The 288,358-nt window shown below is 38.6% G+C and overlaps 1 protein-coding gene, 2 long non-coding RNA genes and 1 pseudogene across 9 annotated transcripts; 2 read left to right on the top strand and 2 right to left on the bottom strand.

The window, feature by feature from the left end:
* Window positions 1-56,135: 56,135 nt before the first annotated feature.
* On the bottom strand, window positions 56,136-59,440 carry LOC110222596 (uncharacterized). The gene is made up of 2 exons (XR_002328436.2): window positions 58,291-59,440; window positions 56,136-56,553 (listed from the first exon to the last, which is right to left on the bottom strand). It is a non-coding gene; the product is annotated as an uncharacterized LOC110222596 (long non-coding RNA).
* A 6,299-nt stretch (window positions 59,441-65,739) lies between these two features.
* Window positions 65,740-248,644, bottom strand: IRF2 (interferon regulatory factor 2). Of its 7 annotated transcripts, none has more exons than XM_078149045.1 (10): window positions 248,527-248,644; window positions 235,146-235,267; window positions 123,000-123,092; window positions 103,767-103,866; window positions 102,856-103,032; window positions 102,545-102,591; window positions 97,729-97,846; window positions 85,525-85,689; window positions 73,755-73,801; window positions 65,740-71,719 (listed from the first exon to the last, which is right to left on the bottom strand). In XM_078149045.1, the coding sequence occupies exons 3-10, from the start codon at window positions 123,084-123,086 to the stop codon at window positions 71,411-71,413; spliced, it is 1,050 nt and encodes a 349-aa protein (XP_078005171.1). In that variant the 5' UTR covers window positions 123,087-123,092; window positions 235,146-235,267; window positions 248,527-248,644; the 3' UTR covers window positions 65,740-71,410. The 7 variants fall into 7 exon arrangements, with proteins under 7 accessions (XP_078005171.1, XP_078005170.1, XP_078005169.1 ...); XM_078149044.1 differs by lacking the exons at window positions 85,525-85,689; window positions 235,146-235,267; window positions 248,527-248,644 and adding exons at window positions 123,179-123,279; window positions 184,286-184,340; window positions 206,320-206,549; XM_078149043.1 differs by lacking the exons at window positions 235,146-235,267; window positions 248,527-248,644 and adding exons at window positions 184,286-184,340; window positions 206,320-206,544.
* On the top strand, window positions 165,463-165,618 carry LOC110222622 (large ribosomal subunit protein eL39 pseudogene; annotated as a pseudogene).
* Window positions 206,688-215,382, top strand: LOC144455502 (uncharacterized). The gene is made up of 2 exons (XR_013484221.1): window positions 206,688-206,926; window positions 214,169-215,382. It is a non-coding gene; the product is annotated as an uncharacterized LOC144455502 (long non-coding RNA).
* Window positions 248,645-288,358: the final 39,714 nt, after the last annotated feature.

The following is a 288,358-nucleotide window of genomic DNA, read 5'->3' as shown; positions in this document are numbered from 1 at the left end:
CAGAGCAGAAAACATCTGCCCGTGGGCACAGTGCAGACTTAATTGTGCATGACAAACTGAACCTTAGAGCCACAGTTTCCTATACAGATGGCCTTGCCATCAAGAGTACCATCTTCAAATACAATGGCTGATACAAAGGGGTGTGTATGTGTGTGTGTGTGTGTGTGTGTGTGTGTGTGTGTGTGTGTGTGTGAGAGAGAGAGAGAGAGAGAGAGAGAGAGAGGGAGAGAGAGATTTTTTTCTTTTTCTTTTATTTTTTTAAAACATAAATTTATTTATTTTTAGTTTTCAACATTTACTTCCACAAAATCTAGAGTTCCAAATTTTCACCCTATCTCGCCCTTCCCCCCACCCCAAGATGGCGTACATTCTGAATATACCTTCCCTTAGCTTGCCCTCTCTTCTGTCTCTCCCCTGCCCCTTCTCTTATTCCCTTCCCCTTCTATTTTCCTATAGGGCAGGATAGACTTCTGTACCCCAGTTGCATGTGAAAAAGTTTTTTTTAATATGTTTTTAAAACTTTGGGTTCCAAAGTTTCTCCCTTTCCTCCCTCCCCACCCACCCTCATTGAAAAGGCAAGCAACTTATTATAGGTTATATATGTACAGTTATGCAAAACACTTCCATAGTAGACATGTTGTGAAAAACTAACTCTATTTCCCTTAATCCTATCCTGCCCCCCCATTTATTCTATTCTTTCTTTTGACCCTGTCCCTCCTCAGAAGTATTTACTTCTGATTACCCCCTTTCCCAATCTGCCCTCCTCTCTATTATCCCCCTACTCTCTTGTCCCCTTTTCCCCCTATTTTCCCATAGGGCAAGACAGATTTCCATACCCAATTGAATATGTATGTTATTCCCTCCTTAAGCCAAATCCTGAGAATAAGATTCACTCATTCCCTCTCACCTTCCCCCATTTCCCCTCCACTGTAAGAGACTTTTCTTTTCTGTTTTTTTTTGTGAGATAATTTACCCCATTCTACCTCTCCCTTTCTTCTTCTCCTAGTATAATCCTCTCTCATCCCTTAATTTTATTCTCCAGATATGACCCCTTAATCTTCAGCTCACCCTGTGCCCTCTATCTATCTATCTACATATACATACATATAATTTTTTTCCTCCAACTACCCTAATACTGACAAAGGTCTCATGAGTTATAAATATCATCTCTCCATGCAGGAATGTAAACAGTTCAACGTTAATAAGTCTCTTATGATTTCTCTTTCCTGTTTACCTCTTCATGTTCCACTTGAGTCTTGCATTTGAAAGTCAGATTTTCTATTCAGCTCTGGTCTTTTCATCAAGAATGCTTGAAAATCCTCTGTTTCACTGAATGACCATTTTTTTCCCCTGAAGGATTTCACTGGGTAGGTGATTCTTGCTTTGTAATCCTATCTCATTTACCCTCCTATTATATTCCATGCCCTGCGGTCCTTTAATGTAGAAGCCGCTAAATCTTGTGTTATCCTGATTGTGTTTCCACAGTACTTGAATTGTTTCTCCCTGGCTGCTTGTAATATTTTCTTCTTGACCTGGGAACTCTGGAATTTGGCTACAATATTCCTAGGAGTTTTCCTTTGGGGATCTCTTTCAGGAGGAGATTGGTGGATTCTTTCAATTTCTATTTTACTCTCTGGTTCTACTATATCAGGGCAGTTTTCCTTGATAATTTCTTGGAAGATGATGTCTAGGCTCTTTTTTTTGATCATGGCTTTCAGATAGTCCAATAATTTTAAATTCTCTCTCCTGGATCTATTTTCCAGGTCAGTTGTTTTTCCAATGAGGTATTTCACATTCTCTTCTATTTTTTCCTTTTTTTAGATTTGTTTTACAGGTTCTTGGACTTCTTTTGCCATTTGGGTTAGGGTATTTTTTAAGGTGTTATTTTCTTCAGTATTTTTTTGAGTCTCCTTTAGCAAGCTGTTGACTTGTTTTTCATGATTTTCTTGCATCACTCTCATTTCTCTTCCCAGTTTTTCCTCTACTTCCCTTACTTGCTTCTCAAAATCCCTTTTGAGCTCTTCCAAGGCCTGGAACTGATTCATATTTTTCTTGGAGGCTTTGGATGTAGGAGCTTTGACTTTGTTGTCTTCTTCTGGTTGTGTATTTTGATTTTCTTTGTCACTGAAGTAAGATAGCATAGTCTGACTCTTTTTGCGCTGCTTGCTCATGATCGAAGCCAATTACTTGAGTTTTAAACTCTTTGTTAAGGTAAGAGTCTGCTTCCAATGTGGAGAGTGTACTGTCCCAAGCTTCAGGGGTTTGTGTAGCTGTTTTCAGAGATACTTGTAGGGACCTGTAAATTTTCAGTTCTTCCAAGGTGGTATGATAAGGGACGAGGTGTTTACTCCTTTCCTGGGCTGTGCTCTGGTCTATTAGTGACCACAAGCATTCCTTTCTGTCCTGGAACTGTGAGGAGAATTTTCTCTCCCCAGGCACTACCAGCTCCACCATACCAGCGCTCCTTGCCCCAGGACAGCCACCCAGAACCGTGACCCAGATCCAAGCACAGGCAAAGCAAGAGATTCCTGCCTCAGCACTGGCAAAGAGATCCCTGCAATCCTCCTCTGATCAGCCACTGGATTCCCCCTCAGTCTGTGGGCCAGAAGCTCAGGAGGCAGCTGCCCTGCCCTCAAAGGCCAAGCTCTCAGGGAACTAGAGCTGAGACCCCTCGCTCCTCTCTTAGCACCACAGAAACAGACTTTTTCCACTAAACTTCTAAGTTGTCTTTGTTGTTCCTGGGTTGAGAAGTCTGGAAGCCATCACAGCTGCCCGCGATTCAGTCCTCTGAGGCTTGCATGCCCATGCTGCACTGTGCTCTGCTATCAGCCTGGCGCAATATACCTTTCTGATCAATCATCCAGGTTGTCTTGGGCTGGAAATTTGTTTCGCTCTGTCTTTTTGTGGATTCTGCTGCTTTAGAATTTATTTAGAGCCATTTTTTATAGGTATTTGGAGGGGTCTGTTCAAGCAAGTCACTGCTTTCACTCCACCATCTTGGCTGTGCCGTGTGTGTGTGTGTGTGTGTGTGTGTGTGTGTGTGCGTGTGCATGTGTGTGTGTGTGTGTATGTGTGTGTGTGAGAGAGAGAGACAGAGAGAAAGAGAGACAGACAGAGAGACAGAGAGAGACAGAGAGACAAACAGAGAGATAGAGAAAAAGAATGACAGAGTCAGAGACACAGTGACAGAGATTGATGGACACATAGAGAGACTCTAGGTCAGTGTGGTACATGTTAAGCCGTGTTGTAATAAAACAATTATGCCTGACTTTTTACAGAGAAGAAAAATAATTCACTTCCTATCAAAGACTGAGTTGTCTCTTTCTTACTTTGTTCCCAGCTTCATACAGCAGTTTATAAGCTTCTTGCTCACTTTTGGCTTTTGCTCTAACCTAGATCAACTCACAAATCTAGGTAATTGATTAAGGTTGCTCTTGCAATGGAAGTTAAAGTCTATAAATCTCCTTAGGCTCAAAGACAGTTTACCCATGCATAGTTGGGGACTGGCTAATGAGCCTGGCCATCATGAGCATACATGAAATGTTCAGCTAATGTAACCCAAGTGGACTTTGGAGCAAGTACAGGCATTCTGTAGCTGGTCTCTTTCCACTAACCACATAGTGAAGAAGAGCCTCTTTAATGGGCTGTGGAGGCATAGTCTAGGGGTATTCAAAAGGCATAATCAGCCCGAGTCTGTCCTTTTTTGGCCAGATGATTTCCTGATGGACTGTATATCAGTAAGAGAAGAAAGACAATTCTGGAATGAGAGAAACCTCAAGCCCTCCTCATCAGAGTCCTACACATAGCCTAGGAATACAGGCTTCTGCTCTTGTGGTTTTTTCCTAGGTTTAAGGGAAGGAGAGTCAAGGTAGCTATTCCCTTGTGAGCTTTAGAAGGTCAAGAGAGTAGGTCACTAGAGGTTTGGAAGGAGAGTCCATGCTGTGTTTTGTAGCCAGCAACACCAAGGCTTAACAAACAGGGAACACTTGAAAACCAACCATTGGTAGCTGAGACTTGGATTCACCTGCTTCAATGATGCCATGTTTGAACAGGAATGTGGTGGAACCAAAGCCAGGAGAAAACTGTATTAAAACTGAGCCCACTCTCCCAAGAGATTGAGGTGGTATAGGGGAGAGTGTACCTTTTTAGGTGTTGGGAAACAAGTAATACTCTTCAAAGTAATATCCCTTTGTAAAAACTAATTGATGGGAAAGCAATCTGGCAGAAACTGAGTATAAAACAATATCTCGGATCACATACCAAGATAAGCTCCAAGTGGGTACATAATTTAGACAATAAAAGTGACATCATAAATTAGAAAAGTGATGAATAAATTATCTGTCAGATCTTGGAGAGAAGAAGATGACCAAATAAGGGATAGAGAAGATCACAAAAGGTAAAATGGACAATTTTGATTACATAAAATTAAAAAGTATTTTTGTAAAACAAAACCAATGCAGTTAAAATTCGAAAAGAAATAGATAAATGGGGGAAGACTTTCACAGCAAATTTCTCTAACAAAAGATCCCATTTATAGGCTATAAAAGGAATGGATTCAAATTTATAAGAATAATAGCCAATGATGAGTTGCTAAATGGTCAAAGGATATGAGCAGGAAGTTTTTGGAGTAAGAAGTCCAGACGGTCAATAGACATCATCATCGTCATTATTATCATCACCATACTTAGCATTTATATTGTACCTACTGTATGCCAGGCTTTACAAATATTAAATATTTTATGGTTATTTGATCCTCACAACAACCATAGGAGATGGGTGTTACATTTTACTACTGAGGAAACTGAGACAAACAGAAGTTAATTGACTTGTCCAGGGTTATACAGATTGTAAATGTCAGAGGCTGGATTTGAACTTAGATCTTCCCTAGCCCAGCAAGCCTCCTAGCTGAAAAAAAAATGCTCTAAATTACTAATTAGAGAAATTCCCATAACACATCATTCACAATGCTCTTCAATCATCAAGCATTTATGAAGATGCTACAACGTACCAGATGTGTGAAGGGCCAGAAATATGAAGCTGAAAATGAGAGTCCCTAATCTCAAGAAGCTTATGTTCTACTGGGGGAGATAAATATATATTTAAGCATACATACATCTGTGTGTATATTTCTCTATATATCAATGAATCAATTTAATGTTTATGTATAAAGGCTGCTGAGTAGTATAGTCACTCTAGACTGAGATTTGGAATCTCAAAATCCTGCCTTTAACATTTACCAGCTATGTGACCCTGGGCAAGTCACGTAACCTTTCTTAGCCTCAGTTTCCTCATCTGCAAAATGGGGATGATAACATCACGTACTTCACCAGGTTTTTGTGAGGATCAAAATGAAATAATATATGCCAAGTGTTTTGCAAACCTTAAAGCACTTTATAAGTGGCAGTTGTAACTATTATTAAATACATATTATTGTATATCCCTGAATTGGTTAAATTTTATGTGTATTGTACATGAGCTGAGAATTTTATGTGTAATATTCACAGTAAAATAGGTACATATACTAGTACATGTGTGTTAAACTATAGTTTGGGGTAAATCAGTGAAATTCTTTGAGGCTCCATTATTATCCTAATCATATCCTCCTTCTTTGTAGATGCATCATATTCCCCTCCTGTCCCCTTTCTGAAGCTCCTTAGGATCAAGGACTGAGTTTCTTACTATTGTACACTGCACAGGCCCTAGCCTGGCACCTGGCACAGTACAGGCACTCAACAAAGGTTTGCTGAATGGAAAAAGGCAGGTGCTGGATCAGCATGGTGATTTAGCTATTCAGCTGGCAAATAAACTATAGCCAAGGTGCTATCATCAGGCAAATTCTCCAAAAACTTGAGGCCAATTAGAAACACACCTGGGGAGAGAAGCTCAGACTCCTACAGGGAAAATCAAGCATAAAGTACTTGTTCCAATCCTATTCTTTACTACCTGGGTGACTTTAGGCAAGTAAATTCACATTTCTGGGCCTCCTTTTCCTTATCTGTAAAATAAAAGAGTTTACTAGATGATCTTTTAAGGTTCTTTCCACTGTAGATCTATCTATTAACCTACGAAGACAACTATTAAGATGAGTACCAAGCTCCTTAGAAATAAAGCTTTCTCTCAGAACAGGAAAACAATTTAATTTAGGGCACTTGTGTGCCACTGAACATCTTGGTGGGACAGCCACCAAAGTTTTCCTCAAGACTTATTGACACCAAGTCTGATATCCTTAATTGATTCCTTTAAAACAATACAGGAGGAGGGGGCAGCTAGGTGGCACAGTGAATAGAGCAGATTCAGGAAGAACTGAGTTCAAATCCAGCCTCAGACATATAACACTTGCTAGTTGTGTGACCCTGGGCAAATCACTTAACCCCCGTTGCCCAACAAAAAAGAAAAAAAAAGTAAAAGGAAAAAAAACAACAATATAGGAGGTGGAGCAGCTAGATGGTTCAGTGGACAGACAGCCAGGTCTGGAGTCAGAAAAATTCATCTTCCTGAGTTCAAATCTGACCTCAGATACTTACTAGCTGTGTGACCCTGGGCAAGTCACTTAACTTTATTTGTCTCAATGTGCTCATCTGTGAAATGAGCTGGAGAAAGAAATGGCAAACTACGCCAGTGTCTTTGCCAAGAAAACCCCAGATGGGGTCACAAAGAGTCAGACACCACTGAAAATGACTCAGCATCAACAACAAACAGGATTTTAGGTGAAATAACATCATAGGGGGCAAATAGTTATGGTGTTTTATAATTTTTATAGTGAAATTTAACTATAATGCATGGTAATGATATTAATTGTGAAATAATTTTATGAGGGGCATGCTTGTCTGAAAGGGAGTGGTAGAGAAGGCTTATCAAAGCAGGAGAAACATTTCCAGTCAGTCACAGGAACCCAGTTCTCAGTTACTTCTTGTAAATTGCTTTCTTTGCATCTTATCATATGCAACGAACTCACATGTGAACACACAGAGTGCTTAGCTGGCAATGAATATGGCTTCCTGGTGAATGGATTCAGCTATTGTTAGGGAAGGGCAGGAAATTCACACACATCCGGTGAGTTTTGCTTTCTGTGGCTACCTTGGTTAAAATATGTGGAGTTTGGCAAATTTCCCAGCCCAAGGAAGTTTATGGGACCGTCTGACGAAGGGGAGGAGAATATCTCCAGGAGAATTTGTTGGAAGGGAAATGAACTGTCCTTATATGGGAAAAAGTTAAGATGAAAAACAAAGCACAGTAAATACTGTCACATTATCTTGCCTAGTAAATAGTTTTCTACAGATATCATTCAAGAAAGATAAGACAAAGGATTAGACCTACATTACAAGAGAACCATGATGACTTCACATTGAAATGTTTGTGCCTACTCCACAAAAGCAGATTGGTGCCTTCTGAGTCAGAAGACTGGTAACAAGTTCTAAATGTGACATATACCAACCATGCAACCTTAGGCAAATTAGGGGGGTGACAGGATATCCATTTCCCAGATCCAGCCACAGGGGTACTGTGTCCAGTCACATTTTAGGAAGGGTATTAATAAACTGGAGAGAAACCAGAAGAAAGCAACCAGGATGGTGAAGAGCCCCAAAATTATGCCATGAGGATTATTTAAAGGAAGTAGGGGTATAGCCTAGAGAAGAGAGTTAGGGGGAAAGAGGCACGGTCATAGGGGTCTTTAAGTTTTGACAGACTGCCATGTGGAAGAGGAATTCAGCCTTTTCAGCACTCTACCCACTGAGCCATCTATGTGCCTCCACTCTGTACCACTGACCAAAGGTTGCCAATACCAATGGGGAGGTAAGCCCAAGAGTCCTGGAAATAAAAGTATATATTGGACCCCTGGTTCTGCTTCCAGCCCAACCCTGCAGCCATTACCCCAGGAAGCAACCCCTCTGGAGATGCCACCTGGCAAGTGCTTTTCGTGAGCCCCTAGGACATCGTCAGCCACAGCTAATGAAGACCAGGAAAAGAAAGTCCTTGTTGCCAAAATCCTTGGCATCATCCAATGATTCAAAATCAGAAATGGATCTGATTATATTAGTGAACAGGCATTAAAGAAAATACATTACCATATGATTTACTGCTGTACCCTAAAGACCATGAGATTCTTTCCCTTACAGCTGAAATGTAGCACATTGTAGTGAGTACCATTAAAATGTGAAGGCTCCTTGCCTGTTTTGCATTTCTATTTGTATCCCTAGGGCCTATAGTGCTTGGCACATAGGTAGCACTTAACAAATGCATTGTCATTCATTCACCCATTCATTTCAAACACAATACATCCAAAATAGAACTCCTGTTCTTTCTCCTCTCCCTCCCTACTCTTCTGATGACTCCCCCCTTCTATTACTATTGAGGCCTCCAGCAATCAGCAAGGATTATCTATCGTTCTCCCAGTCACCCAGCCCTTCAACCTTGGCATCATTCTCAAATTCTCTCCCTCATCTTACATGTCCAATCTATTGCAGTCTTACTGTACTGTACATCTCTTCCTCTCCACTCGTAGCCAGCACCCTAGTTCAGACCCTCATCACTTTTTGCAAGGACTATTGCAACAGCCTTCTAACTGGTCTCTTTACCTCAAGTATCTCCCTACTCCAATGGGTCCTCCCCTCAGTGGCCAAAGTGATTTTCCTAAAACCTATGTCACCTCTCTCCCTTGCTCTGTGAGCTCCGGTAGTTTTCTATTTCCTCCAGGATCAAACACAAATTTTTCTTTTTCACATTTAAGGCTCTTCACAGCCTGACCCCTTTCCAGGCTTCTAACACTTTCCTTGTCTCCATGAACTCCGTGATCTAGCTTCACTGGCCAATTTGCTGTTTCTTGAACATCCCTTCCTTCTCTGGGCTTTTGCCCTGGCTGGCCCTCATATCTGGAACTCTCTCTCTCATCTACTCTACCTCTTAATTCCCCTGGCTTCCTTCAAGACCTAGCTCAATCCCCCCTCCTACACTAAGCCTTTCTTGGTCCCCACCACCCTCCCAGCTGCTAGTACCTTCTCCTCTGACGTTACTTTTCTTCTACTCTGTGTATATCTTGTATGTGACTTACATGTTATATCACCCATTAGAATATAAAGACTAGAGACTGCTGCTGTTTTTGCCCTTCTTTTATCCCCAATGCTTGCATGATTCTCATTTTTCAAATAAGTAAACTGAGGCTGAGAGATGTCATGGCACAGGGTCACATAGGTCGGAAGCATGTGAGGTTAGGATTCAAATTCAGTTCTTCCTGACTCCAGGTCATTCTCTCCACTAGGTTAAGCTGCCCTTCTTCAGCTAACTATTATGGCGTCTTATGCCTCTCCTGGAAAGCAGGGACTGTGCCTTAGCTTTCTTTATATTTCCCACAGCACTTAGGACAGAGTTCTACACTTAAGAGGTATCTAATAGATGTGCTTTGTGTTGTTGTGTTTTACTGGATTGCATTTTTCAGGTCATTCATAGGCGGATTTTAAAGGTCAAACTTCTTGCATTCTTAAAGAAAATGTGGAGAGCATATGCTACATACCCCAAAGCCTAGAGGTCTTTGGAGAGATCCATAATCAGCAGAGGGAGGCTTCCTATCTATTCTTCCTCCTGCTTTCCGTAAAAAGCCCTGTCCAGCAGGCTAGATTACCAGCCTGGGAGCCTTCATTGTGACAGGGTAGCATTCATGTGCAGACACATTTGGCTAAGAAAATGTGTTCACTCAACAGTGGGTTTGAACCATGCCAGCTGTGTGTACACAACCCTTTATCTGAAAAATAAAATCCAAGTGTTACATAAATACTCACATGTATGCCCATGACTTCCTCCAAAAAGAGACATGAAATAGACAAATGACAGGCACAAGAGAAAGCTTGGGTTCCCTTCCCCTCCCCATGAGGCCAACCCCCTCCTCACCGCCAGATTTTCCTCCTGCTCTCGATATCCCTGATCACAAGGCATCTCTTTTTTGCCTCTACTGGCTAAAGAGATGCTGCCAAAGTGACACTGATTTCTAGAAATGAGCCTAGGAAAAGGTCACCAGGGCAGCCCTTGTAAGGCACCAAGGACACTTTGATGGGCAGCTCCAGCCACGGGCAAGGGCGCAGAGGGATAGCATCCATGATTCTTACAAGAAAACTGAAAAGGACCTTTCTGGTCTTAATGAACATTTCAAAAGTCAGAATTATAGATTTTAGAGCTCCAGGGGACTTGGAAGTCAGCTAGTTCCACCTTTTCTCTACAGATGAGGAAACTGAGGCCCAGAGTGTTTAAATGATTTTCCCAAGGTCAGACAAGCAGTAAATAGCAGATCTGGGCCAGCTCCTATGAGTCTAGACCCAGTGTTCTTTCCCATACAACGCTGCTGCAAGGTTTCATATTCCTAGGAGTCCGGGCCCTGAAAGTTTCCTTTTGTCAACATTAAAAGGATGACAACATGAAAAAAAATCCCTGAGTGCTATGTGAAACCCGGCCAATGCTGCCTGACCGGATTAAGCATAAATAACACCATCAGAACAAGAAGGCTCCTCAGAAAGCGCATTAGGAATTTAACTAGGATGCCTGGAATCTCTCAGAGTGAGTGCTAATCTTCAGCTAAGGACTTGGCTTTGTGAACAGAGTTTAACACATCATTTTCATGGGCAAATTGGCCCAATAAAACAAAGTGGTAAGGCCAGGTTAGATGGGCAACAGTGTAAGGAAGGTACTGACACCCTCAGAACTTGCCTCTTACACATACTAGCTGCATGCCCCTTAAATCTTGTGGTAGCCTGAGCACCTCTTTAGTAAAGGGGGCTAGATTTGAAATCTAAGGACTTGGACTGGAATCCTGCTTTTGCCACTGTGTGACTTTGGGCAAGTTACTATGCTGAGCTACAATTTGCCCATCTGTAAAATGAGAGGTTTGCCTTAGATGTTCTCTAATGTCCCTCCAAGCTCCAGATCTATGATCCTATAATGCTCAAGACACCGAATCTGAAAACCTTACTTTGCAGATGAGTTGTTGGGCTGCCTTCTGCCTCAATGGACCAAGTTTCCATTCCTGTAGTTCCTGATAGATGGAATTGCAGCTCTAGACCAAACAAAAGCAAAATTTAAGGTTGAATTATGAACTGTATGTATTTTGGATATTCTAAGCAAATTAGGAAGATCTGCCTGTTTTCAGAAATCTAATGCCTATTGTGTGATTGGGATTTTTATAGACCCTTCCCAAGAAAGAAAAGATGGAAATTTTTAAAAGGAACATCTCAAAGTAGACATCATTCCTGGAAATAACATCAAAAGCTAGAACGGAATAAGCCTTGCCTGACATCCACATCCTAACTCTTTCCCTCCTGGTTTCCCTTTCAATCGTTAAGCAGAGTGGTGGTTGAGGAAAAAGTAGTCTGGATTGGATTCAGAAGCTAGGGTGTCTTCTTACACTTGAGGAGCTAATAAATATTATAGGGGTCATTGTATTTCCCAAAACATCCCAATTTCAACAAGTGAAAATACTAGAATTTAATAGATTTCAAAGACATTCATGTGGAAAGAAGGGAGAGAAAGAAGAAAGGAGAGAGGGAGGGAAGGAAGGAAGGAAGGAAGGAAGGAAGGAAGGAAGGAAGGAAGGAAGGAAGGAAGGAAGGAAGGAAGGAAGGAAGGAAGGGAGGGAAGGAAGGAAGGGAGGGAGGGAGGGAGGGAGGGAGGGAAGGAGGAAGGGAGGGAGGGAAGGAAGGGAGGGAGGGAAGGGAGGGAGGGAAGGAGGAAGGGAGGAGGGAAGGGAGGGAGGAAGGAAGGGAGGAAGGGAGGGAGGGAGGGAGGGAAGAAAGAAAGGGAGGGAGGGAAGAAAGTACATAGCCAGTAGTTGGTAGGGTACAGACAGGAATGCATCTTCTTTAGTGTCATTTCCATTGATAAAACCATATCCATTTCTGTATCTGCTTTTGATTGTCTTCACCCATATTCTTCCCAATCTACTCCTCCCTTTTAATATATACAATTTCATAATTTTAGACTATAAGAGCATTTCATGGTTGATTGATGACTTATTCAGATTGATGTCCTTTAGTTTTTTCCCTATGTCATTGCTTTTTTTCTGCATTCTGTTGATAACTGTATTTTTTTTTTGGTGAGGCAATCAGGGTTAAGTGACTTGCCTAGGGGCACACAGCTAGTGAGTATCATGTATCTGAGGCCAGATTTGAACTTAGGACCTCCTGGCTCCGGGGCCGGTGCTCTACCCACTGCACCATCTAACCCTTTTTTACTGCATTCTTTAAAGTAATACTTATGTCCAGGCATTATCTTAGGCCATTAGCTCCTAAATACACCTCCACAGCAACAACTGATGAGGACCTTATGCCAACACTGTTGTGTGAATTTCTTGCCTTGTCTTGGATTGCCCCATTGACATTAATGATCCCTATTTCATAGCCAGTTCATACGTCATAGCTATACTCTTGGACATGGCCTGGATCAGATGGATTTACAAAGTGAATTCTATCAAACACTGAAAGAACAATATAAAACTGCTTGAAAAAAATAGGAATAGAAGGGACCTATCAAATGCCTTCTATGATAAAAAATGTTTTTGCTATCTAAACCAAAGCCAGCTAAATTAGAGAAATAAAGCTATAGATCAATAGCCTTAATAAATTTTGTCGCAAAAATTTTAAATAAAATATTAGCAAAGAGGCTATAGTAATATATCAAAAAAGTTATATACTATAACCGGTCAGATTTGTTCCAGAAATATGGGTTTGATTCAATATCAGGAATGTTTATATTTATAAACATAATTGACCATATTAATAATGAACAATAAAAATTATGACTATATCAATAGATATAATTAGGAAAATATTTGACCAAACAAAGTACCTATTTTTTTGAAAGAAAAACAGAAAACAAGGAATAAATGGACCTTTTCTCATTATGATGAGAAGTATCTATTTAAAACTAAGAACTGGCATTATGTGTAGTGGGAAATAAAATAGATTCCTTTCCAATAAGAGAAGGTTAAAGCAAGAATGTTCATTCTCACCTCTACTATTGATACCTTGCTAGAAATAGTAGTTATAGCAATAAGACAAGAAAAATAAATTGAGGGAATAAGCAGAGGCAGAATTTTTTTGGCTAAATAATATTTTATTTTTTCCAATTACATGTAAAGATAGTTTTCAATGTTCATTTTTTATAAGATTTTGAGTTTCAAATTTTTTCTTCCTCCTAGCTCATCTCCCCAAGGCAATCTGATATAGGTTAAGGTTATACGTGTGCAATCATGTAAAAGTATTTCCACATTAGTCATATTGCAAAAGAAGAAACAGAACAAAAGGGAAAAGCCACAAAAAAAGTGAAAATTCCGTAGTACTTTCTCTGGATGTGGATAGCATTTTCCATCATGAATCTTTTGGAGTTGTCTAATATCCTTGCATTGCTGAGAAAAGCTAAGTCTATCAAAGCTAGTCATCACACAGCATGGCTGTTACTGTGTGCAACATTCTCATGGTTCTGCTCACTTCACTCAGCATCAGTTCATGTCTTTCCAAGTTTTTCTGAAAGCATCCTGTTCTTCATTTCTTACAGCATATTAGTATTCTATTATGTTCATATATCACAACTTTTTCAGCTATTCCCAACTGATGAACATTCCCTCAATTTCCAGTTCTTTGCCACCACGAAAACAAATACTATAAATATTTTTTTGAACATGTAGGTCCTTTTCCCTTTTTTATGATCTCTTGGAAATACAGACCTAGTAGTGTTATTGCTGGGTCAAAGGATGTGCACAATTTGATTGCCTTTTGGGCATAGTTCTAAATTGCTCTCCAAAATGACTGGATCTGTTCCCAACAGTGCATTAGTGTCTCAATTTTCTCACAACTTCTCCAACATTTACCATTTTCCTTTTCTGTCATATTAGCCAATTTGATATGTGCCTGTGGTGCCTCAGAGTTGTTTTAATTTGCATTTCTCTAATCAGTAGTGATTTAGAGCATTTTTTCATATGATTATAGATAGCTTGAATGTCTTCATCTGAAAACTGCCTGTTCATATCCTTTGACCATTTATCAGTTGGGGAATGACTTATGTTCTTATAAATTTGACTCAGTTCTCTATATATTTGAGAAATGAGGCCTTTCTGAGAAACACTTCTAAAAATTGCTTCCTATCTTTCTGCTTTCCTTCTAATTTAGGTTGTATTGGTTTTGTTTGTGCAAAAACTTTTTAATTTAATGTAATCAAAATTAGCCATTTTGCATTTCATAATATTCTCTATCTCTCGTTTGGTTATAAATTCTTCTATTCTCCATAAATCTGACAGGTAAACTATTCCTTGCTCACAGAGGCAAAATTTATGGAAATATGGACCTAAATAACTGTAGGAATAATTGTCTATGGGTAGGCTGAGCTAATATAATAAAATATATGATATAACATAGCATATAATATAATAAAATGACAATAGTACCTAAATTAATTTACTTATTCATTGCCATACTAAACTATCAAAGGATAACTATGTCCAAAAAGTAACTAAATTCTTCACATCCTTTGACCCAACAACATATTTTCTAGGTCTATACCCGAAAAAGATAAAGAAAAAGAAAAGGTGCTACATGTACAAAAATATTTTTATATTGTAGGTCTTTTAGTAATGGCAAAGAACTGGAAACTAAAGGTGTGCCCATCAATTAGAAAATGGCTGAATAATGTATAATATGCATGTACTGAAATGCTATTGTGGTATATGAAAGAAATAAAAGGAATGGGTTCAGGAAAACATAGGAAGACACATATGAACTCATGCAGAATGAAGTGAGCAGAAGCAGGAGAACAACTTAAAGACAAACCAATTTTTATGGATTTAAGAACTCTGATGAATGCAATGGTTAACAATGATTCCAGAGGGCTGATAATGAACTGCACTGTCCATCTACTGACAGAGAGGTGATGGATGCAAGATATAGAATAAGACATATGTTTTTGCGCATGGATAATGTGGGAATTTGTTTTGCTTAATATTTGTTACAAGGACTTTGTTTTTCTTTTCTTTTTTTCTTTTTCTTTTGTTCTTTTTTCCTTATGAATTGGGAAGGATGAGAGGAAGACAAAAACATGTTTGCTAATTGAAAAAAAATTTAAATGAAAGATTTTTTAAAAGAAAATAATTGGTGACCCTTGATAGAGGAAATTAAAAGGGAATACGAAAAGAATGTGGAGTCAGGACATAGAGATGTTGGGCATAGAAAACTTTTTCAAGTTTAACAAAGAAGGAGAGGAAAGAGATGGAATGATAGATATAGTAACTAGAAGAATCCAGAGAAGGCTTTCTTAGGTTTATAAAGAAATTGATGTACCTTTTTTTTCAGCAAACAAGAAGAGCCAATGGGGAGAAAGAGATTTGGAAATGAGTAAGGGAGAAAAGAGGCTTAGCAGATAGAGGGCTGGCCTTGGAATTAGAAAGATTTAAGTTCAAATGCTGTCTCAGATGTTTACTAGCTCTGTGATACCAGGCAAATCACTTAAGCTCTCTTAGCCTCAATTTTCTTATCTGTATAATGGGGAAAGTAACAGCACCTACCTCACAGGGTTGCTATGAAGATTAAATTAGATAAAATATCAAAGTGCTTTGCAATCCTCTAAGTGCCTCCTAAATGTTAGCCATTATGGTTACAAAACGCAATACTTTATGGCTTTTAATTTAAAAAATCCCATTTATCTTTAAGATTTACAAAATGTTTTCCTCAAATCACAAAAGGTAAACAAGCATTGTTTTCATCCCCATTTTACAGAAAACTGATGACCTTGGGTGATTTGTCCAAGGTCACACAAATAGCAATGGCTGAGCTTGGTCTCAAACCTACGTCTTCTGACTCTCAGTGTTCTTTCTACTCCCCCACACCGGGCAAAACGAGGATGCAGTCCCAGCCCTTTGGGAACCTACATTTTCTGCTGGCATTTCTCTGGGTCAGTCCAGTCATTGTGCAACTTATATAGCATTCCAATTCAGCTCAATTATAGCTTAACATATAACAGGAAATCCCCTCCCAAAATGCAAACAAAAAAGACCATTGAGTGACCTATCCCCAGAGTAAGAGACCACATCCAGTGTTTTGTCCTGGAAAATATAAAGTGCAGGTTTTCCTAGAGGAATGGGGGTGCCCTGGAACGGAATAAGAAACTAGTGGTTTAACCCTTCCCGGATTGAAGAAGGGCGAATAGATGCAATAATCCCAGGACAAACATTTCCTAAGAATCTGAACCGGGGGAAATGGAGAGTGAAATTGGGGAAGGGGAAGAAGTTTCTAAATTTTCAAGACAACATGACCTACCCAAAGTTACTCCTTCTGAATTTCATGACATGTTGGAAAACTCAACCAAATGTTGATGCCTGAGATCACATACTTCAACTTTTGTTAATTCAAAAGATTCTTAATTTCATCTTTTGGAGGGGGGGCTGTCTATCCACACAGATCAACATCCCTACACAGCTTAGTTAGTGGTCTTCAGAAATTACTGTGGCCAGACGTATTTGTCGCTTGGCAGCTAGCCATCTGGTGGTAAGACTCTCTGACCTTCTTTGGGAGTCTGTCCCTAAGATAACAGAGACATTTTTTGTTGTAACATTCTAGAAACATTTCCAAGTTGGTGAAAATTGACAAGAGTTTGTGGGCTGCTGACAGACAGCCTTGGATATCCCCAAGATCACCTCCATGAGATCACAAGCCATTAGAGACGGTGGTCTTAGAGAAACAATAAGGTATTGTAAGTGGATATTGCTGGACTTGTAGCCAGGAAGACCTGGGTGACCCCGTTGGACAGGGTCACTTAATCTCTCTAAACCTCATATTCTTTATCTGTCAAATGAAGTTTGGATTAGATGGTCCCTAAAGCCCCTTCCAGGACTAATCTAAAGTCCTCTGACCCAATGCTATGAAGAAATAGAGCTTGCTTATTTTCACCAACTTAAATTTTTTTTCCCCACCCCCATCTAAATTTGTAAAGCAATGGCATTAGGCTTCATACTTAATCTGAGTAATAATCAGATGCAATAGTTTTCAGGACCTAAAGGGTCTTCCTAACAAGGTGAGGCCAGCCAGTGATTCTAAAAACAAAGGGTGCATATTTGGCCCATTTTCACTCACTAAAGGGGAGGGCTTGAATTTAAGATCATAGACATAGAATCAGAAGTAACCTTAAAATCCATCGACTCTAAACTCCTCATTTTACAGAGAAGGAAACTGAGGCTGAGAGAGATCAAGTGCTAGTAAGTAGCTGGTTCAGGACTCAGGACTCAAGACTGGAACTGAATCAACTGCACCACCTTGATGCTAGAGATGGAAACAGAGGCAGGAGGCAGAGGCAACAAGGCAACCATGAAAGCAGTCAGGATGTTCTTTGGCCACTAGCCAGAGGAGGAAGGAAGTTCAATGATTTCCTTGCAGAGAGACTACTCCTCTGCTTGGGCACAGCCAGCTTTAGCTCTCTGGTCATTCCTCTCAACTGGAGAGACCCCAGGAGTCTCACCTCAATCAACAATCAGTCTATTATCAAGCATTTATTAAGCACCTCCTATGTACTATGGGGTATACAAAGCTTTGGGGATACAAATACAAAAATGAAATTAACTCTGCCTTCAAAGAGCTTACACTGAATACTACAGTGACTCCATGTCCTGGGATCGAGAGATGGTGCCTCCAAGAGTGGGGCAGTAAGCTCACCCACCCAGAGCAGCAACAAGACAGTCCAGAATATTGGTTTTTAAAGGGAGATGTGAGATCTCACTCAGGTGTATTTCATTGGTTCCCCATCCCTAACTTCCCAGACAAAGAGTTTCCAATTAGCAAACCCACGTGGAGGATAGAAGTTCTAGTACAGAAGTTACGGGCAAGAATATTCTAGAAAAAGAAGGAGCTACCACGCAGGAGGAAGAGCATAGCTAGAGCATGTAGCAAGACAGGCTAAGACCAGAACAGAAGAGGAGCTTTCTGGACTAAGAGCCCCTGTCCCATGGATTTGACACCATCTCTTGGTGGTGAGAAACATCTTGATGATGACTTACTTCCTCCCACATACTGCGGTCCTGTAAGTACCTCAGTAGCCTCCTTACCCCACAAAAGGAAGCAGCCACTAAGAAGGTTCCAATACCCCAAGTCACCCCAGTGAAGAAAGGCCTGCAGTAATAGCTGAACACCTTTTTTCCATCAGGAGTTGGAATATTCTCTAGTGAAGCCAATTTCTCAGGGATTCTTCCATAAATCAGTACCAGTCCCTAGGTCCAGAGACTCTCCATCTCCCCCCACAATGCCTGGTCTTGTTTGACTCAGATGAAAACCCTATAAAAACCCACTAGATATTTACCAGTGTAAATTGTACCTGGCTCTCCAGAGAACCTACTTCCATTTTTCCTGACTAAGCCTTCCTATTGTATTTCCCCTCAATAAAGCCTGCTTGCTTCACTTTCTGTCTACTGACTCTGTCTTGAGCCCCTGTGCTTCCTTATATTTACCCTGGCTTCCTTAACCTCATTCAAAATGTATTAATACAAGCCCTCACCCCCCAATGATCTAGGTTGATCATCTGTTCCTAAAAGAAAAAATTTAGCCCTGTAGCCTTCCCCTCACCCCTAATTGGGCAACCCCCCACTCCTTCTAAAAATTTGAAGACTGCTCTGTTCACCCTTTAGAAGAATATATACCTTTCCATAGTTTATCATCCAAAATTCTATGGGCAGATAGAGCCTATGAGTTGAACACCTCACCCAACCTCCAACACAGAAGTAGTTTCAACACCGTACCTCCAGTCCACTAGGTTACCTGAGTTGTCCTGCTCCCCACTATGGAATTCTGTCATCATAACTGATATCACTTGTCTACCCAGAACATACCCTTCTTTATATATTGTATATTTGTATTTGCATTAGTTTTTAGAACTTACCCTATAAATCTGTCCATGTAATCAACTAATCTCTGAAGGGTCCTCAGATAATAGAGTATGAAGATTCCCAATGCTCATTCTTGGATTGTAATTAATAATTCATGCTACATCATTTTGAAAGCATAATTTGAATCATCTTTCCCTTGTATGCATTATATCATATTTGCCCACAATGAAATTAATTTGTCATCTTTTTGCTCATTCACACAGCAAAATGATGGTAAGATGAGCAGATTGGATTGAGTAATCTATAAGGTCATTTCCAGTTCTAAAAATTCTGTTGGGAAGTAAAGTGGGATAAACAAGGTGGGACCCAATCATGGAGGACCTTGAATGGCAGTAAGAGGATTTGAACTTTTTCTTCTGCCAATGGTCTTCAAAGAGATGGTATAGCAGAAGCAAGAGACCCCGGAGTGTTTTGGCATAAGGTGGGTTTGGGGTGGAGGGGAGAGTATGGACTCACTCCAAGGGAAGTGATCAACCAGTTAGAGGGTGGGAAGATGGGTCATAACTTCCACTTGTATACTAACACTCTGCTCCCTTCCTTTGATGGAAAAACTCCTGATCTCTATTGGCCCCTTCGCATAATGAGAAGCTATGCTAAAGACTGCTTACAGCAGCTGCACACATGCCCCCAACCACCACCGCCCTCTTCCCTCATCACCTTGTGGGTACGTTTAGGAGCAGTAACAAAAGCTCCGTCCTTTTCCTTTTGGATGGGACAGAGTAAATCATAGAAGTTGAGCAGGTCTGCGGGGATTGTGACATGGAGCTCAGGTATCATTATGTCATCTTTCCCTCCTAAAACCATCCTTCTTCCAAACTTCCCTGATACTATGAGATCTTGTCACTATTCATCCAGTCACCCAGGATCGTATCTTCCCCTCTTCACTGACCTCCATTCCACTTCTGAATGAATGAATGAACGAATGATAAAGCATTTAGTAAGGGCTTACTATGGGTCAGGCACTCCATTTACTCTTATCCAATCAGTTATAATACTGTTTTGGTTCTACTCTCTGGCCTGTGCTGGTAAATGTTTAGTAACTGGCTATCTGGGGGAGCACATATTCCTACCACACTTTTGAATTTAATCTGCAATATTAACGTTTCCACTACCACTTTCTTAAATCTACATAATCAACAAAACAATAAATCAAGACTTGTAATTTCTGATGTGTAAATTTAACACTTGGCTCTCTGATCAGCTGGTACCAGCACACTCCTGATTTTACCTCTACATGTCTCACATCCTACTCACACAGCCCTGTATTCAGGTTCCCATCACCTCTCACCTGGACTAGTAAAAGAGCTTTGATTTATTTTAATTTTTTTCTGATTAGGCAATGGGGTTAAGTGACTTGCCCAGGGTCACACAGCTAGTAAGTGTTACGTGTCTAAAGCCGGATTTGAACTCAGGTCCTCCTAAATCCAGGGCCAGTGCTCTATCCACTGTACCACCTAGTTGCCGCCTTGAAAGAGATTTTAATTGGTCTCCTTATCACAAGTCTCTCTCCATGATTCATCCTCCAAACAGCAGTCAAAGTGAGTTTTCTACAGTGTAGATCTGATTGTCTTACCACCCTCCCACCCTCAATAAACTTCAGTGGCTCCCTATTAATTTTAAGATCAAATATTATTTCATCTTTATCTTCTCCTTTGTTAATTTCCATTTGTGTAAGATTTTATGATGCCCATAGTAATATAGTTGCACATGCATATAATTCATAAATAAGTAAAAATACACATATTGAGGGTTCACGCTCAATATGTGTTATTGATGGGGACTTTTTTTAAACATTTATTTATTTATTTATTTTAGGCAATTGGGGTTAAATGACTTGCCCAGGGTCACACAGCTACTAAGTAGCAAGTGTTCGGTCTGAGACCAGATTTGAACTCAGGTCCTCCTGACTTCAGGGCCAGTGCTCTATCCACTTTGATGGGGACTTTCAAGCAAAAAGGTTTGAAAACTGCTACTCTAGACAAAGAAGGGCCAATCAAGGTTTTTGATTTCATCACACAATCACTACACATGAATGACTGGATCACGCAGATTATCGTGCAATAAATGTACCAACAAAAATCGCATGGACTAAAATTTAAAAATCCACATTAAAACATTTAATTAAGACTCAATAAATCTAGATTCTAGTCCCGATCCTGCTACCAATTTATGGTAATGTTGGCAGGAATTTCTTAGTCTGAGTTCCTTGAGAGCTCAGGAAGAGTCTCACCCACTGGAAAGCCCAAAAGACTGGAGGTCAATTAAAGTGAGTAGCCAAGGAAGACTGCTTGTGGCTAACAGTTTTAGCTTCCCAAGGTACAACAAACCTGTCGAATAGAGATATTTCAGGCCTACTTAGAGTACATAGCTTGTGGACCAAGGGGATTACTAGACCAAGTCTAGTCTGACCAGGGAGTTGGTCAGGAAAGTTCCAAGTTCAGCATTAAGGTCAACATTGGTGGAAGACAGGACAGCTAGAGTACTCGGTGCAACCAGCTTTATTTATTTAGCCCAGGAAGGATGGAAGGTGCTAAGTCAGGTTTTGCTATTTAGCCTATAGCAGAATAAGGACAATTCAGTCAGGTTTACCCTACAGCAGAATGGGGGTTTAAATGAGTCAAACATCACATTCCTATAATAAGGTTGGTTTTCCTCTACAGTGATCCTAATTAGGTAATTCTCTGGGCCTCAGTTTCTTTATCTGTATATTACGTGACATTTAAAAGTTGTTGGGGTTTTTTGCATAAACAAATCCAATGCAGCTAATATTAGAAGGAAAACAGTTAACTGGAGGGAAAAAAACTTTGAAACAAATTTCTCTAATAAAGGTGTCTTTACATGAGAACAGGTTCAGATTTATAAGACTAAATGCCATTCCTCAATTGATAAGGATTATCTAAGAATACGAACAGGCAGTTCTCAAGAAAAGGAATTCAAGCTATCTATAGCCATAATTTTTAAAAAAAAAGTAATCCAGATTACTAGTAATTAGAGAAATAAAAATTAAAGCAACTCTGAGGCTCTACCTTTCATCCATCAGATTGGCAAATCTGGCAAAAAGAAATGATAATGTTGGCGGTACCATGAGAAATTAGGCATATTGATTAGTCCAACCATCCTAGAAGCTTTTAAAAGTTACTAAACACTACATGCCCTTTGACCCAGGAACATTACTGCTAGACCTATACCCCAAAGAGATCAAAACAAGAAAAAAAGGCCTAATATGTAAAAAAATATTTAAGCAGCTCTTTGTGTGGTGACAAAAAACAAGAAACCAAGGGACAAGGTATCCACTAATTAGAAAATGGCTGAATAAATTAAGTTATATGAATGTAATGAGATGCTACTATTGTGCTATAAGAAATAAAGACATGATTTCAGAAGGTCCTGAGAAAACTTGTATGAACTAATGCAGAGTGAAGCAAGCAGAAATTTAATATCATATTGCAACATCATTGTTATAAAAGCAAAAGATTTAAGAACTCTGATCAAGGGGCAGAGCCAAGATGGCAGAGTGAAAGCAGCAACTTGCTTGAGCTCTCCCCCAAACCCCTTCAAATACCTATAAAAAATGGCTCTAAACAAATTCTAAGGCAGCTTAACCCACAAAAAGACAGAGCAAAACAAATTTCCAGCCCAAGACAACCTGAATGATTGATCAGAAAGGTATATCCCACCAGGCTGGGAGCGCAGCGTGGGTGCACAGACTGCAGTGAACCTGGAGCAGCCTTCAGAGGACTGAATCACAGACAGCTGTGGGAGTTTCAAGACTCCTCAATCCACAAATGCCAAGGACAACTTAGAAGGTCAGTGGGAAAAGTCTGTTTCTGCTGTGGTGAGAGAGGAAGGTGGGGTCTCAGATCCAGTTCCCCGAGAACGTGGCTCACAAACTGAGGAGGAATCCAGTGGCTGATCAGAGGGGAATTTCAGGGATCTCTTTGCCAATGCTGAGGCAGGAATCTCTTGCTTTGCCCGTGCTTGGATCTGGGTCACAGTTCTGGACTGGGGTCTTGGGGCAAAGAGGAGTGCTGGCATGGCGGTGCTTATAGTGGCTGTGGACAGGAAATCTTCCTCACAGTTCCAGGACAAAAAGGAGTGCTTGTGGTCACTAACAGACCACAGCACAGGCCAGGAAAGAAGTAAACACCTCGTCCCTTATCATACTACCTTGCAAGAACCAAAAATTTATGGGTCCCTACAAGTATCTCTGAAAACAGCTATATAAACCCCTGAAGCTTGGGACAGTACATTTCCACGTTGGAAGCAGACTCTTGCCTTAACAAAGAGTTTAAAACTCAAGTAATTGGCTGGGATCATGAGCAAGCAGCGCAAAAAGAGTCAGACTATATTATCTTACTCTGGTGAAAAAGAAGATCAAAATATACAACCAGAAGAAGACAACAAAGTCAGAGCTCCTACATCCAAAGCCTCCAAGAAAAATATGAATCAGTTCCAGGCCTTGGAAGAGCTCAAAAGGGATTTTGAGAAGCAAGTAAGAGAAGTAGAGGAAAAACTGGGAAGAGAAATGAGAGTGATGCAAGAAAATCATGAAAAACAAGTCAACAGCTTGCTAAAGGAGACCCAAAAAAATACTGAAGAAAATAACACCTTAAAAAATAGCCTAACTTAAATGGCAAAAGAAGTCCAAAAAGCCAATGAGGAGAAAAATGCCCTAAAAAGCAAAATTGGCTAAATGGAAAAGGAAGTCCAAAAGATTACTGAAGAAAATACTTCCTTAAAAATTAGAATAGAGCAATTGGAAGCTAGTGACTTATGAGAATCAAGACACTGTAAAACAAATCCAAAAGAATGAAAAATAGAAGAGAATGTGAAATATCTCATTGGAAAAACAACTGACCTGGAAAATAGATTCAGATGAGAGAATTTAAAAATTATTGGACTATCTGAAAGCCATGATCAAAAAAAGAGCCTAGACATCATCTTTCAAGAAATTATCAAGGAAAACTGCCCTGATATAGTAGAACCAGAGGGCAAAATAGAAATTGAAAGAATCCACTGATCTCTTCCTGAAAGAGATCCCCAAAGGAAAACTCCTAGGAATATCACAGCCAAATTCCAGAGTTCCCAGGTCAAGGAGAAAATATTACAAGCAGCCAGGGAGAAACAATTCAAGTACTGTGGAAACACAATCAGGATAACACAAGATTTAGCAGCTTCTACATTAAAGGACTGCAAGGCATGGAATATAATATTCCAGAGGGCAAAGGAGATAGGATTACAACCAAGAATCACCTACCCAGCAAAACTGAGTATGATCCTTCAGGGGAAAAAATGGTCATTCAGTGAAATAGAGGACTTTCAAGCATTCTTGATGAAAAGACCAGAGCTGAATAGAAAATTTGACTTTCAAATACAAGACTCAAGTGGAACATGAAGAGGTAAACAGGAAAGAGAAATCATAAGAGACTTATTAACATTGAACTGTTTACATTCCTGCACGGAAAGATGATATTTATAACTCATGAGACCTTTGTCAGTATTAGGGTAGTTGGAGAAAAAAATTATATGTATGTATAGGTGGGTAGATAGATAGATAGATAGATAGATAGATAGATAGATAGATAGATAGATAGAGGGCACAGGGTGAGTTGAAGATTAAGGGGTCATATCTGGAGAATAAAATTAAGGGATGAGAGAGGATTATACTAGGAGAAGAAGAAAGGGAGAGGTAGAATGGGGTCAATTATCTCACAAAAATAAAACAGAAAAGAAAAGGCTTTTACAGTGGCGGGGAAATGGGGGAAGGTGAGAGGGAATGAGTGAATCTTATTCTCATGGGTTATGGAAATCTGTCTTATCCTACAGGAAAACAGAGGGGGGAAGGGGACAAGAGAGCAGGGGGATGATAGAGAGGAGGGCAGATTGGGAAAGGAGGTAATCAGGAGCAAATACTTCTGAGGAGGGACAGGGTCAAAAGAAAGAATAGAATAAATGGGAGGGCAGGATAGGATTAAGGGAAATAGAGTTAGTTTTTCACAACATGTCTACTATGGAAGTGTTTTTCATAACTGCACGTGTATAACCCATATTGAGTTGCTTGCCTTTTCAATGAGGGTGGGTGGGGAGGGAAGAAGCGAGAAGATTTGAAACCTAAAGTTTTAAAAACATGTGTTAAAAAAAATGTTTTCACATGCTACTGGGAAATAAGAAATACAGGAAATGGGGTACAGAAGTCTGTCCTGCCCTACAGGAAAATAGAAGAGGAAGGGGATAAGAGAAGAGGGGAAGAGGTAGAAGAGAGGACAGACTAGGGGAAGGGATATTCAGAATGCATGCCATCTTAGGGTGGGGGAAGGGGGGAGATGGGGTGAAAATTTGGAACTCAAAATCTTGTGGAAGTAAATATTGAAAACTGAAAATAAATAAATTTATATTTAAAAAAAAGAACTCTGATCAACTAAATGATCAACCATGATTTTGGAGGACTAATACAAGAGAATGCTGCCCACCTCACATACTTACACTTTTCTTTGTCCTTGTGAAATTTTTGTTTAAAAACATGTCCATTTTCCCCTCTCTCTATTCACTAGTACTGCCTGAAAAATGTTTCCCAAATCTCTAGATTGCAATTCTAACTGGTGTGATTACCACGTGGCTGGCTTTCACTAGCTATACCCCTCTCCTTCCTTGTGACCACAGCTCTTTGTGCTGCTCCTAATACAGGATCTTAAAAGAACCAGGATTCTGAATACTAGCAATTCAAATTTCCTTTCGACTTTTGTGTTTCCAATGCACTTTCCTCACAACAACCACACAAAGTACACAATGTAAAACTATATTACTAGTCCTATTTTTCATATGAGGATACTGTGTCATAGATGAAGCAATCTACCCACAGTCATTGTGACATTTAAAAAAGTTAGATACAGTTGCTGGACAATTAACTATTTTGTTAATAATGCCAGCATTTTATTAACAAAACAAGTCATTAATAAAAAGAAGTTAGTGGCACTATAGAATGCCAAAAACCCACAATTTATATACCCTTGGAAGAATAGGTGTTCCTGAGGGTGTCAATCAATGCCAATTGGTTAATAATTAATGAGATGACAAGTATTATCATGAGAAGTGGGTTATGTTCCAATGAGGATCTCGGGGGTATGTGACTTGGATCACCCAGGTCTCGGTCAAAGAGACTTATCAATTTCCATATTAACTGCCTCACAAAAGGGAGAATCCACATTTTTCCAGACCTGTCAAGGTAAACACAATGAGTAGAATCCACCTATTCACCCTTGAACTTAGAATTTCTTTTACTATCTTTGATTAGATCTTAGCCTGGGTAAATCTTTGCCTAAGATTTCCCAAACTGGTTGATTTCTCAATGAGGAAGTAGAAAAGAGGAAAAACCCTGGTCCTAACACAATAATAAATTATTAAATACAAGAGGAAAATAATCACTTCTCTCAGTCACTAGGCTCATAAGGCAGGTATGAGACTCCACCCAGTTATCTGCTATTTACTAATGGGATGACCTTGGACAATTCAATTCAAATCCTACCTTCTATAGGAGACTTCTCCTAACACTACCACCCTCCCCCACCCCCATTCCCCATCCAGTGCCTTTCTTCTGAGATTTCCTTCCATCTAATATATGTATGTGTGTGTGTGTGTGTGTGCATGTGTATGTATGTGTATGTGCATGTGCATGTATATGTGTATGTATATATACACACATATACATACACATATATAATTATATATATATAAATTGTATATATGTGTATATACATTGTATATGTGTGTATGTATGTGTACATATACATACATGCACACACACATATATTATGTATAGTTATTTGCGAGTTGTCTCCTCCATTCAAATGTAAGCTCCTTGAGGACAGGGAAAATGGTTTTTGCCTTCCTTTTGTCACCAGCACTTAGCACAATGCTTAGTATGCAGGAAGCCCTTAATAAATGCTTCTTCTTTATGTTATTATTTAATTTCTCTGAACCTCAGTTTCCACATCAATAAGATGATATGATATCTAAGGTCCATTCTCATCCCAAATATATGATCCTGTGAAAAACTTCCTAATAATTAAGCAGAGAGGCCTAAAAGGAGAATGGACTGCCTTGGGTAGCAATAAGTCCCCTCTCCCTAGACTTGATGATCACCAAGGGTCCTTTCAGCTCTAAGATTTTGTGATTCTAGCTCTAAAACTCTGGGATTCCCTTCTTCCCTCTGACATTGCTGCCGTCTTGGTACAGGTCTTCACCACCTAAAGTCTGAACTATCACAATTGATGGGTCTGCCCGCCTCAAATCTCTCACCACTCCAATCCATCCTCCATTCAGCTACCAAGGTGATTTCCTAAAGTGCAGAGTCCAACCATGTCAACCCCGTACTTAATCAACTCCAGTGGCTCCCTCTCACCTCCGGGATCACACACAAAATCCTCCAGCATTCATAGCCCTTCCTAATCTAGCCTCCCCCTCCCTTTCCAGTCTTCTTACACTTTATACTCCCCAAATGTGCTTTGGTCCAGTGACACTGGCCTCCTTACTGTTCCACAAATAAGACTCTCCATTTCTCTGGCTATCCTCCATGCCTGGAATACTCTTCTTCCTCCTCTCCACCTCCTGGCTTCCCTGGGTTTCCTTCAAATTCCAACTAAAATCACACCTTCTGCAGGAAGCCTTTCTCAATACCACATATTTTTATGTCTTCCCTCTGCTAATTCTTTCCTATTTATCCTGTGTATAGCTTTTTTGTACATATTTGTTTGCTTATTGTCTTCCCAAAGAGAACAGGGACTATCTTTTGCCTTTCTTTGTATCCTCAGGCTTAACACAGTGCCTGACACATAGTTCATGCTTAATATAGGCTTATTTACTGGCTGACTGATTCCAGATTCTGGGTCTCACCACCACACGTTATAGCCTCTACAGGGATGGCCAGTAACTGCAAACTAAAAAGTTAGACTATATGGCATTTCTTTAAAGCCCACTGCCTAAATGTCACTAGTCCACCTGTCTAATCTTTTTTAGGGGGCTGTCTTGGAATCAGGAAGACCTGGGTTCACGTCTTGCCTCTAAAACAGGCTAGCTGGGTGACCATGAGCAGGTCACTTAATCTCAGTGCCCTGGTAATATGTAAAGATTATGAGTTATAGAAGAGTGACTGATCAGAACTAATGGAGAAAATCTTCATGTGGGGAGTTCCCTACACTGATGCAATTATAGGTCTGGATCACAGGTTATGGTTGTCTTTTGTTCTCAAAGAAGACTATGACATAAATCTAAAGCTAAAAATCAATACAATCAACTTGAAATTAATTTAAAGTAAAACTTAATTTTAATTAAGTTAAAGTAAAGTTTTTAAAAAGTATTACAGCAGGAGACTGTCCATTCATTTTTCCTGACTGTTGTATTCCTACCCACCCTTCTTAGCCCAATTCAAAAGCCACCTATTCCAAGAAGCCTTTCTGAACTTTTCAGTTCCCCCTTAGAGATCCCACAGCATTTTCCTTGGTTTCATATGTGACCTTAGGCGAATCACATCTCTTCTTTTCTCCAGTTACTCAGCTCTAAAATAAGGATAATAATATTCAATGCTAAGGGAGATTCCATGGAAAGCACTTTCTTTGTAAACCTTAAAACGTTATCCAGGATGTCCCAAAAGTCCTAGTGCAGTTTTGGGTTTGCATAACTTCAGAAGATAAATGCTACAAACTTTAAAAAAAACATTTAAAAGGTTAATTATTCATATTTCTTTTATACTTATTTCATTTTGAGAATTTTGAATAATAAATTTTTTATTTTAATTTTAACAAGATGGGGCATTCTGTCATAGGCAGCAGTTTCTAGATGACCTTTTCTTAGATCAAGATATAGGTAGAGAAGGTCCTCTTGCTTGGTCACCATGGTCACCTGATCTCCTTAGGCTTTTCTTGTTGTATTGTGTGAAAATTGTCTCATGTGTATCAGAACCTCATTCTTTGGATTGCTGTAAGGCTAGCATTGGAAATGTAATCCTTTCAGTTACTGAGTGATAGCTAATGAACATTTTTACAAAGTTCAAAAATTGACTAGAAAGATATATAGCACAAAACTATGGCTATGCTGAATTTTAGCAAGGCAATTATCAGTATTTATAAAATTTAAATAATTAAGCTTTCAAAAAGATTTTGGCAAGTATGTAGCATTTATAATTCTGAAGTTATCATAGCTTAAAATTGAACTAAGACTTCTGGGACATCCTGCATAAAAGATCAGTTCTCATTGATGTGCCAATTTTTTGTATTCGTGTCTTATCATAAATCCAGCCTGAGACACTTACCAGTTGTGTGAACCTGGGCGAGTCACTTAATCCAGTTTGCCTCAGTTTCCCCATCTGCAAAATAAGCTGGAGAGGATGGCAAACCCTTCAATATCTCTGTCAAGGAAATCCCAAACCACCTGTCTAATCTTAATCAACTGTGCTGCCTAATTTTCTTCAAGAGTTCTTAACCTGGTATCTGTCAACCTGTTGCTTTTTTTTTTTAATATTTTACTAAGTTGTATTTCAATATAATTGCTTTCCTTTGTAATCCTACATATATATATATATATATATATATATATATACACACACACATATATATACATATACACATATATATACATATATATGTGTGTGTGTGTGTGTATATATATATATATATATATATATATATATATATATAAACAGAGAGAGAGAGAGAGAGAGAGAGAGAGAGAGAGAGAGAGAGAGAGAGAGAGTATGCATTTAAAACCATTAGTAGTAAGGGCCAGATTAACTTTTTAAAAAAGAAAATAAAATAAGGACATTTATTTTATGATAGATAAGGAAGGAAAGAAGCATTTATTAAGCACCTACTATGTTCCAGGTACATATGCTAAGCACTTTACACATATAACTCATTTTATCCACACAATACTGGAAGGTAGGTGCTATTAGTATTTGCATTTGGCTGTTGAGGAAATGAAAGACAGAGACAGAGAGAGATTACTTGACTTGGTCAGGGTCATGTGGCTAATTAATGCCTGAGGCAAGATTTGAACCAACTCTTCCTGACTATAACTGCCAGCACTATCCACTGTCCCATCCAACCCCAATCAAACCATTTCAATGTAATTTGTTATTGTGCAGTGGTGTTCTGAATTAAAACTCAGGCACTCAACCACATTGTCAGAGAGTAATACTGGAAAAACACTGTATTATCTTGCCATATTGGAAAAAAGTCAATGTACTGCCTTAATGAGGGCAGGACTAATATTGATATCACTGTTACTGGCAATGAATAAGGATTATTCATCGGAAAAAACTGGGTTAAGTACCTAAATTTGAAATGGACACCATTCATATTTTAAATCATTGTATTGCTAAGATTCATATGCCCTGTAATAAAATAAAGTAAAATACACAATTCAAAACACAATTTTCTGAGAAGGGGAAGGGAAGGGAAGAAGCATTTATATAGCCTCTCCTATGTGTTAGGGACTGCCCTAATGCACTTTAAAAATATTATCTCATTTCTCCCGTCTGCTAACGGGGTTTTTATGTTTCTTTAGGGCTCTTGGGCTGGTTAGTATTTTCACGTCTAAGCTAAGGGGGCTTATCTTGCCCCAGGCTGTGAATCTTTCACATTACTGTAAATTCAAAGTGAAACACAACCCCAGCAGCCTCCAGGATTGGATGAGATTAACTCAAAACTTTTTTTTAAATTGTGTGGTTTTCTGTGGGGGTAGAGTATGTGGTTTGGAGGTGATTGTTTCTTCTTTTTCTAAAGAGAGTGGAAGAGCAAACAGCATTTCAACGGCTGTGAAAGCCACATCTCTCCCCTTCCTGCTTTCCCAGCAATGGCATTGCTTTGGTCAGTCTGAATAAACAATGGCAGGTTCCCCAGACCTCAGTCTTGGTGGGGCTAAAAGCTGAGGGAAAAATCATCCCAGCTGATCCCGACTAGAGCTGACACTAAAGGCCAGGGTTGGCCCAAGAGCAGAAGAAGGCACTCAACAATGCCCTGGGAAGAAGAATCTGTCTTCTGGGAAGAAGAATCTGTCTTCTCCTCCTCCCCCACTCAGTTCAATTCAATTCAATTGGACTCAGTTCAACCAGCAGTTATTAAAACTTGCTATATACTATGTGCTATGATAGGTGATGGAGATACAAAGACCCTACCCTCAGGGAACTCACACTCTACTGAAGAGAAACAATATATCACATATAAATAAATACAAATTATATGCAACGTAATTCCCAAGGAGAGGGTGCTGGTCTTATATGAAAAATAGTTTGTTAGTAATAGAACACAGGTACAATAGGACAAAATGGAAGGATAAGAAGGTGTGGGATAGAGATATTGGTAGAAGGGATTGGTCTGACTTGAATGGATATGAGGGAATAGGGAATGATAATCAAAATATTACCTTTGCTTCTTTTCAAGGGTGTGACAATATATTACCTTTCATAGTAGCAAAAGGAATGTTGATTTAGTTTTCATTACCAGAGAAAGAGATAGGAATAGGGATGTGCTGGCTAATATTTAACAACCAGCTATTCCAAAGTGGGGGGCATTTTCTCCATCATTTTCTTAAGTCTAGAACCAATAAAATAATAAATTAAGCTCTGGTTTATAGTATTTGCTGATTTGTGATGTGTAAATGCTTTCACTGAAAATTTAATGATTGGCTCCACATCTTTGGATGGGAGGCATATGAATGTTGGCAGGGAAGATCCAGCCTCCTCCCCCAGCACCTCCAACTCCCTCTTCCTGACTCAAGTAAATACAGGCACTGATGGAATTTTGGGAACAAACCAGTTAGTTATAAAGGGGTGAGGAGTATTTAAGGTACTCATCAGTCAGGTAAGCCAGGTCAATTCTGCCCCAGCACTTACTCCATTGCTGAATACAGGTAATTTACTCTCTGGAGCTCCAAAGTAACAAAGGCTTCCAGTTCAGCAGAGCAAGGGTTAATGTACTCTGATATGTGCATCATTTCCCCAGAAATCTCTGTTGGGAAATGTGGCCATCTACAAACAAGGTGATAAAAGCCCTGGAAGTAGAAGGCTTTACTGAGATAATTTTCCATGGAAAGTGAAAAACCAACATATCTTCTTATTCTTCCTCAAGAACTGTTGTAAACTGTTGGAAGCTTGGTGTAAGGAATACAGTACCCTCCCCCACCTGATAAATGAAGAAGCACTAGGGAAACTCAAAAACCCCTGATGGATAAGTTGAGGTCCCCTGTCAGCGTAAGACAAGTAGTAACAAATCAAAGCCCCTATCCTACTGCGTGGAATCTGAATATCGACTAGCCTCCTACTCCCCAGAAGTCTTTCTTCTCCTCCACTATCATGATACAACACCAATCTCCAGGTCCAGGCTCCTCCCTGCCTGATCCCTGCTAGACACAGATACGAATATAAAAAACCTACTAGACTTTACTGATCTGAGAGGAGGGAGCACCCCATCATCTCAGCAGCCCAATTCTACCTCCAGCAGGTGCAAGGGGACTGTTTCTATCATTCTTCCTGATTGCCTTTTATTTTGTGAGTATTAATAAAGCTGGTCCACTTTATTGTCTTGTCGTGAGTTCCGTGTTTCCTTGTACTGGACAGATGGTATTATAAATTTCTCTGAGTCTGTGTTAAGACACATGGAAAATAAAGCTCTCCACTTTTTGTCATTCCAAGAAATGGAGAACAAAGTGGCTTCCCATCAATAGGAAAATGGTTGAACAAAATGAACAAAGCGGTTGAACAAGAATTAAGAATGTTATTTGACTGTAAGAAATAATGAATTGCGGGAAAGACAGAAATATTTTTAAGGTTGTTTTTGCTTTTGTTTGTATCCCTCATGGTCAGCACAATGCCTGGCACATAAGAACTAGTAAATATTCTTTGACTGACTGACTTATTGAACTGTTGCTGAATAAAGAAAGCAGAACTGAGAAGATGACAAACAACCAGAATATGGTGATTTGGAATTCTGAAAAGGAATGTTGATTTCCTTCAGTAAGAATTAGGATATTAAATAATACTAAAAGGCATCAGAATTCAGATTAAATGAAATTAACAACTTTGGCTCCAGAAGAAGGATGATGGAAAGAAAGAGAAATGGTGGACTGTAGGTATAAAGTGTTGAATATGATGATTATGACAGCCATTTTCCTCAATTTTTTTCTTATAAGTTTGGGTTCTGTGGGCGTGGAGGAGTAGTTATTGAGAAGAAATAGAACTATACAAAGCAAAGATCATCAGTAAAGCTCTTTTTTTGCTCAGCCTGCTCATTTGGGTTCCCTAATCATCTGGACCACTGAAAGTCATACCCTCTCTCTTTTCCTTGGAAACAAATGCTTCTGTGTCTCCTGTTTGAGAAATTTCTCAACCAGAAAGGAGATCGCCTCCAAGGAGTATTTCACCCACCAGTGGTTCAACAAGCCTGGACGTCAAATGAAAGTGAGTAGCCAAAGTGAAAAGAAATTTATTAGGGCATTAAGGAAGCTGGCTTGCTGTTAGTAACTTTGGCTCCTTAGAACACAATTCTTGGTTTATATAGCATTTCAGTCCTTCACATAGCCAATCAACAACTTTGATGGAGAAATAGGATTCAGATAGTCCATATAAAGAAGTCAGTCTGAAAAGCTACTCCTTGCACTTTAGGGGCAACGTTGGTGGGGATCATGCTTGTGTAATCAGCCTAAGTAGAATGGAGGTAGTGATTCAAATAACACATTCCACCCACTGCCCCTTTCTTAATTATGCCCCAATTTTCTGGTATTGTTGAGATAGTCATTGATTTAAAACCACTGTTCATGGGCCCTACTAATGCTTCACTTTCAGTCCAATGACTAGCAATTCAAAGCAAAAGCAAATTAAATGAAATAAAATTGCTGGCAACAACAATTAAGTAAATGATGTATTAAGCCCTCTCAGCACTCATTCTTAAAAGGCTGCTATCCATCTCCCTACATTTACACCCAAGGGAGTACAAGTCTCACTCCCAGTTAATCACCAGTCCACTCAACACAATGGAAGAAAAATTAGCCATTCATAGCAGATGCAAAAGACTCCAAATGGTTCCATTCTGTATTGACTAATTCATTCCTTCCTTGGCTTGGTGCCTAGCTCCCTCTCCAGTTGTTTCTGCTGCTGCCCCTAGTCTCTGGCAGAGCTGCTCCTTTTCTTTTCTCACTTTTTTTTTGGTGGGGTTAGGCAATGGGGTTAAGTGACTTGCCCAGGGTTACCCAGCTAGTAAGTGTCAAGTGTCTGAGACCAGATTTGAACTCAGGTCCTCCTGACTCCAGGGCCAATGCTCTATCCACTGTGCCACCTAGTTGCCCAAGCCTCTCCTTTTCTCTAGCTAAGTTACTCCTACAGTTGCTCTCCTTCTTACCTCCACTTCTTTGTTTCTAGTCCAGTCTATCTAGGTGGTCACTCTCCTCCATCTGGTTCTCCCTTGAGATTTCAGTGAATCTTTTTTTTTAATTTGATGTAAAAAATGTTTTAAATTTTTATTTTTTTCCATTATATTTGAATTTATTTTAAACTTAAATACAAAATATGTAAAGAAAAAGCAAACTTTCCCATGTACACAGCAGAACATAAGAGAGGATTCAATATAAAGTAATAAATTTCCATTTCAAAAAAACCTATATAATAAATACTAGATGTTATTTTCTTTTTTTTTTAAGTAGGGCATAAAATTTTACTTTCTTTATATGCATATACATGTGCTAAGCCCTCATTATTGTGGGAGATCTCCCATACATATAGTCCACTGAATACTTTGTAAACAAGTATTAATACATTTTGATTAATGACTTTCTCCATAAAATTTCTCTGAATTTCCTCCAACTGATAGCCTTTGCTATCAGTTTTTAATTGTTTTTAATATTCTGTGATTTACTTGTTTACCTTAAAGAGCCAAAGAGTTGGTGGCATTTTACCAGAATGGTAAACAAATATGTACAGGAAAAATTAAAGACTTTGCAAATTTACCCCCCCCCGTAATTATAAACATACAACTACATGCCTTTCCATTGAGGGTAATTTCAGATGAAATTCTAATAGGCCCTTTTAAGACTCCATAAATAATCCATAGTCACAGACAGCTTGTATTTCTTCACTTATATTCGCTTGTATTCCCATCACACACACATTATCAAGTTTCACAAAATTTTAGGTGATTGGTAGTGGTTGGCAAAGTTGCAGAGAATTCATTCAACTTAAAATCATTTTAATATTTTTCTAATGTAATTGAGTGATTGAATTTTTTGAATTCCACAAAAATATCATAATCTTAAATACTACAATTTTGTAAGGGACTTCTTAGAAAGAAAAACACATCTTTTGTATATGTTACTTATAGTAATTAAAAAGCTATGGTTAGTTCGTAATTATATAGTAGATGTGATCTATATCCAAAGGTTTTAAAATTAGATTTGTGTGACATATTAAAAGAAGCAAATGATGAGATTCATAAGTTTATATATGTATTTACATATGTATGTATATATAAGAAGTCACAGATATACTACCTATGTAAATACTGTCCTTATGCCAGGGTGTCTGGCTATTTGGCATATGATTTTTTTTTCACCCAAAGACTTCTTTAATAGTAACATAAAAATATACACAGCTCACATGCAATCATCCCAGACCTATCATCATAAGGGACTGTGGAAGACTTATAAAAGACATGCAGAGATATCATTGCAATCACAAGTAGAAGAAGCATTTGATAAATGGGAAAATGTTAAATGTACATTTGTGAAGATTGTAAGCATACCCTGAAGATTAAAGGAGAAGCAAACTCAATTCATTTCTTTCTTGTTTTCACTAACAACTCCTCTTCATCACCCAAACAGAAACCATAGTATGATGGAGACAGCCTTGGACTTAGAAGAAATTGTGTTCCCATCTCACATCCTCTCCTGTGTGGATTCTAGAACCTCAGGCAGTTATGTCCCTTCAGCTCATCGAGCCTCAGTTGCATCATCTCTTCATCTTCCAGTTGAGTCTTGCATTTGAAAGTCAAATTTTCTATTCAGCTCTGGTCTTCTCATCAAAAATGCTTGAAAGTCCTCTGTTTCACTGAATGACCATTTTTTCCCCTGAAGGATTATACTCAGTTTTGCTGGGTAGGTGATCCTTGGTTGTAATCCTATCTCCTTTGCCCTCTGGAATATTATATTCCATGCCTTGCAGTCCTTTAATGTAGAAGCTGCTAAATCTTGTGTTATCCTGATTGTGTTTCCACAGTACTTGAATTGTTTCTCTGGCTGCTTGTAATATTTTCTCCTTGACCTGGGAACTCTGGAATTTGGCTATATTCCTAGGAGTTTTCCTTTGGGGATCTCTTTCAGGAGAGATCTGGATTCTTTCAATTTCTATTTTGCCCTCTGGTTCTACCATATCAGGGCAGTTTTCCTTGATAATTTCTTGAAAGATGATGTCTAGGCTCTTTTTTTGATCATGGCTTTCAGATAGTCCAATAATTTTTAAATTCTCTCTCCTGATCTATTTTCCAGGTCAGTTGTTTTTCCAATGAGATATTTCACATTTTTCTAATTTTTCATTCTTTTGGATTTGTTTTACAGTGTCTTGATTTCTCATAAAGTCACTAGCTTCCAATTGCTCTATTCTAATTTTTAAGGAAGTATTTTCTTCAGTAATCTTTTGGACTTCCTTTTCCATTTGGCCAATTTTTCTTTTTAGGGCATTCTTCTCTTCATTGGCTTTTTGGACTTCTTTTGCCATTTAAGTTAGGCTATTTTTTAAGGTGTTATTTTCTTCAGTATTTTTTTGGGTCTCCTTTAGCAAGCTGTTGACTTGTTTTTCATGATTTTCTTGCATCACTCTCATTTCTCTTCCCAGTTTTTCCTCTACTTCTCTTACTTGCTTCTCAAAATCCCTTTTGAGCTCTTCCAAGGCCTGGAACTGATTCATATTTTTCTTGGAGGCTTTGGATGTAGGAGCTCTGACTTTGTTGTCTTCTTCTGGTTGTATATTTTGATCTTCTTTTTCACCAGAGTAAGATAATATAGTCTGACTCTTTTTGCGCTGCTTGCTCATGATCCCAGCCAATTACTTGAGTTTTAAACTCTTTGTTAAGGTAAGAGTCTGCTTCCAATGTAGAGAATGTACTGTCCCAAGCTTCAGGGGTTTATATAGCTGTTTTCAGAGATACTTGTAGGGACCCATAAATTTTCAGTTCTTGCAACGTGGACTGTGCTGTGGTCTGTTAGTGACCACAAGCACTCCTTTTTGTCCTGGAACTGTGAGGAAGGTTTCCTGTCCACAGCCACTATAAGCTCCACTGTGCCAGTGCTTCTCCTTGCCCCAGGACCCCCGTTCACAACTGTTACCCAAAGCAAGAGATTCCTGCCTCCGCACCAGCAGAGAGATCCCTGCAATCCCCCTCTGATCAGCCACTCAATTCTCCCTCAGTCTGTGGGCCCATAGCTCAGGAAGCAACTGCCCACCCCAGGGCCATGCTCTTAGGAAATGGAGCTGAGACCCCAACTTCCTCTCTCAGCACCGCAGAAACAGACTTTTCCCACTGACCTTCTAAGTTGTCTTTGGCATTTGTGGATTGAGGAGTCTGGAAACTGCCACAGCTTCCCACAATTCAGTCCTCTGAGGCCTGCTCCAGGTTTGCTGCAGCCTGCACATCTGAGATATACCTTTCTGATCAATCATCCAGGTTGTCTTGGGCTGGAAATTTGTTTCACTCTGTCTTTTTGTGGGTTCTGCTGCCTTAAAATTTGTTTAGATGCATTTTTTATAGGTATTTGGAGGAGTTTGGGGGAGAGCTCAAACAAGTTGCTGCTTTCACTCTGCCATCTTGGCTCTGCCTCCCTAGACATTATTTTCAAAGCTGTCCAACTTTACTTCCTTGTATGTTTTCTTTCATGCTCTGCTGTGCACTTTTTACTTTATTTTTTTCCCTTCCTCTGCCCACTCTCCCAAGAAGGCTACAGATAAATATGCTTGTTTGCATATGTGTGTGTCTGTGTGTCTGTCTGTGTGTGTGTCTCTGCATGTGTGTACACATATACATATGTACATACACATATGTACATGTATACACACATATGTATACAATCAAATGCATATAAGTAAGACCACATTACACTTATTTCCACTTGTCACCTGTTTCTCTGTAGGTGGATAGCATCTTTCTTCATAAGACCAAGTCTTTCCATATTTTTCTAAATCTACCATCTGACTCAGTAAGATAATTTTTAAGTAATTTAATTGGGATGTTATTATATAAATATATTAGGTAAAATTGTCATTTTTAAAAATTATATTAGCTTTACTTACCCATGCATGATAAATATTACTTCAATTATTTAGATCTAACTTTGTAGAAAAGATGTTTTGTGTTTATATTCATGTAATTCCTGTGTCTATTTTGGCAGATAAACTCTTTTTTTTTAACTGTCTAGTTATTTTATGTGGTCTAAAACTATTCATTAATATGGCTGACACAGTGTAGTTTCCCTATTTTTCTCTTTTGACTAAATCTGATTCTAGGTTTAGCTTTTTCTGAAATCATGATTACTATCCCTACTTTTTTACATAATAAATTTTACTGCTGACATTTATTTTATATTAGTGTATATCTCTCATTTTTTATAGCATTTCCTAAAAGCAACATATTGTTGAATTCAAAATTTTAATCAGTTTCAACTTAATGGGTAAATTCGTCCCATTCACATTCTAAGCTGTAATTACTTGTGTATTTTCCTCCTTCCTATTTTCCTCACTATCCTTCTCACCCTATTACTATCCATCCTCACTTCTCAACTTTACTTCTAGCCACTACCTTACCCTCACATTCATTAACCTACCCCATCTGCAAGAATCTCTTCCTTATCTCTCCCTCCACTCTATCTCCTTATTTCTTTCTAAATTTAGAAGATTTTTATGCCCTTCTAAAAGTATATGTTGTTCCCTCTTTGTCCCCTTCCCATTAATCTACATACCCTTCTATACTCCCCTTACCCTATTCCCTGTACCTCCCTTATCCTCTCCCCCATCCCTATTCCCTTGCCCTCTTATTTCTTTCTGAATTTAGAAGACTTTTATACACTTCTAGACATACATATATTGTTCCCTCTTTAACCCATTCCCAATGAGAGTAGGACTCCAGAACTACCCACCCTCCTTCCCCATTTAATCCCTATGTATCAGTTCTTCCTCTCACTTCTTAATTGTATGAGATAATTACTCTTTTTATCTTTTCCTACATCATTTTGCTTCTTAGAAGCACATCATACTCAACTCTACCCCACTCTTTCTTTCAAACTACTGTTACTAATGAAAATCCTAGACATACAACTTACATTTCCACGTATAAAAAAGGAAACAACCTTTTTCTCAGTGGTACATGGCAATTACACAAAAATTGACCATGTACTAGGGCATAAAAACCTCACAATCCAATGCAGAAAGGCAGAAATATTAAATATATCCTTTTTGGATCATGATGCAATAGAAATTGAATGTGATAAAGGGTCATGGAAAGGTAAACTAAAAATTAATTGGAAACTAAATAATCTAATCCTAAAGAATGAGTGGATCAAACATCAAATCATAGAAACAATCAATAACTTCATCCAAGAGAATGACAATAATGAGACAACATACCAAAACTTATGGGATGCAGTGAAAGCAGTCCTTAGAGGAAGTTTTATATCTCCAAATGCTTATATGAATAATATAGAGAAAGAAGAAATCAATGAATTGGGCAAGCAACTAAAAAAGCTAGAAAAAGATCAAATTGAAAATCCCCAATTAAATACCAAATTAGAAATTTGGAAAACCAAAGGAGAGATTAATAAAATTGAAATTCAGAAAACTATGAACTAATAAATAAAACTAAGAGTTGGTTTTATGGGGGAGGGGGAGCAATAAAATAGATAAACCTTTGGTTAATTTAATTAAAAAAAGAATAAAATCAAATTATCAGCTTCAAAAATGAAAAGGGTAAATTCACCACCAATGAAGAGGAAATCAAAGCAATAATTACTAGCTATTTTGCCCAACTGTATGCCAATAAATCTGACAATCTAAGTGAAATGGATGAATATTTTTTATTAATTTATTTTGATTTATCAACAATCACTTCCATATGCTTCTGAGTTGAAAATTTTTCTCCCCCTTCCTCCCCCCCACCCTCCCCAAGACGGCACACAATCTGATATAGGCTTTACATTTACATACCCATTAAACATATTTTCACTTTAGTGAAGTTGTAAGTCAAAATTAAAACCAATAGGAGGAACCATCAGAAAGATGAAACAAAACTCAACAGAAGGTAAAAATAAGTGAGAGTGATTCGACTTCCATAGTTCTTTCTTTGGATGTGGACAGCATTTTCCATCCCGAGGCCTCTAGAGATGTCTTAGATCCTCGTAATGCTGAGAAAGGTTCAGTTTAACAATCTTAGTCATTGCATAACATGGCTGTTATTGTGTACAGAGTCCTCTTGGTTCTGCTCACTTCACTCAGCATCAGACCATATAAGTCTTTCCAGGTTTTTCTGAAGTCAGCCTGTTCATCATTTCTTATAGCACAATAGTATTCCATTACATCATATGCCACAACTTGCTCAGCCATTCCCCAATTGATGGCATCCTCTCAATTTCCAATTCTTTGCCACCACAAAAAGAGCTGCTATGAATGTTTTTGTACATGTGGGTCCTTTTCCCATTTGTTTGATCTCTTTGGGATATAGCCCTAGAAGTGCTATTGCTGGATCAAAGGGTATGCATATTTTTGTAGCCCTTTGGGCATAGTTCCAAATTGTTCTCCAAAATGGTTGGATCATTTCACAACTCCACCAACAATGTATTAGCGTTCCAACTTTCCCACATCTTCTCCAACATTTATTATTTTACAGTTTTGTCATGTTGGCCAATCTGATAACTGTGATGTGGTACCTCAGAGTTGTTTTGATTTGCATTTCTCTAATCAATAACGATTTAGAGCTTTTTTTCATATGACTATAGATGGCTCTAATTTCTTCATCTGAGAACTGTCTATTCATAGAAATGGAAGAATATTGACAAAAACATAAATTACCCAGATTAACAGAAGAGGAAATAAAATACTTAAATAACCCCATGTCAGAAAAAGAAATTGAATTAGTCATTAATGAACTCTTCAAGAAAAAATCTCCAGGGCCAGAGGGATTTACAAGTGAATTCTATCAAACATTTAAAGAACAACTAATTCCAATACTACATAAACTACTTGGGAAAATAAATGAAGAAGGAGTCCTTCCAAATTATTTTATGATACAACTATGGTGCTGATGCCTAAACCAGGAAGAGCCAAACAGAGAAAGAAAATTATAGACCAATTTCCCTAATGAATATAGAGGCAGAAATTTCAAATAAAACATTAGCAAAAAGATTACAACAACTTATCTCAAAGATAATACACTATAGCCAGGTAGGATTTATACCAGGAATGCAGGACTGGTTCAATATTAGGAAAATGATCAGCATAGTTGACCATATCAACAACAAAACCTACAGAAATTATATGATCATCTCAATAGATGCATAAAAAGCATTTGACAAAATACAACACCCATTGCTATTAAAAATACTAAAGAGCATAGGAATAAATAGTTTTCCTTAAAAATGATAGACAGCATCTATCAAAAGCCATCAGCAAGCATTATATGCAATGGGGATAAGCTAGAAGCATTTCCAATAAGATCGGGGTGAAACAAGGCTGTCCATTATCACCACTGTTATTCAATATTGTGCTAGAAATGTTAGCTGTAGCAATTAGAGAAGAAAAAGAAATTGAAGGAATTAGAATAGGCAAAGAAGAAGCAAAACTATCACTCTTTGCAGATGATATGATGGTATATTTAGAGAATCCTAGAGAATCAAGTAAAAAATTACTTGAAATAATAAACAAAATAAGCAAAGTTGCAGGATATAAAATAAACCAACATGAATCATCAGTATTTCTATATGTTACTGACAAAGCCCAGCAGCAAAAGATAGAAAGAGAAATTCCATTTAAATTAACTGTAGACAATATAAAATATTTGGAAGCCTACCTGCCAAGACAAACCCAGGAACTATATGAACACAATTATAAAACACTTCACACAAACAAAGTCAGATCTAAATAATTGGAAAAATATCAGTTGCTCATGGGTAAGCTGAGCTAATATAAGGGAAAAAATGACAATTCTACCTCAATAAATTTACTTATTCAGTGCCATACCAATCAAACTACCAAAAAAATATTTTATAGAGCTAGAAAACAAAATTCATCTGGAAGAACAAAAAATCTAGAATATCAAATGAACTAACGAAAAGAAATGCAAGAGAAGGTGGCCTAGCTGTACCTGATCTTAAATTGTATTATGAAGCAGCAGTCATTAAAACTATTTAGTATTGGCTAAGAAATAAAACTTTTCAATTTAATGTAATCAAAATTGTCTATTTTGCATTTCATAATGTTCTCTGTCTCTTGTTTGGTCATACCTTTTCTTCCCTTCTCTATAGATCTGAAAGGTAAGCTATTCTTTGCTCTTCCAGTTTGCTTATAGTATCAGTCTTTATATCTAAATCATGTACCCATTTTGACTTTATCTTGGTATAGAGTGTAAAATGTTGGTCTGTGCCCAGTTTCTGCCGTACATTTTTCCAGTTTTCCCGGTAGTTTTTGTTAAATAGTGATTCCTTGTGCAAGACACAACAGTCAATGACTATACTAATCTACTGTCTGATAAGTCCAAAGACTCCAGCTTCTGGGATAAGCCTTTTTTTTTTTTTGGTATTCTCCTCTGAAGATGAACTCCAGTCTTCTCCATTCCCATAACTGTCTATGGTTGGGTTCTTTCTCCTTTGCTTACTCATTTTTTTAAAGTTTCAGCAGATTATTATTATAGTCACTTCTAATTCTGGAGTGTGGGGGCAGGGGGGAGGAAGAGATGGTCCTACTTGCTGTTACTTCCTTCATTTTGTCCAGGGCCCAACCTCTGCACTCTTTCCTTCTCCAAGTCACAGCTAGAGCCCCCACACTATGCTGGAAATGCTCTTGCTCCCTGAGAGCCCTCCAGTGGCTATGACCTTCAGTTCTCCTCTCTGGCCTGGAAATGAGACCAAAAATTCAGCTCTCCTGTAAGTGCCCACAGCCAGCAGTGTCCCTGCCCCACTGCTTCTGCCCTCACTGAGTGTGTGCTGGTTCCTCCTCACCCAGGACCATGTCTTGGCCTGGCACCCTTTGTCAGAACCCCCCTCAATCTGCCTTCAGTCAAATGTCCAATTCCCCACATTGTCCAGGAGGTAAAAATCCTGTGGGTGAGGTCGAGCCTACCTCCCAACCCAGCTGTCCCCAGGCCTCGCTGTTTGCTGTTTCTGTGGAGCTAACCTAGGGGTGTTTACACTTTACTCCAGCTGAACCTCCCTCCTGGGATCATCCTTCAGATTTTCTCCAGTTATCCCAGGAGGACCACTGCTCTGCTCCAACTCTTGTTTATCCCACCCCACACACACACACACACACACACACACACACATCTACCTCGACCCTGAGGCGGTATTTTGTCTTGTTTGTGGAGGAGATCTGGAGAGCTTGGAATTTTCTGACCTACTCCACCATCTTCCCAGAATCCTCTCCCTATGAATCTTTTTGAATGGATGTGCTAAAAGCTTCTGATACACACAAAATATTCTGGGAATATATCTCTGAGAAATTAACATGGCATTCATCTCCTGGATCTGCCATATCATTGCATCGTTTCATAGAATTATAGAGTTTAAAAGCTGGAAGTAACCTCAAAACTTGACTAATCCAAACTATAACTGAACAGGAATTATCTCTTCAATATTCCCAATAAGTTCTCATCCAGCCTAGGTTTACATCTTCAGTGATGGGGAAAATCACTATCCCCGAAAGCAGCCCATTCCACTTTTGGATAGTTCTAATTGCTAACAAGTTTTACTTTGTATAGGGTTTTCCCTTTCCTTTCCTTTTTTAATGGGAGGGAGTAAGAAAGAAGGAAAAAAATACATTTTTGTTCATTGAAAGAGTCAAATAAAAATAATTTTTTTCTAAAAAAATGCCTCTTATCTAACAAATTTAGGTTAGGTGTAAAAAACCGAAGATTTTCATAACAGTTGCAGCTGTCTAAAAAGTGGAATGGGCTGCCTTGGGCAATATTGAAGATCTACAAGTTGGATGACTATTTGTCAGATATGCTGGAGAGGTTTTTTTTTTAAATTTAACAGTATTTTTTTCAATTACATGTAAAGACAATTTTGACATTCATTTAAGAAATTTTTGAGTTTGAAATTTTCTCCCTCCCTCCATTCCCCCCTCCCTAAAACTGTAGGCAATTTGATATAGGTTATATATGTTCAATGATGTAAAACATATTTCCATACTAGTCATGTTGTAAAAGAAGAAACAGACCAAAAGAAAAAACCATGAAAAAAAAATTTAACATGAAAACAGTATGCTTTGATCTACATTCAGACTACATCAGTCATTTCTCTGCAGGGGGATAGTATGCTTCATCATGAGTCATTTGGAATTGTCTTGGATCATTGTGTTGCCAAGAATAGCTAAGTCATTCATAGTTGATCATCACTCACGTCACTTCACATCAGTTCATGTACGTCTTTCCAGGTTTTTCTGAAATCCACCTGCTCATCATTTCTTATATGCTGGAGATACTTTTGATGGGGACAGGGGCTGGACCTTATGGCCACTGGTATTGCCTACAATCCTGAAATTGTGTGAAAATCTGTATCTCTGCAACTTACACCTACCTATTGCTTCTGGTTCTGCCCTCTGGGGACAAGCAGAATGAGCCCAATCTCTTGTTCTTATGATGATAGCCTTTCAAAAAATAGTTTAAGGTAGAGTCATGCTTACTCTCCATTCCCTCTTCCCCCAGTCTTTTCTTCTACAAACTAAGCCTTCCTAGTATTTTGAACACTTGTAATGTACTTTATAAATCTTAAGGTACTATACACACATGTATTCATACATACATACAAACACATAAACACATGCATAGGTATGTGTGTATATGTATATATGTGCATATATATACATACACATGCATATGTGTGTGTGTGTGTGTGTATGTGTGTGTGTGTGTGTTGCTCAGTTGTTTTTCAGTCATGTCTAACATGACTCCATTTGGAGTTTTCTTGGCAAAGATACTGAAGTGGTTTGCCATTTCCTTCTCTAGCTCATTTTATAGATGAGGAAACTGAGGCAAACAGGGTTAAGTGACTTGCCCAGGGTCACACAACTAGTAAGTGTCTGAGGCCAGATTTGAACTCAGAAAGACTCATCTTCCTTATTCCAGACGTGGTGTTCTATCCATATTTCTGATATGCCTGCTTCATAATCTTAATAACAGCCAGCACTTATATAATGGTTTAACATTTCCAAGGCACTTTACAAATATTACCTCATTTTATCCTCACAAAACCCTGGGAGATAGGTGCTGTCATCCTCATTTTACAGATGAGGAAACTGAGGCAGGCAAAGGTTAAGTGACTGCCTCAGAATTACACAGTTAATAAGTGTCAAAGCTGGATTTGAACTCAAGTCTCCTTAGAACAGCCCCAGTGCTCTATGCACTGCATCATCTAGCTGTTTCCAAGACAATCTTTTGTTAGAGAGCACCATGCCTTGATTGCATGTGTATAATCTATGCTAAATTGCTTACAGTCTCAGAGAGGGGAGAGGGGAGGGAGGGAGGGAGGGAAGGAGAGAGGAATTTGGAACTCAAAATTTTAAAAAATAAATGTTAAAAATTGTTTTTACATGTAAATGGGAAAAATAAAATGTTATTCAAAAGCCGCAAGGAAAAAAAAATACACTGTTCCCCAGTCTCTGTCTATCCCAATCTGCCATATTTAGAGATCTATAGAAGGTATTGATAAGATGTGAGTACTAACGCTGATGTGATCTTGCAGGAAAATGAGATTCCTGGGAGCACAATGGAGAGCTCCAAAAGCGAGCAGCCCAGTGGGAAATGAAGAAAAAATGGATTAGAAAAATGAGAATCGGAGTAGATGAGTGATTTGCCCGAGGTCATACACAGTGAGGACTAAGCTGTGCTCCTGCCTTTTCACCTGGTTGCTATGGAGTTTCTATTTTTGACAGCCATTCAAGCTGCTGACTCTAATAGCCCTTCAGATGAATAATATCAATTCAATGTATAATTATCTGTTGTTGTTTAACAAGAAGTAGAAGCTTATTTACTCCAGTCCAAGGTCATCGCTTCTTTCTCTGACATCCCATGATGTTTTTGTACCTGTTATTCTGTTTTCTCATGCATTCTGCCTAGTGTTTGCACATATCGTTTTCTCATCTCCTTTCCTAACCCCACCCAACCCTACAGAACTGGGCTTCCCTCCAAGATGGGGATGGGGGTCGGGATGGGAAGAAGAAGGGTAGCCTCAGGAGCAGGTAGTCAATACACCCAGTGGGAGGGACTAAATAAAGTTGAGGGGAATGGGATGAGAGCTGAGAGAAAGAGGAGTGAGAGGAGTGAGAGAGAGAGACAGACTGACAGAGACAGAGAAACAGACAGAGACGGAGAGACAGACAGACAGAGAGAGACAGAGACAGAGAGAAGCAGAGACAGAGACAGAGAGGGACAGAGAGAGATAGACACTTAGACAGAGACAGAGATAGAGAGGCAGAGATAGAGAGAGTCACAAATCATTAACAGGAAAATAAGCAGAAATGAACCAAAGAGCAATGGTTACTGAGTTCAGGGGCTGCCACCTTCTGATTGTGGGAAGGGTTCTTATCAGACGCGGGGCATAAGACTACCTCCACCATTGCAGCTCTCCAGCTTGCTGAATGGCAGCTGCTAATGCTGGTAGCCACACAGATGTCGTAGTGGAAAGTGCACATGGAGTCAAATGATCTGGATTTGGACCCAGGCTATGCTTTTCGTTACTTCTATAACCAAGATATTTATTCTATGGCAAGATATTTAACCTCTCTTTGGCCTCACTTTCTTCATGTGTAAAATGAAGGAATAGAAAAGCAAATGACCTCCAAGATCCCTTCCTGCTCTGGCAGTCTGTAGATATGTTCCTTTCTCACCTCTGATACTGCCATCATCCTGGTATAGGACCTCACACCTAGACTATTGTAACAACCTACTTGTGGGTCTGCCTGCCTCATGTATCTGCCTACTTTAGCCTATCCCCCACTCAGCTGTCAAAGGGATCTTCCTAAAGGTCTGACCTTGTCCCTCTCCTAATCAATAAACTTCTTGTAACTCCCTATCACCTCCAGGATACAATGTAAAATCTTCTGCCTGGTTTTGAGTCTTTCATCCTTTGCTTCACCCCCTCCCAAATTTCCAGGCTTCTTACACACTGCCCCCTCCCCCAACCCCCAATGTACACCTTGATCCAGTGACACTAGTCACTTACTGTTCCTTGAACAAGACACTCCATCCCCCTAATCTAGTCATTTTCCCTGGGCAACAGTCAGATTTTTCTGTCTCCTCTCTGTCCTCATTTCTGCTTCCTGGCTTCCGTGACTTCCTTCAAGTTCCAGCTAAAGTCCCATTTTCTACAGGAAGCCTTTCTCAATTTCTTTTAATTCTAGTGCTTTCCCTGTGTTGATCATTTCCCATTTATCCTGTATATAGTTTGTTTGTACAGTTAGTTTAATGTTGTCCCCTCCATTAGTCTGTGAACTCTTCAAGAGCAGGGACTGTCATTTGCCTTTCTTTATATCCCCAGAGCTTAGCACAGTGCCTGGCATATCAGTAGTCACTTAATACATACTTATTGACTGACTTTGAATAAATGAACTCACTGCTGGACCTCCTCTGTCCCAGCTTCACATCCTATCACAAAAGCCATCCTGGTCTTCCTAAAGTCCCTTTCTGGAGAATCCCATGGGAATTTGTGTCACCCTCTAGGGAAAGGCAGCCTGACCCCAGCTCCATGAATGTGGGAGCACAGAGCTCAAAGAAAATTGGGATACTTCAAGTAGTTCTGGGAAAGGGTGTTCATCCCAGCTTCTCTAGGATGTATGGGACATATTTATCCCCATCCAGGAAAGGGTCATTGGAAAGTTGGAAAGAGGTCCTGAGACATTAGAAGAAGGATAGCTGTCATGTCCCGTGCCTCCAGAACATTTAATAAACCAACTTAATCTTCCATAACCATGCCTTGCTTGAATCCACCGGCACCCTTTCAGTTCATTTCTTTATAAAGCATGTGGCCAGATTTCTGAATGGGTATATAATGGTACATGGGATTAACATTCATCAAGGCAAATGAAAATGGAGAAGAGGAGGGGAGAGAGATTGGTGGGGATCAAAGATTTTGGAGTCAGATAGGGCCTAAGAAATCCTCTAGTCTCAGGGCAGCTAGATGGTGCACTGGATAGTGCATAGGCCCTAAATTCAGGAGGCTCTGAGTTCAAATCCAGCCTCAGACCAAATACTTGACCCTTACTAGTTGTGTGACCCTAGGCAAGTCACTTAACCTCAATTGCCTAAAAAGGAAAAAAAAAAGAAATCCTCTAGTCTTAGTCCCTCTTTTGACAGATGATCATGAATAGACAAGATATCTCTAAAGCAGAAATAGGGCAAAAAAATCCTGGGATACAAACCAATAAAGGAGAGTTACAACACCTGGCAGAGATTAATGACCTTGACTTCAAAAACAAAATTTAGGAGCTATAAATTTAGGAACCAAATTGGTATTTCTGAAGCAATGACTTGACCATGGATTGCCTTGGTGATTGCCCTTAGCAATCTGCCCCCAACTTCTCCTGCTGGACCAATACCACATTACTGTTCTGGCCGAGTCAGCCTTCTTACTGTTCCCAGGATGTGATGCTCCATTTCAGCCTCACTGTTTTTGCACCGGCAGTAATAGCTCATTTCTGAAATGCTTTCCTTCCTAGTTTTGTCATCTTTTCCCTTCTTATCCCCCTCCTCGTTTTGTAAACTCTAGTCCCCTCAAGGCTTCTGCCAAGTGCCTGCTTGGGACTTTCTGATCACCTTTTCCTACTCTTGCCTATGTTGCCCTTTGGGTATTCCCAGGAAGACTACATCACCACCTCAGAATGAAACCCATTAGCATTATACCAATAATCCAAATTGGGCTTTATTCTCTTTTATTGATATTACTAGTTATCTTTCATATGTAAATAGAAACTCAATACGTAAGCAAAGTTCCCTTTCTCTCCAAGTGCCTTTAATCTTAGGTCAGGCCAGGGTTCATGCTTAGCTCTTCCTCATAACCACTCAAGAGCAACCTTAGGTTGAGATTCAAATAGTTCCAAGGCAGGGCAGACCCTTTCCTTCCTAATGAAGAGATTTCCATTACTCTCCTAGAAAGCAGAGTTCATTTTGTATGACTTCTACAGCTTCCAATAGTTGTGAGTTCATCAGGGAATTTCTAGACCATCATAGAGCTAGGAGGTAAGATGACATTTGGATTGGCTTCTAACACTATAGGGTCATAGTCATCCCATGAGTGATTTATACCACAGCGTTTATAGGATGAGACTTATGCCCATTCTCTCACATTCTCATTAGTTCAAATGTGGATGTTCCTACATTCTTCTGGCAAATTGCCACTAGAAAGCTGTGTAATTTTTATCAAGCCATTTCAACTCAAATTCCTTATCTATAAAATGAGGGGCTAGAGCTGGATCATTGCTAACGTTCTTTTGGCTCTAAAGCTATGTCCTATTTATTTCGTAGGTGTGCTCATACCAGTTAACCAGAACCAATTGTTGAATTTTCAGTGTTACCTTTACATCTCAGAAGAATGGCCAAAAAATCAGAGCTTAATTAATTGTTCTGTTGATTGCCTAGAGTTAAGTAAGTGAAGTTAGTAAAGCAGGTTAAAATTTGGGGGCCAGGAGAGGCAATCAGGGGTTAAGTGACCCAGGGTCCCATAGGTAGTAAGTGTCTGAGGCTGGACTTGAACTCAGGTCCTCCTGATTCCAGAGCCAATGTACTATCTACCATACCACCTAGCTACCCTAAGCAAGTTAAATTTTAAAAATGTGTCCAGCTGCATTTTTTTTGCCCAAGAGATCTGGCTGTTGAACATTTACCAGCATACCATGACCTGGGTTTCCCATCTCCCACCAGTTCTCAGAAATCCCCAACCCTTCATGTCTTCCGTTCATCCTCTAGAAGAAAGCATGACTTAAAGCTTAATGTGAGTCAACCATGTAAAATGGTGGACAAAAATGCTGAAGTGATCTTTAGTGGTATCAAGAGGCACTGTGTCCATAATAAGGGAAGTGATGGTTCCTCTGCTCTCTGCCCTGGTCAGGCCACATCTGATGGCTCCAATTGCCAAATGGGGGAAGGATATTTATAAACTGGAAGGCAGCCAAGCAAAGGTTCCCAGGACAGTAAAGGGTATTGAGACCACGCTGTATTGGTTGAAAGAAATGTGAATGTTTAGTGTGGAGAAGAGATTGATGGAGAACATGATGGATGCGTTCACTCTTCAGGAAGCTTATGGCTAGCTGCTTTGCCACACAGACCAGATACCATGCCTGGGAGGATTTAACCCTTTCACCACCAGAATCAAGCTCCCTGGACCCTCACTGTCCTGACTAAGCATTGCCCTCAGTGACCCACTACATCTACTCCTAGCCTAGGCCACCCTTCCCTTCACTCTCCAAAATCTACTTAATAACTATCTTGTCACCATGGGCACACCCTCTTTGTCAGCCACACCCCGACCCTCCCAATTGTTAAACCATCATCAAATTAACTGTCTTTGTTTAGGGAGAGCATGTCAAAATATTCTCCTATAGAAACAACATTATTGCTATAAATGATGGTACACTGATAAGTGTTTATCAACTGGATCTCAGGGTGGGAAAGAACATATAAGGACACATTTTAAGTTTAATCTTCATTTTTAACATTTTCTGTGCAACTTTCTTAAATCTAGACAATTGATAAAAATAAGTGAAGACTTGATTTGTAGTGGTTGCTGATTTCAGAGGTATAAATGCTCACACTAAAGATTTAACAATAGGAAAGGGAGCAGGCTGCAGCCCACCCCTGCCAGTAACTTCCCAAATCAAAACACCGATCACCAGCCGCCATTTCCCTATACATGCTGTCTCCCCCATGTCCTCTGAGTGCAGGGACAGGCCTCACTTTTGTATTCATAGCTCGAGTCCTAAGCATAGTTATAGATAAGACTGAATAAATGGTTTTTCAAGTATTTAAAAAGCTGTCTATGGAAAGGGGATGATTCTGTTCAATCTCCAAAAGCAGAACTAAAAACAATGAGTAGAAGCTGCAAAGAGGCAGATATGACTACATCAGGGGTGGGGAACCTGTGGCCTCAAGGTCACATGTGGCCCTGTAGGTCCTCAAGTGCAGCCCTTTGACTGAATCCAAGGGCCACACTTGAGGACCTAGAGGGCCACATGTGACCTCAAGGTTGCAGTTTCTCCACTCCTGGACTAGATACAAGGGAGAGCTTCCTGATAATTGGATCTACTCCAAAATAGACCAAGCTTCTTAGGGAGGGCATGGCTAGATGACCACTGGATAAGGACGTTGTTGGAGGGATTCTTAGGCAGGTACAAGTTGACCTAAGTTGGTCATTAAGGTGCTTTCCCATTCTGATAAACATTCGATTGCCTTCCCTTAATACATAAACTTGATGCTTTGTTAACAATAGACTTTTAGTCTACTAACTAGTGGTCATGAGGTTTTTGAGTCAATTCAAAGGTCTTTCAAGAACCATCAAAAGGGGGCAGCTAGGTGGCACAGTGGATAGAACACTAGACCTGAAGTCAGGAGGACCTGAGTTCAAATCTGGCCTCAAACACATGACATTCACTAGCTGTGTAACTCTGGGCAAGTCACTTAACCCTAAATGCCTCACCAAAAAAAAAAAAAAAAGACAAACATGCCATGACTGTTAGCAACAAACATGGAATAGAGGAGCTTGCCTGGAACCGAGTGTCAGCATTGGGCTTCATAGGCATTTGAGCCAGCTCTGCTCTGTCTTCAGGGCCGGTGTGCCTTGGCCAGATCGGTTCAATCTTGAATTTCCATTTGGTGTATGAGAAAATGCGGAAATAGAAAGCAGGCAAAGCTAGCTTTGTGGTCCGGAATCCCCCCATGCTGTTATCCATAGTGTTGTTTTGTCTGGTCTGGGTTTAGTGCCTCTCTGACGACTTGGTGAGACTAGCCAGCAATTTTCACAATGTCCAAGTTTTCCCACCTGCCCTCCCTCCCCCTTCAGACCCCTAGAACATGGATGAAGAAAGAAAAGACAGACTTCGACAACAGCAATGTTTGAATGCCCACCTAGTGCACCTTTGAATTGCAATGGTTACCTATCTGGGAAAGTTCTAATGTGCTATAGGCACAGCAACTGCCCCCTGCATTTCCTATAGCTTCTGCCTGCCACAGCCCGGGTCATGGAAATACGGAAGCATCCAATAAAACAACAAGCATTTATTAAGTACCTACTATATGACAGAGCTCTTCCTAGGCACTGGAGATAAAAACATAAAGAATGAAACCTCTATTTTCAAGGTACTTTCAATTCCAACAAGGAATACAAGTATGTGTGTGTGTGGATGCATGCATATACATGTGTACGTATATGTATATACACACTATATGTAGCATGTACAGAATAAATATAAATAAATGCAAAGTAATTAATTACAAGGTAGTGGGAGGAAGGGAACTGGCAGTTGGTAGGGGGAGGGGTGTGGAAAACTGCCATGAAGAAAATGGTGCTTGAGCTGAATCTTGAAAGAAGAGAGGCGTCTCTTAGGCAGAGGTGGGGAGGGAGTACATTTCAGACATGGAAGGAACAGGCAGTGCAAAGGCATGGTGATGAAAGATGACGTGCCCTGTGTGAGAACAGAGTGAAGGTCAGTCTGATTGGATTTCAAAACATGGAAGGTGGAGCCTGGAAAGATAGACTAGGGCCAGGTTAAGAAAGACTTTAAAAGCTAAACAGAGGAGTTTGCATTTGATCTTGGAGGGAATAAGAAGCTAATGGAGTTTATTGAGTAATAAAAAAGACCATGGTCAGACTTGGGCTTAAATAAAATTATTTTGGACTAGAGTGGGGAGAATCTTGAGAGAGGAAGACCAAGATGCCATAGTCTAGACAAGGTGACCTGAACAAAGATGGCAGCTTTGTAGGCAGAGAGAAAGGGTAGGATTCCACACATCTTATGAAGGTAACCAAGGCAAGATTTAGCACCTGACTGGATAGGTGGAGTGAGAAAAATGAGGAATGGATGAGAACATTGAGGATATAGACCTGGGTGGTGCCTTTAGCAGAGATGAGGAAGTTTGGAAAGGGGGAAGTTTAGGAGGAAAAGTCAATTTGTTTTACTTTGGATATGTTGAGTTTCAGATGTCTCCTAGATACTGGGTTCAAATGTGCAAGATGCAGTTGGTGATATGGGACTGAAACTCAGGGAACAGACTGGGGCTAGATCGATAGACTAAGAGTCATCTGTAGGGGAATGATCATTAAAGCTATGAGAGTTGATGGAGTGGCTAAGATGGAAGGGATAGAGATGAGAAGAATGGTCAGGAGAGTCTTGGAAAGACTCACCATTAGGGAAAGTGAGATGGATGATGAGCCAGCATTTAGATGGGTAGGAAGAGAGAAACAGGAGAGAATATTGCCACCAGGAACAGAAAGAAAGGGGGAAGAGGGGAAGAGGGAAGAAGAGAGAGGAGGGAAGGAAAAAGAGGGAAGGGGGGAAGGGAAGGAGGGAGAAAGGGAGAGGGAGAAAGAAAAGGAGAGGGGGGAGAAGGTATGTAAGAATAGGATAGGATGATTAATAGCAAGAATGCCGTTTCAATGACCTCTAACGCAGGCATATGTGAAGGAGAAGTGGGAGGGCTCAGGAGGCGTTGTTAAGGGATGCAATAATTGTTTACAACAGTAGTCGGGTATTCTTTGTCCGAGGCCTCAGGCATTTTGCCGCTGTTCAGGACTTCCTTTGGCACACACAAAGCATAAGGAAGGGCCTTTATAGATACAACAGAAGAATGGCTGATAGGGGCCCAGTACTGCTAGTATTCACAGAGTTTAGTGCCAGGGGATGCTAGGGAATGTTTAACAACCAGCTCTTCAAAAAAAGTTTTTATGCAAGGTTCATTTTTAGGGTTAATCTGCATTATTAATACTTCCTCATCAGTTTCTTAAATCTAAACTAGACATTCAACAAAACAATAAATCAAGCCAAGGTTTTTGGTGTTTGTAAATTTATGAGGTGTAAATGTTTACATTAAAAATTTAACAGTCTGCCCAAGAACTGGTTTGAGCTGGTTATAACACACTTCTGAGGCAGCTAGGTGGTAGAGTGGGTAGAACACTGGACCCGGAGTCAGGAGCACGAATTCAGATGCTGCCTTGGATACTTGTTAGCTTTATGTCTAGGCAAGTCATTTAACCTCTGTTTGCCTCAGTTTCCTCATCTGTAAGATGGGATAATATCTACCTCTAACAGGGTTGTTTTGAGGGTCAAATGAGTAATCAAATGTGTAAAGTGCTTAGTACAGTACCTGGCACACAGTAGGTGCTATACAAATATTGACTTCCCTCCCTTCCCCCCTTCCTCTTTGAATCCTCATGCTTGCATGGAGATGCTATTTCCAGACTTGTGCTATGGAAGGTCCTGATCTCCACTTCAGGGAGTATGTACATATGTGTCTTTTGTGATTGTTTCCTGTATGTTTACTTCCTAGTAAAGAAAGGCCGTTTAATGGTTTGCCAAGTCATAATGGAGAGTACATACAAAAAGACAAGAAGAGACCAAATCTGGCTTTGTCTCCTGCTGGCAATCCAGAGAAGGCATTCTACAAGCCTCTGGGTAGAGAGAGAAGCTTAGGTCTTTATTTCTCAACTCAAGATGCCATGTGCCTTTGCCCACAAAATACTGCTGGCTTTCTCTCTCTGATATGCTTCATTCTTTTCTGCTTTTAGGTGAATGAATATAAGAGCTGAAATGGACTAGGTCCAGGAACTGGAGGCCATACTGGATTGGGCAGCCGTCATGCTCCATGACGGCCTGAGAAGCATATTGCCTGACCCAGCATGGTGGTGGGTCAACTCAGCAATGAAAAAGTCACGCTCTCCAAGGAAGGGAGTGACTTCCAGAATTAGTTATGCCGCATTTGGAAGTGAACTTAATGGGTGCAAATGCCTTGTAACAACCTCCTAAAACTATGGTGGTAGAGTATGCCTCCATCGGGGAGATGTATTGGTATTTTGGTTCTTATTATAAAAAACTAATTGATGTTAATTGATTATCAGTGACATTGAGGAGATATCAACTAAATTATTAGGGCACTAATTATTGGTATTGATTATACTGAGGACAGATTAATTAGTTCTAGGTGATTGATACTGGAGGGAACACATCAGAATGGAGGCCTGAGTTGATAGCATGAGAAGAGTCCCACTGCCCCCGAAGGGGTATCCCTAGAACCCTGACAGGGACAGCAGCCATACTGTGGACACTCATCTCACCAGTGCTCATGTGGGTTGGGAAAGTAAATCCAGAGTCTCACTACACAAACAGGGAAAGTCATTTTGGCAGCCAGACTTCTTTCCAGTGCTCTGCTACATAGATCTCATTTGGCTCTTTTGTGTTCCCTCTTGTCAAGAGATTCAGCTTTACATTTGTAAAACAAGGTCCAATTTAGGAATTTGTTGTTGCTCAGTCATTTTTCAATCACGTCCGACTCTTTGTGAATCCACTTGGGGTTTTCTTGGCAAAGATACTGGAGTGGATACTGGCACTCTATCCACTGCACCCCCAATTGCCCTCTAAAATCTGCTTTTTAGCTGGTGCCCACAGACAATATCAGAGTTAGAAAGAGTCTTTCAGCTATCAGAAGCAGCATCTATCTTCCTTCTCCTCTAGCTCAACTCTCCTGCGTTCCTGCTTGTGGTAAGACTGGCAAAAATAGAGAGAAGGGTGACCAGAGGGCAGAACTAAAGCAACGAGTAGAAGTTGCAGAAAGGGAGATTTCAGTTCCTAGTAAGCATAGCACCTGTTCCCCTGTCCCAGTTGTATTCCACCCTTCAAATGTTACTCCAGGTTAGAGGTATGTTAGAGATATGTCATCATTCATTTAATCCAGCTCCTGAGACCCCATCAATGTGTTTCTTGTGTGAGACAACCAGAAGACACGTTAGTTTAAAGCATAAAAAACAAAAAACATTGTATGGTATTAAATATAATTTAATATAAGATAAAAAAAAAAGCTTTCTCCTATATGCACAGGGATACATTCTCTCATAAGTTACCATACTTCCAGTACAATAGGAGACATCCTTGGGGAACATGCATGACCAGGAAATACAAAGAACGGGGCATGCATGTTAAAAACACATGTGATCAAAGTTCACATGTATCTGGGACAACTTATGCCTCTTCTGCTGCAGAATAGCTGGTGTTCTGGTCTTTTTTTAAAAAGCTGAGCTGGGGTCCTCACTGCTTTGTCATCTCTGCCATGATTTTCTTCTAGGTGGGATTGTTACTCCTGTCAGGTGGAGGGTGTCTGCCAGGTCTTAGTGAAGGACTTCCTTTCAACCTCTTCGTACTCCCGGTTACCATGAAAATCAATTCAGAAGCAGCACTGAAAAGGACAAGGTCGCACTGATGACTTTTTTCTACGTTCCTCCTAGCAACAAAATCACCATATCCCCTATACAATTTCCCTTATTTTTCTCTAGACTGCATTTGGGACCTGCTCTGCCATGCCTTGGGTCTTCATTCCAAAGCTTCACTCTACCCCTGGGAAGTAACCTTCACTTCTATGGCCTCTCTCTCTGATTGAATGGCTCTTTTCAGGGCCACTATTTAAAGAGGATGCCCAGACCAGCCATGTCTCATTCCTCTCCAGGCTATACCCCAGACTTCTACCATGCCCTATTCCCAATTTTTTAGCATCCTTTTGTGTTATCTTCCTTCACTGGAATGTAACCCCCTTGAGAGATGGGACTGCCTTTATTTCCACTTGTATTTGAATTCTCAGCACTTAGCTTTAACCTAGACCATAATAGACCTGATAAATGCTTGTAGATTGATTGACTGCAAAAAAACAGAAACAAAAAACCAAAAAAACCCCCACTTTCTCTTGATTTGAGCTATTGAAAAGTGGAATGGGAGGGGAGAGATGGGGAGAAAGTTTGAAACTCAAAATCTTATGGAAGTGAATGTTGAAAACTAAAAATTAAATTAATTAATTAATTAATTAATTGAAAGAAAGAAAAGTGGAATGGGCTGCCTCTGTAGATACTAAGCTCCCCATCGTCAGAGATCTTCAAGCAGAGTTTAGATGATTCCGAGCATCTATGATTCTGGAGTTGACCCTTTGTTCTTTCCCTGTAACACAATGACTGAACAATTGACATGTAACATGCTTAACACAGTGCCTGGCATATAGTAGGTGCTTAATAAATACTTACTCCCTTCCCTTTTCTCTATGTAGCCTTCCATTCAATTCATTACAACTAGAGCATAGCATATAGCATTGGATACTGGGGAAGAGGAAAAGCTTCAGTAAGACATGGAGTGTAACTACATAACTCAATCATTTGATTCTAGATGGGAAATTTAGTTCTTTCCCCAGATTCCTCAGTGGAATCAGAACTTCTGGGCCATTGCCAGTTTGTTTGTTTTTTTTTTACTTATATCTTGCCACTGGACTCCTGATGACTCGGAGGAGAGAGTGAGGCTGACGCTTTGCACAGCCCTGCTTCACTTAAACCCAATTAACTTGCAAGTCAAGACATCACCTTCTTGATGTCATTGGTCCTCTTTGAGAACGAAGGATGAACTACAAACATCTAGAATCAGAACCAAACCAGTTCCCCCTTCTTTACACCTCCCTAGCTCTACTAATCTAGAAACACCCAGCTCCAACTCCACTTTCATGGAGTCTAACAACTGACATTTCCGGCAAATTCTAGTTGGCGCCTAAGATGACTAACGTTTCTTTTCAGTGGGGAGAATTTTTAGAAATCCATTTTGAGTTGCATTATTTTAAATCAAACTTTCAGTCACAATATTTAATTTTAAAGAATTTTTCTTTCATTTATTAAGTTAAATTTTATTTTATTTAGATCTGCATTCTCTGCCTCCCATTTCTCTCTCCCCTCACAAATCGAGAAAGCAAGAAAAACAAAACCCTTGTTATAAACACGTATGGTCAAGAAAAACCATTGGCCTTTTCAAAAAAAAAAAAAGAGTCTCAGTCCTCCCTCTGAACTTCTTTTGAGAACTGCCTATTCATGTCCTTTGACCATTGCTTAATTGGGAACTAGCCATAAGAACCAAAACAACCACAGGGTACAGTATATAGTATGATTACCTTCTATGTACATCAAATGAGGTCGCTTATGCAGTCCATGCTTTCCTTCCCACATTTCTCCAGGGTCCTGGCCATGATTTAGCTGAGAGTTTGAGTTGTAGTTTATGTTCTTAATAAAAGTCCATAGTGTGATTTTTTTTTCATAGTCTGTGGGGTCTCAGCTAATTTACATTTCTAAGTATGAAAATGAAACTGCATGCAAAAGATGGTTTCTGGATTTGGAGCCCAAAGACCTGGGTTGGACATCTGGTTCTAACACTCACTAGTCATGTGTGACCTTAGGCAAGTTAATTTACCTTTTGTGGCCTTCAATTTCCTCATCTAAAAAAAAAAGAGGGAGGTTGAACTCAATGATCTCCAATATTCTTTTGAATTCTAACATTTTAGGATTCTGTGAACCACACACCTAACATTGTACTTGGGGGTATAAGGGAAGGGTCAGACCCAGGCCATGCTCTCACTGAATTTGTAATCTAGCTAGAGAAACAAAGGGCAGCTATATGGTGCTGTGGATGGAGTGCCAGTCCTGGAGTCAGGAAGATTCTTCTCCCTGAGTTCAAATCTGACCTCAGATACTAGCTGTGTGACCCTAGGCAAGTCACTTGACCCTGTTTCCCTTAATTTCTCATCTGAAAATGAACTGGAGAAGGAAATTGCACAGCACTCCAGTATCTCTGCCAAGAAAACCCCAAATGGGGTCACAGAGAGTTGAACTCGACTGGAAAATGAACGACAAGTGACACAAAATTCACATACAAGAAACAATGAGAGAGGAAACAATACTAGGGAGAATATAAGCCAAATGCTTAGTGAGGTGACTTTGTATAAATGCCTCAGTCACTCATCAAAATGAGGTCTCATCCAGTCTCATCATCCCATAATTCTGTATCTCACCTGTCTGAAGAGCAGCAACACAAACATGACAAACTGGACAGCTCCTGGTGCTGGCTTCCCTGAACTCAACAGCCTCTCCCATACTGTGGCTGTGCACGAGCTGTCTCTAACACCTGGAATACACTCTCACCTCTGCATCTCAGAATGCTTAGCCCACTTCAAGGCTCAGCCCATGTGCCATACCCTAGGTAGTGCAGCAGGTACAGCTGTGAGCCTGGAGTCAGGAAGACCTGAGTTTAAACCCTCTCTCAGACACTTCCTAGCTGTGTGACTCTGGACAAGTCACTTAACCTCTGTCTGCTTCAGTTTCTTCAACAGTGAAATGGAGATAATAGTAGCATCTACCTGAGAGGGTATAGTATATAGTATTATTACCTCCTATGTACATCAAATGAAGTAACATATAGAAAGAGCTTTGCAAAACTTAACTTTGTATTTAACTTAAATTATACATATATAAAATTATATAAAGTATATTATATATAAAATTATATACAGTATTACCTCTTAAATACATCAAATGAAGTAACATATAAAAAGAGCTTTGCAAAACTTAGCTATGTATTTAACTTAAATTATATATATATAAACTACATATAGTGTATTTTATGTACAAATTATATGTGGTATATAGTATTATCACCTCCTATTTACATCAAATGAAGTAACATATAGAAAGAGCTTTGCAAAACTTAACTGTGTATTTAATTTAAAATTATATATATATAATCATATATAGTATATAGGATTATTACCTCTTACATACTTTAAATTAAGTAACATATAGAAAGAGCTTTGCAAACCTAAACTACATAATAACATTGTTATTATAACTGTTATTACTACATCTTTATCCATGTGGTAAAGGTGTGGAATAAGAAGTAACCAGCTCAGGTGATTCACTAGCATCCTTCAGATTTCAGGAAAGACCAAGGAAGGCCCTGAACATATTGGGTGACCCCCTCGTGGCAAAATTAGGGTAGGATATAAAAAGAATTACACAAGATGGGCAGCCAATGAAGGGGATAGTATCTGCATCATTGAAGGGAACGTCAAAATCAGCGAGGTCATAGATCTGTCTGAGGAACTGAATCAAGCAAACAAGCAACAAACGTTTATTAAACACCTACTGCCTACTACACCCCATGCTAGAGGCTAGATTGAAAAGACAAAAGTGACACGGTCACAGTCACAGTCACAGACGCTCAAGGGACTTATAGTCGATGAAGGAGACAACATGTGCATGTGTATTTGTGTATACAATATACAAATGTATACATTTATATTTAAATAGATACAAGGTAATTTGGGTGGAGAGGCACCAGGAGCCAGAAGGATCATGAAAAGTTTCACATAAAGTCCTGAACCCTTTCAGCAACCTGCTTAAATCTATGGATCTCTTTCCAGAACAACATTTTTAAATGCATAAAATAAAATGCAGAGAATTATAAAGGAAACCAATTATATTGAAATATGAACTATACTGAAATAGCAAAATGGTTTTAAAAAACAAATTCATAGACCCTAGATTAAGAAGCCTTCATGTAGAAGGTAGGGGGAGTTTCAAGCCTTGAAAAAAACTAGGGATTCTGAATGATTACATAGATGTAATCTCCCTGAGGGCAAGAAAGCTTTTTTTTTTGTCTTTGTAGCCCTGGTCCTATTTTTGCAGAGAATATGTGTTTGATAAGTTTTAATTTTAATTTACTCTACTCTGCAGGGTCTGAAATGGAATGGACCTTTTTGGAGTTTGGAATTTTCACCTCTAATACTCACAGATGGGCACATTCATGATTCTGGCCCCTCAGCAGCACTCAGGCTCTTTGTGTCAGACTGGAGAATCTACCGGTGTGGACAAATGTTTGCATTTAGAAAAAGACTCTTTCAGAAAGCAAATTTTACTAGAAACTGAACCTAAAAAAAATTTTTTTAGAAGAGTCCAAAGGAAGAGAACATCTTCAAGTCAACCCCAGCAGCTGCAGGAACAGTTTTGCCCGTCCACCTCACCGTTTCCACCACCCAGACTGCCTTGTACAGTTTGTGTGTGGTTTTGTTCATGCTGTTCAAGAGGGGTTAACCAAGCTGCTGTTGCACAGCCTTAGCAAGATAAATTCCACCCAGACAGCGGCCCTTGTTTGAACATGTTTATTGGACTTGAGAAGCTGACCAGACCCGCAAAGAGCAGCTTGGAGAAAGAAATGTTAGGCTTTGGGCTGTGCTGTGTGTGTGTGTGTGTGTGTGTGTGTGTGTGTGTGTGTGTGTGTGTGTGTGTGTGTTTGTGTGCGTGTGTGTGTATGTGTGTGTTTTCTTCCTCAAGAAATATAAACAGCTCTCCAAAGCCTCTTGTCAGGAAATATGTTGCAGCCCTGGAAGCTAGGCCCCAGGTTCTTGGACAGACTAATTTAACACTAAAACGAGCTCTGAGGCCTTACCACTTCCTTCCTTCCAGTCACTATTTTCAGTAGCGCTGTCGCAGAAACCCTGCACCTGTTGTTGGAGGTAGTTTGGCCAGAATAAGAGAGCTCTTCAAAAATCTTCCATTTGCTGTAGAGGATTGGAGGGTGCCTCTTCTACAGGGAGTAATGGAGAGAGACCAGGGCTGAGCCAGAGAAACCAAGAGGCTCAATGGTGAGGGGACAGCAACGTGGGGACTTAGGAGAATTCTTCCCTCAGGATTCCAGAGCAGAGATGGAAGGAACCTCAGACACCACTCAGTCCAAGCCCCTCATTTTTCAGATGAGGGAACTGAGGCTGTCTGAGAGAATTAAATGACTTGCCCAGGGGCACACTGTGTCTTATGTACTGAAATAAAGCTTGTGCATTTATTTTTTTCTTTCCCTTCCCTTTTTTCTCTCCCCCCCAAGGAATAGCAAGTTGTACATACTAGATTTGCAGTTGCATGTGTAATCATCTTTTTTTATTATATTATGTTATGGAAATGCTTCTTTTACACCATAAATTTAAAATAAATAAATAAATGTTTAAAAAACAAATAAAGCTTGTTTTTTGCTTGTTAGCCATCTGTGCATGGGTGAGAAAAACAGGTATGTTTCTATGTGTGAAGTCATACCCTCTCAGCCTCAGTTTCCTTCTCTGGGAAATGGGGATAATATTTTCCACCTCACAGGATTGTTGGGAGGATCAAATAAGATAATAAAGCAATTTGCAAATCTTAGACTCCTTTCGAGGGAGAAGTATACATTTCCACTTTATTTGGTTCCTTGTTGTTACCTATATATCAGCCTTTACATTCACCTCTGAAGAGCTCAGATCACTTCATCTCCATTAAACTCCACTGTGATAGAAAGGGAACAGCAATTGGCCTGAGAGGAAAGCGTGCTGGATTCTAGTCTTGGTTCTGCTACTGCCTAACTTTCACGCTATGGACAAGTCTTTTGACTGCTCAGGGCCGCAGACAGGTAAGCCCCAGAGCCCCAGCAATTGCAGCACCCCATCCTCCCACACCACTGTCACTGTTGTCAATGAGAGCAACACTTGGGAAATTGAGACCTGACAACTGACCCTAAGGTTGCTGCAGCCCCTTGCCATTCTCCTCAGCAGTTACAGCAACCAAAGACCTCGAAAGAAAGCTCTGGCCATTAGAGTTCTTGGTAAACTATAGTGTTCAATGTCAGACATAGATATGGCTTTAACAATGGACATGATGGTAAAGATTCATTACCATCTGCTTTGGCTCCCCTCCCTGAGGACCACGGGGCCTCCCCATCAGACTGGAAACCAAGACATCCAGGAAAGCTGGCTCTTACTGCTTGACCATAAGAACTCTCTGGCTTTTTAGTTTTTAATCTCCAGGGCTTAGTGAACTGTTTATTGTGTGGGTGTGAAGAAGAATGGGGACTATTATTTAAATGATAGCGGCAAACCTATGGTAACAAAGCAAAACCCACAAAAGTGTGCGTGCATATGTACACATACATATATAGGTGTGCACATATGTGTATATATGTATATGTGTGAAAAAGAATGGTGGTCATTATTTAAACGACAACAGCAGTAAATCTATGGCAACAAAGCAAAACTCACAAATATATGTGTGTGTGTGTGTGTGCGCGTGCATATGTGTATTTATATGTGTGTATATGAAGAATAGTGACTATTATTTAAATGACAAAATCTACAAATGTGTGTGTGGAGGTAGACAGAGATAGAGATAGACATGCATATACATGTGCACGTATATGTATTTACATTTATATGTATATGTGTATATAATGGTGTACATGTGTATAGATGTATATGTGTATATTTGTATGTGTACATAAATGCATATGGGTGCATGTATGTATGTATGCATGTATTGGTGAGTGTATATGTGTATGTGTGCATATGTGTATGTATATATATGCATTTGGTGCATGTGTATATATGTATATTGTGCATATATGTATATCTGTATAAATGGGTGTGTATGTGTATCTGTGTGTATATGTACATATGCATGTGTATACATGTGGGTGTATATATGCATGTGTATATATGCATATGTATGCATTTATGTATATGTATGTGTGTATATATGTATACATATTTTTAAAACATATTTTTTTCCGTCCAAATTTATGGACTCTCTGAAATCTCTTCGCCTTTGACTTGTCTGCAGCCAAAGGTGAAGAGATTTCAGAAAGTCCATAAATTTGGATGGAAAATAAAAATAACTTTTTGTCTTTTCATGAAGTGCACTGGCCCTAGTCAAAGAATCTAGGTTCCAACCCTGCCTCTGACAGTTACTGTTTGTCTAACCTCAGACAGTTTATTTCACTTGCTGGGCCTAGGATGCCTTATGTGTCCAATGGACTGCATGGCCTCTGAGATCTCTTTCAGCTTGAGATCTAGGACCCTCTGGCCACACTTTCTTTGGCTAATGGAGATGTAGTTTAGGGTTGGATCAGGGAAATCGTACCCTCCTCCATCCCCACCCCTAACTGAATTCTTCTTGGTGCTAAAAAATTGAGCAGGGTTACCTGTATCTTATTTTCTCGGACTGGTGGAAAACAATCACTTTGGGGGAAAAAAATCACTTTGTTTTTCTTTGATACTTTTCAAAGTTCTGCCAGTTTTTCAAGTTCTCACTAGCAGTGGAATAGTTTCTTAAAACTATTTTGATTCTGCCTCTACATTCCCACACCTGTGTATATGTTTATTACATTTTCTCTGCTGACAGTTTACTAAGACTGGTCACAGCTGCTAAAGGCGGGGAACAAGCCGTCCCAGAGATAATCAGGGAAGAATTTTATCTGGAGTCTGTTTTGACTCTGATGCCAGCAGGAAAGGACCCGGGTGCTCCGTTTGTGTGTGGGATTAAGGAGGAAGCAAGAAAGGAGGATGGGGAGGAGCTTCTTAACCTTAGGCCACTGGACCAGCTTTCCCTGGCCTTCCTCTGTTCTGCCCACTGAAACCTACCGCAGAAGGCTTATTCATTCTCAAAACTTCCACAGCAGTGGCTGGGCTATATTCGTTTTGCATTTTTCCTTTTTAAGTAGCATACATTAGAGTCCTGCTTTACCATTTTGTTCTTTTGGAAAATTATACCCCTTTGATGTTTACTATCTGTATGGCCCTGCGCAAGTCATTTAATCTCGTTGGGCCTCCGTTTGCTTATCTGTTAAATGGGGGAATTGGACTGAATGACCTGAAAGACAATATTTGTAAAAGGCTTTGACATGGACTGAGGACTCTTTCCTCATTTTTAAACCCCTCACATCGGAGAAATTAAGTGAGAACCATCATGAGACCTACAAAGAACCTACTAATTGAGGTAGATTAAGAATAGCCATGGGCAGAATACTCAACCACAAGAGGCCAACCAATGGAATACTAATTTCTTTTTTAATTTAAGGCTGGATGATTTTAAGACTGCTAAATAAATGTGCATGCCTGAGTTGCAGATGTACATGTGAGTGTGTGTGAGTGTACCACTGCAAACTCAGATAAGCATTAAAAAAAAATAAACCCTTTGTACTTCCCACAAAGGTGCTTTTCATGAATCCTCTCACCACCCATGCCCACCCAGAGGCCCACCCTTATACCCATACCCATTCCCACTCTTACCCTTCAGAGGAAGGGGGAGGTAGGTTTTATTTTTCTGACCTTATGGGCCAATCAGAGGCCTGCAATTTTGGTTCCTGACTAGCCCAAGGTTAATTAGTATCTTTCTCCCACATACATAAGTAGGATAAAGAATAAAATCTACTAGGATTTAGGATTCCAGCTCAGCAACCCAAGCAGAGGGCACTTCCTATGCCAAGGGCTTTGGAGGGGAGATCAGAACAAAGAATTATTGCTATTTGTAAGCTAGGCTAGAAGGGGGGAGCACTCCACTGAGGACAACAGATTTACTTAGATTTGTCCACAGGTGGGCCCTAAATCTTGCTATTTTTTTTTAACTGACTACTTCTAAGTTTTATTTCTGTGTTTTCTTTTGACATTACAAACATTTACAGATTACTTCCATTTCATGGGAGAGCTCTTCTGACAAAGCAAAACACCTCAGTAAAGTTAATAATACAGTGACCTCATCCGAAAGTACATGCAACATTTCACATCTGTAGTAACTCATTTATTTTTTTTATGAACTCCCACTTCCACACCATTGAAAAACAATTCCCATAACAAATATGTGTTGTCAAGTAAAACAAATTTTCTCAATGGCTGTATAGAAAATAGATGTCTCACAATTCATCCTAAATCCATCATTTCTGTGTCATGGATAGCGTGCTTCATCTTTGGTCCTATGGAATCATGGATGTTCACTGTATCAATCATAGTTCTTACAGTTCTCAAAGTCACTTGTTTTTTTTTATTGTGTAGTTAATGCTTAAATTACATTCTTGGTTCTGTTCCTTTGATTGTTCATCAGTTTATATAAGTCTTCAAAATTATTCATTTTTATAATAACGATGTTATAGTAGAGGTTGTCCTCCTGGCTCTGCTTACTTCACTCTGCATCAGTCCTTATAAGTCTTTGCATGATTCTTTGAACTCATCCATTTCCTCATTCCTCCTAGTATAATACTCCATCACATTCATATTCTACAAATTACTTAGCCGATCCTTAGTTGATGGACAGCCCTTTTTCCAGTTTTTTTCCTACCACAAAAACAGCAATTACTGGTTCTTGGGGTTTTTTTAATGGGAAAGACCTTTTTCTGTTTTTTAAAAAATATTTCTTTTGTGTATAGACTTAGCAGTGGTATAACTGAGTCAAAACATGCATGCACACATGTGCACACACACACACATACATACATACACACCCCCCACACACATGCACTTTTTAGTAACTTTTAAAATGTATTTCCAAATTGATTTCCAGAGTGGTTGTAGTCATTGCAGGACCACTCAGAATTCACCAATATGCCTGCTTTGCCACAACCCCTCCAACATTTAAATTTTTTTTTTCTGTTAACTTTGCCACCCTGTTGGGTGTGAGGTAGAATTGCAGAATCACTTTAATTTGCATTTCTTTAATGAGTAGTGATTTGGAACATTTTTTTTCATAAAGCTATAGATAGACTGGGTATTTTGCCTTGAGAACTGTATGTTCATCTCAATTTGGGGATAGCTCTTTTTCTTCTAAATTTGAATCACTTTGTTATGCATCTTGGAAATGAACCTCTATCAAAGAAACTTGCTGCAGCATATTTTTTTCCCCTCAGTTAACTGTTTCCCTTTTAATTTAGTTTTATTATATTAGCTTATACAAAACATTTTTAATTTTATATAATCAAAATTATCCAATTTTTTCTTTTGGAAGTCTCTTTATTCCTTGTTATCTCATGAACTTTCCTCCTATCCAAAGATCTGTTAGTTAATTTTTTCTACACTTCTCTAATTTTTTTTTATGATATGACCTTTTATATCTAGGTCAAGTACCTATTTGGAAGTGTTGGTCTAAACCTAATTCCTTCCATGCTGTGTAGTTTTCCCAGCAATTTTTGTCAAATATCCTAGTAACCTGGATCTTTGTATTTATCAAATATTAAGATACTAGATACATTCTGTGTGCTGTGTATATATACCTAATCCGTTCTACCAATTGATCTATTTTTTTTAACCAGTATCAAATTGTTTTAGTAATACTGCTTCCACAGTATAGTCTGGTATAGTAGTGCCAAGCCCCCTTCATTTCCATTTCTTTTCATTATTTTTCTTGAGGTTCTTGACCTTTTTTTCTCCACTTGAATTTTTTTTATCATTATTTTCTAGTTCTTATAAAGTAATCCTCTGGTAGTTTGATTGAATGGCATTGAATAAGTAAATTAAAGTAACATCATTTTTATTATGTTTGTTCATCCTATTAATTATTAATGGTCCTACAATATTTCTGTAAACAGTTGTTTGTAGTTGTATTTATAAAGTTCTTGTGTGTGTCTTAAAAAGATAGACTCCCACCTATTGTATACATTCTGTGATAATTTTAAATGGAATGTATCTCTTCCTGCTAGAATAATACAGACTGATGGGTTTTGTGGATTTTACTTTAGATCCTACACCTTTCCTAAAGTCATTCATTGTTTCAATTTATTTTTAGTTGACTATTTAGGGTTCTTTAAATATACCATCATATCATCTGCAAAAAAATTATAATTCTGTTTCTTCTTTACCTGTGGCTGTTAAAAAAAAATCCTTAATTTATTTTTTCTTGCCTTGTTGCTATGGCCAACATTTCTAGTACTGTATCAAATAGAAATGGTGAGGATGTGATTGGTAACGATTCCCATTTATTTCCATTACAAATAATGGTACCTCTTAATTTTAGATATACACTATCGGTCATCTTAAGGAAGAATCCATCCATTTTTATATTTTCTAGTGATTTCCAGAAATGGGTGTTATTTGTGTCAAAAGGTTTTTCTGAGTTTGATGGAAAAAGTCACATGATCTTTGTTGATTTTTTTTTTATTGTTTTCCTAGTATTAAACCAACTTTGCATCCCTGGTTTAACTCCAACCTGGTCATAATATATGCTCTTTGTGATATGTTGTTTTAGTCTCTTCGCTAATATTTTTTAATTGCATATATGTTCATTGGTGTGGCTTTCTTTTTCAGTTTGGATTCTCCCTGGTTTATGTATCAAGACTATATCTGTGTGCTAGAAGGAATTTGATAGGACCCCCATCTTTTGATTTTTTTGCAAGTAATTTATTTAATATTGGAATTTATTCTTTGATAGCATTCACTTGGTCTTAGAGTTTTATCTTTCAAAGTTCATTTATGATTTAATTTCTTTTTATGAAACTGCATTGTTTAAATGCTGTCTTGTTCTGGTCATTTAAATGTGTTCTATTTTTATAACTATCCATTTATTTCAAGTTTTTGGTTTTGTTGGCACTTAGTGGGGCAAAGTATTTTGGCTTAGTAATTTATGCACTTTTTCTCAAACAACCAGCACCTAGTTGTTTATTCAAGGGTATTTTTTTTTGTTTTCAAGTTTGTTAATTTCTTCTTTATTTTTTAAGATTTCTATTTTGATATTTAATTGGAGTTTTAAAATTTTGTTTTCTAGTATTTTAGTTGCATCCCAATTCATTGATCTGTTTGTTCTCTTTCTTGTTGATGAAAATGTCCAAAGAAATAATTTTTCTCCTAAGGACTATTTTGACTATATTCCCCAAATTTTGGAATGTTATCTCATTATTTTCATTATCTTTAATGAAATGATTTATCATTTCTATGATTTGTTCTTTGACCCAACAATTCTTTAGGATTATGTTTACTCCAGTTGATTTTTAATATTTTTTTCAGTGACCTTTACATAATTTTTATTGCATTGCATTCAACAAAGGAAATGTAGAATATATATTTTTTTGTTTTCTGTAGTTGTTTGTGAGGTTTTTATGTCCCAGGACATGAATAAATTTATAAAGATGATATGCACAGTTGATTACATATATATATATACACACACACACACACACACATATATATATATTACACGCGCACACACACACACACACACACACATATATATATATATATATATAAATCCATCCAAAAATCATCAGAAAAATAATAGCTAATTTTTCTAATATTCTGTTCAGGGCTTTAGCTTCTTTGTTATTTATTTTTTGTTAGATTTATCTAGGGCTTGAAGGGGTAGATTGAAGTCTTGCTTTTTGGCACTCTGCCTTTCAAAGAGGCAAGGCTGGGACATAGAGGAACCAGCAGGTTTTCTACAGTTCAAATAGTGTGCAAAACCTCACTGGTGAGTGAGAATTATTATTCCCTGTTGTAGTTCTTGGTTCCAATTTCTCTTTTGGAGGAAGACAGGAGCTGTCTTATAGCTTGTCATGTTCCATTTAATGAGCGTCTATCTTAAAAGGGCCTCTCCTGAGAATCCTGGTCAGTATTCCACCAATTCCATCCCGTTTCTGATGGACAGAGGCAGCTAAGTAGCAAAGTGGATAGAGTACTGGACCTGCAGTCAAAAAGACCTAGGTTCAAACCCAGCCTCGGCTGGTTACCACTTTGTTGACCTGCAACAAATCATTTAACCTTTCTGTGCCTCAGTTTCTTCACCTGTAAAATCAGCACATACCTCATAGGGTCATTTTGAGGATTAAGTGAGACAGTATGTGCAAAAATAGTTTGCAAATCTTAAAGTTCTATGTAGATGTTACTAGCTATTATTAATTAATATTAACTAATATTGATATTCATTATCTCTGAGTTCTGAAACAAAGCTAGAGCCATTCAATTTTGTTGGTATAAGGTATAAGAGTCAGGAAATTCCTTCCATCAATTCAGGTTGGCACTGTCTTTCAAACATATGGTCTACGACAGTTCTTAACCGGGGCTCCATAGATCAAAGGGGTCCAAGGAAAGAATTCAGAATGTCTATGAACATGGATGAGAATGAAAAATTATATCTTTATTTTTAATTACCTCTATCTGAAATTTAGCATTTCTTTCAGTTATGGTTTTTTAAAAAGTATTCTGAGCAATCTGTAGATTTCATGAGACTACTGAAGACATCAATGAGACACACACACACACACACACACACACACACACACACACGTTAAGAGGCTCTGTCTTAGAGAGATGCCTAGAGCATTGAGAGGTTAAATGACATGCCCAGAATCACATAGCAAGTATGTATCAAAGGCAGGACTTGAACTCAGGTCTTCCTGGGTTTCTAGGATCACTCTCTATGCACTATGCCTTGCTGCTCTGAAGCAGACTATAAACAAAACCAGGCAAGATGCTCATTAAAAATTTAACTTTATATCATATTTATTTATTATCAATCCACAGGATAATTTGATTGCTACACGAGCTCATAAAAGCTATTTCACCTTTACAAAATTAAAAAAAATGTGCCACAAGGATGTAATAATAATTGCTGATAAACAAGAAAATGAATTTTAAAATTATAAATTTGCTGTAGAAAAGATAAAAAACAATTATATTCACTTTAGAATTTTTACCTTGAATAAAATATTCCCCTGTATAAAAAATTAAAAAAGCTTGCTCTGGTTAGAATTAGAGTGTTTGTTTTTCAAATCTGGGAATTTGCATAATATCCTCATGATAGGTTTATTATTGTACCGCGTGGCATTCAAGCATAGCAGATTAGAAACGTTTTTTAAAAAGCAGTCTCAAAATGTGACATCTGTACAGAAGATCAATATTCTTCCCCCCTCATCCTTATGGACATGTAGAATGGATAGACTTTGGGGGAGAAGAGGACAGGGAAAAGAGGGGCTCTGAATGTGCCATTAATTTAGAGCAAGATAATGAAAAAGGCCTATTTGTAAGTGCTTTCATCAGATAAGGTGCAGAAAGCAGACTGCAATATTGCTAGTACTGCATTATATACATATTCACAAAAAAAAAATTTTTTTTAATTCCAGCAAGTTCACATTTTCTCTTCCATTCCGAGGCTTTCCGTCTTGCCCTGGCCTTGACTATGAGAGACGCAGTCCCCAAGCGAGGGTACTGATGGTCCTAGGAAGTCCTGAGACTTGAAGAAGCCGGCCCGAAGTTCTGTCCTGGGAGATCCAACAGGGTTTAGAGAGACTTACTGATAGGCTGGGGTCCTGAGTTTAAAAAAAGCTCCAGTACTGGAGTAGGACATAGCAATCAATGTTCTATTGTCAAGGCTTTCTCCCCCCTTCGATTTGTCTAAAGTAGGTGTTCAAAGAGAAAAATAAAATATAAACGAACAGACGAAAACAAAAACAAGGAAACCCCCAACAAAGGCTTAACAGCTCTTAACTCTTGACTGGGTGATATCAGACGTTTTCTTGATGACGCTGGCCCGGGTCTCCTGGTCGGGACGACTGCTGGTGGGAGCCTGAGAGACTGAAGACGTTAGGGGGAGGTCAGCGAAGAGAGGCCAGGAGCTGTTGTAAGGCATAGGACAACTTTCCTCCTTGATGGTAACCTGGAGATCCGGCTTGTTGGAGGTCACGAAAGTTGCCATGCTGGGCAGCAGGTAGCTGTTTCTTGTCCCCATGTTGCTTAGGTACTGTTTGCCTTCAATGTTTCTTTTCAGCCAATGTTGCCGTCCCTTTCAAAGAGAAGAACAATTTTAAGAGCTTTTTTTTTTCATTTCAGAGAGGTTTTTAAATTACTTTGCTTTAAAATAAAACATTAAAAAATGCTTTTATTCCTCCGGAGAATAAATATGTTATCGTCAAATGCATTTTTTTTAGAGTCACAGAACTAAAAAGTACTTTTCACTAAACAATACGTATATGTGGTTATTTGTAACTTAAGCAAGGATTTCCCCTCACTCATTCCCATTCTCTGACTATAAAAACAGAGATCCAGAGTGGGAAGGGGCCTCAGAGGGCATTCGGCACAACCCCTTCATTTATAGATGAGAAATTTGGGGCTTGGCACAGAGATGAACTGCTCTGCCTAAGGTCACACAGCTAGTAAGTGTCAGAGGCAGGATTTGAACCCAGGTCCTCTAACTTTAGAGCAGGGCTTCTTAACCTATTGTGTGTCTGTCTGGACCCCTTCTCTGAATGTTTTTAAATGCAATAAATCGCACACACAGGATTACAAAGAAAACCAATTATGTTAAAATACATATATGTATGTGTATGTATCTATATATACTTATATATACATCTATGCATATGTGTGTATATACGTCTACATACATATGCATGTTACATAAATGCTCAATGTCTGCAGGTTAAGAATTCTTTCCTCTATGCCATACTAACTCCTCAAAGACAAGACCATTATGTAAAGGAGGAAAAGACGGCAGCAGATCAGTTTGGGGACATCATTCTTCTATCTATCCCCAAATTAAGAATTATTAATTGGGTTTCATACTAGTATGCTATGCCTCCTCTGACTCTTGCTATGAGCTAGAGGGTCAGTGAACCCCTGCTTTAGAGGAAATGAAATCAGGAACTTCTCAGCAGGCAGCCTTAATGTTCCTGTTAGCTTCCACATTAGTTCAAGGGAATCATCAATGCCTTCCAAGCATGAAGCTGGGGTCCAGCCATGCAGCTTTGAGGAAAACATGGTGAGATGTTTAATCCCAGAATATTCAGTCAGAATTTATATGCATATCTTCACACATTGTCCTTCAAATCCAGGTGCTTTTCCTTCCCTCTCTCTCCTTCTGCTCCTCTGTTTCTGTCTCTCTTTCCTCTCTCTTCCCTCCCTTTTCCCTCTGTTACCCCCTCTCTCCCTTTTGCTGTTTCTCTTTCTCTCCTTTCTCCCCCCTTCTACATATTCCCCCCTCTCTTCCTCTCTTCCCACTTTGCTGTTTCTCTTTCCCTCCTTTCTCCCCCCTCTCCTTCCCACATCTTCTACATCTTTCTCCCCTCCTCCCTTTCGCTCTCCACCCACTTTGCTGTTTCTCTTTATCCCCTTTCTCCCCCTCTCCTTCCCACCCCCTTCTACATCTTACTCCCCTCCCCCATCTCTCTCTCTCTCTCTCTCTCTCTCTCTCTCTCTCTCTCTCTCTCTCTCACACACACACACACACACACACACACACACACAGCGAGTTAAATCAGAAGGCTCTCTATCACCATTACAGCCATTTCCTGTCATTGTGTAATCACTGTTGGGAGGAGGGAAATCTCAAGGAGGCAGGCCCAGAATCAAGATAAAACAGAAAAACAACTGCCTTGGCCCTGGTTCACAGAAAGGGAGAGAAAATCAAGCTATATGTGGAGTGCTTGGCTCTTCTGTATGTTGGGTTTGAGTTATGTGGTCCTGACCAGATGACATTTCTACTAATAACTTAAGGTTTCCTGTGGTACTGACCGGTTGCACAGGACTCTCACTTTATAATTTTATTTTGATATGCATTTTTAAAAAAGCACCACTGTCTCTTTTTTATTTTCTTTGTTTATTTTCTCCCATCTAATTCGAATGGCCTGATTTTAAAATTCGTGATCCTTACCAGAGCAGAATGCAGCAACCAGCCAGCCTCTGGCACACCTCCCCACCCTTACTCCATTCTCCCTACCCTCCAACACATATATTCTCTAACAAATGTTAAACCGAGATGGTATTTGGGAATACTTTTCCCAAAGCACCTCTCTCAGGGTTCAACACCCACCCACACTCACCTCTGTGCTTTCTTCATCACTTGGCACACTGTCTGTTGTTTCGCTTTCTGTTAGAGAGATAAAAATTTAAAAAAAGACCATAATTCCTGCAGTTCACAACAACACGGGGTTCACACGTCATAGAAACAATGGTTATCTTTCTTAAAAGGAGTAACGTTGGGGTTACCCCAAGCAAAATTGGGGTTAATATTTTGTCGTCTCTAAAATCTGAGCTCTTTGAGGGAAGGGACTGTTTTTGCCAACATTTGTATTCTTGGAATGGCATAGCCACGGGTCCAACAGGTGGTTCTTAAAAGTGCTGACCATCTGTATAGTGGAAATAGACCTGGGTTCAGAGTTGGAAGACCTAGATTTGAATCCTAGATCTGATACTAGCCAAGTGTGGGCAAGTAGACAAGTCGTTGAACCCCTGAACCGTAGTCTCCTCTTATGGATACAATTATGCTTAGATCACAGAGAAGTTGTTCTAAGCAAAATGCTTTTTAAATGTAAAATGCTACTGGATAAATGTGAGCTAGCATCAATAAAAGCAGGAGAAGAGATTTCTGGGTACTTAGGCTCACATTTGGTTACTTGTCCAACCTCATCTCTAGCTATTTCCCAACATGGGTTGTCCATTCTTTCTAAGGCAATCTCCCTTCAACTTCCTTATGTCTTGTACATTCCTGTTTCTCTGACTTCGCAAAAGTAATTTGCATTATGTGAAATCTTACTTCCATCCCCTATTTTTCCCCAGTCCAAGTTTGTTACTACCCTTCCCTGATCTTTTAAGGAGTAGTCAACTCTCTTGCACATATCCATGCAGTAATTGTTGTCCACTTGTTTCATTAATGTGCATTTGATTTCCCCAAGTAGAGTGTAAGCACCAAGAGTCAAAGAATTGGATTTCGGAAGTAAGCACTGATGATACACTCATTTACCCGAAGATAAATGAGGAAATCCTAAAAGAGCACTTTCAAGTCATCAGACCCAGACGAACTCTATCTTTGGATACTGAAAAAAATGGCAGGTGTGACTGCTGAGTTTCTGAAAGTATAAAGAATGGGAGATGTGCCACAGGACTGAAGAGGGCCAAATGCTATCCTGATTTTCAAAAAATGGAAAAAGGGCAGAGTCTGAAAACTATAAGCCAAAGGAGTTTCAGTTCCTGGCAAAATTCTAGAACGTATCATTGAAGGGATGGTTTCTGATCCTTTAGAAAGGGAAACAGTGATCATTAAGAAGGCTTCTTCAAGAATACGTCAATTGATCAAATCAATAAGTATTTATTAAGTGCCTACTATGTGCCAGACATGTTACTATTGACAGCTTATGCCATGCTCATCTCATTTAATTTATAGCAGGGTAACTAGACTGGTAGAGAAAAGAGATGCTATAGGCATACAATATACCTGGATTTCACCAAAGCTTCATATAAGGTCTTTCATGGTATCTTTAAGGATAAGATGGAGGCTGTGAGCTTGATGATGGCATATTGGGTGAATTTGGAAATGAATGAAGGACCAGCCCTAAAGAGTACTCTGGATGTCAACTTGGAGATATCTTAGTATCATTTCTGAGAGAGTTATCCCTGGCTCTGCAGCATTCAACATTTTTATCCAAGACTTTGATGATGGTAAATGATACAAGACTGAGCGGGAGAGGTAACATGCTAGATGGCGGATGATCTGGACAGATCAGAACAATGGTTAGAACTGAAGAAGGTAAAACATAATAGAGAGAAACATACAGTCCTAGACTTTGGTTACAAACACTGCTTTTTTTTTGGTGCTATATTTGCAAGGATATGATGGGGAAAGTTATTACTAAACAGTAGTGCATAAGGGGGAGTGGATAATGGGGGTTCTATCAGACTGCAGGCTCAATGAGTCAATGTTACAGATTTGAGGCAAAAAAAAAAAAGCTCAGGTGATCTTAATTAGAAGCTGGATCAAGTGGAAGTGGCCAAGAAGCCAATCTGGGTTTCATGTCAGGATAAATTCCCTAACCATGAGAGCAACCCAAAAGTGAGATGGGCTTTCTTCAGAGGTGATACGGTCTTTGTCCTCGGGGGTCTTCAAGCAAAGGCTGAAGAAATAGTTGTTGGTAATGTTATAGTGGGATTCCTTTCATACATGGGTTGGATGAGATGCCTACTGAGGTCCCTTGCAACTCTGAGACCTTGTGATTCTATGTTTAATACTTTTCTGCTCCATGCATTCACCTCTGCTAAGCCTGATTTCAACTATAAGGTGGAATGACATGAAGCTAAGTGTTGGAAATGGTTTCCACATTAAAACAAATTCAATAACTATCTATATATCATCTATCTACTACCTACTGTCATCTATATCTATCATTTATCTATCATCTATTATCTATCTTTACTATCAACCTATCTCTATTATATATCATTTATCTATATCTATCTATCCATCCATTTCTCCGTCTCTATCATCTCTTTGTCTGTCTGTCTTTCATCTATCATCCTATTCATTCATCTCTGTTTCTATTTATCTATCCGTTCACCTCTCTGTCTCTATCTATAATCATCTGTCTCTGTCTCTCTCCTCTATCTATCCATCCATTTTTATCTGTCCATCATCTATTTATCCATCATTCTCTCTATCCATTCATCTTTCTGTATCTATATTATCTATCTGTCTCTGTCTCTCTTCTTTATCTATCCATCTATTTTTATCTGTTCATCATCTATCTATCCATCATTCTCTCCATTCATTTCTCTGTACCTATATTATCTGTCTGTCTATCTATCTATCTACTATCTATCTATCTATCTATCTATCTATCTATCTATCTATCTATCTACCTATCTGTCTATCTATAGCCAACTATCTCTCTCTCTGTTTCTCTGTCTGTCTATATCATATCACATCCTCACACTAAAACTCATAATCCCTGGAGGCAGGGATTAGTATAACCATTTTGTAATGAGAGAAATGAGGAAGAGAGATGTTAAGTAACTTGCCTGAGCTGTGCACTGAGTCAGCAGGAGAAAGGGCAGGGGGTGGAGGGGAGGGTGGATAAAAAACACCTCCTTCCCTGACTTAATAGCCTCTGCCCAAGGACTCTGATTCTCAAACTGTTCTTGCTGTCCTGGCATCTCTGACCAAATTTCAAGATCCTCTTTCCATTTTTATACTGCAGTCTCCTGCTCCAATATCAGTTTCTTCCTTCTTCCAAACATCTTCAAGTTTCCTCCTTTCCTCCTTGGTGCCATTTCTAATTGCCCTCCGCAAATATTATCATCTGTTCCATTAGAATTTAACACCATATTTGTACATGTACTTATGTAGATTTATGGACATCTATTTTATATATGCATACATACATATATACACACAGAAAGTGAAAGAAAATGTGAAGGAGTTTTTTGACTGAGGTCATGTTGCAAAATCAAAGAAATGATAATAAGGAAGAGACAGCATGGCTCAATGGAAAGAGACACAGATTAAGGAGAGCTGGAGCTTGAGTTCCGGCTCTGATACTTGCTAGCTGCATGACCTTGGGCAAGAAACAACCTCTCTCAGCCTCAATTTCCTCATCCATGAAATGGGAATAATAACATCTGTGCTACTGACCTCAACAGGGTTGTTATAAGGAAAACAGTAAAATTTGAAGCAATAAATCAATATGAACTGTTCTTAGGTGATGAAACTTGAAAGAAGTCGAGAATTAATTATGTTGAGAAGGGAGCTAATAGTATGAGCACTGGAAGTGGGTGAACATGGAGACTTCTCAAAAACCTCTTCCCCCTCTTCTACCGTGCTCAGGGCATGAACGTTCTTTGAATAGTACCATTTAAACAAATAATAAATGGGCATCTAGGTGATGCAGTAGATAAGAGTGCTGGGTCTAGAGTCAGGAGGACCTGAATACAAATTTGGCCTCAGACTCTTACTTTGTGACCCTATGCAAGTCACTAACCATCTGTCTACCTCAGTTTCCTCATCTGTTAAATTTTTAAAATTGAATTAATAAATAATATGAGAAGCCGTTATTTTGAGGAAAAACCCAGTACAACAGACAAACCTAAATCAGTTGGTTTGAGGAAAATCAAATTAACAGTATCAAAAAAGGAAGGAGAATTTACAACAAATGAAGAACTGAAGGAAATTCATATAAATTACTTTCCCAAAATGTGCCAATAAAACTAACTTAAATAAAATAAATTAATATTTACAAAAATATAAAAGGTCCAAACTAATGGACAAGAAAGAGATTTTAACATTCCGATTTCAGAGGCAGAAACTGAACAAGCCTTAAGTGAAAATTATCACTTTTTGCAGATGACATGATGGTGTACTTAAAGGATTGACTAAAAATGGATTGAAACGATAAATATCATCAGTAAACTTGAAGGATATAAAATAAATCCATACAAATCAGCAGGATATCTATATAATAGTAATAATAATACAACCTACTAAAGAGAGGAGAAATTCCATTTAACATTATTGCAGAATGCACAAAATATTTGGGAGCCTACCTTCTAAGTCACACGCAAGAACTATATAAATGCAACTAAATCAACTGTTTACAGAAATAAAGACAGACTTTAATAAATGGAAAAATATTAACTGCTCATGGATAAGATGAGCAGATAAATTTTTAAAATGACAATATCACCTAAATTAATTTACTTGTTAAAAGGCTTACCAATCAAACACCAAACGATGACTTTATAGAGTTAGAAAAAAATAAAATTCAAATAAAACTTACTAGCTGTGTGACTCTGAGCAAGTCACTTAACTCTGTTTGCCTCAGTTTCCTCATCTGTAAAATGAGCTGAAGAAGGAAATGGCAAAATATTCCAGTATTTTTTGTCAAGAAAACCCCAGTTGGGGTCAGGAAGAGTTGGATATGACTGAAACAACCTATCACTATAATGAAACTACTCTCTCAATGATATCTTAATCATCACATTGTCATCATCCTCATTTTCCTTGTGCTCTCTGTAGTAACTAACACAGTTAACCACTTCCCCTGGCTTCTAGAACACCTTACTCTCCAGGTTCTTGTTTTATTGCTTTCAATCCTGATGTTTCATCTGCTAGCTCCTTATCTTTCCAAATCTGCAAGATTTCATCTTCAGCCCTCGACTTCCTCTCTGTATAATCTCTTCTTGGCAATCTCATTCACCTCCATGTCATCAACTATCACCTCCATGTAGATAACCCCCAAGATCTCTGTCTCTTAGTCCTAACCTCTTTCCCTAGCTTGAATCGATATGGGTTTTCCCCCTAAACATGCTCCTCCTTCTGACTTCATAATGCAGATTCAATAAACATTCCTACTATGTGCCAGCCACTGTGTGCCAAGTGCTGTGAATATAAAAACAGAAAGACAGACAGAAAGAAAGAAAGAAGAAAGAGAGAGAGAGAGAGAGAGAGAGAGAGAGGAGAGAGGGAGGGAGGGAGGGAGGGAGGAGGAAGGAAGGAAGGAAGGAAGGAAGGAAGGAAGGAAGGAAGGAAGGAAGGAAGGAAGGAAGGAAGGAAGGAATAGAAAAGGGTCTTCCCTTCAAGAAGCTTACACTATAATTTCATTGTGACTGTCTCTGGCACCACTACTCATTTATTCAGTCTCCCAAGATCAAAACCTCATTGTTAGCTTGGACCTTTACTTTGCTTCACCTCTCATCTCTAATCAGAAACCAAGTCCTAACAGATCAGCCTCCGTAATATTTCTTGTGAAAGTCATTTCCTCTCTATTCCCACATAGTATGGGCTCACTTACATCATTAAAGAAGAATCCTAATAAGTCTCTCTGCTACCACTTTCCTCCACTTCCAATCTATTCGTCTTCACTTACCTTCCTCATGAGTATTGCCGACTCTTCATGACCCCATCTGGGTTTGGTTTGGTTTGGTTTCGGCAAAGATACTGGAGTGGTTTGCCATTTCCTTCTCCAGCTTCACAGATGAAAAAACGAGGCAAACAGGGTTAAATGATTTGCCTGGGGTCATAGGATTAGGAAGTATCTGAAGGCAGATTTGAACTCATAAAGTAGAGCCTTCCTGACTCCAGGCCTGGTGCTCTATCTACTGCGCCACCTGGCTGCTTACTTATAAGTGGTTCAGAGCATATCACTTCTCTGCTCAAAAGTTATCAGTGGTTCCCTACTGCTACCAGTCAACATTTCAGGCCTCTCCTTCACATAGTCCGCATCCCAGATAAACTGAATTAATCACTATATTTGGCATATATCCTGTACTTTTCTGCCTCTGTGTTTCTGCTCATGCTGATATTTATTCCTGGAATGTCCTTTCTCCCTTTTCTTACACTGGTTGTATTCAGCCCTGTCTTTAAAGCCCAACTCATATGGCACTTTCTCCAGGAAGCTTTCTCTGATTTCTCCAACTGAAAACCTTTTCCCTCAAAATTCACACTGTTCTCTTGACTATGTAATAGTTTTCTGCATTGATGTCTTGTCAAAAAGATAGGATCGTGACATGTAATCATCATATCACTAATAGAACTATCATAATGCCGTGCTTAAGAAATGTTGGCTGAAGTGAACTCCTGAATTCTCCTTCAAAATGAATCTATTTCACTTACAACCACTTTACTCCAATCACTCTTGTAGCAGCAGAAATATAGAGTGCTTTAAGGGCACAATTTGGGAAAGCTGAGAAGTTTGATAGAATTATACCCCTTGTATCACCTTAGGCAAATCATTTCATCTTTCTAGGTTGTCATCTATAAAATGAGGGTGTGGGGCTAAATGATCTTGAAGACCCCTCCTAGCTCAAATTTTCTATAATGATAATATATGCACAAAGATTTATACATGCTATCAAAACAGATAACCATAAAAGAGAAAAAGGACTATCCATTTTAAAACCAAGCTCTAAAAAGCTAAAATTTTTATGATGAATTTTTCCTTTTTAAACCAGTTGACTTTAGCCTCATTTTAAGACACTTCCTTGTTCTCTCTAAGTGACTTCTAGACTTGAGGAAATAAAACTATGAAATATTTTCAGTGACATTAACACCTTGGAGGATGGAATATGGAATTTTTTTTTATAAACTTTTGGTTGATACACATTCATGGTACAGTGAATAGATAGCATACCTTGGTAGGGGAGGAGCCCTGAGCTTGAGTCATGTCTTTGGGACCATGGGTACCCATTTAACTTCTCAGGGCTCCCAAAAAACTCTCTAAGTCTAAAAAGTTGCAGAACAAGTATTATTCTGCTTTGGCAGCAGGAATTTTCTTAACGGGAACTCTGTATGCCAATGAAATCATAGGTTCAGCCCCCAAAACAAACTTATATGCATATTATATACAGATGTATGCACATATATAAACTTTTAGTCATAGTATTGATAAGGTCTCCTATCTACCTTATCTTCTTGCTGCCTAGATCACTTTCTCTAGATCTCTGATTACCAGGCAACAGTCTGAATCCTTTTGGCTCCCAAAAGAAGACTATTTAGCTCCACCCAAAAGAAAACAACTCTGAAATGGTTTATATAAAACTGCCTATATTGCCTTACAGGTCAGCAAATAACTATTTCCCTTTCATTTGAGAGCTTTCTCCTTTGCATCATAGCTGACTTTCATTTTCTAGCCTGTCTATCACCCAGCAAATAAAAGCTGATGGATATTCTTTTATGGTGCTTACTTTACTACAACAGCAAATGAATGATAAAATTAGAGAGATTAGGCAATAGATCATTTCTGGCAGTTTAAAATAAATGTTTGTTGAACTTCATTCAGATCCAAACATGCCCTGCACTTTCTCAGTCTTCCATCTTTGCTCACCCTGGTCTCTATGCCTAGACTGTCTCTCATTGCCACCTGTTTTGCCTGCTGAAATCCTTAAAACTCAACTCAAACACCACCTGCTTCAGGAAGCCTTCCTTCATCCTCATTTGTCAATAGCAACCTTGCCCCTCAGCCCTCAAAGAGCTTAGTTTCCACCTGTCCAATATACTAATCCTATATTATTGTGTATCATGATTATCTATGCATCTTTCCTGTCTTCTTATTTAAGTTCCACAAGGGCTGGAATCATTTATCTTTCCTAAACTCTGTACTTCTCCCAGTGCCTAACACAGTTTGAAGTACATGGTAGGAATTTAACACAATTGGTAAACTGACTCCTCAAGAATAGACAATTATCCTTGAGTGAATGAATGAAAAAGCATTTATTAGGTGCTTTCTTTGTACCAAGCTCTTAGATTAAAAATAGAAAAGGGAGATAGGCAAGCATCCTCACTGGCCACCTAGGACTGGGTGCTTTAATCACACAGCTGCCTGATGCCCTGGGATGTCTTCATCGAGAACAAACCCCCATTGGTCAATGATAGCTTACTTAAACTCATTGTTCAATGATGGACAAACTCCCACCTTGTCATTTCCACCCACTCCCTGTCATTCTGAACACCATTGTTCGAACCTCATTCTCCATCTCCTACTGACTGTTCCCTTTTTCCTATCCCTCTCAACCCAACCCCCATTCTTAAGCTATCGAACCCTTCCACTGTGCTATGTACAACAAATTGTACTTTGTCTTATACCTCGTCCTTTCTCATTCCCTCAACTGCAGGTTTCTGTTATGTAATCTCAACTGGGCTCTCACAGTGTCAAGGCAATCCTTTCATACTTCTTTAATTAATTCACTATCCCGTTCACCACAGTGACTTTTCCCAAGCTTTTCATCCCCCCCTTCTCCCAGCTCCCCAACTTCACATTCTCAGTGGATAATTCTGTCTCATATTTCAGAAAAAACAAAACAAAACAAAACTGAGGTTATTAGGTAACAGCTTGAGCTTCTCCCCTGCTCCTCACCTCACATCATTCAGATGCCTTCTACTCCTTTACCTTGATTCACATGAAGAGGTGGCCCTTCACCTTGCCAAGGCAAACCTCTGTACATGCACAAATGATTCCATCCCATCCTGTCTTCTCTGGCAGATTGCCCTTTATCACCTCTATTTTCTCAGTAATCTTCAATTGTTCCCTGTCTACCAGCTGCTTCCTGGTTGCCTACAAATGGGCCCAGGTCTCCTCTATCCTCAAAAAAAAATCTCACTTGATCCAGCCATCTCTGCCAGCTATTGTCCCACATCTCTCCTTCCTTTTGTGGCTAAATTCCTTTACAAATCTGTCTACAATAGGTCCCTTTACTTCTGTTTCCCTTTCTCTCTTCTTAAATCTCTGTAGCGTGGCTTCTGACCTCATCATTCAACCAATCCTGCTCTCTCCAAAGTTACTAAAAATCACTTAATTGCCCAAATCCAGTGGCTTCTTCTCATATCTCACCCTTCTTATCTTCTCTGCAGCCTTGATAATTGTGGATCACCTGTTTTTCCTGATACTGTCTTCTCTCTAGGTTTCTCCTGGTTCTCCTCCCACCTGTCTGACCATTACCTTGTTTCTTTTGCTGGATCTTTCTCCAGGTCCTACCCACTAACCACGGAGGTTCCCAAGGGCTCTATCCTGGGTGCTCTTCCCTTTTCCTTCTATATTATTTCACTTGGTGATCTCATCAGTTGCCATGGTTTCAATGACCATCTTGATGCTTCTGGAGGTCCCTTCCCACTTGGATGCCTTGAGAATAGGACTAGGTTATAGGACCACAGACCTGGAGCTGAAAGGAACCTCAGAGGCTTCTTTATGACCTTTGTTCTGGGATGCTGAACTCCTCCAGTGTGCATACAGCCAAAGGCTCAGAATTCACATCTGTCACTATTCCCAAAGACAGGCGACATGACATAGACGACAGAACTGGCCTTAGAGAGCTCTAGTCCCACCGTACTGGCTGGGTGACCCTGAACATATTTCACTTAGCTTCCCAGTTCCCCAAGTAACTCTCTAAGACTTAAGTTAAGAATAGAAGTTATAGAATTGAGAAAAAGAGGTTCCTCATCAGGAGCTCCTTATAGCAACACAATTACAGGTCCACTTATAAAAAAAAAATTTCCGAAAGGTGTGGTCGCCATCTTCATCTCCCCCAGCACAACTCTGGACTCTGCCCCTGGGTCCCTTGGCTCTGATAGGTGACCTTTCATTTTATCTTGCTCAGAACCAGGCCTCCTCATCACTTCCTGGCCATCTTCGTACCAAACCTCCTCCCCCATCCCTTTCTAGACCCTCCTTTATGTGCTGTCCCCCATTAGAATACAAGCTCTTTGAGGGCAGGGATTATCTTGCTTGTATTTGTATCCCTAGTGCTTAGCACAGTAGCTGGCACAAAGTAAGTGCTCAATAATAATAAATAAAAATAGTTCTCTCTATCTGTCCATCTGTCTACCATCTTTCTGTTCATCTATCCATTTCTATCATTTTCTGTCCGTTTCTATCTACGCATCTATGTATCTATCTTCCTATCTACCACCCTAACAACAATTAGCTAGCTATAGCCTCCAAGCCTCACTGAAAGCTGAGATAATATCTCTCACTAAACAAAGTTCATAATAGGAGGCACAATGGCATAGCTTCAATTTAACTTTCCATTGTATAACTTGTTAAGAACACTTTCTATCACACTTTCCCCACTTCCCATTCATTCTGCCCGGCAGCTTGTAGACCCTAGGTAGAGGCCATACTTGGTGCCCAGAGATAGGCCCAATGGAGTTGACTAAGGGCCTGCTCCTTAGTCCGTAAGGTAAACTTACTTCTGAATAGCTACATTAGCCAGCATAGCAAAGGAACATGAAGAAGACCTCTTAACCAATGCTTAAATGAGTAGAGCACAGGCTGATTCTTTGGGATTTGGAATTCATGTCTTTTATGCGTGGGAGCAACACAGACTTTGCAGCTATGTTCACAAATGGAAATGTCACATTGAATCATGTGAAAAGCAGGTAGGGGGTGAGGCAGGGGAGGGAAACAGACAGAATGCCTTTGGAATAACGTAGTCAGTCACAGCTCTTTTCCATGAGGATGGAGAAAACAAGTGAATCAAGTTTTCCTCCTATATAATTCTACAGGCCAATTATGTGACAATTCCCTGAGAGAATTAGAAAAAGACTTAATCTCCTATTATTACAAAGCAGCATTTAAGAGATAATGTGGGAAAAGGTAGAGCTAAAAATTAATCTTGGAAATACCCTATCGGATTTCTGACATTATGTACGTCCTCCTCCCCTCTGCCTCTTAGACAGCTTAGGTATCACCTTTTATATGAGATACTTCTCTCTCCCTCTCTCTCTCTCTCTCTCTCTCTCTCTCTCTCTCTCTCTCTCTCTCTCTCTCTCTCTCTCTCTCTCTCTCTCTCTCCCCCTCCGTCCCCCCTCCCTCAATTACTTTGTAAATGCTTTTGTGTTTATTTGTCTGTGTGCACAATGGACATTTTCCCATGAGAATATAAGCTCCTTGAAGGCAGGATTATTTTGTTCTTGTCTTTGTATTACTAGAACCATGCCTGCTTATACAGAGTAGGCAGTTAGTAAGTGTTCATTGACTGTTTTTTTTTTTAAACTGAACGCAGTAATAACAAAAATAGGGTTGTTCTGCCTAGCTAATCTCAGAAAATCCTTATGATTTACAAGTCGTACACAGGGTGAGTAATATGATTGACATTTCTATCAGAAGCAGTGTGGTACCCAAGTCTCATGTTTATGAGGAAAAGCAATCTAAATGCTGGTAGCTTTGAGCAAGTCAAGCAAAATGACTACCAAGATCCTGGTCACTTATGTAGGTGGACCAAAGAGAAATTCCCCACTTGGAGATGCTGGTGACTTGGAGGCTCAGTGACGGTACTCTTTGGTCAGCACAGGAAGGAGTTTCCTTCCAACATTCCATCCCAAGAGAGATTTACCTGCGTATGAAGAGATGGGGGAAATCTGCAGAGGGTAGAGTTCGCTCATACTGACGGGCTGTTCGTCACTTTCTGTTGTCACCTCGACAACTTGGCATATGTCGGGTGGGTTAGTGACAATCACTTGGTCCTCGATGTTGCTGTCAATATGTGACTGTCCTACAACTTCAAAGAAAAAATAAATCATTCACTGATCAAGCAGGTTTCTTTGCTTAAATCTCCTAAATTTTAGTGGAAACACTTGGCACTAGGGGATTTACTCACTAGAAATGGTTTTATGCTAAATGCCTGGTACCTGTTGACTCCCCAACAGAATATAAGCACCTTGGGAGTAGGAACTGTCTCATTCTGTCTCATTCTTGGTATTTGTATCCTGGTACCTGCAGTAAGTGTTTAACAAATGTTTACTGATTGATTGACAGGAGGTGGGAGGAACAGTAAGGAGAAGGAGGATGGAGGTCTCAGTAATGAAAGTGATACAGAAGGTAGCCTAGTAGATGCTGCTAGTGGGGACTTCGAGAATTCTCTTAGCTATATTTCCCATCACTTTAATAACTCAGGTATTCTTCCCCCCCCTTCCTATGTCCTCACCACAAACACTCTCATCCTAAATAATGAAGATGATGTCTAACAGACTCTTTAATTCCTTCCATGGCTACAAGAAGGGTCTCTTAGACTTGATGTACACAGCCAAGTTCTCTGGGAGAAGTTTCTAGTAGGAAGGATTCAAGGGAGTCATGTGAGAGTCATTTTGAACTATGGCATAAACAGCTCATTTTAACCAAATCAACCAGGTTTAAATGCTGCTTGATCCACATAAACTCAAATTCCTTTCTGTTTGATTCTCAGAAGTTCTAATAACAACAGGATGCAAATATTTGCATTATTGGGTTTGCCTTCATAATGACGACCAACCCAAGCCCAGAATGTCCTCCTATTGCCTCTCCTCCTATTCAGATCCTACCCGCCTCGTTGGGGCTCACTTAAAACCCATCTGCTGGTCAATCTTGCCCACAGTGGTCTCTCTCTCGTCTGACTTCCTTCACGCTTACAGACATGTCTCTTGCTGTAGTTTAGCTGTTTGATTGTGTCCAACTCTTTGTGTTGACCACACTGTCCATGGAGTTTTCCTGGCAAATATACTGGAGGGGTTTGTCCATTTCATTCTCCAGTGGACTAAAGCAAAAGGAAGTTAAGTGACTTAAGTGCCCTGGGTCACACAGCTAGGAAGTGTCTTGGGCAGAATTTGAACTCAGGTCTTCCTGACTCCTGGCCCAGGGCTCTATGTGCTGTGCTATCTAGCCACCTCCTTACTGTCAATACCACTCTGCATTTAAATCAGTACTCTGCTTTGTGACATCTCTTACCTTGTGCTTTCATATGGTTAATGATTGTGGTATTGGTTTGCTTTTCCTGTGCAAGTCAGTAAGTCTATAAGCATTTATTAAGCACCTACTGTGTGCCAGTCACTAGGTGAAGCACTGGGGGATACAGAGAAAAACAAAGAATAATCCCTCATCTTAAGGAGCTCACCATCTAACAGTGTAGGACTTCTCTTCCCAATGAGACTAAGATTTTCCTCTACAATTCTAATGAAGTTTTATATGCCTGTGATTTTATAGGCATTGTTGAATGAATGAATGAATGAATGAATGAATACCCAAGAACATCACAGTCCTTTCATTTCGAAGTTGGTATTATAGTGGACCATAGAGGAGTATGACAATTGGAGAAGTTGCCTGAGCCACAGAGATCTAACATTTTGCTTTTTATGAAGTATTTTCAGAGTCTAAAAGACTATTCTGGCCCCTGGACTCCCTTCCCACCTCTCTAAGAATATGGCAGGTAATTGCTTCAATTTGGTTTCCTCATCTGTAGGACAAGAGAGCTGGACAAGCTGTGGAAGGTTGAAATACTGATGACCCAGAACACCAGGGACCAGGGTGGAAAAAAATGTGTTTGTGATTTTTAGCTTATAGTCTGGCTACCTAATAACAACTTCCATGTAATCTCTTTGAGGTCAGGTTACTCAAAGACTGTGTGCTACTTCACACACACCCCACACACCCCCTTGACGGACACGTCTCCCTTTTCTTTGCTGAAGCAGCTTTTGGAAGACTTCCCAACTACATGTCAACAAACCAGAAAGGATGAGTCAGATTTTCCCAGTGCTTAAGCTGCTCTCGGCTGTATTTTCAGCTTTTAGAAGGTGCATTAATTCCTTCATCATTACTATCATAAAGTATTTATAATGCACAGCACTGGGCTGGCTAGTGTAGGAGGTGAGGGAACTAAATGTGGGCTTGCACCCTCTAAAATAACATAGATGCGAACACACCTAACAATGGAGGAAGCTAGGTAGGGAAGTGGATAGAATGCTGGGGCTGAAGTCAGAAAAACTGGAGTTCAGATCTAGCCTCAGAAGCAAACTAGCTGTGTGACCCTAGGCAAGTCAGTTCACTGTCATCTGCCTCAATTTCCTCAAGTGTAAAATGATAGGGTAATAATAGGGTCTACTTTGCAAGGCTGTTGTGAGAATCAAATGAGATAATATTTATAAAGTGCTTAGCACAGCATATGGCACATAACAGACAATAATCCTTCCTTCTTTCTTTTTCCTTCCCTTCTTTCCTTCCTTTCTTCCTTCCCTTCCTTCTTTCCTTTCCTTCCCTTCTTCCTTTCTGTCCTTTTCTTTCTTTTCCCTCCCTTCTTTCTTTCCTTCCCTTCCTTCCCCTTCTTTCTTTCCTTCCTTCCTTCTTTTCCTTGCTTCCTTCCCTTCCCTTCCTTCCTTTCTTCCTTCCTATACCACCACATAAATAGCTAAGAAGCTCATAAATAGGAAAACTACAAAAATCTACCACCATAGCCAAGGTCATAAGTTGCTGGTTTATTATGCTAAAGGGTACTTAGGGAGTTAGTAAAAGTTAATTTTAAAAAAGCCAAAACCCTGAATTTCTCTGAAAGCTTGTTCTCTGCCCCGTGACTATAAAACCACTAGTGTTTCCCCTTCTTGGGACTCTGGGTTCCATTACCCCGATTTCTTTTCTGACATTCTAAGCAAGATGTTGCAAAGATTAGAAAAGATAGAGAGGGAATTTCAAGGAGGACAAACCCACAGGTTTTCAAAACCTGTGGGGAAAAAAAAGTCGTTCATATTAATGAAACTTTATCTGCAAAGTCACTGTGAAGAAAACGTAATGATTCACATTTACATTGCACGTAGGATTCTCTCCTTCCTCATCTCTGCCTCCTGGCTTCCCTGGTTTCCTTCAAGCCGCAGCTAAAATCCCACTCTTAGGAGAAGCTTTTCCTGATCCCCCTGAATGCTAGTACCTTCCCTCTTGATTATCCCCAACTTATCCAGTATATGATATGTTTGCACACAGTTGTTTGCATGCTGTCTCCCCCCTCCCTAAACAGCAAGCCCTTTGAGGGCAAGGATTTTTACCTTCCTTTTTACCCCTGATCTTAGCACAGTGCCTGGTACAGAGTAGGTACTTAATAAGGGTTTACTGACTGACTGGTTGCTGTCCTTTGTTTTTAAAGAAGACCAAAATGACATCACTGGGACCTGAACACAGGACCACTGGCCCCAAATCTGACCTATTTTCCACAGTGTCATGTTGCCTTACAGATGAATGACAGAAAAATGGCAGCCAGGTGGAGCAGTGAATAGAATGCAGGAAATGCTAGAGTGGGGAAGGCCTGAGTTCAAATTCAGCCTCAGACATTCACTAGATGTATGACTCTAGGCAAATCACGTAACCTTGTTTGCCTCAGTTTCCTCATCTGTAGAATGAGTTGGAGAAGGAAATGGCAAACCACTCTAATATCTTTGCCAAGAAAACACCAAATTGGGTCACAGAGTCGGACACCACTGAAAACAACTAACCAAACACAATGCTATTTTAGAAGGCCAGTTAGTGCCATCCACTCAAGTCTACTGATTAGTGTTGAATATCTTCATTTCAGTGTGGGTCTACACAGTGAGGGAGAAATTCATGGTCTATCTCTTTTTACCAGAGAGGCATCTAAGGCAATTTCCATAACCCAAAGTGAAGATGGAATGCATTGCCTCAAGCAGTTTTGAGTTATCTATCACAGGATATCTTCAGGCGAAGGTCTGAAATACTGTAGAGGAGATCCTTGACCAACCAATAAAGACCCTTGGAAGAGAAATAGCCTATGACAGTGTCTGTGGAATGAGGCCTATTGAAAGGGCTCCAGCTTATTAAATGTCTACAATTATTATTAAAGTGAGCCAGTTTTATAAATAAGCAAACATACCTTCTAGAGACAATAGTGTTGTGTGCACACACACACGCACACACACACTCCGTGTGTGTATGTTTGTGCCCATCTCTCAAACCATTTGCTAAGATGACCTGAATCAGTAGGAGTAATAAAATCAATGGGTTCACAGATCCTTAAAGTATTGATTTTAAACCTCTGTGACTTGCACCGAAGCTCCTGGATTTGTTTGGTCTGTCCTGTTTCACTTGTGTTCTGACCTTTGTTCACTAAAAAGTTATATTTAACTCAAGCATTTCTTCAGTGAATAGGGAGAGGTGGGCAACGGGAAATACACTCGCTTGTCCTCAAAGAAACCAGCCCAGCACTAAAAGGTGAGGGCTGGGGGCTGGGAAAAGTGGCACAATGTCTTTATGAGGAGGGTTTGAAGCTTTGATAATAAGTAAAGTTACCACAATGAGAACTCAGATCTAGGAGCTCAGCCAATGGGCCATTTTCCATGCTGCTTTGAAGTTTGAAGTTGAATCTCTTATATAAACACTTGTCTCATGGTTAGATGATTAACATTTGACTCTTGGCAAAGATACTTTCTAGCTGGGAGACTCTGGGCATGTCACTTAAACTCTTTGTGACTCAGTTTCTTCATTTATAAAATTGGGATAATAATACTGCTAACACCCTACTTCATGTGAGGAAGGAACTCTGGAAACCTTCAAGTACTCTCTAAATGTGAATTGTTATTATTTGAATAAAGACTAATTTATCAGTTTTTTTCACAAAAAGAATTTCTTAAAATAACAACTAAACTCCATTCACTGAGCCTCCTAGTTTATCAAGGATGACTTAGCAACTTAATGCTGAAAATGTATGCTTATCTACGAGACCAGACTTTCTGACCAAAGTCAATCCTTCCAATGAATTTCTCAATAGCTGTAAACAGATAAAAATGAAATATAAGTGGAAGATTTTAATTAGAAGAGCTTTTAAGTATGAATTCAATTGTCAAGATGTACTCAAAAAGAGAACCAAGTTCTTTTAGATGAAACAACAAAAGGAGATTTTGCATTTCTCTCCTCTGCCCTTGTGCTGAACAAAGGGGCCAATTATTTTTCTGGTGTCAGAATGAACAAGTGGTGATCTGCAGACTTTCTCAGGTGGTGGGCCATGCCTCCATTTATTCTCTCTCTCTCTTTCTTTCTTTCTCTCTCTCATAATGGAGAAACAACAGTTCTATACAGCTGAGCTCTCACAAGTAACAGCAGTGTGATGCTTTCAGTAGTCAAGATGAGAAGTTACATGGGGGAATTTGAGACCCCCATGGGAAAGAAAAGGATATCGATCGGGGTTGTTGTTGTTGTTGTCTGTCCTTTGTTTTAGAAGAGGACCATGATGTCATGAAGATGATGCCATGACTTGCAAGTGAGGGAGGGCTATGCAAGTCACTGCCCTCACTTTCTCCTCCAGACCCATCTAGGTCCAGTGGCAAGATGTAGGTAAGTTGAATGGAGATGGCGCTTATTGGGGAGATTGGTGAAAGACAAAGTTAAACTTGATCTAATTCTGTCCAGGAACGGTTCTGGCCCCCCCATTCAAATCTTTCCATAGATTATGCCTTTGATTAAAGACATCTGTTCTAGAATTACAATGGTGACTGAGCTCTAAACTGCTATTTAATTAAGTCTCTTGTTCCTTCATCCCTTGAAGGCCCAGTGTGAGAAGGGAATCCACAATTACTCCTGCCTTTCCTTATGAAATTGGGTTTTCCATATGAGGGGAGGGCAGAACTAAGGTTACATTAGTACAGCGAATTCCCAGTTTCTCAGTGAAATAACTCCCTCTACTAATATGAATACAGTACCTGTAATTTAGAGGCTTACATAACTTGCCCAAGATCACGTAGTCAGTATGAGAAAGGACCCAGAGGGAATTCTAATAATTACCAGCTAACAAAAATTATTCTGAGATACAGAATTAGAAATAGCATGTTTTTTTAATGCCAGAAAAGGAATACTGTATGAGAGTCATTTTAGCCAGCCTAAAATATTTAGACAAAATCCAAAATAAATCCCAGGGTTCTAACAGCTTCACATATGGTCAATGGATATTTCTTTTTCTGTTTCAACCATTAAATTCAACAAACACTAATTTCTTACTATGCACATGGCCTACACTAAGTCACTGGGGATACGAAAATGAGTCAGCATTATTGAGCCCTAGCTCCAACATTTAATTTCTCTGTGGCTTGGTTTGCTTACTTGTAAAATGAGGTTAATAGTACTTTCACTACCAGCTTCATGGGATTTTTGGGAGGAATACTCTCTGTAGACCCAAAGTTTTATATAGGTTTTATAAACCTAAAGTTCTATATAAAACCTATAGGTTATATAAATATATGTTTTATATGTATATGTTAAGTTTTATATAGATGCATATATGTATATATACATGTACATATGCACACATTATATATCTCTACACATATATGTGTGTGTGTGTATGTGTATATATATATGTATATATATATGTATATATATATGTATATATATATATACATATATATATACATATATATATATATATATGTATATATATATGTATATATATATACATATATATATACATATATATATATATACACACACACATACACATACCTATATACACACACATACACACATATTTACCCATGTACTTTATGAGAGTCATCTATATTCTAATCAAGGATATTCCTGATGAGGGTTTTCGTAGGGAATGTGCAGGTTTTCATAAGTGATCGCTGCTAACTGATGACATGTTTATTATTTCACAGTTATCTGAGAGATGCACAGAATATGTGATCCCAATGTGTTTACTGTCTGTTGACTATGAAAATGCATTTAATTAAGCAGAACAAAATGCCACCTTACAGTTTTTTTGGGGGGCAAGGTAATGTAATGGAGTACAATGGCTAGTGGGGTTCATTTTATTCTTGTACCATTTGTAAAAGATAAGCACGAAGCCATCTGTAAGCAGAATAAGTTGACAGCCCACTCATTTCTCCTGCATACTCCTCCTGCCATAATATCCATACATCAAAACCATTCAGATGATTCATTATTTTTTGAAAGATATAACAGTAGAAATAACCCTGGTTAATGATCTTCTGATAACAAATATCAGAGGAGATATTGAACAGAGGGATGTATGATCATCAAAGGCATTTTCCCTTGGAGTACATACACCTTTGGAGAATATGGACAAGAATGGGCAGACATGGGTGGGTTGTGATCTCCAACATTCGAGGAACCTTCTGAATCAATGAGATTATGGGTTCATTGGAATATTTTTAGTGTATATGTATTTATACACACACACACACACACACACCCCTGTTCTCAAGGAACTTATAACCTCAGAGAAGAGAAAACATGCCCAAATAACTCTCTTTACAACGGAGAGTGAAATCTGGTCAGGCAAAATAGTATTAAGAAATTTGATGGAGCAATCACTTTCATGTAGGGGACAGGCAGAGGGAAGGGGGCTGGCTGGGGAGTAATGAACAACTTCTCTGGTTGAATTTCAAACCTTCTTCTTACTGGGCAGGGGTGGGGCTGCCTGTTATCTCTGTAACACAATGAAGCCATACAGCATGACCTAATTGAAGTCAGATAGAATGTGCTTAACTTTTCACCTCTGCACCTGCAGAATTTTTACACCAGACCAGAGAGAATTTGAGCATGGCTCAATAAAACTGCTGCTATGTTGGGCAAGATGCCAGCTGGACTGTTTCAGAAGTTTGCCTACCTAGTTCCCCTTCCTCAAAAAACGAGCCATCCAGGGCTTAACTTAGAAAAGGAGTTGTTATTTAAAAACAAAAACAAAAACCCTCTTTCTAGGGTCTGATGTGGACAAGTTTTCCCTGTAATTGTAATACTTCACTCCCCCCAAAATTGAAAAATTCTTCTCAGTACTCAAAGGCAATTCTCCTTCTTGGTTTGCTTGGACATAGAAGATCATGGATCATTTCAGCAGGAAAGTATATTTGACCATGGGTTGGAGAGTGAGGAGGGGGAGAAGGCATCCACAGGAGGACTTAGTGGGATATTTGCATCTGTTTACAAATGGCTTTGTCCTTGTCTTTTCTCCTATGAATGGTACAAGGATAAAAATACACCACAATTGAATCATGCTAGACATCTGTTAACACAGTGCCCACAATGTCTATGAGATGAAAGGGACCTCAGAGGTCACTGAGCCCAGTGAGGAGCTCAGGACTCATTACAATGAAGAGTCCACAGAAGCCTGTTCCCTTTCTATACAGATTTGCTTATTAGGAAGTTTTTATAGGGTCTAGAAGGGACTCCAGAAGTCACCTAAGTCCTGCCCCATTATTTTACATATGAGGAAACTGAGGCCCAAAGGGTTAAATGAGTTACCAAGACTCATTTATCACAACACAATGGGATTTGAACCCAATTTTCCTGACTCCAAAATCTAGCACTCCAAGAACTACAATGTGACCTGGAGTAAGTTATTTAAAAAACTCTCTTCAACCTAATTAGAAGAGTTTTAACTCCAAGACAGAGGTTCCTAGTGAAGGATCAGATGAAATAATTCTGTGAAAAATACTTTAAACCCTATAAAAACAAAGTATGATCATTTTAATTGTTCTTAATTTTCTCTTATTTTGAGTTTCTCAAAATAGTATGTGTACATGTATATGTATAGTGCATGTGCGCATGTGTGTGTGTGTGTGTGTGTGTGTGTGTGTATTTTAAATCTGAGTCAAACAATAAATCAATGTGTCAGGCACTGTGGTAGAGACAAGAGACATAGATAGAGAGAGCCAGAGAAAGAAAGACAGAGACAGAAAGGAAGAAAGAGAGAAAGCATGAAGAATAAAGAGTGAGGGAGGGAGAGACAGAGAAACAGAATAAAAGAAAGAGAGAAATAGAGAGAGAGTAAAAGACAGAGAGACAGGAAAAGAGGGAGTGAGAATGAGGGAGACAGAGAGGAAGGAGACAGAGGAGATAGAGAGAGGAAGAGATAAACAGAAACAGAGAAACAATGAGACAGAGAAACACACAGAAAGAGTGAAAAACAGAGAGACAAAGAGAGGGAGGGAGTCAGAGTGAGAGAGATAGAGACAAAGAGAAAAAGACAGAGAGAGGAACACAGAGGCCGAGAGACAGAGACAAACATAGAGACAGAGATACACACATACACACACACACACACACACACACACACACACACACACACCCTTTTCTCAAGGAACTGACATTTTATCTGGGAGTCTAATAGCTTTAAATGACTCAAAGATGAGGCAAGAGACATCCCAACTCATACTGAAACTCGTTATTTTGTTATTGTTACTGCAATTATTTACAGTCAGAGAATTCCTGAAGTGAAACTGGTAGCCATATTTTCCACTTATCTTTGGCATAGAAGTTTCTTGTTCCTGCCATATAAGTCCTGCTATTCAAGCCAATCCTTCACTCATTCACCTAACAAGAAGAATTTATTAACCTGCTTTCTGTGAAAGGTGTTACTCAGGGTGCTGAGAGTACAAAGATACACACGAAATAGCCCCTTCCCAGAGCAATCAACTTTATAGTACAATTTCCCTTTGGAGGGTTGATACACAAGAAGCAAAGGCACTTACAGGTCTGTCTTTTTTTGGTTAGGGATTCTGTCTAAGACTGAATTCACTTCATAAACAGTGAAATAATCTTGGAAAACAAGCCGGCCAACCTAATGAGAGCCAAGCCATTTAACGGCATGGGAGAGAGCTTGTTTTAATGAAGGTGGTAAAAAGGCAGGTAAAAAAGAGACCAGGCAGGGACAGTCTGGTAAGGATGAACCAGATGAACTCAGTAACCAGAAAGATAACACTAGAATGAAGATGGGAAACACGGGGGAGACAAGAGACAGATCACTACACAAATGGTTGTTAAGGAATCTCTTACTCAGAAATGTAGAAGGGGGAAAAAATCATCATTACCTTTGGGGAAAAAAAATCAAGGAAAATCACATACCATCGACAGAGTGCATCAGGGACTGATCTTCCCCTCCAAAATGAATGGAGGGAGAAAGGCGCCAACCCACACCCACCTAATTGTGCTTCTGATCACTTACTGAGGAGCAGTGTTGTAATGAGATGAGTACAAGACCCACTGGGTTCAAATATGGGCTCTATCACTGGTTGGATCACTTTATCTGTGTCACTGAAATGGAGGTCTCTCTAAGCATTGGTTTCCTCATTCGTCAAATGGGGATAATAACAACAACTCGAGTTACCTACCTCAAAGTGTTGCTATAAAGAAAAGTGCTACTCGTGATGGAAAATGCTGTCCACATCCAAAGAAAGAATTATGGATTTCAATGCAGACTGAAGCATACTATTTGCTATTCTTTTTTCTCTTCTGTTGAGTTCTGTTTCCTCTTTCTGGTGGTTCCTCCTATTGGTTCTAATTCTTACTTACAATATCACCAATGTGAAAATACATTTAATAGGAATGTATATGTATAGCCTATGTCAGATTGTGCGCCATATTGGGGAGGGTGATGGGGAGGAAGAGGAAGAAAAATTTTAAGCTCAAAAGCGTATGGAAGTGATTGTTGATAAATCAAAATAAATTAATAAAAAAAAGTGCTACATAAATGAGTTATCATTCCTCCCAATTATCTCATAATGATCATCATTTCCCTACTCCTACAGGAATTTACCCGCCCTACGGGAGAAATGAAAATACATCTATCTGTTAGGTAAAAATGAGAGAATCAGAACACGTGAGAAGTGAATAAGCATTTCTATAGCATCTACTATTTGCCAGGCGCTGTGCAAATGGCTTTTTTTAATTAAAAAAAAAATATGGGGATCTGTGTCTCATTTGATCCTCACAACCACCATGCAAGATAGGTACCCTTATTGTCTCCATATTACAGTTAAGGAAACTGAGACAAACAGAGGTTAAAGTGACTTGCCCAGAGTCACGTAGCCAGGAAGTATCTGGGCCAAATTTGAACTCAGGTCTTCCTGGCTCCGGGCTGAGCACTCTATCCACTGCACCACCTTAGACTAGAGAGCTACTGAGGTTTTGATTTACGATCCTATAATTCTAAATTGTCCCAGAGAGATGGCCCAGGATGGTTCTTTGTGGGTGGCCTTAAGAGAAGCAGTCATAAGAAATGACTTTCTCACTACCATCCAATTTGTTGAAGACCATTTTGGTGTTCAGTTAATTAGGAAATTTGGAATTAGTAAATAAGGAAATTTGACTTCTGCTTTGACTTTTGGAAGTCTTCCATGACCTACCAGCCCAGGTTATCTGTCAAAATCTAACAGCTGTGTCTCAATTTTTTCATCCATAAGATAAGCAAAATGCTCAACCCTTTGCTTGGTACAAGACCAACAGGTGATGTGGTGACAAAACAGGAGTATTCTTCTTTTTATCTTATTCTCAAGTGAAACAACACCATTGAACAGGCACCTAGACAAAGTGCAATTGAAAATAGTTCCTCTGGTGATATGGAAAGTGCAAAAGAAGTGGGTTTGAGTACTGAAATTCTCTGAGCCTTGAGACTTCCAATTTTAAAATAGAGATAATAATTCTTGACCTATGAACAAAATACTTAAACCTTGAAGAATTATGTAATTGTACATGACTGATATATTAATCCACCCTCTTCAGACCACACATATGGTGTATTTTGTTCAGTTCTGGGCACCATGTTTTAGGAAGGACATAAATTAGGCCACACAGGACTCCACCTGGGATGGTAAGAGCATTCAAAAATTATGCCATATGAAGATGGGTAGAAGGAAATGGGAATATTTGTATTGGGAAGAGATCATGTTACTTCAAGTCTCTCATTTCACTAAGTCAGATCTCTCCACCCTGGGGCTGGATGCATGTACTGTCCAGGCTTACATGTCATGTATGTAAAAATGCAGTGTCAAAACCATTTTACCTATGATGTTTATCGTGCTATCCACTTCGTTTTTTATAGTTGAAGTCAGGACCGCGTATTCAGGAGAAAGCTCACTTATTCCATTACTAAGCCCAAAAGATGACTCAACTGGTTCTTGCTAGGAAGAAGAAAAAAAGAGAAAAAAAAGAGTTGAGAACATGTCCTTGAGCTCTCCCCCACCCCATTTTCTTAGCTCAAATTCTACTATCTGCCAGATTTCCTTAATATTAGGATTGTGTTAGCCCAGTCAATGCTGTTCCTTGCCTCCATAAGTCAGTTTGGATTGGATGGACCCGAGTGAAGAGGGCATGACTAGCTTTCTCACCTTTCCTCATTTACGTTCAAACTGTGAAATTATATTAGTGCCCACTTACAGGGGCAAAAATTGTCTTCTGTAGTTAAGAACTCTCAGTCTAAGCAGAAATACATAAGTCAGAAAGACTGAGGAAGGCCCATTGTAATCCAAGGCACCATTTCTTCTAAAATAGAATAACCACTCACATTTAGGTAGCCCCTTGGGATTTAATAAAGTTTACAACACATTTTTTTCCCACAATAGCCCTAGGAAGTGGGTCCTGCAAGGATTATTATTACTGCTGATTTACAGATGTGGAAACACACTCAGGCAGGCTTAGCTATTTGCCCAGGATTATCCAGTTAAACAAATATGGACTTACATCTTCCAACTCTTAGCCCCTAATAATATTAAGTTACAGTCATATAACACTTTAAAGTCTGACAAGGGCTTCATCTCTCACAAAAATCTCTTGAGGCGGATAGAAGAAGTAGTTATTATTTCCATTTTACAGACAAGGAAACAAACTAGGAGAGAAACCTAGCTATTACCACAATGTGTGGAACATAGTAGGCACTTAATAAATGTTTATTGGCTCAGAAATTGGCTTGCCCAAGGTTGGCAGAAATAGAATCAAGATTCAAATTCAGGACTTCAGACTCTCAAGTCCAGTAACCCTCTAACACTCTGCATTATCAATGACATGCCATCGTTCTAAGAGTTTACACTATGCAAACTTGTGCTAAGAAAGGGCCCTGTCTCCATCTATGATCCCAAAAGTAGAAAATAATCTAAATGCAGGATTATTTCTCTGAGATGGGATTTGTGTTCTCTGAGGCCATTTCTAAGTTTGGTGCATCACTGTAAGTATCTGGGAAATATAACATGGGCCAATCATTCTTCAAATGCAAAGTAGACTTGGAAGGAGGAAAATCCCAATGCCACTAGACCTTATAAAAATAAGTCCTCGAGGGCCATACCTAAAATTACGTCAATACTTCTAAGACTCCATGATTTCATTTGTATGGTTACTCCATCTGCCTACTCATATTATAACCCCTCCATACCTCAGTAGACAGTCATTATGAGTTGCCAGACCAAACAATTCATCACTTGGGGGTCAAGTTTCCGGTAATGAGGAGAAAGGAAGGGAAAGTGGAGGAAAAATTAGATGAAAAAATCCTTATTCTTGAGGTGCTTAGATTCTAATGGGGAGAGTGCATATAAGAATATGCAGAATAAATATAAAGAAAAGAAATACAAATTCATTCACCACCAGGTTTGGGAGGCAAAGCAAGGTCAGGAAAGGCTTAAAACGGAAGATGATACCTGAGTGGAGTCTTGAAGAAAGGAAGGGATCCTAGGAGACAGGGATGAGGAAAGACGTGTATTCCAGGCATGGAGGATGGCCAGTGCAAAGTCGCAGAGACAAGGGAAGGAGCGATGTATGTGAGGAACAGAGATAAAGCCAGTTTGGCTAAAAAGGAGCCATTACAGGGATTTATGAAGTATTTCATGTTTATTTAAACTGTCAGTTAAAGCAACAGGGAAGGGAGAAGAAACACGAAAGAAAAATGAAAGAAAGAGGAAGGAAAAGGAGAGTCATGAGTCTGGAAAGACACTGTGACCTAACAGGAAGAGATTGACCATAGTCATACATATCTTCTGCCCAACTGACCTTAGGTTTATGTATCTGTATACATGGTACTTTCTCTCATGGACTGTGTCGTCCTCGGGGGAAAGGACTGGCTCATTTGTGTCTTTGTATCTTCTGTGCCTAGCATGGTGCTTTGCAGGTAGTATATACTGAAGAAATGTTCGGTAAATTAAATTAAATTGAAAGAAAACAGAGCCAATGATCAAAAGACCTGAGTTATAGTTTCTGTTCTGTCACTTACTAGTTCTGTGACCTTTGACAAGCCACTTAGCTTCTGAGCCTCAGCCTCCTCACACATAAAATGCAAGTGTTAATAACCATCCAACCTGTCTGTCATGAAATGAAGTAAGAAAGATGTGAAAGTGGATCCAATTTGAAGATCTTACCTGCTCTTATGGCTTCCACTCTCATCTCTATGTAAATGACTCCAAATTCTCTGTCTACTTTCTTCCAAACTCTTTCTTTTTTTTCAAACATTCATTGAAAAAATTTTTTCAGTTCCAAATTCCCTCCCTTCCTCCAGCTTCTCTCCCTCACCCATTGAGAAAGCAAGCAATAAGATATTTATCACTTCTGCCTTCTTTCTGCTTCTTTCCAAATGAATATCACCTCAAGCTCAACATACTTAGAACTGAAGTTGCCATCTTTTCAACCTAATGGCCTTATCTCTGCTCTTCACACACAACACGCCATCTGCCATCTCAAAGTCTATGCACTGGCTATCCGCCATGCTTGGTATGTGCTCCTTCCTCATCCCTGCCTGCCTAGAATCTTGTCTTTCCTTCAAAATTCAGTTCAAGCCCTCTGCACAAAGACTTTCCCAAGCCCCCTTAACCACTCTTGCTTTTCTTCCCAAACTACTACCTTGTATTGAACAACTCAGTATTTACTCTGCATATACTTGTAGGTTTTATGTACTTCTTATCTCCCCTTAGAATATTTAGAATACAGTTAGAATGTTAGAATATAGTTAGAATCTAAACTCCTCAGGAGTAGGGATTGATTCCTTCATTCTTTTTATTTGTCATCCCAGTGCCCAGCACCTTGTCTGTCACACAATAGGTGGTTAACAAATGCTTGTTGATTGAACAATGGATTGAGAGCCTTTCAGCCAGCTCGCCTGAAGCCAATTTGCCCCCCCCCAACCTGTCCTATATACTACCATGAGACTAAGTGACCTCAAATAAATCTCTGTCCAAAAGCATTCAATGACTTCCTGTTTCATTCAGGCAAAGAACCTAAAAATTGGAAGGTAGCTAGCAAGTTGTCGGGTTTAGTTTTTCCCAATGCACCCATTCCCTTCACAGCACTCCTGACCACTGATCTCCACCTGGCTGGTGGTGTGTCACATAACCTGTGACATTAATGTTTTTGTTTCTTTTTTTTCATCTGTACTCCAATGATCTCTCTATCAGGCCACTGCCCTCAGGTCCCTCTGCAAGCTTTTACCATCCCGAGACATTTCTTTTGAACAAGATATCTATCTCGCAGAGTCAAGAGCATCATCCCACCAAATCTCAATGATAATTATAAGACACTATTTAACACCTTTAGTTCACATTTAAAGTTCCTGACTTTGATACATGGTGGTTGGGCATCCCCAAGTAACTTCCAAAGGACTGTAACTTGCAAAAGCAGATGATGATCTGCACTGGGAGAGGGAGTCAGTCCTTCATTGGGGGGTTCCCTATGCTGATGAAATCACAGATCTCACATAAAAAAAATTTTTTTAAGCATCCTAAAGGGAAAAAAAAAACTGAAAAAAATTCAACTAGGTATCAGGAGGCCTAGTCAAGCTCAGCCAGTAATCTACAGAGTAATTTTGAGCAAATTCCAAAACTAGGCCTCAGTGCCCTTATCTGTACAATTTAAAAATTGCATTAGATAACCCTGGCTGACTCTCACATTTATAGCTAAAAGGTGTAACCTTGCTCAGACATTAAGCTCATCACAAGATCTTTAAGGGATATGTGGCCATTGGAAATTGCAAGAGGCTTAAAGCGTCATGCCTTCAGTGCCTGGGTCCATATTTTCATTTCAGCCTAATGATTTGTTTATTCAGTTGGTGACTGTCATCTTCATCGGGGCTCTCAATACAGCAGAATTCTATCTATGGGTCCAGAAACACACTGGTCATTATCAGAAAGAAGCAGGTTGTTAATCAGAATATAGTGTTGCCAAGCTTTCCTGCTAGTAACAGTAGGAAGGACAGGAAGGAGGCAAAGGAACTCAAAATTCGAAAGTTCGGGGGGGAAGGAGGGTGTTATTTTTCTTTTCTACAATGAATCCATAACTTAAAATAGTTTATTAATAGGTCCAAAATTCTGCTGTCAGCTTTAAATAAGCAAGGGATATGTGTGTATGTTCAGATCTACATTTGTCTACTTTAAAAAACATTTTTATGATACTTTGAGGTTTACAAAACACTTTCCTTCATAACAATTCTGTGATACTGGTAGTACAAGTATTATTATGCCCATTTTCTTTTTTTTTCTTTTTTTTTTCTTTTTAGGCACTTGGGGTTAAGTGACTTGCCCAGGGTCACACAGCTAGTAAGTGTCAAATGTTTGGTCTGAGGCCGGATTTGAACTCAGGTACTCCTGACTTCAGGGCCGGTGCTCTATGCACTGCACCACCTAGCTGCCCCCATTATGCCCATTTTAAAGATGAGGAAAATTGACGCTCAGAGAAACAGAGTGATTCATCCGCAGTCTAGAGCCAGAACGTGAACCCACATTTCCTGATTCATGAAAAAACCCCATAAATGCAAATGCACTATAGACATTCCAATACTTGTGTTCATGACACAGACTCATTAAAATGATCGTCACATTGTTCTTATATTTTTAATACCCAAAAATTACCTTAATGTGCTTGACTCTGTCTTCTTTATCTGTCTTTGTTTTCTTTCCTGTAGTGACAAAAGGTAATTTTATTATAATCCAGGAAGGATGCCAGTACAAACATTTCCCTCATGCTGAACAGGTTTGGTAGTTCTCAGCGGACCAGATTCTTTCATCCACATGGAGGGAGATTAAATAAAGGTGATTTTTAAGTCTGCGAGTTAAGTGCAGAAGGTGTTCTGTATTTGCAATGGCTATGGAAGAAAGCTACGGTTTACACATTGAGGCTGAGGGCAGCTATTTAAGGGGTCCCCCGGTAGCCCTTTCTCTACCTTTCTTAGAAGGCCTTTCAGATAAGGGCAGCATCCTATAGACCCTGAAGGCATTGTTCCCTTTCTTTATACTTTTATCCTTCACTTCTTCAATGTCAGGCAAGGAGTTCATAGCACATCGGAAATTCGCTTTCCATGTTTTTGGATCCGGTTTATCTACTCCTGGTTGATGCTTTCCTAATGTGGTAGCAAAGGGGAAAGAAACACAAACAAAAATTAAATCATCAATAATAGTGAGTCTTTATAGAGACTTTTAAGGTTTGCAAAGCACATTTTATATAGAGAGATTATTTTGCTGGATCCTCACAACAACCCTGTGAGGTAGGCACTATTGTATTTCCATTTTACGTATGAGGAAACTGAAGACGAGAAAAATGAATGACTTGCCTAGGGTCACACTGCTAGTAAGTATTGAAGGGGTGGGGTGGGATTTGAATTCAGGTCTTCCTGACTTCAAGCCCACCATTTTATCCACTACACCACCTAGCTGCCTACATATGACTGTCCTGGGATTGTAACCAATCAGGAATGAATAAGATGTGTGAAATTTCTGATAATTTCTTTTTAAAATCCAAGTTAAACTCAATGTCATTGGCCAGGGTGGATGACCTTTCTGACAGACAATTATTGACCATGCCCAGGGCACTTCAGCACTGGAATCTATAATCTATAATCTATGTGAAGTCTCTTTATAAGGGCACTTTATAAGGGCTAAATGTAACATTCCTTCTGGGTTATAAAGCATATGCCCCATGTAACTCTGAGGTGTCTGGGATTCTATCAATGCATTATTCACAGATATTTGCACGAGATCAAAATCCAAGATATTTTGTAATTTTTCATGATAATGGGGAACATAGCATAGCATCCCCCTGGTCACACACCCCAGAAAATAAAGGGTGTTTTCATACCTGTGTGAATTGCCCAGTTCCTAAAGAGAGGAGCATCTTTCTCAACATCCCACCCATGTCGTGCAGCATGCATCCAAGGGATCTGAAAAATCTTCTTCTCCTGGAAATTAAAGTAAAGGAGAACTACAGCCATCAAGTTTGGTCCACAATTTGAACACTATCCTAAAATCATAACTGCTTAACTCTCTGTTTTTCTGAGAATCTCTTACTGTTTTTCTCTGGATTCCTCCTAGCAACCCAAACACTCCTCCATATTGCTCTAAACACATGTGAGGCCCAGAACACATATTGCAAGGACATTTCAGATCGATGCATAACGAATGCATGTCGGACAGAGTGGAACGCATTTCAAAGTCAAATGCAAATGGGTTTTTGATTCTTTCATGTTCAGTATTAACTATGTTTCCTTTCCTTTCCTCTAGCACTCATCACTGTAAGATGACCAAAATTTCAATTTATTTCATCAGTTTGTCCCCAGAACCTGTAGAAAATCTGGCATGGGACCCAACTAAGCTCGATCATTCCAAGAGCACCTAGAGATGAAAACCAAAAGAAGGACAACGAATAGAAATGAAATAGACTATCTCTGCCATTACTTCTCTGATAATCTATTCTCATGACTGGTGATAGTGGATCAGTCCCATCTGGACTATAAAATCTCAGCATCTACTGGGCAGTGAGAGGAAGAACTCAAGAAAATGAGTCAGGAAGAACAACTGAGGAATATATAGAGAAACATACATACACACACACACACATACATACATACATACATACATACATCAGTGCTGGAAGTGACACAATTTTAAAGGCACCCAGGGGATCTACTTTCAAAACTATCTCAAAGAGAGAAAGAATACAAAAGAATGGAAAAGATCACAGATGATACAAATTGCCAAACAAACCGAGAAGAAATAAGTAAACACTGATATATGTGCCTACTTTCTCATCTCTACAAAATCTTTATGAGTCTTTTCACCCAATACAGCAGAAAGAGTGCTAGATTCAGCCTCAAAGGACTTGTTTCAAATTGTGGCTCTTCCAATGACTAGTTGTGTGAGTTGGGATAATTTTTCACCTGTTTCTTCATCTGCAAAATGAGTGCATTGGACTAAATGATATCTGAGGTTTCATCCCGCTCTAAAACTATGAGCCCACATGTTTGATGAAAAGATGAGAAAGGAGTAAGCAGGATTCTATAAATGATTCTCTAAAATGGACCAGAGGATAATAATTTGTTTCTGTTCAGTCATTTTTCAATCATGTCCGACTCTTCATGATCTCATTTGAGGTTTTCTTTCTTGCTTTCTTTCTTTTTTGTGAGGCAATTGGGGTTAAGTGACTTGCTTGGCTAGTAAGTGTCAAGTATCTGAGGCCAGATTTGAGCTCAGGTCCTCCTGACTCCAAGGCTGGAGCTCTTTCTACTGCACCACCTAGCTGCTCCTATTTGGGGTTTTCTTGACAAAGATACTGGAGTAGTTTGCTATTTCCTTCTCCAGCTTGTTTTATGGATAAGGAAACTGAGGCAAACAGAGGTAAGTGACAAGCCCAGACTCACACAGCTGAGTGCCTAAGGCCAGATTTGAACTGAGGAAGATGAGTATTCCTGACTTCAGGACCAGCTCTCTATCCACTGCACCACCTAGCTGCCCAAGGATATAAAATTTCAGGCTAACAGGAATTTGGAGATTTATTTAATCTAATGCTTCATTTTACAGATGAAGAAACTGAGGCCCAGGGAGCCTAAATGATTTTTCCCTAGGTCACAGAGGCAGTGAGAATTTATGAAGTAATTCATATGAAGTCATATAAGATGTGCTTTCCCAAATAACAGAGACCAGGGAAGAGGGTGAAGGTGTAAGGGATGCAGAAGCACCTACTTATTGCAAGACAAATTAGCCTTCAAAAGATTGCAATAATAATATACCAAACAAAATTAAATTGGACAGGAACACAAATGAAAACTTCAAGTTCCATTTTTAAAAAATGCAAAAGTACAAAAGAAGAGACTGGTTTTCTATCCCTTCCTCCCTCCCTGAGACAGTAAGCAATCAAATATAGGTTATACATATTCAATTATGTAAAACATTTCCATATTAGTCATTTTTTGTGCAAGAAGACTCAAATAAAAGAAAAAAATCAAAGAAAGAAAGTGTAAAATATCATGCTTTAGTCTGTATTCAGTTAATATCAGTTCTTTCTCTGGAGGCAGATAGTATGCTTCATCAGCAGTCCTTTGGGATTGTCTTGGATCATTGTATTGCTCAGAATAGCTAAGTTGTTCACAGTTCTTCCAACAATATGGCTGTTACTGTGTACAACGTTCTCCCAGTTATGTTCACTTCACTCAGCATCAGTTCATGTAAGTCTTTCCAGGCTTTTCTGAAATCAGCCTGCTCATCATTTCTTACAGCAAAATAATATTCCATTACAATCAAACACCACAGCTTGTTTAGCCATTCCCCAGTTGATGGGCATCCCTTTGATTTCCAATTCTTAGCCACCACAAAAAAAGCTGCTATAAATATTTTTGAACAAATAGGTCTTTTTCTCTTTTTTGAATGTCTTTAGGATACAGACAATGGTATTGCTGGGTCAAAGGGAATACACAGTTTTATAGCCTAGTTCCAAATTGCTCTGCAGAAAGGTTGGATCAGTTCACAACTCTACCAGCAGTGCATTACTGGCCCAGTTTTCCCACAAGGAAAGTTTTAATTAACTGTAGTCTCCATGATGTGTCTACTAGGAGTAGCTTATATAAACTTTATGTTTCCTTTAAAGTAACCTTGTGTCCGGGTCAAAGGAGTTAATAAGATCATCTGATTTAGAGCTGAAAGAGGCTTTGAAGATCACTGAATCCAAACCATCATTTTACAGAGGAAACTGGGGCAAGTTCACCAGGCTCAAACCTACTGTGCCTCTATCAGACAACATGGAGCCATTATATTATGAAAATGACCTCAACTGATCTGCCCTTTCCCTTTAAATTTTCACAACAACATTTATTATTTTTCATTTTAGTGGAGAAAATTTGCTGTAATGAGAATTCATGTATAGCTCATTCCTTCTGTTCTAAAATGTATATGGAAATGCTTTGTTTCATTTGATATTTGTTTTGATTTTTTAATTAAATGATTTTTTAAAAAAATTCATTGCTGAGTAATTTCCCCTATGTGCCTCAAATAGATTATGGACCTATAATCATCCTGGGATATACTCCAAAATTGCTTTCAGAATAGCAGCTGCCCATGTTCCCTCTTTTCCTATCTCACCTTTAACATACACAGGAGGTGCCGCATCAATGATGTTCAAACCACACCAACCAAAGCCTTAATTAATATTGGAATCTAAGTAGGATCTCACTGCCTCCAGACCTCCATAAGACAAAGGAAGCGACCCTTCCATTATTTATCAACCTTGACTATTCAACCACTATAACATCTAATGTTTGGATCTCAGCTTTTAGAGATGGGGGTAGAGGGAAGAAGCAGGTTAGTTATGAGATAGTATTAACAGTAGTAGGGAAAAAAACACAAGGGTTTTACAGCCATATGACTGAGAGATGGAAATTTGAATATGAGATTTTGTTCATTTGGTTATCAAAAAAAAGCATATGACTTGGTAGAACAAAATACCATGTTCCATAAATGTCTCATTCATCAAGGTGTGACTGGGGCACATGTTAAGATCATGGAAGATCTTAAGGGATTCTTTCACAGAGATAATTGTGTTCAATGAGACTGCGATTAGCAGTATCTTACATAGCATTGACTTGACAGAGGTGTCCCCACTGCCAGAGAGGCATTCTGGCAAGGTTATCTGAATACTCTGATTTCTGGCCCGTGTTGTGGCCAAAAACACCAAGCCCCCAAAGATGACAGGACTCCATCAGTGACATCCGCACTTTCAAAAATGATTATCTGAGCAACAGGATTCTAGATTTAGGGCTGGAAGGGATCTGAGAGACCATCGAATCCAGCCTTCTCATGTTTTAGATGAAACCAAATAGATGAAAAATTAATAGGGCCAAGATTATGAGGTTTATCTGACTAGCATGCTTTCTTTTGTGTCACTATCAGGGACAGTAGCTTTTGTTGGTTTTTTTGTTTTCATTTTTTTTAACCAGACCTGAAATTTCATGCATTTAGGAAGCTCTTGATCAGAAACGATGTTTATTAATATAAATCAGCCCCTTCTCTTCAGCTTATGGATTTTGAGAATAGCTTGGACCACTTAGCAATTAGGGCAGTTGGGTTGTGCAGTGGATATTGGAGTCAGGAGGACCTGAGTTCAAATCTGGCCTCAGACACTTACCCTGTTTGCCTCACTTTTCTCATCTGTAAGATGACCTGCAGAAGGAAATGACAAACGACTCTTTGCTAAAAAAAAAAAATGCCAAATGAGGTCACAAAGAGTTAGACACAACTAACTGACTAAATAATAACAACTACTTGGTAATTAAGTGCCTTGTCCAGGGTCACACAACCAGTATGTGTCAAAGTCTTAGGTAAGCTCATTATCTATTATTACACCATAGCTGCCTGCTATGAATCCCACAGTATGCTCATGAAATCCTATAATGAAGTTAAGTAGTGGAAAGGGCACAGAGGTCTTTTACTCAGATGACTTGGGTTCCAATCTCCATTTTGATGTTTACTAGCTATATAACCTCAGAATAATCTGTAAAATGGGGACATAAAATTTTCGTTACCTATCCCACAGGAAAACTATCTGTAAATTTCAAAACTCCATAAAAAATGTGTTACTATTATTATTGTTCAAAGAATACATAGACTAGATAGTATAATATTTCTGAGAAGACTTCATCTATTTTTCATGATACAATGAGTAAAGCCCTGGATTTGGAGTCAGAACACGTTGATATAAATTCTACCACTGATATCAATTATCTGTGTAAAATTAGGCGAGTAACTTAAGGTTGCTTAGACTTAGTTTCCTCAACTGTAAAATGAAGAGGCCATATTACATGGTTTCCAAGATGTTTTCCGGCTGCAAATTGATGATCACCCAGGACTGTGTACCTTGGAACGCAATAAGAATTCCAAACTTGTTTGAGCCCATGGAACTAGGCGTGGAGATTATAAATTGATAAACTGGCAACAAACAAGATCACAGTGCAAAGTGGAAATGAACAAAATTGCTATCAGTCTGTTCCTCTGACAACAAAAGAAGGCTCAATGGAAGAAACTAGGCAGGTTTCTTTTACTCTTCTGTCACACATATCGGAATAAATTGCCTCTCCTTCCACCCTGATCCCCATCTCTGTCTATTGAGTCCTTTTCTTTCTTCAGGGCCCAGATCAAATGATACTTCCTCCCCACCTACCCCAAACACTCCATCCATGCTTCAATTTATCATAGCTTGTTTGAATTTCTTCTTTCCATAGAATCTAACAGGGACAGCTGGGCACAGGATCACCTCTACTATGGGAAACCCTTCCTCCCTCATCCTTTTTCAAGACCTGAGGCCAAAACAGAATCCATCTGGAACTGTGAGAAGACCTACTGGGGTCATCCTTCCCACATTGCCCTCTCCCCTAGCATAGGCAGCCCAAAACTCATCAGGGTTGTTTGATAGAACACAGGGCTTGAGAGAGGTGAGAAGTACCAATTCTATTTCATCTAGTATGATGGAAGACCACTAGGACTTCATATCTGTCTTGCCTCTATACCCTGAAGACCCCTGGAATGGTTACCTGACCTATTGATGTAACCTAAGAATGACTGGGCTTCATTATCTGCCCTTTGCTTGCACCCTTAAGAATTCTGGGATTTTTCATCCACCCTGCAGCAGAACTTTCTTTTATGTGTTTTCTCTCAATTAGAGTGTGCACTCCTTGAGAACAGGAACTGTCTCACTTATTCCATTTGTATTCCCAACATTTAGCAAAGTGTTTATGTTCTAGATTGCGTCTCTGTGTGTATAATGAATGAAAAAAAATTAAGTATTTCCTATATATGCATAAATATACCTACTATATACACTTTGTACATATATAGGAAATACTTAATAATTTAATATATAATTTAACATTTTAATATACATATATTCATATATAGTGAGTGCTTAATACATTTTTTGATTCATTCATTGTTCAAACACTTAGCATAGTGCCTGACACATAGTAGGTGCTGTAGAAATGCTTATTCCCTCTCCCTTCCCTTCATTTAAGATATAACAGTTATTTATGTATATTTCTTCCCCACCATTAAACCATAAGCACTTTAGAGAGTATTTGTAATACACATTTTTTATCAACATGATCTAATATAGTTCCTTACACAATTAGTTCCTTAATAAATATTTGTAGAATTAAACTGAAGGTGGTCAACAATTCAATTCATTTATTAAAAATATACTATGTATAAGCTACTGTTCTAGGCATGAAGAATATAAAAATGAAAAAAAAAATAACAGTTTCTGACTTTAAGAAGCTTCCAATCTGGCAGGTCTCATGTATACTTAATAGGGAAAAAAGGGAGGCAGACATAGTATTATGAGAAATTTAGATCACAGCATTATAAGATCTCAGATTTAGTTAGAAGGGAATTCAGGGGTCAAATGGTCCAATGCATACCTGAATAGAAAAGGAAGGAGAGATAATTTTTACCTGGCTGAAAACAGTGAAGGATTCAAGGAGGAGGCTCTCAAGAAGGAGGAACTTTAACAGATGGGAGAGGCTACTCTAAGCATGGAGGATAGAATGAGCAGAAACACAGAAACCAGAAGGCCAAGATAAGAACAGGGAACAGACAGAAGTCCATTTTGGCCAGTTTACAGAATAAATAAGAGAGTGTAGGAGGAAAAAAAGTTGGATGGATGTGCAGGACTTTGGGTGTCAGGATCAAGAGAACTCAATTAGGTGGACAACGGGGAGCCATGGAAGATATTTAATATAGACAAGATATGATCATCACAGTATATTAGGAAGATGATTTGGGCAGCTCTGGGGTATATGGATTGGAAGGAGAAGGGACTGGAGACGTGAAAAATTTTAGGAGACTATTAAGAATAGTCTGGGCAAAAAGAAATAGTGGTTAAAGTAGAAGTGGAAAAGAAAAGTCACATATGAAGCATATTGTGGAGGTAGGCAAGATTGCATGATAAACCTTAAGTATTGAATCTCCTTTCTGATTTTCTATCACTATGATTTTACTTGTTTCTAAATTTAAGTAATCCCAGCAAGAAGAAATCACTTCCTGCTAAAGGACTAATGTAAAACTGACAGACTTTGGCTCTAAGTAGAAAGGAAAAACAAAACAAAACAAAAAACAAAACCCATGGACTAAGAAAAAATTAACTTAGTGTGAGAAAAAGTGGAAAAAAACCCCTTCAGTCAGTCTGAATTTTGATTTTTTTTTAAATCATAGAAGAAAATGACCTTAATGTCTCTCATTTTTCCCCTCAAGGAAATGGCCTCAACTAGGTCTTTCCCATCAGAGGAGGTTTTCCTCACATTTAAATGAGGATTAAAGAAAAGGTTTTTCTCCCTCTTTTTTCTCATCCAAAGGAAAGGGCTTCAATTAAGGCTGATCACAAGAGAGGAGAACTTACATGTCTTTTTGAAGGAGAAGGGATAAAGAAAAAATATCAGGGCTTGATTTGAATCCCAGAGTAGGGAAGATCTAAAAGTCAACTTCTACAGCCTCAGCAACAAAAATGAGTAAAGAACATAGAAAGATAGATGATAGATAGGTAGACAGACAGACAGACAGGAAGCTGGATAAATAATAGATATGGAAGCAGAGAGATTAGATAGATAAATAGATAGATAGATAGATAGACAGACAGATAGATAGATAGATAGATAGATAGATAGATAGATAGATAGATAGATAGATAGATAGATAGACAGACAGACAGACAGAAGCGATAAATAATAGATATGGAAGCAGAGAGATTAGATAGATAAATAGATAGATAGATAGACAGACAGACAGATAGATAGATAGATAGATAGATAGATAGATAGATAGATAGATAGATAGATAGATAGACAGACAGACAGACAGACAGATAGATAGGGAGTTGGATAGATAATAGATATGGAAGCAGAGAGATGAGATTAGATAGATAGATAGATAGATAGATAGATAGATAGATAGATAGATAGACAGATGGATGGATAAATGGATGGATGGTGATGATGATGATAGGGACGGAGACAGATGATAGAGAATAGATAGGGAGGGAAGGACATAAATAGTAGATAGATAGGGAGGTAGATAGATGGAGATAAAGGACTTTTATGATTACACTGGCTACCAAGGCACAAATCCAGAAGAGAATAACTCAAAAACATCTATAATAAAAACATCAAAGACAAAGACAGCTGCTCACAAGAACAATCAATATTCCTCAAAGAAACAATACAAGGGTGGTCAGTAGTCAGAGCAGGGGAGGGACAGCATTCCAGGCATGGGGACAGCCAGAAAAAATGCCTGGAGACTGGAGATGGAGTGTCTTGTTCATGGAGCAGCCAGGAGGCCAGTGTCACTGGATGGAAGAGTACATGTGGAGGAGTAAGGTGTAAGCAGACTGGACAGGTAGGAGGGCTTAGAATGCCTAACAGAGTATTTTGTATTTGCCCCTGGAGGCAATACGGAGCCACTGGAGTTTATTGAGTTGGGGGGGGGGGAACATAATCAGACATGCATTTTAGGAAAATCACTTTAGTGGTGATGGATGGATTGGATGTGGGAACAGACTTGAAGCAAGCAGACCCACCAGAAGGTTATTACGATGGTCCAGGCACAATGTGATAAGGGTGTACACCAGAGTGGTGGCCGTGTCAGAAGAAAGAAGGGGGCATATATATGAGTAATGTTGCCAAGTGAAATCAACAAGCCTTGGAAACAGCTTGGATATAGGAAGTGAGAGATAGTGAGGAGTCCAGGATGACTCCTATGTTTCCAGCCTAGAGGACTGGGAGGATGGTGTTCCCTCTACAGTAATAGAGAACGTAGGAGAGGGGAAGGATTCAGGTGGAATGATTGTGAGTTCTTTTGGACAACTGGTTTAAGATTTCTACTGGACATCCAGTTTGAGATAACTAAAAGGCAGCTGAAGATATGAGATTGGAGGTCAGCAGAGATTGGGGCAAGATAGGGACATTTGAGAATCATCCGATGGTATTTAAATCCATGAGAACTGATGATATCACTAAGTGAAGTAGTATAGAGGAAGAAGAGAAGAGGGCTCAGGACAGAACTCTGAGGGATACCTACATATCACAAGATTAGAGACTGTGACCAGGCTGGAGTTAGACCAGAAATGCAGGGTTAGTATACTATTAGGAGAACCATGCACTTAGTGAACCATATTAATAACAAGATAAACAAAGATCACATAATTCTATCAATACGCAGAAAAAGGTTTTGACAAATTACAAAATCCATTTCTGTTATAAACAAATGATCAGAAAACAAGAATAAGTGGACCTTTCCTTAAAATGACAAATAATATCTTTTTAAAAGAGCTACTATTACTTGTCATGGAAATTTCTATTATTTTCTATTCTTTCTTTTCTATTTAGGAGTGAAATAAGGATGTCCATTGTCATTACTTCTATTTGACACAGTACTAGAAATGCTAGCCATAGCAAAAGGGAGAGAAAAAAGAAATTAGGGAATTGGCTACAGCAATAAGGAGAGTAAAAGAAAAAAGGAATAACCATCTGTCTGAAAGAAACAAAATTTTTCCTTTTGAAGATGACATGAAAGTATATTTATTGCATCCTAAAAAGTCAACTAAAAACTTAATAGTAACAATGAATAATTTCAGCAAACTTTCAGGATATAAAACAAATCCACACAAAACATTAGCATTTCTAAATAATGCCCAAAAAGGCAGCACTACATGGATACATTCCACTTAAAATTACTATAGAATACATAAAATACTTAATAGTCTTTCCTTCAAGATACACACAAGAATTGTAACTACAAACAACTGTCTAAGGAAATAAAGACAGATCTTAGTAATTGCAAAAACATTAATTGCTCATGGGTAGGATAAGCAAATATAATAAAAATGACAACACTAACTAAATTATTTTATTCAAAGCCATACTGATCACTACCAAAGGATTTTTTAATAGAAGTAGAAAAAAAGATCCAAAAATTCATTTGGAGGGGGCAAAATTCATAAATCTAAAGAGAAATAATAAAAAGAAATGGGAACAAAGGGTGCCTAGCAATGCCAAATCTCAAATTATACTTCAAAGTGGTAGTTATTATAGCACTTTAGAACTGTTTAAAAAATACAGATTCATCAGGTGGAAGAGATTAGTTATACAACAGATAGAAACAAATGTATTTAAAACTCTAGATATCTGATAAACAAAAATACTGTAGCTACTGAAATAAGGATTCAGTATTTGAGAAAAATTTCTGAGAAAATTAGATTTAGACCAGCACCTCATATCCTAAACACTGATTAGCTCTAAATGAGTATGCCACTTAGATATAAAAGTAGAGAAACAAATTAGAGAACCATGGAAAAAAAAACCTATCAGATCTATGGAAAGAAGAAAAGTTCATGACCAAAGGATAGTAGAGAGGATCACAGAGGATTAAAACGGATCATTTGGTTGCATAAAATAAAAAAAGATTTTACCAACACAAATCTAATAAAGCTAAGATTAAAAAAGGGACAATTAATGAGGGGGGAAATTCTTTGTGGCAAGTTTCTCTGATGAAGGTCTCATTTTCAAGACATCTTCAACTGATAAATGGTCCGAGAGGAGCAAGCAGTTCTCGTGGGAAAAAAAGTCAGGCTATCTATAGCCTTATGGGGGAGAAAAATGCTCCAAATCACTATGAATTAGAGAAATGCAAATTCAAGCAGTTCTGAAATTCTACTTCACATTCATGAGGGTGGTAAAGATGACAAAAAAGGAAAATCAGAAATGCTAGAGGGGCTGTGGTAAAACAGGCAGACTGGTACCTTTGTTTAGACCTGTGACTAGGCACAACTATTATGGAAAACACTGTGAATTGATATCCAAAAAAGTTACCCAACAGTGTAACTCGGGCCCAGCTAAACCACTGGTAGGCCTATATACACAAGAGATCATTAAAGAAAGAGGAAAAGGTTCTACATACACAAAAATATTTATAACAGCTCTTTTCATAGGGGCAAAAAAAAAAACAACTGGAGAGTAAAGAAATGCCCATTAATCAAGGAAGGTCGTGTGAATAAGTTGTGGTATATGAATGTGATGGAGTGCTATTGTCCTGTAAGAAATGAAAAAATACATTATTTCAGACACATTGTGATACTTTCATGAACAGATGCACAGCAAAGGGAGCAGAACCAGGTAAACAATTTATACTATAACATCAATAATATCATAAGAAACAATTTTGAGGACTTTTATAAACTGATTATAAGAATAAGAATAAATAAAAGAATATTAATAATATAAGAATAGAATGAATAGAACCAGAACAATTTATTCAACAACAACACTATAAAAAATAATTTTGGAAGTTGTAACAAGTGTGATCAATATGATGATCCTTCATCATTTCAGTAGACTGATGATGAAACATGCTATCCATGACAGAGAGGTGATGGATTTAGGGTGCAGAATGAGACATAGCTACTTTTGTGTTTAGCCATTGAGGGAATTTATTTTGCTTGACTACAAATATTTGTTATAAGAAATTTGTTATTATTTTCTCTCTTTTCTTTTCCTTTCCTTTCCTTTTCTTTTTTTGCCAATGGGGTGGGGGTGGGAGGCGAGAGAGAAAATAGATTTCTTTCAATTAAAAAAAGTAGAGTGTGGTGAAAGGTTTGCCACAGATGTGAAATGTTGCATTCCTTTTCAGATGAAGTCACTATATTATTAGTTTTTACTTAGTTGTTTTACTTTGTTATGAGACCTCTCATGAAGTGGAAGTAATCTGTATTTATAATATATATAAAAATAGTCAACAAAACTTTTTAAAAAGTTTTTTAAGTATCAGACAAAATGGGTCAGATGGTGGTGGGCATAAAGTGAAGCAGATAGAACTCTTGCCATCTGAGGAAAAAGCTGTGCCATCGTCCAGAAACTCCTGGCCCCATCTTTTCAGTAACCCTTTCAAGAGGCTTGGCCACCATGGGTGAACCTTTCTGTGACAAAATGCACAGTTTTACCTAAAACTATTTCTGGATATCTCAAAGTTTCCTGAAAGCAAATTACTCCTTGGTCACTCTATTTTAAAGTCCATGTATTTCAAAAGGAAAATGTGCAATGATGAGAAACAATTTTTAATGTAGGAAACAGAGGGCAAAAATGCCATTGTACTTTCGAAAACATTTTACACACACACACACACACACACACACATTAAAGGAGCTTTCATGAAAGGAGTTATTCTTTTTGTGTGTATATGCCAGAATTGGCCTCAAAACACTCAGTACCTAAAGATACCATGTTTATTATAGGGGCCAACTTTCAAAAGAATTTGTTCTATGTACTTTAGCAAGAACGGTGATATTGTGACTATAAGAGGAATGAGTGAAATATGGAAAACCACTTGTGGGGACAATAGTTTCTTTGGAGAACCTGTTCCCACTAAACCTGCTCTCATGAAGACCAACATCTAAGACATGATGCCATGAAGTGATGTCTGGTCTTCAAAGAGTTTATTTCCATTGTGGGGAAAAGTCAAAGTATAAGAAAAAAAACATTAACATATAGTTTATTTATTCTTTATAATGGACTTATGGCTAGTCCTCAACCACAGGACTAGCATTCTCCTTGTCCTGCTGTGACTATCCATAACATATTTAAGCTTACGAGGGAAGTGCTGATTAAGGGACCTTGGTCAAGTCATGTTACTTTTCTGAGCCTCAGTCTCCTCATCTGGGCAATTAGTATTTATAAGATGACCCTGGACAAGTCACTTAATTTCCCTGGGTCTCAGTTTCCTCATCTTGTAAAATGAGGTTAGATGAGATGGCCTCTGAGTCCCTTCCAACTTGAAATCTAATGGCCCTTTCAGCTTTAAGAGCCAATGATTCTAACTTTAAAAGACTATAATTCTGAGTTTGGAGAAAGTTGTGGTTTATTTTAAATGAAAAAGTGGTCCAGACCAGCATGAACTTTAGCCCAGGTCACTATAATTCACTGTCATATTCAAAAGTAATGACACTAATGAGGGCAGATGGTTCTACAAGTGAGAGATGATGATGCTTTTCATAAATGAGTCAAGACAAAAAGCATTTATCAAGCACCTCATGCATGTTAGACACTGCTGGGGATACAAAGAAAGGCAAGTACTGTTCCTGCCCTCCAGGGGCTCACATTCTTATGGGGGAGATAATATATAAACAACTGAGTGCAAACAAGACATGAAAATCCAGGGTAAATTAGAGAAACTTCAGAGAAAAGATGTTAGTAGTGGGGGTAAGGGAGGAAGGAAAGGCCTCTCACAGAAGGTAGGACTGGAGCCAACCCATCTGAGTATCTAGTGCAAATGCTAATATTGAAGCTTCTGTATGAGATCAGAGAAGAAACAAGCATTTATTAAGTGTCTACTGTGTGCCAGGCATTTTATAAATATGTTCTCATTTGATCCTCACAACAATCTTGGGAGATAGGTGCTATTATAATCTCATTCTGCAATTGAGGAAACTGAGGCAAACAAGGATTAAGTGACTTGCCCAGGGTCACACAGCTAGTAGGTGTCTAAGTTCACATTTGAACTCAGATCTTCCTGGCTCCAGGCCAGGGTTCCATTCATTGCCTACCAGGGCTGGGAAAGCTTGTGGAAGACCAGAACCAGTCTACCCTGGAGTGCCCAGCATACACTAGAGCAACAGTAAGAACTATTTGTAGGTCTCCTACTCTGTGAGTCTGATACAGGCCCTAAGCAGAAACCTGTCCATTCAGAGATGGAACAGATGGATCCTGTCCAAGTTTAAAAAAAGACAAACCAACTTTCATTTCATAGTCATTCAGCTCTGCCTAAGACCAGAGAATAAACCCCTCTAGGTGTGAACACATTGTGCCACCTTCCTCTAGTTTTCAAAGGCAAACACTGAATAATTAGCAGTTCCTTTCAAATAGGATGACTGCATTGTTTATTCTTGTCAGATCTGTTGGAGGAAACCCGATATTCACACCACTATTTCAGAGCAGATTGATTGGGTGGTTCAGAACATCCCTAAATGAGTCTATGCCCTTGGGTAGAGTCCATCAAGCCACGTGCAAACATAGATTTCCACTATGAGTCATGGTGTCCTGCCCATAGGAGGTGTTCAATAAATATTCATTGACTTGAATATTCATAGACTGCCACATTGTAATAGCTCCCAAGGAGGTCAGACCAACAGAGTTCATAGACCCTATTTGAGCAAATGCTACCTTTCTCCCGGGGACTGCCTGAGGCCAAGGCCTATTAAGAGTAAACAGCACTGGGAGCACAGTTATAATAGAGCAAGAACTGAAAAATAGGAGAAGGAATAAAAGTGTTCTTCAAAACCACCATTCAGGAGAATCCAACGACTCTCAGAATGGGAGAACTAAAAAGGATCTTACAAGTAAGTCACTTAGTCTGTCCATTTTACAGACTCCTCATTTTACAAAGGAAAATGAACCAGAAGCAGAAGTGATTTGCCCATAATCACTCAGCTGATAAGTGGCAGAAATGGGGCTTAAAACCGTATCTTAATGCTTGAGTGAAGTGGCACCTAGGTGGTACAATGGAGAGAGCAAGGCTTCTTAAACTTTTTCCACTTCTGACCCTTTCCAAGGTTCAGCAGTGTTCACTGACATTGCATGGCAGCACGCATGGTGCAAAGTGCACGTGCTTCGTGTTCAAAACCAAGGCTGCAATGAAGTTGCACGATGCAACATGGGCAAACACTACCAGAAATACTTCAGCCTCATTACACATTTGACTCTTAATTAATTTTTCATCGTTGTACATTCAGGAACCTTTTACTGTTGCTAAATTTTTCAAAACCCCATGGGGTCTCAATCCCCAGTTTAAGAAGAACTTAGATAGGACACTGGCCCTGGAGTCGGGAGGAGCTGAGTTCAAATTCGGCTTCAGACACTTACTAGCTGCATGATCCTGAGCAAGTTACTTAACCCCGTTTGCCTTAGTTTCCTCATCTGTAAAATGAGCTGAAGAAAGAAATGGTGAAACCACTCCAGTATCTTCACCAGGAAAACCTCAGTTGTCCAAAGGAAAAAAAAAAGAAAAAGAAAAAAAAAGAGTTGAACCAAATTCTTCTCACTTTGTGAACTCCTTGAAAGCAGGGATTTGGGGCGTCAGGGGGAAATGCTTTCTGTGTATCCCCAGCACTTATCACAGTGCCTGGCACACACTAGTCCATTAACAAATGCTTGTAGACCTGATCTTACTCTACCATGCTATCTGCAAAAGAATACTGTAGGTGGAAAGACTGAAACTACTGCCTGATTGTAGATGGGAAAGTAGCAGGGAGAGATTGGGCCACGGAGTTCACCTAGAGGGAAGCCTCAGTATGGAGGCAAATCTATCACCCCGTCCTATTTTCATTTGTTAAAATTTTCTTTTTAAAATTTTCCATTGGAAACTTAACAACTTATCAACAAACATAAATGTTTGAATATGAAAAAAGGAGAGGATTGCATAAGGAAATATGGACTTCTGATACGTACAGGTTCACACTTGCGCACCTGCACACACATACACTCACACACATACACACTCACACACACACACACACACACACACACACACACAATTTTACAAGGCAGTAGCAAAAACAAAATTTGGCCCAACAAAGAAGCTCATGAGAACCTGTTTATGTCAGCTTCATTCACAGTCCTGTCCCACCTCCCCCCAAAGCCTTTTGCCCTCCCCAAGAAATGAGGCTCATAGGTAGCACGAGAGACCTAGAATGAAAGAGACCTCGCCAAACCCCCCATTTTAGAGGTGAAGAAAACTGAGACCCAAAGAGATTTGAGTGATTTGTCCAAGGTCTTGTAGATGCATTAAGATTCACATTCAGGTCCCTTGACTTCCAATCTCTTTCTCTCTCTTGCTTTCTGATATCTGAAAAGGCTATTTCAACTTTCATTGGCCTTGGGGTAAGACTGTACATACAAAGTGACCTCTGCATGGCTGAGTGCAGCTGACCCTCAGTTCCTGAATTCCATTCCGAAGGAGAACAAGTTCTGGAAGATTTGATCATCCAGGAAAGGCTTCAAAGCATGGTCTCAGTAACAGACTGACTCTGTTATCCTGAGGACCAACCTAGTTAATCACAGAGGCACATCACCTGTAGGCTGACCACCTGATGATCATTTTTTTTTTGGCCATAATGACATACGAAAAAAGAAGTCCCAGAGCAATAAATTCTCCATTCTCTCAGACTTTCAAAGAAATAGGAGTGCAGATTTAGAGCTGAAAGGGACCTTAAAAATCATCTAATCTAATCCCCTCATTTTACCAGTGAGAGTTTGAGTGACTTTCCTAGGGGCACACAAGTAATAAAGAGAAGCTATATTGTTTTAAGAGACTAAGTTATTGTGACTATTATAAATAATCAAATTAACTACAAAGGACCTATGAGGGAAGACGCTATCTGCATGCAGAGAAAGAACTGTAAAATAGAAGTATGTATAGAATGATTTTACATTTATATACATATTTGTGTCTAATGGTAACCATCTCTAGGGCAGGGGGGAAAGGGAGGGAGGAAGAAAAAAAGGGAAAGAAACAATGTTACATAATAACTTTATTATACATTGCAAAGGAATAGCAAGTTGTACATGACAGATTTGCAGTTTCATGTGCAATCTCCTTTTTTAAAAAATTCTACTATGTTATAGAAATGTTTGTTTTATTTTTTAAGTTCAGAATAAAATAAAATTTTAAAAATAAAGGCAAGGGAACAAGCATTTATTAAGCACCTACTATGTTCCAGGCACTGTGCTAAGCACTTTTACAAATATTATCTCATTGCATCCTCACAACAACTCTGGGAGGTAGGTGCTATTACTATCCCTATTATACAGATGAGGAAACTGAGGTAGGTAGAAGTTAGGTGACTTTCTCAAGGTCACACAGTAAGTGTCTCAGACCATATCTGAAGTCAGGTTTTCCTGACTCCAAGTCTACTGCCCTGTCCACTGTGTCACCTAACGGTACCTTAAAAGACTATTTCACCCTTCATTGGCCTTGGGGCAAGACTGTGTGTACAAGGTGGCACCAGCATGGATGAGTGGAGGTGACCCTCTATGCCTAATGATAATAACTTATGCTTACATAATACTTTGAAGTTTAAAAAACACTTCACATGTATTTTCTCAATTGATTCTCACAAACAAGGCTGTGAGGTTGGTAGTATAGACATTATTATCACCATTTTACAGAGAAGGAAACTGAGGCCATCTCAAAAAAAAAAAACTTCAGTAGGTCTAAGAACTACTCTAAAGAGGCAGAGTAACAAGTGAAAAGGAGGTAACAGCAGCCCCACTACGGTCTGTCCTAGTCAGACCATATCTGGAGAGTACTGGATTTAGTTCTGGGTAGTGTTAAAGCCAGGATTGGAACCCAGGTCTTTCCATTTAAAAATCATTTAAACAAAACAGAAGCATAATGAATACTTTTACTCCCAATAGGGAGCATAGGGCACTGCACAAAGAAAGGGTACAATAAACATTTCTTAACTGCTTGGTTTAACGTGCGCATATAACAAACCTCAGATGATTAATAAAGGCATACAAGCATTCTGTTTAAGAGATGGAATTATAATTAGCACAGGTAAAGTGGGAGAGGAATGACCTGGTACTATACCCACCCATTTGGAATTTAAAAGGCTGCCCTTGGGTTCCAAAAAAAATAATAATAATACAAAGGCAGTGTTTACTATATGTTCTATACAACATGAGGCATTATGATATAGTGAAAAGAACAATGAATTTTTCCATTAGATTGTAAGCTCCTTGAGGGCAGGGACTGTCTTTGGCTTCTTTTTGTATCCCCAGCACTGAGCACAGTACTCAGCACATATTTAACAAATATTGACTGACCAAACTGGAACCCCAAAGCACTGTGATCTCAGCTTTTCTATTCACCATCAACATGATCCAAGGCAAATCATAACCCCTCTAGACCTCTATTTTCTCATCTGTAAAATGAAAGGTCTGGATTAGATGGTCACTAGGTCTCCTTGTGCCTCTAAACTCTATAATCCTGGGTCTCTGAGAACTTCACTGATCATAAAAGTTAGTTAGGACAATGAGGGTGCTACCTTAATTAAACTGCCCTAAGTGATGCTCCTCTGGGTGACCAGGCTACTGAAATCCTAACAAGGAAAGGTCCCAGGCCATTTAAAACAGGAGGAAGAAGGTCCTATCCTAACCCCAGGCAGGATCAGTGGCATACCACTAGTGATACCTACCCCACTGGGCTAGGGACGCTTCCTGCTGAAAGCCAACAGCTTGTATGACTCAAATATTCTTTAGGCCACAGAGCTGCAGGCCCTGCGCCCTGGCTCCAATGTTTTTCTAAGAGGCCATTTCAGAAGCAGGCAATCAATCACAAAGGAGACTGCTAATTCCAGGCAAATGACTCCCTATTTCAACCCTGCTTAAAATTTAAGCAGAAACGATGGCCAGGGTTATAATGGGAGAAGTAGGGTGATATGGTGGAAGCAGTCTTGGATTTAGAGTCAGAAATTTGGGGTTAAAGTTCTGCTCTGTCACTGAGCATTTTGAATGAGTTACTTTATCTCTGGGCCTCAGTTTCCTCCTCTGTAAAATAATATTCTCCAATGTTATTTAAGTTAATTTTAATCTGTTATAAAAAATAACTTTGATGAAGTCTAAGGTCCCTCCTCCCAACTCTGAAATCCTGTGGAGGCCTTTCCTCACCTTTTTTGTTTCAAGAAGTACTCTCTGGTAGGAAAGGAATGGGGGGAAGGAGCATCAAATGAGGAATGCAAAAAGTGGGGGAGAGACCCACAACTACAGAGTAACACAAACTGAAAAACGAAATTGTCATCCCAAGGCTAAGAAGCTCAAGTTAGTGAGAAATAAAAAAAGCCCCCAATCACAGCAAGTCACGTATGCCTAGCATTCAGTGTTGGAAATCAGCAAGCATTTGACTGTCTTATTCTCAGAATGTGGACATCAGGCTTCCTCTGATTTTCATCTGACCACATGCATAAGCCCACACGAGCACACAGCCCCTCCCACACACACAGAAACAACCAGCTTACCTTGCTTAACCATTTTAGCCCTGGTATCGTATTCGAGTTTATTTGCTCTTCCAGCCACGGGCGCATTCGCATCCTTTCCACAGGCATAGTTCCCTTTTAAAGAAGGAAAAAGACCACATCAGAATGATTCTGCAGTCAAATTCACAGTTACAGAGGAAAGTTCTGCATTCTTCTCTGACCTCTATCTCCACATGTGCGATTTGCAGAGAAAGTAAATTCAGGCTCTTTGTCTCGGAGATAGTCATTTAACTTCCACTTCGGGCTCAAAATACACCTCTTCCTGGCGTGGGAGAGGGGACAGCATCAGTCACCTGGTCCATTTTATATCAGCCGTCAGCTGGGATTGCCAGCTCGATCCCCCTAAGGACAGATGCCTAGACAGCAAAAGTCCCCAAAAACCAATCTATTCATCTCCCTTGAGGCATACTCCATCATCATAGAGATGCAATTTCAGACACTTAGCTTGTGCTTTATACCAGATAACCAGTCAATTGAACAGATATTTTTAAATATCCCAGTTCTACACTTCCAAGAATGGGGAGATGAATATTAAAGGCATAATTGGGTTGAGGAGGTACTGTGGTATTATGGAAAGTATTTTGGCTCTGAAGTTAAAGGACCTGAGCTCAAATCTCACCTCTGACCCTAGCTGTGTAAGCTTGGACAAGAAACCTAACCTCCCCTGGCTTTGATTTCCTTCTAGGTAAAATGCAGGAGTTGGATTAGATGTTTCTCCCATTACTAAATTTGTGATCCTGCAATTCTGGTAAATATTGGAGTCTGTTGCTGTTTAGTCCTTCAGTCATGTTTGACTCTCTGTGACTCGGTGGACCACAGCGTGCCAATACTGTCCATGAGGTTATCTTGGCAAAGTGGTTTGCCATTTCCTTCTCCAGTGGATTAAGGCCAACAGAGGTTAAGGGACTTCAGGGACACAGAGCTAACAAGTATCTGAGGTGCAATTTGAACTTAGGTCCTTCTGACTCCAAGCCCAGTGCTCTATCTACCTCTTAACTACCTCATGCTGTATATATGCTATAAATTGCTAATGTAGCATGTTAAAACCCTAAATTAACCATTCATTTTAATTCTCACTTGTCTCTTCATTAACTTGCCACTATATAAGAACAAGAGAATGCAAACAAACACTCCTAAGTTCTGTATCTAGCCAGCCCCAGACCACATCCTGTCTAGTCAGCTTCCAGGAGACTCAGGCCCACCTGGACAAAATATTATCTGTCCTCCCCTTCGTCACCTCTTCCCCTCTCTTTTCCTTTTGCTGTTGGAACAGCAGCCAAATCAACTTAACCACTGCTACTGGAAAAGGCATGGCAACTTTTTGACCTATGGATCCATTTACAGGTCCCATGTCTCCCCAGACCAATACTCCCTTCCTTCTCTATCACATAGATAGATGATAGATAGATAGATAGACAGATAGATAGATAGATATGGGTGGAAGAGATTGATAGAGATCAATATATAGGAAACAAAAGAGAGAGATTAATTTATCAATATACATAAACATGATATATCAGTATCCATAGGTATATCTATCATATATCAATCTCTATATTAACATAATCTATATGTCAATCTTTATTTTGTTTCTCATATATATGTATGTGTATATATGTGTGTGCATGCACACACACGCGTGTCTGTGTGTGTGTGTGTGTGTGTGTGTGTGTGTGTGTAATTTCAGAAAGAGAGAGAGACGGAAACAGAGAGTGTTTCCTCTATTAGAATGTAAGCACTTTGAAGTCAAGGAATGTCTCACTTTTGTATTTGTATCCCCAGCACTTAGGAACATAGTAGGTCCTACATAAATGCTATTTTTCATTAATTCATTCATATATCCTAGATAAAAACTATGTCCACTTTCCAAGTTCTCTAGTATTCTGTCTCTGTTTTCATCCCATCATACTCCTTTAAGTCATTCTTTTGGATTTAATCAAACATTGTCTGATCCTTTCTCTCTTTTATCCTATCTCAACTCTACAAATTATTTTATACCTAAAAATTTCCTTCAATCGGCCAACACAATTCTTCTCTCCTTCAAAGTTCTCTTTTAAAATTCCTTTCCAAGAAGTCTTTCCTGATCTACCTTCAATAATTAGTAGGTTTTAACAATTAAAAATACATTCCTGATTTCTGGGCATCCTCATCACTCATCCTGTCTCCACACAGGGTAAAAATGAGCAGACTTTAAGACATTACAGGCAAAAAATAACGAAAGAGCAGTGATGTATAAACAAAGTCATCAGAGAAGTATATAAACAGGAAAAAAGATGGATCATTCACACCGAGAGAGTGTGGAATGACTAGGGGATAGCCGTCCACAGGCTCTGTTAGTATCTCCACAAAGTCACAGGAATGAGAAGAAGTTCCCAAGTACATTTAAGTGGACACTCTATTGCAGATTTACTGGAAGACATGGAAAAGATTTGCACAGCATGCACAGACAGTAGATGAATTATAATCAGCATCGTTGGGTAGATTTCCCACATTGCTGAGATCACGAATCAAGTGGATATTTGAGTGATTGAATCTAACCCAAGAAGTAAAGGCAAAGATGATGCCTAATCTGCTTTTCACAAAGTTCGACATCCAAGGTAAATAAAACTAACATATTTCAGGTAATTTTTCTCCCTTTCCTTAAAAAAATTAACCCACTCAGCATTTGGAACTTGTGCCCTGGGATTAAGCTAAATGGATTGATAAGTAAAGGAGCACAAAGCCACCCAAACCACGCACTGCCTGGTCCCACACTAGAACATTCTTCACATCTCACGCAGCCATCCACCCAGCCATCAATTAGCTCCCTATAATAGCAACCCGTAACTCCCTGAACCCAAGCACCCTTCCCTGGACATTGCTCCCTTATATTTGTTATTTCTTCCATTGGAATATACAAGAAACTATTGTCTGTATTCTTCCTGTCTAGCACATAGCAGGGTAAATATTTAATATATGCTTTTTCACTCATTCATTCCTCTTCATCATCCCATTCTCCAATTCTACATCTAAAAGTTTGGCTCAGATCAAGATATGTAGCATTTGACAAACTGGAGTCCCAATAGTTATCACTTTTTCAAGAATACATGCTTCCCTTCTTACAAAGGATCTCAATTAACACATATAAAGCTTAAAAATCTAACATGAAGCCACTTAAAAGGTTAGTAAAGTAATTAAAGATATAGTAGAGATTATCCCTCACATGCTAGATTTGTGGCTCAAACTTTTTTTTAAATTATCTCTCATTACTCTACTCCCAAACCAACCACTTTCAGACCCAAAGGACTACTCAAGATCCCCCTAGACTACCTTCCCTTCATCTCCCACTTGAAATGACCCTCTTCTCCCCTCAGCTTGCCCAATACCCATCCTTCAATATCCAGCTTAAGATTTACCTCCTACATAGGGAATGTTTCCATACCAATCCAGCCCTACTTCTTGCCTGAGAGAATTGACCTGGCCCATTAAAGTCATAAGTTTAGCAACTGATCCTGTATTAAGCTCTGAAATTATCTTGTGAAATTCTTTGTTATTCTTTATTACAGTGCTACCTAACTCTTATTTAACTCATTACTATTTTAGTATTAGCAATATAGCAATTATAATTAGTAAATAATGTTATTATTATTTAATGTATGTGTTATTTATCCCTATCTCCCCCAGTAGAGGAGAATTGCTACTTAAGAATAAGAATTCAACTATATTTTTTGCATTGTCTTGAACATACTAAAAAGGAAATTCAATGTTACATGTGAAAAAGGCCAGTTTGGATTGCACAGTGTGAGAGGGGAAGAAATGCCCAATGAGACTGGGAAGATCAGATGGGGCCAGGTTGTGAAAGGCTTTCAAAGCTAAACAGGGTTCATGTTTTATCCTGGAGGGAATGGGTAGCCTTTAGAGGTGACTGAGTATGGAAGCCATAGGGCCAGATCTGTGCTCAAGGTGAAGAGCCGACTCTTTGTCAGAGACTGGGGAAGAAGGGAAGAGTGGGACTTTATGTCAGCATTCTGAGAGGAAGAGAATGGGAGGCGTTCATGTCAAGTGGCCTCAATTTTCTCAGTTAAAAAAGAGTCAAACGGGAGGGGGGAGATGTGGAAGTCTTGAGGAGGGAAACGAATACTTCATAGCAACACTATCTAAACCATTTTGTGTTACTTAGGTTTAATTTTATTTAATTATAAAATTTTTGTTATTCCATGCTGACAAACATCGACAAACACAAAGAACAGAATAATAGGATTGGATAGGAAATTGCAAGTCTCCTACATCTACCTAGATTCTTTTTCTTTTTTTAAAGTATGTAATAAATTCAGCCTGCTAGTTCCAAAACTGTCCTGCTTGTCTATAACTCCAAAAATATTTTCTGTTCTCTTCTGGTATTTAAAAAATGCTTCATTGACACTCCAGTATTCCTTTTTTTTCCCCCAGAACTGCTATCACTAGCCCACCTTTGTCCTTCCAGACAGTCTCTTCCAATTTTTTTTTAAAAAATTCCCATATAATAAACAAGCAAAGTCAAGCATAAACAACCCCACACCTTGGCCATGCCTGACAATGGATGTCTCATGCTACATAGCTTCACATTAAGAACTCTATGAGGAAGAGTGTTTGAGGGACTATCTTTTGCCTCCTTTTGAAATCCTAGCACAGTGCCTGGCACATAGTAGGCACTTATTTGTTGAGGGCTGGCTCTAGAGAGTCCAATCTGGGTTTAAGATCCAGGACAGAGTTTGACTCTTGCCCAGTCTTAACCCACAGGGTTCAATTATTTAGAAAGCAGGGCTCTCCAAATCTCCCCCTGCAAGGGAGGTTCCTGAGACATTCCTTCTCACTCTTTGAACCTTAGATTTACATACTACTCCTCTATGCAGGTGGCACCAAGGCGCATGGGAAAGCCTTCGAAAATACAACCCAATCTAGGAACCCTGATAACAAGGAAATGTATGTTGTCACATCCTCAGCAGATGTTTTGGGGAGCGTCTCTCGGGGAGGACCCTTTGAAGTTAGGCTAGATTTTTTCTATATATCCTGTACCGTCAGATGAATAAACTGAGTCAGTCTTTACTGATCTGCCTGGCCCACGTCTTTATTTCACGCTCTTCCGTTTGGTGCACTATTTGATTGCTGGCAACACTTAATAAATGTTTATTACTTGATTAATTGAATGATATTTTTGGTTCTACTAATAAATGTTTATTGATTAACTGAATGATATGATATTTTTGGTACTCCTACTACTACCACCAATAACAACAATCATCATCATCATCATTAGAATTTATACAGAATCTTAAGGTTTGCAAAGTTCTGTACATATGTTATCTCCTATGGCTCTCACAGCCCTGAGAATTAAATGCATAAAGTGATAATGATGCTATAGTGATGATGAGCTTTCAGCTGATTTAATTCAAAATATCAAGTGCAGTTTAACATGTTGGAAAATAAGGTTGGTGTAATAGAAAGACTTGGAGCCAAAAGTCCTGGGTTCAAATCCTGGCTCTCCCAGGCCTCAAGCAAGCCATTTTATAGTTCTGTGTATCTCTGTTTCCTCCTATTTAAAAAATAAGAGGTGGAACTAAAAAGGTGGAAAACCTTTTAGGTTTCCTCCAATTCCAAATCCTATGTTTTTACCTTCTAAAAAACAAGATTACATTACTAACTCAAGCCATCCAGAGTAATGTTATTTGCTGATTCACCCACACTATTTCCTCTGCATAAATGGCATTTTCTGACCAAATGAACTTATTGCATCAGACCTATTGTGTACCATGCAATCTGGCAAGCTGAAATTAGGCACCAAGTTCTGTTTGTTTGTTTGTTTTTTTAAAAGCCTCTCATGAGTCCCTTACCTTATATTGTCTTTGGTATTGCCCTAATTCAGGTCCATTTTGTCTCATGCATAAATATTGTAGCAGCCTCCTACCACTCTTATCTCTTTCCCATTGTTCTTGTATGTAACTGGCAAGTTAATCTTCCTAAATCAGTGTTTCGATCATGTCACTCTCCTGATATGAAATCTTTTAATAGTTACCCACAAAAACTCCCTGGCTGAATGAATGAATTAAAATGCATTGCACTGGGGGTGTCAGGGCAAGGAAGCCAGTCCCTCCCTTCAAGAAGCGCACACTAACTGATGGAGACAGTATATAAAAGGGAGTTCAGCTATAAGATGGATAAAAATACCCAGAAGAACTAAGGGTTTTTTCAGTTATATCGACAGGTCAGATGATAGTGCCTTGGAGTCTGCAGGGCATAGAAATAGGGCAGATGTTAAGGTTTAGAGGACGTTAGGATGCAGTAGCAGAAGTGGTAAAGCCTGGTGGCCCTCCATACCACCAGAATAAAGATGGCGCCTCTCTCACTCTCCTCTTTCTATCCGCATCTTGCCATTTAACTCAGCCTAGGAACCGCAATACCTTCCCAAATCTCTCAGTCTCCTCTCTCCTGTGACTAGAAGGCTGAGAGGTGGAGTATTAGATTTCTTGCCTTTATAGAGGGCAGCAACAAGACTTTCCCCACTCACTCTCAAGCTTCAAGCTGCCTCATAGTATTCCTTCCCCCCCACCCTCTTCCCAGCTTCCTTTTATATGTTGTCTTCCCCCATTATATTGTAAGTTTAGCATAGTGACTGGCACACAGTAGGTACTTAATAAAATTTTATTGAATTGAATTGATTCCTAACCCATCCAAGTGATGTGAACAATTGAGCACACTGGATGGGTCTGGGCAGTGTAGGGCCAGAGGAAGTGGGGACAGGAAGTTGAGGAAGAAGAGCATTCAAGGCCTTTTATGCTCCAAACATATTTTTCCTACATTTTCTTCTGCCACTCCCAAAAATGAATCCTCTAGACTAAACAGGCTAACAACTCCAATATGAATAAACTTTTAAACTGGGCAACAGGGCCGAGGCAGGATTGTCTGGAACTGGTTGGATGATATTACAGATGGCAACCTAATGTCAGAGTGAGGCTTGGCTATAAGGCATCATTATGTGGGGCATGCCTACTTATGATCAGATGGCAAACTCCCTGAGGGCAGGAAGTCCTCAGGCTGGATCTCCACATGTCAGGTATGCTGTAGAGGGGATATTTTTCAAGTATGTGTTGACTGTGGATGGCCACCAAAGTCCCTTTGAATTCTAAAATTCTGTGATTTTATTTATCTATATCCCTCCCATGGTAATTGTCACTATTCCTTTGTAATTGGTTTCATAGAATTTTAGAGCTGGATGAGACTTTAAAGATCACTTTTTCAACTCCCTCATTTTATAAATGAGGAAACTGAGGCCAAATAGTCTAAGTGCTTTACCCAAGGTTACACAACTAACTTGTGGTGTAAGTGGAAAAACACGCATCTCCCACTTCTAGGACTCAGGTGATTAGAGGCTACATTGAGCAGATTTCGTGATACCTCTTTTCATCAGGAATGCAACACAAATTTACATGGAATTCACATTCCAAAATGTGGAAACTCGAAATACTGCAAGCAGGACTCAGTTATCTTATCTGTAATAATAATAATAATAATAATAATAATAATAATAATAATAATAATAATAATAATAGCATTATACTTTATGGTCTCTAAGATTACTTCCAGTGTTGAATATCTAGGATTCCATTAAATCCTAAATCCATGTCAGAGATCAGACTGAATCCAATCAGGTTATTAGAATTTCTTGGCATCACTGTCTCTCCTAGTTTCTCAATTAAGGGTTTTCTCTTGTTTTATTAGAAGGAATTGTAACTAAAAAAAAAAAAGAGGAGAGGGGGGAAGCTAGGTGGCAGAGTGGATAGAGCACCAGCCTTGGAGTCAGGAGGACCTGAGTTCAAATCCAACCCCAGACACATAACACTTACCAGCTGTGTGACTCTGGGCAAGTCATTTAACCCAAATTGCCTCACCAAAAACAAAAACAAACAAAGAAAAAACACAACCCTGTTACACAATATAGTCTACTCTGGTGCCCAGCTATCATTGCTACCAACAGAATTCACTTTTGCAACTGTAATTGAGCAGAGTAATTGACCTGGAGCCTGCCAGGGTCCTCTACTTAACACAAGAGAAATGTCAATGGAGAAAGGAAGGGAAGGGGAAAAGCATTTATATAGTGCCTACTATGTGTCAGGCACTGTGCTAAGGACTTTTTACAAATCTCATCTGAGCCTCACAACGACCCTGCAAGGGAGTGGATCACAGTAGTGGAAGTTTGGAAGTTGTGATTTGTGACTGAGTGCAAACACCTAACCCACTCTACAGAGCTAGTCAGCCTCAGACCATGCTTCTCATCTCATCCAGCCAGCCAGACTAAGCATTTTGCCTGTTCAGTGTCTCTTTAGGGTTGGAACTGAAAGTTGTCACTCAAAGTGAGAACTTGAAACAACCTTAGCTTAAAAGGGCTAAGGTCTCCCACTGCATCCTGGGTCATCTCCAGTCATTCTGATCGATATCTGGCCGCTGGACCCAGATGGCTCTGGAGGAAAAAGTAAGTCTGGTGACTTTACACAGCCCTCCCTCACTCAAATCCAATTCAACTGCAAGTCACGTCATCATCTCCCTAATGTCATGGTCTTCTTCGAGAACAAAGAACAAACCATAACCTGTGAGTCACCAGAGCTGCTTCATTGGGGACCCAGCTGGCCAGTTCTAGTTGGGCAACTCAGTTCATCCTCACCTCTCTTCTCCACTCCTGCCCTTACCTGAGGGTGTTCTGCCCAAAAGAAAGTAAATTTTGATGGCCAAATCCTACCTCATTAATTTGGGGTTTATTGGTTGATTTCTTTCTCAAAGACCAAGCCTTAAATCCAGTTCACTCTGGATCTCATTGATTGGCAAATGGGTCCCTGCCCAAGCATTACTTAATGGTTATTTTTTGGGCCCCCCTGGCTCAGAGTGAATGTAGGCAGTAAACTGTTTCTCTTTTGGGGAGCAACCCTGAGGGTCTTCCCCTTCTACTTTGATTTTTGTTTTCATTAAGAGGGCCGTTAGTAGACTCACTTCCTTTTTTTTTTCTACATAAGTTAATTTACTTATTCAGTGTCATACTAATCAAACTAACACAGAATTCTTTTATAGAGCTAGGAATTACAAAATTACAAAATTCATCTGAAAGAACAAAAGTTCAAAAATATCAAGGGAATTAATGAAAAAAAAAATGTTAAGGAAGGTGGCCTAGCAATTCCAGATTTAAAACTACATTACAAAGCAGTAATCATCAAAGCAACCTGGTACTGGCTAAGAAATATAGTGGTAGATCAGTAGAATAGCTAAGGTACATAATATACAGAAATAAGTGACCACAATAATCTAGAGTTTGGTAAACCCCAATATCCAAGCTTTAGGGTAAGAACTCACTATTTGACAAAAATTACTGGGAAAACTAGAAACCAGTTTGGCAGAAACTAGGCATAGACAAATTTCTCATACCCTATACCAAGGTAAGGTCAAAATGGGTATATGATGTATACTAAAAGGGTGATGTCATAAGTAAATTAGGGGAACGGGGAAAAATATCCCTAATCTAGGGATTAGGGAGAAGTTTAGTAGAGCTGGAGAGAGAATTCAAATACACTGATTCCTAATCTAGCTCTTCTTCACCTCTTCCTCTTACCCCTAGAGCTCTTTTTAATACAATTTATACTTACACATTGCATTGGCTGCTTAAGATCCTATTTGGGACCAAAGATCCTACACCAAGTGAATTATACTCCCACCAAGAGTTACAGGCCTTGTAACTTTTTCAAAGGCCAGTTATGATCTAGATACATTCTTAAAAAGATATGTTTGAGGAAAACCTTCTGAGCAACTTCAGTGGGTGTTTTAAGAAAGAAGTGTCAAGGGACAGCTAGGTGGCACCGTGGATAGAGGGCCAGCCCTGGAGTCAGGAGGACCTGAGTTCAAATCTGACCTCAGACCAAAACTTGACACTTACTAGCTGTGTGACCCTGAGCAAGTCACTTAACCCTAACTGCCTAAAAGTTTTTTTTAATTTAAAAAAAAGAAAGAAAGAGGTGTCAAGCATGTGGTCTGAGGGCACAGAAACCAAGTTAGAATGTAATTGGGAAATATTTAACAAAATAAATTAAAATATCACAAAATATAGATAATGTTAATATATGGTTTTCTTTTTTTTAAATATAAATTTATTTTTAGTTTTCAATATTCACTTCCACAAGTTTTTGAGTCCCAATTTTTACCCCATCTCCCCCCCCCCACCTCCAAGATGCATGCATTCTGAATATCCCTTCCCCTAGTCTGACCTCTCTTCTATCTCTCTCCCCTTCTCTTATCCCCTTCCCCTTCTATTTTCCTGTAGGGCAGGATAGACTTCTGTACCCCATTTCCTATATTTCTTATTTCCCAGTAGCATGTGAAAACATTTTTTTAAACATATGTTTTTAAAACTTTAGGTTTCAAATTTCCTCTCTTCCTCCCTCCCCACCCACCCTCATTGAAAAGGCAAGCAACTCAACATAGGTTGTACACGTGCAGTTATGCAAAACACATCCATAGTAGACATGTTGTGAAAAACTAACTCTATTTCCCTTCATCCTATCCTGCCCTCCCATTTATTCTATTCTTTCTTTTGACCCTGTCCCTCCTCAGAAGTATTTACTTCTGATTACCCCCTTTCCCAATCTGCCCTCCTCTCTATCATCCCCCTGCTCTCTTGTCCCCTTCTCCCCTATTTTCCTGTAGGGTAAGACAGATTTCCATACCCAATTGAATGTGTATGTTATTCCTCCTTAAGCCAAATCCTATGAGAATAAGATTCCTCATTCCCTCTCACCTTCCCCTTTCCCCTCCACTGTAAGAGACTTTTTTTTCTGTTTTTTTTGTGAGATAATTTACCCCATTCTACCTCTCCCTTTCTTCTTCTCGAGTATAATCCTCTCTCATCCCTTAATTTTATTCTCCAGATATGACCCCTTAATCTTCACTCACCCTGTGCCCTCTATCTATCTATCTACATATACATACATATAATTTTTTTCCTCCAACTACCCTAATACTGACAAAGGTCTCATGAGTTATAAATATCATCTTTCCATGCAGGAATGTAAACAGTTCAATCTTAATAAGTCTCTTATGATTTCTCTTTCCTGTTTACCTCTTCATGTTCCACTGAGTCCTGTATTTGAAAGTCAAATTTTCTATTCAGCTCTGGTCTTTTCATCAAGAATGCTTGAAAGTCCTCTATTTCACTGAATGACCATTTTTTCCCCTGAAGGATTATACTCAGTTTTGCTGGGTAGGTGATTCTTGGTTGTAATCCTATCTCCTTTGCCCTCCAGAATATTATATTCCATGCCCTGTGGTCCTTTAATGTAGAAGCTGCTAAATCTTGTGTTATCCTGATTGTGTTTCCACAGTACTTGAACTGTTTCCTTCTGGCAGCTTGTAATATTTTCTCCTTGACCTGGGAACTCTGGAATTTGGCTACAATATTCCTAGGAGTTTTCCTTTGGGGATCTCTTTCAGGAGGAGATCTGTGGATTCTTTCAATTTCTATTTTGCCCTCTGGTTCTATATATCAGGGCAGTTTTCCTTGATAATTTCTTGAAAGATGATGTCTAGGCTCTTTTTTTGATCATGGCTTTCAGATAGTCCAATAATTTTTAAATTCTCTTCCTGGATCTATTTTCCAGGTCAGTGTTTTTCCAATGAGATATTTCACATTGTTTTCTAATTTTTCATTCTTTTGGATTTGTTCTACTGTGTTGTGATTTCTCATAAAGTCACTATCTTCCAATTGCTCTATTCTAATTTTTAAGGAAGTATTTTCTTCAGTAATCTTTTGGACTTCCTTTTCCATTTGGCCAATTTTGCTTTTTAGGGCTTTTCTCCTCATTGGCTTTTTGGACCTCTTTTGCCATTTGGGTTAGGCTGTTTTTTAAGGTGTTATTTTCTTCAGTATTTTTTTGGGTCTCCTTTAGCAAGCTGTTGACTTGTTTTTCATGATTTTCTTGCATCACTCTCATTTCTCTTCCCAGTTTTTCCTCTACTTCCCTTACTTCCTTCTCAAAATCCCTTTTGAGCTCTTCCAAGGCCTGGGACTGATTCATATTTTTCTTGGAGGCTTTGGATGTAGGAGCTTTGACTTTGTTGTCTTCTTCTGGTTGTATATTTTGATCTTCTTTTTCACCAAAGTAAGATAATATAGTCTGACTCTTTTTGCATTGCTTGCTCATGATCCCGGCCAATTACTTGAGTTTTAAACTCTTTGTTAAGGTATGAATCTGCTTCCAATGTGGAGAATGTACTGTCCCAAGCTTCAGGGGGTTTATACAGCTGTTTTCAGAGATACTTGTAGGGCCCTGTAAACTTTCAGTTCTTCCAAGGTAGTATGATAAGGGGCAAGGTGTTTACTCCTTTCCTGGCCTGCAACTACAAGTACTTTCTGTCCTGTAACTGTGAGGAACGGTTCCTCTCCACAATCACTACAAGCTCCACCGCGCCAGCGCTCCTCCTCACCCCAGCACTGCTGCCCAGAACTGTGGCCCAGATCCAAACATGGGCAAAGCAAGAGATTCCTGCCTCAGCACTGACAAAGAGATCCCTGCAGTCCCTCTCTGATCAGCCACTGGATTCCCCCTAGTCTGTGGGCCGGAAGCTCGGGAAGCAGCTGCACCCCCCAGCACCATGCTCTTGGCGAATGGAGCTGAAACCCCGCCTTCCTTTCTCAGCACCGACAGAAACAGACTTTTCCCACTGACCTTCTAAAGCTGTCTTTGGCATTCGTGGATTGAGGAGTCTGGAAACCATCACAGCTGCCCACAATTCAGTCCTCTGAGGCCTGCTCCAGGTTTGCGGCGGCCTGCGCACCCACGCCATGCTGCCCTGAGCTCCCAGCCTGGCGCGATACACCTTTCTGATCAATCATCCAGGTTGTCTTGGGCTGGAAATTTGTTTCACTCTGTGTTTTTGTGGGTTCTGCTGCTTCAGAATTTGTTTAGAGCCCTTTTTTTATGAGTATCTGGAGGGGTTTGGGGGAGAGCTCAAGCAAGTCACTGCTTTCACTCAGCCATCTTGGCTCCACCTCCAATATATGGTTTTGTAGACTCACTTCCTAAAGAGAAGTCTATTCATTGAATGGGTGTTGCCTCACCTAACATGAGAGCTTGAAAAGATCTTAGCTTAAAAAGGTCAAGGTCTCCCACTGCAACCTGGGCCATCTCTAGTCATCCTAATCGATAGCTGGCCACTGGACCCAGATGGCTTTGGAGGACAAAGTGAAGCTGGTGACTTTGCACAAATCAAAGTCAATTGCAAGTCCTATCATTTCCCTGATGTCATGGTCTTCTTTGAGAACAAAGGACAAACCACAAGGCTTGGAACAACACCCTCCAGAGACTATGCCTCCCTTCCCCTCACTAGGAGAGTTAACTCATTCAACTTTGAAAATCCCATTCTGGAGCTAAGTGGCTCTGCTTGGTGAGGCAGTGAGTACAAACTCAGTTCTTCCAATAAACCTTCTTCCACTTTTCTGCCTCTTGCTTTGAGAATACTAATCTAATTAGTACTACCATTCGTTCTGGAGAGGGCTTGACGATAGATGACCTTATAGCTCTACTCACTATCTTTGAATCTCTTAGAATAACCAAAACTAATTTGTCTGGCAACCCTTCCCCTATATATCTGCCTCCTCCTTTTAGAATGTAAACTCTTTGAGAGATCAGAGACCATCTATTCTCAGGGCCCAGTATAGTACCTGGCAAAGAGTAGGTGGTTAATAAATGCAGGGGGGTTTTTTATCCATTCATTTGTTCTTCCATTTATTCATGTTGCTTTTACATGGCACAATTGACTAAAATTAGAGAACCAGGCTCTCTTCCTCCCATGCTGCTTATGACATCTCTATCTCAGCCTCAAATTCCACATAAGTAGAACATTTTGGTACCCAGTAATTTGACCAACAGGAAGCATGGCCTTTGATTTTTCTGCAGCTCACCAGTCAGAAATTAGAAAGTCGGATTTCAAATTCAAAACTACATGTTCCTTAGAAAGATATTTTCTGACATTACCCAATGCTGAGGTTTTTTAATTGTTTTAGATGAAAGCAGAAAAGAACTCATGTGTACAAAAATATTTATAGCAGCACTTTTCATAGTAGCCCAAATGGGAAACTAAGGGGGTGCCCATCTACTGGAGAATGGCTAAACAAATTAAGGTATAAGAATGTAATGAACTGTAACTATGACATATAAAAAAGAAATGGGGAGACCTCTTGAACTGATGCATTGTGAAGTGAGTAGAACAATTTATGCAATGATAACATTATGAGAAAAAACTTTGAAAAACATAGAACTTTGATCAATGCAATGATAAGCCATGAGTCCAGAGGGCTAAAAATGAAACATGCAACCTATTTCCTGCCATAGAAGTGATGGATTTAAAATGCATTACGAGACATGCATTTTAGGACATGAGGAGATCTATTTTGCTGCACTATGCATATTTGTTAGGAGGAATTTTTGAAAAATTATTCAGTGGGGGGAAGATTAGGGGAGGGAGAGAAAGTGTTTGTAATATTAATATAAAAAATGAAAGTGTGGAGTCAAAGCCAAGATGGCAGAGTAAAGGCAGGTACTCACCTGAGCTCTCCTCCAAACCTTTCCAAATACCTTTAAATAATGACTCCAAACAAATTCTAGAGCAGTAGAACCCACAAAACGACAAAATGAAACAATTTTCCAGCCCAAGACAACTTAGAAGGTTGGCAGGAAAGGTCTGCTGCACCAGGGTGAGAGAGGTGCAGTCTAGCTCAGGCCCCATTAGCACAGACTAGGCCCTAGCTAATAAGTAGCAGCAGCAGCAGTTTCTAGACCTCTCAGCCCACAGACAGTAAGGGGATTGGACAATGGGGTCAAAAGGAGATTTACAGGAGTCCCTTTGCTGGCACCAGGGGCAAGACACTGCTATATTGTCTATACTTGGATCTGGACTGCAGCCCTGAGTCACAGTCTCTGGGTGAACAGGAGCACTAGCACAACAGAGCTTATAGCCAAGGGGCAGCAGGAACCCTGGTCATAGTTTCAGGGTTCAAAAGAGTGCTTGTGGTTGCTCACAAACTAGTGCAGCACACAGGAGAGTAGTAAACACGCCTCTCCCTAGATCATAGCACCTTGGAAGAGCCAAACATTTACAGGTCCCCAGAATTACCCCTGAAAATAGCTGCACAAAAAACCTAAAGCTTGGGACAGTGCCCCCTCCATTTGGGAAGCAGAGTCCCACTCTAACATAGAGTTAAAAGTCAAGAAATAGGCTGGAAAATAAGCAAACAATGGGAAAAAATTCTGACCATAGAAAGTTACTGTAGTCACAATAAAGATCAAAACACAGACTCAGAAGACAATAAAGTCAAAATCCCTCTATCCAAAGCCTAAAGGAAAAATATGAATTTGTCTCAGGGCATGGAAGAGCTCAAAGAAGATTTTAAAAATCAAGTAAAATAGGCAGAGGAAAAATTGGGAACAGAAATAAGAGTGATGCAAGAAAATCATGAAAAAAAAACCAGTCAACAGCTTGGTAAAGGAGGCACAAAAAAATACTGAAAAAAAAAATAACACCTTAAAAAACAGAATAGGCCAAATGGTAAAAGAGGCACAAAAATCCAATGAAGAGAAGAATGCCTTGAAAAGCAGAATTGGCCAAACGGGAAAAAAAAAAAAGATAACAAAAATTCACTGAAGAGAACTCTTTTTAAAAAATATAGAACTGGCCAAATAGAAAGGGAGGTAGAAAAACTTACTGAAGAAAATAAGTCCTTAAGAGTTAGAATTGGGCAAGTGGAAGCTAATGACTTTATGAGACATCGAGAAACAACCAAACAAAATTAAGAGAATGAAAAAATAGAAGAAAATATAAAATATTTCATTGAAAAAACAACTGACCCGGGAAATAGATGCAGGAGAGATCATTTAAGAATTATTAGACTACATGAATGTTATGATTTTTAAAAAAAGAGCCTAGACATCATCTTTCAAGAAATTATCAAGGAAAACTGCCCTGATAGTTTAGAACTAGAGGGCAAAATAGAAATGGAAAGAATCCACCAATCACCTCCTGAAAGAGATCCCAAAATGAAAACTCCCACGAATATTATAGCCAAATTCCAGTCCTCCCAGATCAAGGAGAAAATACTGTAAGCAGCCAAAAAGAAACAATTCAAATATTGAGGAGTCACAGCAAGGATAACATGAAATTTAGCAATTTCTACCTTAAAGGACAGAAGAGCTTGGAATATGATATTCCAGAGGGCAAAAGAGTTAGGACTACAACCAAGAATCATATACCCAGCAAAACTGAGTGTAATCTTTCAGGAGGGAAAATGGATATTCAATGAAATAGAGTATTTTCAAGCATTCCTGATGAAATGCCCAGAGCTGAATAGAAAATCTGACTTTCAAATACAAGATGCATAAGAAACATAAAAAGGTAAATAGGAATGGGAAATCATAAGGCATTGGATAAGGCTAAACAGTTTCTATTCCAACATGGGAAGATGATATTTATAACTCATAAAAAACTTCCTCATTATTAGGGCAATTGGTAATATACATGAATATTGAAGGAGATGTGGGAAAATTAAAACACTAACATACTACTGGTGAGGTTATATACTGATTCAATCATTCTGAAGAACAGAAAGCAGAGGTGTGAGTTAAATGTGATAGTAAAAAAGTAATAAAATTCAGGAATGAGAAAGAAGAATGCACTGGGAGAAGGGAAAAAGGAGAGGTAGCATAGGATAAATTATCTGACATAAAAGAGGCCTGAAAGAGATCTGAGGGTAAAAGGAGAGAGAGAGAGTAAGATAAATAGGGGGAAAATAGGATGGAGGAAATACATGGTTGACAATCATTACCGTGAAAAAAAACATTTATAGTGAATTTCTCTGATAAAGACTTCATTTCAAACATATAGAAAAACAAGTCAAATTTATAGAACGGCCATTCCTCAATTGATAAATGGTCAAAGGATATGAACAGGCTGTTTTCAGACAAAGTAATCAAAGTTATCTATAGTCATATAAAAATGCTCCAAATATCTATTGATGAGAAAATGCAAATTAAAACAACTCTGAGCTACTATCTCACACCTGTCAGATTGGCTAATATGACAGAAAAGGAAAATGATAAATGTTGGAGGAGATGTGGGAAAATTAAAACACTAATGTACTATTGGTAAAGTTGTATATTGATTCAACCATTCTGGAGAACAATTTGGAACTATGCCCAAAGGGCTATAAAACCATGCATACCCTTTGACTAAGCAATATCACTTCTAGATCTGTATCCCAAAGAGACACAAAACAAAAGGAAAATGACCTGTGTGTACAAAAATATTTATAGCAGCTCTTTTGGTGGTAGCAAAGAATTGGAAATTGAGGGGGTGTCCATCAATTGGGGAATAGCTGAACAAGTTGTTGTATATGATTGTGATAGAATACCATTGTGCTTTAAGAAATGATGAGAGGGGCAGTTGGGTGGGGCAGTGGATACAGCACTGGCCCTGGATTCAGGAGGACCTGAGTTCAAATCTGGCCTCAGATACGTAACACTTACTTGCTATATGACTCTGGGCAAGTCACTTAACCCCATTGCCTAAAACCAATAAATACACAAATAAATAAAAAGAAAGAAAATAAAAAGAAATGATGAGCAGAATGCTCTCAGAAAAACCTGGAAAGACTTACACGAACCGGTACAAAGTGAAATGAGCAGAACCAGGAGAACACTCTACACAGTAATAGCAACATTATATGATGATCTATTGTGAATAACTTAGCTATTCTTAGTAATAAAGTGATCCAAGACAATTCTGTAGGGCTTACAATGAAAGGTACTATCTCCAGAGAAAGAACTTGTAGAGCCTGAATGAAGAGCAAAGATATACATATTTTTTCACTTTCTTTATTTTTTCTTTTTCTTTCTTTTTTTTTTGGTCTGCATTTTCTTTTACAGAATGACTTACATAGAAATGCGTTTTGCATGACTACATATGTATAGACTATGTGAAATTGCTTGCCTTCTCAGTGCGAGGGAGGGAAGGGAGGGAGAGAATTTGGAACTCAAAATTTGAAAATAAAATGTTAAAAATTCTTTTTATATGTAATTTGGAAAAAAATATTAAGTAAAATTTTAAAAATGAGAGTATTCTTATGCATGCAGCTTGTATCCATGTTACATGACATTTTTCACATTAAATAATACTACAAACTTGTGGCTAAGGACATTAAAGTTATTTCCTTGATGTGTTTATTTTTTTTTTAAATTTTTAAGAAAAATACTGAAAAGATAAGTTTTAGAGTGACTTGATATTAACATTGTTTGAACTTTTACCCAAAAAATGCCTTTAGAAGATTTCACAAATGAAAGATAACATTCATCTCTCATCTATTTGAAAAGAACAAACATTTCTTAAAAGTCCTCATTGCGTACTGGCTTGGCTCATGCATTTCAGAGGTGGATTTTACTCCATCGCCTGACTGCACCTTCCTTCAGAATACAAAGCCAACTCTCTACTTTAGATCTTAGCTTAAATATTAATAGAAAAGAACAGCACAAGCAGAAAATAATCCCCTTTTGAAAATCGACTTTACTCAATTAAAATTTGTACTCAAGTTCCAAGCTATACTTAAGCAGTGACATGAAATTAACTGTCCATATTTTTCAAAACAAACAAAAAAAAATAACTACTCATTTATGCAAGATAGTCAGCTTCGAGGCATCTTTGTATATCTCGGAATGTCCAGAGTTGTTTTAATTTTTTGAATTAAAGTCCTATAAAATGATCTATCTGACTGTTTCTCTCTCACACACACACACACAGAGGCAAAAAAAAAAATACCACCAACAGCCCTAATATTATCACCAGCCAGGGAGAGATGGAAGTTGTCTAGGGTTGAAGCATTCCTGCTTGTTATTGCCACTGGAGCTCAGGCATGAGCACATATTCAGAGGATCTAAGTTCAAATTCAATGCTTATTACCTATGTGACTTTAGACATGTCACTTAACTCCTGGAGCTTCAGTTTCTTCATCTGTAAAATAAAGGAATTGAACAAGATAGCCTCTGAGGTCCGCTCTTGTTCTAGCTCTATGATCTAATGATGTACTAGGCAAACCAAAAGTCACAAGCAACTATGTTAAGCCTTTGAATAGAGTGTCAAGACATACCACTGGGCTGCTATGACGAAGGTAGATGGCTCCCACAAACTTTTTCAGGAGGCTCACGAAGATGGAAGCAAAGGGATAGGAGCCCATTGGAGATGGAAGCAGAACCTTGGGCATAGGTATTGTGCTTGCTGAAAGAATACGCAAGTACCTGCGAAAATAGTTGTCCTGCACTTATTATAGGGTCAATTACTACTAAAATGTATGGTTCAGATTTAGTAGCTCCAAGGTTATTTGTCAGGAGATGGTCCACTCAGGGTAAATGATCCTTGGGGCATCCAAGTTCAGATTTTATAGCAGTGCATCTGTCTGCCAACAGGGATATCCCAGAACACTGTCAATCCTCAACTTTTGAGAGGGTACCATTCCTAAAAAACAGCGTGCACAAAAGTCAAAAATGCGAATGTTGTTACGTTGAGCCTATGAGAAATAGGGGGCTAGGTTCCTTTGACCACCAAAAACTGTAATCTTTCACTAGAGACTGCTGAAAACACACTTTTTTGAATATAATCTTTTACAACAAAGCATTAATTCTGATAATATGCTCTTTTCCTAACACAGTGACCACGCAATAACCTATAAAATTTTCATTTTATAAAAATTCATTTTATGGAGAGGACAGGCAACACAGTGCTGGACAGGGAAGGGCAGGGGCAGCAATGCCAAAAGAATCCCAAGGTAAAAAAGGAAAAGGGGCAACACCTACCATCTCAAATCTCCCTTTCTGCTCTGTGCACCCAGGAAGAGTACACACCTCAAGATAAGTTCCAGCCCCATGCAAGCTCTGAACTCCTTCCTCAGGCAGTTTGCTGTTAGCTGGGGCAGATGCTTACTCAGCTCTATGAGCACTGGAGAGATGCAAGGGCGGGAGGGACAACCATCTCATTTACCCACAAACTTATCCGCTTTTCATTATACACTTGAAACCTTACTTTAGCACTTTCAGGAGCAAATTCACAAACACTTTTACAAATACTTTCCTCTTTGTTGCAACATAGCATCGAGCCTGTCATTTTTTTCTTTATTGTGCATAGCTGTGAATGTGCTCTGTTGCCAACAAGAAAGTGAAAATGAGGTTACTAATAAAACCACATGAATGCTTGAATTCACAAAAATCAAACATACAAATGTTGAAGGCTGGTTGTAAAAGGTAGCCAAGTGGGACCAAATGGAAAATGGCACAGTGTCTGGAAGACTTTGCACTGACCAAACCCCCAGGCAATGTGGACAAGAGTAAAGAGAGAGACCCCCTGAGATGGTGCTTCCATGCTTCAAGTAAAATTTTGACTGCAAGCAGCCCCTTTTCCCAGATCATGGTTATATATTTTCTGCATTAATCTGCTCACTGGAAAAGAGTGTACAGGACTGGTGAGTAAAGAGGCGTGAGCAGTGTGGGCCAGATGTGAGCAGTACCATGTTGATGATACATGTTCCAGTCTCCAACGTGAACGTTTTGCAGCTCCAGAAGCATGAAGGCAGAGGCCGAGATGAAATAGTTTTTCATATCATCAAATGCCCCTTCACCTACGTCCAGTGGCAAGCTTTTGATTTGTTATTGTGCTATTGTTATTCAGTCATTTTAGTCACGTGCAACCCTTCATGACCCCATTTGGGGTTTTCTTGGCAAAGATACTGGAGTGGTTTGCATTTCCTTCTCCACTCATGTTACAGATAAGGCAACTGAGGCAAACAGGGTTAAGTGACTTGCCCAGAGTCACACAGCTAATAAGTGTCTAATATTAGATTTGAACTCATGAAGATGAGTCTTTAGCAGAGCCATAAAAAGATATCAAGATGAAAAACCTGGGGATGAAAAGCAGTAATGCCCTACAAAGCCTGCATCTTTCATGGGGACAAGGGTCACTCAATGCAGTATAATCTCCACCATCTATACAAATTAACGTGCCAAATACTTTATCTCCTTTTATCAATTAGGTTTTGCTGGTTTTTTTAACCTGTAGAAAGTAAAAAGTAAAAAAAAAAATTATGGTGAGTGAGATCATTTCCTTCTACCTGAGCACTTGAACTGAGTTTTAAAAGAGAAGAAGGTAGTAATTTGGCATGACTTACAACTGATTAAACCAGAAAAGCTATTTTTAAACTAGAATGTAACCAGCAAAATCCAACATTAATACACTTTAATATTAACTGCATAAGTCAATATTTAATTAATGTGCCAGAAATGCACTAAAATGCTTAAATATTCTCAATAAGTATATTTATTGGTCTGAAATGAACTGAAATATTTTGAAGGATAAATACTAAAAACCAATGCAATTTAGATTGGATTGGGATGGAGGAGAGACAAGATTTGGTTTTGTTTTATTTTTCCCAGGTGGGCCATTAACTAGTTTCACTACTTTGAATAACTCCTCTTTCCCTTCTTTGCCACCCTTAGCAGCTACATAATGAGAGAATTGAATGAGATGATGTAATTACCTTTAAAAAAAAATACAGTGGACAAACACACAAACAAACCAATAAGTATGAAACCGGAAAATAAGCAAACTAAAACAAGAGGAATAGAGACATAACCTCCTGGAAGGACTGTGCACTTTTATGGTGAGTTGGTAAAAATCAACATCCTTCCCTGTGTTTAAGCTGCTTTGTTGCTAATTGTCTTTATTAGTGCAGCGACAGTATGTGTATTACTTTTCTGGATCTGCTTTGTTCATTTTTGTACCACTTCATATAAGCTTTCACCTATTTCTTTAAATTCTTTGTATTCCTTATGGCATAATAATTTTCCATTTCATCTATATACCACAAGTTGTTCAGCCATTCCCTATTTTTTGTTATAACAAACAGTGCCACTAATATTTCTAGCCATTATTTTCTCTATGTCACTCTAAAAATGTAGGACCCACCAAAAAAATAGCTTTTTACTCCATGCAGAATGTAAAATACAATGAATCATTATCTAATCATTTCTCCTTTTAAAATCTTATTTGTTTTATTAAGGTTGTACTTGGGGCCAGATTTGCATGTCAAAGCCCTATCTAAGCTAGTCCCTCTCTCTATTTTTTTTTTACAAGAAACTGTGGAATTGTTTGTAATAAAACCCCACTATTTGTTTTTTCTATTTTTGCCAAGTAACACAATTCTAGCAACCTTCAGTTTATTTGCTTCTTGTTATATATTGATATATCAATCCAAACTGCTTTAATTTCCCAACTTCAATGAGAAATGCTATGTAAGTCAAATTAGTGCTTTTTGAAATGTGATTTGCTTCTTTCTATCTGTTTATAAGAGGCTGTCATAGAAGGGTTGAAATTAGACAATTAAATTTCTGTGTGATTTAAATTTAAGGTTCCTCTCTAATGGTGTCCTGTGGAATCTAATGACCAACACTTTGTCCTCAGTTTTCAACACTTTCATATATGATTTCCCAAAATACAGTTTTCAAATTCTGCTTCTTCATATTTTTCTGAAAGACCAGTAATTCTGAATTTACCTTGTACCTTGTCCTCTAGCTCCATTGCTTTCATTTTCAGAGATCACAAATCTACTTCCATATATTTTTAAAGTTTTATTAAATTCTTTTTTGGTTCGGTCTGCTTTTTTTTGTGTGTGTCTTCCAAGTGGACCCTTCTATTCCTCCAAGAACCTATTGATTAATTAAGATTTTCTACCAACTGTTCCAAGGTATAGAATCTCATATTTGGGGTTTTTCCTTCAATAGCATTTTCTTTGATCTTATGTCAGTTTCTCTTATTATGTTCATTAATCATTATGAAGATTCCAGTTTTATTTCTGTATTGTATTGTTGTTTTTATTGCTCTTTCCCCACAAGAACTTCATCTTTGCCTTCTTTAATTCCACGATATTTATTCATTTATTTAAGTCACTTTTTTCTTACTTGTTTTAGTCACTTTTCGGTTTCCTACAAAGATTTCCTTTTTTCCTTTCTTTTGTTGTTGTTCTTAACTTTTTGGGGGAATATGTCTATCTTGAGATGATGAAGGTGAACTGGCCTTAGAGGCAACCACTCACAAAGCATCTTATGAGCCATTCCAGTCCCCAATACAATATAATGAAACAAACATTAAGGGTCTGCTTCATATAGAACACCATGCTGGCTATGCCCACAGAGAGATACAAAGCTAAATAAGAAAAGGTTTTGATGGAATTACAACATAATGGCTGGGGGTGGTGCAATAATGGTTAATTTGGCAGATCTGTGATTTCTTCAAATAAGTACTCCTTCCACTGATATAGATGGAATCTCTACCATATCTTTTTACCATTTCTTCCCATAGATCATCACCAGTATATTGAATGGGGGCCTTATTCTGTTTTTTTTTAGTATCTCAGGGGTACTAACATACACACCATGTTGTCTGTCCAACCACTGTCTCTCAACAATATCACCTCTTAGATATGGTACTTTATAACATAAAATAATATATACAAATAACCACAAAACAAATAATGGTTAATTACATAAGAGAAGCATAAGCAGGTTATTATAATGAGAATAGAAAGAAAAGAGAAAAAGAGAAGGAGAAGAAGGAGGAGGAGGAGGAGGAAGAAGAAGGAGAAGAAGGAGAGACAGAAACAGATTATTCACAATGGGAGGGGTAGGAATCAGAAAAATCTTCATGATGAAAATATCACCTGAGCTAGACTTTGAAGGAAAACTTGGATTTTCCCAGACCAATATGAGAAGTATACTCCAGACGTGGGAAATGATATAAACAAAGGTACACGGATGGCAGAGCATTGGTTCTGTGTAGAGAATGGTAAAAAAAAAAAATCCATTTTAGCTTAAAAGTACATGAAAGACAGCAGTGTGAAGTAAGTCTGGCCAGAGAAGTAGGCTTCTAGTTTTTGGAAGGCCTCAAATATTTCAAATAGAGCCAATGAAAGGTCTGGGGCAGACGAGTGACATGATAAGTTTGGTATGAGTGTGGAGTGTGAATTTGAGGGAGGAGAGAATAGAAGTGGGAAGATTGGTCAGCAGAATATTGCACTAGTCTGGGAAGAGGGATATACTTGGAAAGTTGCAATGCAAATAAAAAGAAGGGATGGATATAAATGATATAGCAAAAGTAGAAGAGGCAGCAGTTAACAACTGATTGTGCATATCAGTCCTGAAGTAAGTTTAAGGTAAAAGCAAGGATTTGAAAATGAGTGAACAGTGCTGCCATCTTGTCTCTCTATAATAATTTAAGATATTTGACAGTAGATTTAAGATATTTGTCAAAATCTGTGAATTCCATCATGTCTGGTATAGTCCCATGAACTTGGTATTTCTTATTGTTACCGCCCACCCTCAGAAGGATGTTACTGCAAGTTTCTTACCACCTTAGTTTTAAAGTATAAGCATGGGTCATATCCCCAAGAAGGTACTGCTGTCATCAAAAAACAGGTGGCCAATCTCTTCTATATCTTTGTGACCTTATGACAAAGAAGGAGATGACAAGGGATCCCAGTGACCCTAAAGAGGAAATAGGCATGCTGACATGGCAGTCTTGTTAATTCTCTAATAATATGCTTTGTTCAAATGTGTCCATTTCCAGGTGATGGCTGCAGCCATCCAATTCATGGTTCCTTATTTCTGCCAACAAACAACAAATAATACAGATCTCAAAGTCCTCTAGGATAAGGTTCATCAAAGAGCACTGGATTCACAGGAGTCATTCTGGTAAAAATGCTTAGGTATGGGCAAATTAAAATTTACATAATAATAATAGTAACTCATGCTTATGTAGCACTTTAAAGTTTACAAGATATTTTCCTCATGAAATAAGCAATGTAGACATTACCACATCCATCTTACAGATGAGGAAACTGAGGCTCAGAGAAATTAAATGATTTGCCCATAGTCACATAGTTAATATGTGACAGAGGGAAAATTTGAACTCAGGTCTCCTGACTCTGAGCCCAGTGGTAGTTCTACACTTTGTGCTGTCTCTCCATTGTTTCAATACTGGTTGGAGACCTCTGCTAGCAGAATCTCAACAATAATGAATACAGAAGTGACACATAGACTTTCTTAGCACCATAGCCCTAAGAATGTGGTTGTGGAAACTCTCCCTCTCTCCTCCCCCTCTCCTTCTTCCTCTCTCCCCTCATCTCTCTCTTGCTTCCCCTCTTCCTCCTTCTCGTCCTCTCTGTCCCCTTGCCCACATCTACTACACCATGCTGTCTCTCCTTTGTTTCAAGGGGTGGTCAAAACTAACCCAACTACACACAAGAGTTCCAACAGTCATTTACTATAACACCAGGACTTAATAACTTTCTATGCCTTTAGGAAAAAAGCTATACAACCTGGGGGAGGTCCATAAGCAGCAACTCAAGAAAACAGGGTGCAGGGCCAATGGATTCATGACAAGAGGGGAAAGGTTTCTTTATCAGCAAGAATAAGTGATAGGAAAGAGATTTTCCCCCTGCTGTAGGGATAGGGAGTATTCTTGTATACAAAAGAAAAGCTAATTCTCCTGGAAAACATTAGAGAGGAAAACTAGAGTTGTACCTGAATTATCAGGGGGTGAGGAGGAGCTAAACAGCTCAATTTAAGCAAGTATATTCAACAGTGGAAAGTTCTCAACTCTCTCTGCCATGTTTAACAAAGTACTCTGCCATCAGTTTATAACTAAACCAGATACTGTGGCTTTTTCAACACAAATAGCAATACACACATGGACAAGTTTGTGCACTGGTACATGCACACATATGCACGCGCGCACACACACACACACACACACACACACACACACACACACACACCCTCTAAGTAAAAGCCCAATTGAGTGTCAAACATCCAGGCAAGTAGACCTGAGTTTTATTTCCATGAAAGTTAGGAGTGACGAGCCATAATTCCTTTAAATCATGAATTCAGCCTATCAGTGTGGAAACAGTGGCATAGAGGGGTACAAGGAACCTTCACGAATTAAGTACATTCTCCTCATAGAATAATATCAGAGAAGGCTTAAAAAAAATGATACGCCTGAAACTACTCTCATCCCGGGCACTACTCTAAGTGCGGCACTAACAGATGATTATGTGCCACGTTGGGAAATTATAAAAACCAAAAAGTATCGTACGCGCTCTTTGCCTGAGGGAACACTAAGAGACAGGCAGAGAGATAAAATCTGCAGACCGATCGACATTATTTTAGACATTCTGCCTCTGGAGTCTTAGCAACACTGCGTTCTTTGGCAGGACACGAGGATTGAAGCTTTCACCAAAGGCCCAGAAGTTGACCTTCCCAACACAGTTTCACTTTCTATACTGCACATATTCCCCTTTCTCAGTTAGTCAGAACTTCCATTAGCCCAAAGGAGAAACAAACAACTTTAGCAATTCAAATAGACTTGTTTTTTGCATATCTTCAGCAGCTGGCTCCCAGCCTAGGTACTGATTTGCCTTTCCCCTAAAACATCAGTAAGAAATATTTGCCCCAGAGCTTGAGAAGCACTTTGAATATTGAAAATGCTCCAGAGAAAATGAAAACATCACTAATAGAAAGTGAAAGTCTATGGAAGAACTTAGGAATGAGAATGGTCTAGTGGGAAAAGTACTGTTCACAAAGTCCCATCCTATCACAGACTTAGACCTGGGAAAGATCTTGGAAGCCATTGGAAGTCTAATCCCCTCATTTTATATATAAGGCCCACAGTGGTAAAGGGTTCCTCCTGCTGACTTTATTATTATTACTATTAATTCCTATTATCAGTACTAAACTCTCTCTGCAGAAGCACCTGCAACTAGTTTTCAATGTGTTCATAACCGTGAATTTGGCTCTTTCTTCTCCTTCACCTCTCATATATCCCATAATCGATCAACTCTTGCTGATTCCACCACCACCATACTCTCACGTCCATAACCTTTTCTCTATTCTCTCAGCCACCGTCTTAATATAGAACATAATTACTACTCATCTGAAACTACTTAACTTCCCAACTTTACCATCTGTGTGCTCGTCCTCTCCCTTGGATATTGAATCAACATTTCAAATTCAACATGTTGAAAATGGAACTCTTTATCTTTCCTCCTATAAACTGAGTCCTCCTTCATACTCCCCCTTTTTTCCTTTTTGCTATTGTCATCCAGAGACCCCAGAAATAATCATGGGCTCTTACCCCTCTTTCAATCCCTACATGCAATCAGTTGCTAAATTCTGTTGATTCTAACTCCATCCACATCTGTCCCATTCAATCCTTTCTATCCACTTGAACCACCCCTACCCTATTTCACTGGTAATTTGTGCCTCAAATCCTCTGCCTCCTCACCTCCAATGGGCAGGACTTAAGAGTATTGCGAGCTGTATGTGACCTGACATCTCTGTTATAGAATATCTCGTGAAGTCCAACTTAGGGGCTGAGAAGACACTATGGTTTCTCTGGCTTCCTCTGGGACTCAGTTCGAATCCCACTTTTGGAATAAAACTGTTTGAGGTTTCCCCACATGATAATGCCTTTCCTTATCTTCCATTCCTTCTTCTACTCTATATTTACCTTGTAAGAATCTAATCATTGACATGTTGTCTCCCTCATTAGACTGTAAGTACCTCAAGAATAGAATTGGGTTTGTGCCTGGCATATGGTAAGTGTTGAATAAATGCTTATTAACTAATAGATAGACAGATGAATAGATAGATATGATATGATATAACAGAACAGAACTATTTAAGTAATCAAATAATAAGGTAGATGCTCTCCCACAAACTCATCCAGTCTCTTGAATAGCCCCTAGTGAAGTGACACTCACTTACTAATTGTTCTGGCATGAGTTAAACCATGTTTCCAGAGGTCTTTTCCAACTCCAATTGTGGTATGAAGGAGGAAGCAAAATAAGGGAAAATATGAGAATTCCTATTTGGGACAGGGGAGGCTTAGCTACAGGATAAAAGATCTGGCAGAAGGGAATGGAGGAGGGGAAGAATGCTTTCTTTAGGTGTTGGAGGGTGGTCATAAGGAAGCAGTATCACAGTCAGTCAGTCATTTGTTAAGCACCTACTGTGTGCCAGGCACTATGTTGAATCCTGGAGATATAAAGAAAAGCAAAAGACAGTGCTTGTTCTCAAGGAACTTACTTTGGCCTCAGAGGGCAAAACTAAAACCAACGGACACAAGTTGTAAAGAAGTAAATTTAGAATTCACGTTAGGAACAATTTCCTAGCAATGAGAGCTGTCCCAAAGTGCAGTGGACTGTTCTGGGAAGTGGAAAGCCTTCCCTTCACTGAAGGATGTTGTTAAGGATGCTATAGACAGAATTCTTCATCAGGTATGTGTTAGACAAGGTAACCTCCAAGACCCTTCAGTGATTTCATAAATTTCCAGATAACAGAACTATTGAATTTAGAGGGGAAAAAGACTTTATGGACCAGTAATGTCAAACTCAAATAGAAAGAGGGAGACACTAAGCCCTACATAGAGCTCCTCTTGAGTCACATATTGATTTATTTTTAAAATGTAATACTAACTATGTTCATGACATTTTTATTTATTTTGTTAAATATTTCCCTATTACAATTTAATTTGGTTCAGGTCACTTGGGAATCTTATGGGCCACATGTAATCTGTGGACATCATGCTTGTGACCTCTGTTATGGGCTATGGAGTGGAGTCCAATTCTTCATTTTAAGCATGAGGAAACAGAGGGCTGGAGAGGGTGAATTATCTATGGCCACATCCATAAAGATAATAGACCTAACATGCAAATAATAATATTAGCGTCACAACCTTACCTTATGATTTTCCTGACTTGTGAAGCTAGCATTATATTAATGTCATATATATCATTTAGCACCCCCTAGGGCGAGGATGAAAATAACTCCATCAACAAATCTATGGATCATTAAATATTAACTCTAGCTGTGAATGTTATGTATTCTAAGAACTTAAAGGAAAAGCATATTTCAGATGCAGCTCAAAGAATATTTGATAAAGATACTATAGTTTTTCAGTCAGGTCATTTAGACTCAGCATCACAGATTTAAAGCTAGAAAAGACTTTCGAGGCCACTCTCATTTCATAGTGTAGGAGCCCCAAGGAGGATGTAATTTGCCCAAGGTTGCACGTGTAATAATAAAAATGAGAGGTGTGATTTGAACTCAGGTTCCCTGATTCCAGAACCAGTATTCTTTCAAGTGTACCACAATGTCTCCTCCTCATGTAATTAGTCAAAAGGGGAAAAATCTTTATAAACCTAAAGGAAAAAAGAGGAAAATAGTTCTCAAATTTTATCCCACTCATACCTCTAGAAGATCCTATTCTTCTGAAGGCCTATAGAAGAAGTCCCTTTCCATTTCAAAGTAACGACATTTTTCTCTTAAAAAAGTTATATGTAGGCATTATGAGTGTCTCTCTACAACCTTAGAACCAAAGAATGTTCCAATGGGAAGAACCCTTAATGATCATTTAAAACCATTCTGATTTACACTTGACAAAACACTTTCCTCACAACAAATCTATGAGATACAAGGTAAAAATATTATTAACCTCATTATTAAATGGATGAGCAAAGTGAATATGAGAAAGGTGGAGTGACATAGTCACACAGGTAATAAATGTTGGGGGGAGGGAACTCAAACTCAGGTTGTCTGGCTTCATGTTTCCATTTTACAGGTGAGCAAACTGGAATGCAGAGAGGTAAAAATGATTACACCAAGCATCACCTAAGCTAGTGGCAAAGTCAGGAAAAGAATCTTGGTTACTGAAAAATGTACTGAAAAAATTTTGCTCTTTCCAAATGTACCTTTCTTGCCTTCTCAGAACCATCTTGTGTTTGACATTCTGGGATGAGGATATAAGCTATTTTTACTCCCCAACACACTAGGGTCTGCTTGACCATACGCCAGGATTACTCTTGAGGGGAGTACTATTTTAGGCAGTACTGGTTAGATGGAGGGTGTGTCTCAATTCTCTTCTAGAGTTTGACAATTGCATATCACCACATGGCTTGTGAAAAATATGCATGTACATGTAAAAGCTGATCGAGTGTTTCTGAGCTGGGTCATCACGAGAAAAAACTCTTCCTAAAATGTTCTTCCAAGCTATGAACTGATCCAATCATTCTGGAAAGCAATTTGGAATTATGATAAGAAAGTTACTAAACCATCCCATACCCTTTGAGCCAGATTCCACTCCCCAAAGAGGCCAACAATAAAAAAGAAAGGCTTTATATACACCAAAATATTTATAACAGCTCTTTTTGTAGCAAAAAAAAAAGCCCAAAAAGCTAGAGACAAAGTAGGTACCCTCTAATAAGGGAATGGCTGAGCAAGCTATATTATATGAATGTAATGGAAGATCACTATGCCATAAGACATGATGAACACAGAGAAGCATGAAAAACATATGAACTGATATAAAAAGTAAACAGAACCAGGAAAACAATACATATAATGATTATAACAATGTAACAATCACAGAAGAAAAAATGATTGAAACAGAATGCTATGAAGTAAGCAAGTATGTCTCCTTTTCCTACTTATTATTTAATAGTTCTACAAATGCTAGCAATAAAAACATTAAGACAAAAGAAAAAGCAAATACATCAATACAGGAAAAGAGGAAAGAAAACTATCCTTTTTGCTGATTACATGATGACGTACTTAGAAAAAATCTAAGTGATCAGCAAACTAAAAAAACAATATTGCTTCAGCAAATTTGCAGACTGAAAAATAAATACACAAAATCAACATCATTTATGTATAGTAATAACAAAATGCAGGCATCAATAATAGAATGGAAAGTGCCATTCAAAATAACTATTAATTGCATAAAATATTTGGAAATCAATCTACCAAAGCATACTCAAAACCTGTATAGATACAATTACAAGTGATTCTTTAAAAAAATAAGAACTTAAAATGCCAGGGAAATATTCTGTGCTTATGACTGGCTCATGACAATACAATAAAAATAACAATACCAGAAAAATCAATTTATAGATTTCATGCTATGTCAACCAAATTACCAAGAGGATACTATATAGTGCTAGATAAAAGAATTTTTTTTAAAGCATTTAGAGGTGAAAAACATCTAGAATATCAAGGAAAATAACAACTAAAAGCAAGAATAAGGGAATAGCACCACCAGAGAGAAAACTATATTATAATGCAGCAATAATCAAAACAATTTGGTACTTGTTAAAAATGAAAAGTAGATCAATGGAATACATTAAACAAAAGAAGAATTTAATTCAATAACTCAGTGTTCAATAAATCCAAAATTATAAATTACCTAGAAAAGAATTTCCTATCTGAGAAGAACTAGAAAAACTGGCAGAAATTAGCTTAGCACCATATTGTACATAATATTCCACAATAAATTCAAAATGGATAACCATCTGAATATTAAATACCATACCATAAAAATTAGAAAATAAACAAATTATACACCTTTTGCAGGTATGGATAAGGAATGAATTCTTAACCAATAAGGAAGAAGAAGTAAAATGGATAATTTTGAAATTACATGAAATTGAGAAGTTTTTGCACAAACAAAATTAATGTATCTAGGAAAAGAAAAAAACTAGTTAATGGAGGGGGTGTTATATCAAATATCACTAATAAGTATTTAACATCCAAGACAACTAACAGAAAGAGACAATACGGGGGCAGGTAGGTGGCACACTAGATAGAGCCCTGGAGACAGGAGGACCTGAGTTCAAATGTGACCTCAGACACTTGATACTAGCTGTGTGACCCTGGGCAAGTCACTTAACCCCATTGCCTAGCAAAAAAATAAAAAGAAAAGAAAAGAAATACACATTACCAAAAGCAGTCAAAGGACATGATCAAATAAATAGTTCTCAAAAGAACGACACACTGTTAACAACTGTTTAAAAGAATGTACCAAATCATTAATAATAGTAGAAATGCAAATACGTGATTTGATAATTGAGACTTCTCTATCACTGTACTAACCACTGTAAGGTGAAATTATCAATCTTTTGAAATACTGAAGTACTATTACAGACATCTAAGTGATTGCAGAAAGGATCCAACTCTTGGAACTTCTGTATAAAAACAGAAATTCTCTGAGAAATGGAATCCTCCTACATGGACCATTAGGGATTCTCCATTAATGCTAGAATATACGAATGATTTCCAGACTTGTTCAGACAGTTGTCTCCTTATGCAAGAAAGGTCCTGTGTTATAGCAGAGAGAACGCCGGAGCCCTGGGTTCCTAGCCCACTTCTAACACTAGGTGTGTGATTATGGGCAAGTCAATCACTTAATACCTCTAAACCTCATCTTTCTTACCTATAACATGGGAACAAGGGTACTCACATTACTTTTTGAGGAAAGTGCTTGGTGAACCTTAAAAAGTGTTATAGAAAGGTGAGTTCTTCTTCTTAAGACTGTAAAGAACCTAGAAGAAGAGGCATCCAGGATGTAGGAGTGTGAGTTGGCCTGGAGACCAGAACACCTGAGCTCAGGTCTCTCCTCTGATACATACTGCGTGTAAGATCAATGCCTCAGGTGACTCCCTATGGCGAAATAGCTGAGCAGGGGCTTATCTTGTATAAATGGAGTGTTCCCAATACAAATTAAATCAGAGATTCCATTCAAGGAGGGGAAAAAAGAAAAAAGAAAAGAGCCTAGGACGAGCTGAAAGGAAAAACATTGTACGAAGAGAAAACAGGGCATTTCGCCTATCCTTTTGGCTTCTCTATCCTTATTCACTTAGTATTACTTATGTACCTAAGTAACCCATAAGGTGGGGTTGGGGGGAGGGGTGTCTAGGAGGGACACAAGAGAAAGTAAATGAGGTGGCTAGAACTAGGGCACAAAGAGGAAATCACATGACCTAAGTGTTCTATTGAAGAAAACAAACACACACATTCCTTGCTAGGGATCATTGCAATTCAGGACAATTCCAACTGCAAAGATAAACAGTCAGTCCTAAGTTTTCAATGCTAAGCTAATGTTGACAAAGGAAGAGCAATCTCAGCCCAATAGCTAAAGGTCCCCTCCCCCAAAACTGTGGGAGGTTACTTTAGGTGACAGACTGACGGTCAGGTATACTGGAAAGATCTGGGGATTTGTAGGTAAGAGACCCGGGTTTGAATCCTGCCTCAGCTAGAACCCTTACTGGCTTTGGGATCGTGAGCAGATCATAAGCACAACTCCGAGTTTCAGTTTGGTTTTTTTTTTCATTTGTAAAATGTGGCGAACCACACTTTATTACTTCACATCGTTGCTGTTCAGAGGAAAGTGTAAATCTTATGAAAAACACTCTAGAAATGTTGCTTAAGCTAAATCGGTCAGGGCCACCCCAGAAAATTCAGGTCGGATGGTCACGGTATCTTTTTAAATCATCAGAGCAGCCAAAAACCCTAATAAAGATCTTAAGCTGAATTAAGAGACGCAGAGTGCACGGAGCGAAGATTAGAATCTCCATGGTATAGGAAGCAGCCCTTGCCCTTGAGAAGCTTATGATCAGACAACAAATAATAAATGGAGTGTTTCCAATAAAAATTAAATCAGAGATCCCATTCAAGAAGTGGGGGGGGAGAAAGGAGGAAAAAAAGAGCCTAGGATCAGTTGGAAAAAAATAATATATAAATAATAAATAAACAATAAATAAAATTTTAAAATACTGCAAAGAGAAAATAGGCCATTTTGCCTATGCTTTTGGCTCCTCCATCCTTACTGGCTTAGTGGTAGTACTTACGGTACCTAAGTAATACATAGAGTGGGGTTGGGGGGAAGAAGTGTCTACTGAAGAAGGAAATGCAAATAGTATTTGAAGAGGGGAGGGCCCAGATATCAGATCAACCCTGTGGCAAAGATGCTCTACTCATAAGACCACCACTCCTGCTGAAGTGACAATGACCTCTTTCCTAGACTACTCTAAGAACTTCCTAACTGGTCTCCCTGCCTCAAATCTCTTCCCGTCTCCAATCTATGCAAAATTGAGGAGGCAGGAGAGATAGATGCCCACTCTATGTCATTACCATAGTACAAACTCTTATCAAATCCAGCCTGGCCTATTACAACAGTGACCTTTTGATCTCTTCTCTCTTCCCTAGCCCATCCTCATTGACTGTGTCATTACCCTGCTCAAAAACCTCCAGAGCTTCCCTATTGCTCTAGAGAAAAATAACAAAACTGCCCCAAAATACAAACTCCTCAGCCTGGAATTCTAAGCCTTCAATAATTTGAATCCGGCCTGTCTTTCCTGGCATATTTCACATACATGAAGGGAATCATGCATGTTAGAGCCATGCTGGCCTACTAGCCTTAACTAGACTCAGCATTCTATCTTCCACATTCACATCTTCCTGCAGATTGTCCCCCATGCCCGGAATGCACTCCCAGATCGTTTCTGCCTCCCCCAACCCTTAGCTTTGTTCACGGTCTAGTTTAAGTACTACTTTGTATCAGAAGTCTTTCTTGAAATCTCTAGTTGTTAATTCTCCGTCTCTGTCTCCATCTCTCTGTCTCCATCTCTGTCTCTTTCTCTTTCTGCCTCTCTCATATGTTGGGAAAGATATTCCTCTTCGAGAAGGAAGGACAAACAACAATCATACCCTTGCCTGAAGGTGCTCTGCCCAAAGGAATGTAAATTTTAATCACTGAAACCAATTTGCTTTTACCCTTAAAGACCTCAACTTAAAGCCAAATCACTCTGGTTCTCATTGACTGGCGAATAGTAGGTCACAGGCCAAGCACCACTTGGTCATTGTTTGGGCCTGATTGGCTGAGAGTGAGTGTAGATAGCAACTGTCTCTGCTTTGGTCAGACACTCTGAGGGTCTTTCCCTCCCAGATCGATATTTTTTTTTGACTACACAAAGAGGTCATTCTCTGTCTCATTTCTTACCTAGCCTTAATCACTGAATGGGCATTGCCTCAGACAAACTGAGACCTGGGAAAGACCTTAACTTGAAAAGGCCAAGGACTCCCACTGCATCCAGGGCGATCTCCAGTCTTCCTGATCTATATCTTGCCACTGGACCCAGATGGTTCGGGAGGAGAGAGTGAGGCTGTTATCTTTGCACAGCCCTCCCTTACTTCAATCCAATTCACTTGCAAGTCAAGACATCACCTTCCTGATGTCATGGTACTCTTCAAGAACAAAGAACAAACACCAAAAACGACGACCACTGGGAAGGTCCTTGGTCTAGAAAGATATATTGGAAGCAGACTCTGAGTATCAAATTAAGGTTACAGCTACCCTCCTTGAAAAGAAATCATGATAATATTTAATTAATTACAATCATAATTATAATAATAATAAAATCATAAATATTGTAATTATTAATTAATATTTCAATTTTATTATGAATGCTACTTAAAGAAGCTTGTTGGTGTTATATAGTGTCATATATTATCATTATAATATAATATTATTAAGCTATGTCAGATTGTAGAAGAGGTTCAAGTACCATTCAATAGCCTCATAGCACTAGGATTATGGGATCACAGGATTTAGTTACTCAAAGAAGCTTAAAAGGCAATTTAGCCCAACCCCCTCATTTTAGGGATAAGAGAGTTAAAGCCAAAAGAGGGAAAGTGACTTTTTGAAGGAGGAAGGAAGGAAATGAACATTTATTAAGGGCCTCCTATTCTCATTTGATCCTCACAACAACCCTAGGAGGTAGTGGTTATTATTATCCCCATTTTATAGATGAGAAAATTGAGGCAAACAGAGGTTAAGTGGCTTGTCCATGGTCCCACAGCTAGGAAGCATCTAGGGTCACATTTAAACTCAGATCTTCCTGAGTCTAAGCCCAGGGCTCTATCTACCTAGCTTCCTCTAGATGAGCCAGCTCCAACAGGCAGTAAGTAAACAGAGCTGAAACTTGAACCCAGGGACTCAGTCTCAAAATCTAATGTTCTGACTATTATACCATATTGCCTCTCTTAGTTATTACTTTTTTTCTGAGACAAAATAGAATAATAACAACAACAAACACCAATAATAAAAAGATTCAACCAAGAACTAGAAGGAAGAGCATAATGTGTGAATTGGAAAGATAAAACTGCATAAAATGTGTGACTGTTTGAACACTGTTGATTGGGTTTTTTAAACTTCAGAAACTAACATGTGCTATGGAAACAAAGCATATATTTTTAAGGGTCTAAATTATACATAGTCTGGTAGGTAGCGTGCTAGATTAACATCAGAGGACTTGAGTTCAAATTCCAGTTCCACTACTAATGTTGAAACCATGCTGGGTACACCATTTAACTTATGTGGCCTCAGCTTCCCCAGTGATAAAATAAAGGAGGTGACCTAGATGACCTTAAAGTGACCTTCCAACTCTAAATCCCCCACCCCCAGAAAGGAATCTTTTCAGTTTTTCATTGAATTTTTTTTTTGTCAAGGCAATAAGGGTTAAGTGACTTGCCTAGGGTCACACAGCTTAGTAAGTGTCAAGTGTCTGAGGCCACATTTGAACTCCTCCTAACTTCAGGGCCAGTAATCTACCCACTGTGCCACCTACCTACCCCACAAGCTGTTTTTTAAAAAGTATTTATTCTTGAATTTCTAATCCCATTATGATCACAGTTGAGACTATGCAGGGTAAATGCAACAAAGAGCACTGGATTTGGAGGAAGTCAAAAGCCTAAGGTTTAAATCCTAGCTCTGTTATCATCTGGGTGACTTTAGTCAGAACCTCAGTTTCCTCATCTATAAAATAAGAAGCTTGTACCAGATGACCTCTAATGTCTCTTCCGTCCCCAAATTTTATAATCCTATGAGCCATAGGACAGCAGAAATTATAAATGTGTTAGAAACAGCTCTTAGGACCTGATGCCATTAGATTCTGCAATTCAGCAAGTTCGGAGAGAACAGAACACAAATTCTAAAACAGACGCACTCAAGCACACAGTATATTTTTCAAACACTCTTTCCATAAGGTAGATGGGGGGAAAGAAAGGCACAATTTTTCCCTTAATAAGCATTTCCTCCTAATGATGCTTTTGCAGTGCAGCAAAAACATAGCAGATTTCTTTTTTTCCTTTAAATGCTTTATTGATGCTCTTCTAAAAAATATAATCCTTTTCTAATGATTCTTCTGCTCCTAACAGAACCTTCCTTTATAATAAACATGCAAAATCAAGCAAAACAAACCAACACACTGGCTACATCTGAAAATGCTTTATTCTACACCTTCAACCCATCACCTCCCTGAAGGGAGATGGGAGTCACACTTTACCATTGGTCCTCTAAAGTCACATCCGGTTGTTGTATTGAAAGTCTTTGGCATAAAGTAGAATAAAGTATAATCAATATATTGATTATAATCGCCAGCTTTTTAAAAATTCACCTTATTTTTTTCTTTATTATGGTTGTTGCTCTTCCTGCTTAAAGAGGACCAAAATGACATCACTATGTCAGGATCAGGGTACAGTGTGTCCAACTGTGGCTGATCAGACCAACACAAGCTCAGAAAGTTCTACCACAGGTCACGTACAATTAGTCCATGTGAACATTCGGAGTAGAGATGCCTCTAAATTGACATATCTCATGTTTCTTTTGAGCTACCATGCACATCACATTTCTTTATCATAAGGTACAGTGGGAAAAGTACGTGATGTAAAAACAAAAGTAAATATCCATTTGTAAAAAAACCCTAACAGGTCAGATTTGAAACTGAAAACACTTTACATTATTGTGGTCACTTTAGTTCTGTTTACTTAGTTCCCTGAATCAGCTCATACAAGTTTTCCCAAGTTTCTTGGACTTCAGATAAATCAATCTGGGGGGCAACAATACTGCATTACATTTATACACCACAATCTGTTCAGCCACATTCCATGGGCACCCACTTCTCTTCCAGTTCCAAGGTACTCCAAAAAAAGTGCTACTACACATACTGTTATATATTATGGGTCCTTTACTTCTGTCTTTGACCTCTTTGGGATAGATACCTAATAGTGCTATTGCTGGGTCAAAGATTACATACAGTTTAACAACTTTTTTCTTATAATTTTAATTTTCTTCCAGAACATTTAGACTAATTCACAGCCCCAACAACAGTGGTCTTTCATCCTTCATTTAAAGTGGCAAGCATATTTTAACAGGCTGAACAACAGGCAAAATCTAATAAGATGAAATTTAATAGGGACAAATCTTAATGCCCAGAGCTGGATTCAATAAGTCAAACCCATGGGTATGGGATGGGGAGGCATGGCTAGTCCACAGTTCATTTGAGAAAGAACAAGTTGCTTTGGTGAACTCCAAGCTCTATGTGAATATACAAAAGCTAGGTAGTCACAAAAGCTACTGGCAAATATGAGGAAGGTGAAGGAACAGCAGGGAAAAAATCATTCATAACCGCAATCTCAAAAGTTGCATATTTGTTATTCTCCTGTGAGTATTTTTCACATGCAAAGTGTAGACTTTTAGAAAGACTCCTAAGAAACCTTGTTTGCACAGACTTTCTGAATTGACAACAGAGAGGCTCCATGGACAACTGATTGGCCATTTTACCACACCCTCCCTCAAAGAAAAATGTCTAGTGATAGCAGTACATGCCCCCCATTCAGGGTGCTTCTCACAAAATAATTAGATTTTCCATCAGTTAAGAATGATTGAAATCCCTCTCCTTTGGGTCCATTCATTATATGGGCTCTATCCCCTTTTGATGTTAACTTCTTTTCACCAAACGGCAGACCGAATATTCAAGTAATGGGGAAGAGGAAGGGAGAATTGACATCTTTTAAGTATGTGCCTGGTACTGTGCTATTTGCTTTCACAAATATTATTTCGAGGTGCTATTATTATGCCCATTTTGCAGAAAGGGGGAAAGAAGGGGCTGAACATTTATTAAATGTCACGGACTGTACTAAGCATTTTATGAATATTATTTCAGTTGACCCTCACAACTCTGGGCAATAGGTGCTGTTATGATTTCCTTTTTATTGCCTATTATTACCTTTTCTAGTTGAGGAAAGTAATGCAAACAAAGGTTAAGTGGCTTTCTCAAGGCCACACAGCTAGTAAGTATCTGAGGCCAGATTTGAGCTCAAGTCTTCCTGCCTCCAGGCTCAATCCTCTGTACCACATACCTGCCTATTGGATGGAGTCTTGGGCTAGGGATCAGAAGACCTGAGCTGGGGGCACAGATCAACAATCTTCCATGATATAAACTTCAGCAAGTTTATTAGCCTCATTGTCCTCCATAATAAGAGGAGATGATGTTTGCACTCAAAGGATGATGGTAGGGATCAAATAAATTCATGTCTATAAAGCATTTTGTTAATATAAAGTGCTATCTATGTGACTGGACTATTGTGTGTATAGGTCACACTTATTCAAAATCTGGCCTATAAAAACTCAAGTGATTTCTATAATCTCTCTTAGATCCATTTATTTCTTATAATCATGGCTTATCAAAGACAGTGATGACATAAACAGATAAAACATAAAATCATAACGTCTCCTAAATATAGAAGCTCAAAGTGATTTCATCTAGGACAACCTCTTACTTAAGAAAGAGGGAAACTTGACCAAGATAGAAAGGGGGAGAGCTAAGATTTTTAACTCAGGTATTCTTACTCCTAATCCAGTGCTCTTTCCACTATACAATGAATTAAAAGAAATGGTAAGAAAAAGTTGAATTATTTTTAATATGGTTTCACTGTGGACCTGCTTTTCAGATTCTATTTTTCCTTTCAAGAAGATCTCATTTCAGAGGTATGGCTTATATTTGGAGATCATTAGTGAGTTATTATTATTAAGAGAAAGAAATGGCAAACCACTCCATTATCTTTGCCAAGAAAACACCAAATGGGATCACAAAGAGTTAGACATGATGGAAAACAACTGAGCAACAACAACAAATAATTGTTAATATTAATGTTAAGCAGAAATTCTCCACTCAACATTTCAAGAGCTGTAAAATTCAACTTCAGAAGAGCAGAAAGCCAGGCATTAAATATAGACACTAGAATATAGCCAATATACCTATTTACTATATATTACATCATATTATACTAGATTAGGTTATGTTATATTACATTATATTGGATTGTGTTATGTTTTGTTAAATTATGTTGTATTATATCATATGTTACATTATATTATGTTACATTACATTATGTTAACTTATAAATAGTCACCCAATTAAACTCACTAGGCTCAAGACCTAGTTCCACACAACCACAGGATTTGAGGACAGGTAAGTGGGCTGTCGGACAGTGGTATAGAGGAAGGGTACCTCTAGGCAGTCACTTGAACACAGGTCCAAGAGCTTTCTTCATACCAGCTGTGCAGCAACCCAGATCAAGCTGACTTGGTCTTGCTGTGGTCTTCAAGATTGGAAATGTCCTGTGACAATGGGCCCACATCTGAAACCAAAGGTTTTGGCAAGAAGTGGGCTACCCTCCAATCATGGTATCAAATAGTTACTGGCCATTCTATACCAATTCGTTGCCTGACAGCCCTCTTCCAAAAGGAGTGAATAAGAGGCACTTGAGAGCACTAAGTTTAGAACCAATGGGAGTCTCCTCCCTTCCTGATGCTCTTCTCTATAGAATGGAAGCTCCTTCAAGGCAGGGACTGTTTAATTTTTAACTTTGTATCCTTATTGCCACAGAGTAGATATAGATAGTAAATACTTGATGATGAATTGATTGATCTGCTTCCTCAAATGAAGAAATGATGGCAATATAAAAGAAGAAAATGTGTACCAAGAAGATGGGGGGGAGGGAAGAGGACAGGTAGAAATCAAGAAATAAATATTAATAAATCTAAGTTATTTTACTTAAATCTAGTTGTGGGGGCCCCTCCTGACCCTGGTAACTAAGAGTGGTAGAGTTCTTTGTTAGCACATCTTTGTCTCAGATACACTAGGCAATCTACCCAATGCTTAGTCAAGTTCTATACACTTAGAAATCAGCCAATAAATGTGACCATCTGATGAGAGATGCTATCCAAATTGTTACTTTAACAACTGCCAGTCTCTAGAAGGAAAACAAGCTTCAAATGGGTGAACAACAGAGTACATCATGTGGACTTCATTCTATTTGAATGTTCTGATCAAAACCTGGGTTCCCTCATCCTGACTTAGTTAACAGAATAATTTTTTTCAGAACCATGGCAAGACTGAAAATTAAAGCATTGAGTGATAACAGCTTCTAACAGACACAAGAGGGGGAAAAAAAGGAACAGAAAGTGATACTATGGTCTCTTTGACAAGGTTAGTTTTAGAAAGAAGTTTTCATCCTACAGACCTAAGCACCCATTATTAGTATTTTTGGGTTAAAATTAATTTTGTTCTGAGAAAGGGAAAAAAAACCTACTCTGATTTACATTGATTTCCACAAGGAACAGTAACCACCTGGATAGTAACTTGCTGAAGGCACAGAAATAACTTAAAAAGAGTCCAAGACACAGGATTATATAATTCATATTTCCCCTGCCAACAGAACTCCCTTCAACTATTTTTAGAAAATATGTATTAGGTCTCAGCAATTTCCAAATGGTAACCGGAAGCCTAATGGGGCAACTGTGACATGTCACCATACATCCTCTTTTCCTTGAGCCCTGGTCTTATTTTGTCTATCTCTGTATATCCATGTTTATTTCTCGTGAGAGCACCTAAGGATCTGGAAGGCAGATATTTCTTCACCTTTGTGTTTATAATCATAGTAAATAAATTAACATATATAAGGCTTCAAACCTTAAAGCATTATATAAATGCTAGCCATTGATGCTGTTATAACAAATTCGATTTATTGTAAACATACTTATAATTATTACTACAATATTATTATTGTCATTACTACTAATTATGAATTGTTGGTACCTGTCTGATTCTTCGCCCTCCACCACCTTCCACTTACTACTACCTCCATCTAAGGTCACATCTAAGAACCAGCTTTGGAGCTGGAAGGCATGTGGTACTTCCTCTTCCCAAATCCCCAATCTCACACCTCTCTGCTTTGTCCCTCCCTTTCATTTAACTTATTTGCCTTGCATAATCTGTTGAAGAAACAGACAGACTGTTTTCTTATCAAAAAGGCAGCTCCAAAAAATTTATTAACAAAACAAGGGAAAACTAATCACAATGATGCATTTACTCTTGACTTTCTAGAAAGCAGACAATGTGGAAAGAGCAAAGGGCTAGGAGTCAGAATCAAGCCATGGTTGCCATTGGCTTTGAGTCACTAAGGTACCATCTAGCTTTAATATTCTATATTCCTGTGCTCTTAGAGTTCAAAATAAAGAAAAGTATGATCCCTAATAAGAAGGTAGATCACAATGCTGAGAAGACTGTTAGTAAATGCAGCTATATTTTTTTTTGCCCATCCAGCCATCATGATGAAAGCTTGGCTATCATCTTATAATCATGTCCTTTCACAAGACAGTGAAAATGAAGGGGTTCCTGGCCAAGAAATGGAAGCAGAATTGTCCCATTCCTCAATGGATTTGAATGAAAACAGGTCATAAGATCAGATACAGCTCAAAGAGGGGACACTGAAGAAGGACCAAGCTGGAATTATAAAGAATGGCCAGGAAGAGAGCCAAGATGGTGAAAATAAAGGCAGGGACTCACTCAAGCTCTCCTAAATTCCCCTTCAAACAACTTCAAAATAATGATTTAAATTAAATTCTGAAGCTGTAGAACTGAAAAAGGATAGCATGAAACAATTTTCCAGCCCAAAATAACTTAGAAGGTTGGCAAAAAAGGGCTGTCTCATTAGGGTGAAAATGGGGTGCAGTCCAGTACAGGCCCTGCCCTGGCAAGCCAGCAGAAGACCTTAGAGTCAATTGAATCAGCAGCAGCTTTTGGAGTTCTCAGCCCACAGAAGGTGTGGGAACCAGACAGCTGGTCAGAAAGAGATTACTGGGGACCATTGACTGGCATTGGGTACAGGCCACTGTTGTATTACCCATATAAGGTTCTAGGTCACAGTCCCAGGGCAAGGAAAAGAAATAGTACACTAGTGCTTATAGCCCCAGGAGAGCTGGGACTCTGATCATAGTTCCAAGACAGAAAAGAGTACTTGTAGACTCTCACAGACCAGAGCACAGGCCAGGAGATCAGTGACCACATCTACCCTTAGATCACACTACCTTGGAAAAATTAAAAACCTGTAGGTCCCCTGAACTAGTTCTGAAATCAGCAGCACAAAAAACCTGAAGTTTGGGACAATGTCTCCTCCACTCCAGGAGCTGAATCCAATTTTAACATAAAGTTGAAAGTCAAGAAATGGGCTGGAAAATGAGCAAACAATGACAAAAAAAGAACTCAACCATAGAAAGCTATTATGGTGACAGGGAATAGTAAAACACAAAATCAGAAGAAAACAACAAACTTAAAACAGTTACATCCAAAGCCTCATTGAAAAATGTGAATTGGTCTCAGCACCCCAAAAAAAATTCTAGAAAATCTCAAAAAGGATTTTAAAAATCAAATAAGAGAGGTAGAGGAAAAATTGGAGAGGGGGAATAAGAGTGATACAAGAAAATAATGAAAAAAGAATCACAACAGCTTGGTAATAGAGGCACAAAAAAAATGCTGATGAAAATAATATCTTAAAATACGGAATAGGATAAATGATAAAAAGAGGTTAAAAAAAACCCACTGAAGAGAAGTCCTTTAAAAGTAGCACTGGCCAAATGGAAAAAGAGATACTAAAAAATTCAATGATGAAAACGATTCCTTAAAAAATTAGAATTGAGCAAATGGAAGCTAATGGTTCCATGAGACATCAAGAAACAATAAAAGAAAGTCAAATGAATGAAAAAATAAAAGAAAATGTGAAATATCTCATTGGAAAAACACCTGACATGGAAAATAGACACAGGAGAGATAATTCAAGAATTGCTGAACTACCTGAGAGCCATGATTAAAAAAAAAAACACCTAGATACATTTCAAGGAATTATCAAGGAAAACTGCCTTGATATCCTAAAACCACAGGGTAAAACAGAAATTGAAAGAATCTACCAATCACCTCTGAAGAGAGACCCCAAAATGAAAATTCCCAGGAATATTTTAGCCAAATTCCAGAGTTCCCAGTTCAAAAGGATAAGATTGCAAGCAGCTAGAAAAAAAAATTCAAGTATCATGGAACCACAGTAAGAATAACACGAGATTTAGCAGAGGTCTTGGAATATGATATTCCAGAAAGAAAAAGAGCTAGGATTACAACCAAGAATCACCTATCCAGAAAAACTGAGTTAATTCTTCAGGGGGAAAAAGAACATTCAATGAAATAGAGGACTTTGAAGCATTTCTGATTAAAAGACTAGAGCTGAATAGAAAATTTGACTTTCAAATACAAGTCTCAAGAGAAGCAAAAAAAGGTAAAGAGAAAAGAGAAATCACAAGGGATTAAATAAGGTTAAACTGTTAAATAAAATTAAGCGGTAGAGAAGAGGGATGCACTGGAAGAAGAGGGAAGGGAGAGGTAGAAAGAAGTGAATTACCTCGTACAAAAGATGCAAAAAAGAGCTTTTAAAGTGGAGGGGAAGATGGGGGAGTAGTGACCAACAATTGAACCTTACTGTCATGGGAACTGGCTCAAAGAGGGTATAACATAAACACTCAGTTCAGTGGAGAAATCTACCTTGCCCTACAAGGAAGTAGGAAGGGAAGGGCACAAAAGAAGGTGGGATGGTGCTAGAAGGGAAGGTAGATTGGGGGAGGCAGTAATCAGAAGCAAAACACTTTTAAGAAGGGATGGGGAAAAGGAGAGACAAAGAATGATAAATGGTGGGGAGGGAATAGGATGGAGGGAAATAAATAGTAATCATAACTGTGAAAAAAATTTATAACTAGTTTTTCTGATAAAGATATCCTTTCTCAAATATACAGAGAATTGAGTCAAATTTAGAAGAATACAAGTCATTCCCCAGTTGATAAATAGTCAAAGGATATGAACAGGCAGTTTTCATACAACATAATCAAAGCTATCTATAGTCATAAAAAAAGTTCTAAATCACTATTCATTAGAGAAATACAAATTAAAACAACTCTGAGGTGCCACCTCACACATATCAGATTGGCTAATATGACAGAAAAGAAAAATGACAAATGTTGGAAGGGATATGGAAAAATTGGGTCACTAATGCACTGTTCATAGAGTTGTGAACAGGCCCAGTCTTTCTGGAGAGCAATTTGGAACTATGCCCAAAGGGCTGTAAGACTGTGCGTACCCTTTGACCCAGCAATACCACTACTAGTTCTGTATCCCAAAGAGATTTTTAAAAAAGAAAGAAAGAAAAGGACCCATATATTCAAAAATATTTAGAGAAGCTTTTTTTGTGGTGGCAAAGAATTGGAACTTGAGAGGATGCCCATCAATTGGGGAATGGCTAAACAAATTATGGTATATGGTTCTGATGGAATATTATTGTGCCATAAGAAATGAAGAGCAAGATGCTTTCAGAAAAACTGCAAAGACTTACACAAACTGATAAAAAGTGAAGTGAGCAGAACCAGTAGAATGTTCACAGTAATAGCAATAGTGTACAATGATCAACTGTGAATGACTTAGCTATTATCAGCAATACAACAATCTAAGACAGTTCCAAAAGAATGACAAAAATTGCTGTCCACCTTCAGAGAAAGAATTGATGGAGTCTGAATGCAAACTGAAGCATACTTTTTTAACTTTATTTATTTTTCTTGGACTTTGTTTGGTCTGTTTTCTTTCACAACATGACTCATATGGAAATATGTTTTGCATGACTGCACATGTATGACCTGTATCAAATTATTCACCTTCTTAATGAGGGGAGAGGAAAGGAAGGGAGAGAAAAAAAAAATTGGAACTCAAAAATTTTAAAAAATAAATGTTAAAACTTATTTTTACATATCATTGGAAAAAAAATTTTAATTTTTTTTGAAATGACCAGCAGTATGAAAGACATTCTACACCATATCCAAGCCACCCCCCTACTATGCTATCTATCCATCCATCCATCCACCCATCCATCTATCACCCCATTAATCACACTATTGCCCCTAGTAAGAAATAAATAATACTACTGCCCTCCCATTTTGGAATCTGTCGGCTAAGGTGCAAATATTTTTTTAAATTACTTTTGAATTTGTTCTCGCCCTTAAATGTTTTCACAAATTGCATTCATGTGTTCAGTAATATGTATGTCTACGATATATCTTAAATTACTGTTATCTGCATCTCTGTGTTACATCTACATGTTTGAGGTTGTGCTTAAGAGGCAGAGATCATAATGAAACAAGTAACTCTACTTCTTTCAATAAGAACTAAGTTCAAGCCCTGCCTCTAACAAGCAGCCACAATCATTTGCTTTGTTTTGTGTTATGAGGAGTTAGAAGAGACCACCTACCTCACAGGGTTGTTGTGGGGATCTAAGATTTGCAAGCCTTCACTGTAAGCCTCTAGCACTGCTAATCAGGAACTGTCTCAGCCAGATTATGTACAGCTGACTGTGCTAATTTATCAACCTCACAGTCAGAAAAATAAGGTGTGTCCCCCCCCTGCTTATTTCACAACAATAAGCCCATCTTCATCCCTTTGTTGGGAGGTTGTAATCAAATATTGGCAATTTAAGTTTTTGGTTATTTGTGGGTTTGGGAAAATCCAACCTTGTAGGAATTAGACCTGGTTCAGGTGAATGGCTTCACAATTTTCTGAAGATGCAATTCCGTTAATAAAGGACTTCTACCAAAAAAAAAGTGCAACTGACACAGGTTCACTCCTAGCATCTGCCTTGCATGAAACACCACCTAGAATAAGACAGCTGTCATGTTACCGCCTCTTCTAGGCCAGGGGTTCTCACCCTTTTTTGTCTAATGAACCCCTCCGGCACTCTCATAAAGCCTATGGACCCATTCTCAGAATAACATTTTCAAATCAAATAAAATACACAAGTTTACAAAGGGAACAAATTATACTGAAATACAAGTATCAAAATATTCAAAAACAACAGACTCCTAGTTGAGAATCTCTGTTTTAAGCATTTATAGTCAACTGCTGATTGTGATTTCTACAGTAAGACTTCACAATAGCTTGAATGCTTTCAAATCAAAATTCCTAACCTTAGCATCAAGTATATAATGAAAACTATTCAAGGGGAGGTTGGAGATGTAGGACGTGCTACAAAGAGGAGAGAGTTCCAAGTAGAAAGGCTAGACTATGCATGAGAGAGATTGGATTATGACCTTAGGGTCAGTAAAATATGAGGTTGGATAAGATGGCTTCTGAGGTTTTTTCCATCTCTAGGAACTTCTAACTTTAAGATTCTATGGTTCTCTGTGTTTCTGGAAAGAGTCTTGGGTGTTAATCAAATTGAAGCAAGATGTAACTTCCCACTGAGAGTTCTCCAGAGATGAATCTATGGGAAATAGCTCCAAAGTCCAGACCTTGCTGTTCTTCCTGTTTTCTGAGCAGGAATAAAATGTTTGTCCCCATCTCTGGAAGCAGATGAGTCTCTATAAGGACACTCTACAACAGGGGTTCTTGGCTTGCGGTCCACGAACTTTAAAAATTTTTGTTTTGATCAAATTTATTTCAACATACTAGGCTTCCTTTGTAATCCCATGTATTTTACTGCAAGCATTTAAAAACATAATTCCAAGAAGAGGTTCATAATTTCACCAGACTGCCAAAAGGATCCATGCTACAAAAACTTGTTAAGTGTCACTGTTGTCCAGGGAATTCAGAATTTTGTGTAAGGGTGAAACCAGGGCAGGAAAAGGAAGCAGAGGACAACATGTATGTCACACAAGAACTCATAAAACTGGATGCTATAAAAAGGAATAAGTTTCCCTTTTCCCGGGAACCTTTCAAGATGAGGCCCAGTGACTCTCTGTAATGGAGAAAACATCTGTACATTAAGAGAGAGACTGGATTCCATGACTGAGTAGGCCAATGCTTAGGAACACACCATGTATGTAGTACACACAGTATGAGCTTGACAAATATTTGTTGAATGAATGAATATAAAGAAAGGAATAGCAGAGGAAGCCAGCATTGGCTGAACTTCAGAATTTGCAAACCTTTAGAGATATCCTCACTCCTCCCGGCTCCTTGAACTCACAGACCATCCCAGCATTTATCTTTATATCCTGCAGAGTACCTGGCACCCTGCCTAACATTTAGGAGGGCCAAAAAAATGTGTTGAGTGAATAACTGGCACTGAAGCAATGGTGTCCAACTTGAATAGAAATAGGAGATGCAATAGGAAGCATAGGGTGTTGGATACCTCTGCATGAGAGCACTCAGACAGGCAGAATGACCAAATCTTAATTACAGTTTCTGGACCGCAGGGTCAAAAGTGATGCTTAAGGTGAAGCTCCATATCCACATGACCACATTCTATAAAGCAAAAAACAAGACCTATAATGTAAGAAAAACTATATTGTTTTGTTTTCAGGGGGAAAAAATAATCTTTTGCCTTGAAATCGAGTCCTACAGCCAAAGGATGACTGGGATAGGGCATCTGAAGGAGGTATGAGGGTGAGGACCTCTATCTACCCCCAAGGCAGCATTAGAGAATTACTTACCAAGGCAAGAATAAAGGAGCTCACTACCTTATTGGAAAGGCTTTGGACTCCAGCACAGATCAAGATCTTATGAAAAAGGTCTGGGACTGAAGGCTGAAGACTTGAATTTTTGTTACGTAGTTATCTGAGAAACTGAACTTTCCAATGAACTAAAGATGAATGAAAAAGGCTCAGGAAATCCGGTCTCAGACACACGACACTTAGCTGCATGACCCTGGGCAAGTCACTTAACCCCAACTGCCTCACCAAAAAAGCAAAAAAAAAAAAAGAGGCTCAGAAATCAGATAAGCCATATGACGGTCCTGTGCCTTGGTCTCTTCATTTATAAAACAGGAATCAGGTCTGGACTACCTTCTTTACACAGTGAAAGAAAAAAAATTAATAATGAAATGAGAACATAGATTTTTAAATGCTCTGACAGTTAAAAGCCCCCTATCAGGAGGCCCAAAGCTGAATCAGATAGGCTAAAAAAAAAAAAAACTTCACCCGGCTGACAAGTTTCCTACAAACTGAAATTTCTCTGTGGTAGGTAGACACAAACACCAGACTCATCATTCAGATAACTGGGACAACCCCATTTTACAGCTATACCTTGTTATGCCACTGTGGTCTTAGAGACTCAGCCTCCACTTCTCACTGTTCCATTAAAAGTTTATTAAATTTGTTCTTCTATCAGGGAATACTTCCTGAGATTCCACAACATTATGGCTAAATGCTGATAGAAAGTATTCCATTTGAGAATTTAATTCCAATGAATTAAATTGACAAGAAAGGTCCTTACTATTTTAAACGGAAATTTCCTTGGCTTTAGTTTTTGACCTATTATATATGCCTTATTTGTTTTAGGCAATAGTAATTTATAGAAATGCCTCTTAAAAACATAACTAGAGAGAGTGAATTGCTTCAATATTTGTATAGGATAATAGGATCATACATTTAGAACTGGAAGGGACCTCAGAGGTCATGAACTCCAACCCTATCACCATGTGAGTGTCAGGGGAGGAGGAAACTGAGTCTCAGAGGAGGGGACTTGCCCAAGGTCATACAGGTAATAAGTGACAGAGGCAGGATTTGAACCCCATTTTTCTGACTAGAGAGTCAATGCTTTTCCTACTGTGATCTCTTCTGCTGGCACTCATCCCAATAAAGGAGGCTGTAACTCATTCAGGCATGTCTGTCCATTCTGTTTCTCAATTCTCATTCATGTTTTTCCATAAATAGTCCATTGAGGTTCTTACTAATGCTCCCATCAGGGTTTTTAATATGTTATGGATGCCATCCATTATCCCTCACTCTCCAGGTATAATTCACCCTCCTCCTTGCTAAACATAGCTTCAATGCATATAAGTGATGAGATCAAGGACCTTTCTTACATCTAGCACACATCTTTTATTTTCCCTTATTTCATCTGCACTTTTTTCTTCAATGTCCTCATTTTCTTCTCCTCTGCCTCCTTCTCCCTTTTTTTTTTTTGAGACTGTGTTTCCCTATCTTACTCAAGCTGATATATTAACACAACAGGCAGCCCATCAGACTTCAAGCTATCATCTGGGCAACAGGAATTTTTTATCCACATGGCTCTTCCTGAGCTGATTGTCGGGCTGATTAGCTCTGATTTAGGAGAGGCCTGTAGCACTCCAGAACTCAACCCAAAAGCACAATGCTCATTGCAAAAAGAGGCATCAGGAGGACTCCTTTACTGTGATCCTTCTTTCATTTGGATAGTGCTGGAGATGCCTTCCATGATGCCAATGAACACTTTGAATAAACTAAAAAAATAAAAATAACCAAACTCGGCTCAGAGCCCACAAAAATATTCAGCAGACACTACAAAGCTAAAACAAAAATTTCAAAGAAAAAATTTTAATGACATGCTGGAATATTTAAAGACATATGCCAACAGGAATTTAAAGGTGGGGGAGTTTGGGGGGAGAGGGGAAGGAGAACCATAGGTGTTCAGACTTTTAGTTCAGCACAAACCATGTGCCACACAAAAGATTTAAGTTATGACCAGCAATGATTATGAAGTCGAACAAGATGAATATCTCTGTTCTCCAAACACAGTGAGTGGAAAGTCTATGTAATTCCACTCCTATCATAATGGATCTCTAATCCTATCACTCTTTCTTTGTGCCTTCCAAACATGGAAAAATATACCTTATTATGTCACTAAAGCCAAATATATGTATATATGTCTGTGTTAAACAGGAAAAGCCAAGTGAAGAACTGAGGAAATCATTTGAATAACCCAGCTCAAAAATGCCCAGACAATTTATTTGTATTTGCTGCCTATATTCACTAAAAATAGCAGTTCAGCAACCTATTTCACTGTGAACATGCAGAAGTCCTAAAAGATATTTACTTGGTTTTTATTTTTAATTATCATAATTCAGTTGTTGAATTATGCTACCCAATTTAATTTTAATAAAATCTTCAATAAAGTTATAAGATACTGGTAAAAGAAGTGGGAAGATGAGCAATCCCAGTGAATTCATTCCGTTTAGCCAAATAATCCAGAGACTGATGGTCTCCAACTCTGATAATGGAGCTACCTATTGCAGTGATTCTGGTGCAGGATGTGCATGACCAGTCCACTCTTTGGAGTAGAAGACTTCAGAGAATCATAGAAAAAACAAAAATCTGAAGGAATCTCAGAAATTATTTAACCTTGGTACAAACCATGAATTTCCCCTATTTGATCCCTGACAACTGGGTGGTCATCTGGCTTCTCTTCCAACACCTAAAGTAACATTTTGTTAAATCTATTCCCTTTTAGGACAGCTATAATTTTTAGGAAGCCCTTTATATTGAGACTACATCTGCTTCCCTGAAGTTTCCACTTGGTCAGTTCTCATTATGCCCACAGAAAAAAAAAAAACAGAGGATAAATCAATCCCTTTTCCACATGATAAGCTTTCAAATATTTGAAGTCAGCTATTATACTCCTACCTTTTCTTTTATAACACGGTCTTTGGATTCACATCTTTCCAGATAATTGAGACTTGCTTGGAATTTAACATTGGTATCCAAATTATTACAAACCTTCCCCCTTCTGTGTCATTAACAAAAACACAAGGTATAATGACAGATTCCCATAGAACTATTCGACTTCTTCTCAATCTAAATAGATTCTAGATAGATTGAGTTATAATTCATCTCATATCTCCACATCAGTCTAACAAGCCTGTCCAAAAAGAAATGAGATTGAATGGTTCTAACTTATTCTTATGATACCTATGATAATGCCCAGTGATCACTGATTCCCTTTCAAATTGTTCAAAAAACATCATTCTAATAAGCTATGCTAGAATTTTGCCTGGGATAAGCAACAAAGCTCACTGTTTATAGTTTAGAGAATTTGTGTTCTTCTTCTTTGATGGTAGAAATAAATAGAGGCCCAACTCTTTTCAGTCTTTAGCTTTTTATCACTACGCAGGAATATATTAATCTTTAATACCTTTTTTATCTCTATATCCCTAAAGAATCTTATATAAGCATCTTTTCTTCCATCACAAAATCATAGAATTTTCAAGGAAGAAGAGGGCTAAGCCAGTTACAAGGTATAGGCAAGTCTTTGCTTATTTTACTCAAAGTATCTGGTGAACCTCTGAGTCATTCTCATTGAATAAGTCCCAGTGGCATCAACTAACAATATCCATAAGTATTGACTCTCTGATATGATAGCATCTTGATGAGTCATCCATTCACACTTTATGCAAATACTGGCAGATGGGGTTTTCTGTACTCCAACAGCCTTCTCAAAGCTCCTTGTCCTTTTCACCCTCATCTTTGTTCTGTATTAGATTTCTTGCCTGAATTATACAGATTATTCCTCTACCACGCAATTCACTTTACTTATCACCACTGTCTTAAAAGAATAAAACAAGATAAAGCAACTACTTATAATAGTGTTGCTTTTGTTCCCTGTTCTTCCTCTATATTGTAAACTGCTGACTGTCATTCTCAAATATAAATCTGGATCTTTGCAAAGGCACCAGTACCACCCAAATGCTAGGTACTGCTGAGGATTAATAGGTACCTTTCCCCTTCTATCAAATCTTACAGGTGAGCTGAGCATTTGAAACTTTGAAATGCCTTCCTTGGGCCAATAATTTTTAAAATGTATTTACAGACAAGTATTTTTAAAAAAGGCCTCCAGTTGAAAAGTATGTTTTTTAACTATTTCAGAATCGGTGAGCAGAAATAGTAAAGGATTTGGAGCCAAGAGGGCTTGGCTCTGCTACTTACTCACTGTGTGAACTCAGGAATCCTATTTAGACTTCTCAGGTCTCAGTTTCCTCATTTTTAAAATGAGAGCATACTCTAGATGATCTCTAAAGTCCCTTCCAATTCTAATTCTCTGTGTTCTCAAAACACTCTTGTGCTTTTAACTATAATTTTTAAAAAACTTTTCTTAAAATACTTTTTTTTAACTTTTTTTTTTTGGTCTGTGTTTTCTTTTGCTACATGGCTAATGTGGAAATGTTTTGCATAACAGCACATGTGTAATCTGTATCAAATTGCTTCCCTTCTCAAGAAGGGGGGAGGGAAAGGACGGAGAGAATTTAGAACTCAAATTTTAAAAATTAATGTTAAAAAATTGTTTATGTGTAATTAAAAAAAATAAAAATAAACAACATATGCACTAAAAAAATTTGGCTTAAAATAGAGGAAACCCCATTTTCTGCATTGTACCACTGCTTTAATTTAGCACTTTTAACTGTAAACTTATTTTTTCTATCACTAATCACAGTCTTGGTCTTAACCATTCTCCACCCTTTCTAATCCATCCTCCATTCTGCTGCCAGGTTAATCTTCTTCATGCATAGATCTGGTCACATCACTATTCTGCTCAAAATCTTTTCTATGGCCTATTGAACAAAGTTCAATAAGCTCAAAGTTCAAAGTTCTCTTTCAGAAATTTTAGACACTCTACAAAGCAGTACCATCTTACTTCTCTAACCTTATCTCACATATCTACTAAAGTGGTCTGCTTTGTGTTCTCCCTGTACTCCAACACACCCAGTGCCTTTGCTATTTCTCATGCTGTCTTGCTTTTCATTTTTTCACATATTGAATTTCTAGACATCCCACAATTTTGTTGCTGTTTACCCATCATTTTCAAAGAGGACCAATGACATCATGAGGTTGATGTCTTGACTCATGAGTGAGCTGTATTTAAGTGAGGCAGAGTTGCATAAAGTTATCGTCCTCTCTCTCCCAGACTCACTGAAGTCCTGTGGCAAGACAAAAGTCAGGATGACTAGCAATGGCCTGGGATGCAGTGGGTGACCTTGGCATTTTTAATGCCTGATCAAGCTCTAAGCACTCCACAGAGTTTCCTTCAGCCACCTTTATGGCCATGGGAAATTGTTCTCATCTACCGATTCATCAGGACAAGTCTTCATATACGTGGGGAAGACATCCCCCTAACTCACCGATAGGTCTGAAGGTCTGTCACTTATCCTGGTTTAGCCCATCTGCTGAGACTGTTTTATGAGGGTGTGACTGCTGTGCATGCTACACGTTTCTTGGAGCCACAGGTGAAAGGTGGACACCAAAGGTGGATGAGCAGCCCTGAAAGGGCTGGGCAAGCCCTCCCACCAGAGGTGCTAGTCCTCCTGGGACAGCTTATACACCCCAGGCATCCCATAAAGCCTTACTCAAATGCCAACTTCCACAAAACCTTCTCTCATCCCTACTCTTAATAATAAACTTCCCTCTCAGGTTGCACATAGCCCTCTGGGGGAAGAGAGGGCATATACTACACTTAGCCATCACCAATTCTTTATTTTCTCTATCCATTTAATCTAGAATAGTCTCCTCTTCAAATTCCCCCTACTTATCTTTTAAAGGCCCAATTCAAACACTACAATGTCCATGAAGACTTCACTGATCTTTCCATCTGGAAGTTTCCTCCAGAACTGAATCTCCTAGCATACTCTATTACCTTTATGCATTTATTACATGTTAATTTGTATTATATTACCTATTATGAATATAAATTATTTCCTCTATGTAATCATAAACTACTTAAAAGTAGGAACAACTTATTTTAGATCTCCCCCAGTCTCTTGGTATATTACTAATAGTGTACAAATAAATCCAAATCAAGAGACATTTATTAAGCACCTACTACACAGCAGTATGATAGAGTAGAGAGAGGGCCAGCCTTGGGTGTCAGGAAGACCCAGGTTCTAATTCTGCCTCTGACACATACTAGCTATGTGACCATGTTTCTCCTCAATAATATCTTTCCTTCACTTCCCACAAGCAAGTCACCCTTACCAATGTGCTAAGCCTACTCAGGCATTTTCCCTATTTGGTTGGTTATAACTTTTGATTCTTTCAAGAGTGCGATGCACAGTGCCATGTAGCATTGCCATAAGAATGACAGTGAAAGAACAGTATAGCCATATGCCATCACTTAAAACAACTGTACAATTTCCCAAATGTTATCCAGTCTGATCTTTCCTTCCTACTCATGTCTGGAAAAATGGTATTTTAGAAACTAAACAATATCCTGATTCTCCCATTTAAGTCACACAGGATAAAAGAATGTGCCCTCAAGTTCTGTGAGGAGAGTATTTCCCAGTGACTACTGCCATAATGAATGAAGTTGAATTCTCCCACTTCACAGGAAAAGAACTAGAATGAGATTTTTTTTAAACTGTGCTTCCCAGACTGTCTATACATAGTAAAGCAGGGCTTTGAAGTAATTACAAGGATTGTTGAAACAAGAAAATCTATTATAAAAAAGAAAAAAATTGACCCAAATTATCCAAATTGGCTTTTTGTGTTAACTGAAATTCACTAGAAAACTAGAGTTCTCCATTTTATACTGAACTTATAGACAGTCATGGTATCTTTAAGCTCAGAAGCAAAATAGAAAAAAATAGTAAGAAAATATGCATTTGGGGGGGGGGTTCTTACTCTACCTGTTAGTTGTCACAAGGCCATTCCCCTCAAAACCAACTGGCTCCAGTGTGTTTCAGAAAAAGGACATAACTAACAGTTGACAAGGGGATGGAAACAGTGAGTCATGATAGCCAGTGCGGAAGCTAAAACAGGCTTAAATTAAAAGGTTTTCTGAGTTGCATAATTCACCAAATTATTAATTCCCTGCTTTACTTGACCATGAAAATTGGGCCACTTAGTCAAATCAACAAGTATCGATTAAGCACTCACTCTGTGCCAGGCACTGTGCTAAGTGCTGGGGATTGATACGAAGGGCAAAAGGCAGTCCATGCTCACAAGGAGTTCACGGTCAGATGGAAAAGACTACGTGTAAACAACGCTGTATAAATAAGATAAACATAAATATAAATAAATAAAGATAAATATATGATAAATTAAAGACAATCCAGAGCATAAGAACAATTCAATAAAAATAGCTAAATGCAAGTTCTATGCCCAATGTGTGGCTGGATGAATGAATGAATGGAATGGATGAATGAATGGAATGAATGAATGAATGGATAGATGAATGAATGGAGTGAATGAATGGAATGGATGAATGAATGGAATGAGTTAATGAATGAATGGAACAGCCAAAATGAAAACTTTTTTTTCTCCTTCAGAAGAAGAATTTTTTGCTCTAATTATTTGTTCATTCATCCAATAAGCATTTACTAAGCACCCACTGTATGTAAGGCACTCTGCTAAGGGCAAAAGTCTCCAACTTAACAATGAAACAGTATCCTTAAGGAATGTGCCTTCCATTGGAAGCAATGGATGCCAGGTAAGAATAAATCAAGGTAGTGAGTGATAGAGGCAAAGAAGGGACCCAGATCAAAGGCCTTCTCTAAGCATACTGGAAGAGGGGGAGGGGAGAAGAGAATATTTAGGATCACGTGGTTAGAGGTCCAACATTATTTTATAAATGAGGCCTAAAGAGCTTATGAATAATTTGCTCCAAGTCACACAGGAAATCAGCAGCCAAGCTTGGATTCCAGTATAGATCCTCTGACTCCAAATCCCATGGGGATCAGAGAATTAACAGGAAATTATCCAGGTATTATAATTCCCTCAAGTTTCCACCTCATTTTATCTTCCCTTCATTGTTTTTTTGTCTGTTTGTTTTTTGTTATGGATAGAGTCCAAAGAAGCTTATTAAGTTCTTATAGCCACAATTTATTTACAAATTCCCAATCACCATTTGAAGATAAGCAAATAAAAGCTTTTAATTATGTGAAAAATCCCTGTAATATTTACTACTCTCCAATAATAAATATTTTGACCTCCTTCTATTCTCCCTATACTTTGGTATACCCCTGATCATAAATGCAGCAGGATATGGGGAGCAGCAGCAATACCACAGGGTCTTGATAATATCTAGGGAATTCCCCCAGTACCAGATGGGTCTGAGACTTGTACAAATGCATTAGAAGATCAATGATTTAGAGATGGGGCAGTAGTTCAAAGTAATCTACTCCCAACACACTCATTTTACAGTTGAGGAAACTAAGGCCCATGGAGGTTAAGTGACTTGGCCAAGGTCATATACCAGTAATTGGCAGAGCTGGGATTCAATCTGTTATCCTCAGACTAAATCCAGCACTCTTTCTAGTACCTTTCACTTTGTACATATCTGATTAATGCCCATTTCTCCTACTTGAATATTGACAGCTATTACAAAGAACAGCAAAAAAAGTTTTAGGCTTTCTTGAAATCAACCACTTTTCCCTAAAACATGAACCTCCTCCTAACTTCCCTATCCCTGGCAATGGTGGTGCCCTTTGCCCTGGACCCACTCTTGGAATCTCGATGATTTTATCCTCTCCCTTATGAGCTACCCCAACTATTAACTCCAAATCTTTTCAGTTCTCTCTCTTCCATCTGTCCTCTCCTTTCCAATGTCAGTGCCGCTACTCTAGCTCAGGTCCAAATTACCTTTAATCTGTACCACTGTGATAGCCTTCCAATGAGCCTACTCCATTCCAATTCATCTGACACACTGGTCAGATTAATCTTCCTAATACCCAGATCTGAACACAGTTCTTCAGAGTTCAAACAATGAGTCCCTAGTACCTGTCAATATACAAGACCTTCCACAATATGCTATAATTTATATTTTCTTACCAGTTATCACTACCAGCCTTCATGTATCCTATGCTTTTGTCAATTAATAACCAATCCTCAAACAGGTCCCATGCTTTCATCATCTCCATCTGTCCAAAACTGTCCCCTTCCAAAGTCTTCCTATTGAAATCCTCTCCATCCTTCAAGACACTGCTTAGGCACCATCTCCTCCATGAAGCCAATTCTGATCCCTCCAGCATAAAAGGTTAGCTCCCTCCTCATGAATTTCCTAACATGCTGTATCACCCTTACAGTTATTTTCCATTTTGCATTAGTTATTTGAACATGTCATCTCCTTTCACCAATAAGCATTTATAAAGTACTTACCATGTGCCAAGCACTGTGCTAGAGGTCAAGGATACAATGGGAAAAAAATGAAACATTCTCTGCACTGTACGGTCTACATTCTATTAGACTATAAACTGCATCTTAGCAAGGCTTTACATGTTGTAGGTGCTTAACGATTATTTATTGATCTGAGCATGAGCAATTAATTTCATTTTTAAAGTATTTTATCCAAAAGACTTACATGAACTGATACAAAGTGAAGTGAGCAGATCCAAGAGAACGTTGTATACAGTAACAGCAATATTGGATAATGAAGAACTATGGGTGACTTAACTATTCTCAGCAATACAATGATCCAAGGCAATCCCAAAGGGACTCATGATGAAGCATTCTATCCACCTCTAGAGAAAGAATTGATACTGCCTGAATACAAACTGAATCATACCATTTTTAACTTTCTTTTTTTATTTGAGTTTTCTTGTACAAAATAACTAATATGGAAATGTTTTATATGATTATGTATGTATAAACTGTATCAGATTGCTTACTATCTCAGGGAGGGAGGGACAGAATTTGCAACTCAAAACTTTTTTTTAAAATGTTTTTTAAAATTGTTTTGACATGTAATTGGGGTAAATAAAGCATTATTTTTGAAAAGATTAATTGAAAATAGAAAAGAGTCTTTTATCCAAGAGAAAAGTTAATGAATATTTCACTTTAGAATTATGGGAGGAGGGTGGAGAAATGCATGAAATTGGGTTTTTTAATTTCTGTTAATTATAAGTTCTTTATCTATTTAGAAGTCCTTAAGAACTAACATATAGTGCTTATGTTGGAAAAATACAATCAAGAAAGCTCTGACATACTGAGCAGCTGGGAATTTCTTTGCTGAAGGGTTGGTTTATTCTTCATTATTCTAGGTGCTGGCCTCATTAAAATGATTCATCTATCCCTGCAAAAAAAAGACTACCTAAGCATTTTTTAGGCCTTGCAAAAATAGGTTATTTCAGCTATGGGTACATAAATCTTTACTCTCTAACAATTAAATTCAAGCAGACTGCCTTGTGCACAGTAGGCACTTAATAATACTGCCTGAGTCGAATCTGCTTTTAAATAGGAAGTATGAAAGCTATTGTACAAGGTTATTTTGATCATTAGGATTTTGTAGACAATCCATTATTGCAGGTCATAACCTATCTGGCACCCTCTCTCATTTTTCGTCCAATTCTTGTCCGTATCTTTCCATAAATTCTCTATAGAGAAGGTTTTCCCCTGATGCCTTTGAGATCTAAGGCATTTATATGTCTTGATGTCTCTCGAGCTATCCATCAGTTGTCTTTCCATGTCACCACATAACTATACTACCACATTTTCTAAACCTATGTGCTTCAAAAATTCCCTTTATTTCATTGGCAAGTCTGGGAACTCACAATTATTTACTTCGCATCAATAGGAAAATGGCATTAAAGAGACTTCATTTTATAATATATACTTTTTTCCACAATTATACAATAATGTATATGTTGTTAATGATATATGTTAAGGCAAATCATTGTTTTTGTCTGAGTAGCCCCTTTCCTTACACTTTATTGGCTTATTAATTGCACACCACTGCTGTTGGTCCTCATTAGGTAAGTTAGTATACCAAAAGATAGGCTGCCAAGTCATTATTTTGTTGTTACTGTTGTTGTTTTTAAATGTTGTTTTGTTGTTGTTTTTAAATGCTGGGACAGGCTCAAAGAGAGAATAACATACATACTCAGTTGGGCATAGAAATTTATCTTACCCTATAGGAAAGTAGGAGGGAAAGGAGATAAGAAAAGGAAGATGGGGGCTGATAGAAGGAAGGGCAGATTGAGGGAGGTGGTGGTCAGAAGCAAAATATTTTTAAGAAGGGACAAGAGGAAAGAAGAAAGAGAAGGATACACAGGGGGAGAAATAGGATGGAAGGAAATAAACAGTAATCAGGACTGTGAAAAAAATTTACAAGTTTCTCTGATAAAGGCCTCATTTCTCAAATATATAGAGAACCAAGTCAAATTTATAAGAATATAAGTCATTCCCCAATTGATAAATGGTCAAAAGATGTGAACAGACAGTTTTCAGATGAAGAAATCGAAGCTATTCATAGTCATATTAAAAAAAACTCTCTAAATCATCATTGATTAGAGAAATGCAAATTAAAATAACTCTGAGGTACTACTTCACACCTATCAGACTGGCTAAAACAACAGAAAAGGAAAATTATAAATGTTTGAGGGGACATGGGAAAATTGGGGCACCAAAGCACTGTTGGTGAAGCTGTGAACTGATCCAACCACTTTGGAGAACAATTTGGAACTATGCCCAAAAGGCTATAAAACCATGCAATATCACTACTAGGTCTGTAACAAAAAAGACGTGTATGTATGTGTGTGCGTGTGTGTGTGTGTGTGTGTGTGTGTGTGTGTATCAGTTGTTTTTGTGCTGGCAAAGAATTAAAAACTGAGGGGATGCCCATCAATTAGTGAATGGCTGAACAAGTTGTGGTATATGATTGTGATGGGATACTATTGTGCTATAAGAAATGATGAGCGGGATGATTTCAGAAAAATCTGGAAAGACTTACACAAACTGATGCAAAGTGAAGGGACTAGAGACAGGAAAATAGAGTACAGAATAATAGCAATGTTATATGGTGATCAGCTGTAAATAACTTGGCTACTCCCAGCAATATAATGATTCAAGACAATTCCAAAGAACTTGTGATGAAAAATGCCATCTACCTCCAGAGAAAGAACTGATGGAGTCTGAATGCAGAGAGAAACTGTTTTTTTTTAACTTTCTTTATTTTTCTTGGGATTTTTTTGTCTGTGTTTTCTTTCACAACATGATTAACATAGAAATATGTTTTACATGACTACATATGTAGTTCAATATATAAAATATATGTCAATACATCAAATTATCTTCTCAATGGGGGGAAGAGAATTTGCAACTCAATTTTTTAAAAGAATGTTAAAAATTGTTTTTTTACATATAATTGAGAAAAATAAAATATTAATATTTTTAAAGATGCTGGGACAAAAAGCAAAAGCGATCATAATTCTTTGTTTGCTAACTCTCATGTAGAACAACAAAACCTAATTTTGTTCAGTAAATAAGCCATCATGTTCTTAAGAGAAGGTAGAAATGTACTAGGGTTTAGCTGTAATGTATAAAATCCTGGTGCATGGTATGGTTGATGGTTTTGTGGGAAGGTGGAAAAAGTAGTGAATTTGGAGCCTGAGGATCTAGGTTGAAATCCCAGCTCTGCTACTTACTAACCAGATGACCTTAGGCAAGTTATTTCACCTCCATGGGTCTCAATTTCCTCATCTGAAAAATAAAGAGGTTGGAGTAGATGATTTTATAAGGAATATTCCAAATCCAGATCCTACATATTACTGATGCTCAGTCATTATTATCATGTGATTGTGTATATATAACTAGATACATGACATATAATTTATATATAATTAGATTACATATTCATATATTATATGTATAATATAATTATGTATAATTGATTCGATCTGAACATAAAATTAGAAATATGTATTGAGTGCTAAGACACTCTTCCTACCCTCAAGGAACTTAAAATACATTCATTTCTATGTACAGCACTATGCCAGGTCCTTTGGCGATATAAAGAAGTATAAGCCATTATCTCTAACCTCCAGGAATTTTTATCTTTTTCTCAAAACCTGTTCCCTCTTTTGATTTCCTTACCTCAATGGCAATCATCCAGTCACAATGGAAATCTCAATGCTATCTCCTATTATTTACATCCAATCAGTCATTTAGACTCCAAAAGGTGACTCTCCAAAACCCTCATCTGCTCCCACTGCCTTCACCAGCCCTCAGCCTAGCCTCCTTAGCACTAGGACTCCAAGTCTTCCCACCTCTAATCTCTTCCCTCTCTAATCCATGTGGTACAGCGCCCTCTACACAGATTTCTGTTGTTGTTCAGTGGTTTTGGTTGTGTCTGACTTTTCACGACCTCATTTGAGGCTTTCTTGGCAAAGATACTGGAGCGGTTTGCCATTTCCTTCCCCAGTTCAGTCTCCTCTTAAAATCCTACAGTGGTTCCTAATAAAGTTCAAGGTATTACACATGTCCTTCCATCCTTATCTCCCTCTACTTCCCTCCAAATAGTCTATACTTAAGGTAAAATCGACTCCTTACCATCCCCCATAAAGAATTTGTCCCCTTGTGCTTTAGTGACCCTTCACTCTCAAACTCCATCTTTTGAAGCCCAACTTCAATGTCACTTCCTCTTGTATCTCCAGGAGGTGATTCTTTCTCTTCCCTTGGGCCCCTCAACAACACTTTGTACCTCTCTAAGGTACTTGGGTCTTATTTGTTTCAAAGTTATTGATCTACATGTCCTGACCCTCTATTAAACTGGAATCTTTATCGGGGTAAGGACTAATTCTTATTACCTAAAACAATGCTTTATGTATTGCAGACATAATTTTTTTTGGTATTACCAACATGAAAGTACTTATAATCTTTTGTGGGGAGATAATTTGTCAATTCACTTCAATGACAGCTTACTATGGGCTAGGTACTGGGGTAAGTGAAAGAAACTAGCATGCATTCTCCCACATGAGGTCCAGCCTCCTCTCATTAGTTATTAGCATGTTCCCCCTCTTGAAATTACTTTATGTGACTTTGTATATACTATGCATTTCCTTACCCCTGAACATATGCTCTCATATACACAACAGAATGTAAACCCCTGGTGGGTAAGAACTTCTTTGTTTTTTGGCTTTGTACCACCAGTGCCTAGCATAAGGCCTTTCACACAGGTGGACATTTCTAAGTATTGCTGAACTGATCTGAATTGAATTAGGGAAAGAGCAGAGGACTGGCCTTCAAAGGGTCCCTAATTAACATGTCTTTTTAGATCCATGACTAAGTACCCTGTAGCAAGAGTGGACTTACATTCATTACCATATAACCAAAAGCATGAAAAATAGAACTCAGCTTTCCTCCCAAACCACTCTTCTTTCAAACTTTCCTGTTTCAGTCAAGGACATCATTAACCTTCCAGGCATGTAGGCTCACAAGATCAGGGTCATCCTAACCTCCTTATGCAATCTCACCCCAAATATCTACCTAATCTTGCCAAATCTTATCAATTCTTTACCTATGCAACATCTCCCATATCTGTCCCCTCCTCTCCACTCACAGGGCCAGCACTAGAGTGCAAGTATTGATCTTCCTGCCTCATGTCTCTTCTCTGCACACTTCTGTCCAAGCACCAGGTCACATCTCTACTTTATAATAAACTTCACTGGCTCCCTCTTACCCTTACGATAAATAAATAAATACTTCAGTTTGGCATTTAAAGTCCTTCACCATCCTGATGCCAACCTTTCTTGCCTTTCCAGCCTCATTACACATTACTCCCCTCCTTATACTCCACCATCCTGCCAAATTAGCCTTACACATTCAATCTCTCATCTTTTTAGCTTTTGCTGCCTCTTATTCCTGGTATTAGACCTGAGGCAAAATTCTCCCTCAGACACTTTCTAGTGTGACCCTAGGCAAGTCACTTAACCTCTGTTTGCCTTTATCCATTGAAGAAGGAAGTGGCAAACCACCCCAATATCTCTGCCAAGAAAACCCTACAGACAGTATGGTCCTCAGGGTCACAAAGAGTCAGATACAACTGAACAAAAACAATCCCTGGAATGTACCCTCTCGTCAACTACATCTCTTAGAATCCCTTCAAAATTCAGCTCCAAACACCTACCACCTCTGACATGAAGTCATTACTGATTCCACAAGCTGCTAGAGTCTCTCTCAAAAAACAAAAATATCTTTAATTTCCTTTGTACACACATGTTGTTTCTTCAGATAGACTATAAGGAGAAGGGTGGAAGTAGAGGGAAGGAATGAGCATTTGTATAGTGTCTGCTATATGCTATGCACTTTTTATAAATATTATCTCATTATATCCTCACAACAACCCTTCAAAGTAGGCTCTACTATTATCCACATTTTATAGTTGGGGAAACTGAAGCAAACAGGGTTAAGTGACTTGCCCAGAGTTACACAGCTAGTAGCCAGATTTGAACTCAGGTCCTTCTGACTCCAAACCCAGCGCTCTATCTGCTGTGCCACCAGGTGCCTTCCTGTAAGCTCCCTGAGGGCAGGGATGGCTTCATTTTCCTCAGCCTCCCCAGTGCCTGGCATATACTAAGCAATGAATAAATACTTGTTGACCAAGAAATAGTTGTAAATTTTTGTTATGGCTCGCTCCTCAGGGTCTGGGGGTGTCAGTCACCCACTCAAACTACAAATATTTACTAAGTGCATAACATTCCCACGGTGTGAAATAAAAAATTACTTCCATTGCAACTACCTAGCATAATCAAACAACTGTTTAATATATGCATTGCCTTCCCTTTCTTCTCCCTCTCCCTCTGAAATCACATAAAAATATGGGCTTAATCATCTGTGGAAATCTTCCCAGAATGAGATTATTTATAAATGGTTGCTGAGAAACTTTATCTCCCAAGAAGCTACCAAATCTAAATGTAAACTACTGTAAAATGAACTGTAATCCTGGAAACTGTAACACGTGAATATCAAATACAAATGGAAAGATGATGGTTTACACAGTCAAGAAAAGGGGGTGTGTTGGGAATTGGAGAGCAAAAGAGCTTCTTCAGTGTTTCTACAAAACTTTTCAGGAGTAGGGGAGCTCTAATTTCTAATGACTATACCAGTGGCCTAAGGCAGCAAATCCTTACAGTGAAGAAGGATACTTCTCTACGATACATTAGCTATATGTGAATAACCTTGTAGCAACCTCTAAATTATTTTTTTCTGATTCTATGACCATGAAGCAACTTTCTGATTTGTTTTGCTGTTTGGATTCACCCCCCAAGAAGAAGGTAACATTTATAAATGATGGACACTGATATCTTTTCTCATAAAGGCATCCTGGTTAGCATGAATCCTTTTCCTAGAGCTTTATAATGATCCTTATTAAGCTGATAAAATGAAGTTTTTGTACCTGAAAATCTGAGGACATGAGACTAGGTATTAGACTAGAACCCCTGGATTAAGTTTAAAACAGGTTGTTGGCATCTACCATCTTCAGTTAAAAAACTGGTGCCCAGAATTCAGGACTAGTTCTTTATGAAAATGAATTACAGGATCTTCACAATCTTTACCTCACCTTTTACTCACAATAAGGGCAGCTAGGTGACACAGTGGATGGAGTGCCAGGCCTGAAGTTAGGAAGACTCATCTTCCTGAGTTTAAATCTGGTGTCAGACACTTTCTAGCTGTGTGACCCTGCACATGTCACTTAACGCTGTTTAACTCAGTTTCCTTATATGTAAAATTAGCTGAAGAATCCAATATCTTTGCCAAGAAAACCCCAAATGAGGTCAATGAAGAGTCAGACATGACTGAAAAACAACTGAACAACCACAAAACGGGAGTTAACGAGATGGTTTTTTATGGTCCCTTCTGCTCTGAAATTCTATAACTCTTCAATTCTGTTCAACAAAGTTTTATCAAGTATTTATTACTTGCAAAGCATCTCAGGATGTGTTGGTTGTTCAACAACAGCTAAACGACAGACTCTGCTCTCAAGGAGCTTAAATCTAAATTAAGGGGTTAGATGATAGATGAATATGGTGGGTGCATACAACCTATAGCTCTTTACCAACAATGATTATGTCATCATGGATAGGAGTGACTTAAAAAGAAGGTGGTCATGTGAGAATGGAACAAGACAAGAACAAATATCTAAGTCCATCAAGACACAAAAGTCTTCCAAATTTTGGCCAATGATTCACTTATTTTAGTGTGGCACGTCTAGATCTGCATGTGGCACAAAGTGGGAGGAGGTAGTGTCAGCAGTCTGTCAGAGCGTAAAACTGTACTAAGATTTTTGGGACACCCTGTATAGGAAAAGAGATAACACGTAAAGCTTTTTGTAAACCTTAAAGGACTGTACAAATGTTAGTTATCATTATTATACTAAGATGTGGCCTAGAAATTTGAATAGGGTTCACAAACACCATTTCCTTTAAATTAATTGTTCCCTTTCCAATCAACCTTGCTCTTCTGGAGCTCCTGTGACTCTTATTTCATCATTTCTAAGAATGTTCTCTGGGCTTCTTCTGGTAGTATCATATGTCCTCATATGCATCAATCAACATGTATTAAGTGCCTACTATGTGTTGGGCATTGTGCTAAAAGCCAAGGATACAAAAAAAGTAAAAAACAAAAAACAGGAAAAAAAAGCTCCTCAAGGAGCTTACAATCTAAAGAGGAGCTTACAATGTTAACTGGCAGCTGTCCTCCTATTTAACAAGTCACCTTCTGGATATAATACTCAGAATATAGCAGTCTTCTCTATTGTTCTTGTGGGCCAACATAAGTCAGCCTCAGTACCTCTGGTCAAGGAGTCCCTTAGCACCATGGCTTCTCATACCTCTTAACAACCCCTTTCTTAAGGGCAGTGGAGTACTTATACCATTGTTCCTTGGAACCAAAGAAGTTGCTCCCATCTGTTAGGGTCTAGCTACACCCTTTTGAGGGAAGTTTTTAGCCTATTTCATAGATACAAGCCTTCAGCAGCTCCTCCTCTTCATTTCCTGAGTCACATTCTAAATCTTCTAATGTGATGCAAGTTAGGATTCACCTCTGCCTCTTCAGAGTCTTTCTCTTTGAAGCACTTTAACCCTTCCCTCCCCTTTCCTCCAGTCTTCCAAAGAATTCTTTTTTCTCCTTGGTATCCTGAAGTATAGAGGGGCATTTTCCCAGCTTTTTCATTTTCTCCTCTAATTAAAGTGAAACTTCCACTTTACATGTATATATTAATACACACACACACACACACACACACACATACACACACACACATTGCTATTACTTTTTCACTGGCAAACAAAACAACACTGTAATCTCTTCAGGTCATTGCAAAATTCCCTTTGCCTTCCACACCTGCTAGAAGAAGCACAAGCTTCCCACCCGTTGTCATTCTTGTTAGCTGGCCTTGTGACTAACTCTCTGGCAAACTGCTATGGCCCACTGTCTGTTTGCAATGCATCCCTATTGAAGAGAGAGAGAGAGAGAGGGAGGAGGCTTTACAGTAGGCTTCCTGGTCTGTCTCTCAATATTTACAAACAGAATCTGTTTTCAGCTGCATTATTCCTGAGATCTTCCAGCAGAAATCCAATTATCAATCACTTGGCATCTCTTGCTATTTCTCTTGCCCATCAAACTTCATTCTGTGCCATATTCAAATCTATATGTGCTAGACTAAAATAAGTGAATTTAAGGACCAAAATTAGGTAGTCTATTGTTTCTTGATGGGCTTAGATTTTTATTTTTGTTTTGTTTGGGGTTTCTGGTTTTATATATTTGCAATGTAATTTGTTCACACCTCAGTTTGAGGTAAAAAAAAAAGACTAAACTCCAGTTGACAGTTGATTTAAAAAAAAAAAAACCTCAACTGCCAAAGAGAAAAAAATCCCCTGAGGGACACCAAGGTAAAACCGAAAAACTTCACTATTAAAGTTAAAAAAAAAAACAACCTCAATGTAGAGAGTGGGGGAAAGCTCCATTCAGGCTGAATTTTAAAAGTAAAAATTAAAAAAAGATTGCAGAAGAAAAGGACATTAACATTTCTCCTCTTTCCCACTCAAGAAAAACATCTCAGCAAGGTCTCAATAACTGCCTACCATAGGAAAGCAAACTCAGATTTAAATGAGAATTAAATTAAAAATTTCTCCTTTCTCTTTCTCTCCATCCAAAGGAAAGAACTTCATTCAACTAAGGAAAAACAGGCCCATAGTTAAGAAAAAAGACTAAAAGGGGCAGCTAGGTGGCACAATGGATAGAGCACTGGCCCTGGAGTCAGGAGGACCTAAGTTCAAATCTGGCCTCAGGCACTTGACACTTACTAGCTATGTGACCCTGGGCAAGTCACCTAACCCCATTGCCTCGCAAGAAAAAGAAAAAAACCTTAAAGAACACAAGGTATAGGAAAAGGTCTTCAAATTTATTTGATTGCCCAGTATGGGAGACAAAGATCTCAACTCTGGAGGCCTCATCACCAAAAATGAACATTAAAAAAAAAAAGAAAAAAGGACTTTTGTGATGCCAGAGATGAATAAGACACAAACAAATTTAGAAGACAATAAGTCAAAAAAATTATAATCGAAACCACAAAGAAAAAATAGCTTTCCCACAAGAATAATTGGAATTCTTTGAAGAAATGATAGCAGCATAAAGAAATATACAAAAGAAATGAGAGCTACAGAGGATAGAGAGGAGAAAATGATTAACAGCTCAGCAGAAAAGGAACAAAACCTTATCAAGTAACAAATTCCCTGAAAATCAGACTGGACCAAATGGAAATTAATGGTTCTGGAATGCAACAAGAATTCTTAAAGCAAAGTCAAAAGAATGAAAAAATAAAAGAAAAACAATTGACCTGGAAAACAGATCAAGGAGAGATAACTTAAGAATCACAGGATTACCTGAAATCCACGAGAGAAAAAAAGCTGGATTTCATATTTTTTTAGAAATTGCCCAGACATAACAGAACAAGGAAATGTGAAAATAGAAAGAACCTACCAAACATCTCCTGAAAGAAACCCAGGAATAAATACTCCCAGTAAATAAATAAAAACTCTCAGCAATATCATTGTTAGAATCCAGAACTTACAAATGAAAAACTACTACAAGCATCCAGAAAGAAAACAAATCAAATATCAAGAAGTTACTATCAGGATCACCTGAGATTCACCAGCTATCATTTTGAAGGAGCAGAGAACACAGAATGAGATATTCCAAAAGGCAAAAGACAAAGGTCTAAAACAAAAAAATAACTTACTCAGCAACAAAGAATAATCCTAGGAGAAAAATGAACATTCAATAAAACAGAAGATTTTCAAATGTTCCTGACAGAAAAAAGACAGTATAAAAAGAAACTTTAAAATAAAAACATGGAAATGAAGAAAAAAAAATGTAACTATAAGTAAACAATATGAAGAGATTTTACAAGGATGAATTGTAAAAGGGTTAATGTCACAAGGGCTTATTGAGACAGACAAGTGAGAAAGAAGACCTATGAATAGTCTTGTTAAGTTTTGAAGGTATAAGAAAAAAGAAAATGGCCTGAGTAAGGAAGCTATATTAAAAGAAAATGGGAGAATTTGTCAAGATACATAAATGGGTTGTACAAGTAAAACAATATGCACACAAGGAAGAACACAAACAGTTTGGTGTAGAAATACATTAAATTCCACAGAGATACTGATAAGAACAGGAAGTGGGGAAAGAAAGATGTAAGAGAGAGGGTAGATTCAGGGAAGAATTAGTCATAAGTAAAACAAACAAGCTTGGAGAGGGAATAGTAAAGAGAAGGTTAAAAGGGGGGAAAAAAGAAAGGGTACTAATGAACTAAAAAGGGATAGAATAGCTTACAGTAAAAAAAGTATAAGATAATAAGAAAATGGAGAGACATAAATGATTAAATAGCATAACTGTGAATGTGATTAATCCATCATAAAACAGAAGAGGCTAGCAGAATGCATTAAAAAGCAAAATCCAACAGTATGTTCTTAGTAAGAAACACACTTGCAACATAAAGACTGACACAAGGTTAAAATAAGGGGTTGGAGCAAAATCTATTATTATGCCTCAGCTAAACACCAAAAAAGCAGAGGTAGCAATGATAATTTCAGACAAAGCAATGGCAAAAATACTTAATTAAAAAAGATAAAAAGAAAAACTATATTTTGCTGAAAGGAAAGTCTGACCATGAAGTTATTTCAACATTTAACTCATATGTACCCGATATTTTAACTTCTAAATATTTAAAAGAAAAACTAAATTACAAGGGAAACAAACTATAATCATGAGGGACATTGATTTATTCATTAGCCTTACATAAATCTAACATACACACACACACACACAAAATAAACAAGAGAGAAGTTAAGGACCTGAATAGAACTTTAGAAAAATTAGACATTATTTTAGAAAAATTAGAAGCATTGGTGATTGTTGAATGGAAATAGAAAGGAGTGTACATATTTCTCAATATATTTCTCAAATGTTTTACAAATTCAATCAGGACTAAGGAAATAAACTGTCTCACAAACAAATACAGAAGGAAGAAAATTATATTAAAGTTGGCTGCTAAAAAGATTCAAAAAGCAGCTGGAGACTAAATAAATTATCTTAAAGAATTGTTGATTAAAAGAACAAATCATAAAAATGATAGATAATTTCGTTAAAGATAATAACTACAATGAGATAATATTCCAAAATTTGGGGGATGCAGCCAAAGCAGTCCTTACGGGAAAATACCCCTAAACACTTTCATTAACAAAACAGAGGAAGATCAGATTGATACATTGAGAATGTAAACAAAAATACTAGAAAAACATCAAATTTTAAAACCACAATTAAACACCAAGACAGAAATCCTTGAAATCAAAGTAGAAATTAACAAACAATATTAAAAAGAAAAAAATTAAAAATTAAAGTAGGAGTTTGGGGGTTTTAGGGGGGAAATAGAATAGATAAACCATTAGTTTTCTGGTTAAAAAGAAGAGGGAAACCAAGTTACTAGTATCAAAAATGAAAAAGGAGTTCACAAATTAATAAGAAATAAGGCATATTCTTAGAAACTATTTTGCTCAATTATATGCTAATTTAAAAACCTACATGAAGTAGATAAATATTTTAAAAATATAAAATACCCAATTAACAGAATGAAAGAAGTTAAACAATCTGATTTCAGAGGAAGAAACTGAAGTAACCATAAAGAACTTCCAAATAAAAAAGTTACAACACCAAATGGATTGACAAATGAATTCTATCAAATATTCAAAAAATAATTAATTGTGATATTACATAAACTGTAAAATCACACACACACACACACACACACACAAAAGGATTCCCAACAAATTCCCACTAGGATGCAAATATGCTCTTGACACATAAACCAGCAAGAATCAAAACAGAAAAAGAAAATTATATCTCTAATGAACATAGATGAAAACATTTTAAATGTTAATATTATCTAAGAAGTTAAAACAACATATAACAAGGATAATACACTATGACTAGACTGGAATTATATGAGGAATTCAAGGTTGGATTTAATATTAGGAAAACTATAAACTCAATAAACCACATTAATCACAAAATGAAAAAAGATCACATTTTCAATACATGCATAAAAAGCTTCTGACAAAATACAACATCCACTTCTGTTCAACATGATTAGAAAACATAGGAATAAATGGATCTTTCCTTAAAATGATAATCAGAATATATCTCAAACTAAGAGCTATCATTGTTTGTAATAGAAATAAACAAAAATCCTTTCCAATCAATTCAATAGTAAAATAAGGGTGTCCATTGTCAACTCTTCCATCTGACATAATACTAGAAATTCTGACTATAGCAATAAGAAAAAGAAATTGACGGAATTGTAATTCAAGAAGAAACATAATTGTCCCTTTTTGCAGATGTTAAGATGGTATACTTAAAGAATCCTTAAAAGTCAACTCAAAAATTAATTGAAACAATAAATAATGTCAGCTAACTTGATCAATCTATAAAAATCATCAGCATTTCAACATAATACCAGAAAAACCTCCTCAGTCAGACATAGAAAGAGAAATTCCATTTAAAATTACTATAGAATGTATAAAATATTTGAGGGCCTATTGTCCAAGATACACTGAAGAACTATAGAAATACATTTATAAGCAACTATTTACAGAAATACAGACCTAAATTAGAAATATACTAACTTCTCATGCATAATCAATAATAAAAATGACAATACCACCTAAATTAATTTACTTATTCAATGCCATATCAATTAAACTACCAAAGAATTACTTTAAAGAACTAGAAAAAATAATACTGAAATTGATATGGAGGAGAAAAGGGCAAGAATCTTAAGAATGATAATAAAGAAATGGGAACAAAGGGGGCCTTGAAGTACCAGATCTCAAACTATAGAAAAAATAGTATTTTTTTTAATTTGGTCAAAAAATAAAGAGATCCATCAGTGGAAATGATTAGATACATACACAACATAAAGAAGCAAATGTATCTAATACATTAGTGTTCAATAAACACAAAGACCTCAGCTACTAGGATAAGAACTTATTATTTGACAAAATGTGCTGGGAAAATTGGATAGCAATATGGAAGACAATAGATTTAGACCAACACTTTATACCTTATAGCTCCAAATGGGTACCTGACCTATATGTAAAAGGCCATATCAAAATCAAATTAGAGAAATATGTAAAAAATTATCCACCTGACCTGTGGATAGGAAAAAATGTTTTGAAACCAAACAAGGAAAAGAGAATCATAAATAATAAAATAAATAATTTAGATTACATAAAATGAAGGTTTTGCACAAACAGATCTAATAGAGTTAAGATTAAAAGAGAAATGATTAACTGGGGGAAAAATTTTGCAGCAATTTTCGCTGATAAAGGTATCATTTCCATGATATAGATGAACAGATAAAGCTAAACATAACACTGTATATGTGTGTGTGTGTGTGTGTGTATAGACACACACACATACACACAGAACTGAAAATATGTATATTGGTATGTATATTTGCCAATTGGTAAATTGTCTATGGAGATGAACAGCTAGCTGTCATTAAAAAAAAAAACCAGGCTATTAATGCTCCAAATCACTACTACCTAGAGGTATGCAAATTAAAACAATTCTGAGATTCTACCTCAAAACTGTCGGTGTGGCAAAGATGATAAAAAAAAGAAAAATGATAAATTTTGGACAGGGCCTATGGGAAAATAGCTACTTTGATGTACTGTAGGTGAATCTGTGAACGGGCACAACCATTCTGGAAAGCAATGTAAAATTATACTCAAGAAGTTATTCAACAGTGCATACTCTTCGACCCCCTTAGTATCACTGCCAAGCTCATACCCAAAAAAGATCAAAGAAAGAGGAAAAGGTCTTTTATGTGCAAGAATATTTATAACAGCTCTTTTTGTGGTGGCAAAAAACACCTGGAAACTAAGGGGATGACCACCAGTTGAGGACTGGCTAATTAAGTAGAAACAAAGAAATAGATGCTTTCAGAGACAAAGAACGACTTGGATGAACCAATACAGAGTAAAGGAAGCACTACCAGGAGAATAATTCATACTATATCTTAAAAGTGAACAATTTTGAGGACTTTTATAATTGAAGAATGAAATGAGCAGAACCAGAGGGACAATTTATATGATGACAACACTTTAAAAGACAAACTTTGAAAGCTGTAAGAACTATGATGAAGAGAATGAGAGTTCATGATTCTAGAGGCTGATGAGAGAACATTTATCCACAACAGAGAGGCGGTGGATTTAGGGTCTCTAACGAGGGACTCTGTGTGTGTGTGTGTGTGTGTGTGTGTGTGTGTGTGTGTGTGTTTTATATACAGCCATTGAGAGAATTTGTTTTGCTTGACTGAACATTTGCTACAAAAAAAATTTTTCCTTTTTTTTGTTTTTAACAAGGTGCACAATGGAGGGGAGAATAAACAGATTTCTGTTCATTTTTTTAAATAGAGAAACAAGGAGGGGGAAGTGTGCTATAGATGTGTGTTTCATGCACTTTCAGATGAGGTCACTGCATTACTAATTTTACTTAGCTGTTTAACTTTGTTATAAGACCTCTCACAAAGTGGAAGTAGTCTGTAAATGTTTGTAATGTAAAAACAAAACAGATTAATGAAAGAAAATTAAACCCCAACAACAACACAGAATATAGAGAGTTGGAGCTGAAAGGAGCCTTGCAGCATGGTATGTCAGAGCTAGAAGGAGACTTGGAACATAGCAGAATGCCAGAATTTAAAGGGGCTTCAGAATGTAGAATGTCAGAGATTGAGTGAAGAGACTTTAAAAAGTTAGGCGGGCGGGGAGTTAAAGTTGCAACAGATCTTATGATATATAGAGTGTTAGAGCTGGAAGACATCTCAGAATATAGAATTTAAGAGTCAGGAGGGAACTTACATGATGATGATAGCTAGAATTTATTAAGATTAAGATCTGCCATTAAGATTTGCAAAACACTTTACAAATATATCATTTTATGCTCACAAAAACCTCTCAGAGGTAGGTGCTATTATTATCTCCACTTTAGGGATGAGAAAACTGAGGCACACGAAGGTTAAATGCCTTGTTTGGAGTCACATAGCTAGTAAGTGTTAGGATTTGCAGGGGATTTAGAACAATAAATACTGAAATAGAGAATATAGATGTTAGAGCTGAAAAGGACTTTAGAAATTACCTTATCTACCCTCTCATTTAAAAAATCATTTAAAAGAAAAAAGAAATTTGATCTCCACATCTTTTCTCTGGGTCTGAATTCAGGTGTGAACTTAAGGGCACAGATGACAGATCCAGTCTTTTCTACTTTTACATGCAGTCTGTCACAGCTTAATATTTAGAAATGGAAGGAACCTTAGTCAATGAAAGACTTAGGCACCAAAAAAGTACCACACAAAATTGTTACCTCTAACCTAGCTCCCAACTTTGTCCAAGTCATAAATAAACATAAATAAACAGCACTACTTTCCTAACTTCCAAAAGTTTATGGATCATCTCTTAGGTGAGTCATTATCACTATGTAAAAGCAGCCTGTCCAAAGGGTCTTGGGAGGAAGGCTACTCCAAATTATCTAGTCATTCTCTACTTCATAGTAATAAAGTTATTTAAAAATTAAATTTTTAGTTTATTTTAATTTAATTATTTATTATAATTATTTTATTATTATATTTATTATATATACTGTATATTATTATATGATTATTTGTTATAATATAATAATGAATTATTAATTTAATTTAAAAATAAAAGTATAATTTATTTAAGCATAAGATAAAATGTCTAGTTGCTAAAGATAATGATGAAGATTTTCAGGGACTCATTGAGATATATCTAAAATATGTCATTGTACTACTGGCCTCCTCCACCACAGGCATCTCTTGATGCAGTTCATCACAGTGTGGAGGGAGCCATCTCAGGTCACCCTGATCTATATCTTGCCACTGGACCCAGATGGCTCTGGAGGAGAAAGTGAGGCTGGTGACTTTGCACAGCCCTCCCTCACTTAAATCCAATTCACTTGCAAGTCATGACATCTCCTTCCTGATGTCATGGTCCTCTTCAAGAAGAAAGGACAAACAACAACCTGTGAGGAGTAGTAGCTGCCCCACTGGGGACCTAACTGGCCATGAAGTTCATTAGGCAATGAAGTTCCTTCCTTCCTTCCTTCCTTTCCTTCTTTTTCTTTGTTTCTTTTTTCTTTCTCCCTTCCTTACAGTTAGATTTCTTTTTTATGGACCATACCTTAAACCCAAATCACTCTGGCTCTCATTGATTGTCCAATAATAGGTCCCAGACTAGCCTCACTTGGTCATTTTTTGGCTTCTGATGGCTCAGAGTGAATGTAAATACCAATTATTGCTATTTTGGTCAGAAACCCAGAGGGTCTTCCCATCCCAGACTGATTACATATTTTTTGACTAGGTAAAAAAGGCCATTCTTTGCCTCATTTTCACCTAGCCTTAATCACTGAATGGGGTGTTGCCTCAGACAAACTGAGACCTGGGGAAGACCTTGGCTTAAAAAGGCCAAGCACAGCAACCAGGGCCATCTTCCAGACGGCTCCGGAAGAGAGAGTGAAGCTGGTGGCTTTGCACAGCCCTGCCTCACTTAAATCCAATTCCCTTGCGAGACATGGCTTCTCCTTCCTGGTGTCATGGTCTGCTTTGAAAGGAAAAACAAACAACACTTCAAATTAGCTAGTCATTCTCTACTTCATAGCAATGATAATTCTCATTTATATAGTCATTTCTGTAGGACCTTAAAGTCTCCAAAGACTTTCCTCACAACTGCTTTGTGAGGTATATTTTCAAAGTAATATTCTGATTTTGTAGGTGAAAAGATAAAGATCACACAGGTCTCACCTTGTAAGATCCCTACACCCTTGGGGAACTCTTTTCCCTTTGGTAAATTTCTCTTGAAGCCTACATTTTGAGGAAGTGCTCAGGTCAGGACTTTAATACCATACCTAAGGCAGCTTCCCTTTCAGCCCCCTTTACTGTGATGGCTCCTTCCACTACAATTCACTGTCTTTCATTTTTATTGTACTGGTATCCTCAGCATTAAGGTGCTTGGTACACAGTAAACACTTCATAGATACTTATTGACTTAACTAGGTTACTGACCTAAAGTTTACCAGTCTTTCCACTAAATCAAGCTGCTTTAATAATTTCCCTTAAGTAAATGTGCCTGCTTGCTAGCTTACCTCTACATCCCCAGCATTCAGGAGACATCATTTTACTATCCACCTAGAGTGTGGCTATCTTCATTTTCTCAATCTGTCCCCAACCACATTCCCCTGTCCAGGTGTCAGAAAAACCTTCTCCTTTCTTCTTTGCCAGCTTTTCTCCCTCTCTCCATAAATCCATTTTAAGCAGGGTAAAACCATCTCAAAACTGCAAAGCACTTGACAAAATGTCATACTACATATACGTACAAGTGCTGTATCTGTTTAAATGCCACATTCTGTACTATGTCTGATCCAATCAAATGTTCATTTTGTATCTCAAACTGTGAACTCAGAAAAACAATAGTTAGGAGGCTTGAGGAAGAGAAATAATCATATTCCAGCATTTATTCTCAAAGTGTGGTCGAAGAGATACCCTACTAGACCCTTTCAAAGGGTCTGTGAGATCAGGACTCTTTTAATTTCTATAGCATTTTAAGGTTCACAAATCATTTTATTTCATTTGATCCTCATATTATCCTTCTATTATCCTTATTATTATCATCATTATTATTACTATTATCATTATTATTATTATTTTAAATCATTTTAAAATGGGGAAACAAACTGACAGAGGTTAAGTGACTTGCCCAGGGTTGCTAGTAGGTATCTAGGTCAGGAGCTGAACTCAGGTCTTCCAGACTCCAGGCCCAGTGCTATCTACTGCACCACCTAGATATCTCTAATAATGCTAAGATGCGTTCATTGCCAACATAGTAACTATAAACATATGTAACTCACAAAAACAAAAGCTTTTTGGGAGGCTGTCAATAATTTTTAAAAGTGTAAAGGGCTCCTTGAAAACCAGTGATGCACTGCCTTTCTTTTACAACCCCTATAGACCTAGCAGAAAGTTAGGCACATGATAGGCTTAATTTAAAAAAAAAAAAGACAACCCTCAATTTAATCTAATTGAATTGAGTCAAATCAAGTTGAACATACATTTTTTTCCTTTTATTTAATTTGCTGTACAAGTACAATCAGTACCAACAGTCAGAACTCTATAAATAGTAGTTATTGTTACTAGTAATGATAGATATTTATAAAGTGCTTTAAAGTTTGCAATGTTGAGATTGTGTGTATTATTTCATTTGAGTCTCATAGCCACCTTGTGAGGTAAATGCTTAAAGGTACTATTACCCCCCCTTTTTAAGGTTAAGAACACTGAGGCTCAAAGAGGTTAAAAGTAATTTGCTAATGGTCATGCAGCTAGTAAATATCAGAGGCTGGATTTTAAACCAGGTCTTCCAAACTCCAAGTCTAGCACTGTATCCACTATGAAAGTAGAGCAGACATCTTCCATAAAACCATAACCAAAACATATTTTTTCCTGAGCCAAATAGGTCTCACCACTAAGACTAGTGAAAATTCAAGTGGGATGGGAGATCTTCAACTGTCCATTCCTCCCACTGACAGGTCAAGCTGGAAAGCACACAGGACCTGAGACATCCATGTAGACAAAGAGGCTCCTCATTCAACCTTTAATTTTCTTTTTTTTTCCTGGTAGACAATGAATCCTCAAAGCCTATAAAAAGTGAGTTTGAGGCTAAAACAAAGCAACAACCATAATAAAATAGCTCTCTTCACAAAGAACCAGTCTCACAAAACAAATCTCCCTTCCTGTTGATCCTTCTCAACGGAAGAGCCAAAATTTCCCTCTAGGTCACAACAGTATTTTCTTTTCAAGGCAGGTTGAATCAACATTATCAAAACTGGTTAGTGATGTTTACATATCAATTATTTAAATGATCAAGGGTTACAAAATCGAAAAAGGATCAACTTCTGATTTGGTTCAATAGTGTACACACATAACCAGGGACAGACAAATGTAGACAACAGAATTTTAGGCATGCAGAGTTCACTAGGGAACATTTCATCTAGCTCCCTTATTTTGTAAATAAGGAAACTAAAACCCAGAGAAGTTATACAATTGCACTACTGTCACAAGCTAGTTATTGCAAGATCAGAGCTAGAACCCAAGTATCCAGACTCCAAGACCAATGTCCTTTCCCCTGATTCACTCTCCTAAATAGTGTCCACAGTAACTTGACCAGGTCTGTTCAGCAGGCTTTGTAAAATGTCAAGTTCAAATGAACCTGATTAATAATAATGAGATGATGTGGGCAGCTAGGTGGCAAAATGTATAGATCTCCAGCATTGGGGTCAGGAGGACCTGAGTTCAAATGTGACCTCAGACACTTGACACTAACCAGCCATATGACCCTGGGCAAGTCATTTAACCCTGACTGCTTCACCAAAAAGCAAAAAGTAATAATAATAATGAGATGATGATGATGATGATGATGATGATGATGATGATGATGATGATGATGCCCCCCCAGCTCCTATGCAAGTTGGAAGACACCTAAGCAAAGGCACAGAGATGGATGCTATCTCATTTTAACATGAGAAAATTCAAACAGTACTCCATTTCATAATTAAACATTTCCCTTGATGCATTTACATAAAATATTTCATGCTTAATTCTTTACTATCTATATTTACTCATAGAGAGCAAAATCTTTCCAGTTTTAAATTTTATGTTCAGTATTATAGCCAGGAAAAATAAGCATTTAATCCAGAGCAATGTTTATTTTCCTGTGGTCTACAAGTGCCTGGATTTGTTACTTTAATTATACCTGATAGGATTCTTAAAAGAAAAAAAGAATTTAAGGAATTAATTCCTTTAAATAAATAATTGTAAGAAACCAAACCCACCAGGCAATGAGAAAAAAAAAATTCAGATCAAATGCTGAGCTCTCCAAAATCAAGGAAGCTAGTTTGTATTACTCTGTAATTAGTAGTAATGCTTTGTGATATTTACCAACTAAACCAAGCAGTTCAGAATGGGAATAGTTTTTATTATGACATCATTGTTCAGGAGCCAGAAATCTGTAGACATGGTGCACAATGCTATAATTTCATTGTAACAACTCAATTTTCTGCCATGGCTTGCCTCAGGTGTACCTGGTATGATTATGATGGCATTTCTAAAGTCAGTCCTGAAGTATAAAATGATCTCTTTATTACTTCCAAACCCAAGAAAAAAAAATTGAAGGAGTTGATAGGCGCCTTTATTACCAAAACATGTAACTCATGTCATATGGGAAAATGAAAACCAAAATCCAATTTTGCTCTAATATAAAAGTTCTTATTATAGCAACACACATCACAGCAATTAAACATTATATACTGCTACGTTTTAGGGCTTCCCACTGCATTCAACTTCTTGCACAATTAAGCTATAAGTTATAATCACTCAATAATGACAAAATCCTGGTCTTTGCTATTGAAATCAATAACTGTTTTTTTCTAAGATTATCAGTTGAAGTTGTAAAGATTTAACTTGCTGGAGGACTCCTAGAAAAAGTACAAAGGTAAATTAAAAATTAAATGTCAAACATCCAGCTTGGAGAGAAATGTATCTCTAGATGCAACTTAACATTTTAAGAAAACTTTAATTGAAATGCATTATAGGAGGCTCTACCTGGAATAGATGGCTAAAGGTTTTTCAGAACTTAGCCAACTTTAATGCCTGCATGTCACCAAAAGCTGACAATTATCTGGGGGAAAAAACATTAGCTCTCACATAGGCAGTTTTTCCCTCTCAGTAGTCTTCCTTCATGACTTTACAAGAAGCTAGCATCATAGTCACTGATTGATTGGTCTATATTTGGATGATACACATGAAGATAACATTTTTAATTGGACAGGTCACATTTTTTTTGAATGCCAATTAAATTTTATTTAGCTCAATGAAAAGTTGGCACCATTTTCAAAGCTGTAGAGGCTAGTCTCCAAACAAAGGGCTCACAATAAGAACCAGCCAGTTCAATAACATACACTCATTTAGGCAGTTATTAGAATGCTGGTGTGTAAGAGCAAAAAATAAAATATGAAATAGCCTAGCTTCTTATCAAATATCTTCATATAGGACTTGTGACTTTTAAACTAGGATTTTGTCCTAGAAAATAGAATAATAATAATAATAACCAGAGGATGAGAGAATAGTAAAGATACTTTTCAAGTTCTTAACATTCTATGAATTCAGAAATTGGATAGTCTGTGCCCCACTCCACCCCTTTTTGTGTGTGTGGATCTGGAATTTCATCCCTGTGAGAATTCTAATGTGGAAATTCCTTCTGTCAATGTGGATCAACTCATCTATGACTTAAGAGTCCCAGAGAGTCCCCAGCCTGGGGAACTGAGAGGATAATTGACTTGTCTATGAAATGTATCAGAGGTAGCACTTGAACTCAGGTCTTCCTGGCGCAAAGGCAACCTTATACCCACATCAGACTGCCTCCCTATGCTCTATGTTGACTATTATATGAAAAGCAATTCATATGTCCAGTAGAATGCAAGGTCCTTGAGGGTCTTTTTGTCTTCTATAATGCCTTGAACATAGCAGAATTTAAGAAAAAAAAAGTTTGCTGAATTGACTTGTCTAATCGAGAGGAAGCATCATCATCACCTTTCAGCAACATTCTTTTTGCTATTTTGTTACAACCTTCTCCCATTTTGGGAAGGACCCCAGCCCAGCCATTGCATCCTTCATTTTCTGGACTTGGCCACCATTCCACATCTCCCCTGATCCTTGACCCCCTCATTTTCCTCTCCCCTCACCCTTTGACCTGTTTTTATGAGTTTTTCCAGGGTCCACACACTGAGGGCTGGGATTGTATTTTCCACTTGTATTTGTTCCCCTAGACCTTAGCACAGTACCTGGGGCATGGAAGTACTTAAGAAATGGTAGTTGATTGGCTGATGGATTATCATTCCTCATACAAGTTAAACTTCCATCATTCCTGGAGGCCTGTTGTAGTGTGACAGCATCTAAATTCTTTGAGTGGAGAATTTCATTTATTGGATTTTTATTCCCAGCAACCAACACGTAAATGTTTGGGGGTTTTTTTAAGAATTTTTTTGTATGAGTATCTCCAGCATGTCCCTGATCACAGTAGGCATTTAATAAATGCTTGCTGATTCATTGATAATAGATATCGCAATGAATTTGGAATCAGAAGACCTTCATTCTGCAGTGGGATTCAAATGCACTGGCCTTGACTTGGAATCCTGGATCTGCTATCCTCTATCTTCTAATAAATTACCTAAATCCCCTGAGCTTCAGTTTTATCACCAGCAATAGAGGTCCTTAACCTTTTTGTGTGTCATGGACTTCTTTTGGCGATCTAAGTCTATATTTTTTCTGTATGCCTTTCTCAGAATAATGCTTTTACATAATTGAAGGAAATGCTAAATCCAGTTAGAGTATTAGTGAAATTAAAGATGTAACTTCTTCCCATCCTGGTTCTTGGAAGGGGAAGGGTGGCCCAAGGACCCTAGTATAGGAACCTCTGGACTAAATGATCTCAGGTCGCTTCAGATTCGAAAACCTATGACCCCAAGACTCCAAGGTCATAGGATTTTGTTTAAGGAGTGGACAGGGATCTTTATTACCAAAACATTAGACCATTAGGTTCCGAGGAAAATTAATGGATGACTGAAAGCCTGACCACAACCTTACTAATTCCTGAAAATCAACAACAGGAAATCCAGCTGTCCTCCACCCTCGCTCGCCATTCATCAAAAGCACATCCAATCTGATCGGCACTTAGAGAAGGAAGAGGCAGCCAGCCAATGCCTGGGCCACTCTTAATTAGACTGGAAATGCCATTGCTTTCCTAAACCCATGGAGCTTCATTTAAGCACGGGAAATTCCTCTTTCCCCCTTCACCACCTCCCCGCAACCCTAGGGATACCCTGGGGAGGCAGAAGAGCTAAGCACACAGGGTTAAATTTGGAGAAAGCCTCTCTTTTTTTTCATGCTGGAACTAGGGCAGGGGCAGCAGGCTGGGCAGTGCCCCTCACCCCCTCAAGCAGGCTCCGGTCCCGCCGCCAGGTGTCCCACGCTTGGGGGCAGCTGCTGAGTAGCCTGTTCCCTCGCCCGGCCCTGCCGGCTCCTCTCGGGCCGGCCTCGGCGGTGGCTCGCCATTGGCCCTCGAGGCCAGCCGGCCCGGCCCGCCAGGGAGCGAGCGGGCGCGGTGGGCGAGCCGGGGAGAAGCGGCGGCGGCTCTGGGGTAACCAGCGCCGGAGCCAATGTCAAGTCCCCCGCACCCGCGCCCCTGGGGGAGCCTGGGCCTGTCCCGGCTGCGGTCCCTGGGCACCCGACAAGCTGCGCCCCACGCGCGCGGCGGGGCCTAGCCCCAGGCGCCTCTCGCCTCCCCTCGGCCCCCTGTCGCCGCTCGGGCAGCCGAACCGGGTCCAGGCTGACCCCCGAGCCCGAGGGCAGGGCCTGGGGGAAGGACGCAGCTCCCCGGGAGCCGGGCGAGCAGAGGCCCAGGGCGAGCTCCTCCGGCAGGCGCACCAACCGTGCCAGGGCGGCTCGTCCTGTCCCCAGCCGACTGGCAGGGGAGTCCAGGCCTGGGGAGCGACGACCCCCGCCCAGCCCAGAGACTCCGGGGCAGCCGGACAGACGTGATAGTCGGCATGGCCCCGGCCCAAGGACACAACCCCACTGCGGGGACGACAAGCGGCGAAGCGCGGCTCAACCTCCGCGTCCAAGGAGTCACCTCTCAGCGTCTACAAATCCAAAAGTGAAATTAAACCAACACCACCACCTCCAACCTCCTCCTCCTTCTCCTCTTCCTCCTCCTCCTCTGCCTCCTCCTCCAAGCACCCCGGGGAGCGACTGCAGAGGCAGCAGCTTCCCCTGAAATGCAGAGGATCCACCTTCGAGATGAATATTCCGGGGCCAGGGCATCTCCTGCCAGAATATTGTCAACCCCCTCCCCCGCTAACACAGAGGACACACAGACCCACGGACATGTCTTCATAGACATGCCCCCTGCGAGAATCCCCCAAACACACCAGCACACATAGAGAGACAGCCCCTCGCAAAGAGACACAATCGTTATTTGGAAAATAAATAAATAAATGTTACCTCTCTCTCTCTCACTGTGTGCTTGCTTGTTCAACGCTACCCGTGTAATCCCTGCACAAGTGTTGCTAAGGTTGTGTAAAAAAAAAAAAAAAGAAAAAAAAAAAAACGGAAAATGAAAACCGGTCAGTGGAAATAATCGCAGGAGCAAAACTAAAAGTTACTCCTTCGGCTTGCCTGAGAACAGTCCAGATCGAAAGCAAAACAAGGAGAGGAAACTGCAAAGAGCAGAGGCTGGAAATCCCCCTCTTCCCTCCTCCTTCCTCCTCTCTGCTCTCTCCGCCCTCCTCCCTCCGCCCTTCCTCCTCGGCCCTGTTTGTTTCGCCTTGTGCAACCAGGGAGGTGGGGAGAGGGGGGTTGGGACTGGGGAGAGGAGGAGGAAGAGGGTGGAAATCAGCCGGCCCAGGGAGAGGTGCGGAAGTTTGCCGCCGCCTCTCATTGGCCCACGGGGCTGCTTTCATCATTTCTCAGAAAAGTCAATTTCATTTTCACTTCCTTCCAACCTGCAACTGCAACACACAGGAGGGGGAGGGAAATCGAGAGGTTTCCATTCAGGCCACAATCAAGAAGCTGTGGCAGAAACTACCCGGCATCTCCCTCTCTAGCTGAGGTGAGAAGGTTTGAGAAGAGGGTGATTTGGCCAAGAGGGTGATCTGGGTGGGGCTTAGGGGAGGCAAGAGACTATTGTGTTTGATGAGGATACTGGGGGTTTTGTTTGGTTTTTGTTTAAGAACAGCAGATACTTTCTTATTTGGTGGATGGGCATTCCAATCATGGCAAACTAGCAGCTCCAGGCTTGCACCTCCTGTGGATTCTAATCCATCTTTTCCCATAAACCCTTCCTGGGATTCTTCCTAACTGATCCTTTTCGTATCTCCTAGGTACCAGTCTATCCACCACTTGAGCTGTGCATCTCTTGTCTCTCATTCTTGCTACTTGACCAGTAAATGCACCTACTTTCCCATCTAGATAGGTCTTTTTCTAATGTCTTTTAAACTACTTCTGGGGGCAAATCGTCTTTACTATCTAGTTATAGCCTATGTAAGCATTTTGTTGTTGTCCTGTTAAGTCGTGTCCGACTCTTCTTGATCCCGTTTGGCAAAGATACTGGAGGGGTTTGCCATTTCCTTCTCCAGTCCTTTTTACAGATGAGGAAACGGAGACAGAGGATTAAGTGGTTTGCCCAGGGTCACACAGATAGTAACTGTCTGAGACAAGATTGGAACTCAGAAGGATGAGTCTTCCTGACTTCTGACCCGGCACTCTAGGCACTGCACCTACCATGCCCCTTCTTTCTCTTGTCTTTTCACTTCTAATGCTGATTCTTCGGTGTTCGAGGTCTTCCTTTCATGGTTTGCAGTCATATAGCAACACCTGAGGTATTTTGGCGTTGAGATGGTGGGCTTTTTGTGGCAATGGATAGTTTGGAATCATTGAAAGCAGTTTGCAATTCAAGGAGGCTGCCCAGAGCACCGGCTGACATCAGAGGATCTGGTTTAACATCCGGTGATGCTAATTACCTGTGTGAACTTGGGCAAATCATTTAACCTCCCTTGCCTCAATTTCTTCCTCTGTAAAATGGGGATAATAGCACCTATGCGTAAAACAACATATGCAAAGTGCTTTGCAATCCTAAAGATACTATATAAATGGTAGCTATTATTATTGCCCATTAATGGTGTAATATGATGGACTACTGACCTAGCTCCAAGACATAGCTTGGACAGTTTTTTCTGCCATCTGTTTCCCCAATGTGTATGGTAAGACCCATTTTTTTTCACATTCCTGTTAATTTTACTGACAATGGCTTTGTAATGCTCCAGGACTCAATACAATTTGCAATGAAAATAGGATTTGAAAAATCTCACCACCAACCGACAATCCTGTTTGGGATTAATAATAATAATTATAATGACTCAAATTTATGTAGCACTTTGAGGCTTGCAACATGTTTTATTCTATATTTCATTTGATCATCTCAGAAACTGTGAGGAAGATGTTTTTATCCCCATTTTACAAATGAGGAAACTGAGGCTGAGAGAAGTTAAATGACTTTCTCACATTCATGCAGCTGGAAGGTCTCTGAGTCAGAATTTGAACTGACTCCAAAGCAACACTTTTCATGAAGGATGCCAAGCTCCAAGACACCGGCAGACACTGCAGACAAACATGCTTCTCCCTGTTTGATACACCACTTGATCTCAGTATTAAGTGAATCATTGAACAAGGTCATCTTTGTAGTTATATCTACCACAGAGATTTTTTTTTAATGGTTATTATGTACCCATGGAGGTACCTTGTGCAAGCATAGCCTTCAAGACTGTATTTGCTTTGCTGAGTCAAATGCTTTCTTAAAATTGATAAACAAATAAAAAATCTGTGGGATCTTATATCTTCTAAACCTCAGCCTGTTGTGTAACTAAAAATGTGCTCTGCTGTAGAAAACTGTCCACACGAGTCTGTGCCTTTCTAACATTTTTTGTTGAGAATATTCTTGATGCATACTAAGGGTGGGGAACCTTCGGTCTCAAGGCCACTTGTGGTCCTCCAGGTCCTCAAGGGCAACCCTTTGCCTGAATCCAAACTTCACAGAACAAATTTCATTCTTATGACAATTTTATACAGATGAAAGAATGGAATAGTCACTGTTGAAATTATACAGCCAGTGTGGATCTCAGTATGTAACACAAGAAAAGTCTATACCCTTTGTCTCAGCAATCTCACAATTGATTATATATCTGGAGGAAGTCAAAGACAGAAAGAAAGCTCCATTATATACTAAAATAATCCTAATAGCTCTCTATGTAGTAGTAAAGATCTAGAAACAAAGTGAGTGCCCACAAATTGGAGAATGGGGGTGGGGGGGTAACCTATGGTATATGAGTAACAGAATATTATTGTGCAATAAGAAATGATGAATAGGAAGAATTCAGAGAAACACAGAAAGGTTTTCATGAACTGATACAGAGTGAAATAAGCAGAACAAGAGGACAATATACACAATGACTACAAAAATGTAATAGACGAAAAGCCCGGGAAGGTCTCAAGGGACAGAAGAGGTCTATCTCCCTTTCATATCTAAGAAGCAGGAGGCTCCTGGGTCAGAATATTGTATACCTCATCAGATATGGTCACTGGATTGAATGTTCTTCATTTGTTGTTTTTCTTTATCACAAGAAAAGGATCAAACTGAGAGGAAATAGGGAAGTGGTTTAAATGACTGCAATGAGGTGATTAAAACAAAAAGAAATTATGACTTCAATGTGAAGACAAAAGGCATCAAAATATTTTTAAATAAATAAAAGGAAAAAATGGCAGGGGTAGGGAGGGGAAGGAAAGGTTTTGTAAAGATGGGAAGTATCAGTAGCTTCTCAATTGCCTTATTTTGTCATTAAAAGTACTGGCTGTGATCTTCAGTTTCTTTTGGAATCATTATTTTCCTTTTTTGGGGTATCTTGAGAATTGATCCCTGAATGATTTTAAAGTTAAATCATCTCAGCACAGATTTCTTCTGTATATATTTGGTCAGGGTCTAGCTGCTCATCCTGATTTCATGTTCTTAAATTACCATTCCTGCTTCCCTGCATAGTGCATCAGGTACTAAGATGGTAGGGTATAACTGTGTTAATTATATTACCATTGCCTATGAGAATAGAAGATTGTCTAAATGTGAATTATCATTATTAAAATGCCAACAAATCTGTTCCTTTTGTTTTCCTTATGAACCCATCTATGGAATAACAAGGCTTAGCTGTATCTCAAATCTAGCTCCTGGTCTTCTGAAGAGATGGAGGACTGCCAGGCCTTACTGGTAGTTCTGCTACTGCCTCCTAATATCCTTCAAAACTTAGCATCTGCCTTGCCCTACAAGATTCCTGAGAGTGTGGGTTTAACTCCATGTGTAATCTAAGGATCTTTGGACCTTACCATCTCACCATCGTTACCTTTAGAATTTGCTGGCCTTTCCCATCTGCCCTACAGCTGAGCTTTCTTTGATGTGTTGTTTCCCTGAATTAGACTATGAACTCCCTGAAAATAAGGCATGTGTCAGTTTTTCTCCTTGTATTCCCAGCACCTAGCATAGTGCTTGACACATAGTAGGTACTTAAGATTTTTTTTCATTCATTCTTTGTTGCCTCTTTGACTACTTTTTAGGAGGGATGTGCATGTGTGTGTGTGTGTGTGTGTGTGTGTGTGTGTGTGAGGGAACCCTGGTACTATTTAATCCTGCTCGGTAATGTTTTTCAAATGAGGTTGTACTCCAAATCAGTGTTGCTCTTGACTGCCAATGTAGTGCCATTTGGCAAGTTTTCTAGCTGAGGTGGTTTCTGGATGCTTTCAATATCTACCACATGATAAGTTTTTTTATCCATTTAACTTTTACAAAAGGACAAGAATTCTCAACCTTCATTTTTGTCCATTTCCCATTTTTTTCATAGTTGGCAGCTTGTTTTAAAAGGTTGGATTGGAACTAGTATAATTAGAAGCAATATTCTCTTATCTTCATTCTTTCTTTTAATACTTCCCGAACCTGCTCTCTAACCATCTGATGATCTGAACTCATATAATTTTGAATGTTTGCTATATTTATGTTTACTGACTTTTAGGAGATATTCAATTTCATTTTATGTCACCACAACCAGGGATTTTTAACTTTCTTTTTGTAAAAAGTGTTCATGATATAGACATCAGCCTACAAATCTTTGGCTCTTGTCTGCTTTCATTCTGAGAAAGATTTTCCAAGATATCTTGCACTGACCTCCCCAGAACTACTTTCACAATAAAGTCATATGTTGACATGGCTTAGAACACCTTGTCAAATTCTTCATAGAATTTGTCTTTTTAATCTCCTGCAACTGCTATTGGTACTTACTGTTGTTTAGTTGTTTTCAGTCATGTCTGACTTTTTGTGACCCCATTTGGGGTTTTCTTGGCAAATATACTGGTGAGCCTTGCCATTTCCTTCTCCAACTCATTTTACAGATGAGGAAACTGAAGCAAAAGTTAAATGATTTGCCCAGGGCCACCCAGCTAGTAAGTATCCTAGTTCAGATTTGAACTCAGTAAGATGAGTCTTCCTGACTCCAGGCCCAGCACTCTATGCACCATGATGCCACCTACCTGCCCCAGTTTCAGTCGTGTCCAGCTCTTCATGAGCCCATTTTTAGTTTTTTTGGTAGAGATACCAGAATAGTTTGCTGTTTCCTTCTCCAGCTCATGTGACAGGTGAGGAAACTAAGGAAAACAAGGTTACATGATTTGTTCAGTGTCACACATCTAGTAAGTGTCGGAGGGCACATTTGAACTCAGATCTCCCTGACTCTAAACCAAGCACTCTACCCACCTAGCTGCCCCCTAGATGGTACTTTACACAATAGATGGTCTGTTGGATGGATAGCCTTTCCAGCCTGGTAAGAACTTACACTTTACTGTCCCAGCCCTTAAGAGCCACTGGAGTATGACTTTGGTAAAGGTAATCATCTCTGGGACATTGTCCCTGTCCCACTTCACAGAAAGCTTCCAGAATTCAAGCCAAGAGGATCTTTATGAAAATAATTTCCAATATGATTAAAAATACATCATTCTACATCAAACTAATACAACTAATGGAGGAAAATAACCATACAAAATACACTTAATTGAAAAGGCAAGAAAGTATCCGTTTGGCTATACAAAACGAAACAATGTGAGTTCTCCACTCTTTGTTGCTACAGTATTGCCCATCACTGAGAGGGCTGAGAGGCAGGGCAGGACCAAGAGCACTGTATCAATTCCAACTCTTTACTGGTCCTGTCCACTTGCCAATTCTGGGACTATAGACAGGCAAGTCATGTGGCCTCTCCAAGGCAAGGCTTCTTCATTTGTAAAATCTACAACCATTTATTAGGAGCTTACTGGTGCTCAGGGACAGACACTAGAGATAAAAAGAAAGACGAAAACAGTCCCTGCCCTCCAGGAACTCATATGAGAGAGATAAACATGAAAATAAATGCATATAAGACATAGTCATGCCATGGGGTGTATGGGGTATTCATGGAGGACTGACACCTCTGGTAAGAGGACTTGCCGAGCCCTTTTCGGGGTCGCTTATCCACCTTTGGTGTCCATCTGTCACCTAACTCTCCCTGTGGCTCTAAGAAGCTATACCACGAACAGTGGTCACACCCTGTAAACTGTCTCAGTGGATGGGTTAAACCAGGTTGAGTGTAGCTCACAGAGTGTAATTCACAGTGGGTGAATTAGGGGGATATGAAGATTTCCCCCGGCAGAATGGGTGGATGAGAAAAATTTGTTTCAATGGCCACAAAGGCAGCTGAAGCAGAAGCTGTGGAGCACTAGGAGCTTGGTCAGACATCAAAGACACCAAGATCTTCTAGTGTATCCCTAGCCATCTCCCGTTATTCTGACTTTTGTCAGAGTCTGGGCTTTAATGACTCTGAAGGAGATGGTGAGGCTGATGATTCTGTGCCACTCTGCCCACTTAAATCCAAATCATACACGAGTTAAGACATCACCCCATGATGTCACTGGCCCTCTTCAAAAATGAAGGACACACCACAGTAGGCATTTATTAAGTGCCTACTATGTGCTGGGCACTGTGCTGGTCATAGCTCAAATGGGAGAGACAAACATGAAAGTAACTAAATACATACGAAGGCAATAATGAAACAGCTCTTCTCCTCCAAGATGTTGAATTCTCCTGGGGGAAACAACTTCCTCACAGATAGGAAAGAGCAGGGAGGAACACACGCATGCACACATGCACTCGTACACACTCAGTACAGCTGCTTTGAATGCAATACAAATTACTTTGTTACAGGTACAAGTATTAACAAGGTTCCAAATTAAATCAGAGCTACACAAAAGTCAGCATCCCACATTGTCTAGATTAGGAGATAAATTCCACTTCTAGGTTCCTTGGTTCTGAATATATCTGTCCATTTACCCAGATGCCAGAGACCATTCCTATGCCAGGACTTGTTTTCCCTGGATATACACAAAAAAAGTCTTTGTTCTCTTTCTATTTCCACTCTACTTTTAGCCCCTAAGAAGAAAGCAAAGGCTTTTCTTTTCTTGTTTCCTTTTGGCCAGTGAAGCTCAAGGAAATAAGTGACTAGATTTCACAGTTCCTAAGGAACCTCCAATCACTTACCACCTCTTTCTTTTACTCACAACATTCTTCAGGATTTGCTTGCTCTAGAAACTAGCCTGGGCTATTTCTTGCTCCATTTGCCATGAAGTGATCTTAGGGAGGCCAAAAAATCCTCAAAATATCCCACAGTATCTAAAAGTCCCACTATTAGAGAATCAGTCTTTTGTGTTATCATTGTTCTCTATTCTGTCAGTCTTATTTTTAAATGAAAATATTCCTAAGATTAATGCCATAGGTCGTTAACATGTTAGTGTGAATTAGTTTCTCAGAGCCTCCTGCAAAAAGAAAGACAAGTAGCATGAAAGCACTGAGGATCTAGGAGAAGGCTAGCCAAGGTTTCTCCTTCTCCTTTTCCCTCCCCTCATGCAAAATTGCCAACTTGTTCACTTATACCTGCAAGTTTCTCCCTTTAATTTAAGGCTGAAATTCTTACCCTGGGGTCCATGGCCTCCTTTAGGGGCTGGGGGGGAAATGCCTTTTTATTTCAATGTAATTTGTTTCCTTTATGTGCTTCATTTTATGCATTTAAAAAAACATATGGACTTAAGCTTCAAAGGATCACTAAAAGGGTCCATGACATCCACGATGTGAAAAAGGTTTTGTACTCATTGGAATGCAAATTCCCTTAAGCAAAACAGTATCTTAAGTCGTTATCAGCCATTTACAGAAATTGCTGTTTTTCCATCTTTATATCTCCAGCAAAAGGACAACAGGTTGAGCCCAGAACTGAATAGGAGGAAGAGTGGGCTGGCTTGCATTTGGGAAATTACACAGTGCTTTTAGTCATCCTGAACTGTTCCTGAAGAAAGACCCCTCTCTTCAACATGAACATTCTTCTCATGATGCTCCACAGTTGTGAATCACAGAACACAGTAACATCTGAGGAATCCAAGTTTCAGGTGACCCAAATGGACCAGTGTATTTCTAAGGATGATCTCTGTCTAAAAAAATTGCATTAGGGGAAATGTCTCCTCAGAAGGAGTGAGTAAGCCAGTCCTTGCAGCAAGAATGAGGTATAAAAGGCAGAGAGTCTGAGGGCTCAGCTGGCACCCACAAAATGTACAAAGTTCATAGGATTACAGCAGCAAAGGACCACTGAGTCCAACCCACTTATTTTACAGCTGAGAAAACTTTGGCCAAAGAGGCCAAGTGACTTGCCCACAGTCATATAGTTAGTAAGTATCTGTAACAGGATTTGAACCCAGGATTTCCTGACTCTTGAGTCCAGTAGCCTATCCATTACATTACCTTCCTAGAGAAAGGCCACCAACAAAATAGGTCATATCATAACCCAAAAAGAGGCACAGCCTATAGCCTATCTCTGATACCCATAGTCTCACATAAGACAGGCTGCCTCTACTCTAGCTAGACACTGGAAATGTCTTCTTTTCCTAATGCCCAGACCCCAGGCCCTGGTAATTTCCTTGCCTTGTACTTGTACTTCCTCTCTGATTCAGCAGGACCTCCCCACCCCCCACCCCAAGCCCATAGTACTTCTCTGACTGCGGTTTCAGAAATGGTGAGCCAAACAAATTTGCCTAAGCAAGAATCTGCCCTCTCCCTATAAAACCCATGAACTTCAGCTGCCTCAGGGAGCTGCCCCAAGGTTAACGTGATTACAGCTCAGGCATCCCACACATCTACCAAGAAAAATAAATAGGGAGCTCAGGTGAGCTGGGTGTGCCATCCAAAAGCAGCCTCTCTGAAGGGCCATTAATGATCCCCCTACCTCCTGAACCCTTTGAAGACCAATACGTTCAAAGTCCCAATGACTGACTTAGTTTAATGTTTCTGTCTTTACCACTGTTGTCTCCCCTCAGGCCTCCCTCCCACTTCCCCACTTTGCTTTAGGCTCTGAGCCTCCCCTTTTATGTAGTAAAAGCATAATAAAAGGCCTAATGCTTTCTTCATCACTACTCTTGATTTTTTTTTAAAGTTCTTTCTAAGTCCCATAACATCCCTTCACCATGTTGGCCCCTTCTCCCACTGGTAAGTTCTTTCCAATGCTTTCATTTTGGCGACTGGCCTAAGCTGGACACCTTCCATTCCCTTCCCTGCTATGCTTTTAACTCTCTCTGGACTTCACCTCCAAACATCAACTGGCTTCTTACCCTAGAACTTATCTCAGTACTTAGTGACTTCTCACCCTGGATCATCCCTCTCTCCCCAACATTCCCCATCTCTCATTGGTGTTTTCCTTCCAAGGCCTCCATTTTGGAGATAAGACCAGACTGGCTATGCTTCCTTTCCCTCCCAGCTGTGTTTCTGTTTCTGGATTTCACCAATATGTACAGTTGTTTATATTTGTATCCCTGGGATCTAGCACAGTGCCTGGCATATAGTAAGTGCTTAATAAGTGCTTGTCACCTTGTCTTGCCTTGCAAATAATCATTACAGATAGTTTCTGAATCTGGCCCCCATGTGTCTGCCCCTGACATGTTCTTCCTTTCCATTCTGGCCAGGCCCTGGCCCTGGCCCCCTTGTATTCCTCCTCCTGCTCTTGCTTCTCTATCCCTGGCCTTCCTGTGTGCCAGCCCTCTCTCCACAAGCATACGGTCCCTTTCCTGCCTCCCTTCCCCACTTCCATAGCCAAATTTGCGATTCCTAAAAATCTCTTTACCTAGAGGTCTACAGAATGGTCCATTCAGGTAAAGGTAAAACTATCTGTATTAAGGATGGGGACAAGGAGTGGTTCTATGAATTACCTATGGAAAAACATGCATAGAGAATATAAACAGGTGGGAGGAGGGAATTGTGGAAAGATGGCAGAATAAGGCAAGAAATTACCCGGCTCTACCAAATTCCCCCCAATATAACTTAAAATAATGCCTCAAAGTGAATTTTAGAGCAGCAGAAATAATTAAAACTCGGGATAAAGTAGTCATCCAGACTAAGACAACTTGGAAGGATGTTAGAAAATATTTGACCTCCCCAGGTGATGGTCTGGACAGGAGTGAAGTGCATATACCCACCAATAAAAAACAAGCAGCTCTGTTGAGGGGCAGGGGAAGAGAGAGTTATGTCAGGAGCAGCTGATGCTTTGAAAACTTTCCCCACAAGGTGTAAGGAGGGGGAGGGGGTGTCCAGCAGTGATCAGGGGAAGATTGTGGGAGGGGAGGAGACCTCCACTGGCCACAGGGCTGAGAAGCATTGGTCAGACATAGTCCTAGCCTGTGGTTGTGGGTGAAGAGGAGTGCGCAGACACCAATGAGTGCAGTGGCAGAGAGGCAAAGACCCTGCTGGTTGTGGTCATTCCTAGGAGAGAGGAATCCCTGGTTTCGTTTCCAGGGCAGAGGGGTAAGCTGACATTTGCAGCCACCTGGGAGACCACAGGGAGCAGGAGTGTTTGTGATAACAGCCATGCTGGGGGCTCTGGTCATGGCTCAGGGGAGAGAGAAGTATGTGAAGTCACACATAGACCAGAGCATGAACCAGAAAATTAGTGACCACACCTGGCCTTCCTGTGCCTCATAGCAAATTGGAAGAACCAAAAAGTCAAAGACCCTCAAATAGAGCTCTGAAAACAGCATAAAAATCCTGAAGCTTGAGACATTGTCCCCCATATACCAGGAGTAGGGCCCAACTGTAACATAAATGTAATAGCCAAGAAATAGGCCATTGTTTAAAATTGAGTAAACAACAGAAAAAGAACCTAACCATAGATAATTACTATGGTGATAGAGAAGACCAGGGTTCAAACTTAGAAGACAATGAAGTCAAAGCAGCTATTTGTAAAACTTCAAAGAAAAAATTTTAATAGTCACAAGCCCAAAAAATGTTCTTGGGAGAGCTTTAAAACAATTTAAAAAATCAAATAAAAGAGGTAGAGGAAAAAATTGGGCAAAAAATCAGAGTAATGCAAGAAAATCAAGACAATTATGAAAAGAAAGTAAACCAATTGGAAAAAGAAATCCAAAAACTTACTAAAGAAAATTACTTCTTTAAAATTAGAACTGAGCAAGGGGAAACTAATGACTTCATAAAATATCAAGAAATAATAAAACAAAATCAGAAGAATGAAAAAATAGAAGAGAACATGAACTATCTCATTAGAAAAACAACAGACCTAGAAAACAGATCAAAGAGAGATAATATAAAGAATTGAAAGTCATGATAAAAAAAAAAAGAGCCTATGCTTCAAGACACAATGCTTCAAGAAATTAAGGAAAATTGCCCTGAAGTTTTAGAACTAGAGGATAAAATAGAAATTGAAAAAATGCACTGATCACTGCCTGAAAGAGATCCCAAAATGAAAACTCACAGGAACATTATAGCTAAGTTTCAAAGCTTCCAGGTCAAGGAGAAAATATTAGAAGCAACTTGAAACAGTTCAAATATTGTGGAGCTACAATCAGAAAACACAAGATGTAGCAGCTTCTACCTTAAGAGACCAAAGGGCATGGAATATGATATTTCAAAGAACAAAGAATCTGAGTTAGTAGCCAAGAATAACCTACCCAGCAAAGCTGAGAGTAATCTTGCCAGGGGGAAATGGATATTTAATGAATTGAAGGACTTTCAGGCATTCTTAAGGAAAAGAGCAGAACTGAACAGAATTTTTTTTTTAGAAATACAAGAGTATGGAGAAATATAAGAAGGTAACCGTAAAAGACTAATCATAAAGGATTTAATAAGTTTAATCTGTTTACTTCTTACATAGGACAATGATATTGGTAACTCTTAAGAATATTATTATTACTAGGGTAGTTAGAATATACATAGATAGAGGGCTTGGAGTTGAGTTGATTATGATGGGATGATCCTAAAAAAATAAAGGTATGTAGAAAGAGGTAAAATGAAGCAAATTATCTAATATAAAAGAGGGGTGAATGGAGGAACTGTTATAGTGGAGGGGAGGATATGTTGAAGGATGGGTAGCACAGTAACCTTATTTTCATTGGAACTAGATCAAAGAAGGAATAACTTATACATCTAGTTGGGTATAAAAGTCTTCTTAACTTACAGAGAAATAGGAGAGCAAAGGAATAGGATAAGGGTGGAGCTCTTAGAAGGGTGTGGATGGATTAGGGAGGCAGTGGTCAGAAGTAAATTAGATTTCTTTGGAAAGAAAGGGTAAAAAGAGAGAGAAGTAAACAGTAGGGGGAAATAGGATAGAGGGAAATACACAACTAATTATCACTATGAATGTGAATGGTAAGAATTCACCAATAAGATGTAAATAGATAGCAGAATGAATCAAAAACCAGAACCCAACAATATGTTGTTTACATGAAACACATTTTAAAAAGAGAGACACACATAAAGTAAAAATAAAGAGCTGAAGTAAAATTTATTGTGCTTCAGCTGATGTAAAAATGATATTAAAAAAAAAGCAGAGGTAGCAATCATGATCTCAGACAAGTTAAACCTAAAATAGATTTAAAAGAGATAAGCAGGGAAATCACATTGTAGTAAAAGGTACAATAGATAAATAATGAAGTAATATGAATAGTAAACATAAATGTACCAAACGCTATAGTACCCACATTTATAATGGGAAAAGTAAATGAATTACGTGTGGAAATAGGAAGCAAAATTATAACAATAGGGGACTTCAACCTTCTCCTCTCAGAAACAGATAAATCTAACTGAAAAATAAATAAGTCAAGGCAATGAATAGAATCTTAGATAAGCTAGATATTATACACATCTGGAGAGAACTGAATGGGAATAGACAGGAATATACCTTTTTCTCAATGGTACATTACACTTTTACAAAAACCTATTATATACTAGGGCATAAAAATTTTATAGTCAAATGCAGAAAAGCAGAAATGTTACATGCATCCTTTTCAGACCATAATGCAACAAAAGGCCATGGAAAGATAGATTACAAATTAATTGGAGACTAAACAAACTAATCTTAAAGACTGAATGGGTCAAAGAACAAGTCATAGAAAACAATAAATAATTTTATTAAAGAGAATGATAATAATGAAACAACATGCCAAAACTTATGGGATACAGCAAAAGGAGTAATCAAAAGAAAATTCATATGTCTAAGGGCTTATATTAATAAAATAGAGAAAGAGCAGATCAATGAATTGTTATGAATTTTTTTTAAAAACTAGAAAAAAAAAAGAAATTTAAAATCCCCAATTAAACACCAAATTGGAAATCCTAAAAATTAAAGGTTAAATTAGTAAAATTGAATTTAAGAAAACTATTAAATTAATAAATAAAACCAAGAGCTGGTTTTATAACCAGAAAAAACCTAAAAATAGACAAACCATTGATGAATATGATTTTTAAAAAGAGAACAGAATCAAATCACTGGAATCAAAAATAAAAAAGGTGAATATACCACTAATGAAGATGAAATTAAAGCAACTATTAGGAGTTATTTTGCCTAATTGCATGTCAATAAATTTAAAAATTTAAGTGAAATGGAAGAATATTTACAAAAATATAAACTGCCCAGATTAACAGAAGAGGAAATAGAATATCTAAATAAACCTGTTTTAGAGAAAGAAATTGAACATCCTATAAATGAGTTTCCTAAGGAAAAAAAAGCAGGAAATTTGGAACTATGCCCAAAGGGCTATAAAAATGTGTATACCCTTTGACCCAGCAATAGTACTTCTAGGGCTGTATCCCAAAAAGATCATGAAAATGGGAAAAGGAGCCACATCTACAAAAATATTTATAGCAGCTCTTTTTGTGGTGGCCAAGAATTAGAAATTGAGGGGATGCCCATCAATTGAGGAATGGCTGAACAAGTTGTAATATATGAATGTAATGGAATACTATTGTGCTATAAGAAATGATGAGCAAGCAGACTTCAGAAAAACCTGTAAAGACTTGTATGGACTGATGCTGAGTGAAGTGAGCAGAACCAGGAGAACATTGTACACAGTTAACAGCCATGTTGTGCAATGACTAACTTTGATAGACTTAGCCCTTCTCAGCAATGCAAGGATCTAAGACATCTCCAAAGGTCTGATGATGGAAAATGCTACCTACATTCAAAGAAAGAACTATGGAGTTTGAATACAGATCAAAGCATACTATTTGCCATTTTTTTCATTGTTTTGTTTTGTTTCCTCTTTCTTGTGGTTCCTCCTATTGGTTCTAATTCTTCCTTACAACATGACTAATGTGAAAATATGTTTAATAGGAATGTATATGTAAAGCCTATATCAGATTGTGTGCCATCTTGGGAAGGGAGGAAGGAGGGGGAGGAGAAAAATTTTAAACTTAAAAGCTTATAGAAGTGATTGTTGATAAATCAAAATAAATTAATAAAAAAATTATAAAAGGAAAAGAAAAAAACACTTTTACAAGTGAATTCTACCAAACATTTAAAGATCAACTAATTCCAATATTAAATACATTAAATGGAATAACAGGCAAAGGAGTCCTACCAAAATCCTTTTATGAAACAAACATAAACAGAGAAAGAAAATTATAGATCACTTTCACTAATGTATATGGATACAAAAATCCTAAATAAAATACTAGCTAGGAGACTACAACAATATATCACAAAGATTATACATTGTGACCAAGCGGAATTTATACCAGGAATGCAGGGATGGTTCAATATAGGGAAAACTATTAACATAATTGATTACATCAATAACAAAATCAACAAAAATTTTATGATTGTATCAACAGATGCAGAAAAGGTGTTTGACAAAATACAACACTTATTCATATTTTTAAAAAAACATTTGAAACCATAGGTATACATGGATTTTTCTATAAGAAGAATCTACCATTAGCAACCATTATCTGTAAAAGAGATAAGCTAGAATCCTTCCCAATAAGATCAGGAGTGAAATACGGATGCCCATTATCACCAATATTATTCAATATTGTACTAGAAATGCTAGCAATAGCAATATGAAAAGAAAAAGAAATTGAATGAATCAGAATGGGTAAAAAAAAAGCTTTTTTTTTGCAGATGATATGATGGTATACTTGAGATTTGACTAAAAAAATAATCAAAACTAGCAAAGTAGCAGGAGATAAAATAAACCCACATAAATCATCAGCATCTCTACATTTACCAAAAAAACCCTGCAAGAAGAGATATTAAGAGATATTTCACTTAAAATAACTATAGATGATATAAAATACCTGGGGATATACTTGCCAAGACAAACCCAGGAACTATATGAATATAATTACAAAACACTTTTTATATAAATAAGGTCAGATTCAAATAATTGAAGAAATATTAATTGTTTATGGGTGGGCTGAGCTAATATAAATAAAAATGACAATCCTACCTAAAATAATCTGCTTATTCAGTGCCATCCCAATTAAACTACAAAAAGTTATTCTATTAAGCTAGAAAAATAATAAAAAAAAAATTAATTTAGAAGAACAAAAGATCAAGACTATCAAAGGAATTAATGGGGGGAAATGTAAAGGAAGAAGGTCTAGCAGGACCAGATCTCAAACTATATTATTAGTCAGTAATTATTAAAATTATCTGGTCCTGGCTAAGAAATAGAATGATGGATCAGTGTAATAGAATAGGATGAAATATACAGTAGTGAATTATTATAGCACTTTTGTGTTTGATAAAACTTGTTTGATAAAATTTGATTTGATATTTGATAAAATTTGTTGGGAAAACTGGAAAGCAATCTGGCTGAAACTAAGCATAGAGCAGTGTCTTACACCATTTACCAAGATAAGATCAAAATGGATACATGACCTAGAAATAAATGGAAATATAAGTAAAATAGAACATGAAACATATCACCTATCAGATTTATATATAGAAGACTTTATGAATAAACAATAGATAGAGAGCATTGTGGGATATAAAATGGATGGTTTTGATTACATTAAATTTTAAAAATTTTGTACAAATAAAACCGATGTCATCAAGATTAAAAAGAAAGCAGAAAACTGAGGAAAACATTTTATAGACAGTTTCTTAGATAAAGGCCTCATATCTCAAATATATGGAGAACAGAGGCAAATTTATAATATAAATCATTCTCCAGTCAATAAATGGTGAAAGGATATGAACAGGCAGTTTTTGGAAGAAGAAATCAAAGTTACATATAGTCATGTGAAAATGCTTGTGATCATTATTGATCAGAGAAATGCAAATTAAAACAACTTTGAGATATCATCTCACACCTATCAGATTAGTGAAAATGATAGAAGGAGAAAATGGCAAATGTGGAAAAATTAGGACACTAATACACCATTGCTGGAACTGTGAACTGGACTTATGCCCAAAAAGTTATAAAACTATGTATACCCTTTGACCCAGCAATATCATTATTAGGACTGTTTCCCAATGTGATCAGGGAAAAAGGAAAAGAACATATATGTTCTAAAATATTTATAGCAGCTCTCTTTGTGGTGGCAAAGAACTAGAAATTGAGGAAGTGCCCATAAACCGGAGAATGACTAAATAAGTTTTGGTATATGATTGTGATAGAATACTACTGTGCTGTAAGGAATGATGAGCAGGTTGGTTTTAGAAAAACATGGAAAGACTTGTATGAAGTAACGAAAAGTGAAATGAGCAGAACCAAGAGAACATTGTATACAGTAACAGCAATGTTGTTTAAAAAAATAACTGTGAATGACTAAACTGTTGTGAGTAACATGAACATTCAAATTAACTATGAAGGACTTATGGAGGAAAATGCTATCCACCACCAGAGAAAGAAAGACCTGACACATGAAGTATGTGTTGTGTGGTTTCAAATACATATCTGTGTCAAATGTTGGCCTTCTCTAGTGCAAGGTTGGGAAGGAGGGAGAGGGACAGACCAGAATTCAAAATGTTACAAAAAATATAAGAAAAAAAAAGAAAAACATGCATAGAAGTTGGAAATGACTAGAAGGCTATGAGATTACCTACATGGATTGAGTGCTATATAAAGCACTACATAAATATTAGCCATTATTATAGATAGACTCACATGTCTATTTAAGCACTGGAGAAGTAGAATATCCCCAAAACCAAGTAGGATGTCTTAAGTAGGTGCTTGAAAAAATACTAGTTGCATCAAAATAATAGCTAGCATTTATATAATACTTTAAGGTTTGTAAAACACTTAAAAAAAGAAAAAAACCAGGTATTTATTAAGCACATACTATGGCATTATGTTAACGGCACAATAACCACGGGAGGTAGGTGCTTTTACTATCCCTATTTTACAGTTGAGGAAACTGAGACACACAGAGGTATTTTACCTAGGGTTACAGTTCCGAGCATCTGAGTCCAAATTTGAACTTAGGTCTTCCTGACTCCAAGGCCTAGCTCCCTATCCACTGTGTCACCTAGCTGTTTCATTTTATCTTCACAACAACCACTGGAGATGGAGTACTATTATTATCTCTATTGTTCTAGAGGCATTATCCTCATTTTTTAAATAAAATAACCAAGATTCAGAGAACTAAGGTGACTTGTCCCATGGTCACATCAGGTTGAATTTAATGCACATTTTATTATGAAAGGGTTTCAGCTCCTCCTGGGAAGCAAGTTTTCACACTGGGCAGGATAGAATAAAAGAGGTAATAAGGAATTAAAATCGCAATATAGGTGAGGAGCTGGTAAGATAACAATAGGTTCAGGGCAGCTAGATGGTGCAGTGGAAAGAGCAGCAGCCCTGGAATCAAATTTGGCCTAAGACACATAACACTAGCTGTGTGACCCTGGGCAAGTCACTTAACCCCATTGCCTAGCAACAACAACAAAGAAAACAAAGAAAAGAAAAACACAACAAGATAACAACAGGTTCAAGAGACCATGCCACAATGAATGACCTACCCCTAGACACTTAGATACCCAGCAGATATGATGGTTGAGCTGTTACTGGTGGTTTTTCCAGTTATGGGGAATAGCAGTGGAGCCCAAAGAATGGAAGTAGAAAAACAAGGTTCTGGTTTTCAAACAGGAGCATTAATACATGAGGCATGGAAGGCCCTGAAAACGATGCTAAAGTCTGCTATGCCCTTTCCCCTGATTCAGGAATCCAACATCATTAAACCAAGAGTTTGAAATTGCTAATAAGGCTTAAAGTGGGGCACATTCTCCCATGAAAACATGCATAACATCTGGAAGAATGGTCTGAAGCTTAAGAGGATACACTTCTGGCAAAGGGAAACTCCCAACCCTCTGTATGGCCCAGACCAGAAATGATTTTATTCTTCATAGAGACCTTATACTTCTCCCTTTGAGTGCAGCGTCTTTGCTGGGCAGGCCATTCAACTGGGTTCCCAGATGTGCTCCTTTCTTGAATCCATAGTATCACTTTTCTTTATCAGGTGATGCAACCCCTGGAACTGCTTCCTCCCTCAGGTAAGTATCTCTCTGTAACCGTGACTATTCTTGGGTGTGTCTATGCTCCCAGGTAGAGGCATTTCTTCTTATTTAGTAGCTCTAAAAACATGACCAATGGTGTCAGGGTTGGGAGGAGGAGTGGAAAGTTTCTCCTGTTCCTCACCCCCATCTTCTCTACAAAGTATTCCCCAACTTGGACACTTCAACACTACAATTGGAACCTAAACTGCTGGAATTCATCATTATTTAAAGCTCCCCTAAGGTGGGGCTAGCCTGTTTGCTCAGCCAGTTGACTAAGCAAAATGATCAGTCCAAGAGTACGACTTCAAACACAAACAGAAAAAGACAATTGGGTAGGGGGTCTGGTCTGTGAATACCTGGTGACTAGCTCCTGAGGGATTTTACTAAACTTGTATTTAATACAAATTCCTTTGCTTTATCCCAAGATGGCAAGAGATGTTGTAAAGTTAGAGGATTCTTTGCATTGCAAAGTGTACTTGGCTCCTGGTTGAGCCTGGTGTCTGACATCCTACTCTTGGACAGGGGCCTGGAGGCAAGAAGCCTTATTGTCTGAATCTTTGGTCGCTGGCAAGACACTTAGGGAAAGAGGCCTAGTATCTGGGTGCTCAATAGTTATAGGGAAGGGGGGGATCATATATATATTCATGCATCCAGATCTAGAAGGCAGCCAAAGAGTTCATCTTGTACAACCTTTACACTCCTCCAATTGTATTTCTATCACTTATTCCAGTGCTTGCTGAATGGTAGGCCCTTAATGATTTGTGGTTGACTTGGCAAGCTACTTATCCCCCCTAGGGAGGCTAATCATTGGAAAAGGAGCTTCTTTGGTTAGTTGCAATTGGGTGGCCAGAACTAGGGTGTGTTTCAAAAGTGAGAGTTGACCAGAATGTGTCCTTCTAAAAGTTTCCAACAGTGTTCTAGTGAGAGAAGGGACACGATGCTGTAGAATGAGAGACCTCAGAATATTTGATATCAACACAGGATTCTTTGCCTCAGCGTTTCTTCTTTCATTTTTGGTGAAGGATATTGGAGGTTATGACCTCGTATTTTGAAAGGTCAGGAGATCCAGGAGTGGAGCCCATGCCAAGCTTTACAGCCAGTGGTCCAGCTTTAAAGCTCCAACAAGAAAGGGCCCAGCTATTGGTGGTAGTTGAAATAAGGGCTCATGCAGCAGTGCTGTCTCATTTGGACATGAACTTGGTGGGACCAACGCTATGCAGAAACCACATGAAGTTTAGCTCACTCTCCCCAGGGACCAAGGTGGCAGAGAACAGCATATGCCCCTGAAATGTTGGGGGGATGGGGAGGACAGGAAATGTTTGTACATTTGTGCTTGCTTCAAAATAAAAACTAATTGAGGTTAGGCAGTTAAATGGAACTGGGTGGTTAAGTGTGGTAACTAACAATGAGAGGAATGCAGTAGAATGGGATTTCAAGCTGCTTCTCCAACTTTAGGACCCTGAGAGAGAAGTTTACCTTGGTCTGGGAAAAGAAGAGCAAAATAATCCCTAATCCCTAATAATCCCTAAAGGTCTTCATGAATTTTATTTTTTTAATATAAATTTATTTATTTTTAGTTTTCAATATTCACTTTAGTTTCCAAATTTCTCACCCCTCCCCCACCCCAAGATGGCATGCATTCATACCCCTTCCCCTGGTCTGCCTTCTCTTCTATCTCTCCCCCCTCCCTTCTCTTATCCCCTTCCCCTTCTATTCTCCTGTAGAGCAGGATAGACTTCTATACCCCATTTCCTGTATTTCTTATTTCCCAGTTGCATGTGAAAACATTTTTTTTAAAACATGTGTTTTTAAAACCTTGCGTTCCAAATTTTCTCCCTTCCTCCCTCCCCCACCCACCTTCATTGAAAAGGCAAGCAACTCAATATAGGTTGTACATGTGCAGTTATGCAAAACACTTCCTTAGTAGACATGTTGTGAAAAACTAACTCTATTTCCCTTAATCCTATCCTGCCCTCCCATTTATTCTATTCTTTTTTTTGACCCTGTCCCTCCTCAGAAGTATTTGCTTCTGATTACCCCCTTTCCTAATCTGCCCTCCTCTCTATCACCCCCCTGCTCTCTTGTCCCCTTCTCCCCCTATTTTCCTGTAGGGTAAGACAGATTTCCATACCCAATTGAATGTGTATGTTATTCTCTCCTTAAGCCAAATCCTATGAGAATAAGATTCCCTCATTCCCTCTCACCTTCCCCTGTTTCCCCTCCACTGTGAGACATTTTTCTTTTCTGTTTTTTTTTGTGAGATAATTTACCCCATTCTACCTCTCCCTTTCTTCTCCGAGTATCATCCTCTCTCATCCCTTAATTTTATTCTCCAGATATGACCCCTTAATCTTCAACTCACCCTGTGCCCTCTATCTATCTATATATACATACATACAATTTTTTTTCCTTCAACTACCCTAATACTGACAAAGTTCTCTTGAGTTACAAATATCATCTTTCCATGCAGGAATGTAAACAGTTCAATCTTTTTTTTTTTTTTGGTGAGGCAATTGGGGTTAAGTGACCTGCTCAGGGTCACACAGCTAGTAAGTGTTATGTGTCTGAGGCCAGATTTGAACTCAGGTCCTCCTGACTTCAGGGCTGGTGCTCTATCCACTGTACCACCTAGCTGCCCCATAAATAGTTCAATCTTAATAAGTCTCTTATGATTTCTCTTTCCTGTTTACCTCTTCATGTTCCACTGGAGTCCTGTATTTGAAAGTCAAATTTTCTGTTTAGCTCTGGTCTTTTCATCAGGAATGCTTGAAAGTCCTCTATTTCACTGAATGACCATTTTTTCCCCTGAAGGATTATACTCAGTTTTGCTGGGTAGGTGATTCTTGGTTGTAATCCTATCTCCTTTGCTCTCTGGAATATTATATTCCATGCCCTGCGGTCCTTTAATGTAGAAGCTGCTAAATCTTGTGTTATCCTGATTGTGTTTCCACAGTACTTGAATTGTTTCCTTCTGGCAGCTTGTAATATTTTCTCCTTGACCTGGGAACTCTGGAATTTGGCTACAATATTCCTAGGAGTTTTCCTTTGGGGATCTCTTTCAGGAGAGATCTGTGGATTCTTTCAATTTCTATTTTGCCCTCTGGTTCTAAAATATCAGGGCAGTTTTCCTTGATAATTTCTTGAAAGATGATGTCTAGGCTCTTTTTTTGATCATGGCTTTCAGATAGTCCAATAATTTTTAAATTCTCTCTCCTGGATCTATTTTCCAGGTCAGTTGTTTTTCCAATGAGATATTTCACATTGTTTTCTAATTTTTCATTCTTTTGGATTTGTTTTACAGTGTCTTGATTTCTCATAAAGTCACTAGCTTCCAATTGCTCTATTCTAATTTTTAAGGAAGTATTTTCTTCAGTAATCTTTTGGACTTCCTTTTCCATTTGGCCAATTTTTCTTTTTAGGGCATTTTTCTCCTCATTGGCTTTTTGGACCTCTTTTGCCATTTGGGTTAGGCTGTTTTTTAAGGTGTTATTTTCTTCAGTATTTTTTTGGGTCTCCTTTAGCAAGCTGTTGACTTGTTTTTCATGATTTTCTTGCATCACTCTCATTTCTCTTCCCAGTTTTTCCTCTACTTCCCTTACTTGCTTCTCAAAATCCCTTTTGAGCTCTTCCAAGGCCTGGGACTGATTCATATTTTTCTTGGAGGCTTTGGATGTAGGAGCTTTGATTTTGTTGTCTTCTTCTGGTTGTATATTTTGATCTTCTTTTTCACCAAAGTAAGATAATATAGTCTGACTCTTTTTGCGCTGCTTGCTCATGATCCCAGCCAATTACTTGAGTTTTAAACTCCTTGTTAAGGTAAGAGTCTGCTTCCAATGTGGAGAGTGTACTGTCCCAAGCTTCAGGGGTTTGTGTAGCTGTTTTCAGAGATACTTGTAGGGACCTGTAAATTTTCAGTTCTTCCAAGGTGGTATGATAAGGAGCGAGGTGTTTACTCCTTTCCTGGCCTGTGACCACAAGTATTCCTTTCTGTCCCGTAACTGTGAGGAGGGGTTTCTCTCCACAGCCACTACAAGCTCCATTAAGCCAGTGCTCCTCCTCACCCCAGCACTGCCACCCAGAACACAGGCAAAGCAAGAGATTCCTGCCTGAGCACTGGCAAAGAGATCCCTGCAGTCCCTCTCTGATCAGCCACTGGATTCCCCCTCAGTCTGTGGGCCGGAAGCTCAGGAAGCAGCTGCCCCCTGCCAGGGCCAGGCTCTTGGGGAATGGAGCTGAGACCCCGCCTTCCTCTCTGACCACCGACAGAAACAGACATTTCCCACTGACCTTCTAAGTTGTCTTTGGCATTTGTGGATTGAGGAGTCTGGAAACCTCCACAGCTGCCCGTGATTCAGTCCTCTGAGGCCTGCTCCAGGTTTTCTGCAGCCTGCGAGCCCACACTGCGCTGCGCTCTCAGCCCTGCACGATACACCTTTCTAATCAATCATCCAGGTTGTCTTGGGCTGGAAATTTGTTTCACTCTGTCTTTTTGTAGGTTCTGCTGCTTCAGAATTTGTTTAGAGCCATTTTTTATGAGTATTTGGAGGGGTTTGGGGGAGAGCTCAAGCAAGTCACTGCTTTCACTCCGCCATCTTGGCTCTGCCCCCCCGGTCTTCATGAATTTTAGCCAAAAATAATAATCTTTTGAAAACATTTCCAATCATGGTTAGGATGGTCCTTTGACAGGCCATCCTTGACACCTTTCCAATAGAACAGGCACTGCTAAATCTTGTGTTCCTATGGCCTAGTTTTCAGGAACCCAGAGTACGCTCCATGTCATAATGAGGCAACAGAAAAGGACTTTTCCTGTACGATGTAGAGGTGATTAATAAAACAATTTAGTCAAGTTGTAAACATTTAAAGGTTGAGGGAGCTAAGTGTGATAACAATCATTGACTAAGAAAACCTGCCCAGACAACTGCTCTAAAAATGAAAGCTGTAACTAGAGCAAACAAAAGACATGAAATTTTAGTAACTAATCCCATGTTTGCTTTTTATTTATCAAATGTCACTTTGTAAGAAAACACTTCTTTTGTTATTTTTATTCATCATAAACTTCAATTTGTAATGAATATAATAGTCATTTTTTTAATCTGTTCAATAGTGGCTGGCCTCCAAGTGATTAATTTTTGTGGTCACACTAACTTATAAAGGCTGTCTATTGAGACTGAAAGGGGTTACCTTCTGTATCAGCAAATGGAGTACCCACAATGATTAAATCATCTATCCTTCAAAGGATCAAAGTTAATAGTGTAAGTAATGATGTTTGGTGACCATGTTTTCAAAACCAAAAATTGGGACACATGGCTTAACAAATGCTGCTCCATTTGCAAAACTTTATTAAAAGCACGCTTTGTTTCCTTGAAATTGAAAAGTCCAGGAAAATGAGACATGTGGTTGCTATATTCACATATAACTACCAGTGGTAGTAATACTAATTCATTCTTAGAATTCGAACATATGGGTATGAAATGTAATATATCTCATACAGTTGCAGCAGATTTGGGTTTTTTTCTATATTTTCTTCTGTCTCTTATTTTTGTTAACAATATCAGCTTTTTCTTGCTCAGTTCTCAGTGACTTTTAAATCATGGTGAAAGAGACAGTGGGTAAGGGAAAGAATATATAATGTGAAAGATCTGGGTTTAGATTTAGACTCAGCTATTTAATACCAATGTGACTTTAGGAAATTCACTAACTTACTCTGGAACTCAGTTTCCTCATTCATAAATTGGTCCTCATTTAGAATACATCATCTCTAAAATACCATCCAACTCTGATCCTATAAACTCCTGTTGTCCTTTTTCAGTTGTGTCTGACTCTTTGTGACACTCTATCTATCATGCCACCCAGCTGCCCATAAGCCCCTATTATTGTAACTTAAGATGAAGGTCTAAATTCTTTCATTTAGTCTTAGATAATTATAGTAAATATTTTTCAAAATAAGTTCTAAACACTTATTGCTAATTGTCTGCCTCACAAAGTAATGAGTTCCCCATTAAGGAAGGTGTTCAAGTGGCATCTTCTTGATTGCTTGTCCAGAAAGACAATACCCCTGAATTATGCTTTAGATAGGAGTTAGACAAATGACCACAATGCCACACTTGCCTATCTTATAAAGAGATATGTTCATATATATATATACACATATTTTGGGGGGGTCTGTACCTGTTATTCTGTTGGTATAGGAAATTCCTTTTCCCAATGTATATCAGCAACTGTTGTACAATTTAGAAAGCCCTGTTGTTGTTAATTGGTTTCAAGTGTCTCCCACATTCCGTGACCGCATTTGGGGTTTTCTTGGCAAAGATACTGGAGTAGTTTGCCATTTCCTTCTCCAGCTCATTTTACAGATGAGGAAACTGAGGCAAACAGGGTAAATGACTTGCCCAGGATCACACAGCTAGGAAGTATCTGAGGCCAGATTTGAACTCAGGGAGATGAGATGAGTCTTCCTGATTCCAGGCCTGGCACTCTATTCACTGCACCCCCCTAACTGAAAGCACTGAGGTTAAGTGCTTGTCCAGGATCACAAGGCTAGCATGCTACAGAGAGCATGAACTGAGTCCTTCTGACTCTAAGGCCAGCTCTCTATCAGTTATCATCAATATGTATTTGTTGAGTGCCTACTACGTGCCAAACACCAGGGTTATAAAGGCAAGAAAGATAGTCCCTGCCTATGTGATAACAACACAAAATAGATACAAAGTAACTTCAAGGACAGCTAGGTGGCCACCATGGTGCATAGAGTGCTGGGCCTATAGTCAGGAAGACTCATCTTTCAGAGTTCAAATCCAGCCTCAGACACTTAGTAGCTGTGTGACCCTGGGCAAGTCACTTAACTCTGTTTACCTCAGTTTCCTCCTCTGAAAAATGAGCTGGAGAAGGAAATGACAAACTACTCCAGTAACTTTGCCAAGAAAATCCCAAATAGGATCATGAAGAGTCAGCCATGACTGAAACACCTGAACAACAAAGTTTCAGGGGACATTAAAAACTAGGGAGGAGAAGGTGGGATTAAGAATGGCCTCTTTTAGAAGTTGAGGTGAGCCTTGGAGGAAGCTATGAATTCATTCTAAGACAGAGGCAGAAGTAGCAAAGTATATGCCAGGCCTAAGGAACAGCCTTGCTAAGGCACAGACAACAAATGGGTGCCGGGTATGGGCAACCGCAAGTTAGCCAATCTGGCTGGAATACAGACCAAACCTAGTGTTTTGGGTTGAGCCTCACTCAGGGCAGTCCTCTAGTAGGGTCGGCTCAAAATTGGGATAAACCAAGACACTGGTAGGTGATTCAACAGTCAACAAAAAGAGATTTTTGGTATATCATGAAATAATGACAGAATTTTAGCACGGGGAAATGCCCCAGAACTCATCTAATCCAACCACATTAAAGTCGAAGAAATTGAGCCCTGGAGGGCTTAAGTGACTTGCTCCAGGTAATTAATGGCAGAGTGAGGACTGCTTCCTGACTCCTAGCTATGTGTTCTTAATACTACTGTGATCTGACTAAGGCAATTCCCCGAGTTTGACTAAGATGGTCTTAGTCAAATGGGTTTTTGACTACTCATTTCAGGTGGGCACATGTTCAGAGACTGCCTCATTAAAGGTTGCTGTTAGCCTTGAGTGTTCCTTCTCACTGGAGAAGTCTATCAGTGCCCTATGCCCTCAATGAATTAAATTAGCGGTTCAATTTGATAGGCCATTTTCTCACCATCTTTCACATTTTATCCATAACATTTTCAAGACAAAGGAGAAATTTATTGTAAAATGTAATGTGTTGTCACCATTACTGTCTGGCAGACAGAAAATCTTAAATCCCAGAACAGCTTATTGTGAGATGGTGAGCTGAAAGTGACCTTGGAGATCAGCTAGTCCAGCATGGCCTTGCCACTTACAAGTAATTTATTGAGATGTTTGAACCTCATCCAGTAAGCAATGGGATGCTGATGTGGGTTCTTGAGCAGAGGAATGACATTATTAAGGTGGTGTTCAGATAAAACTAACCTGGCAGTGGTATATAGGATGGATTGGACAAGGGAGAGACTGGAATTAGGGAGTCTAGCTTAAGAGGATTTTATCCTTGGACAATAAATTTAACCTATTGGCCTCAGTTTCTTCATCTGTAAAATGAGGAGTTGAACAAAAGTTATCTTCCAGTTCTATATAGTACTCCAGTTCTATATTCTATTCTATATGGTATGATGCATTCCAAACACAAAATGTGCCTGTTGTCCCTTGGGTCCTGCTTAATGCTAATAACCTCATTCAAGATAAAAGGACTTTGGAGGTTATCTAGTCCAACTCACTAATTTTACAGATCAATCAGTTAATAAGCATTTATTAAGCACCTTGGGTGCAGCTATGCGACACAGTGGATAGAGCTCAGGGCTCAGTTCAAATCTGGCCTCAGATGCTTCCTAGCTGTGTGACCCTGGGCAAGTCACTTCACCCTGTTTGCCTTGGTTTCCTTATCTGTAAAATGAGCCGGAGAAGGAAATGGCAAACCACTCCAGTACCTTTTCCAAGAAAACTCTAAATGAGGTCATAAAGAGTTGGTCATGACTGAAATGACTGAACAACAACAAAGTGCCTACTATGTGTCAGGCATTGTGCTAAGAGCTGAGAATAGAAAGAAACGCAAAAAAGACAGTCTTGTATATAGCTCTTGAGGAGCTCACAGTCTAAAGGGAGAAACAACACGCAAACAGCTATATACAAACAACAAGCTATATACAAATAAGCTATATACAGGATATATAGATAATCAACACAGCAAAGAATTAGAATTAAGATGAAGATGAGCAAACTGATGGTCAGGAGACTTTTCCAAGATCACAGGGCAGAAAGCAGCAGAGCTGGGATTTGAATGTAGGTCCTTCAAATGCAAATCCAACCCTTTCTCTACACCACATCATTTCCAAGCCAGTTTCTGAGTCATGTTAGGGGTAACAGATTAAGAGCTGGAAGAGACCTTAGAGATAATTGAGGCCAACTCTTTCATTTGACAGATGAGGAAACTGAGGCCCAGGGAGTTTAATCACTTGCCCAGGGTCATACAGGTAGTAAGTGGCAGAGCCAGGATTCAAACCAAGACCCTCTGAAATCAAATCCAGCATTCTCGCCAATGTACCACATTGCCTTCTTACTGAGCACCAACATGGGCATCATCTGAAATATGAATATACTACTTTAAAATATACTTTACATAGAAATTCCTACCAGAAAGAAGTCTTCCACTTCCCCCTAAAGACAAATACTCCCTTCTACCAGAGTGGTGCCAATGGAGAGAGATCCCACCTGGATGCATATTCAAATGAAATTTATTACCATTCACCAAAAACCTGTTCCACATTCTAATTTCATCATTCCTTTGTTGGCACCACTATTCACCCTGTCTCCCACGTTTGCAAATGTGCAAATGTCCTTGACTCTCCCACCCTTCTCACAGCCAGTTATTAAGTCCTGTTGATTCTATACCTGCACTGTCCCTCTCTCTACATCTCTGTACCCACTGCCACCATCCTGGAATCTAATGAAATAGTAATTGTGAAGTGCTTAGCCCAGTGCCTGGCACACAGTAGGCATGTTATAAATGCTTGTTCCCTTCCCTAAAGAGAATCACCACTCACCCGGACTACCTGTCCAATCTTGTCTAATACTACTCTCTCCCATAGTTTCTACCCTCCAGGTACGTTGAAAGATTCTCTGAGTCACAATGGCCCTAATGAGTGAAGTAATTGTCCCTTAGAACTCTGCCCTGGTTAAGACACACTCAAGTATTATGTCAGTTCTGAGCACTCCATTTTAGGAAAGACAGAGATGAATGGGAGTGTGTCCAGAAGACAGAGTCCAGGACTCCAGAAATGGAGATCATTCCATCTGATGATTACTTGAAGAAATTAGGCTTTTAACTTGGGGAAAACAAGAGCCTGAGGATGGGGAGGGATAAAATATCAGTCTTCAACAGTCTGACAGTCACTTGGAAGAGGCAGCCAAGTTGTCTTAACGAATAGGGTGTTGGACACGGATTCAGAAAGATTCAAGTCTCTGTCTTTTTTGTGTCCTGGACACTTCTGGCAGTCTGGTGAAGCCTATATGCCCCTTCTTCAAACAATAGTCTTAAATGTATAAAATAAAATGCATGAGATTACGAAGGAAACCAATTACATAGTTACAAAAAAACCCTTTTAGTTCACAGCTGCCAGGGAAAGAACCCCTGAACTTGATGGTGTCTAAGTTTTCTTCCAACTCTTAGATTCAGTGATTCAGTGCAGTTGCCCAATTCAGTGCAGGGCTATGGCCCTGGTTTCTACTCAGACTTTGTTCTCTAAGAAAAAAAGGGCAAATGAGGAATGATAATTCTGAGAAGAGAGAGGAAGAATGCACTTACTCGTCCTTGCCTCTGGGAGACCCGGCTCTGTGGAAGAAGTATGGCGGAGAAGCCCCTGACTAGTCCTACTGTCTGATGACAAGGGCTCCGAAGGGTCCAGGCCAGATAAAGAGGATCCTCTTCTACACGAGGGGCAGAGTAAGGGTGCAAAAAAGAGTGAAAAGAATACTGGATTAGGTATCAGATGACCTGGGATCACATCCCAGATCTGCTATGGAATAGAATAACATTTATTAAACATTGTATCAAGCACTAAAAATAAATATGTAAAAAAAAAAACATAGAAAAATCCCCTTTCCAAGAGCTCACATTGCAACTGGGGAAGACAATGTTATATCTATAGATGATCTGTAGATATATACAGATACGGCATACAGTGTAGATGGAAAGGTCCAGTGGTCCTTAAATGTTTAGGAGCAAGGAAAATTGTGAGGCTCATGGGTTCTTAAGGTGTATTGTTTGCCTGGAGTTCACAATGGAGCTATTATGGGATGGTCCCACAATAATCTGTGGGCTCCACTGTCCACTAGTGACTGGGCAAGTCAATTCACCTGTAAGCCTGTTCCCTCTGCTATAAAATAAGGGAGTTGGACTGACTCGTTTCCAAAGTGCTTTCTTGCTTTAGATGTTATTATGCAGAATTTACAGCTAAGGAGGCCTGAGTTTGAATTCCAACTCTTACACTCACTTCCTCAGTTTCCTTGTCTGTAAAATGAAAGGGTTGGAATAGATTATTTTTAGTACCCACATAGAAGGGTACTTTGAAAGATCATCTGGCTAACATTCATTTTTACAGATAATGAAACTGAGGTCTAGAAAAGTTAAGTAATTTGCCCAACGTCTTCTTGTAACTTTCACAAGAATTCTTTGTGAATATCTGGGCCCTTCCTGGTATCACCCTTCCCTGTTACATTTTTAAGTACCCAAAAAAACTATTTCTGAGGCCCTATTAGTATGAAATTTATGTATACAGACCTTCCTTTATAGCACATGATCTTAACTTTGGGGTTTTTAATTTTGATCTTATAGTCCTTTGACTTATTTGTACTAAGCTAATTCCTTATTTTAAAGGGTTCTGGGGTAATTGCCTGGTTCTATCATATGAAATATATGTGTGTATGTATATGTATATATATATATATGTATATATATGTGTGTGTATATATATATGTGTATGTGTGTGTGTGTGTGTGTGTGTGTGTGTGTATATATATATAATATATATATATTCAATAAAATATCGTGAAGAAGCTCAGTAATCTCAAAACCTATAGGTCAGAAAGACCCTCCAAGAATTTATTATAACACAACAAATGACTTCTTGGGAAAGTGAATTGACAACCATGGGTCAACTCCAAGGAAGCCTGGGCAAGTCTTCAGCATTTTACTCACAAGCTACCTTCATCATTAGGGTTAAGTTGACAAATTTAACTTATTCATTCAAAAGACATTTATTAAAAGCCGTAATGTGTAACTCATTGTACTGGGCAAGAAAGAGACGGAAAATAAAAGTGATTTACATACGTCATCTCACTTGAATCTCATTAACAGTTACTATTACACCCATTTTAAAGATGAGGAAACTGAGACTCAGATAAGGTAAGTCACTTGCTCGTAGTCACAAAGCCAATAAGTATCAGGGGTAGGATTTGAAGCCAGGTCTTCCCAATCTACTATACCATGCTTACAGTTGTTAAGACATACTCAGAAGAATATGAGACCTTTTCAGATCATAATGCAATAAAATTATATTTAATAAAGGACCATAGAAACACAGATTAAAAATTAGCTAGAGAATAAACAACCTAATCTTAAAGAATTGAATGGTTTGAAGACCAAATCATAGAAACAACCAATAATTTTATTAAAGAGAATAATGAGTCAACATACCAAAACCTATGGGATACAGTATAAACAGTAATCAGAGAAAAATTTATATCTCTGAGTGCTTACATTAATAAAATAGAGAAAAAGCAGACCATTGAATGAGGAATACAATGTTAAAAACTTAGGAAAGAACAAATTAAAAATCCCCAACTAAACACCAAATTGGAAATTTTAAATATTAAAAGTGAAATTAATAAAATTGAAAGTAAAAAAATGATTGAACTAATAAATAAAACTAGTAGCTGGTTTTATGGGGAAAAAATAAAATAGATGAACCATTGGTTAATATGATAAAAAAAAAGAAGAAAATCACTAGTATCAAAAATGAAAAGACTGAATATACCGCTAATGAAGATGAAATTAAAGCAACTATTAGCAGTTATTTTGCTCAATTATATGCCAATAAATTTAACACTTTAAGTGAAATGGAAGAATACTTACAAAAATATAAATTGCCTAGATTAACAGAAGAGAAAACAGACCATCTAAATAAACCTATTTTAGAAAGAGAAATTGAACAGACCATAAATGAGCTTCCTAAGAAAAAAGCATCAGGACCAGATAGATTAATAGGTGGTTTCTACCAAGCATTTAAATATCAACAAATTCTGCCTTGAAGTCAAGAGGACTTGAGTTCAAATCTGACCTCAGACACTTACTAGCTGTGTGACCCTGGGAAAGTCACTTTACCCTGATTGCCTCTCCCCCCTTCCCCAATAAATGAAGATCAACTAATTCCAATATTGAATAAATTATCTGGAATAATACACAAAGAAGAAGTCCTGCCAGTCCTCTTATGAGACAAATACGGTGCTCATACCTAAACCAGGAAGAAGAAAAACAGAGAAAGAAAATCATAGACCAATTTCACTAATGGATGTGGATGCGAAAATCCTAAATAAAATACTAGCTAGGAAACTACAACAGTACATCACAAAGATTATACATTGTATTTATACCAGTAATGCAGGGATGGTTTAACATAAAGAAAACTATTAACATACTTGATCATATCAATAACAAAAGTAATAAAAAATCATGTTATTGTAACAATAGATGCAAAAAGCTTTTGACAAAATACAACATTCATTCCTGTGAAAAACACTTCAACGCATAGGTATAAATGGATTTTTCCTTAAATGATAAGAAGCATCTACCTAAAACTATCAGCAAGCATTATCTATAACGGGGATAAGCTAGAAGCCTTCTCAATAAGATCAGGAGTGAAACAAGGATGCCCATTATCACCAGTATTATTCAATACTATACTAGAAATGCTAGTAAAACAATAAGAAAAGAAAAAGAAATCTAAGAAATCAGAATAGACAATGAGGTAATTCAGTTATCTCTTTTTGCAGACAATATGATGACATCCTTAGAAAATGCTAGAGATTCAACTAAAAAGTTGGTTGAAATAATAATTTTAGCAAAGTGGCAGGAGAAAAAAAAACCCACATAAGTCATTAGCATTTCTATATATCACCAACAAAGCCTTACAAGAAGAGATAGTAAGAGTAGCAAGAAGAGATGTAAGATAGAATAATTGTAGACAGTATAAAATACTTGGGAGTATACCTGAGAAGACAAAACCAGGAACTACATGAACATAATTATAAAACATTTTAATACAAATAAAGTCAGATTTAAATAATTAGAGAAATATTAATTACTCATGGATGGACAGAGCCAATATAATAAAATGACAATTCTATCTAGACTAATCTACTTATTCAATGCCATCTCAATTAAATTACCAAAAAATTATTTTATTCAGCTAGAAAAAAATAAAAATAAAATTCATTTGGAAGAACAAAAGGTCAAGAATATCAAAGGAATTAATGAAAAAAATGTAAAAGAAGGAGGTCTAGCAGTACCAGATCTTAAACTAGGCAGTAATTATCAAAACTATCTTGTCCTGGCTAAGAAATTGAAAGGTGGATCAATGGAATAGAGTAGACACACAATACACAGTAATAAATGATCATAGTAATCTTGTGTTTGACAAAGATAAAGATTTAAGCTTTCAGGATAAGAATACACACTATTTGATTAAAAATACTGTTGGGAAAATCAGAAAACAATCTGGAAGAAATTGAGTATAGATCAATATCTTATACCATTTATCAAGATAAAATAAAAATGGATACATAAAGGGAGATATCATAAGAAAACTAGAAGAACAAGGAACACATTACCTTTAAGACTTGTGGATAGAAGAATTTATGAATAAAGAAGAGACAGAGCATTTTGAAATATGAAATGGATAATTCTGATTACATTAAATTTTAAGTTTTAAATAAATATAACTAATGTAGCCAAGATCAGAAGGAAAGCAGAAAATGGAAGGAAAATTTTATAGACAGTTTCTTGAATAAAGGTCTCAAATCTCAAATACATAGAGAATGAGGCAAATTTATAAGAACATGAATCATTCCTTAATTGATGAATGGTCAAATAGAGCAGGCAGTTTTTCAATGAAGAAATCAAAACTGTATAGTGATATAGAAATGCCTTGAATCATTATTGATTAGAGATATCATCTCATACTTATCAGATTGGCTAAAATGACAGAAGGGGAAAATGACAAATATTGAAGGGCATATTGCAAAATTGGGACACTAATACAAGATTGGTGGAACTGTGAACTAATCCAACCATTTTGGAGAGCAATCTGGAATTATACCCAAAAAGTTATAAAAGTATGTATAGCCTTTGACTCAGCAATACCACTATTAGGTCTGTTTCCCAAGGTGATCAGGGAAAAAAGGAAATTAACCTACATGTTCTAAAATATTTATATCAACTTTCTTTGTAGTGGCAAAGAACTGGAAACTGAGGGGATGCCTATCAATGGGGAATGGCTAAACAAGTTGTGGTATACAATTGTGATGGAATACTACTGTTCTATAAGAAATGATGAAGATGAGCTGGTTGATTTTAGAAAAACATGGAAAGATTTCATGAAATAATGAAAAGTGAAATGAGCAGAACCAAGAGAACATTGTATACAGTAACAGCAATATTGTTCCAAGAACAATTATGAACAGCTAAGTTTTGAGTATTACAAATACTCAAATAGACTAAAAGGGACTTATGAAGGAAGATGCTATCTACCTCCAGAGAAAGAACTGATAAATAGAAGTATGTATGGTAAGGTTTTACATATATAAACATGTATTATATGTGTGTTTGTATATGTATATATACACACTGTGTGTGTGTGTGTGTGTGTGTGTGTGTGCCAAATGGTGGCCTTCTCTAATGAGGGGTAGGGAGGGGGGTAGAAAAAAATATAAAAAGTACACAGCAGAGAACAAAAGAAAACTCAGAAGGAAGCATAGAAAAGTAAGTAGTTTTGAAAACAATATGTAGTATTTATTACATAGCTTTTTTTTAAAAAAAAGTAAACTGTGGAGATTCATGGTTTCATATTGAATCCTCCTTTCGTGTTGTGCTGTTGTGCCATATACAAAGAAATTTTTTTTGATCTTTTTGTATTTAAGTTCAAAATGAATAAAAAACTAAAAAACAAAAGAATGTAATGTTTGGAACAGATTTGTGATTTCATCCATGTACTAAACTCCCAGTGAGGAAAATCTCTGCATAGGTGCCAGTCTGTACCACCCCTGCAATAATCTTACTGAGTTACCTAGAGCAGTGAGATGTTAAGCGACCTTCCCAGGTTCAACAGCTGATATGTTTCAGAAGCAGGGATCTTCCTGACTTCAAGATCAACTTTCTACCCACCACAACCACAATGATTTATTTTTCTTTTTTTCAGCCAGAGACAAGTTTTATTAAAAGATGCGCCATACTGTCCAGACTCTTAAGGAATCTGAATATGTGTGAGCCCTTGGCTAGACTTTTAAAGAATCTGAGCCCACAATGCCTTTTCTTACGGGCAAGAAACTGTGTCCTCTATTTTTTTTTTCAGGAAATAGGTAATCAATATTTGTTTGAACTCTCTCTTGATATTGGTTTATTCTGTTGTTTTCATTCATCTATAGTATAACTGCCTTTCATGTAATGCAATATAATTTTGATACATATTTGAATGTGCCAAGTACATAAGCAAAGTCCATCAAAAAAAGTCTAGAAGTTCAAATGAGGGCAAGATCACTACTGTGTGGGTCTATAAAAGCAGGCTTCAGTGAAGCAAGTAGATGGATAGGCTCAGAGGATAAAGACCTGAGTCTAGAGTCAGAAAGTCCTTAGTTCAAAATTTGCATTCAGATAATTACTAGCCATGTGACCTTGGGCAAGTCATTTAACTTCTATTTGCCTCGGCTTCCTCCATTGTAAAATGTGGATAATAGTGCCTTACCTGCTTCACAGGGTTGTGAGGATCAAATGATATACGTAAAGAGCTTAGCACAGTGCCTGGCACACAATAGGCACTGTACTAAAGCTACTACCATTATTATTGTTATTATTATAGAAAGCATCATTTGAGCTTCACAGAGCAGGTGACCTCAGAAAGATGGGTAGAATTTCAATAGGTAAAGATGTCATTCCTGAGAATACTATTAAATTTCCCAAACACTGGGACAAAGACTAAAAATAAAATTAAGGCAATATCCAAATGTTTGTTGTTATAACCAGGGTGTCTCCAAAGCCTTAGTTCAGTTTTAAAACTAAAGTTTGAAACTACACTAAAGCTTTTGGACACCCTAGATATGAAACACTGGGCTACCTATTAAAAATTTCATCTAGATGTTTGTATAGGTGCAGCTGTTTGCCCCCATCTTGTGTTTACTACCAAAAAGCAATTCAGTGCGGACACTGAAAACCAGCCCACATCAGTTTAAGCACTACTAGAACCATAGCCATGTATTTGTACCAACCCATGCATGGCAGGCCCTCTTTGCTTCATTCACAATTTTGTACTTTAGGCTGACATTTTAGTAGAGGGTTCTGTGATCTCACAGGGGGAGGGGGAGGAGGTACTTCCTCTTTTCAGTGCAGATCTCATGCCTGTCTTGCCTTCTCATCCTGTGTGGTTTTTGTCTGTTTTTGGTCAATTTTCTCTAAAGCAGCTACTCAACACATGGGAGGCCTACATGTGGTCCTTCTGTTATTATTTTGTGGATTCTGGTACAATAGTCACACTGTTTGTTATCCCTCTCACCGTATGGCCAGTCTACCTCCTTATCTGACTGCACTTATCACTAAAGACAGTCTTTTATACTACTTCTCATATTCAACTTACCTTCCATAACATGCCCAGTTTTTATTTCCCATTCAATCTGGGGTCTAGTTAATTGTCCACCTACAACACCTCTCTGCTCCAGTAACTTAAGATTCCAGCCTTGGGTGGGTCTGCCAAAACCTACCCATGTAACCCCTAATAAAGTCATTTCCCTATCCTGGGATTTACTTTCTCATTTGTAAAATGAACAGGTTGGACTAGATCAGGATTTGTTATCCTAAGGTCCATGAACTCAATTTTGAAGAATATTTTTATCACTGCATTCCAATAAAATTGGTTTCCTTTGTAACCATCTGGATTTTATTTTAGGTGGCACAGTGGATAGAGGGTTGTTCATAGAGTCAGGAAGACCTGAATTCAAATCCAACTTAATAGCTGTGTGTCCCTGGCAAGTCACTTGACCTATTTACCTCAGCTTCCCCATCTATAAAATGGAGGTAATAATAGCACCTACCTCCCAGGACTGTTATTACGGTAAAATGAGATATTTATAAAATGCTTCACAAATGTAAAACACTATCAAGTGCTAGCTCCCATCATCATAATTATTAGTTATTAGTTTATTCATTTAAATCCGAGAAGGGGCGCATAGGCTTCACAAGATGGCCAAAGGTGTCCGTGACACCAAACATGTTAAGAACCCCTGGCCCAGATGATCTCTCAGGTCCCTTTTTTTTTTTAGGCAATTGGGGCTAAGTGACTTGCGCAAGGTCACACAGCTAGTAAGTGTCAAGTGTTTGGTCTCAGGCTGGATTTGAACTCAGGTCCTCCTGACTTCAGGGCCGGTGCTCTATCCATTGCACCATCTAGCTGCCCCCTCAGGTCCCTTTTCATACTATCCATTGGATTTGTCAATCAGTCAATCAATAAACATTTATTAGATACCTACTATTCACCAGTCACTTTGGTGTCTTCCTACATGTTTTAACCTGGGCAAGACATGTTTTTCATCTACTGTTTTCCCAGTGTGAACTGTTAAGCCTATCTCTTTTAAACAACTCCACATATCATGGAGGCCATTCCGTGTTCCAGAGCTAGACATGAGCATCATGATTTACCAAAACACACAGACAAATGAAACAACAGAGTCTGTACTCGTTAATGACTACACTGATATTCATATTCCAATTCAATTCCAAAAGCATCTATTGAGCTCTTGCTGTGGGGAGACAATGGAGGAGGGAGAGAGGAGGGGAGAGAGGCAGAAAAGACTCAATGATTATACTAGATCCTTGTTTAGAGATAGATGAAATCAACATCTTTATGGGTGAGGAAATTAAGGCCAAGAGAAGTCACACAGTTTGTGGTATAGAGGAAGAATTCCAATGCAGGTCTATTAATTACATTATTTTGATCCATATCCAGAGCTTTTTCTACTACAACCCAAAATAAGATCTATACACGTAAAGCTATTAGAAAACAATTCCAGGACAGCATAAAAGAAGGAAGGAATGAGATTATAGATGTTATAGACATAAATATACATATGTGTGTATATATTATATATATGAGATATATATAGATATATATATAGATATATATAGATATATATAGATATATATAGATATATATATATACACACACATGCATATACACACACACAAACATAAGTGCCAAAGGTTTCCTAAAATTATTTCTTACCAAAGACAAACCCCAAGAGCTGCGGTGCTTAATTATTTAGGTGGCTCGCTAAGTTATACCGTTTGCAACAGGAAGCAAAGAAATGAAGCCAAGCAGTGTCAATAATTCAGCACTTCACACTTCAAAAGGTCTATAATGCCATCAATATGTGCCCTCCTTTCACTGCAGCAGATCAGACTTCTCATGCCTTACAAAATGGCATCGTGAGTTGCTGTTTTCATCTGCTCAACACACGTGCTCTCCCAGAGATGAGCTATCTGAATCCAACTAAGGTTGTCCTCTGATAACAGATATACAAGATCATTAGAGATTTAGACCTAGAAGGGACTTTAAAAACTTAATGAGCCCCATCCCCTCGCTTTACAGATGAGGAAATGAGACCTCTGGTCATTTGCCCAGTGTTACACAACTAATAAGCGTCTAAGGTGGGATTTGAACTCAGTTCTTCCTTCATTTCTGTTCATCCTTCCCTTCCAAGAGGAACAATGATGTCACGAGGGCGATGTCTTAACTTGCATATGAATTGGATTTAAGTGAGACTAAGTTGCACAAAGCCATCATCCTCACTCACTCTTCCAGAGATATCAAAGTCCAATGGCAAGACAAAAGTCAGGGCAACTGGTGATAGCCTGAGATGCGGTGGAAGACCTTGGCTTCTTTGATGTCTAACCAAGCTCTAAGCGCTGCACAGCACCTGCTTCAGCTGCTTTCATGGTCATTGGAACAAATTGTTCTCACCTACCCATTCTGCCTGGGGAAAAGTTTTCATATGCTTGGGGTAGACTCACCAACAGGCTTGCCATCTTTCTGTTACCCCCAACTTGGTTTAGGCTGTCTGCTGAGAAGATTTTACCAGATAATATAGCAGCTGTGCATGCTTCTTGGAGCCACAGGTGAGAGTTAAGTGCCAGGGAAACACCAAAGGTGGATGTGCAGCCTTGAAAAGGGCTGCACAAGTCCTCACAGCAGAGGAGCTAGTCCTCCCTGAACCCTCCATACACCCCTCAGGTCCTCCTAAATTCCAAATTCATTGGCTAGATGTTAGTAAGTGTATATCCAAAGTCTGTCCATTTTGGTAGGACCTGCCAGAGCTTACATTCTGCTGGCATAGCCTCTGGGAAATGAAACTCCAGGCCACAATGAAGCCTTAGAGCAGAACTCAGTGGAGGATATGATAATAAACACTGATAAACAAATACGCCATTTCCACTTTCCAAATACTTAAAACAAAACAAACTTCTGAATTCTGAATTATTTAGGACCCCTCCCTTCACACCTACTATCCCACTGGAAATTGCTGAGGACTCACCTAACCAGTTTCTTCTGTGGGTCATCAACCCCTCAACATCTGAGCTAGAATCTGAAGGGTAAGAACTGATGCTGGCAAACTTTCTAAATCCTTTCAAGCTGTGTTATGCATCAGTAGAGAGAACCAGTCTTAGAATTCAGAGCAACAGCATGGCATTGTGGAAGTGGGACAGGGCTAAGGAAGAGAAGTCAGGATCTTGGTTACAATCCCAGTTTTACCACTTTCTGCCTGTGTGACCTTGGGTAAATCCTTTCATCTCTCTAAGTCTCAGTTTTCTTACCTGCAAACACTGAGGTCCTTTACAATTCTACTGTCTACCATTTTATGAATTCTAGTTAGAATGGCCTAGTTTAAGACTAAGACTTCTAGGATTATAGATAAATCCCTTACTTAGAAGCAGATGATCTCTTAAATTCCATCTCAATCCTATGATTCTATAATTATAAAATTTCAGGGATGTGGAAGGGCTAGAAAGTTACAGAGGATCTTCTTTACTGGAATGTTTCAAAACTTGAACAAGTGTGGAAATGAACCAAATAGAAAGCTACGAAGTAGATATTTGGCAACAAAACCTTGGGCAAGTCTTTTCAAGTCACTTTGCAAATCTTAAAGTGCTATTTAATGCTAGCTAGTATTATGCTTATTATTATTATTACATTTCATTTAATACAGAAGCAATTCCTATCATATTGAAGGATGGGATTCAAATGGATAAATTCTCAAGTTCCCCCTTAAACATTTCAAATTTCTTTCTCCATCATACCTCCAACTCTGTAATACCCTCCCTATACCAGTGACTCCAAATATCCCCTAATGCCACTGTACAAAGAGTACGATAAATTTTTTTTAAAAGGAGCAATTTGCAGTCCTGAATAGAGTGCTGAAGAGATTGAATTTGACATACATTTATGGAAAGAATATGGAAAAAATTATGCATTTTTTCCAAACACACATGGAACATTTATAAAAACTGATAATGCTGTAAGATACAAACAAGTGACAAAAGGCAGAAAAGTTAAATATCATATTATCAGATAGTAGGGATCGTATCTATGATTTCATTGGTGAGGAAACGCCTCTTTGCCACTGCAGGCTGGTAGCTTTTCTACATTTTAGAGAACTCACTAGAACAAATAAGTGACTTCTCAGGATCACATAGTCTGTATATGTCAGAGACAGGACCTGAACCTAGGTCTTCCTGGTTATGCTAATTCTCTATCCACTATATACCAAAGCCTTTCGTATCAGTTAAAAAAAGAATAAAAATTTATTAATAAGAGAAAAAGAGCCAAAAGATGCAGGCTTAGGTACACACTAAAATTATGTTAAGTAAAGGTTTACTTACAGATCAAATCACAGAAAAAATTTTAAAATCATAAAGATATCGATAAAATACATAACATTTATAGAACATAGCCATAGTAGTACTGAGAGGCTATTTTAAATCATTGAACAATTATGTTAATACTCACATACTATATGTACCAGGATGTATATTCATAAGTTAATTTTATCCTTCACAGAATTTTTAAAATATACACCATGAAATTTTTTTAATAAAGGTGACATTCTTTCAAGAATATAAACATGGCCCTAATTCCCAACATAATAAAACTACAGCAAAGAAAACTAAAGACCACTATCATTAATATCTGTAAAATTATGAAAATACTGGAAAATAAAGTATAAGAGCGTATATTATTATGATTAAATAGAATTTATATCAGAAGTGCAAGTATATTTTATTAGAAAATTTTATAATGACATCAGTACTAAACATGAAAACAATGTGATTTTATAAACAGAAAAAGCCTAAGGTATTTCATCCATTAATATAAAAGAATTTTTCATTCATGAGATTTTTAAAGCATTTATTTGACTTCTAAAGCTAGCAGTATATGTGATGACAAATATTAGAAGTTCTCCAACTATGAACAGGGTTAAAGCAAAGCTATCTACTTGCACAATCATTAAATCAGTTTTATACATTTTAGACATAATTTTTTAAAAATTAAACGAACAAGTATAGACAAGGAAGGTTGAAATATCTATTATTTTGGAGCTACAGAGGCAGCTAGGTGGTACAATGAATAGAGTGCTGGTTTAAGAGTTACAAAAATCTAAGTTCAAATTCTGCCTCAGACACTGATGGGGGGGGTGACAATGGACAAGTCACTTATTTTCCTTACCCTGTTTCTTCATCTGTAAAATAGAAATAATAATAGCATCTATATTGCAGAGCAACTGTGAGATTCAAATGAATATTATTACATATATACAATATATAATAGATTTGTAATATATTCATAATATATTAGCATACATGGTCATTTATATATGCTCTTCAAGCTCTTTGCAAAACACTTTACATCTATTCTCATCTGAAAATCATAATTCTGCAAGGTAAATGCTGTTACTGTCCATATTTTACAGATATTACTTGATATTAAAATATATTTACATATAATGTCACATACATGAAATAAGGTTATACAAATAACCTTAAAGAGTTATAAATGTCAAGTATTTTTCTTCTTATATACAGATGATATGGTTATTTTGAAAACCAGAGAGGGAAAAAAAGAACACCAAAGACAGAAAAAAAGAGAAAACCAAAGGAGGAAAGGAAGGAAAAGAAAACTGAAGAAAACAAAAAGAGGAAAAGGAAAAGAGGAGAGGGGAGATAACAAAGGGAAGGAGGAAAGAAGGGAAAATCCCATCCTTAACCCACTTACTTTTCTGGCCCCCCCAACCCGGCGACGAGTCCATCTTCTGCACACCCCCCATCCCTAGGATGAGCACATCCTTTTCATCCCTCCCTCCTCCCATCCTTCTGATGAGCTCATCCTCTTCTAGCCCCAATTCCTCTGATGTGCCAACCCTCCCCCATACCTCTGATGAGCTCATTCACTTCTGGCACAGCATCCCTGTCATGGGCCCATCCTTTTCTGACCCTGCATCCCTGTGATGAGCCCATCTTTTTCTTCCCCACCCCTGTCCCTCTGATGCGCTCATCCTTTGCTAGGCCCCATCCAGCTAATGACATTCTAGCCCCTTCCCAACCACTTCTGCTCCCCCATCCCAGATCTGAGTCTCTTTTCCTTCTCGTCCCTATCTCAGGGTGAGCGCATCCTCTTCCACACCCCACCCCCTCGATGAGCTCATCCCTTCTCCCCTCCCCCCATCCCAGGTCTGGGTCCGTCCTCTTCCGCTCCCTTCCCCCACGTCCCCCCTCCTCTCCGGGGTCCCTTTCTCGCGGTAGAGAGATCACGCAACCCCGCCATCAAGGACCTCAGCCCCGGGTACTGCCCACGTTCATCCCGGCCCGGGCTCACCAGCGTGCCGAGGGCGAAGGCGCCACAGCACGCGGGGCCAGCCGAGGGCCCAGGAGGCGGGAGCAATTGCTCTCTCTCGGGGAGCCGCCCAAGCTCCCCTTCCGGCTGGCCCCCGTGCCCGCTTGAGAGCGTGCGAATGTGCGCGTGCGTGCGCTCCGGCGGCCTTCGTGCGTGAGGGCGCGCTACGCAGCGTGCGCGCGCAGCCCCCCAAGGGGCCGTGGCCGGCGCTGCGGCCGGAGCGGCCGGCGCTGGAGGCCAGGCGCCTTTGCCGTCCCTGGAGCCCGGGGTGGGGGGGGGAGGGGCGCCTCGCGCAGGGCCGGATCCCGCAAACGGGGTTTGAACCGAATAGTGTGGATTCCGGATTCCTCCTTTTCCTTGACCGATGGAGTCACCAGTAGTTTGGACTTAGAAAGAAAAACGTCCTTTTTATTTCTTTTCTTATATGTTCTGTTCATAACATTCCTGTTATGCACGTGACAGCAGACTTCCCCTATCACCCCTGTGGCCACCCTAAAATGAGCTTTTGTTGCAGGGAGAATCTCAGCATCATTAAAGGTACTGACTTCGCAAATGAAGTCTGGTCCCCTGGAGTCTTCCTGTTGAACCCTGGGCTTGGTTCATTAGACAGAGAGAGGGGCACAGGAAGAGATAGACACTTGCATTGCATATGCATAGATATGTAAATTTAAGTATTTGTTAGATTGTATATTTGTTATATATTTATATATCTACCAAATATTCATATATTGAGGTTAGTGTATGTATGTATATATACATGCATGTATGCACACATACATGTGTATGCGTGGGTGGATGTGTACAGTTGTGTCTAACTCTTCATGACGCCATGGACCATACTATCCATATGCATATACTGGAGTGGTTTGCCATTTCCTGCTCCAGTGGATGAAGGCAAACAGAGGCTAAGTAACTTGACAGGGTCACTCAATATGTGTCTAAAGGCAAATATGAACTTGAGTCTTCCTGACCTCCTAGCCCAGCCCGCCATTTAGCTGCTTCTAGTATGTGTGTGCATGCATGCGTGCATGCGAATGTGTGTATATATACATATATATGTACACACATACCATATATTTACATTTATATATTTAAATGCATAGGAGACATGTAGGTATCTACATAGCTGTGCATATCTATGTATACTTATATATGCATATAAAAGAGAATGGGGTTTTTAGAAGCTGAAAGCCTTTTGACCCTGCAAGCAAAGACCCATCTTATATCAAAATATAATAGATATATTATACAAACATGTTGTATTATATATACATGTAAATATATGCTATTAAATATATCCTATTAAAGCTTAAAACTGCACTAAGACTTTGGGAGTATGCTGCGTATGATATCTTTTCCCTTCAGTATATATGTATATAAATATAGATATCTGCATATAGAATATAAATATTTATATCTATGTATTTATATAGGTACATAGACTATATAGAAGTATATTTTTATGTATATCTAGCTCCACATACACACATATAGATATCCGTATGTAGAATACATCTACATGTATCTAGACATCCACATCTAAATAAATAGTTATATTTTAAAATATTTTAAAATATTTCTTTATATACCTAGATACCTCTCCATATATCTAGATTAGAAATAAATATATTTTGATATATAAATATAAATATGTAGTAGATATATAGCGTGTATTATATCTAAATATGTAATAAATGTATAGTATAGATATAAAGATGTATCTAATAGCTAAATCTCTAAAATATGCATATAATCTATTATAATTAACATAATTATAATATATCTATATATAACAGGGATATAATAGATACATGTTTTATATCTAGATGTAGATTATCTAAATTTAGATATGCTCTATATATTAATATCTAGATATAGCTATCTACATCCATATACATACACATAAAATATATTGATGGTAAAGGTCAATGAGTAATGACTTCACATCGTAGTCTACATGTTGTTTATCCACTGGGTTTTCCCATGTGGATAATTAGGCCAAATTCTTTTAAGTGATTATGAATCTTATTTAAGAAAATATAATGAGCCTTGGGTTTCTTTGCAATCTACCCAATATTACCAGCCAACAAGAGTATCTAGATTAGCTCACTATCGGTTGGGAATCCATCTTTGATTTGGGGTGCACTAGACATCTCTATGATAGTCTTCCCCTTACAAGTATCTTTCTTTAGGGCTCATTTGATATTAAAAATCAAGGGAGTAATCAAGCAAGGTATCTCTGATAATGTTTTGATGAATCCTGTATGAGTCTAACATAGGTGTGGGAGCCACCTTGTTGGAGCAAATTTAAGGTTGCATTTTGTACTACTGTTTTTTGATACTTGACATTTATCAGGCTCATAACAGGCTCTTGTATTTTCTGTCCATTTCAGGCAATTGTAGGACTCTAAAGATGTTTACTATAAAATAGTTGTGAAAGCCCACCCCTTCTCTCCTCCTGCCTTCATCAAGGCAGACATTTAATGTGTATGGAGTATTCTCAGAAATGTTTTGTAAAGATGAGAAAGCAGGAATGGAGTTCAGTGGACCTTGATTTTTTCTTAGCTGCTTTTGGAGGTAATAATAAGGTATATGATCTTTTTTTTCTTGAGCATTCAGTATCTCTCCCTATTTGAAAGATCTTAAGAATCAATCTCTCAAAATTATGTCACCTTTAACATGTGTACTTGGTCTAGTCCAACCTATCTTCTCATCTTTTTTTTTTTGGTCCAATTCTACTTCTTTACCAGCACTTTGGGAGCTGTGATACCGCATTAGAGTCCCAATGTGGTATCTTGATTCTCAGCGAAAGCAGAAACAGTTTGTTAGAAACCTTTTAAAGGTCTTTTCCATTTTTGTCACTTTGTTGCCCTTCCAATTCTACAGTGCTCTTAGGTTAATCTTGCTTAATTAGTTCTCTCAAAAACCTTTCTTTAAACTTCTATTTTCTTCCACTGCTTTTTTCCCTTCTAAACTTTTTTTTCCTCTAAAACTGTTTTATGAAGCTATAACCTTATAGAATCAGCGATCTAGGCTAGGAAGGATCTCCAGAAGCTCTTTGGAGTCCAGCTGCTTCATTTTATAGATAATGAAACATGAGGCCCTCCATGTTAAATGACTTGTCCAGATCACACAGATAGTAAGTCTCAAAGGTGGGATTTGAATCCAGGTCTTTTAATTCCTAAGCCAAGGCTCTTCCCTTGTATCATGATGTCTTAAGTGTATGAGACAGCGTAATATTTTGAACTGGTATTGCCCTTCACTGCCATGTCTCTATGTTTGACAAATTTAAACAGTTTGTTTAAATGTTCATATTGGAGCTCACTGAATTGTACATCATATTTTTATTATTTTTGGAATTGATTTTTATTTTTGCTCTAACAAATTAGTAGTATGACTATGTACAGATAGCTGATTAAAAAATTACTCGCAAAACTCAAATTGGAAGTGATTGTTGATGAATCAAAATAAATTATTTAAAAAATTTTAAAAATAAGAAAAAAATTACTCTCGTATCTGTAACTTACCATTTTCTGTCCATTAGATTATAATCAGTTTCATTTTTTGTGACATCATATGATCCCACTGGGGGATAGAATGATGATGGCCCTGGAATCAGAGGGCCTCAGTTCCATGTGGGTGTGGGAGTATACAGACAGACAGACACACACACACACACACACACACACACACACACACACACGGGTTTTTTTTTCCTAATGGCTTTGTGAACTTGGAGTCAGGAACATCTGCGTTCTAATCCCATCTCTTGTCACTTGTTACCTGTGTTATCTTGGGCAACCTCTCTGGGCCTTGATCTCCTCATCTGGAAAATGAGAGTTGTACTGATCAGTGGTGTCAAACTCAAATAGAAACTGGGATCGCTAACCCAGTACGTCAACCCTGAGAGCCACATATTGACTTAGAAAACCACATCATGTTCCGTTGTATTTTTATTTATTTTGTTAAATATTTCCTAATTATATCTTAACCTGGTTCCAGCATGTGGCCTGTGGGCCAAGCGTTTGACATTTCTATACTATATGACTTCTGAAGTCTCTTCCAGCTCTAAAGCAGTTTCTTCTTTTTGAAAAAAGTATCTATGATCTATACAGCATAAAATTTAAAGTCTACAAGCCTTAGCCTTTCACATATTCTTATTACCAAGCCATGTTTCCCAACATATTTTTCACCATCCTGTATCACCCTACCTTTGCATTGAAGTCACAAGGTATAGAAGTATATGTTGGTTTGATTTGGAGCATTTCATTTATATGCCTCCCCAATTATAACTAATGGGTCATCCTTCTATTTCTCATCTCTACAAAACATTTCTGAGAATATACCCCACACGTTAAATGTACTTTTGATGAAGGCAGAAGGAGAGAAGGGGTAGGCTTTTACAAATATTTTGCAGCAGACATCTTTATTTGTAAACTTAAGTATGGAAGGAAGGAAATCAAAGTGTTAGGAACGTAACACTTGGGAAGTTGTGGGAGGTATGTTGAGGGTTTTGTAGGGGCTGTTTCCCCAGTTGGCCAAGGAAATGGAGATCAGCTTAACTTGGGAAAGAGTCAGTGACTGCATAATCCAGATTTCTAGGGTCTTCATTATAATAGAAATCTTAAAGTAATTGACAACAGAGTCAAAAAGTTCTAAGTGTTATTTGAAATAAGTTTTTATTGCTTGATTTTTTTTCCATTACCGTAATTCCTCCCAGTATTTCCTCTCTTCCCCCTCCGAAAGAGCCTCCCATACAACAAGTAGTATTTTTGAAGACAAAAAAAAGGAGGAAAAAAAAATCACAATGTATTTTTTAATAATCTACTCTGCTATATAATCTGCTATACTACATAATTCTTTTTCATTTATTTATTTATTATTCCTTGTACTTAAAAATTTTATAACTTCTTTTAAATTATACATATTTTAATCTCATTTCATTTCAATCAATTGCTTCTATGAATCTGAATAAAAACTTGGGAAAATTGGAGAACAGTATGATGGAAAATGGGGTTAGCTGAAGATTTGACAACATATATCATAGGATCATACATATAAAGCCAGAGGAGACCTTATAGACAGATGAGGAAACTGAAGCCCAGAGAAATGACTTGGCCAAGGTCACACAAGCAGTAAATGGCAGAGATATTTGAATCCAGGTTCTCTGAGTCCAGAGCTAGTGCCTTTTCCACTGCATCACAGTGCCTCAGGTACATCATCCTAAATTCTTACTGAATCAATGAGAAAATAATTGTAAGTGACATTTATATAGGGCTTTAAAATTCTGAAAGCATTTTGCATACATATTCTCCTTTGAGCCACGCATTTTATATTTGTACAGATGTAGAAACTGAGTTTTAAAGAGGTTAAATGACTTTTCCTTGTTTATGCAGCTGCTGTCAGAGGTAGGATTTGAACTCAGATGTTTCTGGCTCCATTTCAGCATTTGATCAAAAACTCCATCTTAAAAAGGTAGGACATAATAGAATGCCATACTTGTTCCGATTGTGGTAAGGTAAGAGACTTAGCTGTTCTGTGAAGAATCTTGTAAACTGTAAAGCACTGGGGGAAGTGGGGGAAGGAATAAGCATTTACAGATTGCTGGCATTTACTGTGTCTAAGTGCCAGGGATGCAAATGGAAAATTGAGACAATCCTTGCTCTCAGGTAGTTCACATTCTAATAGGGGAGCCCAGACTTAGGGAAGGTTTCAGCTGCAAGTCAGATGGAAAGATCCCATGTCCCTTAGAGTTTGGTGGCAAAGCAGGTGGTCATGCATGTTCTTTAGTGTCATTTCCATTGGTAAAATCATACCGTAACTTTAAACAGCAGCAAAACTCAGTTTTTAAAAAAAAAAAAAGGACAGTTTTGGTGTTACTTTTTGGGCATATAATTATCCTCTCTTTCAAAAAAAATGGAAAACTAATTAAGTGTAAGTTTACTAAAAATGTATGGTTCCACGCCCCATTAGGCACAATTGCTCCTTTATATAGTTTTACTTGGCTGTTTGTAGGAATTTTACATTAACTGGAAGTATATTGGGGGCTTGTATCATGCCAAAACAAAATGTAAATATTTTGGATAAATAGACAGCCACGGAAGAGAATGTTCTTACTACAAAAGTCTTTAGTATTGTCAAATGGTTTAACAATAGAAGATTTTTTGGTGGAAATAACATGAAAGAAGATGTACTATTATCTGCTTTGCCTAAGGCCTTTCATCTGACTTTTAGCTAAACCCTCCTCAGTGTGTTGTCTCCTCCTGGAAGGTGAGCTTCTTGAGATCAAGGACTCACTTGCTTTTCTGTTTGTATCTCAGTGCTTTGCACATAGTAAACACTTCACACACACACACACACACACACACACACACACACACACACACACACTCTCTCTCTCTCTCTCTCTCTCTCTCTCTCTCTCTCTCTCTCTTCTCTCTCTTTCTCATTTGGGGCAGTATTTCCAAGTTCCTCATCCCCAAATATCAGAGCACTGAAATTATAAAATGTCAGAGCTGGAAGAAAACTTAAAGGTCGTTCCATGTAACCCTTAATTTTGTAGATGAGGCCAGAGATGTGAAGTAAGTGCTCAAGGCCACACAGCTAATTACTGGCAGAACTGAGTCAATAAATGAGGCCCCAGTGCACAAAATTGCCTTCCCAATCATCATCAGTAAATTATTATTTCAGGAAAAATAAAATAGAGATAATATCAAATTATAATCAATCACTAATTGACTAACTTTGGAACTAAATAAAGAACAGGCATAGAGTGTACTCCAGGCTCTTGGCTCACTCTCCTAACTCACTAGAAGAGCCAGCTAAAGAATGGGAGCATCTAATTACTGCTCCCCTCAAGATACAAGGGGTCACCCTGAGGCATTGGAGATGGTTTTCAAATACTATTACTTCTGAGTACCCATCCATTGAGTTCCCCCCAATATTTAACCTAATTTGTTTCCTTAATATCAATTAGCCAAGTAAGTCAATTAAGCTTTTACAAAGGGGTATTTACTGAGAAAGTGCAAGCACTCACCTCCTGGGAAGAGCATCCTAAAGTAGAGAGCTCCTCCCAGATCCTCTGTTTATTCATTCATTCATTTGTTTGTTTGTTTGTTTGTTTGTTTATTTATTTATTTATTTAATTATTTATTTAATGAGGGGACCCAATGTAGGCACCTCATCATTTCCCACCTGGTTGTTCACCTGGACTTTACATTGTCTCCAGAAACTCATCTTCCTGCTAGGTCAGATCAACTCTGAAACTCTTACCTTTTCTGCACTTCCTAGCTTTGAGGGCCTTCTGTCCTTCTAATTGAAGAGGGTAGAGGGTGGACATCAGAGGGCTCCTCCCATATCCTCTCTATAACAGGAGTCAGCCCAAGGCAGACATCTCATCATTTCCCACCAGGCTGCCAGACTTCATCATGCCCCCAAACAGGGTACTCTGCACTCCTTCTTCTCTCCCCCTTTTCAGCTTCTCTTTCTTTATTGTCTTGCCCCATTAGATTTCGAGCTCCTTCAGGGCAAGGACTATCTTTTGCCTGTCTTTGTATCCTCATGGCTTAGCATAGTGCCTGGCACAGAGTAGGGCTTAATGTGGGTTTATTGACTATGGAATGGGTTCAGACTCAAAGTGATGGGTTCACAGCATTCCATGCCAGACAGCTGACCCACATGCATAAGCTTCCTGGTAGATCCACACTTGAAGTACAAAAGTACTGAAGCTAAGATGTTAGGAATCCTGGCTCTGGGGGTTCTTTTCTTTCTACAGCGCAGTGCCCCATCAAGTTCATGTTTGGGCCTGGCATACCCAAAGGATGAGTCATCCTTCTGCTTGGCTGTGGATTCTTAGTCAAGCAAACTGCTTTCCAGGGCTGAGCTTTCAACAGACTTGCCTGCTGGGCTCCTGGCAGACCCTATTACCATCTCTAGTTGCTGGATTTCTAGTGGTAATTCTGACGTTTTGAGGCTCACAAGGTTGCTAACCTGATCTACTCTGCTCCTGGATATTTATTTACCTAAGACTGTCTTTTGCCTCTTTGTGTATCCCCAGCACTGAGTACGGCACATAGTGGATGCTTAATTAAATGTCTGTTGAATTTGTTGAATCAGGACGGAATAAACAAACCACAGACACATTGTTGTTGTTCATTCTTGAAGAGGACCATGGCATCAGGAAGGTGATGCCATGACTATAGCAGCTTAGTAGAGAAGGGGCTTCTCTCTCTGTGCCTTGGGTGAGGGATGGTCCCCTCCCCCCTCTACTCCCCCACGCCCACCCCCAGCAGCACACAGCAAGGAGACCTCTTCTCTAAGGGCAGAGAAGGGAATGAGAGGTTGTCTGCCTGCTCCATGTTTATGCACACTTAGTTCTGGCTCAGGAGCCAATTAAAAGGCTTTTCATCACCGTGAAGTAAGCTGACAGGAAGTTGTCAGAGGATACCAGTATGTTCCCTGAAATGGAAGAGAGGGTCCTTCCATTACACATACCCAGAAGCAGGCTCCCCAAGACCCCACGTGGGTTGGAATCAAGCAGGTCATACTGTCCACGCTCTCGGGGTTAGACCCTCACTAAAGCTAACAACCCAATGGACTTGGGTAGACATCTTGCTGACTTTTCTGCTCCCCACTATATGTATACGTGTTTCTTTTCTTTTCATATCATGTCTCCCTCATCCCTCTTCTAGTACATTTCTTTTTTTTCCTTATCCCTTGTTTTTCCCCTTTCCTGTGCCTACACTTCGGTCTGCCAATGACCTTTAGGAGTGGATCAAAAGGGCTTGGGAAGTGTTTAGTGCTATAATAATAACTGAAATTTGTATAGTGGTTTAAGGTTTGCAAAATAGTTTATATCCATTGTCTGTCCCATTTGAGCCTCACAACAACCCAATGGGGTGTGAACTATTGCCTTTATTATTCCCATTTTATAGTTGAGGAAACTGAGGGTGAGAGGGTTAATGATGTGCCGATGGTCATAGAGTTTAATATATGGCAGAGGCGCGATTTGAAACCAGCTTTCCAAACTCAGGGCTCACCCTTCATCCACTATGCCATGCTGTCCCTGTACAAGAAAACATGGATGTAATCCACAATTAAAAATCAGAAGGAGTTGTTAATTCACGTGGTTTTGTTCACTTTTGGTCATTGTCACATACAGCAGGAGCAGCAGGGTCCCTGAGCAGTAGAAAACAGTAGGTACCAGGTGGCTGGGAAGCCAAACCACCTCCACCACCTTGAGCACGTCTCCCCCCAGACCCTGGCCACATTTAATAATGACATTAAATAAGAGAAGAGGCATTAATGTCTGCTTTGCTGCATCCTAAAGACCATCTTGTCTCCATCTCAGTTGCAGCTGACACCTTCTCTCTGTCTTCCTATTTCCTGTGTTAGAATCCAAGCCCCTAGGGACCACATTAACTCTTCTAATTGAATCTCCAGTACTTAGCACTGGCTTTTGCACGTGGTTGCTTGTTGTCCTTTGTTCTAGAAGAAGACCAAAATGACCTCACTATGCTAGGGTCAAGTTACAGTGTGTCCTACCTTGGCTGATCAGACCAACACGAGCTCAGAATGCTCTACCACAGGTCCGGCACAAATAGCCCATGTGAACGTTTGGAGTGGGTTCTCTAAATCTGGCGCCTCCTGCGTTTCTTTTGAGCTGCTTCAGTTCTGCTCACTCGTAGAGCACAGCCCCTTCTCTGATGAGGGCACGCCATGCTGGGCACTCCTGTGGCAGTATCTCCATGTCACACAATCAGTTCCAGAGTGAAGAGAGACCTTGAGCGTGTCCTTGTATCGCTTCTTCAGACCACCACGGGAGCTCTTGGCCTCTGTGAGTTCTCCGTAAAATAGTCTTTTTGACAAGTGTATGTTTTTCACCTACTAAGTGCTTAATAAATGCTTCAGTCTTTTGTTCACTGTTCCTTCTGTGTATCAAATAAAAGCACAATAACTTTTCTTCAAGACAAAGGAATAAGACATTTGCCCTCAAATGGCCTGGGAGAGAGATTAATCCGATCCCTCTGAGCTTTATAGTTAAAGCTGCTCTGCCTTGCATCGTTGGGGGTCTTAACTTTCTTTTCAGTCAGTTTCTCAGCTGAAACCTTTATATATAGGACTTTTTTCTTCTGGTGGCACAATATATAGACTGCTGGGCCTCAAGTCAGGAAGGCCTAAGTTCTAATTCAGCCTCAGATAATAAGTCTTACTTGGTGTGTGTGATCCTGGACAAGTCACCTCACCTTTATCTGACTGTTTTCTCCACTGTGAAATGGGAATAACGGGATCTGCCTCACAGGGTTGTTGTGAGGATCAAGTGAGATAACATTGGAAAAGCACTTAGCACAGTAGTTGGCACATAGTAGGTACTGTATAAAATGCTTATTCCATTCCGTGTTCACCTGCTGTCACTCCAGAGCTGATAAATATTCTGTCTCTATGTGTGTGTGCCTGTTGCTTATTTCATAAGCCCCATCACCACTGGTCTTTTCCAAAGCAAAAGCAGGCATTTGACAAGCAAAAGTGTTGGGTTTGGTTAGGAGAGAAAACTTTTAAGCCCTGGATAAGTAAAAATGAAGATGTTAGATGGCGTGATTGTGGCATGGTTTTGTACAGCCCCACAGTTCAGAGGTCGTCCTTTGCAGGTGCCATTTCTTCCTATCACATGGAATGCTTTGCCACTGGCCTAAGGTGTAGGAATTAAATGCTTCATTGAGAATATTTCCTAGTTCCTTTGCTTCCTCACTACCCAAAATGGAGTCTTGGAACAGTTGTGTGGAGAGCTGCCTTGGGCCCAAAGAAAAATATTTTCTATCTTACAATATAGGCTCCAGGTAAAGCCAACCTGGGGTTGAATTTAGATGAACTATTGAGCCTGAAGAAGTTGGGGAGAATACAAAGAAATATGGGGAAATCTTTGAAGTAATACAGAATAAAAGTAGAATCATAAAAACATGCAGAGTGCAACCATGCAAAAATATAGTAATAGAATTATAAAAGCAACAAGATAGAAATTACTCAGAGAAAAAGAACAGAAGAGGATGTGGAAACAAACAGAAGTTGGTATAATTCTGTTAAAATTAATATACATCCTTTAAAATTGTAAATATAAAAGCTTACAGGTTTATGTATAATCATTTAAAATTAATTATTAATGTTTAATTAATATTTATAAATTAATATTTAGGATTTTTAAAAATTAAATACCAGATTTTCAGAAATTGGCCTATATGGGAGAAAGAAAAAAAATGCTATTGCAGCTTTGTTAACTACCTGAATCACCTTGGGCAAGTCACTTCACTTCTCTTGGCCATAGTTTGTTCATCACTAAAATAAAGGGGTTGAACCAGATAATCTCTAAGATCCCTTTTACCTATGGATCTAGGATCCTGGAACCCTATGATCTCTAAGCAGCCTTTCCCTTCACCCTGACAAGGTTCTCTAGAAACAATAGCCTTCTGCCACTATTCTGAATCAGGAAACATCTGCACCTGCTGGTGGGTTAGTGGGTCTCCACTTCTTATAATCAAAATTTAAGAGGGGGGAAAAAGTCACTTTTTGTCCATCTTTGTTATCAAACTGTCAAGTATCTCAGAATACTGAACAACTGAGTCATAAACAGTATCTGTCACTCGTGATGTTAAGACTTATTTTCCAAAGATAATTCCAACAAGACTGGCTCAGACCATAAACTTGGATGCAGACAATGGTTTCTTCTTTGTGTGTTTTGCCTGATAGACTGAACCACAGGAATTTCTCAAAGAACAAAATTTTATTTCAGTCTCTGAGTGCTGTTATTCTACAGCACAGCGAGGTGTGTTCATTTCCATCTGTTCATGTCAGTGACAGATTGTGCTCGATGCCAGCCACCATGTTTTGTTTTGTTTTTTTCGAATCTTATTGGTTCACACATGTTAAGATTAGTAAGATGTCAGTTGTTTGCTCCAAATCCCCACAACACTCAGTGTGAATAAATCCCACACAACAGAAGTCAGTTGTGTGTCAGACACAACTTGTGGAGGAGAACTCAGTGATAAGTGAGCAGAAAATAAAAAAGGCGAGAAGAAAACAGGCTCTCGTCCCCTCAACTCACCCTTTCACCCCTTTGTTTCTAAGTCATTATGAAATACAAGGCATAGAAATGAGTTTCAGCTCAGTGTGGCCTTGCTAGGCATATCTAGATATCAGATGTTACTGTCACATGCGTTATTTCAATGACATTCTTACCCAAGGGTACACATTAAGTAAGTTTCAAAGAAACCTTTCACTTTTCGGAGAATCTGAAATGTCCTTGACCTGCTAGTTCTTGGGACCCATGATAAGTGAATGTCCCAAAAGCCTTAAAGGCAGGCAACCAATAGTGGCTACCTACTCCTTTCTCCTATCTTTTATTAGGTCTGACTGCCCTAGCCTGAAGAAGAGCCCTAAGCTTAAGTGAATTTCTGTAACATATACTTCAACACTGAAGTACTAAAATATATGTTGCAAATTTCACATGTGTAAAAAATTATAATCCTTATAAGGATTATAAGTAATAATAATAATAACTAGCATTTATCACCTCAAGGTACACAAAACACTTGTCTCTCAACCTCAGAGGTAGGTGCTATTATTTCCACTTTGCAGATGAGGAAATTAAGTCAGACAGATTAATGACTTGTTCACAGGCAATAAGTGTCTGAGGCTGAATTTGAACCTGGGTCTTCCTGATTCCAGCTCTAGTACTCTAGCCACTAAGCCATCCAACAGTGACTATTTTACCATGATGTTCCAAAGACACAGAAGAACAAATGTCAGTCAGAATTCTTAGCCTACAGTACAAGCTAGGTGGCATATGGATAAAGTGCCAGGCCTGGAGTCAGAAAGACTTATCTTCCTAAATTCAAATCTGGCCTCAGACACGTTCTAGTTGTGTGACCCTGGGAAAGTCACTTCATCCTCTTTGCCTCGGTTTCCTCATTTGTAAAACAAGCTGGAGAAGAAAATGGCAAATTACTCCAGTATCTTTGCCAAGAATACCCCAAATAGGGTCACAAAGAGTCAAGCACTACTGAAAACAATCGAAAAATAAAAAAATCTTCCTGATGGGCTTCTCTGACCATGTCATTCCTCCACTAAAAAAATAAATAAGCAAAAAAACCTTCAGTGGCTCTTCATTGTCTGCCATATACAAGTTACTTAAAACTAGCATTCAAGTCTAGCCACAATCTGACACTAATATCCCTTTCTGGTTTTATTATATACTAATTTGTTTCATATATTCAATGTTCTAGTCCAATTGAATTACTCTGAAATTATCATTTTTGGGGTACCTTCTGTCCTCATGCCTTGGATGGTTCCTGTAACCCCTCCATCTCTATTTGATAGGGGTTGAGTTTGTGTTTTGTTTTGGTTGGTTGGTTGGTTTGATTTGTTTTGTTTTTAAGGACTGGGTCTCCGCATCTCACCCAGGATGGAAGTGTAAGGGGTAAATATGGAACCAATCCCACAGCTGATCAGCATCGGAGCTTGGGTGTGCTTTGTTTCTGATCTGGGCCAATGTACACCTCCTTAGGCACCCTGGTAGTCCTTTGCTCCCAAGGGGTCACAGAGTTAATGTCAAACAGAGTAGACACCTGATTGGCCTAGACCAATGTAGCTCAGAATTCCTGAGCTCACCTCAGCCTCCCTGGGGCTAGGATTACAGGTGTGTATCACCATGCCCAGCTGTTTTGTGATGTTATTTTTTTTTTAATTTGCAAACTTTTTCCAAAACCCCCAGTAAGCTCACATTTGGATGGGCCTCAAGGACAAAGAGGCATTTGGTAACTCAGCCAAGAAGGAGGGCATAATTTTTGACTATTAGGGTGCCTTAAGTAGCTTAGAGGTTTTCCTATTTAGAAACAATATTTCTTTGTCTCCTTTTTTTCCCTATGACTTGATTTGGCAACAGCAGCAAGTCAGTAGGACTCCCTCTAAAGAACTGTGGATCCCAAAAGCATCTGTTCTTGGTTGAGATTCTAAAACATGGTAGTAACTGAGGCTATGGAGAAATTCCTTTAATGTGTAGATGTTGAATCCTACTTACAGTGGTGTTCTTTTACTTCTTTCTAGCTCATGACATAAATCTTTTCTGATGACATTATTTGTCCTAATTCAGGGGTCCTTAACTTTTGGAGACTATGACCTTTTTGATAGCCTGGTGAATCCTGTGGACCTCTTCTCAGAATAATGATTATTACGTAACTACATTCATAATGGGAGGAAATGCTCAATTTTAATTAGAAGTTGGTGAAAATAAAGATGTAATTTTTTTTCCATCTGGATTCACAGAACCCCTCTAATCTGGTCCATGAACCCCATGTTAAGAAATCCTATCCTATATCAACAGGCAGTTTTCATGTAAAGAAATTAAAGCTTTCTATAGCCATATGAAAAAATGCTCTAAATCACTATTGATTAGAGAAGTGCAAATCAAAACAACTCTGAGGTACCACATCACACCTATCAGATTGGCTAACATGACAAAACAGGAAAATAATAAATGTTGGAGAAAATGTGGGAAAATTGGAATACTAATGCATTGTTGGTGGAGTTGTGAACTGATTCAACCGTTTTGGAGAGCAATTTGGAACTGTGCCCAAAGGGCTATAAAAATGTGCATACCCTTTGATTCACCAATACCACTTCAAGGACTGTATTCCAAAGAGATCACAAAAATGGAAGAAGGACCCACATGTACAAAAATATTTACAGCAGCTCTTTCTGTGGTGGCCAAGAACCGGAAATTGAGGGGATGCCCATCAATTGGGGAATGGCTGACAAGTTGTGATATATGAATGTAATGGAGTACTATTGTACTATAAGAAGTGATGAGCAGGAAAGACTTACATGAACTGATGCTGAATGAAGTGAGCAGAACCAGGAGTAAACATTAACAGCAACATTGTGCCATGATCAACTTTGATGGACTTAGCTCTTTTCAGCAATGCAAAGATCTAAGCCATCTTCAAAAGTTTCGTGATGGAAAATGCTATCCACATCCAGAGAAAGAACTATGGAGTCTGAATGCAGATACTATTTGCTCTTTTTTTCTTCTGTTTTGTTTTGTTTTTTCTTTCTTGTGGTTCCCCCTATTTGTTCTAATTCTTCTTTACAACATGACTAATGTGAAAATAAGTTTAATAGGAATGTAAATGTAGAGCCTATATCAGATTGCACATCATCTTGGGAAGAGAGGAGGGGAGGGAGGGGGAGAAAATTTAAAACTCAAAAGCTTGTGAAAGTAAATGTTGAAAACTAAAAATAAATTAATTAATTTAAAAAACAAGAAGCCCTATCCTAGACAGTATTCTAGCAAAATGGAGCAATCTTTTTTTTTAATTTATTCCCCTTATTAACTCATTTTAATTCACACATGATGCAGGATGGAATAGCAGATAGAGGCATGACAAAAATCTGAATTCAAGCCCTTCTCTGACACATACTAGTTATGTGTCAACCTTTTAGCATCCTCTGGAAACTCTGCACTGGCCATCCCCCATACCTAAAATATACTTCGTCAATTCCAATTCATAGAAATCCTCTTCTTCAAAATACAGTTCAAGCATAGCCTCCTATATCAAGTCTTACCTGACCCCTCAGTTGCTAGTGTCCTCCCTTCCAACTACCTTGTATTCATTTGTATTTGCCTTATTTTTATTCTGTGGGTGCTTTTATGCCGTGTTTTCTCCTGGGAGCGAATTTAGGGAAAGGTTGCTACTGATGCTTGTAGTGTTATTGGGTTGGGGTTTTTTTTAATTTCTTATTCTTTCCATTTAAATGTTTTTTCTAAGTCTTATTTTTTTTTGCCCAGAATTCTATTATTCTGTTATATCTATTATTATCATTGTTATTCTCTTATAGGCTAGACTTGTATTGGTTGATGTCAGAGGTCCTCAGTTCACTCTGAGATAAGGGCTTGAGCCATTTGAGTTATACTTAATGGAAAACACACCTTACACGGGATTGGTGTTGGCTGGCACATGTGTGACGTGAACATTTTGCATACTGTATTGTGAGAAATGACTAAACTTAAAGGTCCACCTTTGAATTTCAAACATAGGGAACTATTCATCTTAACTTCTTTGAAGATTATTGAATTTTACAACATGGGTCATTGTTAACTAGTCCTTCTGCTATGGTTTTCCTATAACCTTAATCTGCTTCTCCATCCTTGAATCTCTGGGTAGGCATCTGTCACAGAGACATGTTTCCTTAGGTGGATTTTCATATCAGAACTGTCCATCTCTTACCTTTCCAGGCACATGCTAGAAGTTTGCATTGATGAGTTTTCTGAAATGTTTGGACCTGTGTACACAGCTGGCCAGGCTGAGCTGTTTCTGAAACATTGAACTGTGATGACTCATCTGTTCCATAGCCCGTTAGTTTCCCACTCTATTTTCTAAACCTGCTACTCCTCTCATTCTGACTGCTGCAAACCCACTTGTTTTCAAATTTGCTCAACAGCCATTATATACACACCAAACCTAGTTCATACACAGGATGCTAAAACAGTATATGCAGTGAGGAACAAGGGTTAAAAAAGAGATAATGATATACTCCACTTATGTGGAGAGAAGATATGCCACAAGTCTGGCTGAATAAACATTCTGATGTGTGCCATCATTCCCAACTAAATTAGGGGAATCCAATCATTCTAACTGATAATTTTTCAGTAAAATATATCACATTTCAGTTTGAAGACACAAACTTGACATTTGACCAGTACAATCTTAGGTGGCAAAAATCTTAGACCTGACAAATAAATGTAAGTGTAGTGATAGAGAATGTGTGTGTGTGTGTGTATACATACATATACACATATGTGTAATTTATCTGTATGAAAGAAAAATAAAATAAGTTTTAAAAGAAAAGAAAATTCAATAACAAAACAATTTTATCAATATCCAAAACCCTTTATATTCTTTCAGAATAAACATCTTTGCCTACTTTCTTAACCTCCTCTAAACCAACCTTTGCTCAAATGCAAACATTTTTAGATTTAAAAAATCATGTTTAATTTTTTGCTTTGTCTAATCACCAGTTTTGCAATGATAGTATTTTTATTTTTTAATGCAAATGTACAAACTCAGCCATTGTGTGGGTTAAATAAGCTTTTATAGTCTGACCTGAAAACCACCGCTGCCACCCTCCCAGTATTTATAACATTATTTAACAAACACATTTGTAACATTATTTATAATGGGCATCTAAATAATTGGGCAATGGATAGAGCGCCAGGCTTGGAGTCAGGAAGACTTGAGTTCCAATCTGGCCTCAGATATTTACTAGCTGTGGGACCCTGGCCAAGTCACTTAAACCCTATATGCTTCCATCTATAAAATAAGCTGGAGAAGGAAATGGAAAACTGCTGTAGTATCTTTGCCAAGAAAACCCCAAGTGGGATCACAAAGAGTCAGAGACGACTAAAATAATTGAACAACCACCATATGGCCTCAGTCAATGTAGCTGCTGGAAGGAAAATTTCTTCTTCTTTCTCTCCCCCCCCCTTAAGTCCTACCACTAGAGTATTGGTTTTGATGATTCTGGACAATCTACTTAACTTCTCATGATCCCAGAGAGCACTCTAAGACTACAAACTGTGGAGCAGTTGCAAATCTACATTGATACCAGGAGTTTCTCTGAGAATTCTCTATACTAATGAAATCGCAGGTCTGGATCAGGTGGAAGAAAAGTTGTTAGTGCTGGCAAAAATCTTAGAGGTCCCCTAATCCAACCCTATTATTTTGTAGGTGAGGAAAGTGAAGCCCAGAAGGGATATCTGATTTATCCAGGGTAATAGAATTTGTCACAGAGCCATGATTAAAAGGAAATGTAGTGCCATGGAAAGTGTCTGCCTTTGGAATCAGAGAATCTGGGTTCATATCCTTGCTGTGACATTTTGTGGCTGTGGAAAGGCTGTTTATCCCCTGTGGGCCTCAGTTTCCTCATCTGAAAAATAAAAGGATTGGACTAGATGGCCTCTGAGATCCCTTCCAGGTCCAAATCTGTGATCCTGTGACTCCAAATCCAGTTCCTTTCCCACTCTACCCTATGGTCTGCAATGTTGTTTTTCAAACCTTTGTGACCCTTCTATGTCCCAGTGCCAAGACCATGGAAGTCAAAGCTTCTACCATCACTTGCATCAAAAATTCCACAGGAATCCTTCACTACGCCAGAAATGTCTTGAGACCACAGTAAATGCAATGGAGAAGAAAACAACAGAACTTAGATAGAAAAAGAGGAAGGCATTGGAGTCACTAGAAGCAACCAAGAGGACTGAGTCTCAACATTTCATTTAGTAAATACTGTGCCCCCAGAAGCATGACATAATTATGCTAAGTCACCCAGTCACCTTACATAAGATCTATGTTTTAAACCCACTGGTTTCCTAGTCTGTGTTTGGGCCCACTGCAGTCTTCAGAGCCATGGAAACATATAAACAGAACCAATGGGTGTGGGAGGACTGAGGAGACCTTCTCCCACTAGTGGTTATAAGCTCTGAGCTCACAAAAAAATTAGGGTCAGCCCCCCTTCTGAAGAGAGGGATCAGGCTTTTCCTCTAGTCTCAGCTCTTTATCAAGCCCTAGGGAAAATTCTTTAAAGCGTTAGTTTTCTCTCAGGTCTTAATGTATAATGCAGATCAAGTATTTTTGTTGTTATTGGTCAGCCCTATGGCTGACTCTTCCTGACTCCATGGACTATAGCATTCTAGGCCTTTGTATCCTCCATTATCTTCTGATATCTATCCAAGCCGATGTTCATCACTTCCGTGATACTAACTATCCATCTGGGCAGCTAGGAGGCACAGTGGATAGAGTGGATAGAGTGCTGGATCTGGAGTCAGGAAGACCAGAGTCTTCTGGCCTCAGACACTTATTAGCTATGTGACCCTGGGCAAGTCATTTAACCCTATTTACCACAGTTTCCTCATTTGTAAAATGAGCTGGAGAAGGAAATGGCGAACCATTCCAGTATCTTTGCCAAGAAAACCCCAAAAGGGGTCACAAAGAGTCAGACGTGGCTGAAGAACAACAAATCTATCCCTCCTCAATGTCTGTCTTCCCTTTTTCCTTTTGCCTTCAGTCTTTGTCAACATCAGGGTCTTTTCCAGTGAGTCCTGTCTTCTCATTATGTTGCCATAGTATTTAAGCTTAAGCTCCAGGTTTGTCCTTCCAAAGAATAGTCTGGATTAATTATTTTTAGTATTGACTGATTCGATCTCCTTGCTGTCCAGGAAACTCTCAAAGTCTTCACCACAATTTGAAAGGGTTCAGCATTCCTTACGATCCAACTCTCAGAACCCTATATTACTGCTGGAAAAACTATAGCTTTGACTGTATACACCTCTGTCAGCAAAGTAATGCCTCTGCTTTTTAGTATGCTGTCCAGATTTGCCATAGCTTTCCTTTCAAATAGCAAGCGTCTTTTAATTTCATGGCTGCAGTCACTGTCTGCAGTGATCTTTGAGTCCAAGAATATAAAATCTGACACTGCTTCCATTTCTTCTTCCTCTATTTGCCAGGAAGTGATGGGACCAGTTGCCATAATCTTAGTTTTTGTTTTTAAAATGTTAGCATTCAAGCCAGCTTTTACACTGTCCTCTTTTACCCTCATCAAGAGTCCTCTTAATTTTTCACTTTCTCTCATTGGGGTGGTATTGTCCGCATATCTGAGATTGTTCATATTTCTCCCAGGTACCTTAATTCTGATATTTTTGGTTCATCCAATCTGGCATTTCACGTGATGTACTCTGCTAATAAGATAAATTCATTGACCATATACAGCCTTGTCATATTCCTCTTCCAGTCTTAAACCAATCAATTGTTCCATGTTTGTGCTTCTTGACCCACATACAGGTTCCTTAGGAGACAAGTAAGATGATCTGATACTCCCATCTTTTTGAGAACTTGACACGTTTTGTTGTGATCTACACAAACGCTTTAGTGTAGTCAATGAAGCAGACATAGATGTTTGTCTGGAACTCCCTTGCTTTCTCCATAACCCAGTGAATATTGGCAATTTTGGTCTTCTGTTCCCTCTTTAAAAAGCAGCCTGTACTTCTGGTTGCTAAAGCCTAGCTTGCAGAATCTTAAGTATAACCTTACTGGCGTATGAAATGAGCACAATTATTCAGTAATATGAACATTTTTTTGCATTGCTCTTTTTTTCAGGATTGGGATATAAACTGATCTTTTCCAATCCAGTGGCCACTGTTGAATTTTCCAAATTTGCTGGCATATTAAGTGCAGCACTTTTCTTATTTTTTTGGTGGTGGTGGGGGAAGTATTTAAATATGATATTTTTTTTCCCAGTTATATGTAAAGACAATTTTTAACATTCATTTTAAAAAAAAAACTTGAGTTCCAAATTTTCACCCTAGCTCTCTCACCTCCCTTTTCCCTGAAACAGTAAGCAATTTGATATAGGTTACATATGTACAATCATGTAAGACATATTTCTATATTAGTCATGTTGTGAAGAAAAAAAAAAACAGGCCAAAAGGAAAAAAAAACCATGAACAAAATAAAGAAAGTGAAGTTAGTATGCTTTGCCCAGATTCCATCAGTTCTTTCTTTGGATGTGGATAGTATTTTTCATCATGAGTCCTTTGGAATTGTCTTGGATCATTATATTACTGAAAATAACTAAGTCATTCACAGTTAATCATTGTACAGTATTGCTGTTCCAGTATACTTTGATTTCCTGGATCTGCTCACTTCATTTTGCATCAGTTCATATAAGCCTTTCCAGGTTTTTCTGAAATCAGCCTGCTTGAGGCAGCTAGGTGGCGCAGTGAATAGAGCACCTGCCCTGGAGTCAGGAAGAGCTGAGTTCAAATGTGATCTCAGACGCATAACACTTACTTGTTGTGTAACCTTGAGCAAGTCACTTAACCCCCATTGCCTAGCCAAAAAAAAGAAAAGAAAAAATGTTTACTATGACCAGGGAGTTATCTTGATAAAACTCTCTTTGTCTCTGCCCTGCTTCATTTTATATTCCAAGGCCAAACTTGTTATTCCAGTTATCTTTTAATTTCCTACTATAGCATTCCAATCCCCTTTGATGAATGTGACATCTTTTTTTTTTGTTTGTTTGTTATTTTTGGTGTTTTTCCTAGAAGAATGTAAATCTCCATAAAACTGAGCAACTTTAGCCTTTGGCTTTGGTGATCCACTGTAGAAAGAAATGACAAACCACTCCGGAGTCTTTGCCAAGAAAATCCCATGGATAGTATTAAAATCATAATAGATAAGGTATCAGAAGATAAACCTCTCCAGTCAGAAGGTGTCTAATATGTTACTTGGGAAGAGTGGAGGAAAACTATAAGTAGATACAGAAAGAATGAAGTGGCTGGGCCAAAACCAAAAGGAAGCTCAGCTGTGGATATGTCTGATGCCAAAAGGAAAGTGTGATGCTGTAAAGATCAGTTGTGCATGGGAACTTGGAATGTAAGATCTGTGGGGCAAGGTCAGCTGGATGTGGTCAAACAACAGATGGAAAGTTTACAAATCAACATCTTGGGTGTCAGTGAATTTAAATGGATAGGAATGGGTGGATTTAATTCAGGTGATCATTACATATACTGCTGTGAGCAAGAATCCCTTAGAAGAAGCGGAGTAGCCCTCATAGTCAATAAAAGGGTGAGAAAAGCAGTACTGGGGTATAATCTCAAAAATGACAGAAAGATCAGGTGTAGGACAGCTATTTATTTTCTTTGCACATAAGAAATTTTTCAAACACAAAAGACTCATAAGTGTGAGCTGACAAAGACTTAAAACATGAAACAGTAACCCATTATATTCTCCCAAGAGGCTGATACTTAAAATATCAAAACATTAAATATTTTATGGGATGGCTAAGCAGTTGTTTCACCTCCATCTAGACTCTTCCCTGTCCAAAAAACTCTCTCAACATCTGTATCTTCTGGCAAGCCAAGATAGGACGTGTACCCATCCTCTTACCAGTGTCTAGTTTCTCTAAGAAATATTGTAGTTGCAGGAAGCACTTCCCACAGGGCAGCCAGCACTGACGGGTATCTAGGAGCTTCTGACTTGTGGAACTCAGAAGGTTGCCTCCAAACTTAATATTTTTGTTTGGTCACCTGTGTTCGGGGAGGGTAAGAACTATCTTGCATTTTAGTATTTTGTGTTCATATCATTGGCACAATGCCTTTCTTATAGTAAGGGCATAATAAATGCCTTTTTCATTCATTCAGAGGTGGCCAAGAGAGAAAGAGGAGCTGAAGTCAAGGTTTACTCAGGCTCAGACAACATACAATTTGAGGGGGAAGGGTGAAGAGAGGAGCCACTCCCCCAATGGCAAGTCCAAGAGATAGTCTTACAAAGTTCCTACATACTAAGCATACAAGAAGAATACTAGAAGATGGAACCATGTCTTTTAAGAAATGAGCATTGAATACTCTGCTCTTCCTAACTTGATGGGCATTCCTTTTTGACAAAGTGGGGTGTCTTGGGGACTGTAAGGGGAAGGAACAACATAGGTTGTGCATATCTTTTAGCAAGGGGCTGAAATCCCTGTCCTATCCCCAACATGGCCAAAGTACATGCCCCAGTGAGATTATCTGTGTTACAGGAGGAAGAAAGTAAAGGATAGGATCCACTAGATGGAGAAGGAAATCCTCTCCAGCTACCCCAGTACAAGGCCTCATTACCAAGGGTCTATTATAATAATCTCCTAAGAAATCTTCCCTTCCCTTCTCTCTCCTTCTCCAATGCATCAAAATAATGATTCCAGTTAAAGTTCTTGTCATTTCACTCCAAAATTTTCAGTGGTTCAAACCTCTTTGCCTGGCATTCCAGGCCCTACACAACCTAGGGCCCTTATGTCATGCTCCTCCCCTCCAAGCCATCTTAGCTCCAGCCAAACTGGGCGACTATGTCTTCTGACGATTCCTCCTTATGTCTGCATATTTTCTCTGACTTCTCCTTATGCTGGAAAGGCCCTTTCTCCCTGTTTTTGCCAGTGAGATTTCTATCCATCCACTAAAGCTCAACTGAAAATGTTCCTTTCTTTAACCACATTCTGTAAGTAGCCTCAGACCTCCCCTAGCACTTTGTTTTATGTGTCTGTGTATATAGTTGTTTGTGTATATGTTTCATCCTCCTGCATCTTAGACTATAGCTCCATGAGGGCAAGATATACATCTTACCTAACCTTTGCATATCCTCCAGCACCTCTACACAAAATGGGTATTTGATCAAAGTATGTTGAATTGAAGTGAAATGTGGGGAATGGTCCATTGCCAGCTTGGAAATTCCAGCAGGGGAGACAGACTGACTGATGGATGAAGACTGTTCTGTTGAGGGCCTCTCATGTAGGCATAGCCTGCACTTCAATTGAAAGCATCAACTCGTGGTGTGGGGGGGGTAGGGGGCATGTGTAAATCCCCTTTTTTGGTAGAGGAGGGGAGCAAGATGAGGGTCAGGATAAAAATTAATATCCTGTCATCCTGAGGCAAATTATCCTCACCTTTATCAATCGATGAGATATTTTCATGAACAAAAACTAGAAGGGTCAGGAAATAGTAGCTTACCTGTGTTAGAGGGGGAAAGAAGACTTAGCCATATCACTGTCCTAATGTGCTCCACCAATGGTGGCAATGGTCATGGAAATTTAGGTTTCTTTAGTCAAAGGAGAAGTATATGTCCTTTAATTCCATTTTAAAGTCCTCTACAAAATATGGAGGTTAATTATGTTATTAGTAATAGTAAAATTAAAATCACTATCAGTTCACTATCATCCTAGGAAATCTTAGCCTATATATTCGGTGAACTATGAATCCTCTATAGGTGCCTCCTTTTATACACAGAAAGCAAATTGAAATCATACTCATCAAGACAATGGAGACTAACTCTTGTGTCTTAATGAGTCAAGCTTAACAAAAGTCCCCCTGGAAAAGTGAAATATCAACATAAAAAGGGTAGAAGACTCTAGGGTTAAATCTCCATCTGGAAGGACCGAGTAGGGGAAAAGTGAGAGGAGTGAGAGGAGAGCCCCTCAGCTGCTTGGCTTCAAAACCTAAGGAGAAAAAGCCACTAAAGCCTTTTCTCTTCCTCTGATTGCTGCCATCCCACCTGCCTGGGGTAGATGAAGATGCTCAGCAGCCCTGCTTAAGCACTGTATGTTCTCCCCTTGACTCCGTCACCACTGCCTCTCATTCTCAACCTGATAATGTGCTTTTCCAGCCCTTGCCCTCTTGCTCTGGCTCCATACAGCTGCAAAGTCTCATAAAGTCTGGTCCCAAATCAGAGAGCAGGCAATAAGTACGTGCCAATAGTGTGATGCCAGCACCAGAGAGACAGAAGAAGCTGTGGGATTGTGGGCTGTGTAACTGAGGAAGAAGGAAAGAGAAGGAGAGAGAGTAGCCTCCCTGGAAGAAGAATGTCGTGCTGAGATTTCTACTACTACTACTACTACTGTCTACTACATCAATATCTACTCTTACACAGGGTGAGATATTAAAAAGAATCTTCAGCTGTTCTTCTGACTTCTGGGATTACCACCTCAGGGCTCAAAACAAACAAGACATTTTATCGATATATATACAAAAGAAGGAAAAAGAACAACCAAATCTGGAATGTGCTAGATTCTCCTGAACACAAATGAGTCAGCAATGTTCTGATGGGAGGAGGCTTAGTAAGTAGAAGAGCCTCTCGTAAGGCAGTGGGAAGATGGAATTAGTGAGCATGTGCCACCACTATCTTATACTGCCATGTGATCAAAAGCTTTTAACAGGGTTTTTTAAATGGAGTCATCCAGACTGACTCAGCACAAATAGCTAACTTCCCACAGTCCCCCCTTTTATGGTAACCATGCTCATGGTGCAGCTTCACAATTGGACTTATATTGCTCCTCTGCCCTCATCTCTGCTGCTTGTGCCAAATCAATTTCAGTAAGCATTAGTGGCTATAAGCTAGGGAACTTAAATTTATAACAGGAAACAGGTATAATGTGACCATGAGTATCACAAAAACCATAATCCCATGTTTCCTTTAATGTTATTAAAGTTGAATATACTTAAGTTGAATCATGGTCCTATGCATCCTTTAAGAAGACAAACCTTGTTAAATAAGCCCTATAGGCAAACTAAATCAGGTTGCAGATTAATCTACATTTAAAAGGCTCACAGTGGACTAATTTGAGAGAGGAGATTTACATATTATCAGTTAGCTAGGGTAGGTTACAACAAATTCATTCACTTTAGGAAGCTCAAACTTTCTCTTGTCAAATAGTTGACATTATTATTCCATAATTCAGGTTTTGGTAAGTTGAAGTTAATATAAACAGAAGACTTTAAATTGACCAAAATATTGGTGGAGAAATGGCCCAATCGTCAAACAGTAAATAAAAAGAATTAGGGCAAACCTCACTTCTAGGCAAAACATTAAACACTATGAAAAAAAAACCCAACAACCCAAAGTAATAAAGCTATTATCATCAATATCAAATAACATGAAGTCTCCTTGTAACTCACTCCCAATGTCCATGTAATCAATAAATTTTGAGTCTCAGATGTCCTTTGTAGTCATCTGATTCCTGGAAACATTGTCCTCTGAACATTCTGGAATAGGTTTTGTTCTCAGGGCAACTCTGAAAGGGGTTTCTCCTAACAGATCCACTCCTCTGGTTCCAAGTCACTTGCAGAGATTCCCTAAAATCTGTCAGTAAAAAGGCTCAACATAATTTAGTACAACTTTCTAAATTTGTTTTTTCCAGTAACCATTCAGGGAAAGCCAGCTCAAACCTTATGGATTTAATTTTATTAATGACAGAGCTATAAGAATAATATCAAATTAGGAACCCATAACTAACCTGAAACTTCAGAGAATTTCAGGTTTTACATACCACTTTTTCTTTCCATCTTTACATGGACCTTGTACCCGATATGGACAATGCTATCAACAAGCTGAAAGAAGAATCTTTTTAAAAAAAAAAAAGATCCATGAGAGTATGACTTATAAAATGAGTCCTGTCTCTTAATGTTGTCAGAGAAAGACTTCAAAGGGGGGGGGGAAATGATTGGAAATTTCTTTAATTCCAAGTTTGAGAACTGATTACTAAAACATTACTCAAGGTTTGTATATCCCACTAGAAACATTTGAAAGCCAATTATATACAGATATGTATATGTATTTATGCACACACACATATAATATATATCCTAGTTCTTAGAGAAAACAGTCCAATCTTATTGCTTTCTTGAAATTTTACCCCATTAAATTTCAAAAACTTTTCCAGCTTTGCAGCAAAGTTCCACATTATTCACAGGGTTCCAAAGCCAGGCTCAAAATTTGCCAGATGGGAAAATTTCCTATTCAGGAAGTAAACAGCACAATGGAGAAACTGAGTCAAAAGCCTCCTACCTTTGCCTATGCAAAGTCATCCCCTCAACTTTCTCAGGCACAGACATCCACCTGTAGCAATTCCCAGATAGCATTCCCTTTGGACAACACATTCCACTTGAATGGTGGACTGTTGGCTAAATGAGAATTCAAATAGTCACCCCTGAAATCAAAACTTAGAACAATGTAAAATTAAAGTCCTAAGAGATTTTACCTCAAATAGCAAATTTTATTAGTCACAGTTTAGGGTTAGGTTATTGTTATTTTTGTCATGTTGCAATAACAGTTGACAATAAGCACATCTTATTTATCCTTCAATTATAAATGAAGAATAATCACATTCTGGAGTTTCACACATGCAGTGAATATATTGATAGCTCACTCAAACCCCCCAGAAAAATACTGATTACAGTAAGTCTCCAGATTAACATATCTTTATGTCTGTTAACCCCTAAGGCATAAATGAAATCTTTGAATCTAAGGTCTATTGTTACTAAGTTAGTTCAAAAATGTAACTTCAATCCATATTATTTATTAGCAGATGGAGAAGGAAATGGCAAACTGCTCCAGTATCTTTGCCAGGAAAACCCCAAATGGAGTCACGATGAGTCAGGCATGACTAAATTGACTGCACAAAAACAATTTCATAATTTTCATAAGTGATGGTTTTATAATCTCAGTGCAGTCTTTACTACAAGCAAACTTTCAAATCTCCCCACTTTGCTGAGAGTGGTCCTAGTTTCTCAAACTTCATTACCTTAGAATTTTACAACATGCTGTCAACAAAGCTGATAAGATTTTATGACCTAAATAGAAAGTCTCAAGGAGTCACACGGATAAGGATAACTAAGAGATTAACTACTTTTAAGATAGTATTATCCTTTTTAAAGCAAAATATACCTCATAAAATATTTAAGTTTTCAAATATTTTGACCACATTATTTTAACAGCTCTATGTATAATCTAACAGCATCCAGATTAAAAGAGAAGTTACTTTTCTAATGCAATGATTTCCCAAATTTTGCAATGTAAAAAAAAAATTAGAAACACAATAATAACATACACAGTATCATGTCTTCAAAACATGAAACAGACCTTATCACCAGTCAGATGACATCAATTCAGTTGAATGCAGTTCCAAATTTCATTACGTAGAAAATTGTTCATTCTGCAACTTTTGACATTTAATACTGATTACATTTAAAGACTAATACAGAGTACTTACATTTACTAACATTTATGGTGCTTACCATGTGCCAGGCACTGCTCTGAGCACTTTATAATTATTGTCATTTGATCATCGCAATAACCCTAAGAGGTGGGTGCTATTATTATCTCTTTTATAGATTAGGAAACTGTGGTAAACAGAGGTGAAATAATTTGCTTAAGGTCATGCTGCTAATCAGATTCTGAGATCAGATTTTAACTCAGTTTTTCATGATTCCCTGCATTTTCCCAGCATGCTGCCTTACTACCAAATAGCAAATGTATATTGCACTAAGTTCTGATGATCACAGTTACCCTAATAGGAAAATGCATCTCATTGTAAATGAGATCACATTATAATTTAGTTTCAGGACAAACTTCAACCAAATCAAATCTGGATTTATAATCACAAATAGTAACATTCACAATTGCAGTTTTCCCAAGGGCTATTAGGTGCTAAAACTTCAAAATTCAGAGCCCACTGCTTTCAATTAGCTCACTGTCAAAGATTCCTGATGGCACTCCCACTTCCCCATAAACCTTTTGATTCCTTTAAAATCACCCAGTGAGACAAATCAGTTCTCTCCCAGTTCTAACCAACTCCACCCAGATGCTTTAAGAGGGTAGATAAAGTATACATCCTTTTGCCTACTATTCTTTTCAGTTTTAAACCCTGAGGAGGGTCTGAGAGGGGCTCCAAGTGGAAGTCTGAAATTCCCACCCCTCTTCTTTGAAGCCATGAGGTTCTAAGGATTGGGACACACCCTGCAATGGTCCTTCAAAAACAGAGGTTTTCTGTGCTATACTCAAATAATTTCGTGTTGCAAATTTATTTCTGTGGTTTCCATTTAGTAAATGTCATAATTTGGTAGAATACCATTTATCTGAAATTGCTAACAAGCAGTCTCCAAAAGGTTTCTCATTTCCTTCTTAACTCAGTAAAATTAAAAAAAAAAACCTTCTCAAGCCTCTTTCTTTTTTTTTTAGGTTATTAAATAATTTGTTTATTGTATTGCATTTACAAAGAAAACAGACAGTGCGCCCAAGTAGAAAGAATAAAAATGTATTTTCCTTCAGTGTTGTATTGTTGCTCAAGCCTCTTTCTAAAACCCTTTGCTTCACCTTACTCTCCATTCACATGGTCAGTGCAGAGGGACTCCATCTTTTTTTTTTAACATTCCACCCATCCTCCTCTTATCTCTACTTGCTTAAACCTTTTCTTGAAGTTATATGTGCGTACATATATGTATATGTATACATGTGTATACATACATACATATATGTATATATGTGTATCTATCAATCTGTCATCCTCCAGAAAGGGGAGAAAGGTGTGCACTGTTTACGTTCAATCTTAATCCTAGCTTTAAATCTCTAAAAATACACTAAAATGTTTTAGCAGTTACAAAAATATTTAAACCGTAATTTGGAAATTTTTCAGTAAAGATCATACATTTCAATTATAATTGTTAGTCTCTAGTTTATAATACCGTAAATTTCTACAAACTAGGAAAAATATTTCCATCCTTTTCTTGTCTGTCTTTATCTCTGCAATCTTCAACCTAACCAGAGTTATGAAAGCAGAAAGAAAGACTTTCATAGTTTTTCCTCCTTATTTCCCACTGAAAGTCTAATCAAAAGGCAATAAAAATGCCAGCTTGACATTATTGATAGCTGGGAGAACTGTTTGAGACCTCAGTCTTTTTCACCCTCTAAGCTCCCCTTCTGTGCTGTTTCACCAGTTTTTTTGGTGACAAAAGTGTTTGCTTCCAAAATTCTCCAAGGTAAAAAGACCTTGTGCATGTTAAAGAAATTCTGAAATGGAAGCCCCATCAACTCTACCTCGCTTCCTGCATCACTACTTTCCTGGGGCCCATTGAAATCTTTACTTCTTCTGAATATTCCCTACGAAAGTAGTGTTTTTTTCCCCTAGCCTCTAGTTTTTCAAGTCTGGTTTTTAGTGTGCAGAGTTAGCAATAATCAAGAGTCTCATATTTATCTGGTCAAATTTGTTTCCCACAATTATAAACTTTGGTACCAAGTCCAGTCCATGCTGGACAGTCCTGATTGAACTGGCAGTCTTTTCCTTTTCCCAAGCTTTTAACAGCTTGCCTAAGCAGAAATCAGCAAGCAGGAGTCTTATTCTGTGATCCCATGTTAGTACTAGTACTCTCTTGATTTTCTTTTTCTTGGGCAACTCACTATTAGGTAAGGACCGATACTGACCCTGCCTCTTCTTATGTGGTCAGCTTGTTTGTGCACAAATAGGGGGAAAAAATCAAATTTTACGTATGGGACTTATTTTTTCTTATCCTTTCAGAGTCTTGAGAGTTTAACTCTCTAACCACTTCATGGCTGGTTAACCACTAGGGGAGTCCAGGCAGACTTGTGATCAGACAGAGGCCTGAGTGCTGGCTACAAGTCGGAGCGAAAGCTACATAGGTGAAGGGCCCCCAAACCCCTGCCTGGCCCATCAGATTTGTGGAAAGAAAATCTAGGTTATGATTTCATTCACCCAGATCAATTAAGGCAAACTCAGGAAGTAAAACAAAAGGAATTTATTAACACACTAAGGCAGGATGCATTGGTGGACCAGCCAGGATCCTATCTGTGGGCTACTTTTTATGGACAGGAATAAATAATTTTCATATAACCAAAAGACAATCTTGATTGGTGTATGTTTCAAATGAGGAGATGGAATGAGGGTCACCTCAGCTCCTCCCTCATTACGGTATCACAGGGAGATGGCAGATGCCACCACCATCTTACACTGCCACATATTCAAACATTTTTAATGAGGTTTTTAAAAAGGAGTCAGCCAGACTGATGACACAAATAGCTGACTTCCCACAGCACTTTTACAAAAATCGACCCTTTGCTGGGGCATAACAAACATCATTATGGAAAGGCAGAAATATTAAAGAAATAATTAAAACATTCTTTACTGAGCACAACACAAAAATTATAATCACAGAGGAAAATGGGAAGAAAGTATTTAGACTTAGAGATTAACAGTTTAATCCTGAAGAATAAATGATCAGAAAACAATCATAGAAATAATAAGTAAATATGTGAAGAAAATGGTAACAATAAGACAATATGCCACAATTTATTTGGATGGAGTCAAAACAGTTCTTAGGCAAAAATCATTCTTAGATAAATAAATTTTTAAAGTTAAAAAAAAGTTTTTGCAATAAATGTATGTGTGAGTGTGTGTGTGTGTGTGTGTGTGTGTGTGTGTGTGTGTGTGTGTGTGTGTGTGTATCCAACAAAACCCAGCAGGAAGAGCGAGAAAGAGAAATTCCATTTAAAGTAACTGTACACAATATAAAATACTTGGGAATCTGCCTGCCAAGACATGTATAGGAACTATATGAACACAATTACAAAACACTCTTCACACGAATAAAGACAGAACTAATTTTTTTAATAGTTTATTTTTTTATTATTTATTTATTTGTTTTTTGGCTAGGCAGTGGGGTTAAGTGACTTGCCTACAGTCACACAGTTAGTATCATGTATCTGAGACCGGATTTGAAGTCAGGTCCTCCTGACTCCAGGGCTAGTATTCTATCTACAGCAACATCTAGCTGCCGCCAAGATAGAACTAATTAATTGGAGAAATATTAATTGCTCATGGATAGGCTGAGGCAATCTATAATAAAAATGACAATACTCCCTAAATCAAATTACTTATTCAGTGCTATACCAGTCCAACTACAAAAGATTTTCTTTGTGAGAGCCAGGAAAAATAATAACAAAATTCATCTGTTAATGTATACTGTGAGTCATTTATATTTAGCTTTACTTTTTTGGGTAGAAATAAATTACTTGTCCCATATCTGATTCATATTGTACACTGAATTTTTTTTTTTAATCCCCACACCCCTGCCTTTTTTTTTTTTTGGAAAGGCTTTAGATAAGAGCCATAAATAAAATCATCTTAGGGAGAGCCAAGGTGGGGTCCTTAGCAAGCCAAAGACTATGAGAAAAGGGAGACCCTTCTCACGTTAGAGGCCAGGTTCCCTAGGACTAAACTCAGTCTAACCCAAGGGCAGAATAGGGAGTAATAAATGCCCTAGCCCCTAGAGATGGGTAGCAGCTCCTCAAGATTAGATGATACAGCTAATAGACCTAAGAAATCAGCCCTTTCAGTAACTTTGGGAGTCTGAGTGTCCAAACGGCATGAGGACCAACTCAGTTTTATGCTCAGCAAGATGAAGATTTCTGAAATCCCTTTCTAAATTCACTCATCTAGCATCAGTGGACCACAGGCACTTTTGAATGCTTCAGTCATGAGTGGCCTAGATAAAGATAAACACAAAGGTTAATAGCATTCCTTTGGTGTCAGGGGCTTCAATTAAAGACTCATTGGTCATTCCAGCTGCTTCTGTTTATATATTTCTCCTCTGCCCTCTGAGAAGAGGCCTCATCTGTCTAGATTCACCCACAGTTTGATTTCCTTCAGGATTCCTCAAATCTGTTCTTAGGCATGTGTCATAAAGTCATAGAATGTTGAAGTTAGAAAAGGACCTAAGAGATAATCTTAGTGCCAGAGCTTTTTAACCTGAGCGTCTGTGAACTTGTTTTCTTCTTCTACTATTTTGATAACTATTTCAAAATTATTGATCTCTTTTGTAGTATAGAGTATTTTATGTTGATCATTTAGAAATGTTATTCTGAGATGGGATCCATTGTCTTCACCAGGGTCCCACGTGTGTCCACGATGCACAAAAAGATGAAAAAACCCTCATCTAGTGTTGGGCAGCTACGGGGCTCAGTGGATAGAGGAATGGGCCTGGAGTCAGGAAAACTCATCTTCTTGACTTCAAATCTGGCTTCAGACACTTATTAGCTGTGTGACCCTGGGCAAGTCACTTAATCCTATTTGCCACAATTTCCCCATCTGTAAAATGAGCTGGAGAAGGAGATGGCGAACCACTCCAGTATCTTTGCTAAGAAAACCCTAAATGGGGTCACAAAGAGTCAAACATGACTGAGAATGACTGAATAACAACAACGTCTAGAGCCGGGGTGGGGAATCTGCAGCCTGAAGGGCACATGTGTCCCTCTAGGTCCTCAAGTGCGGCCCTTTGACTGAATCCAAACTTCATAGAACAAATTCCCTTAATAAAAGGATTTGTTCTGTAAAACTTGGACTCAATCAAAAGGCTTCACCCAAGGACCTAGAAGGTCACAAGGACACTAGATTCCAATGTATCCCCTTTATTTCAGTGGTGGGGACACTGAAGTATGCCTGTTTATCCTCTGTGTCTTGACCATGTCTACCTAGTGTGTTTTCTCACTCTTCACCCTGTGGATGCTTCAGTGTGGTCCCTTGATGTCCTCTAGCTTATTAACAACTGGACAATGATATGGGAGATAGTTGCCATGAAAAGGGATATGAATAACAGTACCTGGAAAGAAGTCTAATATTTCACTGGAATTCTCATAATTCCAAAGCACTAGATTTTCCATGCTTGACTGCAACAGAAAAGCCATAGGTGTTAAGGTGCAGGTGTATTCTGCTGGTCCAGCTTGCCTCCGGGTTATCAGCCCTCTGGCAGTTAAGGTCCACTACCATTTGGCTCTGCCCAATAGTCCCAGCATCTGAAAATGACCTCTCTCTTCCATTTTACTTGGAGCACTTGTATGGATCCCTTTGCCCTCATAGTTTACATTTATAAAGTGCTTTATAACACACATTGCACATGCCTCCTTCATTTGGTCATCTGAACAGCCCTGACAGGGGAGCGCTCCAGTTATTTTATCCATTTCTGGCAACCCAGTGCGACCCACAGGACAGCTAAGCCACCCCAGCTGAAGTAGCAGGGCCCCCGGAGGGAGAGACAGGAGACAGCGTGCCTAGGGAAGTCAGAGCACCACCACCTTGACCCGTCATCCTCCCTCTAACCCTGATGGAGACATCTCAGGACCCTGAGCCCAAGAGCCTTGAATTGTTAAAAGAGTTATTACATGAGACACTAGGGCCTATCTGTGCAGCCACCTCTCCGAGAGGAACTGCATCCCCTCCGATGAAATTCTGTTGTGAAGAACGTGTTGTTTCTCCTGGTTTTCTTGACCAGACATATTTGACAATAGGCATACATCCCGACTGTAATGACCTAGGGTGGAAATCAATATTGAAACCCCTATAAATGTGAGAATAGCATAATTTACAGATCACTTGGAAAATAATACTGCAACTCACACTGACATGATTTACAGTTACAAAGTGCTTTATCCAGACTGCAGACTTGTCTTTCACCTGGAAAAATTTTTTTTCCTCCAAAAATAATGTTTGATAGGTAAATTTAAGCTTATGACTTAAAATAAGAGATTGTTTTAAAATAATCAGATGGTTCTTCAACAGCTCTGTTCATATCCCAGACTGAATTTCTTCAGATGGGTTTGCAACTCATTTGATATGAAAATTTCTCTCATTTTCCCACAAAAGCCTCAAAATAGAAACTTTCTCTGTGTATGGTGGACTTCCTTTGCCTGTCCCAGGGTATGGTAGTGTTTATTCAGCTTGGTAATCTACATTTTGTTGTTTTATTGAGGTTCTATATGAAGGATGGGAAATAAAAGATCCTGTTTCTTTTAAAGTCAGTAAACAGGGAGGGTGCATGTGTTATCTTTTCCAGGTATTCAGCAACTGGGAAAGAAGTCTGGAGATAAAATGGGAATTAGGACTCCCAGTCCTATCCTGGAATTAGGAGAGCTACCAGCTGTGGGCCTGAGGCCAGACTTAAAAAAAAAAGTCATATGTTTTCAGACCATGACCTGGAGTCAGAAAGGCCTTTCTTTGACCTCTAGACATCGAAGTTCTTCCCCCCCCCCAAAAAAAAATACGCAATAAGAAAAGAAAAAGAAATATTATAAACTTAGATGTTATAACAAATACAAAATAAGAAAAGGAAAAAAAAAGTCATGTGCACAGCAGAACGTAAGAGGGGATTCAAAATGTATAGCAATAAATTTGCATTTCAAGAAAGCCTATGTAATAAATACTGCATGTTGTGTTGAGAGCTATCCGTCTTTTCTTTGCTTCCTTGTGAGTCTTCTTTTATTCTCTGATTCGTACTTTTTACCTTGTTCTTTTCTCCCCCTCACCTCACCCCCACTCCAGAAGGCTACAATTAAGCATGGATGTATTTATATTTAGATATATAGATACATATATACATACATATATAAACATATACTTTCCCTAACAGATTCTACTCCTGATCTTTGTTTTTAATGTTTGTTCATATCTCCTATTACTTAACCTACCCCCTTTCTAAGGATCCCTTTTTTATCCTCCCATTCCCATAAATCTAAACCCCCTTCTATACTTATACATACCCCCTTTGATCTATTCCCTCACCCTCCCTCTAAAAATCCCTCCCTTCTCCTCCCTTTCCCATTAATCTAAACACCCTTCAATACCTCCCTTAACCTATTCCTTCACCCTCCCTACTAGAGATCCTTCCCTCATCCTCTCCCCCTTCCCTATCCCCTTAGCACTTTATTTCTTTCTGTATTTAGAAGACTTTTATACTCTTCTGGATAAATATATATTGTTCCCTCTTGAACCTATTCCCAATGAAAGTAGGTTGCCAGAACTAACATCTCTCCTCCCCCATCTAATTCCTCTGTGTCAGTTCTTCCTCTCACACCTCATTTGTATAAGATAATTACTCATTTTAGCTGTTTCCAAACAGTTTTACTTTAAAAGTCATATCATATTCAGATCTACCCAATCTTTCTTAAGAACTACCCAATTACTAATAACAATCTTAGACATATGTTTTACATTTTACATATATAAAAGGTAAACAGTCTGTCCTTATTGAATCCCTTGTAATTAATCTTTGGTATGTACCTTATATTTTGGATCTTGTATGTCAAATCTTCTATTAAGTTCAGGTTTGTTTTTTTTTTTCAAAGTCCTGACAGTCTGACAATTCATTAAATATCCATTTTTTTTTTCATTCAGGATTATGCTTAGCTTTGTTGGGTTTGACATTTTCAACTAGAATCCCAGTTCTTTTGCTCTTTGATATATAGTGTTCCAAGAACTGTGGTCTTTTAGTGTTGCCGCTGCTAGGTTTTCTGTGATTTCTAATTGTGGCAACACCATATTTAAATTTTTTTTTCTTGTTGCTCATAATATTTTATCCTTGAGCTGGGAGTTTTGTAATTTGACTATAATATTCCTGTGGATTTTCCTCATAGGATCTCTTTCAGGTGGTGATGGGTAGATTTTTTCTATTTCTACTTTCTCTTCTTGTTCTAATGCTTCAGGACAATTTTCTTTATTTCATATATTATTGTATCAAGATTCTTTTTTTGATCATAGCTTTCTTGTAGTCCAGTTGTTTTTATGTTTTCTTTTCTTAATCTGTTCTCCAGATTAGTTGTTTTTCTTTTGAAATGTTTCACATTCTTTTCTATTTTTTTCATTCTTTATATTTTGTTTTATTATTTCTTCATCTCTTATAACTTCACTGGCTTCCCCTTGCCCAATTTTGATTTTCAAGGAGTTGTTTTCTTTCTTAAGATTCTGGATCTCCTGGCAGAAACTAGGCATAGACCAACATCTTATACCATATAGATAAAGTCAAAATGGGTACATGATTTAGGTATAAAGGCTGATACTATAAACAAATTAGGAGAGCAAGGAATAGTTTACCAGTCAGATTTATGGAGAACAGAAGATTTTATGACTGAACAAGAGATTGAGAACATTATGAAATGCAAAATGGATAATTTTGACAACATTATATTGAAAAGTTTTTGTACAAACAAAGCCAATGCAACCAAGATTAGAAGAGAAGGAGAAAGCTGGGAAACAATTTTTACAACCAGTATCTCTGATAAAGGTTCTCATTCCTAAAATATATAGAGAACTGAGTCAAATTTATAAGAATACAAGTCATTCCCCATTTGATATATGGTCAAAGGATATGAACAGGCAGTTTTCAAAAGAAGAAATTAAAACTATCTATAGCCGTATGAAAAAAATGCTCTATATCACTATTGATTAGAGAAGTGCAAATCAAAACAACTCTGATATACCAGTCACACCTATCAGATTGGCTAACATGACAAAACAGAAAAATGATAAATGGTGGAGAAAATGTGGGAAAATTGGAACACTAATGCTTTGTTGGTGGAGTTGTGAACTGATCCAACCATTCTGGAGAACAATTTGGAACTATGCCCAAAGGGCTATAAAACTGTGCATACCCTTTGACCCAGCAATACCACTTCTAGGTGTGTATCCCAAAGAGATCATAAAAACAGGAAAAGGACCCACAGGTAAAAAATTGTTTATAGCACCTCTTTTTATGGTGGCCAATAATTGGAAATTGAAGGGATGCCCATCAATTGGGGACTGGCTGAACAAGTTGTGATATGTGAATGTAATGGAATACCATTATTCCATAAGAAATGATGAGCAAGTGGACTTCCAAAAAACCTGGAAAGACTTGTATGAAATGATGCTGAGTGAAGTGAGCAAAACCAGGAGAACATTGTACACAGTAACAGCCAGATTGTGTGATGGCTAACTTTCATAGAGTTGGATCTTCTCAGCAGTGCAAGGATGTAAGACAGTTCCATAAGACTCATGATGGAAAATGCTACCCACATCCAGAGAAAGAACTATGGAGTCTGAATGCAGATGGAAGCATACTATTTACTTTCTCTGTCTCTTCTTTCTCATGGTTTTTCCCATTGGTTCTAATTCTTCTTTACAATATGACTAATATGAAAATTAAAAGAATATATTCTGGATCTCCTTTTCTAATTGGTTGACTTTCTTTTCATAATCTTTTTGGGGTTTTTTGGATTTTCCTCAATCCCCTCTGATTTTTAAAGTCTTTTTAAAGTTTTTCTATGAATTCTTTTTGGGCAGGTGACCATTTGACATTGCTCTTTGGTGTAGAAGAGGGTTTCTTTACTTCAGTATCCTCTTCTGAAGATGAACCTCAATCTTCTCTATCCCCCATAGTAATTCTCTATGGTTGAATTCTTCCTCCTTTGCCTGTGCATTTTTTTTTGTAGTAGCATAATTTTTGTAATCACCTCTAGTCCTGGGGTGGTGCCTCTGGTCTCACGTCCTCCTTTAGTTCTCCCCTCTGGCTTGGGAACCTAGACCAAGAGTAAGTGCCCACAGCTGGTGGCATCCTTGCCCCACTGCTTCTGCACTCACCTGCAATGTGCTGGTTTCTCCTTGCCCCTGGCCTCATCTCAGCAGCGCAGCTGGGTCTGGCATTCCTTGTCAGCAGAGGTTCCCTCGACCTTCCCAGGCTCAGATGCCCAGCTCCCCTCACTGTCCAAGGTAAAATTTCATGTGGCTGGGACTGAGGCAGCCTCTCAATACAGCTAACCCCAGGGCTTGCTGCTAGGTTAAGACGACCTAGACTGGAGGTGTTTATTCTTCACAGGGACCAAACCTCGTCCTGGGATTGTTCTTCAGATCATCCCCTATTGTCCCAGAAGGATCTCTATTCTGCCCCTACTCTTATTTATTTTTACCTCTCTATGTTCATCCTGAGGAGATTTTTATCTGTTTTGTGGGATAAAATCTTGAGAACTTGGGATTTTCTGACCTACTCCACCATCTTCCCAGAATCCTCTTTAAAGGAGAAAGTTCATTAGAGTGACCTAGTCATAGGAGCACAAGGCGTCAGAGATGGACAGGACTTCAGAAATCAGCTCATTCAGTGCACTCTTTTTGTGGATGGGGAGTCTATTGAGTAGAAATACTGGGTAGTAAAGAAAGTTCCAGACAGAGAGTCCAAACACCTGAATTGAGTTCCAGTTTGGTCCCTTGCTGACTCTTTGATGTTGGGCAAGTCACTCACTATCCCTCAGTTTCTTCCTTTGTAACAAGAGGGTCATTGACTTATCCATCAGTAAGGTCTGGGGTTCTGTGAACACAGCTAACAAGGGATTTGGCAGGAACTGACCATCCAGCTCATTAAGCCATTGTCATCAATTCCAGTCTCTGGTGTAGCAGAAAGAAGGAGGCCCAGATCTTGGAATGAGAGGACTTGAGGGTGGAATGGGGCTCTGACACTTCATTACTCTGGGCTCTGGGCAATTCACTTCACCTGTCTGGTGACAGAGTATTAGATTCTTGAAGGCAAGACCTGTTTTCATGTTTATCTTTTTATCCCCAGCATCTGCCATGATGCCTGGCTTATAATAAGTGCTTACTAAATGTTTGTTGATTGATTGATTGATTGATTGGGCTTTTATTGCCTCATCTGTGAAATGAGGAAGTTGACCTACCTAGTAATCTCTAAGCTCTAATCATTCTGTCAGGAAATCTGAGTTCTAGTTGTGGTTTTGCATTTAGAATTTGTTCTGTGACTTGGACCTAAAAAATAGCAATACAGTCCCCACTTATCTGTCAGAGTCGTTGGAGACATCAGGTGGATCTCACCTATGAGGGTGACATGGCCACATGGGAGGAGGAGAAGGAGAACTACAAGCTGCCAGTAATATTGCAGTAATAATAGCAACAGTTAAAAGAATTTATTAAACTCTTAGTATTCAAAAGGCTCAGGGCTAAGTGCTAGGGATACAAAGAAAGGCAGAAACATGTCTCTGCCCTCAAGAAGCTCATATTCCAATGGGGGAAACACCATGTAAAAACTGTAATTTGGGATATTCACAGAGTAGTCAGAAGGTTATCTCAGAAGCACTAGCAGCTAAGAGATTGGGAAAGCCACTTGTAGAAGGTAGAATATGAATTGAGACTTTATTGAGGTCAAGGAAGGCAAGGTCATTCCAGACATGAGGGGCAGCCAGTGAAAAGGCCCGGAGTCTAGACTTTCAATGTCCATGTCACTGGATCCTAGAATAAATAGAGGGGAATAAATGAAGAGAACATGTTGTGAAGGGCTTTAAAAGCCAAAGTAAGGATTTTATATTCAATCCTGGAAGTAATAGGTGTTAGAGACAGCAAGTGGCATAGTGAATAAAGCACTGGGCCTGGAGTCTAGAAGACCTGAGTTCCAGTGCAACCTCAGATACTTACTAGCTGTGTGATCTTAAGCAAGTCACTTAAATCTCTGTTTGCCTCAGTTTCCTAAAATGTAAAATGGGGTCGTAATATCACCTACCTTCCAGGATTGTTGTGAGGATCAAATGAGATAATATTTGTACAGTGCCTGACACATGGCAAGCACTATGTACTAAGTTTGAGGACAAAGGTGACA

The sequence above is a fragment of the Phascolarctos cinereus genome, unplaced genomic scaffold (assembly GCF_003287225.1).
Source record: "Phascolarctos cinereus isolate Bilbo 61053 unplaced genomic scaffold, phaCin_HiC Scaffold_9;HRSCAF=440, whole genome shotgun sequence".
In the NCBI taxonomy this organism is placed as follows: domain Eukaryota; kingdom Metazoa; phylum Chordata; class Mammalia; order Diprotodontia; family Phascolarctidae; genus Phascolarctos; species Phascolarctos cinereus.
The sequence above is the reverse complement of the archived record's forward strand: the minus strand, read 5'-3'. Positions and strand labels throughout refer to the sequence as shown.

Coding starts and splice junctions, on each gene's coding strand:
- IRF2 (XM_021007712.2), bottom strand. CDS start 123,244: ATGACTATCTCCGAGACAAAGAGCCTGAATTTACTTTCTCTGCAAATC. Junction 73,802..85,524: donor CCCCATCTCTTCATACGCAG/GTAAATCTCTCT, acceptor TCTCTCTAACAG/AAAGCGAAACAACAGACAGT. Junction 71,720..73,754: donor GTGATGAAGAAAGCACAGAG/GTGAGTGTGGGT, acceptor TCTCTTTGAAAG/GGACGGCAACATTGGCTGAA.